The sequence below is a fragment of the Parasteatoda tepidariorum genome, chromosome 10, assembly GCF_043381705.1.
Source record: "Parasteatoda tepidariorum isolate YZ-2023 chromosome 10, CAS_Ptep_4.0, whole genome shotgun sequence".
Taxonomy (NCBI): domain Eukaryota; kingdom Metazoa; phylum Arthropoda; class Arachnida; order Araneae; family Theridiidae; genus Parasteatoda; species Parasteatoda tepidariorum.
This window is the reverse complement of record NC_092213.1, coordinates 56,184,194-56,429,786: the sequence shown is the minus strand read 5'-3', so window position 1 is coordinate 56,429,786 and position 245,593 is coordinate 56,184,194. Positions and strand designations below refer to the sequence as shown.

General features: G+C 28.2%; 5 protein-coding genes, 1 non-coding gene and 1 pseudogene across 8 annotated transcripts; 5 read left to right on the top strand and 2 right to left on the bottom strand.

Annotated features, from left to right (window-relative positions):
• The first annotated feature begins 2,051 nt into the window (after positions 1-2,051).
• Positions 2,052-153,453, top strand: LOC107457390 (very low-density lipoprotein receptor). The gene is made up of 13 exons (XM_043044922.2): positions 2,052-2,224; positions 53,524-53,583; positions 110,080-110,134; positions 118,645-118,806; positions 122,573-122,707; positions 126,795-126,944; positions 137,269-137,427; positions 139,912-140,064; positions 141,713-141,829; positions 141,975-142,088; positions 144,081-144,206; positions 149,282-149,404; positions 151,539-153,453. The coding sequence occupies exons 2-13, from the start codon at positions 53,533-53,535 to the stop codon at positions 151,556-151,558; spliced, it is 1,365 nt and encodes a 454-aa protein (XP_042900856.1). The 5' UTR covers positions 2,052-2,224; positions 53,524-53,532; the 3' UTR covers positions 151,559-153,453.
• A 4,399-nt stretch (positions 153,454-157,852) lies between these two features.
• LOC107457396 (LETM1 domain-containing protein 1) lies at positions 157,853-173,451 on the bottom strand. The gene is made up of 9 exons (XM_016075553.4): positions 173,210-173,451; positions 170,331-170,494; positions 167,656-167,768; positions 165,921-166,003; positions 165,047-165,233; positions 161,361-161,462; positions 160,035-160,178; positions 159,303-159,399; positions 157,853-158,037 (listed from the first exon to the last, which is right to left on the bottom strand). Exons 1-9 carry the CDS (start codon positions 173,230-173,232, stop codon positions 157,958-157,960), a joined length of 993 nt encoding a protein of 330 aa, XP_015931039.1. The 5' UTR covers positions 173,233-173,451; the 3' UTR covers positions 157,853-157,957.
• A 10-nt stretch (positions 173,452-173,461) lies between these two features.
• On the top strand, positions 173,462-178,377 carry LOC107457398 (protein kinase C iota type). Its single transcript, XM_016075555.3, has one exon. The coding sequence runs from the start codon at positions 174,094-174,096 to the stop codon at positions 175,897-175,899; it is 1,806 nt and encodes a 601-aa protein (XP_015931041.1). The 5' UTR covers positions 173,462-174,093; the 3' UTR covers positions 175,900-178,377.
• A 1,649-nt stretch (positions 178,378-180,026) lies between these two features.
• LOC107457399 (U3 small nucleolar RNA-associated protein 18 homolog wicked) lies at positions 180,027-206,791 on the bottom strand. The gene is made up of 16 exons (XM_071186971.1): positions 206,734-206,791; positions 205,608-205,680; positions 203,357-203,409; positions 202,562-202,631; positions 200,670-200,807; positions 200,499-200,563; positions 197,172-197,236; positions 196,961-197,082; positions 195,361-195,444; positions 193,459-193,633; positions 189,274-189,374; positions 187,927-188,017; positions 186,551-186,674; positions 185,604-185,775; positions 182,659-182,804; positions 180,027-180,093 (listed from the first exon to the last, which is right to left on the bottom strand). Exons 1-16 carry the CDS (start codon positions 206,772-206,774, stop codon positions 180,069-180,071), a joined length of 1,545 nt encoding a protein of 514 aa, XP_071043072.1. The 5' UTR covers positions 206,775-206,791; the 3' UTR covers positions 180,027-180,068.
• Positions 206,792-208,987: 2,196 nt separating this feature from the next.
• On the top strand, positions 208,988-213,771 carry LOC107457401 (uncharacterized). The gene is made up of 2 exons (XR_011637898.1): positions 208,988-209,116; positions 211,302-213,771. It is a non-coding gene; the product is annotated as an uncharacterized protein (transcript).
• Positions 213,772-217,900: 4,129 nt separating this feature from the next.
• LOC107457402 (programmed cell death protein 7) lies at positions 217,901-236,851 on the top strand. Of its 3 annotated transcripts, none has more exons than XM_071187217.1 (10): positions 217,945-218,862; positions 218,935-219,497; positions 221,509-221,649; positions 222,436-222,525; positions 223,746-223,877; positions 225,234-225,372; positions 227,447-227,680; positions 229,607-229,694; positions 233,276-233,366; positions 235,624-236,851. In XM_071187217.1, the coding sequence occupies exons 1-10, from the start codon at positions 218,151-218,153 to the stop codon at positions 235,639-235,641; spliced, it is 2,208 nt and encodes a 735-aa protein (XP_071043318.1). In that variant the 5' UTR covers positions 217,945-218,150; the 3' UTR covers positions 235,642-236,851. The 3 variants fall into 3 exon arrangements, with proteins under 3 accessions (XP_042900861.1, XP_071043318.1, XP_042900862.1); XM_043044928.2 differs by having other exon boundaries at positions 218,893-219,497; XM_043044927.2 differs by having other exon boundaries at positions 217,901-219,497.
• A 3,622-nt stretch (positions 236,852-240,473) lies between these two features.
• LOC107457391 (V-type proton ATPase subunit C 1-B pseudogene) lies at positions 240,474-242,937 on the top strand (annotated as a pseudogene).
• Positions 242,938-245,593: the final 2,656 nt, after the last annotated feature.

Sequence of the window (245,593 nt, the reverse complement as noted above, 5' to 3'; positions counted from 1 at the left end):
AGAATTGTATAGCAACCTATGGCCAGAGAATTGTATAGCAACCTATGGAATTATTTATAAACATGAGTTATGCCGGATAATTGAGCACGTAGGTTACAAATACTGAGGTGAGGTAGAATAATTGAGAATTGTATAGCAACCTATGGCCAGAGAATTGTATAGAAACCTATGGAATTATTTATAAACGTGAGTTATGCCTGATAATTGAGCACGTAGGTTACAAACATTGAGGTGAGGTAGAATAATTGAGAATTGTATAGCAACCTATGGCCAGAAATGTCACCATAAGCAGCTATGAGTGCTTCCCTATATTACCTTTATTTCCTATTCGTGCGCATTTAAACCGGCACTTTTATTTATCTAAATTATCTTAATTTTATGTTTTATAGTAATTAATTTTGAAAATTGCATTAAAATAGATCTAACTTCAGATGTATTTCAGTCCATCGATTCTGGGAAAAACTTGCAACGCTCACCAATTTGGTTAGATAAAATAACTGTGATAAAACAGCCATTTCTGTACCAATTCAGAAACAATTTTCAAAAATAATTACTCGGAAACATATAATTAACATGACATAATTTAGATAAATAAAAGTACTGGTTTAAAAGCGTGAGAACAGCCAGTCCATAATAGAGAAGCACCCCTTGCAGCGTAGGATAACATTCCCGTCCATAAGTGGCTATGCAGTTTTCAATCATTATGATGTATTTTACTTCCTTCAAAGTGTGTAGCCATTTTGCCGAATCATTCTGCATTTGTTTGATCTTGTTATTTCTTGACTATGTTTCCAATTGCTCAGTACTCTAAATTGTTGCTTATGCCTAAACTTTATACGTAACCAAATGTGCAATTGGATATAAACAAATAAATATGCTAATTAAATATGAACGGCAACAAAATCAGTGCTACATGGTAATTTTTTTCATCAGATTTGTTTTTTATAGAGCAAATTACGCTTGAAATTTATCCAAAAAACAATATTTTCTTATGCTCAATAATCTCAAAAAAATTTGATACGACAGAAAATATGCCTAGATTTCACAAAATACAGAACTCCATTAGAGATTTTAGCACTATAGTCAGTCGGAGAATGATCAGTATTATGATTGATGATAAATACTACTTAGTGTTAAAATGACGATAAATTCTGTTCATAGGGGCCAGAAAACGGCTCAAACTTGCAATGGTGTGATTGAGAGTTCGCTTTCCAATGAGGTGACCAGGTTTGAACCCCAGCGGTGACTGGTTGATACGAATTCTGATGCCTTCTCGCACTGACTATGGTACTGGAGTAAAATATCCTCAATGGTGGACGGATCATGGGTAAGCATATCCTTGTTGTGGAGCTAACCGTGAGGTTTTCTTCCCCATGTAATGCAAATGCTGGTTGGTTTCACCAGAAAGTTCTCCACAAAGGCTAGTTTGTCCCAAAGCTTTATCCACGATTTTTCTTGTCTTCTGGATTGGGTTCAAAATTAGAAGGCTACGAAGTTGGACATTGAGAGTCAAGTGGTTCTACGACGGTAATATAAAATAAAATGTGATTGCATAGATTTCCAGTAAAAAGTTGAGTGCTCCAGCTAAATGAAAAGGGATAGATATTTCGATTATAAGGTACATCCGATCTAAGATTTCCACACGAAAGGAAGCGCAATAAATGCAACAATACGTAAATATCATGTATGAAATAAATAATAACGTAGTAAATACAACGTTACGGTAGTAAAACAAAGAAATCCTTAAATTTAACGTAATGCCCATTACAGCATCGAAGATAAAACAAAAATGATGAAATTCAATTGAGCAGATTCGAACGAAAATTTTAAAGGGAGTATTGCGATTTCTTCCGAGACAAAAAGTCAATTTTTTTCTCTGCTTCGCATTCTTTCTGCTTTCTCTGCTGCACATCCGAACAGTTGATCATCTGTCTCATCCTCATGGTTTGGAGCACGTTCTTTTCGAAAAAGTGATGCCGACAATCCTCTTCATCCGTCCAATCACCGGCGCAGACGACATTGAACTTGAAAAAAAGAGGGGAAAGGCTTTAGTTCATTCTGATTCGAGCAGCCCCTCTGTGAGGAAGTGTTTTCTATCCTCCCTCGTTTCCTCAAGGACGCTAACTCATTGTCAAGGTTCATCCGATTTAGCCTTGTGTTTTTAGGTGCTCTCTTCCTCGGCATCCTTCCTAAGGATTCGTTTAACTTTGTGGGAGATTAAACGGTGAGTACGTTCACATCTTCTTTTGCGGATCATATGCAAATGCGATGTTATCAGAAATAAAACACTGTTATTGTGTAGAGGGTGGTTGCGCTGTATAATGGAATTATTATACATTGTTATTGTTTCGGTTTTTAATTTAAATTCAATTGTCTTTTTTTTGTGTATATTTTAGAAGATAAATGGAATTGTGATTTATGAATTTATTGAAAATGTATTTGAAGTTTTAGTAATTTATTTCAATTCCTTACGTTGCTGTTTTAGAATGTCGATGATTTGAAGGAAAATTGAGATAATACTTTATTATGAACTTATTTCATATCGTTCGTTTCATCATCGTTATCGTTAGAGATCCGATTCAATTTTAATTTAGAAATAGATTCAGTTTTAATTTAAACATCATGTTTAATTTTAATATAAAGATTAGATTACAATAAAACAAAAGAGATTATATTCGATTTTATTTTAAAAATTTAGTTTTTTATTTGTTCTTTGACACTTGTCATTTTTTATAGAAGTTAAATTGAGTTTCATTAATGATTTAAATTTAACGAAATTGTTTATGAATTATGGACAATATGTCTTTAGTTTTACCATTTTATAAATATTTGCTTTTGTCGCTGTTACGTGTATGTATTAAATTGTGATTGTAATTGCGCTGTATAATGGAATCATTGGACGTTGTCATTCTTTCACTCTTTAATTTAAAATCAATAAAAGAAATTGTATATTTTAGAAGATAAATGGAATCGTAATTTATGAAATTATGGAAAATATATTTGTAGTTTTAGTAATTTGTTTCAATTGCTTACGTTGCTGTTTTAGAATGTAGATTATTTGAAGGGTAATTGAGACAGTACTGTATTATGAACTTATTTTATATTGTTAGAGTTTCATTATCGTTATCATTAGAGATTCGATTCAATTTTAATTTAGAAATAGATTAAATTTTAATTTAAAGATCATGTTTAATTTTAATATAAAGATTAGATTAGAATAAAACAAAAGAGATTATATTCTATTTTATTTTAAAAATTTAGTTTTTTATTTGTTTTTTGATATTTGTCATTTTTTGTAGAATTTTAATTGAGTTTTACTAATGATTTAAATTTAACGAAATTGTTTATGAATTATAGAGAATAAATCTTTAGTTTTACCATTTTATAAATATTTGCTTTTGTCGCTGTTACGTGTATGTATTAAATAGTGATTGTAATTGCGCTGTATAATGGAATCATTGGACGTTGTCATTCTTTATTGTTGTATAATAATGACGTTGTCATTATTAGACTTTGTTATTGTTTCGGTTTTTAATTTAAATTCAATTGTCTTTTTTTGTATATTTCAGTAGATAAATGGAAATGTGATTTATGAATTTATTGAAAATGTATTTGTAGTTTTAGTAATTTATTTCAATTGCTTACGTTGCTGTTTTAGAATATAGATGATTTGAAGGATAATTGAGATAGTATTTTATTATGAACTTATTTCATATCGTTACAGTTTCATTATCGTTATCGTTAGAGATTCGATTCAATTTTAATTTAAAGATTACGTTAATACAAATATTAGATTAAAATAACAACTTTAATACAAATATTAGATTAAAATAAGAAAAAGATCATATTTGATTTTATTCTAAAAATTTTGGTTTTCATTGAATTTTTGATACTTGTTTTTTTATTGAAGATAAATTGAGTTTTATTTATGATTTAAATTTAACAAAATTGCTTATGAATTATAGAAAATATATCTTTAGTTTTACTATCTTATAAATATTTGCCTTTGTCGTTGTTACTTGCATGTATTGAAGAATGATTGTGGTTGCGCTGTATAATGGAGTTATTAGACGTTGCCATTTTCAGTTTTTAATTTAAATTCAGCAATATTTTTGCATATTTTAGAAGATAAATGGAATTGAAATTTATGAAATTTATGATATATTTGTAGTTATACTATTTTATTTCACTTGCTTTCGTTGCTGTTTTAGAATTTGGGTGATTTGAAATGTAACTGAGATAGCGCTTTATTATAAATTTATTTTATAACGTTAGAGTCTCAGAATTTAATGTAAAGATCAGATTCAATATTAATTTAAAAATAGTTTCAATTTTTATATAAAGATTAGATTACAATAAAACAAAAAACTACATTCGATTTTATCTTAAAAATTTAAGTTTTTATTTAATTTTTGATTCTTGTCTTTTTTCTTGAAGATAAAGTGAGATTTTTTAATGATTTAAATTTAACAAAATTGTTAAAAAATTATAGACCATATATCTTTAGTTTTACTATTTTATAAATATATGCTTTTCTCGCTGTTACGTGTAGGTATTGAAGAGTGATTATGATTGTGCTGTATAATGGAATCATTAGACGTTGTTATTGTTTCGGTTTTTAATTTAGATTCAACTGTATTCTTATATTTTGGAATATAAATGGGTTTGTGATTTATCAAATTATGGAAAATATATTTGTGGTTTTACTATTTTATTTCAATTGATTTCGTTGCCATTTTAAAACATAAATGACTTGAATGAAGATAACGAATTTGTGCTCTATTATGAAAGTATTTCATATCGTTATCGTTTCAGATTTTAATTCGAAGATTAGATTCATCTTTTGTTTAAAGATTAGATTCAATTTTAATTCAAATATTTATGAAGTACTCGTTTCCACTCGTANTGAAAATATCTTTTGTGATGTAACTCTTTCAAAAGTACCTAGGAATGGTTGCCAGCAGGGGTGTACATGTAGATTTATTAAATACACCTTGTGCGCCACCTAAGAACCAAATCTAAAACCCGACACTCGAAATTTTTGCTCTGTTACAATCGTACCCTGTTACAATTGACCCCACTCTCCCCTACTATTTGCTACGCTGTAATGTGTTAAAATAAATTTTCAAAAATATTAATAAACGGAAATTTTGTTTTTAAATCAGCCTCTGATCGTTCTTTTTACTAAAAGATTGAAAATAGTTTTTTTTCTTCTTTTATTTAAATTGATGAGTTTTAATTGTGATTTCTTGGGAATAAATTTATGAGCAAAAGTTTGCTATTTTATGGATAAATCTTTCATAGATTTATAATAGAAAAAAAATGAAAGTAAGTGATTCCAGTATTTATTTAAATATATTCAACGTTCTTTTTAACACGAAAATCCACAATTTTATCTATGAATATTTTATCTATATATATTTTTTTTTCTAAATTCCATATGTATCTACCAGTTTGTAGTTTTTCTTTAGAAAAATTATCAATTTTTACAAATATCATTTAATGTCAGAAGCATTAAACACTTGCTTTGTTCTTTTTAAGGAGAATTTTTTATTCAATTGGATAATGTAAAGCACTGAATATATGGTACTTAATTACTTCCCTAAAAATATTGTATTCATAATTAGATTTTTAAAATTAAAATTTGCCAACGATGCAAATTTTTCATTTTCAATCTTATAACTTCCCATTTTGTATCTAACGATTTTCAGATTTATGATTCAAATAAAACAATTTCATAACATGTTGGAAACATGCTTGTCCAGTTGTATGTCCAGTTTTTTGGATATTGGTTATTTTTGTTTAATATGACATCCAGTTTTTTTTCAGTCATAAAAATGACATTTTAGTGTGTTATCATTTAATTTAAATATACTGATTTTTTTTCAAGATATTTTTTAAGTTTTTGTTTTTAATTTAACATTACAAGACAACATAATATCAAATAAAAACATGACATAAACGAGTTATACTCGAACGCTAATTCGAAATCCAGTGGCTATTTCTTTTAAAATTTGTTACGTGAACTAAAAAATCACGTTTTTCTTTATTTAAAAGAGAAAAAGGCCAAACAGAAGAGCGGGTCGTTAAACGCCGCTGGATTGGAAAACCGTCACCCGTATATTTGTTAACTTAGGGAGTTCCTACTCAGCACACCCAAACTAACCACTACCACTGCACACCCAAATCGGATTAAGAGGATAGTCCATAAGGGAAGAATGATTATATTTATAAATTTACGTGTTTTTTTATTTTATTTAATATCAAATTTTTCTTTTATCTAATATCAACATCTCTTGCATCCAGTTTTGTTAATAATGACTCAAATATGTTGACTTCTTTCAAACAAAATTTAATGATAACTTTTCGAATTTTTTGATTTTTACTTCATAACTATTGTTTCTTATTTTCATTAAATATCTTCTTAATTATGAATTATGTTTCTCATATTGTTTCCGAATTTATTTGAATATCAACTTGTTACAATTTTTATTCCAGTCCTGAATTTTTCTGATCGATATGTTTCAGTATGCTCGATATGTTGAAACAGTCCGAAATTTCATTGAAATTCCCATTAAATTTAGAACAACCACTTGTGGGTCTAATTCTTACCTAACTAAACCTGGCACTATTTTCTGTAACTACCTAAGTAAAATTATTAACAATATCATTAAAGAAGGGGTTTTTTTTTGGATTATCACTAATAATCAACTTATTTTAGAATTTATTAAACAAAATAAAATTAATTCTATAGCAACTTATGATTTCCAAGATTTCTTTAATAGCTTCCCCCTTTCTAAACTAAATTATGTTCTTTTGAGTAATTAGTACTGATTATAAAAATATCCTTAATTGCGGTTTTGATTATTGGGAAATTCTAATTAATATTTTTAATAACTATCTTACATTTAAATTAATTAATTTTAATAAACTACCTTTACAATGGAGAACATAATTTTGTTCAAAAATATTTAATACTACAAAGATCTAATTATTCAACACTTTCTGCTAACTTATTTTTACACTATTTGGAAAAACATTTATACTCGTAATATTAAATTTGCTTTTAGATTTATTGATGATTTAATTATCTTTAATTTTCAAAAATATGCGATATAGTTAAATAGAAATTTTCCACCAAGGAATTAATCTTGCTCTGTAATCATGTCGATAATATTAATTTTAATTTTTCGGATTTAAGTGTTAAAAAACAAGAAAAGACCTGCATTGTTGATTTATAAGATAAACGAAATTATTATTAAAAGAAAGTCTAATGTTTCTAGAAAAATTATTTAAATACCATTTTCAATCAAATAAATAGGATTAAAATAATTCGTAATTGTGCTTATTTATCAAAAAAACAAATATACAAACTCTTCCAAAATTTGAGAAAAACAACGGCCAATTAATATAATTAAATTCTATATAAAATTGTTGAGCTAATATTATTGTTATAATTAAAAATTAAAAATTTCTTTGTTAACTAAATTTAGATTTTTAGCATGTGCAAATCCAATTCGGTTAAATCTATGACTAAAAATCTTCTGACATTTAATAAAGAATTTTTTTAAATAAATTTTTTATATTGAATATTAATAATTTCTCTAAAATCATCAATGTAAAAATTTTATTATTATAATTCAATCTTATTACTATCAAAGTCTTATAATTATTCGACCTCATTAATTATAAACTTTGAATTAACCAGTATAATATTATTACCTTGCGCACATCCAGATTCGGGACAATCCAAATAACTAGCAAACCAAACGCGCTTCTGCACTTCAGTAAGATCGCGCCTTAAGTTGATCCGTTCATCCTCCATTTCTGCTTATATTTTCTTACTTTGTAATCTGGCAAACTTGGTTACGAAAACATTTGAAATGATTTTTGAAAAATGCTGATAAGTGTAAGTACATTTGAATTTGCTACCCGCTTTATATATTACATTTTGTGTTTCATTTTACATTTTATCGAATTTTAATTTTCTATATTTTGCTTGATTGTTTTATTTGCATTGTTTGTTTCATTTTACATTTTTTGCTCAGTAAGTTCTATTTTCGTTTCAATTTCTTTGGTGCTCTTCACACGATAGTATTGATATATTTTTCTTTGGCTATATTAATACAATAGCAGAAAGCACTCTTTTCTTGGATACAATCGTGTGAGCTGATGACGATATTATATCCTTTCCTTAATGTTCTTTATTTTATATTCTTTATTGTGTATTTCTTTGTATACTTTTATTTATATAAAGAAACTTCTTTAATATTTTTTTTAAACAAAATTCTCCTTTGAAAAATCCTTATATCTTTATCCATGTTTTCTCGGTATTTTTCTCCTATATTTCTCAACTTGGCAGCTGGTTTCTTACTGTTCCACTTTTCTTGTTGTTCCCATAATACGTCCAATGGTCATTTTAACAAAAATCGATGAATCGATGATCATGACCCAATCGATGATCATGAAAATCGATGATCATGACCCAATCATGTAAGACTTTAATCAATATTTAGAGGTAGACTTAAAAAATAGTTTTTTTTAACTTTTCTTCTAAGGCCACTACACTCTTCAAGCACCCAAACGCGGCATGTATTACACTGTATCAAGTCTAAGTGCTTTTTTTTTGTTGACACAGTACACACTAGCAGGACTTTTTTGAGCTGTACAGAACACTACAGCATGTTAAGGATTCTTATTACTTCTGTTATTGCTTTGGTTTAGCGTCGGTTTTGAATTTTCAGCTGTTTTCTTGCTTTCCCCCTTCCAGTTCTCATAATACGCCTAACAGCCATTTTTATATAACTGAAAAACGATGATCATGATCCAAAATTAGTCATTCATGAAAAGGCAGTTAGAAAGATTAAAATCTCTCCTTTCTTTTCTCGATAGAGATTGATGATCTAAAGTGGAACTTTTTAAATAAAAACGACATGTTTAGTATCAAGTTAAAAGGAACAAATTGCAACGTGTAGTATGCCTCTATTGCTTTGCTATATTGTATCGAATTAATAAAAAAACAGAAGGCTTTTATAACTCCTTCATCTCATTAACGTTGTTTTAAGCTATCTACATTACCGTTATCTACATTCAAAATTATGAATTTACATTATGAACATTTTTTATATAGCCAATGCCCATGTTAGGAATACGAACAATAACTGTGTCACTTTACTTATTCTGACCAGTCTATTTATTTATTTTCACTCAATACTAAATTAAAAATTTTATCATCATATAATTTCATAAAGTGAAAAGTGATTATACTACATTTCATTTCATAATATGGTGCATAAGAAGATAGTCTTGACACCTGGAAATTTTTAGTTTTGTAGACCCCTGGTTATGACTCATCTCTAGTTAGAGTTCTCTATCTTCAAAAATTAAACGCCTCAAAGCTTCAACAACAGAAATTTACACTACAATAGACCCCGCATTAATCCCATTAATCTGCCTATGTAATTAAATTCGGCACGCTTAAAATAAATGAATAAATTGTGATGGTCACACGACGAATCGCATGAATGGATATGTCTGATTAAAAAGATAATATTGGAAGTGTGTTGTTAAATATTTAATTCATATACCTCTCATTATCATATCGAAAATTTAAATCGTGACATAAATTAAAAATAATAATATAATAACTTATAATAACTCTGGTGAATGAATACACAGTTCGTCGTTTATCTTTCTGTTAATTTTTTTATCTTACATTTAACTTTGATACCGTATTTAACTTTGTATAATATTTAAACTATGATTCTACATTTACTTTTTAAGCTTGCGGGATTATTTAGTTTTAATCCTAAAACTTTGCATTTCAATTTAGGATAATCTTTTCGTCATTTAAGCTTGCAGGACATTTAAATTCCCGGTTTAAAAAATTTTACTTTCGGGCAAGTTTTTCATTTTAGACATCAAAAATCTGATGAAAACGAACATCTGAATTTATTTTCTGTTTCGTTAATTTTGTGACATTTGGTTAGTTGTCTGTCCTAGTGCACTTTAGCATCCAAATAGAGTCTCGGTGCTGCCATCTAGTGTGACAGAAACTAGACGTCCAAATTAACATGGCCAACGGTATCTCACCCATTGTGGTGGTCCTGAAAAAGTGGATACCACTTCTGGAGAAAGCACTAGGTTTGCTCATCGGCAAGACTAATTATGCAGCTCATTGGAAATTTAAAAAAAAAAGGTTAGTTTGTCTATTGGTGGGAATTCGTTTCGTGGACAGACTGGCGAATAATTGAGCCATATTGACTTTCTCTACACATAGTAAATGGTGCCTGCAAGGTGAAAAACAAATAATAATCGATTTTTTTTACTGCACATCGAGGCAAAATAAAAATCTTATTATTCCAATGTTTTCCTATTTTTTATCTGTTTTAGTTATGTAATAAAGATATTTATGTTCTCATAGGATTTAAATAAATCTGTAAATTGTATAAAATAATTTTTCAATATTTAACTTCCATTCACTTGTTCGAATTCATATTAATATTCTGTTTCTGTGTATGTTTGATTAACAAATTAACTTAACTTTATTTTAAGAAAAATAGGCATCCTAAATGTATGATTCTTGCTTTAGATTCTATCATAAAAGTGACTTGACTGATTTTTATATGTATCATATCTTATCTTCTTTTAATATAAGATTTAGTGTTGGTTAAAAAGAAATATGTTGGCAGCTACTTTGTACCAAGTAGTGCAAAAGAACATTCTAGGTGTTTCTCTATACCAGGAACTGTCGTTGATTTTGGTGCGGTGGAACATTTTGTGAAACACCACTTAGGTGCAAATTAGTTGGCAAAGAAGTTTATAAACAAAATAGGGTGTGAAAAAAGAAAACACGATTTTATTTTTTAAGATAAGTACTTAAATACGAATGATTCTTATATGTATCATATCTTATCCTTTTTTAGTATAAGATTTAGTGTTGATTAATAAGAAACATGTTGGCCGCTACTTTGCACCAAGTAGTGCAAAAGAACATTCTAGGTGCTTCTCTATACCAGGAACTGTCTTTGATTTTGGTGTGGCGGTACATTTTGTGAAACACCACTTAGGTGAAAATTAGTTGGCAAAAAAGTTTATAGACAAAATAGCGTGTGAAAAAAGATAACACGATTTTATTTTTTAAAAAAAGTACTTACATACGGATGATTTTTATATGTATCATATCTTATCTTTTTTAATATAAGATTTAGTGTTGATTAATAAGAAACATGTTGGCAGCTACTTTACACCAAGTAGTGCAAAAAAGCATTCTAGGTGTTTCTCTATACCAGGAACTGTCTTTGATTTTGGTGTCGTGGAACATTTTGTGAAACACCACTTAGGTGAAAATTAGTTGGCAAAAAAGTTTCTAAACAAAATAGAGTGTGAAAAAAGAAAACACGATTTTATTTTTTAAAAAAAGTACTTAGATACGGAAGAAGACGACCGTTTGGAATTTTAGACAAAATAAACTGGCTAGTGATTTTAAGTATGCCGCAACACCTCATTGTTTCGGCATGCATGAGCAAATGAAATGTACTAAACAAAAGCAGCCAGCTCTTCACGGAAATTAGCCATTGTAATCACCTATTTCTTGCAGAATTCCGGTCTTTTTTAGAAAACATTTGCATTTATTTTAACACTAGAAAGACGGATTGGGCCAAATTCAACCCCTCTCGTGTTTTGTTGCTCTGTAATTCGAAAAATAACTCACTGAAAGTGTTGAGTATTTCTGACTTTTCATGCTGACTGAGCGTGCTAAGCATTCACCACCTCAAAGTCTTCAATTTTATTTTGATATTTGATCCACAAAATTATGTCAAAATGAATATTTCTTAACGAATCAGTATTTTTTTACTCGATTACAGTAATTTTCAGTAGACATGCGGCATAACTAATTAGAATTTTGTCCAAATAATATAAGCTTTAAAAAAAAAACTATCGTAGAATAGTTTTCTACGGGGAAAAAATTAATCATAAAAAATTGCTAAGGTTTAATATGTTTTTATTAAATTAATTACGATTATATTTTAGGATTTTGGATGCTTAGTTGACCTACCCACAAACAATCTGGGAAAGGCCACAAACTGGTTCCTTCCGTCTTTCTAGCTCAGTGTCTCTAATGTTAAAAGCAACTGTGAATATAGAAAGAAGGAAATGGTAAAAAAATATAATAACTAATGGTTCAATAAAGATAGCTAAAAAAATATCATAACGAAATCTTCAAAATAATGATAATAAAATAAATAAATATTCTTTTATCACGATCGAAGAAAAGTTGCACTTAACATGAACATGAAGAAACACATAAGCATTGTTCACAGTATAATAAGTAATGATCCACCGCTGTAAAGTTGTTCGCATAAGGTATCGCATAAATATATATATATCAGGGGTCTGTCCAGACATTTTGTGATTTTGTGAAAGGTCCATTTTTGTAAAATTGTGAAAAAATTACTCGTCATTTGTGAATATAAAATAAACGTTAAGTCACGTTCTTTCAACCAGGGTCCTGCTTTTGTGAATATGTGCAAATAGGGTCCGTTATTGCAAAAAAACTTTTTCAAGGAGTTTTTAAATTGTAAAGACATACAAGATTATGCTCAACACTGTGAAATTATAATTAAAGAAACAAAATTTTAAAAATTAAACAGAAATTGCTGCTACTAAATGAGAGATGCAGCATAAAAATATTTGGTATTTAGCCTATACTGCTGAACGCAGAATATTCATTTCGGACGAATAAAGGAAGAGGTGTCTGCCGAAGACAAAATTTAGTTCGTTTACATGTCTTTCTTTCCCCCCTCCCTTCCTGGAAAGGGTTTATTCGATTAACAAAACAGTAATGAAGATAAACAAATTAGTGAAGGGTCCGATTAAAAGATAAATTATTTTGTGAAGGGTCCGTTAACGGACCCAACTTTTTTAATGGATCAAAAGTTATGATGATTTAAAAAACATTTATATTTTTGGTGTTCCCCTCTAGCCAGAAATACAACTTAATTTTACGATATTCAGGAAGTTTTGACAATACTTTTTTCTCAGTGTAATTATCTACATTATCTAAAAAACGTTATTGCTATCGTCGCCACCGCCATTGCTGTTTCTGAAAATTCTTGTCGCCCGAGCTTTTTATGTTTATACCTAAAATAAAATAATCAATAGCCCATTGTGCAGCTCTAGATTGACGTAAATAAAAAAAGTACCTACCTAAATTAAAAACGCAACTCTTTTGAACAGATTTGTATTTATTTAGATCTGAAACAAACGTAGTCATCTACATTGATATCCTTCCTATTTTCAATTCCATTCCTATTATTATTGTTTTAATACATTTATTTTTCTATTAGAATACTATGTGCGATTAAAGTTCAGGACTTTTGATCTTTTCCGACACAAAATAATAATTTTCTTGCTTTCTGATTTTCTCAGCTATGCCGGATGAAATCTTGAAATACTTCAATATATTTCGGACGATTGTGTTTTTTCTTTCAAATAAAAAGAAATTGCAATCTCTCTATATTAAACAAAGCTACCGCTTTCAACGCCCACCGCTGTTTTCAAAAAAATTTCACCCCTCGCACGTTGCACTCTATAAGTCGACATACAGGTAGCAATTATTTTACTTTAAAAATCCATTTGAATTTAACTCAAGAACTGCACTCAACTTTGGCATTCTTCCGACAGCTATTATTTTAAATTTGTTCGGCATCTATTATTTTAAATTATAAATCATTCATTGATAATTTATGTTAGAATGCCAAACGCAATTTAAATTTTGACCTTTTGATATCTTTTGGCTTAAAATAGCTGATTCTTTTAATTAAAAAAAAATTCGAGATGTAAACGTGAAATATTTTTCCATTAGATAGTATCCACCTTTATTAATACTCAAACTAAAGCTATAGTCAAATGACTGGTTTTGCAATTTAATTTTTAAATTGCGGAATTTCAAAACTGCGGAAATTTGAAATGCAGTACTTCATGCCGCAATTTACTCCGAGAATAATGTAATATTCTGTAATACCCTAATGTGTCAATCTCTTTTATTCCATTATTGATTCTAACCACGCTCACTCCCATGATGTAAAAGCTATCGAATGGAAAAATATCAAATGCGTGAATATATGAAAAATATGAATAGGTGAATCGAAACAATTGAATATAAAAGTGAATACATTTCATTTGAACTGTTTGAAGAATATTCTGATGAGAAACAGTTATTGATGTAAACAATCTTCTTTTCTTTTTTTTTGCGTCTTGTAAATAAGTTTAACAAAAACTATTAGCAATGATTTTTGATTTTCTGTTGCCAAGTTCTTTGATGTCTAAAACCGTGAAACATGCCCCGTCTTATTTTTAAATTTTGAATTAGTTTTGCAGTTTTTAAACTTTTTAGTTTCACGTTTTTTTTTTAATCTTTTCATTTTTTGATCTTTTGATATCTTCCGACTTAAATAAATACTGCTGATTCTTTTAATTTAATTTTTTTTTAAATTTTATATCCATCGTTGAACAGCCGAACCAATTTTTGGGTTTACGACTACTAATGTTCAACTAAGAAGCCTAAATATATTAATATTGAAAAAATAGATGAAATATACAAAAAAATAGATTAAATACTTGAAATCTATCTCAGCTATATCAACTAGCTCTCATCACCCGAGAAAAATTTCCTTTTTTTTTGTGTACTTTTCTACTTATCGATTTCTGCTGTTTTCAATATTAATTAAAGTTAAAAAAAATGATGAACAAGTAAGATAAAAAAAATTTCTTAAAGTCAATTCCTACTTGAGTCAACGAAGAAAATTTTCATTTTTTTTAGTTAGTTTTTATTAAATAATTACAATTAATATAAACATGTATATACATATGACTAAATACGTTCGGTATTATCTTACTATCATTTCCCACTTGAGTCAACAAAGAAAAATTTTATTTTTTTTAGTTAGTTTTTTATTAAATAATTACAATTAAAATAAACATGTATATACATATGACTGAATACGTTCGGTATTATCTTATTATCAATTCCTACTTCAGTTAACAAAGAAAAAAAAAATTTTTTTTAGTTAGTTTTTATTAAATAATTACAATTAATATAAATATGTATATACATATAACTGAATACGTTCGATATTATCTTATATAAGATAAATGTTTTTCTCCCATATTAAAATAAAATTAATTAATTAAATTTTATTAATGAATTAATATTTGAAAAAACTGTATTAACATCAAGTGTCATCCCCTACAAGTTAAAAAAAAATTGTCAAGATATATAAATATATATAGGTATATAGAGTGTAAACTAATTGTAGGAATTGAAGAAAAGAATGAAAAACTTAAAGCTATATCAGCTATATCTTATCACTCAAGAAAAATACTTAAGTCCCTTGTTTTTTGTGAACTATTCTACCTGGATATTAGCATAGAAGATTGGGTGGGAAAAAAAGCGTAACCCACGGCTGTAACCTCTATTTTTAAAAGCACAAATCTTAACGGAATACCTTAATCTTGAGAAAAAAAAGAAGATAGAGCCAAATTGATGTCTTAATTTAGTTTAAATTATAGTTTGGGGGATTTCGACTCGTCATGACGGTTGTTAAACAGTCTACAATAGCACGTTTAAATAAAAATTTGTAACTTTCGATTTCTTTTGTCTATATAAAATGATAGGTATGTATGAAAATAGGCGTACAGCAAATCGCATACGTTTATTAACGGAACTAAAGAATATTATATGCTTCAGAAGGGGGTTAGTCATGATTTAGTATCTTTTTTTTAAAACTAAACTGAGTAGTCAGATCTTTATAATGGATGTTGCGACTGTCATAGTTTCTGATCAAAAAATTTCATTTGTGTTTCTTTATTATCATTCTGTAAAGCAAATAAAAATTGTGTTTATCAAATGATAGATGATAGTCTCAAGGTTTTTAACATTCGAAATATGATAATGGGAGAAATCTTCACTTCCGAAACTTAGCTGGACAAAACTTTGCGAGGGCAAAACTTATTATAAAATTAAAATTACTAAATAATAAATTATAAAATTAATATTTAATGTTAAATTATGATTAATTTATGCATTAATTTTATTAGAAACTATTTTATAAATAGCATAATTTTAATAATTCAAATTCATAATTAGTTTAATTTTAACACGGATGATAGTCTCAAGGTTTTTAACATTCGAAAAACGATAATGGGACATATCTTCGCTTCCGAAACTTAGCCGGACAAAACTTTGCGAGGGCAAAACTTATTATAAGATTAAAATTACTAAATAATAAAATTAATATTTAATATCAAAGTATAATTAATTTATGCATTAATTTTATTAGAAACTATTGTATAAATTGCATAATTTTAATAATTCAAATTCATAATTAGTTTAATTTTAACATAGATGATAGTCTCAAGGTTTTTAACATTTGAAAAACGATAATGGGATAAATCTTCGCTTCCGAAACTTAGCCGGACAAAACTTTGCGTGGGCAAAACTTATTATAAAATTAAAATTACTGAATAATAAATTATTATTAATTAATAGTAATTAATTTATGCATTAATTTTATTAGAAAATATTTTATAATAATAATAATAATTCAAATTCGTAATTAGTTTAATTTTGATAAGCGTAAAAATGTTAATTTAAATATTCTTTATATTATTTTAATTTAAAAAATAGAATAAAAACGCTTAATGTTAGTTTAAAAAAGAAGTCAATGCTTCAAAGTTTGTATTTGTTTATTTTATTAAAAATAATTTTAATTTTATTAAAGTTTAATTTTATCAAAAATAAAAATTTTAAATGAATTATTTTTATAGTTTTTTATTTTAATATTAGAATAAAAAACACCTAATGTAAATTTAGAAAATTTAAAATTTTAAAGCCTTAAATTCGTAACCAATTTAATTGTAATGAAATAAAAATTGTAAATGAAACATTTTCTTATATTTTATTATTTTAATGTAACCATTTACCTGTCAATGTATCAAATATTAATTTGAAACATCCAAATAATTTTATGTCTGTACTCTGTAGACATTTTTTTCTTCAACCTTTCAAATTGCATTAGATTTTAAAGCATTGCAAAAAAGACCAATTTTTTTTTCTTTGCAAAATATTGCAGGAGTAATTAGATTTCAAATTCAGCTCAGTCAAACAGTTGTAACTTAATATTTTGCAGCATAAATCCTGGCATGTTGAAGGGTCCTGTGATATACTTATGAAATTATAATTTATTTATATTTGACTTGCATATAAACGTAAGGTACAATTTCACCTGAACAGCTGCTTTACTATTTGATTTAATCATATTTTTTTCAACAAAAAAAATTCAAATTTATATTTTAATGAGATTTTAGGAAATATTTAAACTTACTTCGCACTCTCTAATTCGATAGACTTCAAATTTCGTACTGTTAGCCTATTAATTACAACTGTCTAGAGTGGTTGTTAAATATGTTTTACCTATTATTGTTTGTTCTGAAACATTGCAAGATCAGTTTTACCAAATTATATTCATTATTTTTTTTAATTTTATAGTGCCAAAATTTGAAACAAATCAACAAAATAGTTATAGAGAAATAGATATTTTAAATTTTTTCTTCGTTGTTTTAAACAATCGAGTTTTAAATTGCTATTTCCTACGAACTACTCAACCGAGTAACATCGTTTTACCATATTAGGTAATATAACATTACGAGAAATTAAGAGAAAATGAAAAAAAAAAATTTTTAAAAGAAATTTTTAAGTGCGGGCAAGAATGTTAATTCAGTCAAAAAAATATAGCAAATAAAGTCAAAAACTATTATCCTATATACTATATTTTTAGTTGTAATGTATAAATTTATTCCAATATATTTAACTTCGTGGTTGTAAACCCATAAAGTCAAAGTTTAAAACAAAGCGTCAAAATAGTTATCGAGAAATAGGTGTTTTAAAATTGCCAATTATTGTTTTTAAAAAAAATCGAGTTTTAAATTGCTATTTCTTGCGAATTACTCAACCGAGTTATTCAAAATGTTGAACATCGTTTTGCTATATTAAGTAGAATAACATTACGGTAGAAAATTTTTAAAAAAAGTTTGTAAAAGAGATTTTTAAGTGATGGTAAGAATTTTAATTCAGTCAAAAAAAATATGGCAAATAAATGCAAAAACTATTATCCTATATACTATATTTTTAGTTGTAATGTATAAATTTATTCCAACATATTTAACTTCGTAGTTTCAATATCATAAAGTCAAAGTTTGAAACAAAGCGTTAAAATAGTTAGGAGAAATAAGTGTTTTAAAAATGCTCCTTATTGTTTTAAAAAATCGAGTTTTAAATTGTTATTTCTTGCGAACTACTCAACCGAGCTACTCAAAATGTTGAACTTTGGTCTGCCATATCAAGTAGTGTAACATTACAATAGAAAAAGAAATGCATAAAAAATAATGCATTTTGTATATGCAAAAATAATAAAAACAAGCATTTTTTATTTATAAATATATAAAATTATAATAACATTTCACCTGTGAATTTCAAAGAATTACTAGATTTGTATAAAAATTGAGTTTCTATTTATGCAGTTTCGTTGGTTTTCATTTCCTTTATATAATTTTTTATTTTTTATTTTCATGAAACTTTTCGTAGCAAACATTTCTTAAGTATTTCGTCCACACAAAAATGTATAAGCACGTATTTTTTTTATTTTTTAGCCAGATTGTTTATTTTTAACATTTGTTTTTAAATATCTTAAGATACTTTTCCCCGGAAGGACTTTTTATTCGATATTTTGCTTAGAAATTATAAATTTTAGATGTTAATATTCATTTTATATTTCATACTTCATTTGAAGAAAAGTTTATTGAAATAAATATATATATTATTTATTTTTAACAAAGAGTTATTATATCTATCAACTTCAATGAGAAAAAAAAAAGTTCATTTTGATGCCGTGATTATCATGATCCCAGGCTGGGAAAGAGGGTGGGGGTCCACCGGTCATCGACTCGATTCGGGGGAGGGAATGAAAAATCGAAAGAAAAAAAAATTGTGATTACAGAGAAACATCGTTTCTATCTCCCTTTAACGTCATACATCATATCTTTCAGCTAAATCGATGTTTCTTTTACATTTTCATTTGTCAAAAGGACTGAGGAGAAAAGTAGGTAGATTTGGAATTATTTGCTTTGTGCACATAATATATCTCACTTGATGTTAATGTTGATAAATTTATTTGTGGTGCAATTAATTACATGTGTTAAATGATATGAGATATATTTACTACGTTTTCATAGAAACTTTTGTACTGAAATCTTTTAGCAATTTCTTTTTAATAATTTTTGCTAACTGTTAGATTAGTATATCTAATTTTTAACTCGTGTTTATTTTATTTTACGTCATATCGGTAAGTTTGTTTTCTGCTTTCCTTTCATCTTAAACTCATCCAAAATTACATTTTTTTTAAAATTTTAAAATAATAAGTACGTTATAAAGAGTGATTTTTTTATACCTTAGGATAATTATTCTTTATTTTGAAATGCCTCTTTCTCGTCCTGAAGAGAACCTTTACATTTTCCATCAATTTTTTACTATTTTTCTAATTAAAATAATAATAACAATTATCAAAAATAATAATAAACAATTAACCTACATATATTTTATTACTTATTTAAATAATTTTATATTTTGACCTTTATATATAAAAATAGTTCAATTTTGAAACGTATTTTTATAATTACCTAAGTAAGTTTTAATTTCGACTGCCATTTGTAGCCACTTATTATTTTTTTTATCGTTACGCTTAAGAAATGAGTGTCTATAAACCAAAATTATTCATATTTAACGATAATTGAAATTTAAAAAGAAATTGAATGCTACACTGAAGTGCCCAATTATATGGAAAAACTGCTTGATTGCGGTAACTCTTGTTTATCGTGAAGGATAACAATAGCAGCTTTCTTGGTGTCGAATGCTACTAAATATAGTTAGTAATATTTTCATAAGTATAATTTCTAAAAACGTGCATTCTAAATCTAATAATGTAAAGTTACCGTGAAAGGAAAAAATTTGAAATTATTCCGTTTTTTAGGTTCGAGGCATGCTTTCATGCATGATTGCGTTGTGTTGATGTTTATTCATTGATTATTTACGTAGTCTTTTACTTCGTTCTAAGATTGGATAGTAAGGTAGCATAGGAATAAAGGAAGGAAATATAAATAATTGCAAAAGCAGATTCTTCTCCCACATTGTCAAAAAAAATTTTTTTTCAAACGATAATGAACCTGATTTTTGTAATCAAAGTAACGTTATTCTCCTAATAAACAAATGATACTATAACTTCCCACATATTTCCGGGTTCGTTTTCATGTAGAGTTATTCCAGTTTTTTATTCTTTATCTTTAACAGCAGAACGAAACTTTTTAGAGACGTTTAATCGATGTAAACACGATTAAACAAAACGAGATTAAAAATGGATTAGTTCTAAGGAATTCAGAATTACCCTTTCACTCCATCGTAATTGTGTAAAAAAATTAGCTGCGCTACAAATAGAATAAAACAGACGATAATGGGCGAGGCGAGTCTGCGCTTTCCGAGCAATAATGGACCTTAATTGCGCAATTCTAAACACCCAAGAGTAGGAAGTAAAATGCGTGGTTTTGAATTCTCACGGATTTCACTTGCAACTCTTTCCTGTTTGTATTCTTAATTTATAAACACCAATCCATTAGAACAAAGCGTCAATGCTTCAATGTACGAAGCATCATCAGGGATATGCAAAAAAACCTTTTTTCAGAAGTCTTAGAAAAAACAGAAAATCGTGTAGTAAATGTAATTTCCCATATGTATCTACCTCTAGTACAAAGCGGGAGTTTTAAAACCTTTTCATCATTCTGCTTTCATTTACTTGTTTTAATGGTTTTTCTTTGTTTTTGTGATAGATTATAATTATATTATCTCATTTTTTACGTAAATAATGAATAATAATAAAAACCTATCTCATTTCCATATAGCAGTGAAACCCCCAAATTTATATTTTATTGATAAAAAATTATTAAAAAATTATACTAAAAAAATTGCATATTAAAAAAATATACTAAAAAATTTGCATATTAAAAAATTATACTAAAAATCTATATCAAAAATCTGTATTAAAAAGTCTTAAACAGAGCTGCAGCTGTTTTGAGCATTTAACTTTACGTTACGATTTTAAAATTTATATGGGCTATAAAATTTATATGGATTAGAAAGTTGATATCACGAAAATGTGTAAAAAATTTATATCCAATGCGATAAAATAACCAAATTAATAATCGATGTTGAATTTTCGTAAACATTCACATTTTTCGTAAAAAAAAATATTAATTGTAATCCATTCTGCAGCCCACGGAAATGCAACTACAGAGTTGAAATTCGCCATGTTTAAAGAACCAGTTTCATNGTGTTTTTTCTTATCTTTTTTTTTCTCACACTTTTTTTTCTTCTTGAATAGATTTTATCATTTCTACATCTATTTATTATCACTACATCTACATCTATTTATCATTTTCTATTTATATCATTTCTACATCATTATTCTATTATTTTATAGTATTTCTGTGTCATTATTCTATCCTTTTTATAGCATTTTTCTATCATTAATTCATTGCCCATTTTTATATCATTGACTTTACGCAAATCATGCATAATGAGAAATTATATAATAAATTAAAATATCCCATTACCATGCAACAATGAATTCCTCAAATTCATATTTAATAGCTAAAATTAAAAATTAATCTGATAGTAAACTTCCCACACTTAAGAACAGTATTTAGAAATAAAATTGATGGAATTAAATAAAGTGATATTTTCTACATAACTTTAAATATTTTTTAAACAAATTTGAGGATATTTTTTACTGATGCTGAAACATAGAAAAAATTTTCCTCGTAAGTTTTTATTGCTTGTATTATTTGCTTGTGCTTTTATTAAACATGGGTTAAAACTTCTCTCATAGTGGATAAAATAAATGATTAAGTCGGTAAGTTTGTCCCAATTTACATATTTTTGAAAAATCATTAATAAAAAGGAGAGTTTGTAATTAAACAAAAAAATTAATAATGTTAAAGCATCACAAATATTAAAAGCTGTCAAATAGCGATAAATTTGCAATTTTATTATGTTAACAAAAAATTAAAACAAAAATCATTTTAAAAATGAGTTTATGCAGCTCTTAAAAAAGTGTCACTTTTTAAGGCAAAAATCATAACTTCTGATGTCATTCATAACTGTAACTAAGACATTATTCAAATATTTGCCATTAAACACATGTTTACAATGTCAATTTCAATAAATGAAAAGGATTCGTTTTATTATTATTCTATCACTTCATTATTCTCGGAAGCACTTATTTACATAAAAAAATCAACATTATTTGTGACATTGTTCATAGACTCTATTTACGACCTGGTTAAATAGGTTTTTTTTAATATTGTTTTAATTAAGCGATTCATTTCTTAAAATCCCCGAAGCTTAGTTTAAAATAAATATGGGAGCAATTGAAATAAATCTAGTGCAGCAAAAAAGTTTCTTCACAATTACATAAATATAAATAAAACATAAAACGAGATGCGTATAGTTACATTGTTGAAACAATTTATTTCAAAAAATAAAAAAACAATAACAACATTTTATTTTGATTGAAAGGTAAAATTTATAATATAACTTATTCAAAAAACACATTTATACAGCCATCTTTATTATTTACGAAATCCAAAATCTTTATATCGCTGAAATTATTTACAGACTTTTTGTTTTCAAATCAATAAAGATTTTTCTTATTTATTTCTTCACAGTAGGAGGTCAGTTTTTTTTCCTTCTTCTTTTTCCCTAACAGCTTATTTACGACATTCGTTTCTCGGAGTTAAGGGTCAAATGTCCAAAGACCACGGAGAGAAAGTTTAGAAAAAGCTTCCATAACCTATTTCGCTTTTAACCTAATGACATTAAAATCGATCTTTGTTTCTTGGATTGTCTCGTTCTCTCTCTGACTCTAAACTTTTTGCGTGTATTAACTTAATTTACAATAGTGAAAGCTTGAAAAAGGGATTGGTAGATGAATCTTGGTATCTTTAAAGAATCATTACAGTCATTCATTGTATAAATAGGGTGTTTCTTCATGCATTTAAGGAACTTATTGAACGCACCTCATATCCAGAGTTTTTTACGTTTAAAAAAAGCATAATAATATATTCAAGTGAATGGCAAAGGAAGGAGGACTCTGGGTTGATGAACTTCAATGCAGAACTGCGTTCATTTTTTAATCCAAGTATTAAAAAAAAGAATATTTTTTACAGCAGTCGTTGCTTTATAAGAAAGTAGTTCACGGTGTTCAAGTTCTCCCGAAAAGATATTTTTTTGAAAGTGAAATTTTTATATGGGTGTAAACAAGTATGGCCTCAGAGGGGAAAGCCATTTTTCAGGGGGGGGGTTAAAAAATTACGGCATTACATTTTTATAATCCATTCATAAAAACTTTTTTTATCAATCATTGTTTACAAGAAAATTATACATGGTGAAATTCTCAGAAACAGATATTTTTTAAGCGTTTTTTTAATATGAGGTAAATCAGTGAATAGGGCAATCTCTAGTGAGGCACACTAAAGATTGCCCAATCTGGGAAATATGTTCCTCATAGTTTGGTCAGGAGTGCGAACCAAGGTTTGGACCCCTTATTGTTAATTTTACCTTTTGCGTATTTCACCATGTCTCGAGAACTTTTTAAGGGAATTGAAAACTGTTTGCACGCAATTAAAATATTCTTTTATCCAAAGATAATTCCATACAAGAAATAAATTTTGGTAAATATTTAGAATTTTTTATTATTTCATTTAATAATAGTGAAAAATTTTGAATTGTAAAGTATAAAATTTTTTAGGTCATTTTAAAATATATAATTTTACATGGTGAAATACACGAAATTTGAGCGAAATTGTTCCTGCGAAATCAAACTTTAAATGTACTACTTCTTTAAAATTCGATTTCTCAGGAGTTATTCAACCAATTTTGCTCAAGTTTAGTATTTTGCCATGTAAAATTACATACTGCAATACATTGATACAAATGACGTAGGAAATTGTATACCTTAGAATTCAAAGAAAAATTTTCGACTATTATTAAATAAAATAATAAGAATAATAGATATTTACTAAAATTTATTTTTTGCACGGAGTTATCTTTGGATAAACGAATTTTATAATTGTGTGATTGTTTGCAAATTGTCATTTTGATAGTAAAAGCGTTTTCTTATGAATAAGTGTTTCTAAATCTTTTTTTAATTACATTTTTACTTTCCTACTTATTACATACTTGCGTGTTACAGACCTACATTTTGTTCACTTTTTTTTCTTCTCCTTTCTGGTTGATTATTTAATTGAATTCTTCATTCTTTCGTGATAATATCATTGCAATTCAAATAATTGAGGAATTATAATAAAACTTAATTAAAATCCCGCCCTCTCAATTGTTTGAAGTTATCTGAATAGTTGAAAAAACTGTATTTTAGTATTACAAATGAAAGAAAAGAAAGACCTTTTAAAGACCGCCAAATCAATTTAATAACATAATTGTTGGTCCCTTTTCACGCCATGTTTATGGTATCAAACGTATGAAATGCGATGATACGCCTCTTTTCTGCAACCAAGTGGTTATTGAAATCAAAGTTAAGTGGCTATTACAATACAATTGCTACTCCAGAATTTCCGTCTATATTGCAAGTCGTTGAACTTATTGTTAGTGAAGTGCTGATAGCATCTTTGTACAGAATTTTTTTTATTAGTTTTTATTATGAGTTGATATGCAAACCCTTTATGTAGAATAATAACAATTATCCAGCAAATAAATTCGAATTTCTGTCTAGTTTCTTGAGAGAAGGGTTGTGGTAGGATTAGAGTTTACAGAGATATTCTATATTTTTTTTCCAAATTTATTTATTCCAACATGTAATATTTCTTTCATCGTTTTTGTGCAATTTTTTTACATTTTAAATTAATGAAAATATTAATTTTAATTAGAGTCTCTTTATATGCCAATATAAAGAGACTCTAATTAAACAACATTATTGTGAAACTTCCTCAATTTTAATTTGCTATTTGTATTAAATTATATGAAGGATTTTATTAACTAGCATTGGAATGCCACAAATATAACATGGATAAACGAACGTAATATGGATAAACGAAGATTCGTTTTATAAATGACCTTAACCCTTTAACGATCGGTCCATTTTAAAGAAAACGGTCAAAAAAGTGCCTATTTTTTGGTTTTTGTATTTGTATTACGTATTTGATTATTGCTGACATCTAGTTTAAAATAAACTAACAGTCTACAATTACCTTAAAAATATCCTGGTACTGCCACCTGGTGTGTGAAATGAGAAATAAAATGCTTTCCGGGCAAAAGAAATTAATTAGTTTTATTCTTATTACCGCGTTACTACTGAACACTGCAGCCCGTCAGTCACGGGAGCGAGAAATAGAGGGCGAAACCTCACCCCGTCATTTTCATGGGAGCGAGAAGGAAGGGGTTAACGCAGAAAAAAAATTTGAAGTAAGCAAATAACAATAGTTCACCAACATACAGTTTTCCTTTTATTTTTATAATCGTCATCGAATTTAGAGTTTATTAGAGCAAAATTTAGAGTTTACGACTACTAAGAGTTCTCTTGTTTTCTGAATTTGATTCAAAATTACACGTCTACGGGTTTGAACGTCAGTAGACGTTAATTGAAAATTGGGTCGTGTGTTCAAAGACATTTATAAATAAATAAATAAAGGCTATTTAGAGCCTCGGTGACTCGGGGGATAGAGCCCTCGCCTCTCAATGAAGTGACTCAGGTTCGAATCCCAACAGTGGCTAGTAGATACGAACTCTGCTCGCGGCTCGCACCGACTACTGTGCTGATGTAAAAAATATCTTCAGTGGTAGACGGATCATAAGTTAGAACCCCCTTGCCGTTGGGATAACTGTGGGGGGGAGGGTAGTCGTTTCTCCCAAAACTATAATGTAAATATAAAATCACCAAGATGGCAGATTGGGTGGTTAAACTATACATTTTTACTAATAATATTGTTCTGCACTTACTTTATCAATGCTTTTTCGTGAAAAACAACCAATGAACAATGCAAAACAACTTGCTCGTGCTTCTTCTTAATAATGCAATAATTCTAAATAAATAAATACTTTATTCTTATTTGACTTAATACTTCTGAGTTTTATTTGAAATAAAAGTGTTGATGTAGGAGTATAAAACACTATAGAGTCTTAAAAATGTCTGGCTAACATAAGCATGAATTATAAAAAAAATATAACGAGATCAAAAAAAATTAATTAATTAATAAAAAAGCGAGACAATTTTTGAAATTTGTTGATTAATTTGGAGAGTTACATTTTTCGTTGAGAATAGTTTTTGTTTGAATTTAAGGTTTATACTAATCCCTTACGGGTATTTCAATTTATTCTTGCCAAGGGTATCTTTATTTATTTTTGCTTTAAAACTGTTTCTTCAGCTATGTTGAGAAAAACAATATGGCTGGGTTCGTTACAGCACGGAGAAAACAATTCTGGTAAAATTACCGTAATCCATAGTAATGACATTCCTGAAAAAAATATCATAATTCAGGTGAATAAAACCAAAATATGCGGATTTTAAACAACCATTAGGTGATTTTTCATCCGTTCATATGGTAATAATTAGTCGAAAATTCTTGTGTTCAAAATTATAATTCTTATAATTATAATTACCACACATTTAGTAAAAAATACAAAGCTGAAAAGTAAATTTAACTGAAAATTTTTTTTTATGCCATGCTCTAAGGTGTCATGATAAATTACTAAGCTTTACCTCATTTACCAAATATTATTACATACAGTCCCTGGCAAAATTATTAGACTACAAGATTCTATGAAAAATCTTAATTACCAGGTGATACTATACAGCATTATTGTTTTTTCGCTGCTTAAAACCAGTTTACACTTTATCTTCATGAATCAGTTGGTTAACATTGTAATTGTTGGTTAACATTCCACGTTAAAAATCAATACAAATAGGAATTATATAAAAAATCTTCTGCATAAAAACCCATTGTATGTGTGTTTAAATATAAAAGTATTGTATACAAACTAGTGTAAAACATACAATTATCAAAACACTACAAGTGCTACTAATAATTTGGTCTTATTATTATAATATACTAATATAATACCAGATATAATAAATATTCTATATTTATATAATATATCATCTAATTTAACCAATTGATACACGAACGTAAGCGAGTTCAAACCGGTTTCAGCAACGTAAAAACAATATTGCTGCATAGTATCACCTGATAATTAAGATTTTACATAGGATCTTATAGTGCGTCGAATAATTAGGCCAGGGACTATATTATAAAACCATATTTTACTGTTGATTTTAGCAAAATAATTACCAAAGTACTACAGCAAAAATTATCGATCTTTTCGGTGTTCCCATAGAGCCAGAAACATGATAAATTTTATCATATTTTGATAGCTTCGTTTTTATCTTTTTCTCAGTGTGTTATTCTTTTTTAACAGATTAATTATAAGTACATTCATGCGTTTTCACTGGAAACAGAGAATGTTTATAAATGCTTCCTTCAGGCATTTAGTCAACTAACAATGCCCTGCAAAACGTGCATATATTTTGAAATTTTTTCCGATCCCTTCAATGACTGTTTAAATCCACGTTGTTCTGCGCTTGTTATTCTTCGAACATAGTCAAAAGCAATTTCTTGTTTCTCTTTAATGCTTACCGAAAGTCATAAACCAAAGAAAGTTAGAATCTTAAAGCGTTTCATTTCTATAACGAGTGTTTTAAAAAAAAAATGTCATTAGAAATGCTGTTAATAAAAACCTGTTGTAACGACTTGATGTGAGGTAAGAGTCCCGTATAATGGAAAACGTGATGATATGACAGACTGGTAAATGATTGAATGAGAGGGAGAGTTTTTGAATTTGATCTCAGAAGTTTTTTGTCTTTTTTTTATTACTTGAAGATTATGTATGTAATATTCTCTGGTGTTATCATTATTTATTTTAAATTGTACAGAGTTCACTAGGGTTTAGTTAAAAATTATAGAATCTACGGGATGCGAAATCAAATTCTGGTGGATGTTACGCTTCACCTGCTTGTGCGCACTATTAAATTAATATCACAAATAAAATATTTTATCATTTTCATACATTATAGACTTTATTCCTGAATTGGGTACTTAGGGTGGATCCCAGAATAGCCCACCCATGGCGACTTTTTGAAATCTCGCCAAGCAAGTTTTTGAAATCTCGCCATACTAGGTTTCTGGATGATATTTCGGGGAGATTATTTTGAATGTCCAATCACGCCACCAAAATTCTTAAACCTGATTGGTTATTTGATATGTATACAAACGCGAAAGTTGGATTTCGTTAGAAAAGAGGTGAAAGGGTTCATTTTTTTGCCTTTTAGGCTTCTGATCTCTTGCGGTTAGAACCATCGTTATTATTTCATTTTTTAACCGTCATTTCATTTATTACTGTTATTATTTCATTTTTTTTAGTGCAATACCGTTGAAAATGGCTTGCGAATGAAGAAGGGAATTTTTAACTTTGTTGAATGCAAAGGGTAAGAGAGCGATGATGGAATGGTGTATGAATCAAAATTTAATTTCGAAAACGTGTGAATGCTCTAAATGTTGGAGAACAAATTAGTTTGATTGAGCGAAAGGATACGGTGGATGGTTTTGAATGGAGATGTCGAAAGCGTAGTTTGAATGTGATTTAATTACTGGTTTAGTTTGAAATTATTTAAATGTTTTTTTTTCCAATTTTTTTTTTTATTAACCAAAAAGCAACGTTAATCCCAGCAATAATTGCCAACTTGGCGAGATTTCACATAATCACCAAGAGGTGGGCCATTCCAGGATTTAACCGAATACTTGCCACTCTAGAAGTGATGATGCCTAACCATGTGATTTAAGTCAGATTTAATTGGATGTCTGCATTGAACCTGATTGACTTTTGAATCAACAAATGACACGATTTACTTATGATGACGTCACTTGGTGGTTTCCAATTTGCTTTTTTAAGCACATGGGTTAATTTTTACCTCGTGATGAAGCGCATCTTTATTAAACAGTTATTATTTTGTTTTTAAGAAAACTGTTTAAAATCTATCTTAATTAAGAAAGTATATGTTTTGAAATCTTATGTAAAAAATTTGTGTTCAAAATCGATTGTTATCCGTAAAAAATACAGAATTTGAATTACTTTACAATAAGGAAATTTAATATTTATTCTCCTTATTTAAAAAAATTAAACAATTCTTTAAATTCAGAGTATTTTAATCATAAATGTAGAAATGTCTTTCTTTTATTTATAAAATAAACTTTTTTAACGCATGAAAGTAGCAACCTCACATCGAAATTTTTTACATTTTAGCTTAACATTTAGAATTAATTTTTTCAAATCATATTATTATTATTTATCTAATTGTATTGATTTTGTTTAAAATATTGTAAATTTGTTGTTTAACTATTTGTACTTTTGATGAGTCTGAAATGAAAACTAATAAATTATATTGATTTATTAATTTTTTCGAAGTCATGCCCTATGGAAAAGTTTGACCATTTATGCATATTTCTCCGTATTTATATAATGCATAAATAAAAATAAAAGAAAATATATTTTCTATTATAAACTATGTATTCTAAACTAAATATTCTATTATAAACTATCTGAATATTAGTTTACAATATTTCTATTATAAACTAATTATATTAAGAAAATAAATTTTACTAAGCAAGTGTAATTTGTTTTTCTAACATCATAATGAAGTATAATCATTGCAATAATATGATATTGAAAGTATAATCATTGCAATAAACTGTATTAATGTCATTTTTGATATATACAAAATATCAAACATAAGTTAAACAATATACGTTTATGTTTCAACGCTTTATAATTAAAATTTTGAATTCGTCCATATTTCCTAACTGAAAGAAATCGTTTTTTTGTTCAGGTTTTCTGTGAATAAAACTTATTGGGCTTTATTCTTACTAAAACTTTTCGGTTTCTGATCTTACTCATTCTGCGTGAAAAATCGTTTCAACGTTAAACGATAATATCGGTACTTTGAACCATAATGCGGCAAAAAAAACTTTCCTTCTTAATAACGTTTTAAATAAAACCACTTTCTAGTCTGACGTAAACCACGTCACAGACTAGTTTCTGTTCAAAGCTAGCCATATTGTTGTGTTATCAAGTTTAATTAGTACGATAATCTAGCTCACCTTTGCACCTTATTAAAGTTGCTTCTAATTTGGACTATACTACGGATCAACAAGAGCTATCAAGTCTAGCAGTGTATTGTAATTAAAGATTATTGGGGTTTTATTTTACCTTCAGTAAATGAAATTAAAAGCTATTTCTTACAATGAGAATAAAAGTATGGTCAAAACTACTAAAATATGGTAAACGTTACCATATTTCTGGCTGTGTGGGAACACCCAAAAGCACGGTAGTTTTTATCGAAGTGCTTTGGTAATAGTTTTTTGGTAAAAATAAAATATGGTTTTTAGTACCATACTGTTTGATAATAAATGTATTAAAATTTAGTAATTTTAACCAGAAGTTGGTAATTATAAAGGTACTGGCATACAGTTTGAGATGACACAAAAATGTTCAGTTTGATAACCTTAAACACTTGTTAACTTTGTTTCGCATCGGTTAATTGCTAATTTTTCTATTTAAGCTATAAATTATATCTACCAACCTTTAAAACTATAAATTTGTAAATCTAAACACGCTTGGACAAAACTAAACTAAATCATTAGCTTAACTGATATGCATGGCGGCTGTCCCGATGTACAAGGAAGGAAACGTAGAGATTGATATTTATTTATATTTATTCATTGTTACGTACATATTCGTACACTAGTATGCTCATTACTAAGTTCAATTTATATGCTCTCGCCAAGTCGAAATACAGTTAGCACAAGATGGAGAAGGACCTCACAAACATATATCTCGGGACACAGTGGGATTCGAACCAGCTACCTTTACGTTACAATCGATGCACCTTCGTAATTATTTTGTGTCTTATTGTCTTTCGATAGTATGAGCTATCTGTTCTGCAAGCCTCCATTTGTTAATATGAAGTGGTAAATAAAACACTATTGATAACTAAACAAAATTTAATATAACATAGGTAAGCTCAGAAGGACAAAAAAAAAATACTTATAGAAAAATAGCACTGTCTTCTCTTCTCTTCATACATATTCATCGTAATACTCTCAAGATTATGNGACATGTATATGTAACAATAAGTAAAAAAATAAATACATGAGATAGAAATATTTTTTTAAATATTTTTACAGCAGTCTCGTCTTGGCACCAAACGCTCCTTAAATGGTAGAGGGTTCGAACCAAAGCATTACTATGGTTGTGTAACATTAAATAAACAAATTTGGTTACGATACATATACAGGCTCATCCTTAATGCCAAGAAGTTCTTGTCCATTGTCTAATTGCAGAACAGAGATTAATAAATAAATGGTAAAATGAGTGACAGTTCTGAGAAACATTTTGGGAAATATATAGTGACACTTTAGAGCATGGCATTAAATTCACTTATTTGGTCAAATTTAATTTTCAGTTACGTATTTGTTACTAAATGTACGGTAATAAGAACTATATTTTTCAGAACTAGAATTTCTGGTAAACAGTTAACACAGTGAACGATAAAATTACCAAATGAATGGTTTAAATACCAGAATTAGGATTTCTTATATCAGAAACCATATTTGTATTTTACCATACAAGTATGATAATCTCTCCCTGAATTTTTTTTTCTTCTCCGCGTAGGATCTGCACACTAAAAATCATTATCCGTATGAAGTTATCAATTAAGTTATTTCTCAAGAGTGGGAAGCAAGATAAAGCATCTTAACTGGAAAGATGAATAAAAAAAAAGTAACAATCAACATTATTTCAAGCAGTTTCGCGTAAAGCCATTTATATAATAACAACAATTAACGTATAAAAAGCTACTAAAACTCTAGCTTTACATACCAAACACACATTATGTGAGATTTTTTTAAAAAAAAAAGATTGTAGGGATTTCTTAAGAGTTTTGTAAATTGTCTGACAACGATAACCAGTCCGATAAATGCCCATAAAACATTATTGCCGGAGCGTCATTCAAAACATTTAGTTCCTCCGAGGTGGCATCAGTGGAGCGAAAAATAGCTTCAAACTTAGCAAACGTGCCTGAAATCAGGTTGGGTAAAGCACGGGTCAGGATTTAATTTTGGTATGTGAAAACAAAAAAACGATTAGTCCACCCCTGTTTATTCTACGGTTAAAATTCGCATGAGAAAGGTAAAGAAATCGTAAAACTGTTGTTATTTTGGAAGGCCTCTGCGTGTTTGATTAAAAACGTGATGATAAAAATTGTCAGAGTTTTAAAGGTCATTGTTTCATTATCCAGTCATTTAAAAATAAAAAATTGGAAATAAAAATAAAAATGTAGGAAGTTAGAGTTCGGGACTATACGTGTGTAAAATAATCAAAATAAACCATCAAAATGGTTCAAACTAAACGTAGATATCAATTTACCCATGTAAGTTGAATCAAAGATTCGTATCAACATGGCTAAATTCATAACTCACCACAGTGTACAAATAAACTCATACGTACAGTGGCGCTCACGTACTTAAGGACCGTGTTTTCAAAATAAATGCGTCATTATATTGGATCATTATATTATGTTTCGATCAAGATATCTATAATGACGAATTCTACCTTATTTGAACTTCAATCCTCAAATAATTCATTCGTGTTTACAAGTGTTTCATAAAAGTTTATTTAAAAAATATATTTTGTTAAGTTTCTTATACTTAAGGACAGTTTGTCTAATCATGAGTTATTGAATGATTACAATCAATTTATCGATCAATGTAAGTGTAATTTACTACATTATCTTTGTTTGAGGCTTTAAAACATTATATTAATATTTTTTTAAAAATTGTTTAGTACAAAATTCAACATTATTATGAGTAAAGGTAAAAATGTTAGCAATGAACAGAGATGTCGAATAGATATTTTGAAAAAAGAAGGTTTAAGCATTAGAGAAATTAGAAGGCGGTTAAAATTATCAAAAACAGCAGTTTTCCAAGCATTGAAATCCATTCTAGTGACCAAAAGTATTGAAAAAGCATCCCAAAAATCACGTCCTCGCAAAACTACCGAACGAGAAGATCGAATTATTCATCGAATTTCTGAAGCTGATAGTCAAAAAACCACCCCGGACATCAGAAAAGAATTCGCTGAATTAACAGGCAAGCACGTAAGCAATAATACCATCAAACGGCGTTTAAATGAGTTTCGGCTTATGGGTCGCGTATGTAGGAAAAAACCGTTGATGTCAAAGAAGAATATAGCAGCTCGATTAGCTTTTGCAAAAAGACACCGAAACTGGACATCGACTGACTGGAATCGAGTTATATTTACAATCGAATCGAAGTTCAACAGAATGGGCTCAGATGGCAAAAGTTATGTGAGGCGCCGAGTCGGTGAAGAATTTAATATACGGTGTACAAAATCAATTGCAAAAGGTGGATTGGCTCGGTGATGGTGTGGGGTGCCATGACACGTTCAGGATGTGGTCCAATTCACAAAATCGAAGGCATCACGGATCAGCATGTGTATGTGGACACTATCAAGACTGTTTTTCTGCCTTATTACTGGAAAACTCGCTCAAGAAAACCAATCATGAAAGCCGATAATGATCCAAAGCACACGAGCAAAACTGCGAAGGCCTTCTTGTCAAGCAAGAAAATTTAGGTTTTGCAGTGGCCTTCCCAATCACCAGATCTCAACCCGATCAAGATGCTGTGGATAGATGTGGATAAATATGTAAAACAGCAAAAACCAAAAAAATTAGGTGATTTATGGAAATGTGTCCAAGAAGGCTAGGCAGCTATACCTCCTGAGCGATGTCAAAGATTAGTAGATTCGATGCCTCGTAGATGTGAAGCAGTAATTGCCCCAAAAGGCTTACCGACTAAATACTAGCTCCAAATCTTTATTTTTTGTTACATTTTTTACATTGTTATTAATTTTATTAACGATTAAGAAATATTTATTTTGTTGTCCTTAAGTATGCGGAATGCATATTTTTTCTAAAATGTTACATAATTTAAGTATAACAGTTAGATAAATGATTTTCATTGTGAAAATATATTAAAAATAAGTTATTTGTTTCAATACATAATTATCAATTCAATAAACTTATGCGTGAACATTAAGTTTTGGATTTTACTTTTCATAAAGACATGTCCTTAAATACGTGAGCGCCACTGTATGAATTTTTTTTGGTGAGTTGAGGCAAAAATTTCGCACCCCGAAAAGAACAGAACTCTAAAATACAGCATTTGAGAAAAATCAACTTAAAGAATACTATAAAACTTATTCTGAGATAGACGCAAAGCTGGCACAACTGCCCTCAGCTGGATAAATTGGGAGTTAGAGATGTGACACTTTTTAAGCTTGATGGGGCACTTCATACATATTTTTTATTCACATAACCTCAAAATTGCTGTTTTCTTTTTTACTTGTGTCACTTTTCCTGCCGGGGTGCGATTTGAATCAACACAAACAAAGTAAAGTAAATCGAGTTTTTAAATTAAAATCTTCTAATTCATAGATTTTATTCAAATCAATGTTTTGATTACGATATTCGACTCATTTAAGTCGAATATACTTACTAAAAAAACGACAGAAAAACAAATTATTTAAATTAAACTAAATTGCATCAGCAGATTTAAAAAATAACTGGTTTGTATTTCCTAACTATTCCTTATGAATCGAATCAGATTGAAATCAACAAATTCAGGTCAAGTTAGATAGATAAATTCATTTAATTGAGTGGATAGTTTCGAAACTCGATCATTAACTGGAGAATTAGTTCTCATAATTGATTTGAAGCAAATGATTCAAAAACTAAAAATCAATATTAAAGCCAATTCCTTATTTCTATAATTCCGAATTCCGTCTTTATCAAGGGTATGTTATATGCGAAAAGAGTACAGTAATATTTTTTAATGTATATCCAGTCTTCATTATATTCAGTTTTAGCGTCATATTTAAAAAAGACATTTAATAAAATTTTTAAATAATATTAAAATTAAAATATGTATACTGAAAAATTAAAATTAAAAAAATAATATATTAATTTGAAATTAAGTATTTATTTTGATTTGATTGAACATTGGTTTGATTGATCAGGAAAATAATTTCTTTGAAATATGCTGTAAAATCGTGACTAACGAAATAAATATAAAATGACAAATTTGGAAAATTTAGCATGAATTTTATTTTAAAATATGAATCGAAATACCTCTTAGTTATTTAAATTTCATTTGCTATAAAAATGTATTGTGTGTTTTTTAAAAAAAAGCCGGACATATTTATTTGTTCTGAATATAAAAATACAGCGAAAAGTAATTCATAAAACAATAATACAAATATTTAGGCTCCTTTTCAACCAGAAGGAATAGTAATTAACCTTTTAAAAATAAAATAAGATTTTAAATGAAAGATTGAAAACTCTTAGATAAACTAAATCAGCTACTTTCGCATTATGCATAGAAATTTCTAAAATTAATTTTGAAAATAAATAAACTGAGAATTGCAAATTATTTAAAATAAACAAGGCATAATAAATTATAAAATGCTTAATTATACAGTGAAACCTCCTGTTATGGACACTCCTGCAAAACGGACGCCTCTCAATACGGACATATTTTTAATTCCCCGGGAATCTTCTAGGAATAAACCATTACGTACATTCTCCGCAAAGCGGACACTCCCGTAACCGGACGCGGACAGTCACTTCGATCCTGAAACGTTGTTTTTTATCTCTACAAACCGGTAACTACTTTTTCTAAATAAATTGCAAGCTAAAAAAATGCAACTTTTCACCATTTTTAAAGCATGTAAATAAAACTTTTTGCCTTATCCATAACTTAAAAATATTGTTAAGCTATTTCATCACCAAGAAATCAATCTTTCTCCTGTCACCTTGCCTTATCTTTGTAAAGAAAGCAGAGAAAATGGTACTGCACTCCTGAAATAATTCTGACATCGGCATCTTTTCATCTGGACCACACAGGTTATGAGACCCCTCAAGTTGAAATGACTTCTCTCAATGCTTCTTCCCCATTGAAAATTTCTTTAATTCTCTTATCAATTTGAAGACTGTATTTAACACAACTGGGGTGAAAAAAAGAGAACAGAAGTATAATCTTTGGGGTGTTTATATAAATGTAACATTTATTCAGACACTTGATAGCTGATCAATTGTGAATAATCATCTCCATAGGTCCTCATGACTTACAGGTATGCATTACTTTTTTTTTCTGTGAATCATGGGAGGTTTATTTTCCAAGAAGGTATTAACCATGTTCCCTATCAAATGATAAGTAGGTGTAAGGGGATGTGAACCTAATAATTGAAACTGACAGAGGACAGTACGCTCCTATTTGGTATCATATGTCTAACTTGAGCATCTGTGCTAATAGGAAAATTGTATTTATTTATCTGTAACTACATCCAGAATTATGTATTTATATCAAACTTCTTTATTCTTTTTTATCTTTCTTATTGTTTAAATAAATATTCTTTTAGATATTTACAGTATCCTTGTAGATATTATTTAACTATTTCTACATCTTTGAGAATATTCTAAAAACAATTTACGGTGTCCCGTAAACGGACAACTCTCATAAACGGGCAAATTTTTTGGTCCCATGAACGTCCGCTTAACGGAGGTTTCACTGTATATTATTTTTAACAGCAAATTATTTGTGTGCTGAGATTTTTTTTCTTTACATTTACTATTATTATCTGGCCGAAATAAGTTCATTTTTTTCACACACTTCTAAGAGGTTCGTCTATAAAAACTACTGCTTACTCCCGTAGCTTGACAAATTCAATAATTATTTAAAAAGGAAAAACCTGTAAAAAATAAGTCATGTAAAAACTAATTTATAATTTGAACTATTAATTGTTTTAAAATGACTTAGCATTGCTATTTAAGTTTTTTAAATCATCTTCTTTTTTTCAATCAAAATCAAATTAATAGAGCAAAAGATTTCGTAACAATTATCTAACCAGCATTATACTTTACTGTAATAAACATTGTATCTTAAGAACTTCCCAACTCTTAGTTTTGCTTATATAAATTTCTCTACTATTCAACAAATCTGCAGGTCTCAATTTTCAAATTCTGTTTTACATTAGAGATTTAGGCGTTAGAAGTTAACGGGGAAAAAGTTAAAATGTTTTTAGTTTGAAAGTTAGTCGCAGGCATAAACATCACATTTTATATGAAGCACCTTAACTATCTCATTGCCCTTGAATAATTTAATGCCTTTTTATGGTGTTATCTTAATTTTAACTTTCGTTTATTGTCAGATATTTGAAGGTCAGTAATTAGTGGGGAAATATTTTGAAATTTTTGAACCTGAAAATTAATCTTACTCAGAAACATTGCGTGTTGAGATACATTTTAACACGCCGTCTTGTCGAATAACTTCCACACGAAAGTGTCACGCTATCTAAGTTAACACTCAGCAAAAAGAGAAATCTAATTCCTTTCTTTCATACAAAGTTCTCACACAAATACTCTTGACACCTTTTAGACAGTTCAGGCACCGGTTAAGGCAATTCCAACCGGTTCAAAAAAGTAATGAATTACACGCGAAATTGCGTTATTGTTCGAAAAAGTTGTAACAAGCAGTTGTCTAAACGGAATAAGGCAGCACCCATCTATGATGGGGATCTAACGCCACCGGAAAACGAAGAACTATCGCATTGAGAATTAATCACTGGACTTGTCAACTTAACTGATACATATCTCTTTTAAGGATAGTTTATTTCAATTTGGAAGACACGAAACAGGCTCGATTGGCGAAATTTCGTCTCATGGAGAATCGCTTTTCCTCGCTACCTTCTAATCATGATGGATTGTAATTTGCGCCTGGGAAAAAGAAACACCTATTGTGCGGCTTTTCTCGCCAACTTCAAGGCGTGAACTGATGATTAAATTTGAGATTAATCAATAAGTACATTGTTAATTATGTTTTCAACGCTTATTAGGGTATGTTTGATCAAAGGGTAATATTTAGGTTGTAAGTTCAAGGTGCTTCTGTTTTATAATGAAGAGTATCAATTTATTTTCAATAATATGATTGCTAATAAAAATGCAGTACAAATATTGGTTCATAATGTTAGATAACTGTTCCATTGTCTTAAATAATTAGCGCTGAGTTTAAAAGAATAGAAAAATGATGTTGTATATACACATCCTTAATTATGTTAAATATGCTTATCTCGTACGAAATAATAAAATATACAAGACAAAAAGGGTTTTATTTACCCTTTTCTAGCATTAATGAAAAATTAATAGTTCAGCAACAAAAAACAAAAACTAATTTGCGGTTAGAAAAATGAATAATTGCATAGTAAATATGGATCCATAATTTTAATTATGTTTTCCCGTTACTTCAAAATAATTAGCACTGAATTTAAAACAATAGCAAAAGAATGCTGTGTATTTATCCTCAAAGAGTATTATCACGTATGAACTAATAAAAATAATTAGACAGTAAAAGCTTTATGTACATCTTTTATTCTATAATTAAGGCAATATTATTATTCAGAAAAACAAAGTCTAATTTATGATTGAAAGATAAAACTACTAGACCAACGAAATAAGAAAAAAAAGTCATTATTAATTTTACAACAATCATTTTATGTAATTCATATCTCTTGATAACATTAAAACGTGATAGCATAAAACCGTTTTTCGATTGTTGTTTGTGCATTCTTATTGACCAGACCACATGGTATGATACAGTTTTCTCACATTACGTTTCTGAATTCTTCGCTAGTGATTAAATTAATAAAAGTTATCAAATATTGTTAACCTGTAAAATATTTCTACCCCAATTTAACGGTGTCTACCTTAAATATTTATTCATCACCCTTTCTTCTATCCTCTGTTATTATTAAGTTTTTTTTTTTATTTTGATTATTATCATTCAAATCAAAGGCTTAAATCTAAGAGCGGTGTTTTTTTTTTAATAATGCTTACGACATCTTATTAGTGCTTAACATTTTATGATAAACATATTTAAATTGGTATCTAAACTTAAGAACCATTTATAATTAAGCAGTAAATAAGTGATATTTACTCTTATTATAAGCTTTTCTTAGAGCTGCGTCTCGTCAACAAATGCAATTAAATGAAAAATGCAAAAACATTTCTAGAAATCGACTTTTTGTGCATCACTGAATAGTACATTGCGCGTAAATGAACAAAAATTTGCTAGAAATTTAAAAAAACGAAATTGATATGAAGTTGCAGTGGGAAACGAGAAAAGTGATATGATTTAAATTTTATCCCGAATATTACAGAGAACTAAATCTGTGAGGCCAAGTTTAACCTATAGATAACAACTAATAAATTCCACACTTTCAGTTAGCATTCAGTAAGCATTTTTCTTTCTTTTAAATATCATGTTAAGTAGAATATTTTCAAAATTAATACCGCTGACTGGACCCGTTCCTAGGCTGGAGTGGAGCTGGACTAGTGGCCAAGTCCTGGGCTATATGATTAAGGGTTTTTCATAACCTAGGTACATGCTCAGGGCTCGGAGGAAAGAAAAAAAAAGATAACAACTAAGCACTTTGGAATCTTTCAAGTGAATAGTTTTAAATTTAGAAGTAACTATCCCTTTATCATCAAGAGACAAAATTTAACTGAAACAGTCAAGGGGTTAGTGAACAAAGCCAGCAGGGGCAGATCTTCCAAGTTTGTTTTAAAGTTCCATGCGTTGTCCATACCTATTGCCGAATATTACTATTATTACTGTTGTTATTTTGATATCGATTTGAGGTCAAGGAGTTTACATTTTTAAATCAACATTGATTTGTCTGTTGAGCGATTTTTATTTAAACACAAACACCTAATATATCAATTGTTTTATAGATATCAACAAATATCGATATTTGATGCATTAATATAAAAGATTTCAAGTTATAAACTTCAAAATACATTTATTCATTTATACGAAATCCGAAAAACTGACGAAGAAAAAAATGCTGAGGAGAGTAACTAAAATATGTAGAATGAAATATCTATTGATGTCACAGGATGATTGTGAGAATGATATCATAGGGTAGAGAAAAAATATTGACGATATTTTTGCTTATTCATATTGATATCACTGGGTGGTTTTGTATACGATATTGCAAGGCCAGAAAAGAATTTTTAACGATACACTTGCTCTTTGAAAAACACAATGATATCGACGGTATCACTAGGTGATTTTGTTAATAATATCGTAAGGTGGAAGAGGTTAATGATATACTGTATGTGTATTGATATACTGTACATGCACTGTATAGATGTAGATCCATGGTTTTGAATAAAAATGATCGTTGTTGACAACTCGGACACAAATTAGAAAAAACTTACGTTAATAAAAAAAAAAGTAAATTACAGTCAAATACGAATAAGATATTATTTTGTAAGCTTAAGACTCACATGCATACCTAATTTTATATTCTTGTTTACTAAAAAAGCAAAGAAACGAAACAACGTTTGGTTATTAAGAAAGCATTCATTTATAAATTTCTATTAATATTTTACGTTGTGAGTGCGGAAAAAATAAACAAAACATCTGAAATGATTTTCGATCTAATTATCAGATTTTCCACGAATTAGAACTCAATCTTAATGGTTTGCGAGGATGACCTCAATTATGCTAATTAGTTAGTGCAAATTATATATTAAGTTACAAAATCTAACAAAAAAATTTACTTCACACAAAGATGTAAAAAACACAGAGCTGTCTGTGACATAAAATTTTTTTAAGTTTTTTGTTTAAATTTGCTCTTATTCAAAAAATAACATTCTATAACTATTTTTTAAAATTTACTTAAGATTTACATTTTTAGGACAATTTCTTATCAAAAATAAAAATTTAATTAAGACTTTTTTTATTAAAAAAAGGCGTCGAACCCAGTCGGATTCTTTAAAAAAGCAATGAAAAACCAAATTGAAAGCGAAAAAATTCGAATTTGTAAGAAGAAAAAAAAAAACTTCGACGAAACATTGCAACATCTACTTCTGACGATTTTGAAGCTGTTGTCGTAATTCTCTAGTGAGGAACAAGGAATCTAGCTCTAATATATAAACTTTTTTAAAATTCGTAAAAGAAGTCTAAGAAAAAAAATCTTTATTTATGATGTTTATCTTTGATATTTATCACAAATTTGAAGAAGCTCTATTTACAAATAGCTTAGAAGTCAAGTTTCCACATTATTAAATAGTTATTTTCAAAAACATGAAAAAAAGATAAAGAAAAAAAGTAAAAGCGTTCTCTAAACTAAAATAAAAACTTCAGCAGAGATGCTTTTTGGATAAAATTTGATAATGCATCAAAATTACTCAACCATTTCTGAAAAAGTTTTTAACATTCCCACCTTTCCCTGATTTTGAAATAAGCTGGAAAATAATTTTCTGATAATGGACTTTTGTCCCCCACTGTTATCGTTTAAAGAACTTAAATATAAGTCAAGTTGGGCCCCGCCCTGAGAGCAAATTCAATTTGCTGTGAAGCGAAAATAAAATGTCGAGTAAATATTGTCTGAACTTCCAGGGACTTATCCTAATCCGATAATAGTTCTGGTGACTTGACAGATAAACTGGAGAAAAAAAAATTGGTTCATTTTTCAACTACCCTAAACCAAACACGTTGCCTGTTAATCCATTGAAGGTAAAAGCAATTTACACGTTGATTGATAATCTCCATTGTTAAATAATGCTTTCTCTAGTAAAGCTAATTCTGAAAAACTTGGCTACATTTGGCATATTTTAGGTCATTTAACTCGAGCTGATTGCAAGGGAGGAGATTTTTACCCAGCATAAATGGCACTGTTAGGTTACTTTCATTCAAGTGAAAAAGAATTGAAGTCTGCCCAGATTTCATTAAATTAGTTCCATCATTTCACCATAGACTCTAATTTGTACCTAATTCAAACTGTAATATGATTAAAAATGAGCAAATAAATTTAAAATATTTATTGAAGGAAAACAGGTAATAGGGTACGTAAATGTTATTTTTAATTTACCTGCTGATTGATATTGTCTGTTGTTAAATAATGCTTTTTATGATGAAACTGATTCTCAAAATTTTACTATATTTGAGGTCATTTAACTCCATCGGATTTAAAATTACGAAATTTTAAAGTAGATGACACTACTAATATACTTTCATTGAATAGAAGGCTAAGAAGATTTTATTAAATTGACTTCATCATTTTTCCATATCTTCTAATCTAATTTGTAACTAACTCATATTTGGGATGTATTTGTGATTATAAAATAAAGTGCACATTCACGTCAAAAAAATTGAATGAAAACTATTAAAAAAGCAAATAAATGCCCTTTTAAGAAAATATTTGGAGTACAACATTCGTAATTTAAACGCTTCCAGACCATATTACTTATGGATAACCTTTTGATTATAATTTACGAAACATTTTATTAAAATTTAATTATTGAAAAATGAATTTACTATAAATTCTTAGTAACGTGGCATACCAGTATCACCTAAGTCTGTACGTTAAAAATTTGCATCTACATTTTGTTTGTTACAATTTGCATGCCAAAATTGAATAGGGTTCGTATTAAACCTATCAATTTTAAAACTTTCTGATTAGTAACTACAGTTTAAAAATATAGGATTGAATTTTTAAAAAATCACTGTAGTATGTTCGTGTAAAATTACTTCTTTTAACTTATGTTTATACAATTCGTATGAAATTAAAAGGTATGCCTTAAATCTGATTGTGATACAAGGGACCGTATACTAAAGAGCAACATACTTCAACCTTTACTCTTTTTTGGTGCAATATAAAGTATGTTTGGTAATAACAGCCATTAATACATAATTTTAGAGCCCTTGCAAGTAAAGGAATACTTATGATAAAAAATGAAAATGTTTTCAAAATTTGATGAATAGTTATCATGATCAACCACAATTAAGATGAAATTAAAAACTCTGTCGAATGAAACTTAAATCGATTTTTACTCATTTCGTTTTAATTTTTCCTTTTAAATTTCAAATCTCGACTTTTAATCATTATTTTTTGGACTTAATTTTTTTATTTAAATAATACACATATAAAGAGGGTAAATTATGGAGCACCATGTAATTAGCATTCAAAAATCGAAGACAAAAATCAATATTATCCCACGTAATTGACATACAAAAATCAGATGAAAAAATGTTTACGGTAATATGTAACTTTATCCCACTTTTTCTACAATACCAAAATAAAAAAATTTATTTTATTATTATTATTATTATTATAGAAGTATTCCTTATAAATTTTGATGTGAGTATAATCTTAACTTTTCTGCAAAATATGAACTGTTTATTTAAAAATATTAGTAAATATCTGAAACAATTCTGCGCCATTTTGAAATTAATCTTATTCATATCCATTGCCCCGTCTTATTGGGATATAAATTCTAATAATTTGAGCTTATTTAAAAACATATTTAGAGCTTTAGAAGACTATTTTCTCTTATAAATTTTTCAGTAATCAGATGTCAATAGAAAGTGAATGACCCAAAACAGTATTACCTATAGTGATTTAAATTTATAATATAATAAAGTGTTTAGTTCATTTCTTAAGCTTTCAAAGATAGTTTAAGTTAAATTTGAGTTAATAATAAATTTTATATCTTCAATGTGGGCGTTTGGAACTTCAAGCAACATCGAAAATCCATTTTCGATATTGCTTGAAGTTCCAAAATAAGAACTGTTCGTTCGAAAATCGAATTAGAAATATTCTTTGCAGTATAATAAGAACTGTTCGTTCGTTTATTCTTATCAATAAGAATATAGTATATTTTGAGCTTGTGTAGCAAGTTTTTCTACCATTGAGAAAAGAATTTAGCAATTAAATATGTTGAAAATAGTTGAAGTTTGAAAAGTTTCGCGTTAAAAAAAAAAAAGCTTTTATCCTTTTAAAAGCAAATAACTTTAAAGAACAAAGATATAAATAAATAAAATAAAATAGAAGTTTTTTATTTTGAAAGATTCTACATATTTTTTTTTTTGATAATCTATATTTCTTTGGATAGAATAAAAGACCGGAAGCAATTATTTATATAAAACCAATTTCGTTTCATTTAAATGATTGTCTGAAAAGTTTGATAATTGTCTAAACAATACAAAACTTAAAATTTTAAAATATTAGAAAAAGTAAATAATTGCCTGAATAATATAAAAATTTAAATTATATAAATAATAAAAAAAATACATAATTGTCTAAATAATATAAAAAAATTTATTTAAGATTGAAGAAACTTTCAGTTGCAGCTCAGAAAGCTCACTTGAAAACATATTGCAGCTCAGCAAGTTGGTCAGCTTTATAAAACGCTAAAGCGTCATCAGCAAACTGTTTGCTGAGCTTATTATTCCATCAAACAAGATTACCTTATTTAAAAATTTCACGGAATCAATTATCGTTTTATACTTTCATCCGACTTAAGCCTACTTGAAGCTTTACAAATGAATTATTTCAAAATGTAATTTACTAATGTAACTTGCTCAAAAAATAAACGGAACATCTTTAATAACTTCTGATCTAATGATGGGATTGTCATCGCTCTCCTGGATAAACATATTTCCCAGATTGCGACTACCCCCTGAGTTTTGGGGTATACATTTTCGTTGTAATTAAAAGAATCCTACAGATGTGAGCTTGAATGCACAATTACTTGCTCACTTAAAAAATCGTATTTTGTGTACAAAAAAAAATGGGTTGAGCCCAGTTTTTGAAATTACAAATGAAAACAAAAATTGCTTAAAAAACTAAATGTATTCATTTATTCAAAAGCAAAATAAATTTGTTCATATGTGGTGTCATAATTTTTTGTGTTAATTAAAAGAAACCTACAGATGTGTATTAGAATGCAAAACTACTCGTTCACAAAAAAAAAAAAAAAAAAGTNACAAAAAAAAAAAAGTCGTGCTTTGATTACAAAAAAATGGGTCGATCCCAGTTTTTGACACACTTTGGATACTCATCATTTCAGACACTTGCATTTAAAATAAAATAACAGAAAACATAAAATACCTTTCGGACAGAGTAATCGTATAGTTACAAACTAAATAAAAATCCCTAGTTTATAGAAACTTCTTTAAAGTTTAGAAATCGGGTCTCGATATTAAATACCTACATTTTTTTCGGAATGTCTGTAGGATAAAAAGAGGTTTGAGAATATAACCTGTCACGTGCGTATGGGTCGAGCGCACTCTTCAGTACTTTTAATACTCGTCCTTTCGGCCATTTGCATTTAAAATAAAAGACATAATTTACCTTTTTGAAAGAATAATTGTGTATTTGCAAATAAAAAGAACTACTTTAAAATTTTGAAATCTGAGCCCTATAATAACTACTTGCATCTTTCGGAGAGGCCTGTAGGATTAAAAAAGGTGTGAGACTTTCAAACGAATGACGAGTCGCGTGTCTATGGGTTGAGCCAACTCTTTCAGTACTTTTGATACTCATCTTTTCGGCCATTTGTATTTCAAATAAAAGAAGACGTAATTTACCTTTTTGAAAGAGTAATTGTGTAATTGCAAATTTAAAAAAATCCCTAGTTTGTAAAAACTGCTTTAAAATTTTGAAATCTGAGTCCTATATTACCTACTTCTCGGCCATTTGTATTTCAAATGAAAGAAGACGTAATTTACCTTTTTTAAAGAGTAATTATGTAATTGCAAATTAAAAAAATCCCTAGTTTGTAAAAACTACTTTAAAATTTTGAAATCTGAGCCCTATATTAACTACTTGCATCATTCGGAAAGACCTGTAGGATTAAAAAGGGTGTGAAACTTTCAAACGAGTGACGAGTCACGTGTCTATGGGTTGAACCAACTCTTAGACAAATTTGATACTCATCTTTTCTGCCATTTGTATTTCAAATGAAAGAAGACGTAATTTAACTTTTCTGAAAGAGTAATTTTGTAATTGCAAATAAAAAAAATCCCTAGTTTGTAAAAACTACTTTAAAATTTAGAAATTTGGGCTCAAGATTACATACTTGCGGGTGGTCTGTGCTGCTGACAAAAAGGGGTGTGAGAATTTCAAACAAGTGGCGTGTCTATGGGTTGAACCTTCTCATTGACATATTTGACACTCATCCATTTGTTTCGTGACTGTAGTGATGCATAAACCCATTTCCCTATTCTTCCCAATTACGGGATTAAAGAAAAAAGAAAGAAACGAGGTTCGAGATTAGTTCCGCTACTTGGATCCCTCTGAAAACAACATCTTTTCACCCTCTCAATCTCAATTGCTACCGATTCGAGAAAAAAAAGAGAAAGTGTTAAAAAATGGAACGTCGATGACCACTCAGTTTTGACTATCAATAATCGGTAAACAATAAAACCCTAGATTAGAAGATTACAAGCGCAGAGAGTTGTGTTCGTTTAAGTATGTTCATTCTGTCATGCCTCCTACAACTTCTGATCTTTATGGCTTTTTGCTCACAGAAATAATCGAGTGATGTGTCAATGACCATATAAACTATCCACTGGGATTAGAGACTTCCCCTTTCAATTGAATGTTAATATATCTGTTTCTTTATCATAAGACATTACTTACTATTCAGATTAATTACGAGGATCTTTTTTAAATCCATGGAAGCTATAAGCGGCGAACACCTTTAAAGATAAAATCTTTGAAGTATAAAGCTATTTTTCTTGTCCCTAAAAGTACTTTAAGGTTGTTGTACTCTGATAGTGTGTATACAACAAACGCAGATAATTTTTTTATGAAAAAAATATTTAATTGATATATATACATTTAATTAATTTATATATTTAATTAATTTATATATTAAATAAATATATATTAAATAAACGCATCATATCAAATTATATTTCTATGAAAAAAACGCGATATTTCACTGATAGACTATTAGTTATTACTATATATGTTAAAAAAATAGTAAAATAAAATTCTTTTACTCAAAATAATTTTTTTTGAAGTAGAAAGAATGGATAATACAATCCAAAAATGCGTTATTCATAAAATTAAGTTGAAAACGTTAATTTGTCACTTTATTAAAGTATCATTTTTTAATAAAATCCTTTCATTTTTTCTTATATTTAAAAAATACCAGCACTTAGGGTGTCGGTACTCCTTACCGGAACATATTACGGGACAAAAAACATGATATACCGCAATTTGTACAGTACTAATTACCGAAAAATCTCTGAATCACTCTAACTAAGTAAATATTACTGTAAAAGTCACGGTATAATATTTTACGGCAAAACTTTACGATAAAATGGATTTTAGGGATAATGCACCTAAAGTGCCGGTACTTAGTTATTATTAATTATATTAATTATAATTAAGTACCGGCACTTTGGATGCATCATTCATTCATTATAACTAAATAAATTATACGGTATAATATTTTACGATAAAATGGATTTTAGGGATGATGCACCTAAAGTGCCGGCACTTATTTATACCGTAATTAGATACAGAATATTTTATAGTGTTTGGTCCAAATTAGACATCATTATCAGACAAATTAATTCTTCTTGAGCTTGATAACATGGTTCATCTTGCGCCGAATATTCGGGCGCAGATCGTCGGGCTACCGAAGCGGGGGTGCCATCCCCTCTGCAGAGGATCAAAATTGTGATGGCATGTCTTCGGATCATCCTCCGGGATGTTTCCCAGACCGTCGCCAATAGCCCATTGTGCAGCTAGCTCTAGTGCGACGTAAATTAACAACAACTTGGGCCGAATAATGATTTAATTTAACATCGCAATAAGATTGAAGCAAATCTGCAGGTTTCGAAAATACCTGCATTAATTGGATAGAGTGTAAATTTACTTAACGTCCAACTTGTTAAACGGATAAACATAACTAATGTAAAACACAAAGAGTATAAAATTATTCAATTGAGAGAGGATACTCAAACCATATTATTTTCAAACAGGGAATAATGTGTATGAATTTCTCGCAGTTCAACACACTGCAAATGAAGGGATAGTTTCGTAATATTTTCCTAGCTGTAACATTATACGCTACACATGAATAGAGATTTAAATTCATTCAATTTTTATGAGGGGAAAAATCTTTCAGGAAATCTATGCATCAAAAAATGGGCAGTCATTCGAAATTCAAATCCGGGATACGTCAGCTGGCTCTTAATGAAGTAGAAAGCGAGAGTTCAAGAAACTTAGTTTAGTGAAAATCCTTCTTCTGGCCCAAAAGACAAGCGATGGCCGAGGGGTCATGAGCCCAATGGATGGATGTAGTTAAGTATCGCGATTAGAAATGCCGACATACTTCGCTTCCTGTCGATGCATTCATCAACATAAAAGCTCAATCCTACAGAAGATTATGAACATTTTTATTGTTGTTATTACATCACTGGCGGTTCCTTGTTCGCTCCCAGAGGTCACTCGAACAACTAAACTCGGTCTGCACAATGAACCGAAACCATCAGTAAAGAAAATTAGCTCAGCAGAGTGTTAGAATGAAGAAGGGGGTGTGTTGAGAAAGCATCGTAGTAATTTTTTCGTTAACTGCACCCCCCCTTCTCTGCATTTTACCCGAGGGTGAAACACTTGTAAATCAATCTTTCTCATCATATCTATATGATTTATTCCAGCAGTTTGTGAAATCCAGGAAATGAAATTCCATAGGAGAAAAGTAAACAAAGAATTACTTTAACACATTTTATGGCGTCTGATTACAAGAAAACAATATGTTCACGCGTTTTTTTTTTAAATATCTTATTTTCATGACAATTTAAAATAAAAATTTTAAACTAACAAATGACTTATTTACAGCTAGAACGCGAATAAAAATCTTTAAATTTGAGCGAAATAATATAGTTGAACAAAGTTGTGAAGTTTTTGTTTCTCCAGAATTTCCAGCAAGGTGTTTGAACCCTCCATAAAACAAACAAAAATATTTTCAATATTCCCAACAGGAATATTTAAAAAAGTTCATCCCTAAATATTGACTTGATGGAAAACAATTTCGTAAAAAAATTAAATATTTTCTTTAATTAATTTGTTAATTGCAAACAATAAAACAAAATATCATTTTTATAACAAGCACACTCACTTTTAAAACTGCTTATCGGAGAACATGAATTGTAATTAGCAAATAATTATAATGAACATATCATTTTATAATTTACATATTTTTTATTTAACTGAACTTTGGTATTAAATAACACTATTTATAGTAAAAGTTACATAATTTCTAAATAAATTGAAAATTTTATAATTAATGTATATTTTTTTATAATTAACATAACAATGGCAAAAAAATAATATTTCTTATTTTTTCTTGTTCTATATAATAGAATTTTTAAATAAAATATACCTTAATTAAACGATAAACATAGCATGAATAAATTCGAATTTAATGTCAGTCGTGGAATAAAATTTATTTTAATGTTAAAAAATCTTTTTTTTTTCTTTAAATAGACCATATTATAAAATTGCAGATTCCTCCTTGTTTGGTCAAATTATAGCAAATTTAGAATTAGGCATTTAAACTATGTAGTTTGTTTTGTAACATTTTAAATAAGAAAAATTACTTATTATTACATTAGATAATGTATCAAAAATATTTATTCAAAATTACTATGTACATTAAATATTTGTATAGTTGAGCTTTATAGTTCCACCCAAAAATATTGTACTATAATTAATTCTAGAATTAGGAGGGGGCAAAAAGGCAAAAGAAAGAATAGGAGCCCAAACTTTGAACCTTTTTCTGACTTAAGTACAAAGGTCAAGTTGAAATATAATTTATTCAGAGAAGGCACGTCTTGGTCTCGGATTTCACTACCTAGTAAACAATTAACGCTAATTTCCCTACCTATTTTCAGCGCATTCTTTAACCAATGCGCCAAATTCTTCTAGTTATATCAAAAGTTATTCCGGACAAGGCTTAGAATTAATTCGAATTATATCTAACAGAAAAAATGAAGGGTTTTCTTGAATTTTATAGAATTAAAATAGTATCTAATCTTTAATTTTTTAAGAGGGCAGAACTTGCTTGGCAGGAAAAATCATTAAAAAAAACTTCACCAAAATACTACTTCGACGTTTAAAATAATTCACGAAAATTTCATAGCAATTGAATAGCGAGTGTTCATTTTCTAGCTCTCCATCTTATTATATTCTATTTTTAACTAAAGGATCAGACATTGATTAGACGGTGGGTGGTAGAATTGACATGAAAAGAAGACTAAGAATACTAATTGCACGTTTCTATTTATGCATGAATGTCGAAATGAATTATTCCTCTTACTATTCATAAACAACAGTTGAACCACACACACGCAAGCCACATTCTCAAGTCACGTTTAATTCTTTTCTGAATTTTGATAAGAGATATGGAGGAGAAAGTAATAAAATTAAATTATTGAATTATATTTTGTCAACTGAAAACGTGTTATAATTTATTTTTTATACCAATATAGTTTACAACTATGATGTTTGTTAAAAACTAGTTAGCACTTAATGATGGGTTTGTTTAAACTTATTTTAAAAGTTCACGTCCACAGTTACATTAACATTTTTAATCTTTGAGAAAGTTAGGTTAAAGCGTTTCGCATTTTTTGACTCCTACAAATCCTTTATGACATTTTTTTTTAAAAATTTCTTGGGCACACTGTAGTTCATGCAATAATATTTTTATCAAAGGTAGTCATAATGGGTTTCTGGATCGTTTTAAGATAATTTTCGCTTTAGCATTCAGATTAGTTTTAAGATAAATCTTGTGCTTTCTTTTTTACTTTTTTTTAACTTATCTTTTTTAAGTTTACTTATTATTATAAATATATCATGCAATAAAATATTAACAACTTAGTGTAACAGAAAACTAACATGAAAAAAAAATAGTGCCTTAATTAAAATGAAATTTATTATAATGTAAATTTTACTTTTTGAGCATTTCGCCATATTTCGAGAAATATTTAAGTTAATTGAAACATTTTTGCACACAATTATAATATTCGTTTAGCCAAAGATGCAAAAAATAGCTTTAAGTAAATATTTTTTTATTTTTTATTAATATTCAAAAAAATTTTGAATAGTATGCAATTTTTTATTAAATCGTAATAATTTAATAAACGCGTAATAATTTAATTAAAGCATAAATTGAAGCTATTCATGCATTATTTACCTCCAAACTTTAGTGTAAAATGAATTGAATTTTTTTCTTTATTATTACAACAATTTTAATGATTTCAAAACAGTGTAATTTTTAAAAACTTGTCACTGTTATCGTAAATCAAGTTAGGAAAGGTCAAAATAAAAAATGATAGATTGAGATTCATAATATAACAAATATCTTAATCAAGACAGTAAATTATCATACGAATTCTGAGAATATGCTGTTTACTGAATTTATGTAATTATTTGAAGCATTGCGAATCTTTACTTATTGCAGCAGCACACTTAAATATTGTCTAGCAGGAACTGTTTTACACGGTATTTTCAAATTTTACGCAGTCAATAAACCGTAAACTACAAGAGAAAATATATTTCCAAAAAATTTAAGTGTTTAGTTAGTAGTAATAATTTGTTTTATTGAACTTGTTGCGCTAGATAAAATCCATAGACTACTTTACCGTTCAACAACCTAAACTTATTTATTTTTATCGTTCATGCAACATGTATGTTATCAGGTACGATCTCGTGCAAGGTTTTAAAGAAATCATTGAAAAAAGAAATTTAATTCGAATGAAATACTACGTTGTCTTTGTTATTTTAAGGTTTTTTTCATTTATAAAATATCGATTGGCTTTGCATTTGCGATGAATTTATTTTTGGGGTGTATAAATTTCAAAAAATAAATAACTAAAGCGTTAAACCATTTAGTGCACCGAGAAAGAAATTCTGAAAAAATTTCCGTACTATATGGTAATAATATTTTTGGTAAAAAATTTTAATTCTGGTTATTAAAACCAAAATATTTAAACCGTATATTTTGGTAATTTACCATTTGGTAATTTCATTAATTTGGTAATTTTTTCGTTTGATTGGTAGCTGTTTATCGGGAATTCTGATTTTTTTCAATTTATAATTCTTATTATCTCTTATTTAATTAAAAAATACAAAAAGGAAAAGTAAATATAACTGAATCATATATGCCATGCTTTAAGTAATCATGATAAAATTCCCTGTTTTTTAAACATTTACCAAATTTTATCTCTTTTTATAAAACCATAATTTATTGTTAATTTTATACCAAAATCATCACCAAAACGCTTCAGTTAAAATTACCGAGCTTTTTAGTGTTCCCATAAAGCTAACTAGGTATCACGATGAAATTACCGAATTTTATCACTTATTATGGAACTATATTTGATTGTTAGTTTTACCAAAATCATTACCTAAGCACTTTCGTAAAAACTGCCAAGCTTTTCGATGTTTCCAAAGAGCCATAAACATGGTAAATTTTACCATATTCTGGTAGCTTATACCATACTTTTTTTCTCAGTGCGCAGTGCTTAATATCACGATAGATCACCCATACTGAAAATATCAATATTACTGGATATATAATTAAAAATATCGATATTTTACGAAATACTGTCAGAAAGTATCAATATCTTACAACACATTGAAATATTTTTTTTAATATCTAATTTACATTATTTTTATACTGCTAAACTTTTAGTTACCTGAAACAATTTACCAAAACTAATGATAGCTTCGTATTTGCTTATTATGGTTCTAGTTAATAATTCGTGATTATCGATGACCACTGTTTATCGATGTTTCACGATATATGAATAGCTTCAGTAATTTAAAAAAGGATTAAACTGTGTGAAACATTTACTTCACTTTGAATAAATTGATTAAATAATTACTTTTTGGATTTAATCATTCTTTCTAAACTTAAAAAGAAAATTATCTAAATTGCATTGAAATTCAGTTCTCATGATAGTATTAGTGCATTGTTTCAACATTTCTTATCAATGCCGTATCATGCAGGAATAGTTCCACACTTTTAACTTTATGATTTACTGATGAAGTTCAACCTAATAATTGAATTCTTTAATAAATTACTTTTTCTATCAAAATAATCGCAGCTACATAGATAGTAAATGGCCTTATTTTTGTCCTTACTTATTATGTTTATTACCTCATTCCAAAATAGCACCCCAAGGCAAGATCTTGTAATTTCATTCACTTAAAATATGAGGAAAATAAAAAAAATATATATAATAGCTTGGTAAAAAATGCATGTATCGATTGTTTCTTTTAATAATACAATTTATTTATAAATTTAGATTTATAGCAATGTTTTTAAATAATTACTTTTATCTTTACAGATTTAAGAAATGAATCTCGATTGTTATTGGACGATAGTCACATTCAGTATTTCGTATATGGTAAGTCAATCTCTTAAATCTTTCCTAAAATCTATTTATTTTTGTACTTTTCGATTTTTTTAAGCTAATTCAAAATACATTAATATCTGCTTAATGTTTAAATAAACATGTTTGAAGTTTAATTATTTATAGTTTATTTATCAAGGAGTTTGTAATAATTTATTTATCAAGGAATCTAAAAGTAGTCTAATATGAGAAAAATTACAGCTTTAAAGCATAATTAATATAAATTTAATTAAAAATTAGTTATAATTCAATTGGATACATTTTTTGTAATTGATTTAATGAATGAGAACATCATTTAAAGTGAAGCCGTCTGTTAGAAAACTAAATTTGTCAAAAAAATATTGTTTATTCAATTTTAACTTGTGTTAATGAAGCTCATACATCATATTTTGATGTTTGTTCAATGTTTAATTAAACGAGTTCAATTTTAAAAAATTTTAAAGGTTTTCAGAACAAATTTAAAGAGATCTAAGATTAGAAAAAATCTCACTTTTAGACATTGTTATATTAAATTCTTTAAAATACATTTTTATTGAGTTTTTCTAATTTATTCTTCGATAGATATGTATAACTTTACGACAAACATTTTCCCAATATTCTACTGTATTTTAATTACATTTACTGTATTTTAACTAAATAATTACAGATATACATAAAATGAATAATACAGTATGAAGTAACACATGCAAATAAAAAGAATAATTTTCATTTACAACTTCAAGAGTACTGCATAGAACTACAATCACTTACAGATAATTTGCAAAAAACTTTCACAATCTGTATCATAAAAAGGTATTGTTGAAACACAAATGCACCTAAAGGCAAAAAATTAAAAAAAATTTTTTTTTTGCAAATTACTTAGCATTAAACGCCGACCAGGTGGCCGAGTGGTTAGCGTGACTGACTGCGCAGCCGATGGTTGCGGGTTCGAATTCCGCTCAGGACATGGATGTTTCTTTCTCTCTCTCTGTGTTCTATGTCCTTTCTTCTGTGTGAATGTAACCCGCCCTATAAACGGGTTTGTGGTTGTATGACGCGGGCGACGCAGCTCCACCTCCGTGGTTTAGCCATAGGTGCCTATGGGGTAACGATAAGAGAGTAGCAATTCTGGCATTTCTGAGGCCAATGGGAAATAGACCCAAGTGCCCGCCATTAATCAAAAAAAAAACTTAGTATTAAACTGAATAGTAATGTATTGTACTAAACTCAAAAGTATTTTTTGAATAAAATATGAAACATTTAACTATTTTCTCTTGTATAGAGGCTTATGGGAAGAAACAGAATTAAATGTGAATTATTATTCAAAATTTAATTATTATTCAAAAAAAAATACTTTCGAGTGAGATAAGGGCATAGTTATTCTTCATACTACTCAATAAATGACGGGTTTCATAACGGAATTTTAATGGCAATGATTCCAATAGGAAACGAACATGCGTTTAATTTAATTCAAAAAATTCTTTCAAGTGAAGAAAATAAACGGTTTTATAACACCGTTTTTTAAAAAATTTTAAGTAAGAAGAGAGCATAGCTGTCGTATTTTGTTCAGAAAATGTTTTTAAGGGAGGAATAAACATAATTTTTTTTAAGAAACTATTCTATAAATGACGGGTTTCATAACAGTTTTTTTATTTAAAACATATTAATTTGGACAAGAGTATAGTTTGTATTTGGTTTATTACGACAGATATTAATAATAAAAGACGGGTTTTCATAACAGTTTTTTCATTTAAAATATTTCAAGTAGGAAAAGAATATAGTTTGGATTTAATTTATAACGACGGGTATTAATAATAAAAGACGGGTTTCATAACAGTTTTTTTATTTAAAATATTTCAAATAGGAAAAGAATATAGTTTGGATTTAATTTATAACGACGGGTATTAATAATAAAAGACGGGTTTCATAACAGTTATTTCATTTAAAATATTTCAAGTAGGAAAAGAATATAGTTTGGATTTAATTTATAACGACGCGTTTCATTACAGTTTATTTTATTAATAATATTTTAAGTAGAAAAAGAATATAGTTTGTATTTAATTTATTACGACGGGTATTAATAATAAACGACGGGTTTCATAACAGTTTTTTTTTATATAAAATATTTTAAGTAGGAAAAGAATATAGTTAGTTGTATTTAATTTTATTCAAAAAATAACTTCAAGAGAAATAAAATAGAAAATAATTTGTTTATTTTTTGAGAAAACTAATCTATAAAAGGTGTTAAAGTTTTTTTAAGTAGGAAAAAAACATAGTTCTCTTGTTTATTCAGTTCTTATAGAGAGAAGAGTATAGATATTTGATCTGACTACTCTATTAACGATGGGTTTAGTTTCAAAATTGTTAAATTTGTCTTATTTTAATCACTTATGAGTGAGGGGAGAACATAATATTTTTTAGCAAACTATTCCATAAATAATGGGTTTCATCTAATTTTTCATTTGAAAATTTAGTATCTTGTTACTTTATTTGACAAATCACTTCGCAACATTAATTTTGTAAGTGTTTATAAAATCTAAAGCTAAACTCCACACATTTCTAACATGAAATATGTATGTCAATCTCTTCTAAAACTTCTACTTCATAAGTAGAAAGCTGCCTTAAATAAATTTAGCAGCTTTATTTTTTATTATCTCCACTGACTTTAAATTATTTATAGTTTGAAACATTTTATAGCTCAAAAATTGCCGTGAGTGATCATGTTATGGATTTATCAACATAGAAGCGATGTAAAAACCATTGGAGCGCTTCGAATAACAGTTTTTATACAACTTCCGGGCATATGAAGTGGTCATAAACAACTATATTCATGAGTCCCACAAGAAACGTCAATTATTTCGCCTTCTAAAGAAAAATACCACCTCGTATTTGTTGTTAACATGTTATCAACGTGTACCCAAAGTCTTCCGCAATAGTAACCCTTACATTTTCATTTTAATATGATTCCGAACATCAACAAACATGACGGAAAATTTTCTGTTGTCTGTTACTGCTATTGTCTGTTACTCTTTCACCTATATTTTTACAGCAAAAAATGTTAAAGTAACTTAAACTTTTTCATAACTTATAATGTTAAAAATGTAGAAAAATCTGTTGCTTTTGCTAGTAAGATTCAGAAATGGACTTCACATGTTCAATGGACTTATCCAGCAGAAAAAGCTTAAAATCTGAAACTGAAAAAACTTTTACTTTTGATAGCAGATAAAGTCTTAAAGTTTTTTTATATATCCCGAAACGTTAATACAAAAAAATCAAAATATTTGTAAATTCTGTTTAGCAGAATTGAGCAGTGTCATAGTAGTTTTATATTTTATCCAGCAGCGAAACTTTAAAGTTAAAAATTGAAAAATCTGTTATTTTTGATCAGTAGATTTATCAAATGTCTTAATTTATTTTCTTTTAACTACCAAGGAAAATTAGAAATTAAAAATTTGACTCTAAAATAATTGCTCCTAAAACCTCCATTTATAAAACAGGTTTTTCAAAATCAGTATAACTTTTGATTAAAACTTAAAATACGAAATTGAAAAGCGAACTTAACCGAATAAATGGTTTTTATGGGTATTGTGATAAAAATTGCCAAATTTTACCACATTAAACAAAATTTATTATATTCCATATTTTATTGTTAATTTTAGCAAAATCATTACCAAAAAAAGTTAAAATAACCGAGGATTTTGGTGTTCTCATAGAGCTAGAGACACGGTAAATTTTATTATATTCTGGCTGTTTTGACCATTCTTTTGTTCTTAGTTATTGCTTACAAATAATAACAGTTTATTAACTTTCAATTAGTTATTATTTATAAAAAATGCTTTGTGCTACTTGTAATTTCATCGCTACTTTTTATATCGGACAATTCTAAAACACAACTATAAAAATAAGCAATTTTCTAAAGCTTTAAGTTCAGTATCTTTCAAAGTGTTGCCAAACCATAATAATTTGCTAGCATTTATATTATACGTGTTTAGCATAAATACGTGTTATTACTCGTGACTCAAACCTGATTTCAATAGTAGTAGAAATACATGTCTTATTTCTGAAACAAACGTTAATGCAGTATAAAAACGTCAATTTTATCAGTTGAGTTAAAATAAGCATAAATGTAGTGTAAAATCTATCTACAACGAGTTAATTGCTTTATGTATTCTGTCATTAATAAAATGTAAAAGATATTAATAAGATAAAATAATTCAATTTAAATTTTTGTTGAAACCAATAATTTCCGTTAAAATTTTTATTGCAATTTAAGTACTGTCCTAAAAAAGAACGATTCTTAATTACCTTACGATAGAATGGAATAGCATTGCATGACTTAATTATACGCTAATTTTTTATGAATGATTATAAGCATATTTTTTTTTTAAAATTGACTATCTAAATTACACAATTCCTTATTGAAATAACTAAAATTTACATTTTGAACGTGAATGGGTACAATCTTGTAGTTTTTGTTGTATCTAATGTCACTTGAGCAAGGCAAATTCGCTAACCATTGGATTTTTGAGAATTAAATCAAGAAGGTGTTCCTTTCGTTTGACAAGAGAGCACCGCAAGGGCAAAAGCGCGTCTTGGCTAGTCTTCTAATTCAGTGGTCTCCAACACCCATGGCACGAACCGGCATTGGTCCGCCGATCAAATGATACCGGGGTGCCCAAAGAACAATAAATTATTTTCATTTTATTTAATGTGGCGGATTTCTCTCGGGTTTGTACTATTTTCCATGAACGAGAGGATAATCGAGAGTTGAGATATGTCACCTAAAGCCGCACCAATACCGCACATGTAATTGTATTCTATTTTGAAGGAATGCTTAAATACAATTAAATTAAAATTATTAACTCAAAACAATATAAAATATAAACAATCAATTGGGATGGGCCGCGGTAAAATTATCACAATGTTGACCAGTCCGCGACGATAGGAGGGTTGGGGAGCACTGTTCTATTTCATTCGAGCCTCATTTCATGATTTGTAGACATTCCTTTTTTTTTCAAAATAATAAACGGATAACATAATAACGTTAGCATTTTCAAGTAGTTATATATTTTTAACTTCAATAATATATCATTAGATAAATACAAATATTGTTATCTTAATATTATTGTTCCCCCCCCTAAACTAAAATAGCGCATTACAAAAGAAAATACCATTTTTTTAGATATAAATGTATTCAATTTTTTCATAAAAATACTTGGCACGTTATTATAATCTAAGCAATTGTCTGGAATGAGTTGAAACTTTAAAATACAATAATATTAAAATTGTTACCTCAAAACAATTTGAAATATAAGCAATCAACGTCCTACGCCCTTCGCGAGTGGGAGGTAAAATTATCAAAATATAGATGTCATCTTCACATCATAATTTGTAGACATCCCTTTTAATTTTTCAAAATAATAAACTAATAACATATTTATTTTATTGTTAGCATTTTCTAGAAGTAGTTTTATGTTTTTAACTTCAATAATATATCATTAGTTAAAAACATGTATTGTTATCTTAATATCATTCCTTTTTTTCCCTAAACTAAAATAGCGCACAACAAAAGAAAATACCCATTATTTTAGAAGTAAATGTACTCAATTTTTTTCCCCAGAAATACTTGGAGCGTTGTTATAATCTAAAAGAGAGTCTGGAATGCATAACAGGAAATGAAAATATTGAATAAACACTCTAAAACGGTATCTCCCGCTTGAATTAAAAGAAATTTTCTGGAAGCAATTTACTGAAAGCAAAATCATAAAGCACTTTCATATTGGTCATGACCTTGACTGTATTTTTGAAGGTTATAGCGAAACCCTTTCTCTACTGAAAGAAAAGTATTTTTTCAGACCACCACTGAGAAAAACTAAAATTGCACATTTCAACAAATGAACTCGGCTTCCGTTCCGTAAGTTACATTGCCAAAAAAAGGAGTTAAACAGCAAATGAAAACAGACGTTTCTTTTTGTTTTTTATCAAAATGGCACAGTTTGACGCCGCTTGCACCTCATCTTCCATCTTTGAAATCATAAAGGTAACATGGCTGGTGAGATAATTGTAGACTTTATTTCTCCACCTGCTGACTTAATTTCTTTTCAACTGGGGGTTCTGTTCCCAACTCTTTCATAAGCATTTTATTTCCTTTTTTTTAAGTTGATAGCAACGTTTCCATCTCTACCAAGAAATTTATTGCTTTCACTTTCTTAGGAACAAAGAAACAACTAAAAATTTAATCTCGAAATTGCATTATACTTTTGTCTAGACTTCTATAATTATTGCTTACCATTTCTCAAAAATTTCATGAGACTCTCGTTGAATTCTTTCATTAAAAGTAAATACTACTTTCCTCGTGTTTCAGTGTTTTAAAAAGTTTTTTTTCTGACATAATAATAGAACATTAAAATTCCACATAAAGAAATTACGCGATATTTACTCAAAATTTCGCGAGAATAACACAATTTTCTAGAAACAAATTGCAACAAAGGTTGGATAGCTCTTAAATTTCAATTTTTTATCGTGAACGAATTTGTATGTGGTTTGTTACCATCATAGTACGAAACCAAAAAACAAAAAAGAAGCTTTTTTTTATAATAATCAATGGTTTTCATTTTTCATTTCAAAACAAAAGTGAACGAATTTAAACTAAAAATAAGTTTTTAATGAAAAAATACGGCAAGGAAACAATTTAAAAATAAATTTTGCACAATAAATACACTTTCAAAAATTAATTAAATGTACGATTCAAATTTGCTGCAGAGTTAAAATGATATTAAAGTGAAGTGCCTATTTTCAAGTTAAACTCTAGTTTCATTTAATCAAGTTTAAAAAGTATTTAATACTATATTAACGTTGTAGTAAAATTTAAATACACAAAAGCTCCATTATCACATTTTCTATGTGAAATACGATAAAAGTATTTATTATATTTTGTACTTTATAAATTAAATAATAACTCAACCTCATAGATTATGATTGACTTGAAAAAAGTTTTATAGAGTTTCTACATTCCACGTACTTTTATACGAAAAAAAACAAATTTCACTCATGTGGGGAGTTGTATTCCTGACCATTTTTCAATACATTTACTTCATCATCGCACCATTTTTCATCAAGCGTCGAACATTTCAGCTATCTCTGTAGTAAAACAAACTTAAATACAAAATAAAAACAAATATTTTTTCCTGATAATGTTGGCAGGCGAAACCACCCAAATTTGGAACACATTTTTCATTAATAATGACCAACCATCAGCAGCATTATTAAAAAAAAATCATTCCAGAACTGCAAGCTTAAGCTCTGTTAGAACGGTTAGGCTTAAAAAAAGGTGCTTTTTTTTCCATAATTTATAAAAATCTTTTTATCAAAAAAGAAAAGTAGAAGTGAAGGCCTCGTAGCAAATTGATCAAGGTCGTTTGAGAAAAGATAACGGTGTATTCACCCATGGAAATCAATTGATCTCATTAATATTCCACACAAAATTTGATCACGAACATCACTTCGCTCAAAACTCCCCCTTAGTTCAAAGTCAAAATATATGAAAGAAAAATTATCCATGCCAGCAAACTCTCAGACATGAATGGCATGTTTTTCGCTGTTGTAGTTTTATCGCCACGGATATATTTTAATAAACGTGACGTGAGAGAAAGCAAAAAGTTCTTTGTTCTTCATCGAACTATCCTCGCTTTTCAGGTCTCCGGCATTCAGGGAGATAAAGATGCAAAATAATCGTTTGACTTCTGAATGATTAATGCTTAATCATTCGGCAACAAGAATTATTATTCTAAAACTGGGATAGGCTCGTGCCATGGTAAAAGGTGTTCAGTTTGTCCCCGTATAAGCTTTACATATTCATACCTGTCTTTTGCCCAATTAAAGACGCTTACAAATTCATAAATTATCCGATATGTTTGATTTAGCATGGCTGATTCGAGAGAACTGTCATTATCTTGTCTGCGTGTGTCCACTCTATTTGACACAAATATCTGTTACTTTCGATCTTAATAAGTCTGATTTATGACCACTACTTATATCTTATTTTTGATCAAAGTGAGTTTTTAATAAAATCGTTTTTATTTCCATGCAGTTTGTAATTACAAAGTTTGAATAAAATGTTCGCTTCATATCTCCTTAGACTTCATTATATTTTCTAGACATCGAAAAGACATACATTTATACTATTTATAAGAAAGATTAGTGAGAACTAAGTTCATTTGCATTTAAAATTAACAACCTAGAACATAAATCACTTTAAACTGTTCTTAATTGTAGATGTAAAAGTGTAATGTTTACAGATCAAGGATAGCCTAAAATAAAAACTTTATAGGGGATGTCATATTAACAAAGAATGGATAGCATATATACTGGGATAGGCTCGTGCCATGGTAAAATGTGTATAATTTTTGTCTTGTTGGTCTTTTGCTCAATTAAAGACGTTTACAAATTCATAAATTATCCTATAAGTTTAAGCACGGTTGATGAGAGAGGACTGTCAATTCAATTTTTTTTGTTTACATATGTCCACTTTATTTTACGCACATATCTGTTTCTTTCTATCTTAAGAAGTCTGATCAATGACACTGCGAATATTTTATTTTTGATCCTAGTGATTTTTCAGCAAAATCTTTGTTTGCTTTCAGGCAGTTTTTTAGAATTATTGAATTTATACTTGTTCTCAAAATTTAACAAAATATTTCAGAATAAGATAATTAATCGTTTTAATATTTTTTAATTATTATCGTTTTAATTATTTTATCTTGCAGTTCAAGATAAAATAATTGCTTTTATTTTTTCGTTATTTATATAATAATTGTTTGTTTATGTTTATAATTGTTATAAGTAGTCTTGTAAAATGCCTAATGTTACAAAAGCATTTTAACACGTTCCAAATCAAATGGAAATGAATTACTAATTATAATTCCACGCTAAAATTAATTTCCTTAATAACGGTGTATTCTATACGGTATAATAATTATTATTAATTTTAATAAATTAAATAAAAACGAGAAGTTCTTAGACACCAAAAAAGAGCAATAGATTAGAATGTATTTCTGAGAAATAACTGACCAATTTTTTTCAAAATGAAATTAAATTATCAAACTTTTTATGCGTGTATTTTCTTGTCTGAATAATCACAATAAATAAGAGAAGTGAAAAACAATTCACATAATTTTGAAAATTAATATGAAAGGGTTTTTATTAAAAGCGAGTTTTCATTAAGAACTACAGAGCTTTTTGGTGTTCCCATAGAGCCAGAAACATGGCAAGTTTTACTGTATTTTGGTAGTTTTAACCATAGTTAGTGTACTATTCATTCATACAGTCTTCCATGAAGTTCAAAAACACGATCACTCACAATAAAAAAAAGCAGAACCTAAGAATGAAATCCAAAATATTCCCACACATTTTTTTCTAAGCGAGACTAATTAAAAAAATTATCGTGACTCGCTGAATGAGTATAACTTTCCATCACATTTAACCATATATATGTATGTTTACTAAAAAGATCGTCGACCCAAATGTTAGTTTGAGACGGCTAACACTTATTTCAAGATGGCGCGCATATTAATACGACACGAAGAACAATAGGACGATTAGATGAGTGCTAAGATATTTCCTGAATTGTTCCCTTTTAATTGCTCTCATGGTAGTCAGCGTGAATAAAGATAAGTTTTGCTTTTGTGTACGGAAATGAAGAAGATCTAAAAAGGTTGATGTCCCTGCATTTCTTTATTAAAACATTAAATATCATAAAGATGTCAAATTTTTTTTCTTTTTCGGATGGAGAGAAAGTATCTCTTAATTCATGCAGTAACAGGATTTGAGTGTCATCGCACTTTCAATGAGATTATTCTTTCATCTTTTTTTTGCTGATATTTTAATACTTTTGAAAATGAATAGGCTTTAACTGTCACATTTTGATAGACGTTTTTTGCATGTGAAATTAATTGTTTTTGTGTAAGTTCTTTGTTAAATATTTTTTTTAAAAAATTACTTTTATATCATGCAAAAGTTGAACAACACGAGTATTTTTAAAATAAAAAAGTTATTTTTCGCATAAAAAAAAATTTATGTATGAAAAAGGATTATTTTAATTTTTTTAATAATCTAATAATTTACACATCCTCTATTTAAGTGTTTTAAATTGCAAAACAAAAGAATTCATTTCACTGAAATTCACAATGTGTGAGATTAAATTTAGGAATATTATTTAATTCAGAAAAATGTTTTAATCTGTTTTTTAAGTATTATATCTCGTATCGTATTTTATTCCAAACAATATTTTTGAATAAAATAGTAAAATATATTAGCTAATAATTTCTTACTCTTGTTTGTTTTAATTTTTTTTTCGTTATATGCATGTTTTTTCTTTTAATTTTGCCAATTTACATAATTTTTGGCACGATAACTGCAGTTCTATACTTAATTTTTTTTTATTATACTCTAAAATTTTTTAACAGTGTAAGATATAAGAAAAATTACGCCCTCTTAATTATTTAATTTCAAATAATAAAATACAAAATTTATCCAAAATCAGTTAAATACTTTACCGGAGTAAAATTCAAAGAAGTCTTATTTTTTAAATTTTCATATATCTTAAACAATTAATCTTCTATCGTTCAAGATTTCGAATCTTGTAATAAATATTATGAGAGGATGTTAAACTGTTTTCATACCTAACAATTTAATTTTTTTTATTACAAATTAATTATTAAATTAATTGGTGAAAAATAACAAAATGAATATTAAAAATATTTTTGCGTTAAATTCTTTTTGAGTATAATAATATGCTAAAACTGAGTATAATAATAAGACCTTTATAATAATATGCTGAAAGTTTTTGAATCTCTAATTCACCTAATTTGTTCAGATATTTTATTTTATAATCGGCGTTATAACAGCCGACCCAATTCTGAGTTTACGACTATCAATGTTCAATTCTGTAGCCTTGTAATTTTGAACCGACCCAGAAGACAAGGAAACTTCTGAATCAAGTACTGGGATAAACTAATCTTCATTGAGGACTTTTTGATGAAGCTAACCTATATTTGCTTTACATGGAGAGAAAAACCACGAAAACCAATTCTTAAATTGTAAATAGATACAAGATTATGCCCAACACTGTAAAATTATAAATTAAAAAGATTAAATTTTCGAAAATAAACAGGTATTGCTGCCACTAAATTAGAAATGCAACATACAAATATTTGGTATTTAGCCTATACTTCGCAACACAGATTATTCATTTCGGATGAATAATGGAAACAAAATCACTCACATTCTTAATAATTTCAATTGACATATTTTAAATAACACAACTTAGTTATGTATCACTTCTAATGTGTTACACATTAAACAATTCTTAAATTCATATTTTTTTTTTAAAAATTGACGTAAGTTAATTTTCATTTACATAATATTTTATCAATTAATTTTATGAATAATATATTGCTCAATTATTTATTTACAAAAAAAAAATATCATTTAATATCAATAAAAATGTACACACGATGTTTGTAGAAGTAGAAATATTTTCGTAGAATACTACATTTGGAATTTATAATATTTTTTTTTACTTCGAAGAGGTTGAGGTACATAATATAAATAAAATGAGATCAAACTTAGCCTTAGAATTAAAGAAGAAAAAGATGATCAACAAAATATTAGAGCAATATGCGCTGATTGCCAGTAGATTTGAAAATATCTATAATGGCTGAACACTCAGCATCAGTCAATTTTTTCCGCCCATTTACAATAATACGCAAATGTCCATCGAGTGTCTCTTGTGAAGGGTCCGATTAAGAGATAAATTATTTTGTGAAGGGTCCGTTTTTAAGTTAAGATATTTTGTGAAGGGTCCATTAAAGGACCCAAATTTCTTCTAAACAGACCCGTGGATTAAGCCACCATTATTTAACTCAAAATGAAACAGTGAAGGGGGGAAATATTTTCAAATTTTTAAACTTTTGCAATTCTGTATAATTTGATCATATATTTTTATTAAAACTTTATTAAAACATCACAGTTAGATAAGCTATAAAAGATTAATGCAAATTACTTTCTACACTGAATAAAATTCAAATATAAAGTTAATACAAAAGATTTGCTGTTGAATTATGAATGAATTCACGTTATTAATTCTATTGGGCTTCAGCAACAAATCTTCAATGAAATTCAAAACTAAATCTTACTAAAATCACGTGACGGAAAAGCTTAGTTATCTGCGTATAATGGACGCATTCGGAATGACACTTTATTTTTATTTTTTTAGAAGGGTGTTTAGGAATCCGGATCTCAAAGATTCTTTTTTTACTCAACTCCACTCAACCGCTTCACCGAGATAAGAAAAAGCAATTCTTTAACATACAAATCTTATCGTTTAACTTGACTTGGCTACTCATTTATGCATCTCTCATTGTTTAAAATTTAAAATCAAAAGAAAGGCACAATGATTAATTGATTTCAGTTGTAATTTAATGATATCTATTTGACGTTTTGAAAAGTACTTATTGTATATTTTCCTGCGGCATTCACAATTAATAATTTTATTACCTTCTTTTTGTTTCAAATTGAATAAATAATTGAAGAGGAGCCAGAAATTTAAATTTCTTTACGAAAGGTCGGTAGGGCATATATCAATAATACTAAAACTAGCATATTTCTCAGCATCTAAACAAGATATTGCATCAGTTTTTTTCACATAATATTTACAAATACTTGTTCACACTGTATACATATCTTAGGTAGAAATTTTTTTTTAAAAATTATGAACTGAGAACTTTTAATTTTTTTGAAACATTTCACCATTTTTAGGCAAAAAATTTTCATATCTTAAAAAGTATTCCTGTAAACTCTAAAATATTATCACAGCATATAACCGATATAATCTCAAATATTTAAAAAAAAAAATTCAAAGCGATATCATAAGCAGTTTTTTAGAAAAGGTACATCAAAAAAGGTCAGTTTTAGCATAATTGGTATACGCCTTACCGAATCCCCTTTCAAACGGTTTGTCTAAGGTCAATCGGGATCAATTGCTTTACGTTTTAGACATGATCTGATATGAAAAGTTGTAATTTCATATTGCATCAATATTTATTCATGCAATTTTTTATGTCATTATTTTTTTAATTTGCGTGTAATATTTAAACTTATTTAACTCTGTTAACAAATAACATAAGAATTATGTTGTTGTTTTTTCGTAACAGCATCTTATGATAAATCACAAGTTTTATTTTTTTTAATATTTTTTTCCACTGCCCACCTGAGGAAAGACATTTCATCAATACAGGCATCTGAAGGGCAGATTTGTTGGCCATTCCTTTCACCGAAGTCAAGCATCACTGGCTGCGGTCAGTGAGCAGGTGGCTGACCACTTGGATCAGTCTGCCTAGGGACCGAGGGTGTGCGGTATTGGTCCTCGTTAAACTATGCTACCGTAAAGTGCTCGACTTCACGCGCAGGTCGTCGGGCTACCGAAGCGGGGGTGCCATCCCCTCCGCAGAGGATCAAAATTGTGATGGCATGTCTTCGGATCATCCTCCAGGATGTTTCCCAGACCATCGCCAATAGCCCATTGTGCAGCTCTAGTGCGACGTAAATTAACAATAACAATTGGCCATTCCTTCAGGGGCATCCTATTAGGTGGGCGAATGTTGCTCCCACAGTAAGGATAGATATTGGAGAGAACGAAAGAACATCCATGCCTTGCCCGGGATTCGAACCCAGAACCTTTCTGACGCAAGGCTAGTTCCCTGACCCCGATACAGATCGGTCGGCGCTCTGTTTACTGTCTCATAATTATTTTTTCTTGAGTAATCAAATTACGAATGAACGAATATCAATCCACTTTAACATTTTGAAGTGGATAGATATTCATTTGCCGCTCGATCGGTAATGTTTCGCATAATTTGCTCAACTGATGAAGAGTGGCAGCGAAGCGATCTGAATGGAACTAACCATGCAGTTCCAAGGATTGATGAACGATGAGATTCGGAGGTACTATTTTTAATATAATTAAAATAAACTATCAAAGATGATTAGATATAAAAATTGTAGTCTTGAACAGGAATGATCAACCTTGTTCGAAACTCCAATTTTATGATTTAATTTCTCGAATCAAGGTGACGGAGCCTCCTAATTTAGTAAAAAAATTTCAGCATTTAATCTATTATATTTAGTTTTAGTAAAAATATATTGCAATCAAGAGAGATTGCAATGTAGAGAAAAAATAACTTTTCGAATATGAAGAAAAATAAATTTTGTCTTAGAGACAAAACAATGAAAAAACTAGATCCTTTAAATTTCATATTAGCGTCACACACTCTGACCTTGATAGGTGGTAATTTAGGCTACGATAAATATAGTTCGGATGGTTTAAAACACATAAAAATCCTTACTCACATCAAAATTTTTAAGAAAAACAAAATAATTTTTTACTTTTTCAAATGCAAAAGGGATTGCGTAATTTTATTTTTTACATAAATTCAAATTTTCTAAAATATACTATTTCAAAAATTCCTTTTTTTTTCATCTTATTTCAGTTAGTTGTTTTACACTAACAACAAATATGGGTTAAAGCATATTATTCTTCAGCAAACAAAATCGAAACGGAACTATTTTAGATTATTAAATTTTCCACGCAAAATCATATAAAATTCTGAATTGTAAGGAAATAAAAAGATTTTAAAACTGCATGGTTAAATCTTGAAAATATCATACCTTTATTAAAGTTATACGTTTTTAGAAATTTTAAAACTTGTTACAATAGTTCCATCTTTCAAGCTTGCTGAACTTTAATATATTGCTAAGATGTACCATATTATCGCACTTCTCAAATTTAATTACTGTTACATGGCTCAATTTATCACCTTATAAAGGTTACAGCGGTTCGCACAGCATTATAGTTCAATGTGCCGATTTTTTGACAATTAAAATATATACAAGCCCTGATACAATTACTGGACTTGATAGCACGATTAGACTTGATTACAAGATTTCATGGCTGAATTTAACACTTTATAAAAGTCGTAAGAATTTGTACAGCCGTATGGTTTCAAAGTTCCAATTTTCTGATAATCAAAAATATATAGAAGCCTCATACAGGATTACTGAACTTGATTGCATGATTGGACTTAATTACACAATTGCATGACTCAATTTAACTCCTTAAAAAGGTCATGGCAATTTGTACAGCATTATGGTTCAAGGTTTCGATTTTTCGTCAGTTATAAATGTATACAAGAAATGAATATTGTTCCATTACAAAAATATGGTATGATAACGAAACGTTTATTTACAACTTTAGTAATTTAAATCTTAAATTAAGCAAATGTATTATAAATTATGCTCATTTTATAACATTACTTTTTTTAAAAAAAAATAGTAAATTAAAAATATATATATATATATATTTATAAGAAAATTATTAAATATTGAATTAAAATTATTTAAATAAAGGTATTTTTTAAATGAGCTATTAAAAGGGTTAACGAAGTGATGTAAAATTTCAAATTAGTACATTAAATAGTTATTTATAAAAATGCGTCGAATGTTTTTAACTTTAAAAATATGATATATTATTACATATTTTTAATTATTAGGAATATGTATAGTTTGTGCATATTTTTAATTAGTTAAAGTTTTGTTTTGTACCCTATTTTTATTGGTTGGAAACTTAAGTGTTATTTCCATCGAAGAATTTCCACACTTTTACGCGCGTGCTTGGTCTGTTTGGATTTCATCAAATAAGAGGTGAGATAAAAGAAGAAATGATGAGTTGTTTAGTGTTTTTCAGGGTTGATGCGGAAGAGTAGCTGGGATATTTTAAGTTAGGTTTGTTTACAATAGAGTAGCTTTAATTTTGTTTTCGAAAACGAACAGTATTTTTATTTGATTTTTTTCTAAAGCTACTCTGATTTTTATTATTTTTTTACTTTATTTTTACGTATTTTCGTTTTCTTTCTTTTTTTTTCTTGAAACGTTACGATTGCATAAGAGCTTAAACAATGAAAGCCATAAATTTTTTGATTAGACTGCAAACTTATTTTAACATAAAAAATGCAAATAACGTACAAATATTATTTTTTTCTATTTGTTCAATTACCGAATTATCTTCAAAGAAAACAAATTAAATATAAATCACTATGAAAAGGCACCAAGTTATTTAGATTTCAATCTTAGCGACGCAGCATGCCTACTTTTCTGGAGTGCCTGTTATCATTTTAAGAAGAAGTATATATAGTATTTTGGTGACATTCTTTTTTTTATAACAAAAAGTTAAAATGAATCATCAACATATTTATATGATTTTTTCTTATTTTCCTTCTGATTGTACGCAGTATGTGCTCTTTTTTTAGCATGGTATAAAATGTCTTGAACTTTCCTTGAAACTAGTTTCAGTGCCGTAATCGAGAAATGAAGAAACATTCTATGTGGACGGTTTGTTTTACGAGAATCAATATTATATTAAATCTAGTTTATTTTTTATTTTATAACCGTCGTTGAACAGGCGACTCAATTTTTGGGCTTATGACTACAAATGTTTAACTCCGTTGCCTTGTAATTTTGAACCGAATTCAGACGACAAGGGAACTCCTGGATCAAGTATTAAGAGAAATTTGTCTTCGTGGAGGACTATTTGATGGAACTAACCGGCATTTGCGTTGCGAGAGGAAAACCATGAAAACCCTTCATGGTTAGCCTAACGGCAAGGGGACTCTAACCCATGATCCGTCTACCACTGAGAATATTTTACGTCAGTACCGTGGTCAGTGCAAGCTGGATGCGGAATTTGTATCGACCAGCCATTGCTGGGATTCGAACCCGGTTCACCTTATTGGAAGGCAAACGCTCTATCCCCTGAGCCATCATGGCTCATATTAAAACTATTGTCAGAAATTCACAAAAAAAAAAACAAAAAAAAAAATAATAATAATGGTTTTTTGAAATTTTAATCTTAACTATTCTGATAGTAATAGCCTTACCTAATTCGTATGCATGTTACATGATTTGCTGCAATTCTAATAAAACGCATCGCGTTTACAGTGAAATTCTGATACTGCTTGTGAACAATTCGTCTGGATTGCATGCGATGCGGAAGAAAGGGGAAAAAAATAATAATGGTTTTTTAAAATTTTAATCTTAACTATTCTGATAGTAACAGCCTTACCTAATTCGTATGCATATTACATGGTTTGAAGCAATTCTAATAAAACGCATCGCTGTTACAGTGAAATTCTGATACTGCTTGTGAACAATTCGTCTGGATTGCATGCGATGCGGAAGAAAAGGGAAAAAAATAATAATGGTTTTTTAAAATTTTAATCTTAACTATTCTGATAGTAACAGCCTTACCTATTTCGTATGCATATTACATGATTTGAAGCAATTCTAATAAAACGCATCGCTGTTACAGTGGAATTCTGATACTGCTTGCAAACAATTCGTCTGGATTTCATGCGATGCGGAAGAAAGGGGGGGGGGAAATAATAGTTTTTTACAAAATTTTAATCTTAACTATTCTGATAGCAACAGCCTTACCTATTTCGTATGCATATTACATGGTTTGCAGCAATTCTAATAAGACGCATCATGGTTACAGTGAAATTCTGATACTGCTTGCGAACAATTCGTCTGGATTTCATGCGATGCGGAAGAAAGGAGGAAAAAAATAATTATTTTTTTTAATATTTTAATCTTAACTATTCTGATAGTAACAGCCTTACCTATTTCGTATGCATATTACATGGTTTGCAGCAATTCTAATAAAACGCATCGCAGTTACAGTGAAATTCTGATACTGCTTGTGAACAATTCGTCTGGATTTCATGCGATGCGGAAGAAAGGGGGGGAAATATTAATGCTTCTTTAAAATTTTAATCTTAACTATTCTGATAGTAGCAGCCTTACCTAATTCGTATGCATATTACATGGTTTGCTGCAATTCTAATTAAACGCATCGCGGTTACAGTGAAATTCTGATACTGCTTGTGAACAATTCGTCTGGATTTCATGCAATGCGGAAGAAAGGGGAAAAAATAATAATGTTTTTTTAAAATTTTGTACTTAACTATTCTAATAGTAACAGCCTTACCTAATTCGTATGCATATTACATGGTTTGCTGCAATTCTAATAAAACGCATCGCGGTTACAGTGAAATTCTGATACTGCTTGTGAACAATTCGTCTGGATTGCATGCGATGCGGAAGAAAGGGGAAAAAAACACATTGTTTTCTGACGAAAGGTTAGAATGACAGTAATACGTATATTTACAATCCATCTGAAGTTGCTGAGAATGTTCTCGTCATTCGATGCGGATTGTTGGCTTTCAAGTCACGACAGTTTGAAGCTATGAGGCGCGATGCACAATCGAACGGTTCATAATTGATGATGGAGTGGTTTTCAGCTGTAATGGATGACAAGTGCGGCAAATCAACCCTCGTTTGTATAGATCTTTGGAGAGCTGATATTTATTAAATAAAATGACGTGACACCGAGAATCGGACCTCGGAGTTGGTTTTCGTAATCATTCATTTGGTGATAGATTGCTAATGGCTGAAATTTCTGTTAAGTCACGTATGTTTCGGGTGAGGAACAATACAATATAGTTTTGCCTTATTCTTAAACAAAGAAGTGTTTTTTTTTTTAGGTTAGGTGACATTGAATGATAAAAGATTCTTCGTTGATAAGATATTGGAGATGCCTTCATTAATTAAGAATACATTTCTAACTGTGCTTGTTCCTGCAAGCGCTAAAGCTGGGAAAAAATAATTTGTTATTAACTTTAAAAGCCAGATTAATTCACAAAGTAAAAGAGCTCTGGGATTCAGGCCTTTACTAGAAATGGCAGAAACGTGTAATTTATTGTGACTACTTTTATTTTTTCTTCTGACTTAGTATTAAGTTTTTTATTCTTTTGTTAATGCTATGAATATTGATTTTTTTTAATATTTGAAAAAAGATGCATGGAAAAAATTGAAAATTTCACTAGTTATTAAGTGATTTTTTTAAGACAAACAATTTAAATAAATCTGAGTGAAGATAGCTCAAAAACTTGAAATAAACTGGTCAAAAAAAGTTCCATCCAGTGACTAACTGTTAAATACCCTTTTTTCGCAGGTTCGGGATTTAACAGGAGGTGGAAATGTAAAAATAAAAAAAAAGGCTCGAATATTGCCTTCTAGAAAAATGAGGAATTTTTTCTGATGGATATTTTAAACAAGATTGGATGGGATCAAGTTGGAGATAATGTGACTAATAATTAAGAAAAAAATGATTTTATGTACAAAAAGGACTGCGCAACAACAAAAAGTACTTAAGGTACAAAAGTACTTAAGGAAAGGGTTAAAAACTTTACATAAAAGTAACTTTATTTCTTAACCTCCTCTCAAAAATTACGCTTGACTTAAATTCACGAAATTATAGTAGATCGTAAATGTGTACTATAAAATAAACAACACATGGGGAAAAAATTCAAGGAAAATTACCGCACTGTGTAGTAATGAGATTTTTGTTAAAAAAATTAAAGCATAATTTTGATTAATGAAACCAAAGCTATATGGTAATTAAATCATTCATGGTTTAATTTCTTCATTTTGTATATATAGTAACGGTTTATCGGAAACTTTGTTTTTCAAAATTTCCTTTCTTATTGCAACACATTTATAAAAAATATGAAACTGGAAAGTAAATTTAATCGAACTAAAGAAATAGTATTTATGCCATGCTTTAAGGTGTCTGGATAAAACTACCAAATTATATCACTTATTATAAAACCATATTTTATTGTTAATTATACCAGAATCATTACTAAAGTGCTCCTGTATAAATTACAGAGTTCTTTAGTGTTCCCATAGAGCAGTGTTTCCCAAAGTGTGGTACGCGTACCCCCAGGGCTACGGGAACAGTTTAGAGGGGGTACGCGTTCTTATGCGAAATATGTTGCAATGAGCGAATATTTCAAAAAATTTTATTTAAAAATAAAGCTAGCCATGAAAATTTACGATTACGTATTTTTCTATTGGCTATTTTTTGCAGAGTTAACAGTTAATAATTAGTGGTATCAACAGCCAGTTGTGATTTTAAACTTATGTGCAATATTTTTAAAGTAAGAAATACATTCATTTTTTTATTAGTGGTACACAGCATTACAAAAAATTTAGAAAGGGTACACAAAAGTCATAAGTTTGGGAAACACTGCCATAGAGCCAGAAACACGATAAATTTTACCATACTCTGTAGTTATGGCCCTACTTTTTTTTTCTCAGTGCGCCTTCCATAATTTTTAGTTTAATGATCGCATAACTAATTTCCTATTCATAACATTACAATTCAGTAACTTCTATTGATAAATAACTAAATTTGATATTGTTACATCTAATAGTATGCTATTATTCCAACTAGAACGTTTCATCTGGGAATTTGAAAATAAGCTTCATAATCTAGTCTCAATATCAATTTTAGGCTAATTTCTTAGATTTTCCGAGAAAACATAACTTATTTTAGACCTACTTTAAATATATACGGAAAAAAATAACTGATCATTAGTGGTTTTGATCGTTGCTATATGACTTCCATTTAAAGGTCAAGTATCGTCTGGTTATTTTTATTTCCTGCATTGATAGAAATCTAAATTAAACTTTCCAAGATTTTTTTTCCTTTTATTTAATAGGGGAAACTGCTTTTCATGAATTTAGCACGGCATTTGAAAAGAATAAAACATGTTAAGCTTCAATTCATACGAAACGGTTCCAAAAATCATTAGAAAGTTTCGCTCAGTCGAATTCACGTGATGACTTCCCACGAGTGTGGGTAGAAATGAAGAAGAAAAAAATACCACAAACATTTTTAAAAACATCATAGTTAAGGGGGGGGGGAAACATCGNCTTAGTATTAAGTTTTTTATTCTTTTGTTAATGCTATGAATATTGATTTTTTTTAATATTTGAAAAAAGATGCATGGAAAAAATTGAAAATTTCACTAGTGATTAAGTGATTTTTTTAAGACAAACAATTTAAATAAATCTGAGTAAAGATAGCTCAAAACTTGAAATAAACTGGTCAAAAAAAGTTCCATCCAGTGACTAACTGTTAAATACCCTTTTTTCGCACGTTCGGGATTTAACAGGAGGGGGAAATGTAAGAAAAAAAAAAAAAAAGATCGCCTTCTAGAAAAATGAGGAATTTCTTCTGATGGATATTTTAAACAAGATTGGATGGGATCAAGTTTGAGATAATGTGACTAATAATTAAGAAAATTTTTTTTTATGTACAAACAGGACTGCGCAACAACAAAAAGTACTTAAGGTACAAAAGTACTTAAGAAAAGGGTTAAAAACTTAGCATAAAAGTAACTTTATTTCTTAACCTCGTCTCAAAAATTATGCTTAACGTTTTAAATTCACGAAATTATAGTAGATCGTGAATGTGCACTATAAAATAAACAGCACATGGGGAAAAATGACATTTTCGTTAAAAAAAAATTAAAGCATAATCTTGAAATAAAGCATAATTTTGATTATTAAAACCAAAACTTTATGTTAATTAAATCATTCATGGATTGATTTTTTCATTTGGTATATATAGTAACGGTTTATCGGAAACTTTGTTTTTCAAAATTTTATTTCTTATTGCAACACATTGATAAGAAATATGAAACTGAAAAGTAAATTTAACCGAACTAAATAAATAGTATTTACGCCATGCGTACCATATTTTATACCATATTTTATTGTTAATTTTACCAGAATCATTACCACAGTGCTCCTGTATAAATTACAGACTTCTTTAGTGTTCCCATAGAGCCAGAAACACGATAAATTTTACCATACTCTGGTAGTTTTGGCCATATTTTTTTTCTCAGTAAACCTTCCCTAATTTTTAGTCTAATGATTGCATAACTAATTTCCTATTCATTACTTTATAGTGCTTCGGTATAAATTACCGAGCTTTTTGGTGTTCATATAGAGCCAGAAACACGATAAATTTTACAATACTCTGTAGTTTTGGCCATACTTTTTTTTCTCAGTATGCCTTCCATAATTTTTAGTCTAATGATCGCATAACTAATTTCCTATTCATAACATTACAATTTAATAACTTCGATTAATAAATAACTAAATATGATATTATTACATCTAATAGCTATTACTCCAACTAGAACGTTTCATCTGGGAATTTGAAAATAAGCTTCATAATCTAGTCTCAGTATCAACTTTAGGTTTTTGAGGTTCTAATTTCTTAGATTTTCCGAGAAAACATAACTTATTTTAGACCTACTTTAAATATATACGGAAAAAAATAACTGATCATTAGTGGTTTTGATCGTTGCTATATGACTTCCATTTAAAGGTCAAGTATCGTCTGGTTATTTTTATTTCCTGCATTGATAGAAATCTAAATTAAACTTTCCAAGATTTTTTTTCTTTTATTTAATAGGGGAAACTGCTTTTCATGAATTTAGCACGGCATTTGAAAAGAATAAAACATGTTAAGCTTCAATTCATACGAAACGGTTCCAAAAATCATTAGAAAGTTTCGCTCAGTCGAATTCACGTGATGGTTTCCCACGAGTGTGGGTAGAAATGAAGAAGAAAAAAATACCACAAACATTTTTAAAAACATCATAGTTAAGGGGGGGGGGAAACATCGGCTATAAAAAATCACTGATGAATTGGTCTAACCACGTAAATAGTAGAGGAAGTTTATTTTTTTATTTTCAATACGTGGGCCAACGCGGAAACGAATTTTATTCCACACTATGAAATAAAATTCTGCAGAGATATTAGTGAATGTTTTGGAGTGTGAAAAGACAGTGTTCTTAGTGACCTCGAGGAATATCTATCTACACAGGCACTTGAGCACGAAATGCCAGTCTTACTTCCATGGGTGTATAAAGCCCATCTTGTGATTTGTTTCAGTAAGCACCATGTTTAAGAGTCTAATGTCCCTTTTTTGGTGGATGAAATATCGATCATCTTGCATATTACATGGTTTGNCAATGTCATAAGAGTGGAATCGTCATGGATTGGTTCGAGGAACATTCCAGTGACTTTCAAGTCATGTCTTGGCCCCCAAATTCACTTGATCTTAATCCAATAGAGCATTTGTGGTCCTACTTGGAGAACCAAATTCGTGTTGCCACGCTACCCCCTCGCAATGTGAGGGAATTGCAGGACCAGTTGGTGAGCGCTTGGTACCAGATACCTCAAACTACCGATCAGCACCCTGTGGAATCAATGCCACGGGTTCCAGCAGTTTTAAGGGCTAAAGGTGGTCCTACATGTTATTAGCAGGGTGGTCATAATGTAATGGCGCTTCGGTGTATATTATATTAAATACAAAATTTTACGAATATATAAAAATATAAACTTGTTAAGCACAGTTTCTTAGTATCTATTTCTGTATAAACGTACAGAAATAGATACCAACGTACGTTTAGTATTTATAAATGTTAAATATGCTTCACCTTAAAATGTGGATGATGCACGGTCATACACTATGAAAAAAATGCTGTTAAAATTACCGCATCGTATGGTAATCACACTTTTAATAAAAGAAACTTATTTTCGCTAATAAAGTATTTAAACCATTCATAAACTAATTTTTCTTTCCCATGGTAACAAATGGTATAATTTTCAAAATTATAGTTCTTCTTATCACATTTTAAGTAAAATATACAGAACTGCAATGCAAATTCAATAGAATAAACGGTTTTTATGCCTTGCTCTAATGTATAATGATAAAATTACCTAGCTATGCCGTATTTACCAAATTTTATCGCATATTATAGAATCATATTTTATAGTTAATTTAATCAAAACTATTACCAAAGCGCTTCGGTAAAAACTACTGAAATTTTTAGTATTCCCATAGAGCCAGAAACACTGTAAATTTTACCATATTTCGATAACTTTGACCGTACTTTTTTCCCCTCTGTTTAAGTTCGATAAATTAGTGCATGAATATTAATATAGTACTGAGAGTACAGGACGTAAATAAAAAACGGACCACCTTGAATAACTTTTTATCTAATGATCGGATCTTCACGTCGTAGTATTCAATCTTAATGATTCATAAGGTTGACCTCAAATATGCTAATTAATTAGTTACAGACGATATTTCAAGTTACGAAATCGGACACACAAACGTACTTTCTCTGAATCAACATACCTTTTCTTTTAACGAATTTGAACTTATGTTCCCTAAAATGCAGGGGGCAGCCACAATCTGGGAAATATGGTCCTTATAGTTTGGTCAGGAGATCGGTTCAAAGTTTGGACCTCTTAATGTTAATTTTATTTTTTGCGTATTTCGCCCAATCTCGAAATCTTTTTCAGCGAATTGAAAATTATTCACTTCATTTTGAAGGATATAATTTTAAGTGCCAAAATAGAAATTTTGTGCAAAATCGATCGAATAGTTCCTGAGAAAGTGAATTTTTTAAAATACTGCTTCTTTAAAATTCGATTTCTCAAGAACTATTTCAACGATTTCGTTCAAATTTTGTATTTTGCTATTTAAAATTACAATCTTTAAAATGAAGTAAAAATTGTCTACCTTACAATGAAAATTTTTTTCGACTATTATTAAATAAAATAATAAAAAAATAATAAATACTCAGTAAAATTTATATTCTGCATTGGATTATCGGCGACTAAACATATTTTATAACTGTGAGCACGAATTTTTCGATTCTCTCAAAAATTTCTCGATGAAATACGCACAAAGTAAAATTAACATTAAGGGGTCAAACTTTGGACAGCTCTCCTGACCAAACTTTTATGATCATATTTCCCAGATTACGGCTATCTCCCTATATTTTGGGGGTTAAAAATCCGAATCCGTCGAAAAAAGGTATGTTTATTCAGAGAGAGTACGTTTTTGTGTCTGATATCTTAACTTAAAATATCGTCTGCACTAATCAATTGGCATATTTGAGATCACCCTCTCAAACCATTAAGATTGAGTCCCAGAACGTGAAGATCATTAGATCAAAAACTATTCAGGTTGTCCCATTTATTTTTTCCGTACTGAATCCTGATGCTTATAATATGTGCCTGTACTTCCCAATTTATCTTAATAATGACTTGACTCTTGATTGCTATTAAAAAATTCATAAATTATAAGTAAAAAGTATAAATATATTTGAACAAAAATAACAAAAATTAAATTCAGTTAATTTTAATAATTAAAAATTATAATAACTTTAACTAAATAAACTCAGAATGTTCTTGTTGCTTTGTGAGAAAGTTCATTTCTAAAAAAGGAAAACATTTACTTCTTCTCTGCAAACAAATGGAACTTAAAATATGAAGATCAAATGACTCTTTAAGAAACCATTGAGAACTTAATGTTCATTTTCATTCCGTTCACGANAATTAAAAATTATAATAATTTTTAACTAAATAAACTCAGAATGTTCTTGTTTCTTTGTGAGAAAGTTCCTTTCTAAAAAGGATAACATTTACTTCTTCTCTGCAAACAAATGGAACTTAAAATATGAAGATCAAATGACTCTTTAAGAAACCATTGAGAATTTAATGTTCATTTTCATTCCGTTCACGAAGTAAGGTGGTAAAAAACACGTGTTTCGAGAGAACATCCTGACCCTTTCTCCCCTTTAATTTTTTTTTCTTTCTTCAAAGGGTGATGAAACAGGTTCTTCGAATTTTAAATATTCTTAAAATGTTTAGTTGCGCTCTTTTATAACTAAATCACAAGAATAAGCTTTCTTTCTTAAATTCTTTTAATTTACATTAACTACTATTGAACGTGTTTATAATCCTAATTTCGGTAAATAAAGGATGGTGCCTCCTAACAACCTTAAAACATAGAACTTTGCTTTCATATTTGTTTCGAAAAAAATATTTTAACATTAAATGCGTCATTTCTAAATTTTATAATACTAATAAAACAATTATTTTAACGTCTTAAAAGATGTAACTGAGTCAATATTTTCCAGATTGCTGCTAACATCTCTATTTTGAGGGTCAAAAATTCACATATATCGAAAAAAAGGCATGTTTATTCAGAGAAACTACTTTTTTGTATTTAATTTCGTAACTTAAAATTTAGTCTACTCTAATTAATTAGTTTATTTAAGTATTCAGAAAGTTATAAACACTAATCAAGCAAAAAGCGAAGGATTTCTACAGATATGCATGTTAGCAAAACAACACTTCCTCAGGGGACACAATGTCTGCAAACACACAGGAGCCTTTCTGTTTTCAGTGGTAATACCAAAAACTGACTGCCCCCCGCGGCCCCATAATGGATGAACAAAATAAGAAAAAGCAATTAAAAATTCAAAAATTGAAATGTAAATGCAATGAAAAATTAATGATACGCAAACACAATTCAAAAGTAAACATAGAACTAATAATGAAACACCCTCATAAGAAAAATAAATAAAGATTAAGTTACAGTTAGAATAACCAAATCAAAATAAAATGTAAATTGCCAAATCTTTAAAAATTCTTTAGAAGTATTTCAAGAAATATTTCAACTTTAAACCCCTATGGGCTTAATCGTAAATAAAATGGAAAAGGTTACCTTGATTTTAATAAAGTGAGTATTTAAAATAAACTGAACACTTTCAATAATAATTTTACATGTAAATTAAGAGGTTGCAAAGGAAAAATAGAAATAGGTTCCTTTAAAAACTTTGTGTCTATTGAATGTCAATGAAATTAACATTAAAAAGTTTCGGAGTTTCCTTTTTAATAATAAAAATTCAGTGTTGAAATGGATGATTAAAGAACATTTAAAAGTTAATTTTCTACCCCTGAGATTAAATATATTGTATTCGATCTTACTAAATTTAAACTTAATGTCAACAATTTTGATTTTTTAAATGTTTCGAACATTGAAAAAGAATTTTTGTGCTATTAATTTTCTTGATAAAGATTTTGAAAGAAGTTTATTGCCTATGACTGTTAATAACCTTAATGTTTCCCAATTGAAAAGAAAATTGTAAGACTTTAAAGAGAAGAATTTGCATTTATAATTACTATAGTAAAAATTTAAATTATTTAGAGGATATTTGTTCATGTGAACTAGAGCATTATAAGGATTTTATTATCAATTATTTTAAGCACAATGTAATAGGTGATCTTAACTTATTCAGAAATAATGATTTAAGATTTGTTACGGGACAAGACTAAGTTTAGACCAAAAAATATATAATTTAAATGTTATTCTTGCTTCTATTAGTAAATATTTGGATTGTTTTATTGCAAAGTGCTCAAGAAAATTTAATTGGCCTGTAGAGGGACTTAGTGAATGGAAATTTTGTGTTTTATATAATATTAATTTAAATTTTTTGAACAATAATATTAAATACCGGATTTTTATTCGAATTCTGTTATTATTAAATCTATTAAGGAATTAAAATATAATTTTATTATTTGTGTTGTTGACAAAGCATCTAATATTTTTTGCATTATTTGCAAAAGTAACTTTTTAAAGATTTAATAAATAAAGAATATGAAAACAATAATACTTTTGACAAAGTTAATAATCATAAAAAAAATTGACAGTCGAATTTTGGCTTTTTCCAAGAAAATATGTTTAAAAATCAATAGCATTAATTATCTTTATTTATTTCCAACAATTAAGTTGCACAAAAATACTGTTAAATAAATAAAAACCAAGACGTAATTAAATATTTAAATTACAATAAAATTAATGGTATTCTTACATGTGATTTTAAAAATTTATTTACGAATATATCACACTATCGAATATATAATTTAAGGAATATTTGTTTAGAAATTTTTGATAATTATTTGAGTAATGAGGACATCAATAGAGAAGATTGGATTAATTCATGTAATATAAACATTTTTGATAATATCTCTTTAATGGTATTTGTTTTCACAGACAAATTCAAGGTATCTAAATGAAAAATTGTTTTTCAAGTGCATTTTCTATTATTTTCTTAAATTTTTTTGATCAAAAATTTTTACAACATAATTTACTAATTGGGTTTAGATTTATTGATGATTTAATTATTTTTGATTGTAAGGATTTTGATTTAATTAAAGATATTTATCCTAAAGAACTTAATTTAATGAAGACTAATTCAGATGAAAATGACGCTAATTTTTTAGATCTTGATATTAAACTTCATAACCAAAAAATTTTCGTTGTATTATACGATAAAAGAAGATATTTTTTAAGTTTAATGTTATTAGTTTAACACATTTTAATTCCAACCTATTCCTTAGAAATTTTTAAGAATATTTTGATTGGTTAAATTATTAGGTATATACCTGTACATATATATATTATCTTTTATAGAGCAAAATTTTATGTGGAATATATTTTTATATTACTTCTTATGGATGAAATGTGTGTTCCTTTTAACTTTTAACCTGCCTCATAGGCAATGATAGTAAAAAGTACACGTCAATATTATTTTAAAGCCAACGATACAAAGCTCTTAATAGGTTTTTAGTCACTAGGCTTAGCCTTAAACTTAATGATACCAAATATGAACAAAAGAAGATTGCTGCGCATTAACTTTTCAGCTCATTAAATCGAAAGACAAGAATAAAATATCGATCTCTTCATCATGTTTCTTCTCGTCCAGTTTAAGTGATCTAAAATTTCTAGTTAGAAGCCTGTAATAACGTTACAAAATATCTAGGCCGGATCATCTAAAACACAATAACTGTAACTAGGTTTCATGTGTAAAATCTGCGTGTGTGTTTGAAGAAAAAAGGATCATTAAAGTATTGCAAGCCATTTGACACGTATCTTCATCTCTATGTTGCAAATGAGAGTACTCGATATTTTGTCACGAGATGAATTCGTTAAAAGGGCGCGCACCGTAGCTTTCCGTCAAGGTCAATTGGCCAAAGCTCTCCCATGGATGATAAGTCCGGTGTTTAACGGTATTTGCAATTGCTATAGGTGATGAGAGGGCGTGCCCCTAAAGTTAGAAAAGCATCTTTTGAGATCGATCTCAGCGATACGATAGATAATCACGAGATTGTTTACGATGCATTATTACATTTTACTAATGATTTTCGGAATCGCACTTACTCTGTGGAAAGACAATTGTTTACGGTGTGGAATCATGCATTATGCATGGATATTATGTTTATAGCTGTAGAAACATACAGCACGCAGTATAATGATGAAAATTACCATTAGTAAGAGCTATAAATGTTACTCAATTAAAAAATGAATTGCTATCGTTTAAATGTAATGTATGTTCATAACCAACGTTCAATTGGTGGCTATCTAAAACTTTTAGGATTGATGTCAAAATGGTTTTCAACTTCCTAAAATGCATTCAGAAGAATCCGCATCGTTAAAAATCTTAAACCACATATAATGATAATCCATATAAAACTATTTCTTCTAAATAGTCTATTAATAATGATATAAAAGTTCATTTTCAATTTCTTAGTAATTAAATCTGTTTTATAAATTTTTGTGTCATATAAGGTCAATTCACATTCGCCTTTTGAAATCTGTGAAAAATTATGGTAGATGGATGCCATACATAAATATATAAAACTAAAAATAAAGTAATAATTGCACTTTTAGTATTAATAATATTTAAGAAATAATATGAAATAAAAAGGATTGTATTGTGACTAAATTCTATATTTTTTTTAAGAGAATTTTTTGCAGATTTTTAAGACGTCATATTTTGATTAAATCTATATTTTATTTAGTTGGATAAAGTTTTTTAAGGCGCCATTTTGTTACTATTATAAAAGTGACTGTAAACCAACAGATGAATGATATAGCTCTAAATTCCTTTGTCATTTTTTTAAAAAATGTGCAACTTTCAATGTGATAACATTACAATTTTCATTATGTATCATCCTTAGATTAATTTAATAACAAATTTATTAGGCCGCAAACGATGGCAAACAGAATATCTTTATTAAGCATCTTTTGAGACTGCGACCCTAGTCAATAATGCTAACTAATTCTTTATCATAAATAATCGAATATAAAAAGAGTAGAGTAAAGAAAACAATATTTATTTTTGTATTAACATTTTTGATATACTTCAATAAATAATACGTTTAAAATTACTTACTAAAATTTAATACTAAAATTATTTTCCTTATATTAATTTCTTAATTAAAGTTGAATGATTTCATTCTATGAATGATTAAAGTTTAACTATTTAATCATTAAATCATTAATGTTCAATTAATTAATATTTTAAATTATTCATGCTTAATTATTTATTTCTATAAATAAAAATTTTTAACTGATTAATTCTTTGCAATCAATTCAAATTTTTCATAATTATTCTTCAAATTTAAAAAATAATAGTCAGTGTATAAAAACGTAAATGGAAAATTACATTATGTTTAGAAATAAGTTTCAAAATTATGTTTGTTGAAATATGTGTATGGAACTAATTCTTGTTCAATGAGTTGTTGAAACATAAATATTTAGAAGAAACCTGTGAAATTTGAACATTCCTTTGTCCTTTAAGGTAAGACTATTAAACAATTATTTAATTTATATCAAAATAAATATTGCTGTTAAATAAATTCCGAAATTAATAAATGTTTTGAAAGAAATCAAATTATTTTGTTTAAATAAGATAAATGTCCTTTAAATGTGAAGGAAAACTGACAAATAGCTGTTAATAAATAGCTAAGATCATGGAAATAATTCATTATATTTCATAAAAATATTATTTCTAAAATAACTTTATAGTTTAATCTAGTCTTTATAATTTTGTTTAAGAAAATATTCATTTGTGCTAGTTTTTCAAGACGAAAAGACACATAAAAACAAGAAGTATGTAAAGGTATAAAAGAAACATTCTTATTTAGTTTCAAAATAATTTTTTCAAATTTTTTACTTAAGTAACCAAAAAGTTCTTAGAACAAAAATTGCTTACATATTAGACAAAAGAACAGCTCGTGTAATGTATATATGCAATATAGAATAAATTAAACTCGTAGTATACTCTATTTATAAAGTTTGCCTTGAATCAATACATTATTAAGCTCCGAGAGAAAAAATAAGTAGACATTTGAATTTCAATGCAAAGCATCAATGTACTTAATTTCAACTTTTCCCAATCTTACTCTTTTTCTTAAGTGTCGCCAATTTTAGATAACTAGCTTTTCAGGATTAAAAGTCATCTCAAAACAAGAGTCATGAGATTTTGCACATTTTTTATACCTAAAATAACTTTAAAATTCTTAGAACAAATGATATTTATCTTTTAGAATAAACAAGAGTTCGTGTAATGTGCACACATCATATAAAATAAAGTCATCGAACTATTTATAAGGCTTACCTGGAATCAATGCAGCTTCAAGCTTCAAAAGTAATAATTTTTAAATCTTCTGGAATTTCATTATAAAACTTCGCCGGTATTTAATTTCAACTTCGCCAATCTTTTAAAGAGTCGTTTGCTTCAAAATAATAATGAAAATAAGTAATATCAAAAATTCTTTGAGCGGAAATTATATATATTTTAGACTAAACAAGAGCTCACGTATTTTATACATGCAATATTAAAAAAATTAAACTGGTAGTATAAGATTCATAAAATTTATCTTGAATCAATACACGATTAAGTTTCAAGAGAAATAATACGTAGACCATTTGAATTTCAATATAAAAAACATGAATGTGTTTAGTTTGAACTTCTCAAATCTTTCACTTTTTAAGTGTTTCCTATTTTGATTATAACTATTTATACTGGCTTTTTATGATTAAAAATCATCTTAAAACATGAATTATGAAGAAAAAAAGAATGAAAAAGAACTTAGTTTCGAAAAGGATTTTACAAATGTCTTATTTAAAATAACTTTCAAATTCTCGGAACAAATAATATTTGTGTTTTAGAATAAGCAAGAGTTGGTATGATACAAATAAAATAAAGCAATCCATACAAATAAAAGAAGTAAAATAAAGTCATCAACTATTCATAAAGTTTACCTTGAATCTATGCAATATCAAACTTCAATGGCAATAATTTGTAAATCATTTGAATTTCAATTCAAAACTTCTTCGGTACCTAATTTCAACTTCGCCAATCATTTTAAAAGTCGTCTGCCTTAAAATAAAAATAACATTGCTGTGATATTTTTTGTTTCGCATATTTTTTTATTTTTTCACTAGTCATCTTGATTCAATATTTTCGACAAATTAAAAATAATAATTTTTTTCACGAAATACTTCTTTCTTTTACTTTTTAAAATATTCATGTATTCAATTTACCAACGAAAAAAAATCAGACTTATTTTATTTTTCGAACAAACGATAATTAAATATTTAAAATCTGATTTAGCAAGCCATTTATGCTACATTTTCCTCAAACGTTTCTTTTTTCATAGATTATATTTATGAATATGATAGAATATACCAAGAAACCTTTTAGGTAATAATTTGAGTATTTTTTTTAAAATTATTTGGTATGCGAGCCATTTATGGAATCGTTTGTTTGAACCACGTTGAACTTAAAAACGATCCACTTTAACATAATCACGCATCACTTTTCATTTTTTTAAAGATTTTTTGATACTTAGGTTATGGCTGAGCTCGTTAGTTGAGTTAAATGGAAACAGTTTGTTCATGATGTGGTATTTGAAGAATAAACACTCAACGATTTATAATTTTGTGTTTGAGTCACATTTTTGTTTACTTTTACTTACTTTTTTATCAATGTTATAATTATATTTATAGTTCTAAAATTGAGTTTTATTCTTCTTTTTTGCATCATTTCAATAAAAGTTATTAAATCAAGGCTTCATTTCGTGAATTAATGTGAACTATAAAACCAACAATAAAAATACATAATACCATTTTGCAATATTTTCGCGATTGTTCAAAAAGTAGTTAAACCTATTTCCGCACAGCGGCATCTTCGACCAATCTTCGAAAAAAAATTCATCATCTCTTTTACACTTAAAATACTTCTTTGTGATTTAAGCAATTCCATTATTTAATTTTTAATTACTAGATTTTTTTAATATAATAAAATTAGATATATTAAGAAACCTTAGGGGTGACTTCTATAACTATTTCAATTATGTGTTTCCTTAAAAACTTAGATTCGTTTCTAAGTTTCATATTTTTTTTAAAGAAATTCGACAGAAACTTTTGGAGAACACGCTCTCATACAATAATAAATTATAAGTTCTAAAATTAGGCACATTGCGTATTGGAATATGAATGTATAAATTTGCTTGCTGTTTATATAAATAAAAATTCCCTATTTTAATCAAGCATAAGACTGCAAGCAAAATTATTTATACCCGTTTTTATTAAACAAGCTACAAAAATATAGAATTTTTCAATTAACTTGTATTAGGCACAATCGAACAAGTATTCAAACTAATTTTCAAAATCATTCATATTGGTTTTTATTAAATACGCTACAAAAATATTGAACTATTCACTTTTATTAGACAAAATAGAATTAGTATTTAACAGAAATTTTCAAAATGATTCCTATCTGTCTTTTTAAATACGCTACAAAATGTATTGTATTATTTATAGAACTTGTATTGGGCACAGTAAAACTAAAATTCAAGCAAATTTCGAAATTCTCTTATAGCTGATGTTTTTATTAAATACGCTAGAAAAATATTGAACTATTCACTTTTATTAGTCAAAATAGAATTAGTATTTAACAGAAATTTTCAAAATGATTCCTATCTGTTTCTTTTTTAAATACGCTATAAAAATATTAAATTATTCAGTAAAATTTATTAGCCTCTGTGGAATTAATATTCAACATAAGTTTTCAAAATCATTCATACCTTTTTTCTTATTATATACGCAACAAAAATATAGAATTATTCAACGGAATTGTATTAGGCTCAATAGAACTAGTATTAAACACAAAGCTTTATTATTGAAATAAAACTTAGTATTTTTAGAAAACTGTTCGTTTTATGCATATATACACATTTATTTTTTCTATGTTTGTCTATTTTTTATAAATGTATGTAAAAAACTTAAAATGAACGAACAGTTCCTTAAAACCGAAAAGTGTGCCCCCCTCACGCTACACCCATGCACGTCGTAAATTAATACATGCCATGACAATGCTGTTTTAACAAATAAAAATTGCTTGCAAGAATTAAAAATAAGCAAAACCACTCATACCTGATTTTATAAATTACGCTAAAAAAATTGAATGAATTAAAAAGAACTCTTAGTCTACCATGGAACACGCATTCAATGTAAATATTAATTCTTGAAATAAAAACCTGTCATAAAGTAATATGAGTTATGGCTGAGTATTAGACAAGCACTCATGCGAACTGCCATTTCGAACGTCCTTGTAAAGATCTTTTCCTTCCCATGAAGTTAATAAACTCCACTTTGAATACCTAATGACGTGCGGTTAAAAAACAATTTACTTTGGTACGAATTCCAACCCACCCTTTTCTTTCACCCTTTCTAGCTTGATTTTTTATTTTCATCTAAACATCAATGGATGCCAAGAATCATGTTAACTTATAATGAAAAGGTTTGACCGCGTTTAACACCTCCTTATGGGAACCCCGTAATGACTTCTTGTTCCAACTAACTGCCTTAGAACGTATGTATGGACTTGGAAAAAAAGAGAGCAAAGGAACAAAGCAATGCAAAACGGTATTATTAAACACCGTTCGGCGGATGGCAATTGACTGTTTTATTTTGTCGAGTTGCAAAGTGGGCTAAGTCAAAAACCAGTAAAAAAGGTTGAATCAATCAATGGTCAAATGGCATTAAAAACAAGCAAAAAAAAATGATAGGAGCACGTTCTTCTTAATTCAGAAAATCATTAGACAATATTTTAATAGTTTTCAAGTAAAGTACGTTGTTAACTTATTACATAATGGAAATAAAAAATTTTGCAGATGGCAATTTATTCTGTCAAGCTGCGAAATTTTTGAGTCACAAACCAGTTAAATTTGTTCAATCAATCTATGGTAAGAAAATGATAGTAGGAATTTTTTTTTTCATTTCAGGAAATCTTAATTCAGGAATTCTTAAATAAAGCACGTTGTTATCACCCAATGAAAGTATTATATTTTTCAGATGGCAATTGGCTGTTTAATTCTGCGAAATGGTTGAGTCACAAACAAATTAAAAATGTTCAATTAATGTATTAAAAATGTTCAATCAATGTAGAGACATTCAAAAATTTATACTCGGGCGTTATTTTCAATTCAGAACATCATAAAGCAATATTTTAAGTTTTTTTCTTCTTTTTTTTGTGTGTAAAGCACATTGTTAACTTATCACCCAATGTGAAAATGTAACATTTTGTGAATTGAAATTGGCTGTTTTATTCTGTCAATCTGCAAAATGTTTGAGTTACAAACCAATAGTAACAACCTGCATGCTGTTCAATCAATTTATAGTAAGAAATATGCAAACAAAAAAAACTATAGTCGGAGGCAATATTTTGAGATATTTTTATGTAAGGCACATTGTTAACTTATCACCCAATAAAAATTTAACATTTTGCTGATAGCAATTGGCTGTTTTATTTTGTCCAAGCTGCAAAATGGTTGAATCACAAATTAGTTAATGATGCTCAATCAATCTATGGTAAAAAATATTTAAAAAATCGGAATAAACAGTTCTTCTCAATTCAGAAAATCAATAATACACGGCATTTTGAGAAATTTTAAATAAAGAATTTTGGTATTCTAACACCCTATAAAAACAGTATCATTTTACGAATGGTAAATAGCTGTTTTATTCTTACAAGTTTCAAAGTGGGTTGATTCACAAATCAGTTAGGAATGCTTAATTAATCTATTTTAATGAACATGAATAAAACATACAAAAAATGACTAAATGGCCTTATTTTCAAATCCGAAAACTATTATGTAACATTTTTTTTAAAAATTCAGCAAAACCAATTAATCATTGTACACCTTATAAAACTGTAATATTTGGTTGATGACGATTGATTGTTTTATTTTGTCAAGTTACAAAGTGATTGAGTTACGAACCAGTTAAAGATGCTTAAATAATTAACGGTAACGGACATGAAAAATCATGCCGAAAATGGAAGATAGGCGCTGCTTCCAAATCAGAATACCCACAGTATTTTGATGATTTTTAAGTAAAGTATGTTGGCATTTTATCACTCTTTAAAACCTACGTACGTATTAATAAAATTTCTCTCACTTTACATTCATAGTATATGTAATTCCTATGTATTGCACTTACTACTTAACTAACATTAATTTAAAATACATAGGGAATATTTAGGGTAACTAATATATAGGGAAATTGTCGTCGTATATTTATCCATATATTAAGAAAGAAAGAAAATTAAGTCTAAATGTGTTTTTTACGCAACACTCACATTTACATCAAAACATTCACGTTCAATTTAACCAGTAGTGCTTTTCTAATGCAATTTCATAATAGTGCATTTAATATCAGTACTTATACGGTTTAGATCTTATCTTGCATTTTAATTTTATATCCATTTCTATAAAGATGATTCTCAACTTAATTTCATAGCAAATCAGACAATATCAGTGCTCATGCGATTTAAATCTTATCTTTTTCTCTTAATTTGTTTTATCTTTTACTTGAAAGATAATCCTACACGTAATGCCATAGCGGTGCATCAATGACAGTGCTCACATAATTTGCATTTCTTCTTCTTTTTTTCCATTTTTTTTTATCTTCCACTGAAAAGATTATCATCTTGTCTCCATATTTACAATTATAAGTATTAAAAATATGATTCATAACAACTAAAATTTGTTAAAGAATGCTCTGAGTAGTATTATATAACAAATTATTAGATTATTCCAAGTCAATTGGCTGAAAAAAAGTTGTTCAACTCTAAAGTTGTTATGTTATACTTGTGAAAAAAAGAAGATAAAATAAAATAAACGCAAAAGAAAATTCGAATTACGAAGCTGCCCAGCTTTGTCCACGCATTCTTAAAAAAATAATAATTTATTAAGAAAATTTACTTTTCTAAATCAACAGCCTCTTAAAGAATTCCTTTTTCTTTTCAAAGCCTCATATCTTATCTCAATCAAATAAATACACTAATACCTAATGCACGATCTTCCCTGACATACACCAGTTGCCCTAGAAACAAACAAAAAACTTAACTTTTCAATACACAATAACAGCCCCTCATCTCGATAACAATCGTCCTTTACTTAAAAACGTTCGGGTCAGTCATGTATGGGCAGTTATATGAGCACCCCAATCAGTGTGTCACATTCTTGATTCGTTCATAATGATGGGCTTCTTTTTTTTTTATCAAGAGTAGCCGATAAAATCGGCATATCCTGCCCGGTTATGTGCTTTTAAAACGTTCAACTTCGATTATCAGTTACTCATGCTTATTTTTTTTTCTTCTTCGCACTGATAATCTATCCTGTTATTACAGGAACTTTGCATTAGTTACCGCTAGTCGGGAATTTTGCATGTGTCATTGGAATCATGGTAACTGAAGCGTTTTATCAGTTGCGTATTTAAATAATGGCTATTAGGAGCCATATATATTTCGAAGTTTTGGGGTGTGAGTAATTATTAAGATAATTTGGCAGCTTTTGAAATGCCAAACTTTTGTTGGAAATTACGATTCATGTCATGAAATGACGGTTAGTGAAAAGTGAAAGTATTTTGTGAAATAAAAAAATAGAGCATCTTTTAGAGTCCTCCTTTTCGATTATGATCATAAATTGCGTGCAAGGTCATTGGATATTTTCTATAAATATTCCATTAATAAACTGTTTGAAAAATGTTTCAAAATTGAATCCAACTATGCATAAAATGTTTTGATGACGACCGTTTTGTGTATTTTCATTGGACAGTTCTTTATACTAAGAAGATTCAGCTCTCTTTGGTTTCCTTAACGTAAAATTAACACAGTTTTACATTAATAGTAACAATAAAAAATTCCATTTAAATATCATTTATTTAAAATAGTAAACATAAATTAAACTTTAATAAAAATAAAAATAAAAAGTAATATTTTTAAAAACCACGTTTTTGTAGTGGAGAATAATAATTAAAAACAAAAATTTGAAAAACGAAAAACGTGGGGCGCAGGAAATACATAACAATAATGTTATATTAGTGTGTGTATGTGTGCGCACGAGAATATATGTAAGTCTATCTGTGATTGTAATTGTATCTGAATGTGGAATCCGTTTATGTATATGCACGTGTATGAGGATGTATACGTGGATGTGGATGTGGCTGTGCATGTTTATGAGTAAGAAAATGTGTATATCTGTATATGTACTGTTATGTAATTCATGCACACCACGTTTTTCGTTCTTCAAATTTTTGTTTTTTAATTATTATTCTCCACTACAAAAACGTGGTTTTTAAAAATATTACTTTTTATTTTGATTTTTATTGGTACTCACTTTCAAAATCCCAGTTTTTTCACTCACTGTACACAAAACTTTTCAACTGACATGTGACACTAATTTTAAATAATCGAATCGACAACAAAAGACAATAGCGAAAGTATTAATTTTTCTTTAATTTTAATTTTATTTAACTTTGTATCTCTTCTTTCTCTTCATTTTCATGCATTGCCATCCAATTCTGAACTATGTGCCAAATTTGAAGTCTGTAGCTAGTCGGGAAGTTAGTTTAAAATCGATTACAAAATTCCACACGAACAGACATACACGAAGGCAAGTTGATGTAAACGTGGTAAAAAAAATTTTTAAATATAACGTATGTAATTAAAATAAATATTTTAATATAATATTTTAATAACAAAATAATTTTATGTGATTTTAATTTATTTAATTTCGGAGACATTATTCTTTATTTGAATTTGTTGTTTGATAAAAGTACACAAAATTATTAATTATTCTGCTTATTTTTCTACCTCATTTTTATATTTTCCTCCGAATTTGTACCATTTTTTGTCACTTTTTAAGTAGAAAAACATAATGTCATCATGTAAAACCATTTTGTATTATGAATAGAAAATATAGTTTTCATAACTAGAAAGATCTTCGACACATCTAGGTCTAAAATTTCAATTTTTAATAATAATTTAGTAAGTTATATAATAATGGAAATTACGTTACTTAATAATAAGTAAAAAGTGCTAATTAAATTAGCAGTTGAAAATTAATAATAAAAGTACAGATTTTGGTAGTAACTAAAAATGAGAACAATAAAATGCTGGGGAGAATACCTATATCACATTTTTTCATGTTTAGGAGTGCCATTGTTTCATGTTTAGGAACTAATTGTTTCATGTATAATAACATTCTAAAAATTTACCTCACCTCATAAAGAGTTTATTTTAAAAAGTTTTTCTCAACAAGAAAATATTATTTAATAGTCTTTCTCATCAGGAACTTATCTTCTAGGAGTCCATATTTTATCAAAAGTTTATCATCTTAGTGCCTATCTTATAAAAAATTTGTTTTATGGAGAGTTTATCATTTAAGCACTTATCTTTTTAAGAGTTAATCGTCTGAGAACCTCTCTGTTTTGAGGGGGGGGAGAGAAATTTAAACTATTAGAATAAAATAATCTTCATCCTAAATCTTTTCTATTATTAATTTTCTAATTGTTTATCTTATCAGGAGTTTATCATCTAAGTGACTATTTCATTAAGAATTTTTCTTATCAATAGTTAATCGTCTAAGAATTTTCCTCGTCAAGAGCTAATAGTCTAAGTTTATCATTTAACTGCCTATCTTTTTATGAGTTTATGTAATCAAGAACCTATTATCTGAGTAACTATCTCATAAAATTAATTGTCCTAGAGTCTGTCTCATCCAGAATTTATTGTCTAAGTGTCTTAAGAGAATCTTCATTCATTTTAAATAAAAATTAAGTTATTAGAATAAAACAATTTCATCCCAAATTTTAATTCTAAGAGTTTATCATACTAAGAATTTATCTTTATAAGTTTACCAGTTAAATTATCCTCTTTAATATATCATCGTTAAATAATTATCTGTAATTTATCATCTAATAGTTAACCATTTAAGAGGTTATCTTATTAAGATTTTATGCTATCAAGAACTTATGATTAGATTAACTTATGATTACTAGGTATTTATTTCGTTGAAATTAAGTTAATCGTCCAGGAGCCTACTTATCAAAAATTTATAATCTAAGCGTTCTAAATTCTTAATTCATTTTAAGCGAAAATTAAGTTATTAGAATTTTAAAAAAATCCATTCCAAGTCTTCTTTATTATTTCTTTTCTAATAGTCTATCTTATCAAGAATTATCTAATAAGAGGATATCTTATTAAGAATTTATCTAAACAAGATTTTATCATACAAGTGTCTATCTAATTAAGAGTTTTATGTTATCAAGAATTTTTCATTTAACTATCTATCTTTTTAAGAGTTAAGAGTTTGTATTATCCGGAATTTATCTTCTAAGTTTAAGTGTTCTAGGAGATTCTTCATTCTTTCTCAGAGAAAATTAAGTAATCAGAATAAAACGATCTTTCATCACGATCATCTTTATTATTTCTTTTCTAATATCATATATATAATCTTTTCTAATATCTTATCAAGAGTTATCTAATAAGAGAATATCTTATTAAGAATTTATCTAAACAAGATTTTATCATACAAGTGTCTATCTTATTAAGAGTTTTATGTTATCAAGAATTTTTCATTTAACTATCTATCTTATTAAAAGTTAAGAGTTTAAGAGTCTGTATTATCCAGAATTTATCTTATAAGTTTAAGTGTTCTAGGAGATTCTTCCTTCTTTCTCAGAGAAAATTAAGTAATCAGAATAAAACGATCTTTCGTCACGATCTTCTTTATTATTTCTTTTCTAATAGTCTATCTTATCAAGAGTTATCTAGTAAGAGGATATCTTATTAAGAATTTATCTAAACAAGATTTTATCATACAAGTGTCTATCTTATTAAAAGTTTTATGTTATCAAGAATTTTTCATTTAACTATCTATCTTATTAAGAGTTAAGAGTTTAAGAGTCTGTATTATCCAGAATTTACCTTCTAAGTTAAAGTGTTCTAGGAGATTCTTCATTCTTTCTCAGAGAAAATTAAGTAATCAGAATAAAACGATCTTTCGTCACGTCAATGTGGATTTCTAAATTCGAACGAAACGTCCTATGCTCCAAACGATAAAAGAACATCTAAAGAAATACATTCCAAAGTCGTTCCCTAAGCTGACAGATATCGCCAAATATTCCCAACCACTTATTTAACCCAGACACTTTTGAGTCAAACATGCGTAAAAATTAATATCATTTCTCAAAGAAGATGATGCCAAGATGCTGTTTCTAAACAAGTGCTATAACACTTACAGCTTGTACACACTTCTCCGAAAAAGTTCCACCTGGCTGATTTCTGTCACTTCGGTAATTTTCAGTCAGAGCTAATGTACTGGAGAAAAAAACGATGCCACAACAGTTCACATTATTGTGTAATTATTTTTATACCGAAGGCGACAATTAACGTCAGAAAGTCAGAAATTCAATTTTGTGTCGATCGCCAAATTGAGTGATTATTTGTTAATACAGAGCAAGTCTACTGTATTAAAAAAAGTGCCTGATGAAATTCCGAGGCTTGAAGCATCAGGTTCCCATAAAATATAATCTTTTCGCAAGAAAATACCGATGTAGCTGTAACCAAGCATGTGAAACAAGGGGATATATTTCAGCTTTGCGATAATGGGAATTAGTGGAATTTATATAAACAAACATATTTAACAATGCTTATTTATAATAAGATTATAACAAGTTTGATTATTTTATTTTAAAGTATGTCTATATCAGAGATTTAAGTAATCACTTAAGCAGCTAAAATTCATTTAAAAAGTAGGGTTATACAGGCGGTGAACTACTTTTGAGTTACAAGTTTAGTGTAACAAATTTGACTGAGAAATAGGTGAATTTTTCATAGTTAACTTTTTAAAAAAAATTATTATATTGCGAATTAACATGTTTATTTTTTTTTTCGAAATTATTTTATAAAGTAGATGTTTTGAACTCGTTGTATCTGCTGTAACCATTACATAATGATGTGTTGAACTGTAACAACATGAAAAATAATTCCTTTTGAACTTAATTATGAGTCACTATGGTTCAACTTGAATGTAAAAGCGGATCAGATGAACACTTTATTAAGGTTGTAGTAATTAAGCACGATATTATGGTTCAATATTATAACCAATTTTGTAAAAGTTTAATATAATATTTTTATGAAGTAATAAATTGATATTAACTTTTAACATAATACTTCAGTAACTGTAACTCATTTATAAAGTAGGATTTTTTTAAAAAAAAAAATCCTGAGTTAACGAATTTAATTAAGAGAATATTTCAAAAATTTTAGAGAAACAATGTATTTTCATGATTTTTACTTAATCGCTATAACTTTGTTCTTACGTTAAATATTTTCCTCATAATTTCCCTTTTTTATGTACGAATTTATCAAAAACATGGTAAAACTTTTCATTTTTATGAAAGAAAAACATTTGACATTATAATGAAATTTTACTCTTCCTTGAAACTAAAAGTTTGCGAGAATAATTGGTATTTTAAAAACTCTTAACTCTACTTGTTATATTATGTAAAACATTGATTGAATAAATGTAGCAAACAACATGTCAAAAGTAAAAAAATATTATAATTTTAAAACTGTTTCAAAAGAACACTTCAATACAATATTTGTTTGCATTCAATATTTGTTTAAAAATCCATGTATATGTTAAAACTTTCAAAACATTCATCGTTTATCGAAGAACAAACATGTATGATACAAGATTTCTTAACGCATTTGTTTACAATTTTAAAGTATGAAATAAATTTAGATTTTCTATGTCTTAAGATTCTAGTGTTAATTTAAACCAAACTGGACCAGATCAAGTTTATTTTTTAAAGCAATATTTTTATATTCTAATTAATTAAAAAATGCCCTGAAAGTATTTATCAGCATGATATTTTAAATTATTATATTGTGGAAGGAATTGAAGCAAGAAAACTATTAATTTCACCAAAACTATTAATTTGAAGTTTTCTAATATAAAGAATTGTTTCAGCGACCACCTTGCTGTGTAGCATTCTTTCAATTCTTTGAAAAATTGACATTTTTTTTTTCTTTCTCTCAAAAAAGGGAGAGAAAAACTAATTGCTAGGCCAAGGGTGAAGACCTAATTCGTCCCTTGAGCGGCCCCATGATTTGTTTCGTTCTTTTCACCCTTAAACACTTTGAAGTCGTGACATGCTGCACACGACCTTTATTTTGGCCTTTTAAAGTGTATCAGGGGCCCTTTATGGACCATTTTCACCCTTTGGCTAATTAATCACAATTCCGGGCCTCCAATTGGGGTTATACCTGGAAGGCAGGTATTGACGCAGAACATTCTAAAATATTCTAAGAATTTGAAAGGTAATTTTTTTCGATTTAGCTGTAGGTAATTTGGATTTATGTGCTTTCTTGTAAGATTCTACTTTTAAGAAAATTCCATGTCATTTTTTTTCCAATTTTTATATAATAATAAATATTAATTTAACGTTTGTTTTGGATAGGATTTAGTTCTGTCAAATTTTTTATAATGTTAAATATTAATTTTTTGTTAACGTTTAATGGATTTTCAATAATAAATTGTAATTTTACGTTAATTTGAAACTGGATTTGATTTTGTCAATTTTTATAAAAAATTAAATGTTACTCATGTTACTCTAATGGATTTTTTTTCCATTTTTATATAAGAATGAATACTAGTTTTATGCTAATTTATATTGCATTCCATTTTGTCAAATTTAATAAAATATTAAATATCACTTTATATCTTAATTTGCACTGAAATTTTTCCCCTTTTATGTGATAATAAATATTATTTTTACGTTAATTTGTATTGGATTTAACTTTGTCAATTTTTATAGAATATATAGAATTGTTTTTGTTAATTTGCGATGTTTTTTTTTTATTTCTATGTAATATTAAATATTATACAAAATGTCAGTTTATAAATCTGCTACAATTCACTAGAAAGCACGTTAGTATCTATTTTTTCCTTAAAAACAAGAATTAAATAAAAAAAAATATCTAATTTTTCACTATTATTTTTTTGTGCGGAAGAAGATAAAAAAAATAAATAAATAAATATACATTTATTAGTTATGAAAATAAATCAGCTAACATTTAATTTATCATTCCAAATGAGAAAAAAAACACAAAACAAAACTTATTTTAAGCCGAGTTTTGAATTATTTGCTAATGTTAATAAATGCACAATTGTTGATCTTTAACTGATTTCAAACATTTGAACTCGAACGTTTGATAAACAATACAAATAGCAGGAAGATATTTATAAATGGCAGAATGAATTCTATCAGGATTTTTAACAACATTTTTAATATTGTTAGATATAACTGTCAGGTTCCGTCCTTTGTCGATTTAAAGTGCATATAAGTATACTTTCAATTTCAACAGTTAATTTTTTGGTATCATTTTCATAGTTCTCAATTTCTTATATTTAGTTTCAAATTTCTCAGATATAGTTATGAGATTTTATAGAATTTAAAGATAATTCGTTGCATTAATGAATATCATAAACTCAAATGAAATATTTTAATCTTTTGTATATTTAAAGCTTATAGAAACATTTAAATTACAACTTCACTTATATTTAAGTTCTCAATGCTAATTTTCAGTTTCATCAATCAACTGTTAACTTTAAATTTTTCGATTTAATTTTCTCAGTTTCTTAATTTTTAAACTAGTTTTCAATTCTTCATCGTAAATATATAACGAATTATTTAAAAAAAATATCTTTGATACTTGTGAATTTTCTCATTTTTTACTTTAAGAGACATTCATCTTTTTGTTAAACGATCTGATATAAAAGCATAGCGGTTTTTTTTCTCTTATTCTCATTCATTGTCTTTTTCTAAATTTCTTTTTTGTAAGGAGAAAAAAATTTTGGTTATTCTGTATTTTATTCTGATAATTCCTTAAAGAATAAAATCACAATACTGTATGATAATGACATTTCTGGCTGGAAAAAAAATCATAATTCTGATAGTAACGACCAAAATATACGGTATTTAAACCATTCATTAGGTAATATTTCCATACGTATAGTAACAGTTTACTGAAAATTTTGGTTCTCAAAATTATAATACTTTTTACCACACATTTAGTAAAAAATACAAAGCTAAAATATAAATTTAACCAAACAAATGGTTTTTATGCTACGCTCTAAGGTGTCAATGATAAAATTTACAAAATTTTTACCCCCTTAACCAACTTTAACACATATTATAAACAACATTTTATTGCTAATTTTACTAAAATCATTACCAAAGCGAATCGGTAAAAATTACCGAGCATTTTAGTGTTTTCATAGGGCCAGAAACACGGTAAATTTTACAATATTCCGGCAGTTTTGACCATAATTTTTTTCAGTGTAATGATACAACAATATAACATTTGCAAAACAATTTTCTAAATAATTCTGCTCTTATTTTTTCCTATTTTTTTCATTTGTTTATTTATTTTTTTTTTTTTGTTGCTGTTTGCCATTTATTTTCTCTTTTGGAAACTAAAGTAGTTAGAATAAAAAAAATTTTGCTATTGTTATTTTCTCAAATCCAAATCATTTATCGTGTATTTGTTTACGTTGCTTTGAAGTACTTTATCAAATAATAGAAAACAAACAAGCTTGAATCTAAAAACTAATAATTAATTCAAAACCATCTGCCTATTGATCACGCCATTTTTTATCAAAAACAATCCTGTTTCAACTGTTCCATTTTAGCTTAAGATTGATTTATTGATTTGCTTTTGCATTATCGCAATTGATTGCTTATGGAGCTCAAGCTCAATTTGTTTGTATAGAACAAACGAATTACGTTCCCATCTGTTATGGAATAAAAAACCGTTGTCAATCAAAAATATAACACCTGTCATATAATGATTTCGAACCATTTATAGGGAATGATCGAATGAGTTGTTTTTAACGATTATGTTAATGATCTTGCCCCTTTTATGTTCCATTGTTTGTATGATAATATCTAATGATTTTACAAGATAATTGTGCTGAATTAATTTATAGCCTTGATAGATGCGTTAATTACTTGGAGCAAAGAGACAAACAAGAAAGTCACACAGCTTGAAAACGATTTAAGAAAAATCTACATAACTAATGATACGATTCATTTTAAATGGGATTAATGTCAATTATAATCTTGTCATCAATTGTTTTGAAATATATATCTACTATTATACCTGACACTCAAATATGACCTATTGGTAATGCTTGTTTTAGAATACGATGAATTTCTGGAAAGATCTGCTAATTCTTTAAATGTGATTATGCCCAACCATATGATTTAAATTTGATTGGATTACTGTAAAGGACGTCACGCGTGTGTGTCAAACCTGATTGGCTTCCTGAATCGTCTAATACCACGATTTACCTATGATAACGTCACTTGCAGGTTTCCAACTTCGCCAAAAAAATATGATCTTTATAAAAAAAAATATAGATGCTGTTATTTTTCAAATTAATATTTATTAGTATAAACAGAGTTAAAATTCTGTTAACATGTTTTGTTGTTATCTATATTTATAAAAATTTCTGTCTGTCTGTCCTTCATAAACTGGTAAACCATCTAACCGAAAGCAATGAAATTTGGCATACTGATAGTTCGAAACACGATTAAGGTTATTGTAGACGTTAGAAAATACTACTACATACCGTTCGAGCGGTATGAACGGAAAATGAAATAGAATTTTCTGATTGGTTGATCTTTTGAATTTAACTATAGACGATTTAATTTTATCAAGTATTTCAAAGATAACATCAGTCATATTTGATAGCTTATTTGATAAAAAAAAGTTTATTGCACGTACTATTATTTTTACAATTATTTAATTATTTTTTATTTGTTATATGAGATAAATTCATTGAACGAAGTTAACGTAGTAGCATGGGAGAACTGCGTCACCAAATTAGTATTCCTAAAGTTACCAGAAGAAAAAAAATTTCCTGTGGTATCAAATATAGTGTATTAATAATTCACTGAATTAGAATTAAAAGAATTTTTTTCCATCACTACTTATAAGTATTTTAAACGGTATATTAAAAGTCAGATAGAGAAATGACCTTTCTCTAAAACCCGTATCAAGAATTTCTGAAAATTTTATTTGATTTTTAAATTTGAGCTTTATTTTGCTACAACTGATAAAAGTATTTTGTCAAAACTCAAATGTTTAAAGGCTATGTAATAAGTAAAAAATATACTAATATCGATATAAAGTATCATATTGAAATATTTGTTAATTATTAAAATTGTACCAATACTAAGCAGTTTTAATATCGATACTGGAAAAGTATTTGTCCCAAAAGGGATATGTACCGCTGAAAATTACTTCAAAGTGGTAAATTTAGACAATAATGAGTTGGCCGCGTGCAAACGGGCATTCAACTAGTTTTATTATAATAAAATTCTTAATAATTCTAGAAATATTTTTACTGGTGCTAACCACTGACAAATCCAAGCTTAAAAAAAAATTTGAAGAACATTTAATTTTACGTATGAGGAATATTTTTATCGATTATATATATATATATTTTTTTATATGTAACTTTCAAATTTATTAGCAAAAATGTAAGTGACAATGTTAGGAGCACATAAAGAAAATGTTACTTTCCTAGGACACATTTTTATGAGCAATTCCAGTTCTATTTCTCATTTAAAAAAATTTTTTTCATACTCTTTTGGAAAGAAAGTTTTTTGAAGTCAAATAAGTTTAAATGGCGACATTCAAATTTTTCAGTACAAAGAAGAAGAAAAAAAAGGGGGGGAAATCTGCTTTTAGGCTTTTCTCATAATTTAAGGTGATATTTTAAACCACATTTATTCACATTATTATATTTCTATATATTTAGTGTACTTATCTCATTAATATATCTCATTATTTAAAGCATTTATTCGAATTGTTATATCTCATTTAACGCATTCATTCTCATTATTATATCTCCTTTTTTCTCATTATTATATCCCATTCTTTAAAGCATTGATTCTCATTATTATATACAATTATTTACCGCATTTGTTTTGATTACTATAGCTCATTATTTAACTCATTTGTTCTCATTATTATTTCTCATTATTTGACGCATTTAATCTCATTATTATGTCACATCATTTCTCGTTAGTAGATCTCATTACTTAATGCATTTATTCTCATTATTATATCGCATAATTTAACGTATATTTTTAACCGTAACGGCACGATTTTAGACCTTTATTCGTAGTGTTTAAGGAATGTACCTTTAAATTACGGTCAAGAAAGTTTAAACGGCGAAATTCTAATTTTTTATTAAAAAAAATTCTGCTTTCAACCGTAGGCAAAGCCTCTGTTAAACTTCCTCCATAATTTAACGGTAATATTTTAAACCGTATATTATTGTCAAATCCCTATCTTAAATCAAATTTTATGTGCCGTTAATTCTAAGTCCCAAATCCTCTTATTTGGTCAACCCCAAATTTTTTTTAAACCTTCATTATACCAGCCAAATCATTTTTCATACTTATTCAGGCAAGACTTGCATTCACGCGCCAGGGTTCTTTGACAACTGGCATGCGCCAAATGGATTATAGGCGCAGACACAAAAAGCAACAGCGTATCTTTGAATGAAGCCCAAAACCGAAAGGAATCCTCGAAAGCGAAAAAACGAAGTATTTATAACAGCAGTTAATTGAATGCCCAAAATATCTAAAGATACTCAACCAACCGAAGTTGTGGAAGTAACGTCACCTGTTGTTAGTGTTAAAACATTCGGAATCACGCTTTCGTTACGGGTGATTTGATTAGTAAAATTTCAACAAAAGTTATTTTTCTTTCTTTTCTCCCTACGGTTACAGTTTCAGGAAGATTTACTTTCGGTTTCCGTCAACCCTACTTTAAACTTCTGTCAGTCAAAATATATAAAATATTACACGCGATTGATCTTTATCTGCTCTACTTATGCTCTCTATCTATTGAAGGTCAGCATTTAAATGAGAAGTTTAAATAGATAAATATGCGATTTAAATAAAGAAGAAAACTAAGCAAGTTCAAACATGCGCTTTTAAAAGCCAGTAGTATTGTTAAACTTGATAGTATTGTTAACAGTTTAACCATCCTCAAGTGTATTCAAAACATTCTGTTAGGTTTATTTCAATCGAGCCTAATCGGAAATTAACACGCGTATGAACTTTACAACATTCCATCATTTTTTAGTTTTCGCATACATATTTTAAAACAGCATTCTACCGCTTCTTTAAACTATGCTCGCATATTTTACTTCAGAATTATGTCACTTGTGTAATTTAATTTTTATTTTGAACAGCAATAGTTCGAGTTAGTTTTCAAATTACGATTTTTTCAATTCTAAAATTCGAAGGACTGTATTAAATAAAGATTTCGAACTTAACCGAAAATATATATATATATATCTCCTAAGAAAACTGAAACAATTTTGTTCAATACTATTTTTATCAAGCACATAGAGTTTATTTATTTTATTTTCAACACTATCAATATATAATATATTAGCATTGTACACAGAGAAAGAAATTCTGGTAAAATTTCCGTACTATATAGAGACGTCAGTTCTGTTTTAAAAAAATCATTCTGGCTAATAAAATCTAAATATACGGTATTTAAACCTTTTATTTGCCCTTATTTCCCTTCATATGGTAACAGTTTACCGGAAATTCGGGTTTTCAAAATTATAGTTTTACTGCCTCTTATTCATAAAAAAATGCAAAACTGAAAAGTAATTTTAACCGAATAAGGAGTTTTTATGCCAAGCTCTAAGTTATCATGATAAAATTTCTAAATAATTCCTCTTCTACAAAATTTTATCGCTTTTTATAAAACCTTAATCTGTTAACTTTATACCAAAATCATAACCAAAACGCTTCAGTTAAAACTACCAACCTATCATGGAGACAGAAACAGAATAAAGTAGTTTTGACATAGAAGATAAAGCTAATTTTTAATAGTATTTAAATTATATTGATAGCTTATTCTACCTAGATATTATCAATATTTATCATAAAAATGTAATATTAGTATAATCCATCATGTGAAATTGTATTCAAATAATTTACATCAGCTTTCAAGGAGTTATAACGAATCGAAAATACATCGATGAAAGATCTATGAAGCATGTGACATATAAAACACGCTGCGAAACCAATGAGAGAAACTTTCACAGGAGTAGCACAACCTTATCTGTTTACTTATCTTGGTTTTGACCATTCTTTTTATCTCTGTGTAAATACGTGGCATTTTAGAGTTCTTCAAAAGCCTTAAACTCAATTTATAAAACAACTGAACTTCTGAGACAGAAACAAAATAACTTTCGCTGAGGACTGTTTTTATCAAGCGTATCATTTACTTATTTCTTTGTTTTATACTTAAACCAATTCAGTATATAGCAGATTCGTACCGTAGAGTTAGGTTAATTCAACAACTTTCTTCGAACGTATCTTTGAAAACAACTTACAAAACAATTAAACTCTTAAAACAAGCCAAAATAAATATATTTGCTCGAAAAACTGTCATCAATCAAGCACATAATTTAACTATTTGTTTATTCGTTTAATTTATTGCTGTTTGAATAATCAACATAAATGAAAAAAAGGGAAATCAATTACCGGGGTTTCGAAAACTGCTATAATAAGGTTTTATTTAAAAGTACTTTTATTAAAAACAATTGACCCGAAAATAGACAATATTTCGAACAGTTGATTAGTTTAATTGCCTGAATAAATAAATAAGAGTAGTGAAAATCAATTCACAGTATTTTGAAAAGAAAGATAAAAAGCTTTTATAGGAAGTATTTTCAGTAAGTAAACACTAGAGTAAAGATTAATTACGAAATGCTTTCACGGAGAAAAAAATTCTGGTAAATTACCGAAATGTATGGTAATGACATTTCTGGTAAAAGTAAAAGCTATAATTCTGGTAAACTAAAATTTAGGTGTTGAAATATGACTTTCAGGAACCTCTTAGAAGAAAAGTATCAATGCGCATGGAGAAAAAAAAAATTCTGACAAATCAAAACAAAATGTACGGTATTTAAACCACTATTTTTGTAATTTTTTCATTCATATGGTAGTGATTTACGGGATAGTTTGGTTTTCAAAACTATATAGTTCCTATTACCACACATTTACTAAAAAATATAAAACTTAAAAGTAAATTTTACCAAATAAACGGGTTTTATTCCATGCTCTAGGGCAGTAGTTATCAACTGGCTGCCCGCGGGCCACATCCGGCCCGCGAAGCCTTCTTTTGTGGCCCGCAAACTAAAATACATTAGTTGTTCTTTTTTTACGGACAAGTTTCTTAAAAATCCATATGGGCTTAAAGTACTTTTCTTCTTTTAAAAAAATCTAATTTCTTCGTTTCTGGGAAATTTAACACACCAACAGTGCAAAAAAAATGATTTCTAAGGTAAACATCTACTTTGTATTTTAATTTGTAATTCAATACTTTTGTTTTGCACAATTTGATAAAAATTTGGATGTAATATTTAATGTTCCTTCAAACATAAAAGAGTCCTATGTAAAATTTTGATAAAGTTGCGGCCCTCCATTTGACTGGTGTTTCTAATTGCGGCCCTCGGCCTCATATAAGTTGGAAACCCCTGCTGTAGAGTATAATGATAAAACTACTAAATTTTATGACATTTACTAAATTTTACCACACATTATAAAACGATATTTATTGTTATTTTTACCAAAGCATTTCGGTAAAAATTACTGAGCCGGTTATCAGGGCTAAGAATGCCGGTTTCCCTATAGCTATAAATTTTACCATATTCTGGTAGTTTTGACCATACTGTTTATCACAGTAAAGTATTTTAATATATCTATTTCAATATCTTGAAGAGTAAGTTAATTTGCTTGTCTGAATAATCGAATTAAAAATCAATTCACATAATTTTGAAAATTAACATGAAAGGGTTTTTATTAAAAGTATTTTTAGTAAATAAACATTTAACTCAAACCAATAAAATAAATGCTTGAACGCAAAAACTGAATTTTTTGACAATTTGAAAGTGTTGATTAATTTAATTATCGAAATAATCAAACGAAAAATAAGAATGATGAAAAACAATTAGCGGAATTTTTAAAATTAACAAGAAAGGTTTCTAGTAAAAGTATTCTTGGAAAATAAACACTTAACTCAAATAAATTAAACAAATCCCCAAACGTAAAAAATAGCGTAACAGTTTTAAAGAGTCGTTTAATTTAATTGTCTGAATATCTAAGCTCTTTCGCACAACCAAATAGGATTTAAATTCATGAATTTCGAATTTTTTCCAGGATAAAAACACTTAATCGCCTTTAAAAAGCAAAGAAAAAAAAATTCCTTCTGTTCATTTTTACAAAGCAGGGATACATAAATCAAAGAATGTATTTTGATAATCCTTACTGTAATAAAACAACTCATTAACAGGTGTTTGCCTACACCTATAAAAGATTGTTATGAGCTTTGAAAAAGATTAAAGCACCTCTTTTCGCTTACAGTCTCGTTAGTCGTACCATAACTCAATTATTTGTGGATAAAATATAAACTTAAGACTAAGAATGTTCTTTTATGGAGCATTTAAAATCCGGAATCTTTATTCGATTTTTTTTTATTTGTATTCCAGGAGTTCGAAGCTGTACAATAGAGTTCAATTGCCTTAATTGAAAATTTTATGACTTTCTCACCAAAAAGTAGTCGTAAAATTGAAAGAAAAATAAATTTCACACTGTTTTAGCATTTTCTGTTATCAAAAATCTGAGTTATTAATTTGTTTAAGAAAGTACTATTCAATAAATAAGTTCCCAAAAGATGTTCTAAAAAAATCGCTGCCATGGAGTCGGTATTTGAAATGTTGACCCCGGCTTCGAACTTTTATAAAATTCCAACTAATACTCTATAAAAATCTTCATCGAATCCTTGGAAAGTATAAATATAATTACTACTAACAAGGAAAATACTCAAAGTGTCACTAGTCAAGCGAGATTACTTTTTGTTAAAAAACGCTTTTTTAAATATATCATTCATAAAATTTATTTTGCATAATTCGAAGTAATTATTAAATTAAATATTAAAAAACTACAATTTTTACTTAGAATTCATCACCATTTTTATTTCCTTAAGACGAAAGCGTTGAAGGGTTATTTAAAATTAAGACCGTTCTTCTTAATCGAAAACTTAAATGTTCGCCTTTTAAAAGGTTAAATTTAGAAGTTTAAATTATAAAATTCAAATAAAAATTCTACTGTTTTAAATTAAGCATTCAAAAATTTCGACATATCTATATTTAACAAGTATTTTTTTTCATAATAACAATTTATTAGCTAAATTGGAACTCCAACGAAAAATCGTTTGAAATTAATTTTTCACATTTATTTTTAAACGTGATTTTTCCATCTGTATTATTTATCACGAAAATGGCGAAATGCTTGTCATTCAATAAATTGCATCCAATGAGGAATAGATAAAATGTTTTATACGCATATATATCAACAAAATAATTTAAATTTATATAAAAAGATATAGTTTGATTTGCGATTAACAATTCAGCAACATTTCTTGAAGGTAAATGTAATCTCAAGTTAAACTTTCAGTTTTTAAGTATGATTGGAAATTAAGGAGACTATGTAGATTTTCTTCTACAGTGAAACAAAAATTAAAATTTATTATCTCGCATTAATAGCATGTCAGCATAAAGCGCTCGATTTGTTTACCAAAATATGTAGCCAAGTCTAGCATTCCAGCAAGACTACGAAACTAAAGCCTTTTTTTAAATAATTCTATGACATACGTATATTGTATAAGATAGTCGCGCTCAGAAAAGTCTAGAGCCAGCGTCTAATATTTGAATTACCTACTGTACAATTTTGTCTTAACTCCTATTAACCTATGTTTTAACTTTGATGGTAACAATTCAAAAACAACACAATATCATGTTATTTATTACATGTTGTTTATCATGTTTCAATTAACTTTTTTTAATTTACTTAATATAATCGTTCTCATACGTGGTCCTGTAAAATAAGATTCTAATAAATCAGCGGCATTGTAGTTTACTTGATTTTACACTCTGATCTCAGTTTTTTTCTACTTCGATGCTAATAATCGAGGAAAACAATAATGTCATATTATTTATCATCGTTTTGTTTATTATCATGTTGTTTATCGTTTTCAATTAATTTTATTCATTTACGCAATATAATTAATTTCATACATTGTTTCCAGAAAAATCAAATAAATCAGCGGTTTGCAATTTACACGCTCAATTTCACTTCTTGGCAATAGTTTAAAAAATTATCTAAGCGGAGACGAGTTAAGTTATATCGAATCACGAAAGAAGAAAATAGCAAATCACTCAACTCATTAATTCTTATAATGAGTTCGATCGTATGTACGCAGACGACCATACGTAGGATGGACAAAATAATTTTTACGAGTGAGTTTTTATTTTTTATTTTTGTCGTCTGCAGCAGTTTGCTATTTTCAAACGATGTTTTCCCTGTTTGAAGTTTATGAGATCTTCTAACCATTTTTTATGGCCCGTGACATGTATTTAGAGCTCATTAGGAGAGGTACGGCCTCGTTTTTTATGCACCTAAATAATCTTGGTGGGCTGAAGGGTTAATATTCCAAACTCAGTGGCACATTCGAAAGGCTTTTATTTTAAACGCTTTTTTATGTCGGTTAAGTAGCTCGGATTGAAAGTTTTTGGGTACAAAAAGGAATGCGTTTAGTGGTCACGAAGTGATCAAAATATAGAAAATTTAGAGAGAAAAATACAAATGGTCGTTGTTTCAAAATCGTCTGAAAATTAGAGGTGGAGTTGAGTTGTTGTTTACTTCCTAGGAATTGATTGCTTCCTAAGAAAAAACTGTATAGTAATTATATCTGAATGAAAATTATTTTATTGTTATAAAATGTGTTTGGGTTTTGGTCAGAGATATAAAGGATACTAAATATTTACGATAATGACAATGTACCGATTTCGATCGGGGAGGTTATAAACATTCGTATACTAAATAAAGTTTTTATAATAAAACTAAATGAGTGCATATAACTTAACCCGAGTTTTTTTACAGGCCAGTAGAAAACATGGTTTAAAACTACAAATAAGTTGTATTGAAGAAATATCTTGTTTTAAAAACGAATATTGTAGTAATGGAATCAGTTTTAAAAATCTAATAATATTTGACAAGAGTTTTAGTTACTATTTCCGTTGTCCTTCACTCTGATAGTTAATTATATAAAAAAAAATAGATTGGTGAAAGATAATTTTATCATTTTAAATGGGTGGATGACAAAATAGTTACGATACCTGTCACCTAGGAAGCATTTAGTTTTGTGTATTAAAAAAAACTGAGAAAGAAAAACACTTGACTGAAATCAGATTTTAAAATTTTAGCTTTTTTTAATCATTTTTTGAAAACAATGAGTCGTACTGGTGTCTTTTTCAATGACAAGACATTGTACAAAATTGTAATTATTCCAATGACATTGTACAAAATTATCAAATTACAGAGAAATGTTTAGCAATTTTTTTTTTCTCACATATAAATAATTTAAAAACCTTGAATAAAAATTTCATTCCCTTCAAAAACATACTAATAGGAAATAACACTTGATGTTGACTATAGCCGTTATAAAGACATTGAATTACCTCTCTATTGCGCGTGGAAATGCGTTTTACCCTGATTTGTCCCTCTCGGCCACTGTGGGCTCTCTAGTTTTGCTTTTTCTCGGCGAACAGTTGCTTTTAAGTTTTGTTTATTACTTTTTCCATTTTTCGTTTGTAGTTTTACGCTTGTTTTCAAATCGTTTTTGTTTCCTCTCATTCACGTCTGGCTAATCTTGAAAAAGAGCGCCTATTTTTGAGAGCTTGAAAACGTCAATTGTTAATTCCGATTTGTATGTTTCGAAGCGAATAAAAGTTTCAATCAATTTATATATTTTTGCTTCTGTTTCTTGAGATTATTTATTTAATTCATAAAACTATTTTAAACGATGTTATCTTTATCTTAATAATAATAATAACTTTAAAATACATTAAAGATTAATTTTTGCATAAGCTTGTTGGTTATTATTATTTCTATTTAATTCTTCACTTTGCGAATTGATTACCTAAATAAAATGAATTAATGACTTAGAATCTTATCTTTTCAAAATTAAATTAATTTGAAAACCTCTACCATAAGACAGAATTGCATTTATAAATATCTAACTTTATTAATTCATATTCGATTCACGATGAAGAATAAAATTCTACCAATTGAAAAAATTTTGCATATTTTGTATCTCTATCTTATACGCAACATTTGATTTTTTTTAAAAAAATTACATGCTTTTTTGTAACGTTTTAAAATAACCATACATTTATGAAAAAAGTATTTTCACAGCCATAATTGTAAAACAACTGAAATTTCACTCCATTTTTTTATTTCTTAACTGTTGCTGATATTTTTAATGTTTTGCAACACTAATAATTCAAATATTTCTTTTTCTATTTTAGGTTATTTTCCTATCTGGGTTTGTTGAAGCTAGAAGTACTAAATTTCAAGAAAAATGTGAGTAATTTTCACGTTATATTTTCAGGCTAATAAATTTTCATTATCCTGATTTATTCAAATTTTGTTATTTGTTTTTTTTTTGTGCATACATAGTGTAGTTACTCTGAATGATGTTGAGAACAGCCAAGTAGTGGATGTACATATCACTCTGGAAAATGCAGTCATTAAATCAAAAGTTATTTAAGTGCTCTGTTTTTTATTTTTGAGTTGCGAATGCACATGGATTACCACTTGTTCTTTGAAAGTAACAAATTATGCTAACATTAAAAAAATACGAACACTAAGAAATACAAATACTAAGAAAATACGAACACTAAGAAAGTACACTAAGAAATCTATACTTTATAAAGAAAAAGAATTGATTTCTAAGAAATTTGAATTTTACAACCTTAATGCTAAAGTTCATAGCAAGAAAGAAGGCATTTTTTTACGCATAAGATTTTCTTTGAAAAATATGAACATTTTGAATTAAGTATTAAGTTGAACCATGTCTCTCTTCAAAATGGAAGATTTTATTGTTCAATCAAATTTAAACACGATACTATGATTCAATTTAGTAGCATATTTAAGATTGCACCAAATATTGACAATAACGGTTCTGCACTTTCCCTAACTTCTATAATAGTGCATATTTGGACCATTCTTATATCTCTTCTATATCCTTCATTTTCTATTGTGAATCATTCTTCCTTCCTTCGACATTCAGTAACTTTTTAGTATCTTCCTCACCTTCTATAGTAGTGCGTAATTGAGCCATTCCACTATCTTCTTCATTCCTTATCTTGGGTCATTCTATCTTCCTCCGACATTCAGTAACTTTTTAGTATCTTCCTTACTTTCTATAGTAGTGCATAATTTGGCCATTCTACTAGTGTGAATCATTTCTATTGTGAATTATTCCTCCTTCCTTCGACATTCAGTAACTTTTTAGTATCTTCCTTACCTTCTTTAGTAGTGCATAATTTGGCCATTCTACTATCTTCTTCATTCTTTATCTTGACTCATTCTATCTTCCTCCGACATTCAATAAATTATTTAGTACTCTCCAAAATTTTTGAAGTGATGCATAATTTGACCATTGTACTAATTTCTTTATTCTCCATCTTGGATCTTTATCTTCCTTCTACATTCAGTAAGTTCTTAGTATCTTCCTTACTTTCTATAGAAGTGCATAATTGGGCCATTCTACTATCTTTTTCATTCTTTATCTTGACTCATTCAATCTTCCTTGGACATTAAATAAGTAACTTAATAAGACTCTCCCAAATTTTTGAAGTGATGCATAATTTATCTATTCTACTATTTTTTTCATTCTCTACCTTGGGTTTCTATCTTCCTTCGACGTTCAGTAAATTTTTAGTATCTTCCTTACTTTCTATAGTAGTGCATAATCTAGCCATTCTACTATCTGATTCATTCTTTATCTTGGGTCATTCTATCTTCCTTCGACATTCCATAAAATATTTAGTACACTCCCAAATTTTTGAAGTGATGCATAATTTAACTTTCCTGCTATTTTCTTTCTTCTCTATCTTCCTTCGACATTCAGTAAATCTTCAATACCTTCCACACTTCCTGTGGTAATAGTAATGCACAGTTTGGATATCCTTTTATCTCCTTTATTCTTTATTTAGGGTCGATTGAGTCATTCTTTAACGTTAAATAACTTATTTAGTACATTCCGAAATTTCTAGAGTGATGAATAATTGGATATCTTTATTCGACATTCAGTAAGTAAATATGAAAATTTCTATAGTTATGCTCAATTGGATCATTCTACTATCTTCTTAATTGTCTAGCCTGGGTCATTATTTCTTCATTCGACATTCAGTAAATTATTTAGTGCCTTCCAAACTTTCTATATAGTATTTGAATAATATATATAATCATTCTACATAATCTTTCGATAGTAGTTCATAATTAGGCAGTGATCCTATTTACTTCCTTCTCGATCTTGAATCCTTCGACAATCAGTAATTTATTTAGTTCATTCTAAAAGTTTGATAGGGATGCATAATCAGATCATTCTTTTATCTCTTTCGTTCTTTATCTTAGGTCATTATATTTTTCTTCCGAAATTCAGTAATTTATTTAGTACAATCCGAAATTCTTCTATCTCCTTCATCCTCTGCCTTCGTTCATTCTATCCTCCTTCGACATTCAGTAACTTTTTAATACATTTATTGTAGCAACTATAAACCTCTAAAAAACAACAGCCTGCAGTTTTCATAATTGAAATTAGCTTATAAAATTAGAATAAAAATACCAGGCAAACTTAAAAAAGTAGTCTTATTATTTCTAAAATACATTTTCTTTCTTCTTAAATAAATAATTCAAAATAAATTTCATTTACAGTGCTTTTCTTACAAACATAATTAAATTCAAGGATGTAGGGAGTATGCGTTTTAACTTTTTAATTGCGAGCATCACTCAAATTTTATTTGTTATCACATTCGCCATCAAGAAAAGAAACAATTAGAAATATCTATGAAAAGAAGTTATAAAAATGCAGAATAATTAACATAAAAATATTAACTTCCTAGTAGAATAAAAAGAATTGCCTTTTTTTCCAGTAGCTAGTTATAAATCAATAAAATGAACGATGTTTTTTTTAGATCAAAATAGAATTTTTATGAGGCTGTTGGTCTTTATTTCTTGTCACCGAGTTCCGTTATAAAACTCCAAAATGGCGGAGCTCATTATTTTTAACGGCAATTGTTCCATTCTAAATCATGAATTCATTCAGAACATCAACGCGTCCCTAACTTGGAAAGTAGGAAGTACGGTTGTAGTTTTAAGGCAAATTATAAATGGGCTTCTGTATGAACCAGTTTTAATTGAAGGGACGGAGAAAAAAATTCTAACGCCTTACTATTCAGATGGAACAAGTGATAAAAATTATTGAAAGCAGATAATAAAAAATAAAAATAACTTACATCCTTGCTATGTAAAGTTAGTGCTGGCCGAAATAAGAATTTTAATATCGCGATGTATTGTCAAGAAATATCGATATTTTTGATATCTAGTGATAATTATCCAATTTTACTAATTTACATTATTTTTGAATTTCCTTTACTAAACTAACTATTAATGTTATAGATAACACTCGTGATTTTATAATCAGTGTTTATTATTTATAATCCTACATTCAATATTTATGACAGACATGGTATTCGAGATATATCAAGATAATATTTTTTTTAAATATCGATATTTAACGATATATCGCAGCATTTCCCAGTTTTTATGACAAGTATGTGTATAGGACGTTTATTTTTTTCTTTCAATCTCTTTTTCAAATTGTGATAGCAAATGATTGAAGCAAATTTAATGAGCATAAATTTAATTCTGTCTAATATGGTGAGAAATTTACCTTTCTGGACATTTTCATTACCAAAAAGTATTATTTCTGATATCTATAACACTCGTAATATTATCATAGTCAATGTTTATTGTTTATAATCGTACAGTCAATATTTATCTAAGACATGGTATTAAAGATATATCAAGATAATAATTTTTTTAACATTGATTTCTCAGGGCAAGTCGGAACATTTCCAGTTTTTTAAAACATTTACGTATTTGTATAGGAAGTTTATTTTTCTCTAACAAGTTCCTGAAGTTCTCTCTTTCTCTCAGATTTAAATGTTTAAATTAAGCATGCTTACAACCGGTGTTAAACATTTGTCTCAATTCTGAGTTTATTCGCCTCAATTCTGACTATCTACCTTCAACTCCGTAACCTTGTAGTTTTGAACCCAACCCAGAAGACAAGAGAACTACTGGATCAAGAATCGGGGAAAACTAGCCTTTGTGGAGGACTTTTTTATGGAAGTAATTTACGTTTATGTTACAGAGAGAGGAAAAACTCGAAAACCTCCCATGATTAGCCCAACTGCAAGAATATTCTTACCCATGACCGTCTACCTCTGAAGGTATTTTACGTCAGCACTGTGGTCGGTGAGAGCAGGAAGCATAATTCGACCTGCCACCGCTGTGATTTGAACCTAGAACACCTCATTGAGAAGCGAATGCTCTTAACCCTAAACCACCGAGGCTCTTCAAACGGCTAAATATGCAAAATATTAACATCAACAGATACATCACAAATATAAACATAACAAGCTTTCGACAACTCTCTTAAACAATTGGATTCTAGCAAGTGAAGTTTGACACACATGCGGGAAGTCACTCACAAGTCTGATTTGAAAATTGATTCAAAGGGATATTAAAACATTATCTTAATACATGTAACGTTAACACGCTATGATTGAACACAACCATGTGACTAGTTGCAAGTACCCGATTAGGTTTTATTATTAAACATATTTTCCTGATTGCGGGTATCCCATTTTGAAGTTTAAGAAACCAAATTAATCAAACCAAGTTGTTTTAAACATGACATTTTTTCTCACTTTTGATTAGCAAAAACTAAACGTTATATTTTCTTAATACTCTTATCGCGACAATGGCACACCCCTGCTCTAAGAGTTCCCTTGCAGTGTTAACATTTCAAAATTGAAACAAAACACTAATTCCTTAAAAACTTGCTTATGCTACTTTTAAAAAATAATATTCAATTGCACTCAATAACAATGCTCAGCATATTTTATTTTATGACCGTCGTTGAACAGTCGACCCAATTTGTAGGGTTTATGACTACTAATGTTCAACTCTATAGCCTTGTAATTTTGAACTCAATCCAGAAGACAAGGGAACTCCTGGATTAAGAATCGGGAGAAATTTACCTTCGTGGAGGACTTTTTTAAGGAACTGACCCGCATTTGCGCTGCATGGAGAGGATGACCACGAGAACCTCCCACGGTTAGCCTAACGGCATGGATACTCTAACCGATGATCCGTCTACCACTTAGGATATTCCACGTCAGCACTGTGGTTGGTGGAAGCCGGATGCAAAATTCGTATTGACCAGCCATCGCTGGGATTCGGACCCGGTTCACCTCATTGGAGGGCGAACGCTCTATCCCCTGTGCCACCACGGCTCAATACTCACTATATGTCTTATTTATGTTTTTAAACTTAAAATAGTAATAATAAAAAAAAAATTGCATCACAAAGGATTTAAAAATTGTGCTGCTGATGCCATCTCGTTGAAATATACCAAGGAGAAAATATTATGGACAGAAAAGCGTTAGAATGTTGATAAATAAGTTGCTGGACAAACAGCAATAATATAGAAAAATCTTATGGAACAACAATTATCTCTTCCTTAGTGCGCAGCGAATATTCCTGAAAGACAATTCATTTCATACCTCGCGATGAAAGAGTCAAACATTAAGAACAAATTGTGATAAAAAAATTCAATTATTTTTTGACTTAAATAACCTTAATACTATTTTAAAAACTTAGGTCAGGACTTGAAATCATTTTAACTTATTTATATTGCTTTTGTTTATTCAAAGCTTTCCGAAGTCCTTTTAATTTTCTAAATCGATTGGAATTTCGTTCAGGAACTAAAATATTTATTAACCACTTTGATGTCCTTCCGACATTAATTATTTTAAATTTTTATTACATTTATTTTATGCGTGCTTTAAGGCTTTGTCATGGAATAATAATCTCACTCAAATGCGGTATCACTTTTTCTTATTTATATTACGTAAGAATACTAAAGACAATTAAACTTCAAAACGTTTGATATTTTCCGCTAAAATTGTCTCATCTATTCTTTTTTATACTTTTAAATATATATCATTGTAATTCTTAATACAAGATTAATACAAGATCTACCACAACAGTTTGACTTGTTCTGCGTTTCCGTATCAAAAATTCCCGCGATAAGCCACATTTTTCATAGATTAAAGGTAATGACCTTTTCAACAATGTTTTTTTTTAAATGAAAAATGGCATAACACTGTCGAAAACAAATTCCGATTGTTCAAAGTTTTCTGATTTCATACGCAAATTTAAAAGCAATTCCATTAGTTTTGAAATCGATATGAATTTATATTAAAAACTAAAAAAAAGTGCAACTGTTTTGAAATCCATCAGATTCTAATAGCTATTGTATTTCGAATAGCTATTAAATTTTTTTGATATTCTCGTGCATAGGTTTCTAACCTTTTCATTTTTTTAAAATGTGTTCAATTGAATCAAACAGTTTATCAGAAGTTCAAATGAAACTGAACCCCTCCTCTGCCTGAAAGTAGAATGAAAATAATTTTAATTTCTTAAGAATATCACAGGACTCTTCGCCTTATTTGGATACTGTAGAAATTTTACGCAGATACCACGGAATTTTAAATATAGAGTAGACTAAGTTGAAATCCTCTTGCTTCTGAGCATGTTTTACAGGAAAATGCGTTTTTATTTCAACATGTCAACTGTAAATTTTTATAAACTTATTAACCGTAAAGGATTACTGTAAAGGTTTATGAATATAACCGTAAAGTATAAATATAACCGTAAAGTTGAAAATAACCGTAAAGTATAAATATAACCGTAAAGTTGAAAATAACCGTAAAGTTGAAAATAACCGTAAGTATAAATATAACCGTAAAGTTGCAAATAGCCGTAAGTATAAATATTACCGTAAAGTTGTAAATAACCGTAAAGGTTTATAAACTTATCTTTTTTACTCAATCATTATTAGAATGTGTGATACATAATTCCTCTATAATAAAGAACTTGTGGCATGAAAAGTAGCAATCAACAGTGTTGTCAAAATCAGAGTACTATGTAGGTAACAAAACTTTTAAAAAAAATATTTAAAAAGAATATATAATTGTTTAAGTTTCCTGGGTAGACTAAGTAAAAAAAGATTGCGATATCGTTTGGTAGATTTGAATGGTCCTGAAACTCTTGTTTTTGAAATTGGGTATGGAACGGTAGCGAGTTGTAAACTGTAAATGTTTAGTAAAGGCTTAATATAAGTAAAGGTTTAATATAAGCAAAGGTTTAATATAAGTGAAGGTTTAATATAAGTGAAGGTTTAATATAAGTAAAGATTTAATATAAGTAAAGGCTTATAAATTTATCTTTAAAACATGCACAGTATTAAAATGAGTCATTCATAACTCCTGTACAGCAAGGAACTTATGGTATGAAAATTAACAATCAAACAATGTTGCTAAAATCAACGTCAAAGCTACTTAAACTGTCCGGATGGTCTAAGTGACCGAAGATGACGGTACTCTATTAAACCATCTATTGGTTACAGTGATTCTCCTTCGTATTTCCGTTGTAATATCGTTCCTGTTGTTAATTACAGAACCCAAGTAAACGAAATTGTCTACAACTTCAAATTTATATTCTTCAATTTCTAAGTGGGTGTTATTGAAGCTTGTTTTAGTACATGGCAAATATTTAATTTTGTTCCCGTTTATTCTCAGACCCATCTTGAGATCAGCTTTCTCCAAAGAAATAAAAGCCTGTATTAGTGCTATAGTTGTTCTAGCAGTAATGTCTATGTCTATCAGCAAAGGTCAACAGTTGTACGAATTTATTAAAAATATTGCCCCTGGTGTTAATGATGGAATTTCTTATTACTTTCTCTAATGCTAAATTGAAGATTAGGCATGCCAGTGCATCCCCCTGTCTCACACAATTATTTATTACCATTGGGCCTGACAGTTTTATTAGTGTACAAAACAGAATGTATATAAAAATTAAAACCGACATTGAAAATTAAAAAAAGACTGACTTGTTAGAGAAAGATCTTGCAAATTATTTTTGGTGGATTTGAAGAGAGCAATATAAACAGAAAGAGAACAAATGCAGAAATTTTCAAAATGTAATACGGCATTGATAATATAAAACGTAACAAGTTAAACATAATTAGATTCGTAAGGCATATTTGCCTTACGAATCTAATTAAGTTTATACCTAGTCTAATGCATAAAATTTTCATCCTTAAACCAATAGGCAATAAAATTAGAGGATGATCAAACTTCATTGGCTTGCCTCCATCAACACAGTTTTTCATACTAGAAGGGTATTGAAAAACGAGACCTGCTAACATAGAAAATTACAAAAGAAACATTCTAAAGAAAGCCCGAACTGTTTTGACAATCTCTGACGTAAATTAGTTACATCATTTCAGTATAAACATAAACGAACGTCATCGATCGGTATAAAATGCTATTATTTTCATTTCCATACAGCATAAGTGCGACCGAATGGTAGACCATTTTGATTAAAGCCCATACAATCTCTGACGTAAATTAGTTACATCATATCAGTATAAGCATAAATGAACGCCATCTATCGGTATAAAATGCTATTATTTACACGTCCATACACTACGTTTTACGTATCTTCGTTTGGATGAATGCTTTATCATAATTTTTTAACTAATTTTAAAAACACATTCACATTTCAGAATTTAGCAGTGGTTTGATGTTAAAGTTTAAAAAAATTTAAACATCGAAATCGAATTATTGTTTCAATTTTCTGAACTTACTTGTTCACAACATTACAAACCATTACATACATACAAACATTAATCATTTTACTTTTGCTAACATTTATTCATTTTACTTTTGCAGCGTTGCAAGACATACTACCCAGTGAACTGAAGCTAGGTGATCCTTGTAGGTCTTCGTACGAATGTCTGCATCATCTTCATCATAGTCATTGCGACTGGGATACGAGAACCTGCACGTGTCAGCCCTACCACTTCGAGTTCAACAACACGTGGTGTCTGCCAGGTAAGCCTTTTGAAATAAGCACGACGATAAAAAAAAAGGATAAGATTTTATTCGAAAAATATCGTTTTAATTTACGCTTTTATTTCATCGAAATATTTCATTCGTTGCTTAATTTTTTCAAAAAATATTAGTCAAAGGTATAAAGTTTAATGATTAAAAATATTTCAAGCATTCATTGGAAAAATTCAAGTTTTTATTGCAGAAATAAATAAATAAATAAATAAATAATAAATAAATAAATAAATTATAAATTATAAATGAATAAATAAATTATAGAAAAATTAATATAATCTAAAGCAGATATTATTATTTAAAATAATAATTTATTTTCAATTTGAACACTCCATTTATAATTAATATATTGATATTTTAAAATACTTGTGTTTTCCAAACGCCAGAAGTAGAAATATAAAGATTTAAAAAAGATTTTTAAAAAAAGTTCAATCTTTTATTTTAAAAATCATAAAGTTATAGCTTTTGGTATACAAATTTTTTTTTAAATAACCCAAAGCTTATGTTATTATTCAGAACACTGGTTTATTTCCATTTAAACAATTCATTCATTATTTAGTTTAAAAAAAAGAGTTCGACTTTTCAAAATGCTTTGTTTTTTAATGAACATTAATAAAAAATTTACACTTGATAATTAAAACAAGTTTAGACTTTTATAACGAAATTACTAGGGAACGTAATTTTCATTAACTTATAAAGTTATACTTTATTTTAATATGCACACTTCATTAATTATATAATTTTTTTTAAAAAAACACATTTTGTACAATTTATTTTCTGACTATATGTAATCAAAGGTTTAGCACACAATTATAAAAATAAATAAAAAAATTATTTAAAAAAAACAAAACAAAAAAAGTTCAAGTTTTTATCACCAAAGTATTACACGGAGATAAAATTTTTGGTAAAAATACAGTACTCTTGGTGGTAAAGACATATTTAATTATAAGAAAATAATAAAAATTGGTTAATTAAACCAAAATTTACGATATTTTAAATATTCATTTAGTAATTTTTTCGTTCGCATGGTAACGGTTAACCGGAAATTCTGATTTTCAAAATTATAGCTCTTATTACCAAACATTTAGTAAAAAATACAAAACTGGAATGTAAGTTTGACCGAATAAATGGTTTTTATGCCATGCTCTTAGGTATTATGATTAAAATTAATAAATTTTACCAAACTTTAACACATATTTTAAAACTATATTTCATCATTATCTTACCAAAATCATTACCAAAGAGCTTCACTAAGATTCTGATGTTCCTACAGAGTCAAAAACAAAAACTACAGAGAGTCAAAAACATGGTAAACTTTATCATATTCTGGAAGTTTTAACAGTGCTTTTTTTTTCTCTGGGTAGGGATCTTGCTTTATAGTTTAAAATTATGCTTAATCTTAACTTGATTCTACTCTTATTTATAATTTCTTTTTTAAAAAAGCGCCTTATATTTTAAAACACTTTCAGCTTCAACTAATTTGTAGTTAAAAGTATGTAGCAACCGATGTTAAGAAAAGTTTTATTACAAAAATAAGAATAAATGTATTTCACAAATTAAAACTATGCTTGTTTTTTTTTCTTTCTTTTTTCTTTTAAGCATTTCCTTAATAACACATCTCAAGAAAATGTTTCACATTTTGAAACACCATGTTTTCTAATAAACAGTAATTTAAACATATAAATTGATTATAAAAGAAGTCCTAGTTTTTAATACACCGAAGAGCCATTACATTATGACCACCCTCCATCTATAACAATGGGCTCGCCCAGGTTTTCATGGTTTCTCGCCCAGGAACAATGTTTTCATGAGGCACATTAGGGCCCATAATCCTCATGGAACAATCCCTGGCGTCTGAAAGTTACTTGAACATAGTTGCAGACCAGGTTCACCCATTCATGGCAACAGTTTTTTCCTGCGGGGGATGGTGCTTACCAACAGGATAATGCACCATGTCATAAGGGTCGAATCGTCATGGATTGGTTCAAGGAACATTCCAGTGACTTTCAAGTCATGTCTTGGCCCCCAAATTCACCTGACCTTAATCTAATAGAGCATTNAGATATTATTATTTAAAATAATAATTTATTTTCAATTTGAACACTCCATTTATAATTAGTCGATAATTAAATCTCCTCATTGGTGACCCTTACGTGATCTGAACGCGCAATCATCTGATATAGAGTCAGAAATTAGCGTGTTCAGATCACGCCCGGGTCACCAATGAAGAGATTTAAATACCTCAAGATCAAAAGGTACCTCATGATAGAATTAAGTTAACATGCGTAACTACCACTACAAATATTAAATTCCAAATCACTAGTATATAACATATGTTAACTTAATTCTATCATGAGGTTACTTTTGATAGATGAAAGTTGACACAGTCGATAATTAAATCCCCTCAGTGTCATAACAATCAATAAATTGCAAGTCGTAAAACTAGTGCAAACGTAGAAGACATTATTCATTTTTCAAAGTAGTTTAAAATTTGTTAATGTGTTGTTGCTGTCAACAACAGTTTATCATTAAAAAAAAACGATAATCTACAATCCACCCACAACTTAATCATAGTTTACTCCATCCAGTAAAGAAAAAATAACAACAATGGATTAAAGAGTACTGGAAAAAATGACCAGTTCCATTTGGGCGGTGGAGCTCGAATTTAATTGATCTAAATATTTATTTAGAAAATGAATAAATATACAGGAAATAAGTTGGAGTTACGTTAAATTATTGTATGATTACTATATTTTAAAACAAATGTCGAATTCCATTCATATAAATATTTAATTATATTGAATTTCGACATAACGGCCCAAAATAAATCGACGTAATGCTGTAATTGTTATTGTAGTCGCTTTCTTCCGTTTTTCATTTAATCCACGCTAGTGTCAATGCAAAAAGTATTGAATTTTTATCAATTTTCAACTTTTGTTTTAAGGAAATGATTTTGATGAAATAATAATAATAATAACTGTTAACATTGGTGCATTTTTACTTGTTACCACGTTATGTTTATCCTTAATAATTTATCTTTTATTATCTTTATCTTTTTAAGGCTAATTTCTATGCATGTTTCTTTTTTTTCTCTTTTTTTTTTGCTATCGATATTTAGTTGTTTTAAATTTTGACTCAGAAGTTACTTCAGAAGTATACTATATTATTGTTATTTTTCTTAGCTAACGAAAATAACAATAATAAATGTATTAATTAAATTATTTTAAGTAAGAGCATTATTTTAATTCCTTTTACCAGGGAAATAAAAAAGCAACAGTTTGAAAGCCTTTAATTCAATGCAAAACTGTAATTTGTAACTCTATATACTAACTTACTGAAGAGAATCCGTCTGAACTTTAAAAGTTTTTTCAACCACGGAAAGTTGTTTAAGCGCACCCCATTTTTATTTAGTCTAAACCATACAAGTGATCAAGCAAGCATACAAAAGACGAATTTTAAATATATTTTATGTTTGACGGGGTAAACATTTAAGATGGGATTTAAATAGAGTTAGAAGTATCATGAGATCCCCTCTTCGAATTGCGATTTGTTTTGTTTCCAAAGCAAAGCACATCTCTGGCAGGAGGAGTTCTTTGGTTGGGGAGACAGTACTTCAACTGAATCTCGTTGCTAATACAAACTATATAGTGATACTCAAATGTTTCAGTCATTTTTTTTAAGAATGGAATAACAGTTTTTCTTATGTCAGTCTTTCTTATGTCAGTTTTCTTAATTCAGTCTTTCTTTATTTCAGCGTCACTCCTAGGTTACAGTTGTGCTGTAGACCAGCAATGTCAAATTAAAGTGAAAAATAGTGAGTGTAGCAATCACAAGCTGTGCCAGTGCAAAGAAAATTTCATGCCGCTGCGGAAAGATAAATGTCTACCTCGTAAGTATAATGGAATTACGTGTATTAATTAAACAATCTCGAGAAAGTAAAGCGGTAAGATGCTACTCGATTAAAAACTTCCATTCGCTTCAAAAATATACAAATTGGAAATTACTGTCCGACATGTTTCAAGCGATTAAAAATAGGCGCCTTCTTTCAAGATTTGCGCGATGTGAATGAGAAGAAACAAAAGTTATTTGAAATATAAAACGTAAAGTTGTCAACGAAAAATGGAAAAATAAAGGTGAGAAACAAAACTAGAAAAATCGCAGTGGGCGAAAGAGAAATGAAGATTAAAAAAAATGAATAAATAAAAAATAGTACAAGGCCGAGAGGGGCAAAAGAGAGTAAAATGCATTTCCACGCACTATGGAGAGGTAGTGAGCGCGGTAGACAGAAGTGGCATATTTTTAAAGCGATGGGAGTTTTTAATCAAGGAATTAAGTGTATTCAAATAAAAATTGCATGCTATGTAGAAATTCGTCGCGGCAGTTACTTTTATGTAACTTATTGAGATTAATACAATCCAAAGCAATGTCTAACAATATTTTTAAACAAAAAAAAGTTTTTCTGTTTATTATTATTTATGTTATCTTTTAAATTCTACTCTCGAAAGAGGGTTCAAAGTAAGATGAGTTTAAGTTAATGTTTGGAGAACCTTTTCAATTAACGTAAACAAACAATTACATTTTCCTTCTTCAATTTTTATTACTGGCAGTTTTAAATTCCACGTTTACAGAAGAGTTCAAAATAGAATCATTTTTGAGGGAATGAGGTTATTTAACTGATGAACTGAAATTAATAGTTATATTTTCCCTCTTTAATTTTTGCTTATGTTATCTTGAAGTTTGAAAATTTGCTTACAAAGGAGTGCTTTAAGTAGAGATGAGTTTAAATTGAGTTTTGGGGGAACGAGGCTATTCAACTCCGAATGATTTAAAATATACAAGTAATAATATTCCGTATTTTTGATTTTTATTCATGCTGTAGAGAAATGTTAAATTCTGCCCACCAAGGAGAGTTCAATGTCAATATGAGTTTAAACTGATTTTCGGGTGAAAAAGTCTGTTCAACCCTGAATCAAATAAAAATATTCTTCTTCTTTAATTTTTATCTAAGTGACTTAGAAATTTAAACTCTGCATAGAAAGAAAAAGCAAGCAATTGCTGATAAAATACACCAAAGCGGAGGTCTACTACTTTGGTACAGATAGAGAAAATAAACATTTGTATTGTTTATATTTCCTGGTTTAGAGGGAAACATTAAGAGAAAGTATATTTCTTCCATACCTTCTCTTTTTAATTATAATAGTTTATAAAGTACTGAATCTATTTATCAACCGTAATTCGAAATGCATACTTTTTAAGTAAAAAAAGGAGAATGTATTTTTGTTGAGATCAAAATTTTTTAGACTTTCAATATTCTAGTTTTTGAAAAACATATAAAAAGATTTTGGTTTAAATAAAATATGACAAAAAAAAACTTTTTAAAAAAAATAAAAACAATCAAAATTATTATTTGCTATTAGTTTTTTTAATTTAATTTAGAGAAAGAACATATAAATAGCATTGCATGTTCTTTTAATTACCTATATACAGTTGTTATATAATATAACTGTAAAATATGTACTCTTATAATTTAGTGTGGATCATATATTCAGTTTAATTAGTAAAAAAATATTTTATTGAATGGACTATGTTTTTATCAATTAAAATAAGTTCAATCTTTTAGCAACTAATTTAATCATAGTTAATAAAATAATGGTTTCAATGGCAATAAAAAAAATTATGCAGACTTTGAATGTATGCATTTTCTTATAGAAATGATAGAACAAGAATTTCAAAAATACCGTTTAATCAGTATGAAAAATGTTTTAAATGTCACCTGTTGTCACTAAGAATTTAATAATTCTTACAAATAGTCCACCGCTTTTGCCTGGAGGTTACTAAATAGTTAGAAACTCAAAATAAAAAAGAATAAATCCGTGTAACTAAAGATAGAAGAATCGTAAACTTGTCAAAATCCTTTTCAACCGAGAAAATATTTTCAACGGAGAGTGCGTTCATAAAGTGGGCCACACAAGGCACAGTGTTTTATTGATGTACAGTATTTTTTGCAAAGAATTAAGCTTGAGTAATGTAACTATAATCCCCTGAAAATGTAAAACATTGCCTCCGGACTAGTTTGAGGTAAAAGGACAATATTTAGTCATGATACATTCACTTGTACGAAAGACTTGTGCATCGTTTGTCAAATTATCTTTTGAAAATATTATCTAAAACTAAATAAAATTACAAATTTGTTTTTGGAATTACGATGTTTCCAAAGAATTTAAATCTATTGTTTTTCTATCGGTAAATTTCTGTCTCTACCCTGTTAGAATTTTCATTTAGAAATCACGGTAAAATAACCGGCAGCTGCCTGTAATCTGATGTCCAGGCATGTTTATGTTTAGGAACATTTGTTTACCTTTACGGTTTTGAACCCTTTACAACTGGTCCGGTTAAAAAAAACTGCGATTACGAAATCAACTGTTTTGTAACCATTTACTACTAGCATGGTTTATAAACCATGAAAATAAAAAGTAAACAAACATTGGAACTCTGCGAGCTGCGCCAATTAGAAGTGAATTATAGTTTTGCGTTCTAATCGACAAGGGTCACCAATTGAAAAGTGCAGGAGACTGGAAACTCATCTTGTATTGAAGGAATGGAAGAAATATTGTTGTAATATAGCTGGGATTCGAACTCGCTGTTCAGCTGGTCATGAGATTGACCGATCAGCCCTCTACGTACCCAGCTGCTCGTAACGAAATGGCATTATAAGGTTGGTTAAGTTGGTTTGGATAGAATGCTGGTTGTTTAACTGTATAACAAAAAAACAAACAAAAAAAAACAATAAACATTTTTATCACACGCTTGAATATTATCTTTTTTATGATTATTTAACTTTTTTAGTGGAATATGGTAAAATAAAAATTAAATAAATTACTATTTAACCATTTTTACCGAGAATTTTCTAACAGTGTATGAAGATTATCTTAATTGGGAAAAATATTAATTAGTTTAAATAATCAGTCTTAGCTCTTTTCTAGTACTTGTTTTTAATGTTTATGAATATTTATTTGGCTGTGTGACATAACATTTATCCATACCAACTGTAATTTAGTCTTATGAAATAATAGCTTATGATTTCGCTTTTTATATGCAATATCAGCTTGACCAGTTTGTAATTATATATTAAATTATATGCCCATATTTAAATTAGATTTTAATACATAGGCACATGAAAATAGCTTTTGTATTTCTAAAAATCGATACTTTACAACATTTCAATCTTTTTATTGGTGTAAATATTTTAAGATTCGGTCAATCATATTCAATTCTAATATGGTGTTCAATGTATGCCCAGTGTTGAAACTAGTTCCGAGACAGGAGCCATATAAAAATAGCTTCGATTACTATAAGCAAAACATTTAACAGCATTTCAATGTTTTCTCTCAGCAACAAATAATGGTAAATATAAACAAAGAGGCACTCATGTCCCATTACTAAGTCATAAATGTGTAAAGTTAAAACTAATTTTAAAACATATAACACATAAAGTTATTTTCTAAAATTATAAATATCCAAGCACTTTCATGTTATTAATTAAACTTTATACTATAGTAGAAAAAGTTTTTTTCGGGGGGGGGGGAATTCGACTGTTAACAAAACAATTGTGTAAAGTCCAACGATTAAACATACATCCCAATATTAAATGTTTTTCAGAACGCTATCATACGAAAAAAAACATATGGTTTTATAAAACTTATTCGTTAAAAAATAGTCAGAAAAAAGTGAGCATATTCGCATGTTTGCATATTTACTGGTAACGATCTTCCAAGTTAATTGACGTTAAACTATAATTGCTATTAGTGAATAAAGTTAATAACATTTTATATTATGTTATGTTATGTTATGTTATGTTATGTTATGTTATGTTATGTTATGTTATGTTATGTTACAAACATATGTTATTGCCTTTATACTTTTCAATTCATGCCTGCTTCTGATATTTGCTTATGTCACTTTTGTATTCTTTGCAGCTGCAAAAGTCCATGATTATTGTCTAAATGATCGCCAATGTCAAATGGCGGATAAACTTAGCTTTTGCAAATATATTATACCTAAAGTCTACGGTAAGTGTCACTGTCCTCTGGGAGCCATGATATCAGCCGATGGTCATTGTTATCCACGTAAGTAAAATTTTTATTTCTCGAAATATTAATTCCGTTTATTCATAGCAAAGTTCTAAAATAGTTCCATCCATCTGTAACATATATTGAAAAAAAACAATAATTATTAATTTAAATACTAATAATGATGATATATTTTCGAACAAAATCGCAATATATTCTGAATTTTACATATTTATGTTAATCTATACAGAAAAAGAACATTGAAAGATTTTTTATATTGAATAGAGTCGTTCAATTTGATTTTGGAAGCAGCGGACAGGAATGGCTATTTTATTAAACAGTTAACAGATTTTTTTAAAAAAAAATTTAATTTGTAATTTTTTATTATATTTTACAGTTAAAGCCCCGAACTAAAATGGCTATCTATCAAACTTTTAACATATCTTAATTAGATTTTTAATTATAAGTATTTTTTTAGTTTAATAACAGAAATATGATAAAAGTTTGGATAAAACAAACATTCAATAATTTATCTTATAATAAATTTTTAAACCCTAAAAACGTTATTTGCAGTTTTAATAAAACCTTAGTTATTTTTTGTTTAGTTCGAAAAAAAAGAGATTTCTTTTAGTCATTTAACTACTTTTCAATCATTCCTCCTGAGTTAAATCAGTTAAATTCGGAGAAAAATTTTGGTAAAATTATCATACTGCATGGTACTGACATTTTTGGCAAAAGAAACTATAATTCTAGTAATAAAACCAAAATATACGATATTTAAATCATTCATTTCGTAATTTTTCCATTCATATAGTAACGGTGTACCGGAAATTCTGGTTTTCAAAATTATAGTTCTTATTACGACATATTTAGATACAAATACAAAATTCAAAAGTAAATTTTATCGAATAAATGGTTTTTATGACATGCTTTAAGGTCATGATAAAATTCCCAAATTTTTTCATATTTACTAAATTTTTACACAGATTATAAAACAGTAATTGTATTGCTAATTTTACCAAACTCATAACCAAAAGGCTTCGGTTTAAAAAAAATTACCGTGCATTTTGGTGTACCCGTAGAGCCAGAAACACAACAAATTTTACTATACTCGCTTTTACCATGCTTTTTTCCTCAGTGCACGTAAAAATCATTTGAATACATTTGTTACACTGCAAATGATGTGTCTATAAAGTTGTTTTGAAATAAATTTGCTACAATGTTATACGACTGACACACAAATAAAGTAATTAATTAAACACAAAAGAAACACAACTTATTTCTCGAAAACACGTTTTCCCTTTAATTTCATTAAAACTCTATTTTTATTATTACATTTACCTAAAAAAGAACATTCTTAATTCCATTCTTGGATCAAAATAGAATGCTTTAAAAATTCTTCTTTTTGTTACCAAAATCAAAATAAAAGCATATAATCCTATTGCTCTAATTTGAGATTTGACATGGTCATTTTTTAACGTTGAATAACAGTAACAGAAAGGGGCTAAAATGAATTGAGAGTGAAGAGTTATTTGAAGAAATAATAATACAAACTCTCAATAGGAGACAAATCTGTCAAAAGGAGAAATGTTCATTTTCGATTTTGTCAAACATTTGAGTTAGTGATTGACAGCGTAATTATTTTTCAAATTAAGTATAAAGAAAAACTATGAAGAAACATTCCTTTTGAGTGACTACAAGATTAGTCTTTATTTTGATTTCAATTTGTTTTTCATGCCTTTTGTTTCTTTATTTTTATAAAATATTCACCAAGTTTTTATCAATAAACATTAAATTATATTGACCGATATGACACAGTAACCAACATTGAAAATATAGAACTCTATTTTATTAATTCACTGTGCCCATATTTTCGAAACAATCGAACTTACCAGCCTTTAAAATTATTATTTCAGTCTGCTGTTTATAAAGGTACCAGGTTAAATGGCTAATTTAAGTATCTTGAATATTTGTTTATTTATTGCAGAAGATGCATTTTCGCAGGAAGCAATTTAACTTGTTTATCAATTTGAACAAAGCGTTGCTGTTCCTATTAGCAAAATTTATTAAAAAATTTGTATGCACAGTTAGGAAACTGTTAGAAAAACCGTTTAATAAATGCTTTCACCTATTGCGGTTAAACAACCAGAACCTAGATCCACCTAATGAAGCCACTTAGTTTCTTTCTGGGTACATACTGTAGCCGAGTGGGCTGATCTATCTCATAACCGACTGAATGAGGGGTCGACACCACATAATTTTCCCTCCATTCTCATCAACACATGAAGTTTCCAGTGTCCAATGCTTGATCCCTTGTATTCTGTGTTATGTTCAAAATTACAAGGTTGCAAAATTAAATATTGATAGTCAGAATTGGATCAGTTTTTCAACTCCGGTTACAGAACAAAGTAAAAAATCTTTTGATTTTAAATGTTTTAATTATAACCAATTAACTAGATATTAAATAGCATTTGTGAGTCCAACAACAATAAGGGTTAGAAGTGAACTTACTTTGGTGAAAAACGGCAAAAACTTTTTGTATAAAAATATTTAATCTTTTGATTTTAAACGTTTTAGTTTTGACCCAAAATGCTCCCTCTCTCTCCTTTGTTATAAAATGTCACAATTTTAAAAAACTCTTCCCACCCCTCCAAACGTTACATCATTTATAAAAAAAATCAGAAAAATTGTCCTCTGGGTCAATGTATTAAATCAGTTCAATGTATTAGTTATTTAAAGTAGCTTGAATCATAAATAGAATATTTTTCATTTGATACATTCATGTATCTTTTCAAAGCATTGACTTATCTACGAATTAACATTTCAAACCATTGATCAACCATCTACGGCAAATTGCATAACGAGTTGCAGTTACAAATAAAAATCTAAGTTTATTACACTCAATCGAACGAAAATTAGACATTCTAAAGCTAAAAGATTACCACTTTTCACACTTCTTATTATGTAATAGGTGCAATAAACCACAAAAAAAGGAGCAACGGCGAAGCATAAAATACCACCTTGTTATTAAGGATCATGATAAGATCCATCAAATCCTAGAACACTTCGAAATATAGATATGTAATTTAAATCCATTAATAACTATATTTATACACTTGGATTCAATTTTCATTTCAGCTATTTATCCATTTCCACTAACTATCACGATTCGTTGACAAGTGGAAAGAACCCAAAAATCCAATTCGTGAGATTATCATCTTGATATTGGCAGGAGTGTTTTTGTATTCAGATTTATATTTTTTAATAATTTATTCAAACGTTCTCCCATACCCTGAAGGCGGAAAGAAAATGGCGACGCTCAGAATTTTTATTCTTCATTTTATTCCAATTACACATTGAATAAAAGTTGGACACGTTTTATGGGCAAGAGTTTATGTTTTGCACAAAAAGAACAACAAAGTGGTTACAAATTGCCCATGCATCATATAGAATATAAAGTCCAAGAGATGTCTGCTTAATATGGTTGATGCGTGTCTTTTAATGGGCAACATAATCATTAAAGGAATACAAAAATTACATGGCAATTCTCATTAGGAAAGACATCATAATTTAGCTATTGAATTTAGGGTTATTTGGCTGTAATGGCTTTCGATCACCATTTTTTTTTTATTAATATGAATGAAGAAACATTCTTTCTCCTTTCGCAGTAATGAAAAAAAAAAATTCGGATAGTTCTTTTTTTACAGTTTGTTTTGTCTCAGTTGAATGTCATTGGTGTAGTAGACCAATTTTTTTCATGATTCATAAAATAAAGATTATTTTTCTTTAGGTGAATGATTTGATTTAAGTAATCAATCAAGATCCAGTTTTCTGCCCCTGAGTAAGCTTTAAATCCAGAAAGAACAATATGATTTGGATCAGTAGTGTAAAAATAAAATATTAAACTAATATAGAGATAATAAAACCCTACTCCTTATTAAAACTTTTGAAATTTTGTATTATTTTAATAGAATTATTCTTTTTAATTATTCTTAAAATAAGGAATAGTATTTTCTTACTAAAATAAGACTTCAAAACGGAAGAATGATTATGTAAAAGATATTTCTTTATTAGCAAAGTCTTCCATGAATAGAGAAAGCGTATTATTACAAAAAAGGGAATAAAACACAAAATAATGATATTATTATAAGAAATAAAAACAATACATATTTTGGCTTTTATGTAACTATTATAATATCATATCACTGTTTTACTAATATACTTAATAAATATCCACGGGAAACCAATTGCATCAATTTCTTTTTGATTTTGAAAGCATTAATTTCATATTAATATGTTTTGATAAAAGAAAAATTTGCTAAACGGACAAAATATATATAGCAAACATTTGATGGAATAATTTAGTTATTTAGAAATGTTATTACAAAAGTTTTATTGTTTTTCAACGATAATATTAATGATTAGGCATCAAAAAAATTAAAACATCAGACTTAAAATAAATATTTTGTAGAATATTAAACTTGGAATGCAAATTTTATTTCTATATTGTATTAATAAAGCAATCTTGTTTTGCAAGTAAATATTTTTAAAAAGAATTATTCAGAAAACTCTTAAAATTATTTAGTGACCAGATTTTTCATCCTTCTTTTAAGCTACGAACAATATTTTTTTTTTCAATTAAATGTATTATAAAAAAGAATTTTATGTAATCAATTTAAATTTATAATAAAAGTTTTTTTAAGTTTATAATTTTAACATCCACCTTAACTAAATCACATAAATGTAGTAATATTTAAATGAGACAAACTTTAACAAACCAAACTATGCTTTTTGCTTGCCAGCAATTAGGGTTAGGAGTTTAATTTTGGGGAAAACGGCACAAAATGTTACAACTTCTTCGAAAATTACGAAAAAATTTATTTATCGTTTTCTATTTATCTATGAATTCTTACCTCGATTAGCAAAAAATCTTCGACTACCTTTATAATAAGCTTTTTAATAATAACATTTTAAATGATTCGCGAATTAATGAGATATTTTAAACATTTAATGCTACTGAGAGATAATTTTCGTTATAGAAAATAAATAAATTAACTATTTTATCATTAAAGTTAAGATTATAATTTTTTTAATATGAAATACTTAGATTTCTGTAATTCGGGATAGCAACGAACTATAGGGGGCGTTGTATGAGAATTCCTGCGATTTCCATAAGAACAGTCAGAAGAAAATGGCGTCAGACTTTGCAAATGATAATGGTAGAACTAAATGCCTGATATTTTCAGGCTCTCGCTTGAGAGCATACCCAAGCGTTGCAATCACGAATTAACAATTTTATACTAAAAATTATGAACAGAAGAGTTTATAAAAATTCATCATTTTTAATAACAATATTAGTTAACAAACTATATTATTATGGATAAGTTCAAATTATTTAGAATTTGTAGATGTTAATGCACATTAAAAAAAATCTTAAGTTCAAGTTCATAAATATTTTTGATTAATTCAAGAGTTTATAAAAACATTTAAAATATTATTTAATTTCTAATTTATAATCTGATTATTGTCTTCCACTATAACACAAATTATTAATTTAATTTTTCCATTATTTTATTTAATAATTTAGTTTTAGAAAATTTAGTATTTAATTTTAGAAAGAAAAATACTTTATTGTTTAAAACTCAACGCATTATTTAACACAAGGTTAAAAACTTTACATTATTTCTTAAATATGCATTTTTGTTTAGTAGCATTTAACATCTGGTTACAGATTTTGATTTCATCTTAAATAAATATCGAGAAATTTAACGAAAACTATTTTTTCTGCCTTTGAGTCGACCAAACTGGAGCTTAAAAAAATCTCGTTAGAGTTTCAAAACAATTCACGGCTGATTTGTTTTGTTTAGAATGTTATGTGTGCTTCTTAATGAGAATTTTCCCAAGGAAACGTGTTTTTTCCTTGGCTAATTAAAGCTAGATTTGTCGCAACATCGATGTTGCGACATCAATGAACAGTTAGCTTAAATAATTGTTTTAACACGGCTGGCAACTCTTGTAATTGTAATATTCTAACTCTGGTTGCTAAGCAACCAAACGACTTTTCTTGTTATTAATGTTTTTTTACTTATCATCTGTGTATATTAGTGGAAATAAAAGAATACAATCGCTATGAAACAACTGACCAGGGTGAGGGGGTGTTGCGACATCAATGAACAGTTAGCTTAAATAATTGTTTTAACACGGCTGGCAACTCTTGTAATTGTAATATTCTAACTCTGGCTGGTTACTAGTCAACCAAACGACTTTTTCTTGTTATTAATGTTTTTTTGTTTATCGTCTGCGTATGTCAGTGAAAATAAAAGAACACAATCGCTGTAAAAGCTCACAAGATTAACCAGACAAGTACTTGAAATAAACTACTTTTGGATTATTAGACAATTAATTAGGAAGCCTTTCCAATTTGTTGAGATAGGCAAAATATTGTTCGAACGCATTCTTTTAATAAAATTCTAGCAAACTAAACAACTTATGGTCTACAGCTCAATGACTCGTTTTTTTTTTTCTTTTTTTTACTTTGTTTGAAAAAGTCAGGGTAGAAAACAATTTTCGTTATCGATTATACATAAATACGTAAAGTATCTTTGTTACATAGATTCTTCTTTTCAAGACTGCCATGATATTTTTTAAAGCAAAAGTAAAGTAAATTTTAAGTAAATTTTATAAATAGGAAACTAAAACTTTAAAGTAAATTTTATAAATAGGAAAACTTATTATAACTCAAAAAAAGCTCACTATGAAAGAAAATAATATATGGCTCTCTAAATAATGTAATTTTAAATGCGTGTTTGATTCAAATTTAAAGTCAACTGGTTTAGTTATGAGATCAACCATCTTGAAAAATGAAACTTAGCGAAAAGCGATCCAGTACTGGGAGTAGTTAGATATTTTTCTTGCCCTTGAAACTTTGAGTACATAATTTCAAGTATTAAGTCACATTTTAACCTAACTTTATTAACTTTTTTAAAAATATCTTACGTTAGCCTTACTGCTTAAGTTAATTGGATGAAAATAGTAAAAGTATTTAAAAAAACACTCAGCTTTGAGAAAACGCCGTTTAAAATTTGCGAAGGCCTCTCTATAAAATCCATCTGTGTTTTAGATGTATGTTAATAAGTTATTAAATACATATCTGCTTCAATGTAATGTAATGTTCATTATTTATTAAAAATATTTGTGCTTCAATACGATGTACGCTTTATGTCCCACAGTTAATAAAATTATTTGTTTTTCAATGCGATATACGCTGTATATTCATTAATTATTAAATACATCTATGCTTTAGTGCGATGCTTTGCGCTCGGCGTTCTCGAATATTGACTTTGTCAAACTATGTAAAAAAGAAATGATTAAAAAAAGCTCTTTATTTTAAATGTTCACGCAAGAATACAATTAATAAAAAAAAATTATTAATTAATTTGAATCACCAGTTAGTAATTAAAATATTTTTAAATGGAAATAGTTAAAATATTCAATTCAGATGTTATTGTCTATCCTTAATACCTGTTTCGAAACAAATCATTTTAAAAATTAACTAGTGTGTCCTTGCTTTGCCGTTTCGTATGCAAGAAATTAAGCCTTAATAAAAAAATGACAAAGTTTATTCACGTATCGTTAAACTAAAAAATATACTTCTATTAAACAATGTAGCTCGAAGAGTGAAAGACATTTTCGCTATTGCTTAGCCACTTTTTGTACAAGAAACTCAGTCAAAATAAAATAGACAAAATTTATCCGCTTACTATTAAACTACAAAATATATTTGCATACCAAACAATGTAGCTTGAAAGGAAAATTACACTTTCTTTATCACTTAGCCTGGCTATGTAAAAGATATTTAGCCAAAATAAAATAGATAAAATGTATCCACTTATTGTTATTAGTATACAAAATATATTTGTATACAAAATAATGTAGCTCGAAGGGTAAATGACACTTTCGTTATTGTGTTTTGTAATATTAATCCTAAATAAAATAAACAAAATTTATCCACGTATTATTAAACTGCAAAATATTTTTGCATACAAAACAATGTATCTCGAAAGGAAAATAACACTTTCTTTATCACTTAGCCTGGCTGTGTTCAAGATGTTTAGCCAAAATAAAATAGTTAAAATTTATCCACGTATTATTATTAGTATACAAAATATATCTGTATACAAAACAATGTAGCTCGAAGGGTAAATGACACATCCGTTATTGATCAGCAGATTTATATACAAGGAATTTAGCCCAAATAAAATAGGCAAACAAAATTTATCCACCCATTATTAAGCTGAAAAATATATTCGTATACAAAACAATATAGCTCGAAGGGTAAATGTCATTTTTGTTATTGTTTAGACGTTTGTATACAAAATATTCACCCGAAATAAAGCAAATAAAATCTATTCAGGCATTATTATTACACAAAATATATTTGTATACAAAAAACAATATAGGTCGAAGGGCAACTGACACTTTCGTTATTGTGTTTTGTATACAAGATATTAATCCAAAATAAAATAAACGAAGTTTATCCACGTATTATTAAACTGCAAAATATATTTGTATACAAAGCAATGTAGCTCGAAGGGCGAATGACACTTACAAATTTTTTTCTCATAAATAACTTCTCGTTACTTTGAATGTTTTTGAAGAAAAAAAAATCACCATTCACCTGTTAGAGTAAACAAAAAAAAGTAATATTAAGTTCTGTGTATCAGCATCAACTAAACATAAATAGGAAGAAAATTTCAGATGTAACCAAAAAAACCAGACCACAATCCAATCGATAATCTATTTTTGATGAGATTTAAATTTATAGAAGATTTTTTTCATCCAAGGAATCTTAAGGAAAAACAAATGTCTTCCGCCTCACTAGTTAATGCAGAACATTAATGGGTGAAGAACAATAACTCCTTAAGATCTTCTTCCTTGACATTTCTCAACATGCCTTCTCATGATAATGGATTTAACGAATAGATAATGTTGATTGAAATTTAATGGGTGCTTCAACCAAGTTCCCTTTTCAATTAAACGCACCATCGACTTAGAAATTTTTTTTCCCCTTTCTTAAACCATCTATGCAATAAAATAGCATATTTTTCTCTGCGTGAGACACGATTTATAAGAGAGTTGTTATTAATAAAGTGGTTTCGCTTTGCTGAACAACCGTATATAACTAAATTACTTTTTTTTTCTAAGTCTGAAAATTTCGAGAACTGTTTCGAGATCTAGCATTGGTAGAAAGTTATCCATTTCTGTCTGTGCTCAGCTAGGAAAAAAATAATAAAGGTAAACACTGAAGATTGAAAAGTAAACAAATTAAGTAAACATCTTTTAATGTTAGCCAAGTGAAAATAGGTATACAAGTTATAATACAACAACTAAATGCCACAGATTACCATGTATTTATTCAGCTTAAAATAAATATTTAACTAACATAGTTTATAGTCTAGGAATGAAATCCAGAAATTTAAAATGATTGAAAAAATACTACATTTCAGCATTAAAATAATCTGAAAAAAATGGCTTTGAAAATGCTATACGTTAAAAAAAATTCTCGCTTAGTATTATATGAAATAATAAAACAAAATATGGATTACAGATGTTTTTAATATTTTTTGTTAAGTGTTCTTGACCCTTAAATCAAGAAACTTAAAATATGTTTAGTTGCTACTATACAAGTGTTGAAATTAAAAAAAATGTTTTTTTATGACAGTAGTATTTGTAAAACTAACAATAAATCCTTAAAACTGTTAGATATGTAGATTACTTCTAATATTGTAAAGTAAAACAAAATGATATATTAAATGGATGATTAACCGTATAAATTTAAACACTAACTGTATAAAATTCGTAATAAGACTTCCAAGGTATTAATTCTCATTTACTTTTATGTCTAAGCTTAGAAAACAGCCCATATAGTTAAGCTTAAAAGATTGCCTTGCATTTGTTATGTCTACTATATGACGTACTATTTACTATTCTATTTGCCATGCATTTACCTTTAGCCGAAAATTAAGGTATAAAGCTTGGCAGCCCTTACTCTTATTTGTGTCATAATGCGAATATCTTTACTTCGATTTATGTAATGGCTCAAGACATTTCAGAATTTAAAAAATGTGAGTGGTAAAATTTCTTATAAATTTAAATACAATGTCTGTAGTAAAACTTCCTAAAATATCAAGCCTGTTGACTCATTGTCTCGTAAACATAACAAAAGCGGAAAGTTACACTGGAGGATTTAAAGATTCCATTCCGGTTTCCGAGCCTGGCTATTCAGTTAGCCATCCAAGCAAATGGGTTATTTCTGTGTTTTCGCTCTTCCTGTAACAACTTTATCCGAAATGTTTTTCTTAAAACAATTTGTTTATTGCAGACCTTGGAGGAGAATGTTTCTCTGATGATGACTGTTTGCAAGCAACTCCAAACTCGGTGTGCCAGAAAAAAGGCAAACGTTCGAAAATCTGTCAGTGTTCTACAGGATACAAAGCATCGAAGAATGGAATGAAATGTGACATTGATATTTCAAGTCAAAGTAAGTCTGAAATTGCATATCTCAGGCAGAGCCTGATATGTTTGTAATCTGTGCAATCATCATCATCCTGGCCTTACAGCCTTTTTAGATTTTGGACCATTCTTTTCTGTTAACTACCTTTTTCCTGGAAGTAATTCTAAATCATTTTAGGCTACTTCTATCCATTCTTTCCTTTTAGTTCTAGGTCTACGACTAACTATTGACCCTCCTGGATTTTCATCTGACAATCCTTTTCCATCTAACTATCTTTTCCATCTAATAATCTTTCCCATCTAACAATCTTTTATCTAACAATCTTTTTCATCTAATAATCTTTTCCATCTAATAATCTTTCCCATCTAACAATCTTTTCCAGCTAACAATCTTTTCCATCTAATAATCCTTCCCATCTAACAATCTTTTCCATCTAACAATCTTTTCCATCTAATAATCTTTCCCATCTGACAATCTTTTTCATCTAATAGTCTTTCCCATCTAACAACCTCTTCCATCTAACAATCTTTTCCATCTAATAATCTTTCCCATCTAACAATCTTTTCCAGCTAACAATCTTTTCCATCTAACAATCTTTTCCATCTAACAATCTTTTCCATCCAATAATCTTTCCCATCTGACAATCTTTTTCATCTAATAATCTTTCCCATCTAACAATCTTTTTCATCTAATTATCTTTCCCATCTAACAATCTTTTCCATCTAATAATCTTTCCCATCTAACAATCTTTTTCATCTAACAATCTTTTCCATCGAATAATCTTTCCCATCTAACAATCTTTTTCATCTAATAATCTTTCCCATCTAATAATCTTTTCCATCTAATAATCATGCCGTCTAACAATCATTTCTGTAACAATCTATTAATCGAGTTATCGCTTTATAAATAAAAAAATTTAATTTTAAATTTTACATAGTTTACGTAGTTTTAATGATTAAGTAGTTAAGTCTTAATCATTTTTGTGAACATTTGTTTCCAGCACTGATCCAAATTCTTTTGTCTGACTTGCAGTAAAGCAAATTAAAATTACATTTAAATGTTAATTAATACGCATTTAAAACTTAGATGGGGAGTTTTAGGTCGGAAGCCATAAAGTTAAATATAAGCTTACATAAACGAAAATCATTAACAGAAGTTTTAAAAAAAAATTATTTATGATGATAAATAGAATTCAAAGATTGTAAAATGATAAAAAAATCCCTTCTTAAAGATAGATAGAATTCCAATATTTTGAATACAAAGGGGAAAAAAACTTTCTGAGAATAAAAATACAATTCTGCAGTGAAGAATTATTGAAAATCCTTCATGAAAATTAATTCCAAGATAAAAGAAATGGTGAAAAATGTTTTCTTGAAAATATATAAAATTTCGTAGATAGAGAATTACGTGTAACAAAACCTTCGCGAAAATAAACTAGAATTTCGATAGATAATAATTAAAAATACGTTCACAATGTAGGATTTCGAAATAATGAAAAATAACTTTATGAAACTAAGTCCAATTCTGCAGTAGAGAATAGTTATTTTTAATTCTCTATATCTAACAATGAAATAGTTACATACTCTTTACTACCTGAGATTAATAGTTTTTAATAATGAACAAAACATTTATTTTTCACGAACAGGTTCCGATTCATACAATTCAAGAAAAGATTTCAACTAGGCATTTAAAAATATCGATATTTAAATCCTGGGAAATTAGTACTCCTTCCTCAATGGTCAGAACATCACACAACCATGATTAAGCACCCAGTCCCACTTTCCAGGGTTCTATCTTAAAAATGTCATGGTTACTGTTTTGGAACATGTAATTGCATGTGCACTGCATTGTAATGTACGCGCAAAGAAATCTCTTTCCGTTTTCTGACGCGTTGTGACTACCTGACAGAGCATTTCCATCGTATTGGCAGAGCCTTTACCAACCCTGACTGTATTCAAATATTATTTTTAAAAATAGAATGCTATCAATATATTTCAGGGCGTCGAATTCCCACACGACACCAGCTCTCCATTGGCGATCAAGTATTTAAGACTGGCTAATAAGTTTAAAATGTTGAGAGGTAACAAGATTTGATGTTTAATTTAAGCTATGTATGTTTAGATTATCGTGCCTCAATCAAGCTGCGCATGGAAGAGTTTTGGAAATCAGCGGCATTTTTCTTCTATTTAAAACAACAGGTGCTGAAATTTTCTCTCAAAAAGTCATTCTGAAAATAAAAACTTTGTTTTGATTTGATGTTATTATTATCGCAATAATTATGTTACTATATTTTAGTTTCTACATTTTTTTTATCTTACGGTCACTAAACTTCTTACTACATCAGTTAACATTTTAAAAATTGTTCATATCTTTCATAAACGTAAAATAGTCGCGAACAAAACTTTTTGCCAGGCCAGTATCCTCAGAACTGAAATGTTATGCCCTGATATAACTAATCATATTTTCAACAATGTAATAGAATTATTATTTTTTTTTTAATTTTTGAAACAGTTCAAGCTACAAAAGCACCTCAAAAACCTGTATCACTTGGGAAGCCTTGTCTAACATCAAGCCAGTGTCAAGAAAGAGATCCCTACACTGAATGTATTAATGGAAAGTGTGAATGTATTCAGCGCACTCCTGAATGCAGTTCAACTAACACTCGTAAGTATCAGGGACAAAAGTTAAAACTTAATCCCTGCAGTTATTTTACTCGTATGATTATGTGCAGTCAGCAAAAGAAAAAAACAGATCACCATTATTATAACTTTTGAATGGTTGGTCGGATTTTCATTCTGTAAAGTGCTTTGCCAATGTCTCAACAAAAAAAAATCTCTTAAAGTGTGTAACAGTAGCGAAATAAGCTTATTTCGACCAAAAAACTAACTTTTACTGAAGAAACATACCTTTTTTTACATCATATTTGGACTTATCACCCCCAGGATCGGGACGGGGCTGACAAAGTTTCGAAAAGATGGTTTCAATAGTTTAACAGTTCAAAAATTTATTACTCTAATACTATTTTAATGTGTCATGCTTCCCTTCAAGGGCGCCGGCAGCGGGGTGCAAGAGGGTGCTTTATACCCTCTTTGGTATAATGTCCCCCCCCCCTGTTTTTTTTTTAACAATTAGAGATACAGAAAAACAATTTTGCTATAAAATTTTTTTATTAAAAATCCTTTTATTCAAAAGCAAATAATTAAGTAATTATTGATGCATAACAATTAAAAACTTGTTTAATCAAACAAGAATTGTTATCGTCTTGTTTGCTGTTGAAATCTGTTTATAACTTTTTCAATGAATTCTGAGTCATCTTTGATTCTTTTCTCATGCACACTGAGCATGCCACAAACTTGGCAGATACATAAAGCTATATTTTAAATTTCATTTAATAAAATATAAATAATATATTTTCTATTAGTTATTTTGTTTAACAAAGGCGTATTGCACAAACTGACTTCTCACAACTGTGAAACTTCATCAACACAATAAATACCAATGTTAAGCATGCACAAACACGTTAGCATACGAAACTACTGTTTGTAGTTATTTGTGTTTCAATGCCGGCGCCATCAATACAGTTTCTCGTGGCAAAATTTGCAAGTACAAGAAATTCGTACTTTTTTTCAATCTTGTTAACAATGAAGAAATGTATCTTGAAAAAAAATTAAGGGATGAAAATATATGTATTAACAAAACAAAATGTAATATAAAAATATTTAAAAAAAAAATTTTTTTGCGGTGGGGGCGGGGTTGTTTGTTAGAGGGTTGCACCCCCTTTTATATTATTCTGCCGGCGCCCTTGCTTCCCTTCATAGATTTTCAATAATTGGTTGAACCACAATAATTCTTTCACAAAAAGTTATAAGCTATACGTAAATCTGTTTTTACCAATGCGATTTTTATTTTTACCAATGCCATTTACATTCCATTTCAATGCCAAATGTTTTGTCTTTATAAGTTAGAACAGTTAGAATTTTCAGAAAATTGGTTTCGGATGTTATTTTTGCTTGTTAAATCGAATGCAAAAAAGTCCCGTCAGAAAAAGTGTGTTTTTTGTTTGTTTTGTTAAAATAAGCATATTTATCCACAGTTATAGTTAACTGTTATATATAATTTAAAATATTTCTTTGAGACACTACCGGAACACTTTCGAAAAATGTGAAAATCCATCCGACCGTTCAAAAGTCTTAAGGATGATTGGTTTTTTATTTCTGCTAACTGTATTTACAAAAGCGAAATATGATTTTACGAAACATCTTTATTTTGAAACTTAACATCTTAAAAGTATCCTATAATTTCACACTTCCAGAGTGCCTAAATGATACCTTTCAATGCACAAATGGGCAATGCATTTCCTGGTATTTCGTCTGCGATGGAGAACAAAATTGCGTGGATGGTACCGATGAAGAAAACTGCATTCCATTCAGTAAGTTGTTTTCATTTAAATTTTCATTGTTAAAAAAATAACAAATATTCACAACTAAGAATACAACTGAAATATTATTCCCAGTTTATTTAGTTTCGTCACAGACAGAAAAATTCTAACGCTGCTTTTTAAACTTTAACCTTAGATTGTCCTGCAGAGTCATTTATGTGCAATGACGGAACTTGCCTGTCAAGGTCAGCTGTGTGCAATGGACGATGGGAATGTCCTGATGGAAGCGACGAAGCTCGATGTTATACAGGTATTTAACTGATAAAACTGTTTTGATTTTTAAAAAAAACCGGGTTCATTGAGTAGAAATCGTTGAAAACCTGATCAAAAATAAACCTTATTAGTTTCACCTGCTTCAACTCGAATGAACGCGTTAGTTGGAAAAGTTAGTTTTTTTGGAAAAACTCCTTCCAACTTCCGCACTTCTTTTAATTAACTGAAACATTGGTTTCATTAAACAATATTGAAATTCGTCTGCGTTTTTCCTGTTTATAAAGTTCATTTAACTGGAAAAAACTAAGAGAAGATGACGTCATTTGAAGGTATTTTGCCTCAAATCATGCATTAGTAGATTGCCAATAGCAGCAAGAGTGAATAGAGAAAAAAACACATTCATTCCATAAACAACCAGAAAAAGCAAATATATGATAAGTAAAGGTTTTCTGTTCTAGTTTAACCTCATATGTTAAACTTATGTCTCTAAATGATGACGTATTCCATCACAATGTTAACCAATTGATACACAAACGTTAACAAGTGAAAACTGGGTTCAGTCGCGTAAAAACAATAAAGCTGTATAGTATCACGTGATAATTAAGATTTTACATCGAACCTTATAGGGCGTCTAATAATTTGGTCAGATATATTACAAGATCTTAGGTTGAACCACGTTTCTGTCCAAAATGAATCATGTATTGTGCAATCTAGTACAGGATAAATTAATTTAAAACTCTTAGTTTTTCCAAGCAACTGCGTCATCTGTTGGCGAAATTTGTAACTAATTCTGAAACTAGGAGAGAATAAACCGGTTTCCTAAGCAGAACGCAGCAAATAATTTTTTCCTAATTCGTTACATTTTTACTTAATTAAAATATTCATTAAATCATTACTTCAGCTGAGTTAGTTTTTAACTTAGCAACTGAGTTTTTCATACTTAATATTATAAATTTAATTTTATTAAACTTAGAGATTGAATGAAGATGAAAATATTATTCATTAAAATTAAATATACAGTCTACTTTCCTTAAAACGACTTTTATTATAGCAACTTATTCGTTACTGGTGAGCAAAATTGGCTACATGTGACGTAGAGCAATCGCAAAATCTGTAATCGCAAAATGAAAATGAGTTACAAATTGCTGATGAAAATGAAGATACCTAGTGAAGATACAGAAGATACCTAGAGAAATAGATGTTACCTCGAAAACATAAAAACTGTTGTGCTGTTATTTTTTTTAAAATTCTATCGAATGGCTCCAAACTCACACCACCCACTGAAGCCAGTGCTAACTGCAGAGATTGGGCTAAATTTGATGCCATTCAGAGATATTTCACTGTTTCTATTGGCTATCGAAATGGCTACAGGTGGCGTAGAGCAGAACTCTCTACCCATGGCAACACTTAGCATGCTTTTACCATTAGCGTGTGGAGAGTCATGAAAGAAGGAAGTACGTTAGTTTATGTCTTGATTTTCAAGCAAATTAAAAACTTTTAAGTTAGAAAACTATACGGAATTGAAAACTACATTGAACATAGTTCTAAAAGAAAACATCGTAGCAATTTTAAAAAAATATTTTTGACAAGTATAGGCGAAAAATATTAAGAAACCGGTTTTCTCCCCAGATGGCGCATTCGAGCATTGCAATAGCAATAAACAACTGCAATATTTTTAGTACATAAAGTAATATTTACTATTCCATAGACGCAATGCTATTTTATTACCCACCAAAACTTCTGAACTAAACCATTCATTTCAATACAGCAACATTTCATCGTTAAACGTGTTTCGTTATAAACAATTATTTTGTCAGTTTTCCAATATTTTTCAAAGTATGTATTATAATTATTCCTGTGTTTTTTTTTTATTTTTTATTATTAACATTAATATTCCTGTATTTTTTTTATTCCGTATTTAGTTATAATATTAAATTTACATTATTTTGTTTACACTCGCGATATAACAAATGTTTCAGCTTGGACTGCAGAGATCGTTATACATTGATATTTAAAATTAATTTTTCAGGAATTCCTTGTGATAAAAACTCTTTCCGATGTAAAAATGGTCAATGTTTACCTGCTTACGCTTTTTGCAACGCTGTCATTGATTGTTATGATGGATCAGATGAAAGTTTTGAATCCTGTGAGCGAGGTAAGTTTTGAAAACGAACTCTTTCTGTACTGAGTATAAACATTCTTTTTCTTTTACATCACGTTAGGTGGCCATTCACACTGCATGCGAAAAATTCGCATATGATTGAGAACCTCACTGGATAATTTTTCGCAGTTGATATACTTCAATCAGGTTTGCCGTCGTACGTGAATTCTTTCATGCAGTTAGGTATATAAATGTAACATAAATTTTTGTGTCTGCTTGGTAATTTCGCAGAAATATTTGACAGCTTGGAGTATAAAAATGCTCCCAATAATTCCTCAATGTTTAAATATTTAACAGTACTGGTATGATAGACCATTATAATTGTCTTAAGTAACATGAATCGGCTGTTAAAGTACAAAGCATTGATATTCCTAAGATAAAAATCTTCGTAATATCATGGTTCGAAAATAATAAAGAATATTTTCAAAATAATTTCTGTTGTAGTCATAAACTAAAAATAGAAGAAAAACAGCTTTGGAACAATCGCCGCTGTTATTTAGAAATTAAAAATTGTCTTCGGAACAGTTACTGCTATAGGTCAGAAAATAGCGAGAGAACAGTTTCAGATTTATCAGAAAATATTTGAATAAATCGAAGCAGTTTTACTATGAAAACCAATGAAAAGCATTAAAAAAATTAATTCAATTTGTAAAAAGAAGAAAAAAAGCAACAGCTTTAAAAGAGTTGAAACCATCGGTCCAAATATGAAGGTAGAAAATCATCGAAATTGTTGAAGCAGTTTCACAATGAAAACCAATAGAAAGCCTTAAAGAAATTAATTCAGTTTGTGAAAAGAAGAAAAAAAGCAACAGATTTAAAAGAGTTGAAACTATCGGTCCAAATATGAAGGCAGAAAATCATCGAAATTGTTGAAGCAGTTTCACTATGAAAACCAATAGAAAACCTTAAAGAAATTAATTCAGTTTGTAAAAAGAAGAAAAAAAGCAACAGATTTAAAAGAGTTGAAACTATCGGTCCAAATATGAAGGCAGAAAATCATCGAAATTGTTGAAGCAGTTTCACTATGAAAACCGATAGAAAACCTTAAAGAAATTAATTCAGTTCGTAAAAAGAAGAAAAAAAGCAAGAGATTTAAAAGAATTGAAACCATCGGTAAAAATATGAAGGTAGAAAATCATCGATGTTGTTAAAGTGCAGTTTCACTATGAAAACCATTAAAAAAATAAATTCAGGTTGTGAAAAAAGAAGAAAAAAACAACAGCTTTAAGAGAGTTGAAACCATCGGTCAAAATATGAAGATCGAAATTGTTGATGCTCTTGTCTGAGAAATAAGTAAGTAATGGCTTTGGGCGACTTACGACCTTGCATTACTATTTATCAGTAAATACCAATGAAACAATTGAGGTCATTAATTAGAAATCGAACAGCTTTTACTATTGCTCACAAAATAGCGACACTAAAAAACACGTGATGTCTGATATTACCAATATAATAAAGCATAATTTTTTCCTATTCAGTTAATTATTTAAAAAAGAATTGGTGCAAAACTAACAAAACTTGGACGTAAATAAATTATCTAAAGTTTATGAAATAATTAAACTAAATTTAAATATTGTCATTTACCATTTGAAATATACTTTAGGCACTTAATTTTATTGGTTTAAACGCGTCAATTCATACTTTTTGTATTCAAGAATTGCTGATTTATTATTCATATTACAAATTTTTTTGTGTTATTTTCTTAAGAGACAATAGAACTTTTGTTTTCACGTAATAAAGTTATTAGTATTCTCAACTCAACGAACATAAATAACGATTTCTCCTGAATGCAAATTACTTGACAAAAATAAAGCCAATAACAAAATGCAAAAGGGCAAGTATTCAATTGAACTTGCATCCGAGGAGGTTTAGTTTATCAGAAGACTAAAGGTTAGCTTGAAGAAGAAAATCCGCTTTGTTAGTCCACTTGCAAAACACTGTAATTACTTGTTTAGAAACACAAATATAGACCATCTATGATTATCTAATTAAACGTAGGCTTTAAAAATAATCTGTAAGAAATCTGGAAATAATTTCTCTTAAAATTGGCACTGTTTGCAAATTACTGCGGTAAAATACTTTCAATGCTCAAAGTGTGCCCTCATTCAAGGTCAATTGAAAAATAAATAATTAACCGATTTTTTACAAATAATCAACACAACACAAATCCATGCAGGTGAAAAAGCAAACAGCATGAGGATAAGAATGCATAAATAAAGGCATGTCAAGAGTCAGTATAAGTCAACCAATCAGGAGATCTTGAAGTTTCTCTTTGAAATACGAAACCTGAATGAATATGGAGCTACCCAAATTGAAATTTTTGATGGTTTTCCATTGATGGACCAACATAATCCTGATGGTAAACATCAATAATTCCACCATAAACCATTATATTTTTTGATATGAACCAACATAAGTAACCATCACCCCAATGTAGGAATTGGGTATACTATAGCCTACGTCACAGGTTGTGTTATTCCTACTAAATTTAACCCATGAACGGCATTTTCTGCGAGCCTAACTTCAAGCCACAAATAAACAAACGAAGTGTTTGATCGTTTAAATAGCTGCTCGCCAGATTTTATTGCATTATAAAGAAAAGTAATTGATATTCGATTTTTGATAAATAATTGATTTATGTGGATAGTGGCATAGAATTTAGCATTGTGCCATGGTAAATGTTATTCCTACTAAGTGGAAGTAGTTGTGTTTTTTTATATTATACCTCATTCGGATTGATTTATGATGGTCCAACATAAGAATAGCAACTTGTTTTGATGGTCTGTTCATTTTGAACCATCAGAAATTTCCATCATAGTCAACAAAAAAAACATTAACAAAAATGGTTTTGATGGTATATTCCTGCTAAAATAACAAAACGTTCCATTAAACCATCATGGAAATGTTCGGTTGGAACCATCACGAATCAGCAGGGATTGTTGGTTCATGAGAATCATACTTCTCTAGATGGTAAACCATCATAGTATTAAAGAAGCATTTTCCAACATGGAATGATAGAAGTTTGTTGGCATATCAAATACCATGAACGCATCATGCAAAATATTGGATGATGGTGACCAACAACTGATGTTGGACCATTATGAATCACATTGAAACCAACAAAAACCATCAAAATTTTTTTGATGGGACCATCAAGAATTTTGACTTGGGTATGAATAATGAAATTCCCCTTTTTAAGGGGAATGGGGGTGATTTGTGGGGGGGAATTGAATCTTCTCTAAATATGCAAGTGAGGCATTGTTTCCGATATATATTATTTAAGCCTTAATCGACTGAGAGTATACACAAGTAAATAGAACAAAGAGTTTAAAAGTTTTAATGTATAAAAAGTAATACTTTTAAATCGTACTTATGTACGTACTTTCCAGTGCTATTCAGGAACTATCTGAACATGTAAGGTATGTTTCTAATGCAACTCTTTATGCTAAATTTAATGAGATTGATTTCAAAAAGATCGGAGTAATAGTTTAGAATATATAAACGTCCTACGTACAAAAAGTACAATTTTGTGCTTTTTTTGTAAAATTTTGTACCATTTTAAGTATCTGATATCGCTGATTAAACAAGTGTGACATTGTATTCGATGTAGTTTTTTACGCTAAATTAAATAGAACTGATAATTTTTGTATACAAGCAGTTTCTTAACAGTTTTTCATAGTTTAATCCAGTGTTTCCCAAACTTATGACTTTTGTGTACCCTTTCTAAATTTTTCATAACACTGTGTACCACTAATAAAAAAATGAATGTATTTTTTTCTACAGAAAAAATTACACAAAAGTTAAAAATCACAACTGGCTGTTGATCCCACTAATTATTAACTGTTAACTCTGCAAAAAATAGCTAATAGAAAAATACGTAATCGTAAATTTTCATGGCTAGCTTTGTTTTTAAATAAAAGTTTTTGAAATTTTCGCTTGTTGCAAGATATTTCGCATAAGAACAAGTACCCCTGCAAAACTGTTCCCGTACCCCTGGGAGTACGCGTACCACACTTTGGGAAACACAGGTTTAATCAAAAAATAAACACGAATCTAGAGGAGTGATAGTTCAAAAGTTAAAATGAGTTTTTTGAATTAAAAAAAATGCTATTTTGAATTGTGCTTATTCTGAATAAAGCCCTTATAACTGCAAAACTATTAATCCCATTAACTCAAATTTTATCTCATTCATTTCAGTACAAAAATTTCATCGGAAAATGTACCTCACATGTTAAGATTAGCTGCTCGATAGCTAAGTCTTGTCAAAAGTAGTACTTTTTATGTATATAAAGCTTGAAACTACTCGTTCTACTGACTTGTGTGTAGTCTCATTCGATACAAGTTTTAAAAAAATATATAGAAACAATGCCTCACTTGTTTAGATAGTTATACCAAGTAATAGCTTATACCAAGTAATAAATAGGTCAAAGCTCAAATTTGTACTTTTTGTACACAAAAGCCTTACAACTTCTAAACTATTAATCCAATCATCTCGTGTAAGATCCCCACGGAATATGTATGATTCTGGTCCCCTTCTTTATCCAGAAAATCGGCCATTTAATTGCCATATATTCCACAATCGACCAGAACCCAACACAAAACAACTTCTTTGTGAAGATTTTTCAAAATACTTATAATAGTTTTCCAATCCTTAGTTCTTTGCAAGTCCGTGATTTTCGGAGAGATAATAGTCTGAATTGCAGACTTCGAGTCTGACAGAATATCGGCAATTGTCGAAGCTCTCGCACTAAGAAATTAGTTTTTACATGAGATGCCAACCTTATGGCCTCTACTTCTCTATTAAATGGTATGGCCAGAAACTAAATAGAATGCGAACAAGGCAGAGAAAATACCAGCTCCCAAATGTCCTTCTTTTGCGAATGGCGTTATTCATCCGTACAAATATGCAACCATTCCTGTTTTGGATTTTGTCATTATAGTCTTTCTTGTAAATGAAGTTTCAAAAAAAAAAAAAAGAAGGAAAAAAGAAATTTAAATACTTATTCATTATTATTAACATTGAGCGATACATATACTAATATGGTTGATTAAATTTCTAATATTAACAGGTGAGAACTGCCCAAGTAACAGTTTCCAATGCAACAACAGTAGGTGTAGATCAACAGCTATTTTATGCAGTGGCTTGGATGGATGCGGGGACAACAGCGATGAAGACAGATGCGAAGTTTGCCGTGAGTAATTTTACTTTTTTAATTTACTAAATTATCATTTTTATTTTATGTTTAATATAATTTAAATTTTAAGCAATTCACTTCTAAAATAAATTATTGAGCCGCGATGGCTCAGGGGATAGAGCGTTCGCCTTCCAATGCGGCAAACCGGGTTCAAATCCCAGTCGATACGAATTCCGCAACCGGCTTGTACCGACCACAATGCTGACGTGAAATATCCTCTGGTAGACGGATCATGGGTTAGAGTCCCCTTGTCGTCTGGCTAACCGTGGGAGGTTTTAGTGGTCATCCTCTCCGTGTAGCGCAAATACGGGTTAGCTCCATCAAAAAGTCCTCCCGCGAAGGCCAATTTCTCCCAATACTCGATCCAGGAGTTCCCTTGTCTTTTGGATTGGGTTCAAAATTACAAGCCTACGGAGTTGAAAACATTGGTAGTCGTAAGCCCATAAAAATTTGGTTCAACGACGGTTATAAAATAAAATAAATTATTGTTATAATAATAATAATAATAAAATTTAAAATACTTATACATTTAAAACACTTATACACTTAAACATATCTACAAGGCGCTTCATAATGATCATCTTGACTATAAATACGTTTTTGAATTTTAATAAAAAAAAAATTTTAAAAAAACTATGGACATTAGGGATGAAAAATTAAGAATGTTTTCAAATTCTGACCAATAACTTTGAGGTTAGAAAGAACAAAGGAGGTATTAAAATCATCTAAATCCCATTCATATTAAGATAAAGCTTAAAAGCGGTTCCCAGCAAAAGGTGAACTTATCACAGTGTACAGTTTATTTTAACACCTCTTTTTTTAAAAGGATTTTAAGAATATATATTAAAGGTAGTTATTACTGAACACGTTGTATATTAATCCCACGTTTCAATATTTTGACGTATTAGCTGCTATGTTAATCAACAAGTACCGATACTTCTCTCCCATTGAATCTGTGTCAGATCGTGTGGGTTAATCATCTGTACAGTACAGTTTACATTACAAAATAATTACGTTCATTCGAAATACATATATAATTTCCTCATTAAATGCTCTAACGAAAGATAAAATTTTTCTTTAAAAATTGCATTTTAATTCAACAAAAAAATCTGATCAATAAAAAAAAAATTCAAATTTTTTAAATTAAATTGAATAAAATGAAAAATAGATTATAGATTAGACTACTTCATAATCAAATGTTATTGTTAGATCGAAAATATAAATTTCTGCATTTTGTTTGGTAAAAATGGGATTTTCTGAACTCGCACAGAAATCATGAAAATAAGTAATATCAGAACAATAACGAACTTGTCGTTACTCCTCAGAGGTCAACTTCAGAACTCTTGGAATGCAAATTTTTTATTACAGATCAACAAAGTGCCCAGATTTAGCCTATAGGTGTTTGCAATATGTTTTACAGATTGCTCTGTAATCGCAAAATGAAAATGAGTTACAAATTGTTGATGAAAATGAAGATACCGAAGATACCTAGAGAAATAAATGTTAGCTCGAAAACATAAAAACTGTTGTGTTATTTTTAAAAAATTCTATCGAATGGCTCCAAACTCACACCACCCACTGATGCCAGTGCTAACTCCAGAGATTGGGCTCAGTTTGATGCCATATTTCACTGTTTCTATTGGCTATCGACATGTGACGTAGAGCAGAACTCTCTACCTATGGCAACACTTCACATGCTTTCACCATTAGCGTGAGGAGAGTCATAGAAGAAGGAAGTACGTTAGTTTATGTCTTGATTTTTCAAACAGATTAAAATCTTTTAAGTTAAGAAACTGTATGGAACTGAAAACTACATTATACATCCTTCTAAAAGAAAGCGTCGTGGAAATTTTAAAAAATATTTTTAACAATTAAATACGAAAAATATTAAAGGAAAAATATCGTAGTACATTCCTATACAACTGAAAAGAGGAAGAGAGGGAAGGAACCGGTTTTCCCTTCAGATGACGTATTCGAGCGTTGCGATAGCGAATACTTTTCAAATACCTTGTGTAAAAATAATTTTTAAAAATTCCAGTGTCATTCTTCTTTAATAAATTTTTTTATAAACTTAAATTTAGATATATTGCAAGAATAAATTCCTGATATCTAATGACTCGTCTATTTCCAGGTTGCCCAAAACCGGAATGAACAGTTGCCAACGCCTCAACTTAACTCGTCTTTCCAGTGTCACCAGTGTGTGCATTATTTATTAAACGTCAACCGAGAGGGCACAACTTGCCCCGAACTGTTACTATGAACATTCTATTTATTTTGTTTCACAAAAAAAGTAATAATTGAGATTTTTACTTCTCATCTCATTGACTTCATCTACATTTCGAACGAGGAGCTCAAATCCATCATTTCATGCCACTTCTTCAAAAGACTTCCTAGCAAAGTATCAAGCTCTGCGCCATCATATTCACTTTGAAGGGTTTTGGGGGGTTACAAAATTCAAATTCAGTGACATGCCCCTTCTTTGGATATCGCTTTCTTTTGTCTCACTTCAAAAGCCATTATTGTAAGGTTCCTACGCAATAGCATCGCTCTTTTCCATCAAGGACAGTGGTTAAATCAAATCTTGTAGGATAAACAAATTAATTAGGCTTGCCAATGCGAAATATACGAATTAAATTAATGTAACCAGGGGCTAGGTTTAACATCAAAGATTATGGGATCAGCAGCGAAGGCCACAACACAAATCCGTTCAACTAGGGATGGAAAACTGTTAAAAGTTAATCACAGATGGCGCCAGCGGTTAAAATCCCTAGTAATACTTTCGGGTTACAACTCTCGATTAAATTTAACGCTCAAGCATTTATAAAAATAAAAAAACGCCATTCAAAATAGCTATTGTACTTGTACCGTTTACAATATAACTTGTACTATATTTACCACTCAATTTAAAATCTATTTAAATTTAGCTGAAGACATAAAAACGGAAGATAACTAAACATGGCAACAATTAATTAATGATTATTTTTTTAATACGTTCACGCCGGGGTGACCCACCGGTGGGTCACGCTAGATTTTCTCATCTTGGCAGAGTACCGGAGTAAAAACTGGTAACAAATAAATTTCATTTTTTATTTTTTTTCCGGAAATAATAAAAATCCATAACCACCAATTGTTTTTAATGGATGCAATTTTCATATTGAATTGCTTCTTCGCCGTGATAAATTTCCTTACAGTGAATTGTTATTGTTGAGAATAGATTAACTCCTCCCGAATATTATCTAATATTGAAATAGTTCTTCTACTAGTATTTTCACTTTTCCCGGCATGAACGTGTTAATTTGATTTATTGTTCAAGACCTTTTAGAATTTATGCAGCGCAGAAAAATCTTATGAATAGTAAAATTTTGCACAAATTCATATTTCAACAAAAAAAAAAATCAATTACAGAACTTTCTAAAATACCTCTATCTAAATATTTCTTTCCAGTTTCAGAATGTCTTTATTTTATTACACTTAGTCCCTATCCATAAATTCGGTACATAAAAACCATACTAATTTACAAACTTGCTGCTAGCCTATTAAGTGTTAAATCGAACCTCATTTCCGTTGAAGTCGTTGTCTTTGGTTTAACGGAAATAAGATTCGGTTTTAATTTTAAAAAATAACTTTTTAACTTAACACTACGATATGGTTGCAGCAAATATGATTGTATTAAGGTTCAACAATTTCTAACAGTGTAGAGTAAAAATTACACTTACTGTCTTTACTCTAAAAGGAAGAATTTATTCTCTTAGACGAAAACTGACAGTCTATTCTCCTCATATTCCTTACTATAAGGAGATTAGATTTCTAAATATTATTTCATTTCACTGGTCACTAAAGTAATAGTTTTAGATAATCAGTGTGTCAAGATGAGTAAATTGAAGTTATAACTAAGCATGTGTTTTGTTGTGCAGTCTAAACATCAAGTGTAGTGTAAACCAAAGATTAACCATTTTCTACTCACAATGTTTAAAAACGGATCACCTAAATTGTAGTATAGGCAAACAAATATTGAATAACAAAATAAAATTTAAAAAAATAATAAATAACGAGTTTTACAGCTGAAATAAAATTCAAGCCTAGTTACATACTCTACTCGGATTCTAACTCTTGCTAATTACATTAAAACTAATCAATAAAAAGTGAAAGAATCACGCCTTTTGATTTTCATAGTTATAGTACCATAATCAAAAAATGTTTAAATCTAGCCCTGTAGTAGCACCTACTAAAGCTTAGTTTGTGAAGTAGATAATGAATTCGTAATTTTTGCATTGGAAAATATTACATTGTTCTGTTGGAAGAAAACACATCATCAGTGTGCTTAAGAAGATAAAATTTTTAGGCGTATTGGTAACTGACAATCAAATCCAATAAAACATTGTAAAGTTTGCATTTTCAATTGAAATAAATTTTTTGATGTGGAGTCTACTTACTGTGTTTTTCTCTTCATTTGATTTAATATGGAATTTTAAGTTCTTATAAAAGCAACTTCGACACTACTACAACAAGTCGACTACTTGCTACAACAAGTCGGTTGTCTAAACGGAACTTGCAGCTAAATCCTAGAATACGTTACACAGTGGATTTGGCGATATTTGGGAAGATATCTTTATGTTTTTATTATTATCAGATTACGATTTTCTGTGTTTTTGCCTACGCCCAATTTTTGGAAACAATCGTACAAACGTCATTTCGGCCTTAGCAACAATTCGGCGACCTACAAGTGCAACGCGTCATTTTTGGCGAAATTTTTCAAAATAACGCCAAGCGTGTAACGTATACTAGGATTTTACCTAACTTGCAAAGTTCTTAGGAATCTTACTCACAGGCAATCCAAATTATACCTGGCTTTTCGATTTTCCAGGGTTAAAATGGATTGCATTGAAAGACAATTTATACAGAACAACTGCCAACTTTTACGTTTTTTTTTCCAACGATAGCAAAAGGTATCCTTTAATCAGGGGGCGAAATTTCCAATCACCAGCTCTCCATTGGCGATCAATTATTTATGTATCAGGAGTAAACTACTATTTTTAAAATGTTGATATTTAAATTCTATATGACAATAGACTCATGTACTTAAATGAGCCTGCACGTAGAAGTGTTTTCAAAGCAAGCGACGAAATTTTCTTTTATTTAGAACAAAAACTGTTCCCCACTTTTCACCTACAGAGCCATTACTTTTAAAAACTTTGAAGTTTTAAGTCAATCTTATTTCGATTTAACCCCTTAACGATCGGTTAATTTTCAAGAAAACTGTCATAAAAGTGCCTATTTTTTTGGTTTTTGTACTTGTATTACGTTTTTGATTACTGCTGCAACTAGTTTAAAATAAACTAACTATCTACAATTACCTTAAAAATATCCTGGTACTGCCATCAGGTGTGTAAAATGAGAAATAAAATGTTTTCCGGGCAAAAGAAATGAATTAGTTTTATTCTTATTGGCGCGTTACTACTGAAAACTCCAGCCCGTCAATATCACGGGAGCAAGAAATAGCGGGAGAAATCTCCCCCCGTCATTTTAACGAGATGGAAAAGGGAGGGGTTAATATTATTATTATTATTGTTGTAAAAAATATTTTTCAGTTCTTAAGTTTCCACATTCTTCCCTCGGCAAAACATCTGAGGCCCTCATTGGACTGATATTCATGAATCTTGCCTCAAAAATGATTCAAAAGGTCATTATTTTATATATATAATTGATAGTCTGGTTGGTAGGGTACTCGGCCCATGTCCAAGAGTTCGTGGGTTCTATCACAGACCGGCCGTGCAGTAAATGGTGACTGATGCGCGTTAAATCTGTCGAGCCGCAGAGTCCTCCATGTTTCCATAACAAATCAATACCTTTAGGGGTACTGATCCAGGAGTTTCCTTGTCTTCTGGATTGGTTCAAAATTACAAGGCTACGGAATCGAGCATTAGTAGTAGTAAACCCATGAAATTGGGTCGGCTGCTCAACGACAGATATAAAAATAAAATATTTTACAGCTAGCCGCGATGGCTCAGGGGATAGAGCGTTCGCCTTCCAATGAGGCGAACCGGGTTCGAATCCCGGGAGATACGAATTCCGCACCCGGCTTGCACCGACCACAGTGTTGACGTGAAATATCCTCAATGGTAGACGGATCATGGGTTAGAGTCCCCCTACCGTCATGCTGACCGTCGGAGGTTCTAGTGGTCTTCCTCTCCATGTAACGCAAATGCGGGTTAGCTCCATCAAAAAGTCCACCACGAAGGCAAATTTCTTCCAATACTCGATCCACGACTTCCCTTGTCTTCTGGATCGGATTCAAAATTACAAGGCTACGGAGTTGAACATTAGTAGTCGTAAACCCATGAAATTGGGTCGGCTGTTAAACGACGGTTATAAAATATATATATAATATATATTTTACAGCCACTTTACAAACATTATCGGCCCTATATAAAATTGTCAGATTCACCTAATATTTTATATTCATTATTTAGCCAATAAAGGCTCTATATTAGCCAATATAGGCCCTATATAGACCACATTCTAGGGCGAATATTAAAAAATCTAGGCAACCCAATATTGGTCTCGCGGTGCATGTTCTTATAGGACCCATATTGAGCCAATTTTGAGCCCAACTGGAGCCATGGTGAAATTGCTGCTAGGGTTCAATGATTTTAGTCATTAAAAAGTTTTCCATACTACATCTGAAAACATTTAAAAAATAAAAAATTGTTCATATTTTTTATGAATATAAAATAGTGACGAGCACAAATTTTAGTCTGGATATTCTTTTTAGGTATGAAATATCATATCCTACTTTAATGCAAGCTCTTCATTCAGTTATGCTACATAAAATAATTTTTTTGCAAGGATTCTAAAAATATATATGTATAATTAAGACAATCATTACAAAACACTCTGCATTAAAGACTTAAAAATTTTAGCTAGGATACTTCTAAACGCTGGAAAAAGCAAACAAATTTCTGTAGTATAAACAAACTTGGGTGCTTGTGTAAATTCTTGCTGATCAGAAAAATTTGCGCAAATTCTCTGCCAAATTAAAAACAAATCATTTCATAATATAACCAGTGCCTATTTAATAGGAATTAAAACAAAATTTAGTTTAAAATATATTGAAATTAATGTTTTAGAACAGACGATTAAAAAATTTGTGGCATAGTTATTTTGCAAAAACTTTTATTTACAAGAAGTTTGAGGTTTTACTAAAAATGATCAAAGGAATTTTACACAAATACCCAAATTTGTTATTTCATTAATATTAGAAAAATTATCCCACAAAAGATGCAAAACTTATTAATGTCATTTGTAAATCAGTCACATCTGCCACTTTCGACATATCTTTCCATGAGTACTTTTAATGGCCCCTATTAATTTCAAGTCTTTTTTTTTTTTTCTAAATTTGAAAAATATTCCCATCATTTCTTACAAAAGGAGAATTTCAAAATAAAAATATGATGTTTTACTCCATGTTTTCTCTATGTAACATCAGTAACCTTTCATAATTTAACATATATAACCTTTGATTACATAATTTTCATAATTTCTAAACAAGCATTTATAATTTTGATCTATTTTTCTTATATGCATATATTAATATTAGGTTATTAAAAAATATCCCATATAATTTTTTCAAAAAAAATTTTTGAATATTCATCAAAGAAAAAAATAATAAAGCCTATCAAAGTGCAATGTGGAATTTTCCTATTATGTTTCATATCCCTTACTTTTCATATTCACTGTATTTATCCAATTTTATTGCAAATATTTCAATCTAATTAAGTACTTTTATGTAACTAGCAAAATCTTTTAATACTTATTTTAAGGCACTTTTTTTGCTATTATCAGTTCCATTTAAATAAATAATTCATTTTAGTTTTTAAATAATTCTAATTAATGATTTCATTTTTTTCAACGTTTTGAAACATTAGGCCAATAAACCATTTATCGTCTGTCTAAAACTATTTCCGTTTAATTTTAAAATCTTAGGCATAAAATAATGAATAATTTTAATCTGAAATCTTAACAATTTCCATTTAAATAAGAATTATTATTACAAATAAATATCGATGCAAAATTTTTAAAGTTAAAACTATGTAAATTTAAATCATGAAAATTTCACAAACATTTTTAATTTTATTCTGAAAATCTCAAGAATTTTTTTTTTCGGCCCGAGATTAAACATTCTAATATCTCTGCAGTAAAACAGCTTAAGTAAATCAACATGTTTCAGATGTTTTCTTACTGAGGAAACAAACTTTGCTTCAAATCATTCATTTAAAGCATATGATGTTCTAGATAATTTAGATAACATTTCTATGCCCCAAATAATCTGATTCTGATTAATCAAGATTGTATGGTAATTATTATAATTTTAGCAAACACGAATAATTTAAAAGCTGAAACAGAAATTAGCTCGGTCCAGTAAATTATAAGAATGAAAAAAGATACTTTTTATAACAATCAAACAAAATTTCAACGTTTATTATAAATGCTAAATTTTTCAATGCATATTTACAAATGATTATTCTAATGACTAGTAATGATTTTCACTATTTAATGAATAAGAACCCAGTTGCTGGGAGCATTGTAAGACAAAAATATTGGACAATGTAGCAGCAGAGAAAGACTTGCACCTATAATTAAAAAAAAGTAATTGTAACATACATTGTTAATTCCAACATTTCTCAAAATTTAATAAAACTATTAGGGTTCTGCTCCTTGCTTACTATCACTTGCCAAACCCCAAAGCTTCTGATGCAGTTCCTTCCACTTTGCCTTGCTCACTCAGTAGTCTTTAGACTACTTCATGTTACACTTTAATTCAAATATAACAGAGGTTCAATTGCTTACTTGCTTGTAGTTTTCTCGAAATCAGATTTTTTTCATGTTTTAGGCCATTATAAACAGAAATCTCATATTATTTTTAAAATAATTGCTCATAACTTTTCAAAAAATATATAACGTTTTCTAAAATAATGTTTAATATAATAGAAAATAATAACAATAATATTAGACAATATTATGGGAAATATGTATTTTTCTCACAATTTTGCAATTAGACACTATAATGCCAGCCATATATACTGTGAACTTGATATAACATCCATACAAATTCTGCATCTTTATACTTTCTTCCAATACATAAGGAGCACACTTTCATAACTACTTCGGTATGTCAAAAGAACTTTCAGACATGAACTCTTTACCAAATCAGGCATTAATTAATAAAAGCATATAATTTGTTTTTCTTTTAATTTGAAGAGAGTGTATTAAGTAATTTAAAAAAAAAACTAATTTAAAATTTGAATTTAATTAGGTTGAATGTATGAATTAATTTAAATTTTTGCTACATAAGCATTTGTAGAACATAAAACTTGTAAAATATTTAGAGGATAAAATACTAAAACAATAAAAAAAATATTAAAATTATTAGTTTAAAAAAAAATAAAATAAAAAAATAAGAAAGCTTTTATTTAAAAATACATTAAACACAATTCTTTGTTTAAAATAAACTGTTTAAAAATTCTGATTCATAATAAAATAAAAGTTTTAAATTATTCCTTATACTTATAATATTTAAAAAATTTTATTTTCCTCTTTTTAATTTGTACTAAAAATCAATGGAAATAAAAGACTGTTAAAGTAAAGCACTTCTACAACAGCCAGTTGTTAGCCGGGGGTAAAGGAGTTTAAGATTTCAAAAGAGAAGTAGAAAAACAGAAGTAAATCACCAGCTTTAAATAATTCGGAAAAGAATTGGAAACAATTAAGATAGGATGAAAACAATGATTGAATAAAGTTATTTAAGTTTTTTTTTTTTTTTATGGAAAACTTGATCTGTGTCTCATGTATTTTCAAGGTCAATCCTAAGATGACTAATAATTAAAAAAGTACTTACTTTCAGTGTTTTCAGCTATATATATCCAATGTGAAAGAAATGAGATCATTTCCTCTCTAGTTAATCCAACCGAGCATAACCCTCTCAAAAAGCAAGCCTAAAAGCAATAGTTAAAATAAAAGTTAAGAAAACTAAAAAAAAAAGTAACAAAGACATAATTTCCAACCTTTACTTATTTATTTTTTGTTCTCGCTTGATAACATCATTAAACTTAGTCAGGAACATTAAACCTGAGCAAGTCATACATTGTAACCTAGTGATTGGAAAATAATTTAGGAGAGTTAAAATATTTTTTTTATTTTTTATGATCCAACATGCCAAAAACCGAACTGAGATGGCTAAAAACTTGGTCAGGAATGTTAATCTTGACCAAGTCCTACATTGTGACCTATTGATCGGAAAATATTGATTTGAATGGTAGATATTATCTGAAAATTAAAATATTTATCTTTCTTTACTATCCAGTATCCCAAAAAACTGAAGTGAGAATCACTAATCCTGTTCAAACTAGATTATAAAACTATTCAAATTTTAAGCATATGAATGATTATGACTTAATTTTAGTGTCGTCAAAGCAGATATACAATCCTATTTGAAATAGAAAAATAAAACAAAATTTAATTTGAATAAATATAAATTTTTTTAAACATTTAATACACTACGATACATATTTTCTCTAAACACCGTAGTGTTTAGAGAAAATAAAATTTTGAGAATACAAATACTTCTTACGTGTTTCAGATCATGTAAAGTCATGTCATCAAAACCTTCCCTTGATATAGCCAAATCCATTTCACGAATGAAACCAGCATGTTTCCATAACCGCCATTGTAAACCAGGCAAAGCAGAGATTCTATGCATACGACATAAACTGTGCTGTGAATATAAAATATTAAATAATATTATATTGATAGCTAATTTTATTACCCATTAAATTCTAGTTTTTAAAAATCTAACCTGGAGAGGAATAGTTTCCCTGAATTAAAAGTACATAAATTTATTTCCAGTATTTAAAAATTTTATACTTTCATCATGTATGAAGCTCATCCAGAAAGCAAGTTTCCCTATTTTTTTTAAAAAAAGGAACTTTCAGGAACCTATTTATTGGCAACAAGTACAGCAATGCTTCAGCTATTTTTCACCATAGCCGCAACCAGAATTGAGACACTTGTTGCATCAACTTTTGTATCCCTTTGTCGTAGAACTCTGCCGCCTGTGAATGGAACCAGCATGTGACAGGCGTCTTCAGCTCTTCGTCATAGCCAAAACGCTCACCAGAGGAAAGAAATTTTTTGAGGTGTAAGAAAACTTAAAAATCGCTGGGAGCAAGATCATTCATTGTCATGGAGAAGCACAACACCTGCAGTAAGCATTCCACGACTCTTGTTTTGAATGGCATGTTGCAATTTCTTCAGTGTTTTCTCAATTCCAATTTCTTCAGTGTAGCGACAAGCGTTTACTGTTTGGATGGAAGTCAATGAGCAGAATGCCCTTTCTGACCCTTTTCGTGCCGACAGCGTCCTAAGCGTTGAATTTTGTGTTCGGGTGTCCGGTTTTTCCATTCACAGACGACAGAGGGATACAAAAGTTGATCCCATGATACGACAAGTGTCTCAATTCTGGTGGTGGCTATGTTGAGAAATAGCTGAAACATTGCTGTACTTGTTGCCAATAAATAGGTTCCTGAAAGTGGGAGTTCTTTTTTTAAAAAAAAATAAGGAAACTTACTTTCTGGATGAGTCTCGCACACAAAAAAATTATAATTTTAATTCGAATTTATCAATTAAAATCCATTAACTAAAATTCCAGTTAGAGCTTAATAATACTTAAATTTTACATCTTCCTTTATGAGATAAGTAGATTTAACAGTTATTCAACAATTTTAAAACCATAAAACAAATTTGTTATGTTAGAAACTGCTGTGTTTACATAGTTTGCAATTATTAACATAATTTTTTGATTGAGATCATTAAAACACATAAGATAATTTAAATAAAACATGGAGAAAAAACTTTTTTTCATAATAAAATTCATAGAAAATATCATAAAAAAACTTACTAAATGTTTTCTAGACATTGAGAAAATTCCATAAGGCTTATTTACAAACAATGGTTTTAGGCTTACAATTTCGTCTGTTGTTGGGTGTACACCACTGCCTAACTAAAAGCACAAAGAAAAATAATCCATAATTTTATAAATAAACAATGTTATAAAATTTTAACATTGTTTAATTATAAAATTATGGATAATTTATAATTAACAATGTTAAAATGTCATAATAACAACATAATAAATAATGCTGACAACAAAATTCAAATTGTTAAAAAAAAAATCAGTATCTTTTTCAAAAATAAAAATTAATATGCAGTTGTGTAGAAACACAGTTGATATTTCAGCAGTAAATTAAAAACAAGTTTTCATGCTGAAAAGTTAACTTCGCTACTTAAAAGCTACTTTACTATTTATATATCATTTATAATCATTTTTATAAAGTTTTAAATGAAATTTCCTATTATATATTTTAAGAATAGTACTGATTAGCTTTTTCATAATTAATGGATAATGAGCTTAACCAAATAAATAATTCAAAGGGGCTCTATGATCACGTTATTAAAGTGTTAATTAAATAAATTATAAAAACTTTGTAAGGAATTTCATTTATTTATTAAATTTAATAAATTCATGCATAAAGGAAAATTTGGAAAAACTAATACTTAAACACTTTTTTTTTGTTTTAATTTAAACTGTTGATTACCAATTGAATTTTATTTTACTTCGTATTTATAACTTTTGTAAAACGTGTATCTCTGAAAGTTTATTATTGCCTCTCCATCTCAACAAACATTTAACATTGTTTTGCTAAACTATTTTAAAAAGTAAAAACTAAATTCTATTTAATTAACAAAATGATGTTTTACCTTGTCTTAAAGCAGCTATTTTTTTTCTTTTTGCTTAAAAAATTACTTCAATGATTTTACCAATGAAATTGGAATTATTAAAAAACTTAATTTCTAAAGTAGTCTTAATTGTAATAATTGTAGATTAGAAGTGAAGGGCTACTTGCATGGCAGATTCATCAATGTAGGAAAGCATGCCTAACTATTTAGACAGACATATTGACAGCAATTATAATAATTTTTATATAAACATCAGTGTTCCACACACTAAATTTTTTATCAGTTGGCTTAGTAATATGTTCACTTAAATTAAGTACCTTTAAGCACTAGATTTCAATTAAAATTTAAGAATGCAAAACTGATTTGTTTTTGAAAAAAATATTTATTACATAATAATAATTATCAAAAATATATAGATAAACAAATTAAATAAAAACAATGGGGAAAACTTAACTGCCCATAGAATTAAATTTAAAATTTTTTTTTAAAAAGAAAATATTTTATAGAGTAAGATANATTGGCAAAACTATGTTATACTTTCATATGCAGTTGAGTAAAAACACAGTTGATGTTTCAGTAGTAAATTAAAAACAAGTTTTCGTGTTGAAAAGTTAACTTTGCCACTTAAAAGCTACTTATATTAAAAAAAACTATTTATATTCATCATTTGTATAAAGTTTTAAATGAAATTTCTTATTATATATTTTAAGAGTAGTACTGATTAGCTTTTTCATAATTAATAGATAATGAGCTTAACCAAATAAATAATTCAAAGAGGCTCTATGGTCACGTTAAAGTGTTAATTAACTAAATTATAAAAAATTTGTAAGGAATTTCATTTATTTATTAAATTTAAATAATTTATGCATAGTGGAAAATTTGGAAAAACTAATACTTAAATATCTTTTTTTTTTAATTTAAACTGTTGATTACCAATTGAATTTTATTTTATTTCGTATTTATAACTGTTGTAAAATGTGTACCTCCGAAAATTTATTATTGCCTCTCGATCTCAACAAACATTTAACATTGTTTTGCTAAACAATTTTAAAAAGTAAAAACTAAATTCTACTTAATCAACAAAATGATGTTTTACCTTGTCTTAAAGCAGCTATTTTTTTCTTTTATCTTAAAAAATTGCTTTAATGATTTTACCAATGAAATAGGAATTATTAAAAAACTTAATTTCTAAAGTAGTTTTAATTGTAATAATAGTAGATTAGAAGTGAAGGGCTACTTGCATGGCAAATTGATCAATGTAGGAAAGCATGCCTAACTATTTAGACAGACATATTGACAGCAATTATAATAATTTTTATATAAACATCAGTGTTCAACACAATAAATATTTTTCTCAGTTAGCTTAGTAATATGTTCACTTAAATTAAGTACCTTTAAGCACTAGATTTCAATCAAAATTTAAAAATGTAAAACTGATTTGTTTTTTAAAAAAAATATTTATTACATAATAATAATTATCAAAAATATATAGATAAACAAATTAAATAAAAACAATGGGGAAAACTTAACTGCCCATAGAATTAAATTTAAAATTTTTTTTTAAAAAGAAAATATTTTATAGAGTAAGATAAATGTAAGTTAAATACATTAATAAACGAAAATCTTTCAAGCATAAATAAGATTCAATATTTAGTAAGGAATATAACTATGATTTAGGGAATACATGTAAGAAATTTATAATGCGTACATTATAAGAGGTTTTACAAGTCTTAAATATTTTTCAGAGCTCTTAGAAAGCCAAAAAATATTTTAAACAAATTCAAAATTCGCTAGTTGTAATAATATTGCGGTAAAATATAAAAATTTTTGAAAGTAAGAAAGAAAGATATACAAAAAAAATGTCTAGCAATAACACTGCACAAATAAAGAGAGTCAAAAATAATTACTAATGGTCGAAAATCACATATTGTAACAATATTTTGTAATAAAAAAATTGAGATTTGTAAAACTAAGGAAATACAAAGCGATAACCACTGAAAAAACAACGGGAAAACTACATTAATTAAGATAGGTTGTGTGAAGAACTTTGTTGTGCAATTCAAAATTTCAGATTTTTTTTTTTTTTTTTACGAAGAAAAAAATTCAAATTTTTTTTTTATCACATTCAGGTGCTGCAGCAGATCGAACTTTGAGAGCTGGCGGGCTACAGGTTGAGCAACCCTATTAAACAGAGCTTTACTACATATACATACTACATATACATAAATTCTCAAATGTAGCATTTTCTTTAAAAAAAATGACTGGGTACACATAGTTTAAAAACAGGTACACATACTTAAAAATCATATATTTTAATATTAGATCATATCTTTTGGTATTGCTTATGTGTCGTATTAAATTATAATAATTAAACGAGAATTTTAAGAAAAGAAAATTTTACATGAGAAAAAAAATCTGACAAAAATATAATAATACTTTGATCATGAAATAAAATAAAAATTTCCTTCAATTTTATTGAAAAAAAATTTTAAGTCCTGAAAAATTGAGAATTTTGAAATTTTGTATTGTAAATTTTTTATTAAAAGAAATTGCTTTTTCGGTCAATAAAATACATACATTGAGTATAGGAATAAATACTATTACTAATTATAACAAGTGCAATAATTAAAATAAAATAAATGTAAGTTTACAGCTTTCAAAGTAATAAATAACTGTCAGCTTTCTGAAGTTAAAGCAGAAATGTTGAAGATAAAGAGTAGAAAAAAAAATTTTAGAATTGAATGATTAAATATTATAGGTTATTAAAATAAAATGAACATGGAAAGCTCATTTAAAATTATTTTAATGCAGAGCAATTATTTCAATAAGTAATAATTATAGTAATACCTTATAAAACAAAGCTTGACAATTCTCCTTGAGATTTATGTCTTTGATGTTATTAACTTGCGCTTGCAAATGTCGAAATACAGGTCTATAATTATAAAGTTTTTTACGTTGATACGTAATTGCAAAATCTAATTTTTGCTGTAAGCTCCAGAAATGAGATGAAAGGGTCTGTCTTGGAAATAAATATCTAAAAAAAAATAAAAAATTATGAGTTTAACAACCTAAGAAACATTTGAGCACTACATATCAAAATCTTCCAAGTTACAGAACTTATAAAAGAAATATTTCTACAACCATTAAAAAAAAATTGTCAAAGAGCACTGCTATAAAATTTTGGCAAAATTATGAATTTGGGGAGATTTTGAGAAAAATATGTCTTTCTTTTTTTATGCAGAAAGAAGCATCTAAAAATTGCAATAACCAATGTGCATAAATTTGCAGCACGTTAAAAATGTAAAAAAGCAATTGTGGTAAACATTCATTTAAAAAAATAATAAAGTGCTTGCAAATATCGAAATACAGGTCTATAATTATAAAGATTTTTACATTGATAAGTAACTTAAAAATCAAATTTTTGCTGTAAGCTCTAGAAATGGTCTGTCTTGGAAATAAATATCTAAAAAAAAAATTTTTTTTAAATTATGAGTTTAACAACCTAAGAAATATTTGAGCACTACGTATCAAAATCTTCCAAGTTACAAAAAATGAACTTATAAAAGAAATATTTCTACAATCAAGTCAAAGAACACTACTATAAAATTTTGGCAAAGATATGAATTTGGGGAGATTTTAAGAAAAAAATGTCTTTCTTTTTTTATGCAGAAAGGAGCAACTAAAAACGTTGTAAAAAAATGTAATTATAAAACAATCTTACATCACAGGTAAAATCACATAGTTAGCAAATGGGAGTGCAGCAAGTAATAAAACGGGTGCAACTTTTTTCAGATCTTTAGGAACCTAAAAGAAAATAAACTTCATACATAAAACAAAACAGCCTAAAAATAATATCAATACAAAATTTTAAAAGAAAAATTATAGCAAACGGAAAAAATCCAACAAATACAAGAACAAATTAAACAACCACTCAAAATTCTGCAGAAAGAAAATAAAGCAATAGAGGTGGGTGATATGATGTAAAAGAATAACTAATGTATGTATCTATTCTAAAATAGTAAAACTCAGCCTTAGCCAATTTTTTTCAGTTACTTGCTTTTTCTAAATTGTAACATTTGTACTATAAATATCTGTTTAAAAGTAACATATCTCATCCATGGCCTATTTTATCAATTTCTTTTTCTTGATGTATGTTATAGCTAATATGATGCAAAACAATATAAATATTTAATACAAACATCTGTTCCAAAGTAATAAATGCCTTTAACTTTAGATCAGATATTTATAGCCTACATACTTTGAAACAGACATGTATAGAGAAGCTTTAAATTTGGCCTATTTTATCAGGTGCTTATCTTTTATTGATTATAATATTAAATAAAAAAATAATACAAAATATAAATATTTATTTCAAAGTAATACATCTTCGACCAATTTTATGAAATGCTTCTTCATATTGGGATGAAGCACGTTAAAGCTAATATGATTTAAAACAGCATCTAATATAAATATCTGTTCCAAAGAAATAGATGCCTATAACTTTAAAAGAGATATTTATAAAATACATACTTTGAAGCAAATATTTGAGAGATATCTCAGCCTTGCTTGTCCTTTCTGGGTGTATATATACACAGTAGGAATCCGTTATCCGGAAATCAGAAAACCGGAAAACCAAAAAACCGGAACAAAATTCGATACATTTTCTCGCCATTTTTTTAAAAAAATTTTTTTTCCTTGTAAGATTTTACGATTTTTCTTTCCTTTTTTAAAGAGGTTTACCTTATCATCTTTTTAGAAATAATCATTAGTGTATTACTTAATCGTTTTTTCTTATTTTTAAGATTATTTCCAATTTTTTTTTTTTTTTAGATGGGTTTAACAATAAAAAAAACGGCTTTTTGTAGCGATTCAGAAAACCGGAAAAATCAGTTATCCGGAATAGCGATGGTCCCGACCGTTCCGGATAATCCGTTCCCTACTGTATATATATATATTTATATATATATCAGACTTGGCATGTTTTTAATTAATTATTTCTTTTAATTGAGTATGTTTTCAGACAGCACAATCAAATTGCAGCAGGTGATTAAAATTTTGAAACAAGTATCATACCACTTTCCAATTAGATACAATTATGTAATAAATCTAATACAACTGGTATAAAAAAATATTATTCATTACAAAACAGTAGTGAATTATGAGTAGAACACAGGAATATTGTATCTTATGGTAGATCTGACATCGTCCAGGCACAATTTTAGATTTTATCTACACTTAAACTGTGCAATGGCAAAAAAACTATATTACTTAACTAAATAGGAAATAAACCCAGGTGAAATGACTGAGAAAAAATTTATAACATACACTTAGAATAAACAAGTTTAACTAAAATACTATAATATATTCATAGACTGCCACAAAATTTGCAATTAAAATTTAAATAGTTTTTTAAAATGTTGCTTTTTAATTTAAATTGTCTTAATAAACAATTTTACCTGAAAATAAACTTCAAGTTCTTTTCTGTGCAAGTCTCTCACTGATTTGCCTTCACTTAATGATGATGAAATTCTTATATATTCTTTTATATCACTGTACAAAGTTTTGGTCCCTAGAAGTAGATACAGATATATAACTCATCTAGATAATTATGTGTTTACTTGATCTTTACATTTCACAAGTTAAAAATTATAATAAAAGTACTATAGTAGAGTGGCAAGGAGATACAAATAAATTTTCTAAAAAAAAATTACAAATTTAGAATTTTTTAACGTGTTTAGGCAATTTTGCTTTTTGATAACTAAACAAATAACTTTGTTTAGTTAACATAAAACAAAATTGTCAAAACACAGTAAAGAATTCTAAATTTATCCAGGCAGAAGAAAGTATGTTTATAGTAAAGTTATCCTTACCAAAATAAAATGAAAAATTATTGGCTATTCTGAACAAGGTCTATTCTGATCTTTCTTGAACAAGCTTGATAATAAAAATTCTAATTGTGTCCTATATAGACTATTTTTCAAGATATGAATTGAATATTTAAATATTACTAAAAGATTACTTTTTTAATCTATGAAAAGGTTGTGGAAGTTAGAAATTATACATATATGTAAAAAACTAGTCTACAGTAAACAAAACTGAAAAGACTATTCTGAGTACAAAGTCAAAAGCTAGAACCATGTTTATCTGAAGCAATTGAAACCAGATCTACTTTGGGATAATAAAAATATTAAGATTATGTAGATAGTTTAGATTACATAGAGGTGATTCCATCATTTATTAATCTCATATTTGCAGACTTTAAAGGCATATAACTCAGGTAAAAATATTTGAGCAGGTCTAATAATTTTTGACACGCTTAAAGAAATTTAAAAATTTTAAAAATTAAAAACTGAATTACATAATTCTTAAGTTTGCAAATATAATAGCTATGTAAAATATAATAGCTGGTAAATGTAAAATATAATAGCTGGTAATATGTAAAATATAATAGCTGGTATGAATTATATATCATAGGAATAGTAAAAATACATTCAAGATTTAGCAAAGAAAAACTTGTAATAAAGCTATTAATCAGTCCCGAATTTTTGGCAGTCCCAGGTGGTCACTCAGCTTGACTACCCCTAAGCACAGGCCAAATTGAACAACACCAGCAATAATAAAAATAAACAGGCGAAGCAACAAAATTTACGATTTAGCAAACCAAAGCCTTCAACATTACTGACAAAACATTTGTTAACTAAGATAAAATGATCCATTCCAAGTAGTCAAGCACTACGCAGAGTATTTTTTTTATTTAGAAAGTTGACTGCATTAAGGCGAATAAAAAATTAAAAATAAGAAACAAAAATTATGTATGCAAAAAAAAAAAACTGTTTACTGACTAATACCCTTCAAGACATTCAAATAAACATAAACATTTTAAACGTGGAGGGAAAAAATGGGGCTTATCATCAACCAAAATAAAACTAAAATTTTTAAAATTAATCCTAAGCAATTAAATGACATATTCTTAGAAAATAACAAACTAGAGGAGGCAAACAGTTTTACGAATCTCGGAAGTGTAATTTACAACAAAGAAGGTACTGATGAAGATAAACGAAATAGAATAAACAAAGCCTGAAGCAGTTACGCTATTCTCAATAAATTCTGTAAAAACATAACAAATTCAACACAAATTAGAATTTTCAATACAATGTTAAATCTGCCCTATTCTATGGATCTGAGACATGACACTCCAATAAAAATAACATGAAAAAACTTCAAGTACTTATTAACAACAGTTTAAGAAGAATCTAACGCATCAAGTGGTTCCATAAAATTTTTAACACAGAAATCCTTAGAAAAGCAAAACAGAAATGGATTGAACAGCAAATTAAAATACATTAAAAAAAACTACCAGAAAAATTTAATATACCAGAAATAATACCAAATTGTAATTACAAATACTAGAAAAATTTAAAGTAAAAAAAGTTTTTGATTGGAACTCTCAGGGCAATAAGAAAGGAGGAAGACCTAAAAATACTTGGCGCAGGACAATTTTAAATGAATTGATAACAATAGTAAAGACATGGAGAGAAACGAAATATCTAGCCACAAATAGAAGGAGATGGAGAGCTATAATAGAAGCCCTATGCTTCGATTCAGGTTGAAGAGGAATATATATATATGTAAAAAGAAAAACTTCAGAATCAATCTAAAAGAAGAGCTTAAAAGAAGTATTCCAGTTAAAGAAATTCAAATAATCGAGGTTCCAAATATTCCAAGCCTATTTTCTAATAAACAGCGAAATTTTTTTAAAAATTTTCTTTTATTTCCAATGAGCTGCACAATCGGTCTTGCCGATGAGCAGACCTAGTGTGTTCTCCAGAGGTGGTATCCACTCTTTCAGGACCACCACAATGGGTGAGATACCGTAGGTCATGTTAATTTGGACGTCTAGTTTCTGCCACACTAGATGGCAGCACCGAGACTCTATTTGGATGCTAAAGTGCACTAGGAAGACAGAGAAATTAAACTCCTTTAATTATTCATTATAAATTAAAATAAATAATAGTGCCTGAAAGCTTTTTCATTTTAATAGTTCATGACCATATTCAAATCTTCACAACACATTATTATCATATTAAAAAGCATTAAGAGACAATTTAATAAGACAAGGAACAAATATTACCAACAGAAAAAACCTGATAAATTTTAAAGGCTTGAGGAAATTTTGTTTCAAGTATTTTCTCATATCCTTGAACAAAAGCAAAACACTTCTGTACCAAAAATTCTTTAACACCGGTAAGTGGCTTGACATAACGACTGCCAGGCGTGATTTTTTTGCAGTAGTATCTGAAAGTAAATAAAATTTAAAAAATAGTAAAAGCAATAAATATTGGTGTTCTAGAACTAGATATTGACAAAAATTGGAATATACAAGAATGCTCAAATGTTGCAAATTATTATGAATTATTTGAAAACTAAATTAGCAAAATTTTTCAGAATAAAAGAAATGAAGAACTAAGTACAATATTGCTTTACTCTAAATTTATTCCAATGTGATGTTTTTGTAATTTTAGACAAGCCAATAAATGATATTCCAGAACTATACTTGAATATTATGTAGGTGAATACTAATATTTGTATTATAAATTTTAACTTTTCTATGGGTCCACCTTTATAAGCTCCGTGAACAATGAGGATTGATTTTGCCACATGAATATTATTAGGGTAGGGAAATCATATTAGGGTAGCTAAAAAATGGAGGACAGGCTTCTTATTTTAGAAATTATCTTATGTTTGTTCAAATCACTTTCACTCTTATCCATTTATCTCATAGTTGAGTGGAAAAGATTTCTGTATGAATACATATAGCAAAAAAAAAATTTAGAATTTTGGTAATCAGCAGACAATGGCACTTGAGATTAAAAAAAATAAATATCATACAACGGGATTAACTTGAAAGGCATGAAAATTTCAGTTCTAAAGGTAGTAGCCAGATTAAACTATTTTTACTAAGACTACTTTCACAAAAATGCGAACACTTTCTTAAACTTTTAACAGAACTTTTGGATGGCCAAAACCATGGGGGAAAAAATATAGAAACTGAAAATTATAAAATGACACAAAATATTATAATCTAGAGCAAATTTGGGAAGCTTGTTGAATACTCTTCACTCCTTAACTTCTTCAGCATCCAAGTCCATATCCAGCAAACACTTCACAGATATGAACTCAGAATTCTACTTACTTTAATAACACAAATGTCACTAGTTCATTTAAAAGATTTAGGTTTAATAACATGAAAGGTTTCTTTATATCTTCTTTTCAAAGTTTAAAGATCTTTCTTTGGTAGGAAAATTCAAGGTGTCAAAAACATGCAGAGGTGTTAACTCACTTGATGACATAAATAGTGCACATTTTATTAATCTTCCTCCAAAAGTTTGAAACTATTAATCACCATTTTATATATTCCTAAAGCAAACTCTGAAGACAGTATGGTAATTTGAAACACATGATGAATTTTTTTTACAACACAAAACATACTCACCAGCTCTAAATATTTTGTGGCCAATGCAAGCAGGTAAGTTGAAATTTTACCCTCTGCTACAACACGTAACCACTCCTGGGAAAACCACTAAACATTTTTCTTTTCTTTTTTTTAACATTTTTGCAAGTTAAAAAATTCTTTGGTGCCTAGGTGAAGATAATTGACACAAAAAGGTATTGATGCCAAAACATTCTCCTTAGGTGATTTGAGAAAGTGATGTGATTGCTATAACGATCTGACTTCCAAGTAAAATTGTGATAGTACCACTGTTTTCACTACAGAGTGAGAACCTCGCATATTTTTTTCTTTTCTCGCATTAAAAAATTATTACAGCGAGAAATTTGCGCATTCTATAAATCAATTTCAAAATTCGAGAATTTCTCGCATTACGCCATTTAGAATAAAATCCGTTTCACTTTTCTTCCTGGATCTTTCATTATTTTCAACATCCACCCCGTTATCTAGCTTCCCTATTTACCAGTATTGTTCAGAACTTTTTCGAACAACAGAACACTACCCCTCCGAACCACGGTACCCCTTCCAGAACACATTTCTCTGCTACCACGTGTTTACCATAGGTAAGGTTTCTTCATGTAAGACGTTAAAAATTTTTATGCACTAATGTAAGATGGACAAATACCTGGTAAAGGCAAAATCTATGATGATTCAGCAAATATCATATAATGATGCAGCAAAAATATTCAATGCTTTTAAAAAGTAGAGGACGTTAAAAATTTATTATAATTATAGAAAAGATTTTTTTTCAAATTTATTTGTGTTCCTTCAATTTTTAGAAATCTCACTTAACTTTTTGAAATCTCACCATGTTTTTGAGAAAGGGTGAGAAATTCTCACCCATTTTTTTTTCTATGATGAAAACACTGTAGTACAGTGAGAGAGATTTCCATATCGTGATCAGCTGTAGAATAATCGCCAAGTCTTGGAAACTTCCGAGCAGTGGCCCGCGAAAAACTAAGAAAAAACATCACAGAAAGAGATTAACTCGAAAAGTTTAACTTGCAGTCAACCACCGGCAAACATCTACTCTTTTTTTTTTATTTACAAATTTAAAATCTATTTGGCACCTTGGCGATTGTAATTTGAGCAACACATCACGATAAGGAAATATCCCTGTACAGATAAATGGATAAGAGTACAAAAGGGGTGAATCCCAGAAGATTGCAAATAGCTCATTAGAGCAGCTCTAGTACAACATCAACAACCAAAATCTCATTTAAAAGTGGAAACTTAACATTTATGTCATTATTTACTTTAGGCATAATTAAATTTCTAAGATTTTGATCTTTTAATAAATAACTATTCTATGTATACTTTTATAATATTATACTTTATTTAATAAAAAACACATTAAATGCCATTTAATTTATTTAAAATATATTTCAACAAGAACTTAAAAAGAATAACATAATTTTGTAACATTAAATCATTAATTTTGAAAAGAAGAAAAAAATAATCCTTGAAAAAGCAAAGGTAATTTTCCAAAAAGAAAATAATACCGTGATGTTATTATATGTCGCATCCTGAAATTAGTGCAAAGTAAAGGTGTCAGCTTCTTTAAAATATCGGTAGAATAGCCTGGTTAGTACATTATTTAACCAAATAATGTTAGTCTCTTTCTCTGTAATTAGTCCTCTGCTGACTTCTCTGATCTCGATTTGTTTCTGGCAATAAATCTATCAATTAAATATAAATTGATTGATTGCTAAAAATCTAAAACATTTACTTGTACTGCCAAAGAAGACTGGCATTTGTCATTAAATTTTACTGAGTAGTAGGTTCAAGTCAAAAATCAGTCTCCTTATTGGTATTTTTCTAACATAATTAGAAATCAAATAAAATGAAACATAAATATAGATACATTTCGGCCGCATTTAAATTCTAATTACGCCAAAATTAAGGCAATTGCATTACTGCCTCAAAGTTAAAATTAAATTTTGGTTGGGTAAACATGTTCAGATGAAATTCGAGTTCAAAATTCACAATCATTTGAGCTAAACATTCAAAATAAATTATTCACCTATTTCATTTAGTCTCCAGAGAATTATATTAGAAATTCTGCATTTTTAATGCAATGTTAATTTAATGTTTTTTTCTCCAGTATATGGCAGCAATAGGTATATAAACAAGATCACCGTGTTCAATTGATTTTGTGCGGAACTTAGCCCTGCCCAGTATTTAATTATTTTCTTACTTAGAGAATTTTTACAATTTATTAGTTTCTTTATACACAAATGAATCTCATATAAGTGTTCAGTTCAAATTTAACTTTAATTCATTATACTTAGAATCTTATTCTTTATTACCGTGTAAGCAAAGTGCCTGGAGCAAATTTGACATTTTCACAGAACTTGTCATTGATTTGTCTTAAACACAAAGAAAAATGTCTCAAATGCCTGGTAACGAAATTAGAATCAAAACTGTTTACAATGGTGGCGTAATGATAACTTATATAGAATATACAGTCACTCTTGAGGACTTCTGTAAAGAAATGAGAGAAATATGCAAGTTTAGTAACGATCAAGTATTTACCATTAAATGGATTGATGAAGAAGGAGATCCGTGTACAATATCTTCGCAGGCCGAACTAGATGAAGCTCTTCGTCTGTATGATGTAAATAAAGATTCAGAATTAACTGTACATGTATTCCCTAGTGTACCTCCCTTACCAGGAATGCCCTGCATCGGCGAAGATAAAAGTATTTATCGTCGTGGTGCCCACCGTTGGAGAAAACTTTATAAAGTCAATGGCCATTTATTTCAGGCAAAACGTTTCAACCGCAGGGCTTATTGTGCCTTTTGTGTCGATCGTATTTGGGGTTTAGGACGACAAGGTTTCAAATGTGTCAATTGTAAGCTCTTGGTCCATAAAAAATGCCACAAACTAATCAAGCTGCAGTGCCTCGTGGGATTAGAATCTGGTGGTAATGCTGCCAATCGTATGAGTAAATCCGATAAAATATCGTCAAACGGTGAATTAAATGAAAGTGGAAGTCAACTCTCGAGATCTGGAACACCAGCAGCTAAGAAAAGGCAAAACCAGATCATGGAACTAAGAGAAAGTCTGTCTCAAAATGAGCAAGTGTCTGTTCAAGATATTGATCAGGCTTCCAACGACATGGCTTTGTCAGGCTCCAGGCAGTTTACCCTTCACGATTTCGATTTGCTGAGAGTGATTGGAAGAGGCTCTTATGCTAAAGTTTTAATGGTTGAGCTTAAAACCACAAAGCAAATTTATGCCATGAAAATTATCAAGAAAGAGCTGGTTGCTATGGATGACGACATAGATTGGGTGCAAACGGAAAAACATGTTTTTGAAACGGCTTCTAACTACCCTTTTCTTGTTGGGTTACATTCCTGTTTTCAATCCCCAAGTAGGCTTTTCTTCATCATTGAATTTGTGCGGGGAGGAGATTTGATGTTTCATATGCAACGTCAGCGCAGATTGCCAGAGGAACATGCAAGATTTTACTCGGCAGAAATATCCTTGGCATTGAATTTTCTTCATGAAAGAGGTATAATTTACAGGGATTTAAAGTTGGATAATGTTCTTTTAGATCATGAAGGGCATATCAAGTTGACTGATTATGGAATGTGTAAGGAAGGTATTAGACCAGGAGATACAACTAGCACATTTTGCGGTACACCTAATTACATTGCTCCTGAAATTCTGCGGGGAGAAGATTACTCGTATGGAGTCGATTATTGGGCTTTGGGTGTTTTGCTCTATGAAATGCTTGCTGGGCGTTCACCATTTGATATTGTTGGCGCTGCAGAGAATCCTGATCAAAATACAGAGGATTTTCTTTTTCAAGTTATATTGGAGAAAACCATACGTATTCCAAGATCTATCTCTGTTAAAGCCCAATCTGTTTTAAAAGGATTTTTGAATAAAAATCCTGTTGAGCGTTTAGGATGTCACCCCCAATCTGGTTTTTCAGACATCACCTCACATGCCTTTTTCAAGAGCGTCGATTGGCAGCTGTTAGAAGCAAAGCAAGTGCCTCCTCCTTACAAACCTAAATTGGAAACCGATCGAGATCTGGAACATTTTGATCCTCAATTCACTAGCGAGCCTGTGCTTCTCACCCCCGATGATTCAAGTGAAATTGAGAAAATTGATCAGAGTGAATTTGAAGGTTTTGAATATGTCAACCCATTGCTAATGTCTCTGGAAGATTGTGTTTAGATTATTAAAATTCTGATAAATTGACTTAAATAATAAGCAAGGTGAAACTGATATTTTTAGATATTTATGTTTTGTGTTTGTTGATTTACACTTGTATATTTTGGCATCAAATTGAGCTTTAAATAAAAATCAAATGCTATGTACCCTATAAATAGCATAAAACATAAAGTAATAATGGGAGCTATGTTTACATCTACATTAAATGTTTTGGTGCAAAGTAGTACCAGTATTAACCTATATTCACATATTTTAATCAAGTAGTGGTTTCTTGAAGGAAAAAACAAGTTCAATGTGGAAACTATAATCATTCACTTTTTTTTTGTAGTTATGATAAAATAATCTGTGATTCAAATATCCATGTTTGATACATGTAGTGAATAAAGTTGTATTTGTAATTTTCACTTAAGTTTTATATTATCTATGCCTATTTTGCATATTAAAATATGTACATGCTGCTATTGTTTATATGGATCTTTAAAACTATTGTTATATGTATATTTTAGATTGAATTACAATTTATATTGCTGTTGACTACATTCCAATTTTTATGCTTGTGCTTTAGTTTATAAGTTTTACTTTTCAACCTCATGATAAAGTTAAACTCACAGTATTCAACCTTTTTTAGTGTAGGCAGAATTTGTATTTGTAGCATAGTTTGAAATTAAATTTAAAAATAGTCGATTGTTAAATTCTAAGAAAGTGAATTATAAAAGTATAAACTAATGAAGTAGCTTGTTTTACAATATTTCAAGTATAAATATAAATTTCAGTATTAGATGCTCTAATAACATTTAAGAATTGTTTTCTTATGATCTACTTATTAAAACTAAAATATGTCACCTTCTTACCTTAAAAAATATAACAAAGTTTGCATTAAAATCTTAACAAAGCAGAAATTTTACAAATATAGCTCATTGAAACTACCTACATTTCTTTCTGGTGTGTGAATTAACCTCTTTCTAACGTCACATACGGAGAAAAATAATACCTAACTTCCTTTAAATATCTTATATTTTCTGTGATTAATAAATCTTACCTACCTAATGCAATTCTTTAGTAATAATCTGTTTGCCATTGACTTCTATAGAGGTTTTAAAAAAACTTTCAAATGTGTGAAATTAAGTCTGCAATAATTACTTACTCATGCCAGAGATAACTGCAACCTTAATACTTTATTTTAAAATAACTCTTTCCGTTATAATTATATATAGAAACAGCTTCTTAGTCAAATTTTTATTCAGATTTAAAAGCACTAATTTAAATTAACATTTATTACAGCAGTTAAATTTTGATTAGTTTTGTTCAATAATTTTTTTGTAAATAAGAGGAGTCAATATGATACTTGACATTTATTTGAGATGCTTTTATACTATGTACTCAATACTCCTGCTCTGTATGTTTCCTATACAGTATTGTAGTACTTGAAAAATGTTTTGTGACTTATGGATAATTTAAAATACTTTGCCAGGTCAAGCTGATGAGTTGAGTACTGTGAGTTTAATTTGGACATACATAACCAACAAATATACGTAACTTTAAACTCACTAAGACATCTTATTTTTAAGTATGACTATTAAAATGGGAGTTTTACTAATAAACTATAATAAATAAATTTGGACTTGTTTTATGTTTACAATCAATTTCAAGAAATGTTATTTTAAGATTGCCTCAATATAATTGTCATCTTTTTCTTCTTTTTTTAATTTTCTGCCTTTTTATTGCTAAAGCACTTAATTGTCAAAGTATTGCTTGTATATATATATATCCCAAATTCTTATTTTTATAAGAATACATTTGTGTTTTGAACCCCTGAAAATAAGAATTACTAGTAATTTAATGTTTATATTTTTGATGTTAGTGCATAGATAATTCCAGTGATATTTACATATTTATACACAAAAAATGTAAAATGAAGTAATTTCTTTGGGTAATTTATTAAAGGTCTTGTTTCTTAAATTGTTTAATGTTATATTCAGGACGTGAAAAATTATATTGATAATTTTTTACATCATGATTTGATTACATTATTTTTACAATGATTTTCTCAGAGAAGAAACTGTTCCTTAACATTTAAAATATTTACCAATAATTCATTGAAAATAGTGAATACTATTTGAAGTGCCTTAAAATTTTGCATTCTTAAGTGATATAAGTTAAATACTTCTATGAATTTGCATGTAATTTTAAATTTGTATTAAGTGGGTTTTTGTGTGAATTTATATTACTTAAAAAAAAATTTCTCTGAACTAAAATGATTCATTTTAAGTCTAAATCATATTAGTATAAAAAAGATACATTATTTATTTGATGAAGATACATTCGATTTTTACTTGTTCAATGTTACTATGTATGGAAAACTGAGAAGTATTATATAACATGGTTTACATTCTAACTCATTACCTATTATTTTATTTCTTTGTTTTTAATTTTGCATTTAATTTTCTTCTATATGATTGCAATAAAACTTTTTATGATTAATTTGAGTAAAATTTATTTAAGATGCAATAAAAAATAATAAAACTTGGTAAATGATTGTAAATATGTGAAAGTTACTGAAGTTATTAATTTTGATTTAATTAATTTAGGAAACATTTTAAAATTTATATAATATGAAATTAATAATTGAGGCGCTGTATTAGTCTCTCTTACGAAAGAAAATATGTAAATGGCATGAGATTATTAATATATCAATGAAAAAGGCTTAAAAAGTATCTTTATATCAATAATGTTTTTGTTTTTTTTGTAGATATACTGCCAAAAAAGTAAATTTATTTTTAGTATTCTAACAACAAATTCAAAATCTAAAAAATGGACACTGTGTATCATCACTGTACATTTTTATCACTTATATTTATTTTGCTTAAAAAAAGTTTGCATTTCTTCATTAATCTGCTACTAATCAGTATATGTGATGTTTTACATAAAAAATTATTTCATTGCATAAGAAAACTTTTTCTTTCACTACTCAAGACCTTTTTAAAAATATGACCTATTATTTTCACTAAATTTTTAACATAAATCAATGATTTTAAAAAATCTGTTAAAATGTACTTTTTAATACTATTATCATTCACTGTCAATAAATTTAAAACCAATATTTCATGTTATTTTAAATATTGTAACTTCAAATATTTAATTATTCTAAATATTTAAAAAAAATTTATTTAAAATATTAGAAAATTAAATTAATTTTAGATGTCAAAAAAAAGGTAATAATCGATAAAGTTTAGGATAAGAAAATGTTGAAATAAATCTTTGTAATTCCTGAAAATATTTCATTATTATGCTGCTTACAGTTAGATATAGCAATAGATGGTTTATGAGCAATAAGTCTTTAAAAAAAAGGATTAATTTTTATTTAATACTATTTGACTTTTTATCGTTATTCAGTGTTAATGTTTTTGATAAAGAATGAAAAGATAAAAAAGTTTTTATCAGCTAATCTCACATATTTCCATTGTAATCACTTTCAATAAACTGATAAAATATCACAAATAGATTAAACATAATCTTTATTTTGGAAAACAAAACTAAAAGAATTTACCAGACTTGTTAGATTAATGAAAACATTTAGATAAACTTGTTGATATATACTTTTTTCCTTACTTTTTGGATTAAGGAATGCAATTCATTTAATAGTTTGTGTCAAAACTGATTTCTTTTTGATGCAACAGAAATATTGAAAAAGAAACAATACTCCTAATAGCTTTTTCCTATAATAATGTTATTGTAATTTATATTAATATTTGTTATTTTTTAAGTAGTTAGGTTTATTTGATATTATTAGTCAAACTTTTTGAACAGAAAAGATAATTTTTCTGCATTTCTTTATAAATAGAAGCATATTAAATGTCAAAAGATTTGAAGGATTCTATCAATTGTTGAATTTAATGACATTTTTTCAACAAATATGTTTTAAAAACCTTTTTAGAAAAGAAATGGATCAAATTTGAATTATGAAAGATATATTAGTTGTACAGTGTTTATTTCGATTTCGCCAACTGATATTTAAAAATTAAGTAGACACTTGAAAAAGAAAAAAATTTTTAAAAAAAACTATTCCACAAAAAAATCATTAAAAAGCAGAACCAGAAATAAAGTAAAATCATAACACAACTATGACAATGTAAGATAAAAAATATTTATTTACAAACAGTGAGGCACAAAAATCAGTAATTCTTGTAATGTTTCAACCTAGAAAACAGAGAATTATTTAGTAAAAAATCAACAAAATGTAAAAGTCATAAGTAGGAAATGGATTTTAAGGAGCAAAATATAATTAATTAGTTCAAAAAACTAAAAGGTTCAAAATTGGTTATAGTCATTATAAATTACATACAATTTATTACTAAGATAACTAAATTTTAATAAAAATTTACATAAAACAAATATGAAATAAGATTATGATGGGATAAACATAGCTGCTAACATGGATAGGAAAAAATACAGTAGATTTTACGAAATATAAATTTCCTGATAAGTATTGCAAAATATACTAAATATTTTACCTACAGGGATTTTTATTTTAATCAAAATACAAAAATTTTATTACACTATAAATGGTCTGCAATATTTTCCATTTATGATTGACAATAAATGTACTTAAATTCTTTTTATTATGTTAACTCATAATTTTGAATATTAATAAACAAGTAATTTATTATTGGTAGTTGAAAGATTTTTTTAAATTAGTTGAAAAAGGGAATTCTGAATAAAAATAAATTGAAAATAATAATATAAATAATAATAAAAATAAACTGAAAATAATTCAAATAAATAAATAAGTTTTAAACTGATAACTATAAATGAGGTTTGTTTCATTATGTATTAGTAATATTTGTTTAAATATTCAGGTGAGCAATAAATTGTGTAAAAATTCTATTTCAAAAGGGATTTTTTAAGGAAACTTATTCAGTTTTAGGGAATTTTCTAAAATATGCAAAAACCGGGAGAATTTTTATTAAATCAGTAGACCAGGAGAAACTGGCAAAATCCAGTAGTCTACTGGAAAATCCAGTAGAGTTGGCTGCTTTGGGTAAATCATTACTTGACTACAATTTTACAAAAGTAGATCTGAAAGTAAACATTAATGGTCTAGTTTTGCAATACTTTCAAATACTTATTTTCCTTTAATAGATGTTTAATTCGCATATACCAATTATTAACTTTCGACAGATTTTTTTTTTTCTATACAAAAATTTATAACAAAATTCACAGTATGGGAAAAATAACAGTAATACTTTGCACTAGGCCCTTAAATTTTTCTCTTAATTCTTAAAAAATTAATAACTTGTGTAAGTTTCTTCCTGGTGAGTTATAACATTTTTACATTTCTTTTACAACATTTTTGAAACATAGTATCTTAGAGACACTCCTTAATAAGTTATTTCTTGATAAAAAGATGAAAAATGCATAATTGCAACACAAATGGAAAAAATTATGTAGATTTTTTGATACACTATAAATAACAAGCAAATTAACAGGGCTACAAATGAAATATTCTCCCAAAAATATTTCATATGGATCCTTATCAATCAAAGGAATTACCAATTTAAGCTGACCGCGATACGTTTCCAGTTATGATTAGGTTAAATTAGAAATTAATTTCACTTTATGTTTTAAATTTATAATCAAATTTAGGTAGTTGAAATAAATTCTTGAATAATATAAATTTTTTAAAAAATATTTTAATAGATTTAAAAATGAAATAAATCCATAATTAGAGCTACTAAATATCAAATGATTTCTTTCTTAATACATTATCTAATCAAAATAGATTATCTCAGATTTAAAACTGGAAGAGGAGTAGCATTTTAAAATTTTGGCAAAAAGCATTTTTTTTTTTTTTTAATTTTTATCTTCCATTTGTTTAAATATTTTTTCCTGTCCTTTTTTAAATGTATTTTCCCTCCTTATAAAAATATTCTAGAGAATAAATTGTTCAGAACCCTTAATAAAACATTTTCCGCAAACTTAAGTTATTGCTTTGTTATTGAAGCACACCTTCCTTGTGAATTTTCGTTTTCAGATTTCAAAAGGGAGAAAGATTATTCCTTATTTTTCATCAATGTGTATGGAAAAAAAAATCTTTTGCTTTTAGTCTTGCTCTTTGTTTTATTAGGCAATTACTTTACTTTAAAAAGATAAATAAATGACATTGACTTGCTAGCAATATACTGCTTTGCTGGAGTGTTTCTGCTATTTTGGAGTCAAGGATATAAGAAACCAAAAATTACTAATCCACATTTCGAATGGTAGTAGTGATAAAAGCCTGTAGACCTAGAAGTGTGAAAGAGCCTCAAAATATCCAATAAACTCTAGAATATTAAAAGAACTTTTAACTTCTCTACATATATCCTATTCTTACTGGAGGTATTCAAATTCTAAAAACACACATTCATTTTGTCAAAAAGCTTCCTGGAATTTAACACCACATCACTGATTATAACAACTAAATATACAATGAATTTATAACAGCTGATATACAGGCAAGATGCATTATTATATTTATGAAAAGAGAAAATCTGCAACAAAATAATACTATAAAACAAATTAAAATGAATAATCCTAGAAAAAATAAATATACTGATATTTAATGACAGTACATTTATTTCAATAATATTTTAAGGAACAGTTTTAAGAAAAATATTTTTTGTAATTCTGGTTTCCATATAAAATGTGTATAGAACACTGTATCAAATTATTTTATATCACAGCTTAAAAGAAATATTAAAATAAAATATGAAGTACAATACATACCTGTATAGCAATGCATTCCCTGTATTATTTCCCATTGCCAAAAAACCACTGTTGGGTGAAATATCTAAGCTGTTTACATTTTTAATTCCTTTATAGTCTTCTCTGGCAGGGAAATTAGAAAAAACAGAAAGGCTGGGGACATGAACCTGTTAAAGAGAAAATTAAGCAAAGATATAAATTATTTAGCATAAAAACTAGTATATAAAAGGTATACTTCGATATGTGTACATTAAATAACTAAAACTTTAAATAATAGTTACATATTGTATTGATAGTTCTGTTCATATCAGTTAACTAAGAACTTGAATGAATACTCATTTTTTAGTACGGGGTAAATAATCAATAAATCGGTGTTACTTAACACCATGAAATCATGTGAAAATTGAAAGGCATATGCAGATATCATTAATAAAGCTTTAAAAATTATTCCATATATTTTATTTATTACTATTTGTTGGGCTTGATGGTAACTTTGCATCATTAGATTAAAAGAAACAACTTTTTAGAAGTTCAACTCATCAAAATAAAGATTAACTATGTTGAATATTATTTGGCAAGATGCTATTGCTCCAGATCAACTCTGTTGTGCAATAGAAAAATCAACGTAAGTTACAAAAATTTCAAAATAGTGATACTTATACATATTGCAAAAAATGTATTCAAACATCAATATTTTTATCAGTTTTCTGAATTTTTATTTTAGCATTGATACTATTAGTAAGGGAAACAAAATAGTTGTCAAATTGCTTTACTCGACATTTATCAGAAAGCACGTTTTTTTCAATATGATTTATAGAAAATATAGGGGGACTTTTACTCCAGATAAAGCTTTTTTCAGTAAAATAACTTATTAAAATTCTACAACTTCAAAATCACCAGCATTGCTTACATATGCACTCTCCTTTTCCTATAAAAATATCCAGCAATCTTGTTATTATAAATATAACCAGTGAAAACTCATATCCAGACAAAACTTGGCAAACAGCCAATCAAAGAAGAATATTTTCCTTTCACCAAATGAAAACAAATCAAAATGGTGATTCTTGCAAAGACTTAATTTTTGAAGTGCAATAATAAATTGCAATACATACACCAAAATAACTAGATAATCATCGAAGTTAAAATGATATACACCAGGGTTCGAAAAACCGCCCGTCCACCCGCCCTCGGCGGTCATAAATTCCCCGCGGACAATGAATCTTTTGAATCCGACGTCCGTGCGGACGGCCATTTTCCCGTTAATGTTCGTGATACATTTTCAATTTTTATTATCTTACAAGAGTCTAGCGCCTCACTTCTAAAATGACCCTCTAATCTAGCAATACAGCAGCATACTGTGCATGGTGGAATTGATGTTTTCTCTGTCTGGGAGTACTGCAACGGTTGAAAGAGGCTTTTCAGCAATGAACTTACAAAAAAACACAATACGTATTGGTCTTAAACAAGAAGCGTTAAACGCAATTATGAACATCTACCTAAATGGTAAACCCCTTCAGATTTCTGTGCCAAAACCTCTATAAATCATTGGCTTGATTGTGGAACTGGCAAACGTCATATTTGATTCATTTAAAAAACGCAGTACCCTCGTATATATTGATCTTTGTCATTTAAATTATTTCATAAAAAAAATACTAGGTTACTACTAGTAACCAAGTATTTCATTTATTACTGTATATTGTAATTCTAGTATTTGTAATCCTAGTAACTACTAATTCATTGTGCAATTTATATAAATGTTTGTAATAAATAAGTGAAAATTATATTTTTATTTATTTAGAAGCTACGGATTAGTTTCAAAGGAGGACGGGTACATTGCTGGAGAAGCTGTCCTCGGGGACGGGTAAAATTTCTGAGTTTTTTCGAGCCCTGATATACACATACATTGTTATCCACATATTGTATACAATTATGAAATTTTATAAACTACTATACATATACATAACTGCCAACTGTTCCTATTAAATCGTATTTGTTCCGAACTTTTAGCTTTGTTCCAAAAATATGTTTTAAATCAAAATGTTCCGAGTTTTTGATATTCTAGCACCTTTTCACTTCTTATGCCAATTTTCTTTCAACTCAGGAAAGGTCTAAAACCTAGAAGGAGGGCATGTGATTTTTCCGCAAATTTTGCAGATTTCCGCGTATCTCAAGACCATTGGTTAGCAGTGAATCAAAAATTCATTATCCGACAAAATTTTGAAACTTTAGCTAAATCATGCCAATGATACATTTATAATTCATACGCCAATTTGATTCCTTTGATTTGGTTTATTTTTGCCATTTTAAATATTAGGAACTCCGTCAGAATCTGCTAATATCGCAATTCTTATTCACACGATTTTAATATCAATCTTCAATTTTGGTATTTAGCTCATTTAAAATATATGCGATTTAAAAATTCAATATCGCAATTTGTACTTTCTTATTTTAAAAATCCAATATAGCGAAACCTATTCACGCGATTTTAAAATCCGATATTGCTATTCTTGTAAGAAGTAAGTTTTTTTTAAATTAGTTGCGATAAAGTTGTGATGTTCTTCATTAATAAGTAATTTAATTATAACTGTTAACTCAAAAATTATGTTATATGAAACGTGGATGGTTTATAAATTGATATTTTGCGACTGATATTATGATTTTTGATATTTTGTTTTACTCTTTGTGTCATTATTTCCCCTGATTGGCTTATCATGCTTAGTGTTCCTATATTTGCTTTTAATATGTTGGCAGCTATGCATTTATATTAAAATTCATAAACTAAATTTCATAATTCAATTGTTAAAAGCACATAAACATACACAGAAAATTAAAATATTACTAGAAAACAGAAAAAAAATTAAAGGGAGATAAAATTAATAGAGATAAAAAATTATAATCAATATTTTTCTATATTTTATAATGAATATATTCTATATGTTTAGAAACATATTAATAGGAAAATTTACCAATCTGGTCGCTCCAATTTTGTAAGAAGAACCCATAGCTAAGACTTCAGTTGTAACATTGAATTTAAGAGCTGTGATTTCTGTAGTTAAATTTTTTATAACTTTTACTGGACTTGGAGAAGATGTATTTAATGTTGCACAATCATAAATATTCACAATTCCAGAATCTGACCTGCAATAATTTGAGTTTTTATTTTAGATGAATAGTTTAAAAGTAGAAATAAATGAATAATCATAAGCACAAAATGTTAAGTATTAATTATGAATTATTTTAAAGGTCAGTTATTTTATTACATTAGGTTGATTAACTACAATTAACGATAAATTATGATGATGATTTTATATATACACTTAAAATCATTTTATATGCTATAATATACACTTTTCATAAAATTATTTCATACTTAAAAAAGAATATTCTGTATAAATTCATATATACATATATAAAAAATAGAAAGAAATTAAAAGTTAACTAAAATATATCTACATCTTTGTTTTCCTTAATTTTAAATATAAATTTTGCAGAATTATATATGTTAATAAAATTCTTTAAAATGAAGAATTGAAATATTTATAAAAACTCTAAAACATTTATTATTTTTTAAAGTGAAATAAGTTCATTTTGAGCTAAAGTTATTTTTTCTTTTACAGTTTTAATATTATACATATATTTCGCTTTAGGCAGTATATTTTACAAGTGTGATGAAAAGAAAGAAATGAGAAAACAAATCAATGAGCATAGAAATTAAAAAATAATGCAATGTAATAAAAAAAATTAAACTAGAATTTAAATACACATTGGAAGGAATATTGAAAGGTTCTAAACAATTCAAATTTCACACAAATGCATTGACGTATTTAGAAGGAAAAAAATTATTAAAGCAAATACATTTTATATGCATATGCAACAAAACTTTAATGAATGTTATATAGATAAAAATCCATACCCTGTAGCTAAGAACTGATTGTTAGGGGAAATATTAATAGCTGTTCCAGTAATGCAACCTTCATCTGTAAATTTGAGAATACATTTTCTTGTATTTAAATCCCAAATGTAAACTTCACCACAATCTGAAATTAAACATAGTAAAATAATGATAAATTAATTGAACTCTTACTTACATTATGTATAAACTAGAATGAATAAGGTATTTCAATTTTATTGCCAGAAGAATAGTAAGTTATGTTCAGTATTTTGATATTATTTATATTTTGTGCATTCAATCTACATGCTAAATCGAACAATTTCTGTTGATCTGCCAGTATAACTTTAGCATGATTCATATTAACACACAACACTTTTTTAAATTCATTTGAATAAGAGGCTGATTAAGTGCAACCAAAAAATCGTTAATTGTAATTTAAATATAATTGTTTTGACACCAACAGTGCATTTTAAGACAGTGGGTAAATATTGTTAAGTATTATAAGAGGAAGTTTTTTAAGAGTTAAAACAAGCAGTATTTGCATTCTTCTGGATTTTATTTTTACATAACCTGTTTCCTGGATGATGATTTTTAGTAAAAATGGCTGCTCCTAAGCAGAATAATGCTATATGCTTAGAACAGAAATTAAAAATTTTGAAAGAAGTGGATAGAAAAATTACTTCAAAACAACAAATTCCTTAAAATATTCAAAATCCTAGGAAGCACTTTGCTTACAACGATTAAAAATCATGATGAACTTTTGAAGACAGGAGAACAAAATGTTCAATTTTTCACAATATAATTTTTGTTAAAAAAAATTTCGAAACCTAGAACAAGCCCTGATTGACCATCTAAAAATTATGCATGGCATGAAAAGTTGTCATCTGAAAAAAAAATATTTATAACCGTTGAAGAATTATATTNCGATAGAAAAATCTCCGGAATTTCCGGAGATGCTCCGGAAATTCCGGGGTTGTTACCGGGTATGAATTTGGGAACCATTAGTTAAATTGCCCGCATAGCGGATATAGTGAACTTCCGGTTATAGTGAACCAAAATTTCGGTCCCTTGAAGGTTCACTATAGCGGGGTTTGACTATATTTCTAAAAATAAGTCTAGCATTTAGAATTATAAGTAAATATTTGCTCTATTTTTTGTCTTCACTATATAGTAACCTCACATTATAATGACTGTTTTTGTCTGACCAAAGGAGTCTTTATATCGAGTATCGATAATCTTTATAAGGAGCATCGTATATATATATATATACTATTTTTCTTACATGAAAAAGATTCATACTATATTACTGTTTTTGTACAGTGCATTACTTTTTTTGTGAACCCAATGAATTGAAACATTAAAAAATGTATACATTCCGGAATGACAGTAACACTTACCTCCATGAGAATACAGCTTTGATCCATCGTTGCTGAATGTAATTGCTACAACTTCTCCATTCATTTTTAAACTTCCAATCCACTCTTTTGTCTGTAATGAGTAAAATTAAACAGAAATTAGGCTTTTTAAAAGATATTAAGTAACGCAACATCATTTTTAAAAATAATAATTTAAATTTTTTACATAACTTAGTTGAACACATTTACTCAGTTGAATACATTTATGACAAAAAGTGAAGGAAAGCAATATTTGCTTGTTACTAGCAAGAAACTGGTTCATGAAAAAATCATAAAAGTTCATACATACTTTCATAATTATAAATATAGTATTCATTTATTTATTTTTTGAATGGTATGAAAGAATGTAGTTAATTTTTTTAAACTTTCTTAATTTCTGTTTGATGTGTTATTGTTCTAGGAATGAGACAAATAGACAAGACAATGAAAAATAAATAACAATAGTAATAAAGTACTAACAATAATAAAGTACTAAAGTAATAAAGTACTAATAAAGACAATAATAACAAAGTACTAACATAAAAATTATGAATTAGTCAGAAATGGTTCATTCATATGGGCATAAGGTGACTTGACCTCTTCCCGAAAAAAAAGCTAGCTTTCCCAGTATTAGGTAAATAAACTTAAAATGCGTGGAATAAGTTTTTTTAGGGGGAGGGGTCATTGAAACATGTTATTCAAAAAAAAGTTTTTGAAACCCTAAAAATTTCCGAAAGAAAAACTGAGAAATTACTGAGAGAATGAAAAGTTAATAAAAGAAGAAAAGAATAAACTGTTGCAACAAAATTAAAGTGACAATTCAATTTGTTTATTTGTGTTATTATTAAAATACTTTGTATATTGAAAAACATGTTTCAAATTTCAAGAAACACCAAGGTGAAAGGAAAATCAAGGCATTTGTATTCATTTTCATTAAACTTGACAGCACAAATATAGCCAAAGAGTTGAAAAATCTATGCCAATATTTCTTTTTCCCATTCCTTTTTAAATTATTCATAAATGTCTCTTATTATTTTACTCACCTTAAAAAGAATACATTATCTCTATGTTGCCATCGTTTTAAATAGATATGATCATTCAGTTCAGCAGAAATGAAGTTTGTTATTTTTTGTGACCCTTTAGTTTAAGTGTCACCAACAACTTGCAAGCATTAATTTTAAGATCTGATGAATACTATGTATAATGTTAATATAGAAAATCAAAACTTAAAAATTATGTTATCTTATAATAAAGTATCATTATTAACCTAATTAAAGCCATTATCTATATTAATAACATTTATCACTAGCAAATTATGCAATTAGCCACTATAAAATCTTATAAAATTACTTTTGTTGTAACTAAATGAATATTTCCATAACGTCCATGAATAGCAATATATTTCCCATCAGGAGACATCTGGAATCGGCGAATATTTTGTTGTTCCATTCCTGAAAAGTTATGTATGATAATGAGAATTGGTTATTTAAATATGTATGCAACATTAATTATATTTATATGCAAATTTTAATACCAGAAATTCATTTAAAACATTTTAGTGCAGTTAGGTTACAATTACTGTCAGAAATTCATACCCTCCAACTACTATTTAATTTTCCTAGGTTTAAAAAATAATGGTAAAAAAGGGTACTGTATTGATATTTTATTAACTAGAATCAAAAGAATTATTCACCACCACTACATGAGAATAATTTAAACAGATATACTAAAGGTCAGGTAAAAAATTGGATATGAGGGTGTGCTTAAAAATTTTAATAAAGGTCTTAAAAAATTATTTAAAGCACCTAAACATGTAATAGCAAAATACATGTAATAGTAAATCTTAGTACATCTATTAAAACAGCTGTCAAAAATCAGAGTAGATTTTATAAAACATAAAATACAATATAATAAATAAATAAATAAAAAGTGCAATAACTTGAGCAAAAAAAAGGTATATGGTGTATTTGGTTGTGTTGAAGAGTAATTCTTTTATTTTATGGTATTATATATATATACAGAGAGAGAGGGGGGAAAAAATAAGGGAAATAATAAATATTAATGAAAAGAGAAGAAAATTTATTAAAATAAAGTGTTTTTATAATTAGAGATTATAGAGAAAGACTATTAAAAAGAAATTAAAGTGGATGAACTGACATGTAGCCTCGTAAGAGGGGCATTACCACGCAGTCAGAGTGGGAGCAAATTCAGCAGTTGGAGGTAAATTAGCTCTAACAATCAACAAAATTTTCAAAAATTTATTTCCTGATTTGCTATTACATGTTAATAGTTTTAGGTTTTTTCCAGCTGTGTTGATCCTTTTAGTTCTATAATGAGGTAATACATTATTTTATTTCATCTTAAAATATTTTTCTTCAAATATACGTAGATATATTAACTTTAAAATAAGTAATGCAACAAGATTGAAAATTGAGAAGTAAAAGAAATAAAACAGATACAGTGCTTCTAGTTCCATCTTTGTCGGGTTTTTTTTAATCTTACTTGTGGATATTTTTTCTTTTGTGTTATGTTTAGATGCAGATTGGAGTATTTATGATTTTTCGTCATTGCTGCTGTTTGGATTATTCTTACTTTTATGTTAGCTAAAGAATTCATGCCAGGTAATTAAATATATTTACTAAATTACATATATTCTTCAAATATATATTTACACACATTATTCAACAATAATGGAAGGGACACTTTCAGTTCTTGACAAATTTCTCAAATACTTAAAGTATTATATTATAAATTTAGAGGTGTTTAGTTCATGTGATTTCTCATACTTATCGAAAAAGTTTAAAACTATAAAAGGTTTGAGAGACTTGCTATAAACTACAAATAAAAATAAGTATTCCTGAACACCCTATTCCAGAAAATATAAAAATAAACTTGTAATGATTACTTTGGTTGCTATTTATGATAATTGCATAAAATTTCATAAACCTGGCTTAAATACTTATGGAGATATGATACATTTAAATAGACAATTTTATAAAATAAAAAAAAAACAATCCTTGTTTCTTTGCTATTATTTTAAAATTTTCAATAAAATTAAACAAATTAAACATAGTGTGCATGGTTCAATAAAAAAGTTCATAATGATTAAAGTTTATAATTTTCATATCGAATGGAAAAAGCCCATGCTAAATATCCTGAAAATTTAAAAAGTTTCAAGCAAATTTTTAACGCAGTTTTTGCACTTTTTAAAAGAAAGCTTTAAATAAAAGGTTTCCCACAATTTTCATTTTGTATTATAAAACAAAATTTAATAAAAAATAATAACACATTACAATAATCGCCCATACACAAAATATGAAGGTATAAGGAAAGGAATCATGTCAAAGAAAACAGTTTTATGAGGCATGATCTCCCACAATGCTGGTGTCCATAGTCAGATAATATAGATGTGCGAGCGCACGCTGTGTGCAGATACATTGGTGGTGGTTCTCCAATTTTGCAGATACTTTTTTTTAGTATTTATTGTAACATAAAAAAAGTATCCGTTCAGACAAAGAAAAAAATTGCAGCGGAGAGGAAAGAAAATAAGAAACAGACGACATAATCATGATTTAATCAAGGTAGAAGAAAGTCAGTGTTTAATTGTATACATGCTGCTCCCAAAGAGAAAAGATATGACTGCCACTTTAGCCCAAAGATTAGCGATCCCACAGTTAGCAGTCGAGCATACAATCAGCTAGCTTTTTACAGCTTAACTCGGAGCAAGTATCGATTTACAATGAAAATAAACGATTGCGGCGACAGTAGGAAATCTATTAATTAAATTTTGTTTGGAGCAAAATTACTGATATTACTTGAAATGATAATGATTGCAATTCTTAAAAAATTTTCTATTTATGTATAACTATTAATATTAATCTTTCTCTAATTGTTCTTAATGTTAGTGTGCAAGTATATATAGATATTTTTCTTGTCAAGAGTAAATAAAAATTTTAAATTGTTAACTATTTTCGTATATTTAGTAAAATTATTCTATTATCAAAAACTATTATGAGCTTGCAGATTCTTTTGGATTGTGTGTGCATATTCTTTACGTTTTTATCTTACTATGTCAGTGTCATTTTTAATAAATCTTGCTTAATAGCACTAAATAAAATTTGTCTTTCATTCAATTATCATTCAAAGAATTTTTTTTTAAAATTACAAAAACTATCTAGAAAATTGCTACAAACTTTCAAAATTTTCAAGATATTCAAATCACTTTCTCATTAGTTATTAAAACAATTCAGAACAAAATGAGGGAATTTTTCTTACATTTTTACCCTGGCACGCGATTTTATAAGCGAACTTAAAATGGTTAGATCCTGTGCAATTTTAAATTCATTTTTTTTAAATAATAAATTTGTAATTCATTAAAAGTTGCTTTTTAAGTTTTGTTGAATTTTGTTGAATATTTTTGAAGTTATGGCAAAATAAATATACGGAGAAAAAAAGTTCGTTTTTAAAAAAAATGTCTAAATTTTCATAAATATTTAGCTAAAATAACGAAATTCCATGCAATTATTACGAATAACAGTCATAGTAATCAATGCAAGTTACAAGATTATTGCAATATTTTATGACAAAGAGTTTTAAAAAATACTTGTTTTCGTTCATAATTTCTCACCAATCCACCACATCTCTGAAAGCTTTAAAATTTATTAATAAGAATGAAAAATAGCATGAAGTAAACACCTCTAAAGTTATAAGTCTTTCTTGACATATAATCTTATATATTTATATATAATCTATTTTATCTTAGAGGTAAGCTTAATTTGGAATCAGAGCAATATTCTAAANACATCTCTGAAAGCTTTAAAATTTATTAATAAGAATGAAAAATAGCACGAAGTAAACACCTCTAAAGTTATAAGTCTTTCTTGATATATAATCTTATATATTTCTATATAATCTTATATATTTATATATAATCTATTTTATCTTAGAGGTAAGCTTAATTTGGAATCAGAGCAATATTCTAAAAGTTTTTATATAATTTTCAAACATCAAGATATTGACAATATGACTTAAACAAATGAGTGGGTAAAAAAGATTGAAAATACATATGTTTTTTAAAAAATTGTTCTTTAAAGTATTTAAATTCAAAATATGTAATTCTTAAAGTACTATGAACAATGCAAGTAACAACGCAATTTTCCAAGTATGCATATGCATTAAGTTTCCTTATTTCAAACTTTTATATTTTAATCTAACCAAACAAAATTTTATTTCATAAGAGTGATTAATTATGTACGTCTAATGTGCATCAAATTGATAGATTTATTTCTTTTTATAAAAAAGCATAAAATCTTAATCGAACACAGTTTTTTTTTTTTTAAATATTAATATCACATGCATGCCATATGAGATTACAGTGTTATAATTTACTAATTCATATGCCAAAAATTATTTATTAATAACATAAAAAAATATATTTCATTTAACTTTTATAACTAATGGAACAGTAATTTAAACACTTGATTTAATAATTCATGAATAATAATACATATTTGTTAAATTAGGTAAAATACAAACCTTTTTGGTTAGGAATTCTCACTACTTTTCCCAAGTACATGTCATATGAATAAAAGAAACCATACATATTAGACCCAGCAATAATTTCATTACCATCTGTAGTAAAGTGAGCAGTATGAATCGGAAATGATTCCAAATAAATTGACTGTATTTTGGAGTTGAGTTTTCCATCAACCTAAAATCACAATAACCAGATATTTTAGTTTATACAAATATTACAGGCCTAGACAAATTGATAAAAAAATTTAGCTTACTGCATCAGAAAAAATATTTATTTCAAGGATGATAAAAAACTTTTTCAGAGTTATATGAATATTTCAAAAATAGAGATAACAATATCCATTTTCAAAAATAGATATCAATATCTATCTAATAAATCAATAATTTTTCAATATCAATATTTATCTAATATAAAAATAATTTTTCTGAGTTTTATGAATATCTCAAAATTTAGAAAGTTATGCTTTTTCACAATCAATATTTCAGCTTCTTAGCTTTGAGCTTACAAGGTTTTTACTTAAAAATGAACAACTACAACCATACATGTACAAACATTTTTGAGTCTGTTAAATATGCATTCAGTGTGCATTGTTCTGAATTAATATATGCTCTTAACTGTTTTACATGGTGTAGTTTAATATTCTTGATGAATAAATCAATTGCAAGTCATTTAATTGCATATAATTTGGTAAAATAATCATGAAATGAAAATAAATTAACAGTGAAACACCCAACTTTTGAGTCAGTCTGGACTATTTTATTAAAACATAAATAATAGCCCCTTTAACATAACAATAAAGTTTGAGTACAATTATCTTAGGTTAAATATAATAATTGAGTTACAATTAAAATATTAATTGATCATTAAACATTAATAAGGAAAATTGATTTTAAAACTTTTTGAGGTTTCCAGTTTTGTTATACTAAAAACCTAAAACATTAATTGCAAAGATTATACCATTTATTGCTTACATTATTGAAAATATGCCATTTGATGATTAAAAAACAAAAAGGTATATTAAAAAAAATACAAAGGGTTTTTCTTTCTTTTTTTGTAAAACTATTTTTAAATTATGTAATTGTTGCAGGTAGTTTCAGACAACATATTACGCACTTTTTTTTATATAAAAACAAAACAACATATCACAGTGAAAAAACTAAAAGTGTTTTATTTTTTAAGAAGTTTTTTTTTTTTTAAATTCTTGAATGGTTGAATTTTTTCCATTTTAAAAATAAAATTCCTTAAGCAAACTTTTATTTTCCAAGAAAATGATGCTTTTCAATTGACTATCATAGAAAAAAGGTAGTTNTTATATAAAAATAAAACAACATATCACAGTGAAAAAACTACTGACTGTAGAAAAAAGTAAAAGTGTTTTATTTTTTCAGAAGTTTTTTTTATTTAAAATTCTTGAATGGTTGAATTTTTTCCATTTTAAAAATAAAATTCCTTAAGCAAACTTTTATTTTCCAAGAAAATGATGCTTTTCAATTGACTATCATAGAAAAAAGGTAGTTTATTAAAAGGAAAAATTTCAAGCCTTGTTTAGTGGCTATATTAGCACAGTTAAATGACTATATTAAAATGTAACATTAATAAGCAAAAAATAATAATAATAATTGTAATTGACGAAATATAAAACTTTTAATCCTAATAATTCAATGAAATTACTGGTTGTGGTGAGAAAATTAAATTTTTTTCATCTTTTCTGTTAGGCAAAAATTCTATATCATTCATTAAAGGGGGTATTTTTCCACAATGAAATAAACTTACCAATTACAAATTGCACAAAAAATATGTAATGGATAAATTAAATAAAAACAAAGCAAAGGAATAACAAAAATTAACAAAATGGCGGACAAAGCAGGAAGTAAAACCTTATTAAGAAAAATAAAACATACCTGGAACAAGTTTGCAATTCCATTTGTACCAGTAACTAAAGCAACTCTGGAAGAAGGATGAAACTCAACACTTTTTACAATTGCCTAGAAGTTCAAAGATTTGGTTATTATTAAAAAAAAATTGTAAAGGTAATATCCATATAATTATAAGTATTTTGATGCACTTAATATTTTATTTTATGAATTTAGACATAAGTTTTGATTGTGTGAGATCAGTAATGCCTATCTATAATGATAATAGTAGTCAGAGATAAGATATTTTCCAGTAATAACTGAAGCAATTTTTTGCAGTAAAATAATTTATGAAAAAATTAATAATGCATTCACAGAATTTCAGGGGGGAAACTGTTACTAATGTTGGTTAAATTGTCTTGTCACTCACAATAATGGCTAAGCAAAAAGTCATGAATTTGATTAGTATCCATTGAACAGCACTAAATAAAGTTCTCAAGATTTTTTTTCTGTTTGTATGACTTTAGAAAGCAGTTATACACACGCATATGTAAAAATATTATTGGATTTAACTTGCTGATCCAAGTTTTCAATTGCAAGGAAAAACTAGACCTGGGAATAACCATTCGCAACTTGCCACATGGCAAAGGTAACAAAAGAAAAAGTGGAGAGTTAAATTTATCAAACAACCAGTCAATTTTTTTTAAAAAATTTTTATTGTGTTTACAAATTTTTCAATATGTTTAATATATGTCTATATGTTTAGCTATGTCAACTATATGTTTTCCTTTGTCAATATGTAAAGCTAAATTTTGTCATGTATTTACATTATTTTTATTACGGGATTAACCTTTCATAGAAATAGATTATTTCTAATGTGAATTATTTTTAAAAAAATATAATTAAATTCACGCAAAAAATGATTATTAAAGGAAATATAATTGGTCACCAACTCATTAGGTTTGGGGAAAGAGTGGCTAGTAATTCATTAGTCTACCGGCCACTAAATGGAAATTTAAATTTTCAGGTCTCTGAAAAACTATAAGAAAGGTAAGAAATTTGATTCATGTATCTTTTTGGACTTTTACTGCAGATAAATATCTTATTATTTAATGGATTTCGTTTCATGAAAGGTGAAGAATTACATTGCAAAAAGTTCCTAAAATAAATAAAAAATATTAAACATTAAAATTTATCATTCTTTTATGTAATATTTAAAAATAACTAAAAACCGTTAACTTTTACTGCAGATAAATATCTTATTATTAAATGAATTTTGTTTCATGAAAGGTGAAGAAATACAATGCAAAAAGTTCCTAAAATAAATAAAAAATACTAAACATTAAAATTTATCATTCTTTTACGTAATAATTAAAAATAACTAAAAACCGTTAATTAAGTTTAATTAATTGTATTTTTCAAAAAAAAAAATATTTTTTTTGCATTTATGAGTTAATTTTTTTAAAACTACATATTTCTAAGTAAAAATTCCATTTTCTGCCATTATCAAAAACTTAGGTCTCAGGTGGTTCAGAGAATTTTATTCACTTTAAATCTTAACAATCTTTAAATAATATATTAGCTAGGCTAAAAAACAATTTTATTCTTGAATTATTTATAAACAATAGTTCAACAAAAGTATACTTACACCTTTCATGCTATCATGTGTAAGGCTAGTGCATTTGCGGATATTTATAAAATCTTTAGATAAATTTTCAGATTGTTTTATAAAGTTTCCAGTTTTTTTTAGAAGCTCATCTTCACTTTCTCCTACATAATTAAGAGAAAACAAAATAATTCAAAAAGAAATGTTTAACAAATTTTATACTAAAAACTGTCACAGGAAAATTTATAGTTACCATCAGACTCTAAAATCTTTCGTCCCAGTTCAGCCCACTCTGGGTCTCCATATACTTTTTTAAACCTTAAATATTAGCAAGAGTGATAAAAGAAGTAACAAAAAAGTAGTATCAATATATTTAAAAAGAATCTTATCATAAGAAAGTTACAACTTTTCAATTTATAAAATATAAGATCATAAATTTATGAAATCTAAAACAGTAAAAGATAACAAAAAAGATTAACATATTAGTTTAACTTTTAAAGAACTTTTTTATAAACCTTATATATTATTGCTTACACATTAATTGGATGAATATTATTAGTTGTAAAACAATACAAGTATGCTAAGTATAAAATATTAGTTGATTTCTTGAGATAAAAACAAATTTACAAATACAAAATATTACTAATATTAAATTTACAAATATTACATTTACAAATACAAATTTACAAAACAATATAAAAACAAATTTACTTCAATATTGTTTTCATTTTGCTTTGGTCTACGATTAAAAAAGCATAATTTGAAACTCAATATTTATCATCTAACAAAAATGTAGTATTCAAAATTTTAAAACAAAAATTACAAAATAATATTCACAGCCTTACAGTGATCTTCAATTTTACGTACATTTCACTTACATCCATTTAAAAAAAATGAAATTTAAAAAAAAAAAAAAAAAAAAGAATTCTTATAAACGTTGAGAATGACTATTATGGAAACTTAGTTAAATAATTCAGTTATTTCATTTTGATTTGAAAACCGAAATGTGAAATGCTATTGCAATTTCTTTTTTTTAATAAATGCACGTCCTTTTCATAATTGTTGTTAGAAAAATTATGCATTTTTTAAAAAAAAAGTTTCATTTTTCTCTTTTTGGCATATTACGTTAAATATAAATTCATAAAGACAATCTGAATAATAACCAAATAATGGATTGTAGATTGGATTTAAATATAACTATAGATTTCAAAAAGTTGAAAAAAAAAAACTGTNAGAATCGACTTATAAAAATATGTGTGAAATTATTACATACAAAAATTTAATCATTTTACAAAAACTAACTACGAATCTGTTGGGGAGAGGGAAGTTAGGCAGCCTGAGACAGTTTCAGACTTCCACAAAGTCCTCCATGTTTTCTATATATTTTTATCAGGGTGCCATTCATTCAAAATATTAATATTTTAAACTGCCACTATTCAAAATTAAATATTTTTTATGGATTTATTAAATGGGATTTAACTGCCCCAGCTGGAATGTTTATTAGGATTATTAAATACGAATTGATAAATGTAGGCTGTCAATATAGAAAAAAATAAACCTTAAATGAATCTTAATATTAATAAAAGTTTAAAATTTCATTTTTTTAATTGAACTTTTAATTGGCATTAATTCTAATTAAAAGTCAACTGAAGATACAATACTATCTTATGTATATTATTTAAGAGAAAAATTCATTTAAGAATGATCCCTTACTAGGCCACCATTTTGAAAATGTTTTGATTGTTATTTGGATTAAAATAACAAAACAATGAATTTAAGCAGATTTGATTTATTACTGCATCTTTTAAAAATAAAAAATAGGTGAATGGCCCTGAAATTCATCCATAATAAATTTTATGATTTGGAAGTTTAATATGTGCGGTTTTATTAGTTTCATAAAGTTTTTTAGTTTTAGTTAAAGTTTACTCTACAGTTTTAAATAATTCAAGAAGAATGGAATAGAATCCACCAGTTCAGCATGTTAAAATTTTGTTATTTTAGAATTATTAATTAGGTCTTCATTTTAAATCAAATGAATAAGACTACAATCATGTACGATATAACACTGTAACATAATATTTTTAGGGAATTAAAAGACTTTTAAATAAAAATTAGAAGATAACTATATAAATCTAGCAACTATGCAATAACAACCTTAACCCCCCCCCCAAAAAAAAATTTAATGTAACTGAAATCTGTTGTGTGGATGATAACAGATACCCCAGATTTCAATAGAAATTTCTTGCATATATCTGTGATAAAATCTTAAATTTTGTAGTTAGAAAAAAATTATGATAGGTAGATAAAATTGTTACAAAAAGAATTATGCAGATAAGTTTACCAATTAACAATTTTAAAAGTGTAGGAACGTACAAAGAAATTTTGAGAATCTGAAAAATATTTTTTCAAAATAATAACAAACGCCAGGCAATTGTAGTAAAAATATGAAAATAAAGTCAGGCCAAAGCTGAACAATCTGTTGCTTAGTGCGTCTTACAACAAAGCACATGCCGCAGAAGATAACCATATCGAATAGGGAATAAAAAAAATATAAGTAAAGGGTGCTTACATAAACTTGTTTATGTAAAATGCCAATGACAAGGAATTACAAAATTTAAAAAATACTTTTTTTTCAATAACAATCTATTGAGAAATTTATAAAAAGGATATGCACTTCTAAAAAAAATTATTTTAGTATTTCTCATCGAGCTTCAAGAATAAAGAAAAAAGTTCAACTAAGTTCTAACTAAATTCAAGAATAAAGAAATAAGTTTCTCAGATATCTACTCTCAATGATTATAAAAATTTAAAAAAGAAAGAAAACATAATACAGCTTGTCTTATAATATATTTTTTGCATATGTATATATATATACACCAAAAACAAGTGCAGAATATTTAATAATTCATTCTTTACATTAAACATTTTCAAAATAATAAGTCTCACTTTTTTTTTATTGCTGTACTCGCAGCTGCTAATGGACTTTTATAATGCTTTTACAATGCTCAATATTTTGGTTTTCATAGAGGAAAAAATTGGGAACTGCTGTATTATTACATGTAGACTATTTTTGCAATAATTATTCTACTTCTGAACACAGTATTGAAAATAATCCTTTAAAATAGAATGAATTTTAAGCAAAAGACAACAGTTAAAATATCTAATGGCCAAAGTAATGAATTTATCCAAAGTACTCAAAATGCCAAACAAATCCATGTAAAGATTAATTTTTTTTTCAGGCAAAAATGCATAACATAATTGTTTTAATTATAAAAATTAAATCTAATTTAGAAACAACTGAAAAAGAAAAAACTAAATAAAAAAAATAGAAAATCTTAGATAGAACTTATAAACTATCAAACAACTAACATTAAACTAATTATTATCAACAAATCATAAACTAACCACTATTTAACTCGTGTTATCTAGATTTTGAGAATAATTCTTTTTGATGTATAATGGTCTACAGCAATAACAAATTTTAAAAAATTAATTTTTTGTTTACAAAACATCCCTCTTTAAACATACAACACACAAATATATCCTTATTTTTAGGAATTATACAGTAAATTAAACATACAGAAATTGCTCATCATCTTCATCTTCCCAAGCAGGTTTTCTTTTAACCTCTTCAACTTCTAATTCCTAAAATTAAAATTGTTTAAGAATCAGCAAGTGCGTAAACATAAGATAGAAAATAAGCTTATGCAATATAAGGTTGACAAAAACAATTCAAGGTATAAAAAATTACTTCAATATTGGATTTATCCTCATAATCTTCAAAAGTTCCAAAATCACCACCAAAAACAGCATTTTCCAATTCAACTTCTTCTTCATCTGGCTCTCTGGTTTTTCCTAGTATATCGTGCAAACTTTTTAGCTGAGATACCTGAAAAATCATAAACAATCTAAGAGAAAAATACTTAAATGCTTGATAATAAATTTTCAGAACCTAAAACAATAGTGTGGTCAATGCTTTTTGATATGACACATAATTTTAGTGACCCTGCCACTGTACACCGATATATAAAATCTGTTTCAATTCAAATGACAAAATATTATATTAGTCCGTATAATTGGAAGGTCTGCACTAAAGCATTCAATCCAGTATAGTGATCGAGAATTAGTTTTTTTTTCTTCATAAGAAAACCATTATGAAAATATATGTCAAATATTTTCTTTCTTTCAAAATAATGCGCTTTAATCCTTTTCCTAAATGGTTCACTCTAGTATCCTTTAATTATGAATAAATATTTATGATATTGTGTACTCACAATATACAACCCCACCTTATATTATTCGTTTTTTATTTAGATAATAACAGTCATAGTATTGAGCCTCAACTGTAACATTATTAAAAGTTTTATAGCTTATTAATAGTTGCAAGCAATATGAACATTTATTTGATAACCAAAATTAGTATTAGAACCATTTTACAAAATAATTCTAATTTTCTTCTAATTTCAGTTAACTCAGAAAAAATTGCGTAAAATCACAATATTTTTTTCAATTTAATTATAATTTAAGTTTAAACAATATTCAAATCTTAATTAGAACTTCATTATATATTTAAAACAATACACAAAAGTTCTTATGAAAAAAAAATGAATTTCTAAGAAAAGGATAACACAATAAAAAATGAAAAATTAACATAAATGCTTCACAATAGAATAATGAAACAAACAATACCATGAAGACAAAGAGATTAATATAATTCTTTTTTAAATTTCAGGTTTTCATAGTTTTTAACACAAAAATTAAATGCAAAAAAAAAGTGTTTTTTCATTTTCAAAATATTCATCTAAATTTTCTATTATTTTCCTGATAGTTGCAACTTCAGGTTGTTTTTTTTTTTTCATTAAAAAAAAACTCTAATGTAAAATGACAAAAAAAAATCCATCTTCAGCATTTAAGCATTTCTTTTAAAATAATGAACATAAATTTTATGATCAAGACTTGGATAATAAAAAGGATAATAAATATCTATATTCAAGCTTTTTTTAAGAAATTTTTTTTAATGCAGATAAGTTTAGATGTCAGCATCCTTTTATGAAATTGCATAAGCAACTAACTAAAATGATGCATCATTTAAAATCATTCTTACTTCCTCTACAACAAAATATATCATTGATATCAAACCTTAACTTTTCTAGTATAAAAATAGTAGCATAAAGTTTTATTAAAATGGTAAAAAGTAAAACAAAAAAAGAGTACATTATTACTCTGAAATTAAATTAACCATTTAACAGGAACTGCTTGAAAAAAATTAAATATGCAACAAAGTATTAAAAATACTAATAATTCTCAGTTGTAAATTTTAAGTACAATATTTGTTTTTGCCTTAGATATCTTTCACTGAGAAAAGTAACTTGAGCTAAATATTTCAAGATGACGGAAAAAAAAGGTTGGAAAAAAAGTAAATAATCATTATCTTATTATGTAGTTTTAAATACATTTAGATTATTTTTAATAATTTTTTATAGGAATATTAGTCTGCTTTTTCTTTGGCAAAATAGGCATATCCACATAAGAAACAAAAGTAAAAATTACCAAATCAAATTAAAACTTTATCAATAGAATCCAACATAAATCTGTGTAAAAAAAAATCCATAAAATGAACAAAAAAGAGAACAAATAGCTTACAATTTTCTTCTTTTCTCTATGCAATTTTTTAGGCCTTAACTGGACAATTTCTTCATGCTTACGTTTCTTTCTAAAATTTACAAAATAATTTCATTAAAATTCAATGCCAATATCAAAATATGTCATAAACAGAATTAGTCTAATAAATACTGCATACACATGCCTGATAGTAAAATTCAATAACTATTTAAATTTCATAAAAAATAAAAAAACAAATACATAAGCAAATGAAAAATTTGCTTGTGATTAGATTAGCAATTTATAAATATTTATATTGTAAATTAAGTATCATAGTTTATATTTTTTAAAAAATACAGCATAAAAATATTTAGTTTATTTAAAACATTACTATTCAGGTGAAAAAGCTAAAGTAAGTGAAGCACAAATACTACTACATAATTTCACAAAGACATAATATAGTTTTGGTTTCAGAACATTCCCAGTGTCTAGGAAAAAGAACTGAAACTACAGTTTCAGTATGACAGCGCTTACAATGTTAATTGTGCTTTATTCACATAATTTAGCTTTATTATAAATAATGCAAAGTATCCTCATTTGAATAAGTTAGTCATTCATGGATTCAAATTAATTTCAAAAATTATTTAATTCACAAAGAACAAAGATTTAGCAAAAAGCAGAACAAAATCTGTGGTAGGATGCAATAACTAATAAGATAAGTACCTATGAACTATAAAGAATAAGATGTATGTTACGATTTATAATAACAAAAATGATGCGAATTTGTAGGGGGAAAAATTACGTTGATATAATCATAAAGAATAATGTGACACTTACTGATCCTCTAAATTTTCTTCCTCTTGTTTATTTGAATTTTTCTCTTCAGTTTCCTAAAAAAATTTATATGAATAAAAATGAATTAGACATTAAAGAGACAAGCCAAAAATAAAAAAAAATTACTACATCTGTGAAATGGTAAACCAATAAATACAAATTTAAGTAATAATGTAATGTTACCATTCATGTTTGTTTTTTTTTTTTAAATTTCCAGATCAACCGGTTTCTGTTCTGCTTTTCTAGGATTTCTTCATTACAAATTTTATGGAATGACTTGATACGCAAGATTTTACTTAAACAGTTGTTAATAAAAACTTGAAGTTTTTTCATGTTATTTTTATTGCAGAGACTGATCCATATAGGACAGATTTAATATAAGTATTGAAAATTCTAATTTTTGTTGAGTTTTTTGTGTTCTTGGAATTTATTAAGAATATCATAACTGCCTTTGGCTTTGTTTAATCTACTTAGTGTATCTTCATCAGTTCCTTCTTTGTTGTTAATTATACTTCCAAGATACATAAAACTGCTCACCTCCTCTAGTTTATTATTTCCTAAGAATATATCATTTAATTGCTTAAAATTAATTTTCAAAATTTTAGTTTTATTTTGGTTGATAATAAGCCCAATTTTCTTTGCATCTATGTTTAAAATGAGTGTGTTTGTTTGCATGTTTTAAAGGATGCTGGTCAGTAAGTTGTCTATGAAATCAATATCAGAAAGGTATTCAGCAAGGTTTCAACTTATACCCCTTTTATTCTCCAATACTCTCTTCATAATCCAATAAATTGCAATTAAAAAGATCGTTGGAGAAAATATAGAACCCTGTCTAACACCTGAATCACCTCAGCATTATAATAACAAGTTAATTAGCAGCTGTGGTTTGGAAAAAAAATTATTTAAAGTGATTAATGAAATATTAAAATTATGAGTTTTTTTTGGGGGGGTGTATACATATGTTGAAAAATAATAAAATAAGCTGGATTACGATTTTCAAAATACAACCATTATAAACGTTGAGAAAGTTATCAGTAAAATATAATTCTTTATTTCGTTTATTTTATTATATAAATTAAAAGCTTTATGAAAAATGCATACGGAACATATGCATTATTTATTCTAGATATCATTAATAAAAAATATTTTTTTAAAATGATGCAATTCTTTCTCATTGGAATTAAGTAATTTTATATAAAAACTAAAATATTAAATAAAGAGTGGATTATAGACTTGATATAAAAATAATTATTAGTAATTTAAAAAATTCTTATTTCCTGGAACCCTTGTGATTCCTCTGCATAACACCTTTTAGGAACCTCTGCCGCCTAGAACAGATTACTCTTCTTTTAGAAAAACACCGTAAATGAGCTCATTAAAGCCAGTTAGTTTGTCTCAGATATTAAGGGATCTTGAATTTGATAAAAAAAGTTTTCACAACAGCGCGAGAATCACGCATATTTTTTCCTTTTCTTGCAATAAAAATGATTAACGCGAGAAGTTCGCACACTCTATTAATCAATTTCAAATTTAGGGAATTTTGGAAAAAATTTCGTCTTTTACCATTTTGAATAAAATCCGTTTAACTTTTCTTCCTTGAACTTTCATTGTTTTGAACATTGGTCCTTGTTTTCTAGCTTCCCTATTTACCAGTATTGTTCAGAACCGGTGCACACAGCAGAACACCACAACCCCGAACCACGGAGCCCCTTTCAGAACACATTTCTCGGCAACCACATGTTCACCGTAGGTAAGGTTTCTTCATGTAAGACGTTTACATTTTTTGTGAATGAATGTAAGATGGACAAATACCTTGTTAAGGTGACATCTTATACTCTGTAACGGACAAATGAAAATGAAACAAATGTCGGTAGAAACGGTCAAAACGAAACAAATACGAATATTTTTCAGGCAAATAAATATAATAGCTGATGAAAAAGTACTTAGATATCAAACGATTTCCATATGATGATGCAGCAAAAATATTCAATCAGAAGATGTTAAAAATGTATTATAATTAAAAAGATAATTTTTTTCCAAGTCTATTCGTGCTTTTTTAATTTTTAGAAATCTCACGTAACTTTTTGAAATCTCACCCTGTTTTTGAGAAAGGGTGAGAAATTCTCTCCCATTTTTTTTTTAATGAAAACACTGACTTAGCAATAAGAAACAGCAAACCTATAGTTTACTTTCTTCCAATAGATAACAAAAAATCAACAACAACCTTCAAAAGATACAAAAAATAAGTATTTACCATAAAATATCTGCTTTTCTTTTTGGCTTTCATCTTTTGTGATGTATCAACACTCATCTTTAATGTTTTCTTCCTAATTAAAAATAAGTAACAACATAAGTAAGTATAAATTTTAAAAATAAGATGAATGGAAACACTACATAACACAGTATGAACAATATTAATCAAATAACGATATATAAACACAGTAAAATACTATCTGTACTAAGAAAAGTTTTTTTGTTCACAAATTTTAAATCTTACTAACTCTTTAAAACTGTTGACTACTACGGCATGAAAAGTAGCCTTAAATTGCATACTTACCAATTATATTGCGTTAAGTAAGTCTCTAAACATTAATCCCATCAATCACGCCTTAAATTTATCCCCAACCCAAACTAATATTCCTTTGAATGAGTTTTGAAATAATAAAATCTTCTCAAAGAGGCAGATTAGAGAAGTAAAGCAAAGCTCAGAATTTTTCCTTTTCGATACCTTATAAGTAATTCAGATATTTATTCATTATTGGTAACATTAGATAAAAAGTACTTTTATTATTATATTGGGTACCAACTTCCCCAGACTCAATTATAAACATAATTGATTATGCATTGAAGAATTCGATGATAGAATGGTAATTTTTAATGTCCTATCAAAAGTAGCATAAATTCTTAATTTAAGTCTTTATAACAGCATTTGCCATTACCTAGACGAAAAGTGTTATGAACAACATTAGACATTGGTAGAACTATATTGTAATTTTTAAATTACAAAAAAGTAGTTAAAACAGGACAATTAGTTATACAAATAAAAGATATTAAGCATCATAATAAGGTTAAAAAAAAACCTAGATGTGAAGGAGAAAGGACAATAAACTAGAAGTCTTATACTAAAGCACAATATTAAAATATGAGTCATGTATAATGTAAAAAATGTTTGTTGCAAAGAAACAGAATGTAGCTAATCTTGAGGATATTTCTATATCGTGATCTGCCACACCAACTACCAGACTAATTTAACAAAAAGTAGTAAAAGCCTTGTTTTTCAAAAAACATGGAATCGAATACATTATATAGTAAACAAGATTATCATTTTTTAATTAGAAATAAAATATAAATGTATTATTCAATTACTTTAAATTTATTACAATATAAAATTTATTTGTAGAATGTATTTTTCGTCGCGCATGGATTTGTTTACTTGTTTGGATTAAAGCATTTAAAGCGATTCCGGCTGCTTATGTTGACCCGATTGTGAAACTTGAATAAATTACTCTTGTAAACAAGCTCGTCGCATTAATACATAAAATCAGAGATCTTTTTGATTTGGCAGAAATAGTCAGCCAAACATTCATTTACGTTAAGTATTTTATTTTAGAGAAGCTTCAAAGATTTTTCAATCTTTCACTCTTTGGAAAAATTATTTATCTTAAATCTAATGCTTATTTTAATATAAAATTCACCCACTATTCATCAGTTGTAGTAGTTTTATGAAATTATGGGTGCATTAGTTAAAACTAAAGATGCTTTTTCCTCTGCTAACTTACTTTTGACCGTTTGTGCTGCGTCTTTACTTGTATATGTATCCTGGGAGCTCCTCCAAAGTGATTTTTCTTTTGTTGATTTATTTTCTTTTATAATTTTAGATCTTTTATTGATTTGTATTTCATAATTTCTTAATATTTAATTTAAATCTTGAAATCAACATTTCTCTTTTCCACATCTCCAGTGCCATTGCTTACAATCCTGATGCATTCTATGCTTACTAACTACATACTGTGTTTACTAACTACATATTAAGCATAGTATATTTTCTTAAGATATCAACAATTTGTTTTTATTAATAGCAATAACTTGGATTATCAAAATGAGATTGGTATAAAAATAGTGCTTATTTATTTGATTAATTGAGTTATCAAATTACTTGAATTAATCAAATTAGAAATATCAGTCGACATGTTTCAAACGCTCCAAAACTGGCGCTCATTTTCAATACTAGCCAGATATGAATGGGAAGAAACAAAAGGGATTTGAAATGTGGATGTTGGACTGCATGTGAATAATTACAAGCTTCCTAATACCGAAATAAATTTAGCCCTCTTTTTATGCTATGCTTACGAGGGGATGTGTAAACAGGCTTAATATTCTAGGACGTTTTATTAATGCCATAAATTTACACATAATTTTACCATTTATTGGAGTTTTCTAAAATTTATATTATTTAACAGATCATGAGTCTAAAAATAATTCAACAAAATTAATATTACAGTATAAATAAAATGTTATGCTGGTGGTATTTTGAGAGTTATTCATTATTTTGCTATATTTGTGTAAAACTGCACATTTGTTATTTTTTGGGTTGCATCGTAGCAAACTTGCGGAGTCTTCTGAATTCAGTTGTTGAAATTTTTATTTAAAGAAAGCATTATATTGGAAACACTGCAAGTATAACAATATTGGATATGCATTTTTTCAAGCTTGGGCGTAAAAATCAGTCACATGTAGTAACTCAGAAGTCTTACGATAAATTTTATCCCCTAACACCATAAAATGTAAAGTTGCCAACGAAAAAATAAAAGTAAGAAACAAAGCTAGAAAAACCACAGTAGCCGAAAGAGGAAAACAAGCAAGAAAAAAAAATGGCCAAGAAAGGTGAATCAGGCTAAAATCCAAGTGTATGTTCCAAGCACTTTGGAAGCACTTTTCCGTGGCACATGGAAATTTATACATTATATTATTCCATGGCACATGGAAATGTATATTATGCCAATTTGTCACTCTTGACCATTGTGGTTTTACTAGTTTGGTTTCTCATCTTTTTTTTTGTCTCAGCTATTGTGATTTTTTTTACTTTCGTTTTCCAACTTTTTTTTTTCGTTTGCATCTTTATGTTTTATATTTCAAATCACTTCTGTTTCTTCTCACTCACATTTGGCAAATCTTGAAAATGAGTACCTGTTTCTGAGTACTTGAAATATGTTGACTGGTATTTCCAATTTGTATATTTTCAAAGCTAATGATGTTTTTAAACATCATCATATCATGATTATGATATGATCGATCATATATCAGGTCAATAACTGAATAGTAATATCTTACTGCTTCAGTTTCTTGGGATTATTTATATCACACTTATCTGCTTAAGGGCCATAAAATTTGCCAAACTATTATTGATGCTGGTGTTACTTAATTAGTTACGTTAATATGTATTATTGAAGTTTTCCTGACTGAAACAGATAAATATTATAAAAACTAATACTAGACATTTTTATGTTTTCTTTCTTATAATCAATAAGTTAAGCAACTACTTGTTGAACTAAAGTATCAGAAAAGTGTTCTTCCTTTTTTTAAATTAATTTTTCTCTTGCTAATTTTTATTAACTATTATTTTATTTTAGGCTCTTTATTTCAAATCCTAAAGAGTGTATTTGGAGGTATTTTACTTGTCTACTACTCATGGGAAATTATATATTTTGATAGCATGATGCCAGGAATCCAACCAGCCTCTCCACTATCACCTTCACCAATTAAGTGTGTTTTTATTTTTTGTAATTTTTTTATTGTTTTAAAAAAACTGTATTATATAGAACTTTTGTCTAAATTTTCTCTTTCTTAAGAACTTGCTATGACAAATTGAATTTTTTCAGTCTTTCTGTAAGAAACCTTGCTATCACAAATATCTTTCTACAAGATATTTTTAATACTGATAATTATGAATATGCACGTAGACCAGTTTATTATAGCAGAAGTACTTTGTATTTATGAAAAAAGGTTTGCACGTATAGAATGAAACCATAGGTAAACTTTAAAAAAAAAAAAAAAATTGTACATCTTAGGCCTAAATTGTTCTTGGAAATAATCTTTTTAACTGAAAAATTAATAAAATGATTTGTCAGGTGAATGAATCAATATGAAAGTTGAACATCACATATTATAAAATATTTTTCTTAATAATTTTAAGTATGTTAAACATTTGGCTTATGTATTTTCTTTGTTTACTAGTTTGGAAATTAGAATCTTTTCAGAAACTATCAAACTTATCAGTCTTTTGTTCATGAGAAAACACAAAAAGTGTATTGAATAATCGGAGTTGAAGGTTACAGACAATCGTTTATTACACTTCCGGCATACAAGGAAAGCTATCTTTTAATAATAATTCTGCACGGGAATAAAAAGTCTTTTGAAAAATTCTGCAAAACTTGGGCTGAAAAAATAAATAAAAATTTTTTGCTGGATGAAAAATCTTTCTGTGAGTAGTACTCTGTAATGTTCTGTAACAGTATATCTGAAATTCGGTCACTGGGATATTCGTTTTGATAAAAAAAATATTCATAAATTTTTTTTTACTCATAACCGATGAATCTTACAAAAAAAAATTTGTATGTTGTACTAAATACTAGTGTATTGAATTAATTATAGTGCATTGAATATTAGGGTAAAAAATATTAGAGTATTGAAATGCTAAATAATAATGAAAAATTATTTACGCTAATATAGCTAAGAACTTCATTAATTTTTTTCTGTGAAAGGATGAAAACTGTGTGGACATTTTGTCATGTTTAGCATACTTGGAAAACAGATAACTTTTGTATCTTTGTTTTGAATTTCATTAGTAGTTCTTATGGTAATATAACCATTATTCCTTTTTATTCTATGTGAAGGTTAGAAGGACAAAAATAAATTTCTAATGTTAAGCCTGTAAAATATTTACTTTACTCTGAGTTAGATTATGATACATGAATTTGCTTAGTTGATTATTACAGCAGTTTCTTTCCAAGTATAAAATCACTATTAAAACTTTTGCCCCTGTGGAATGCTCAAGTGCCTAAATATCTCATCTATCATCTAACTGTCCCGCAGTGGACTGATCGTTAAGACACGGTTCCCAGCAGATCACCGAAGTCAAGCATCACTGGCTGCGGTCAGTGTGCGGGTGTGTGACCACTTGGATCAGTCTGCGTAGGGACCGAGGGTGTGCGGTATTAGTCCTCATTAAACTGTTCTACCGTAAAGTGCTCAACTTCGCGTGCATGTTGTTGGGCTACCGAAGCGGGGGTACCATCCCCTCTGCAGAGGATCAAAATTGTGATGGCTTGTCTTCGGATCATCCTCAGGGATGTTTCCCAGACCGTCGCCAATATCCCATTGTGCAGCTCTAGTGTGACGTAAATTAACTACAACAACAACAACTATCATCTAATTTTTAGAAAAAATGTCTCAATTTTTTCTCGTAACTTACAATTATGAAGTTTTTTTTAATAAAAACAACATATTTATATTTTTTAAAAGTTTGCAGTTTTTTGGCCATTTGAGTTAAGAGGACTAAATTAATTATAATTTTTGTGTTGATTTTTTATATAATTTTTTAATTTTCATAAATTTAGTCTAAATTTTCACAAAATAGGTACCTCTCAGAGAAACCTACACAGACCCCTGAGATTATTTTTTTTTTTTTAAATATCTGTTTCTACGTTATACATTTGGCTTAATCTTTACAACTGCTTTTCAACCACCAAGGGAATGCAATTAAAATATTTTTTAATTTTTTTGCTTGTTATTTAACACTCAGTTTTCTGAAAAATTGTGTTCAACTATCTGTCCAACTTGGTCTTTAAAATAACAAAAGCATGAAATAAAAATAGAAATACTCTGTTGAAATATTTCTCAATTTAACTTATGCATTCTTTGTGTTTGAAAAATTAGATTAATACTATAGTTCTTTATTTACAGAAAAATATCTGGTCCCACTTTGCATCTGAATTACACATTAGCTGTAGTGATTGGAGTATTTTTTACTCTCTTTATCAACTGGTACACCTGAATTCCAACAACAACAAAAATGTCCTTTTTACCAAATTATTTACCAAAGTTCTTTGGCTATTTTTTTATAATTTTATAACTGAATCAGCCTCTTTAGTGTTATTAATATCAGTATTGTAAAGAAATCTCACTTTCCTACATATCAATAACTATATTGTTTTTATGCACAGAAATGATACATATCTTTTTATTGTTTTGTTGTTTGAATTATTAAGTTTTATTTTAATCCATCATTATATCTTGTGATACTGTGCCTTCATATGATTGAAAAATTATTTGTAAGATACAAAGTTCTCCCTAGCAGGGCAGGGTGCTTCTTCTCAGAAAAGGGCAATTTGAGTTTCGAAAAGCACACCGTAAAAATGTGTAGTGTAGTGTAATAACTGAGTTTTATCCTCAACGATTTTTAAATTACTCTATTAATTTATGGGCCTATTTCAAAAAATAATGCTCTTTCATTATCAAATTAAGAGAAAAATTTATAGTTTTCAAAAAAAGTATAATTAAAGTCATCTTAAAAGACAATGACTGTGCACAAATTTTTTCAAAAAAAGTAAACTGAGGAAAATGATTAATTGATTAACAACTTGAATGCTTTTTCTATAATTTAAATTGAAAATTATGAGAAAATAAACATTCAAAAGTGCATTTAAGAAAAAAAAAGATATTTATTTGAAAAATTTGACATCACTTAAAAAAAATCCTCCCGAAAAAAGAGATACTTATAAAAAAAAAATTTAAAAAAAGCAGTTGGAAATTATCCTAACAAAATAAATGCTTGTAATTCTAATTAGAATTAAACCTATAAACACAAATAATTTCACCATTGTGTAATTATTATTTAAGCAGTGAATTAATTTTTATCAAAATAGAAGGCTTTGTTTTAAAGGGATGGCGGCTTATATTTACAAAAAGGTCAAAGAGGGTGTATTTATAAGGATTACATGACAGGTAGACAGAGAACACTCTAAGATAAATCATAAATTTTGCTTTACCAAAAAAGTTTTGAATTGTAATTGTGATCATGATTTGAAATTCTTTTTAATCTGCATGTTTGTTTTAGAAATGTTGAGAATGGTTTTTTTTTTTTTTTTTATAAGAGGTTAGGCATAATTTTCATGTACTAGTTTTAAGAAAACATTCTGATGTAATGCATCTATAAAAATGTGGAATGAGGCTCTGAAAAAGATTTATTATTTATAGTAATAAAGTTTTTCAGTTTTCAAAAAAAGGAATGAATATAGGTTTTGACATTAAGTGTTTTCTCTTTCTTTTTTAAAAGAAACATTTCATTTTTTTTCATTTTTTTAACAATGTTTTCCAAAAGTTTTATCAAGTGATTTCTTTCCCCGCACTTTTGTAATCCAAAGATCATGTTTGCAGAAATCATTTTATTCACATTTGATGTATTGGATTGTTTGTTTTGCTTATCGATTTGTGAAAAGCTCTCTCTTTTTCTCACTCTCTCAATCACCATATTTTTGCTTTGGGTAATTTTTTTTTTTTTTTTTGATAATAATAATTTTTGGGGTTAAGGTCATTATTATTACTCTATTTCTGTAAACAAAATGTATTTTTTTTTTTTTTACTTGTTTTAGTTTAAAATTCGAATTAATAAATCAAAGAGAAATTGTATTAAATATTTATTAAATACTTTTTAAAAAAAATTGTAAATTGGTATTCTTAAATGTTATTATTTTTTATGATTGTAACTTGTCTAATGTATTCTGGTGTAACTTTTGATGTATTCTGGTTTTAGTACAAACACGAAATTTTAATTGATTTCTGAAATAATTTAATATGCTGAATCATTTTTAGTATAATATGGGAAAATTATCTATAAAGTTAGTAAATAACCTTTATTCCAAAAAAATTTGACATTTCAAGAAAGTAATGTTTTTTTTATGGTTATTTTGAATTTTTTTTTTTTTTTTTTTGTGCAAATGTTTACGCAATTTATTTAAACATTATTTTGTATTACAAATTAATGTTTGAGTGCCGTTTACAATTACTTATCTTTTTTTTAAATATCTATCTGTATTAATTGGTTTTATAATCAAATATTAGTTATAAGTACATATCTTTGTAAACATAGCTTAGAAAATGCTTTTATTATTTTCATAAATTTGTTATTTATTTTCTCAATCATTATCTAAATTATTACATTTTTATAAGTTTATTACAATTGTTTTTTTTTTTTAAATAATTAACACAATGTAAAGTAAAGATCTATATATTTTTGATAATTAAAAATCTATTTTTGACAATTTCATTTCATATTTATAAAATAATGACTCTTAAATTCATTTGTATATTTGCATCCCAAAGTATTTTTATATTGTTGAAAAATAAATTTGAAAAAGAAATTATTTTGTTTGAATTATTTGATGTTTTGTATTTCATTTCTGTTGTGAACCCTCTCATAGTTCTATAAGTGGGAGCATTCTGTAAAATAATCCTGAGTTTTCTATAATATAGTTCGCTCCGTGTGGGTGGGTGTAATAAATAAAGTGAAACCTCGGTTAAACAGACCCTCTTGGGAGCAATAAAATTGTTTGCTTACGAGAGTTGTCCATGTTTAGCCGCAGAGAGAAATGAATGTGAGAGTTTTATTCCATAAATTGTTTTTAGAATAATTTATAACTGTTCAGAATTTTTCGGATTTGTTCCTAATTTTTGACTCAAATCTGAAATTCTGATGTTTTTATTAAAATATCTGAATTTTCATGAAATTGCAGTATTTTTGCTTTTAAACCAATCCCTTGTATTGATCGCACCCTCTGCACTCTGCATTAACTCTGCTTAGATTCATGTGACAAGAAATAATTTTTTCGCTAATTACTTATCGAATTTCTTGATACTGCAATTACTTAAAATAATTATTGTTGGACATTAAAATGACAACACTAACTGTGGGATATCAAAAAGTTTTTCTTCAACAAAGATACATTTTTTTCCTTCCTTTTTTTTTAAATTTTTATATGTATTACTTGCTTGGTATTAAGCATTCTGGTTTATAACGGTTTTATTAAAGATTATTTAGTATTAACGAAACATAAGTGCCTCATTGACGTTTAGAAACAAAATAAGTGTGCCTAATGACGTTTAGAATAAAAAGATTTTTTATTCAACTTGTTAAAAAATATCATCTGTTGAGTTTAGCCCGGAGGAAGGGGTGTATCTTCAAAAAGCAATGGTTTGGAGGCGCACTTCTTAATTTATTAAGCATTCACATAAATAGCCTCTTGGACTAGTAAAATTTATAACTGTGTTCCTTTTATTTTTTCACCTAAGAGGATCCCTAGGACTTCATGATGTATTTGATAGCGAGGACAACCGGAGTAAGAAACAATAGAACAGTGTTCGTACACACTTGAAAACAAATTAAAAACAGTATTAACTTTGATAGAGCTAAAAATTTCTTAACATTAGCTCCCACTTTCGGATCTGCATATAAAGAAAATAAAATATTCTGGTATCTTCAAACATAATNTATATTGTTGAAAAATAAATTTGAAAAGGAAAAATTGTTTTGTTTCAATTATTTGATGTTCTGTATTTCATTTCAGTTGTGAACCCTCTCATAGTTCTATGAGTGGGAGCATTCTGTAAAAAAATGCTGAGTTTTCTATAATATAGTTCACTCTGTGTGTGTAATAAATAAAGTGAAACCTCGGTTAACCCTAGTGAAACCCTCTTGGGAGCAATAAAGTTGTTCGCTTACGAGAGTTGTCCATGTTTAGCCGTAGAGAGAAATAAATGTGAGAGTTTTATGCCATAAATTGTTTTTAGAATAATTTATAACTGCCAACTGTTCAGAATTTTTAAATCAAATCTGAAATTCTGATGATTTTATAAAAAATCTGAATTTTCATGAAATTGCAGTATTTTTGCTTTTAAACCAATCCCTTGTATTGATCGCACCCTCTGCACTCTGCTTAGATTCATGTGACAAGAAATAATTTTTTCGCTAATTACTTATCAAATTTCTTGAGACTACAATTACTTAAAATAATTATTATAGGACATTAAAACGACAACACTAACTGTGGGATATCAAAAAGTTTTTCTTCAATGAAAAAAGCTGCATTTTTTTCCTTCCTTTTTTTAAAATTCTTGTCAAACCCCGCTATAGTGAACATTCAAGGGACCGAAATTTCAGTTCACTATATCCGTTCCGTGAGCAATTTTAACTTATGGTTCCGAACTTCTTTTTATTATACATTATGAAAATAAATGACCAATAAAATGAATAACAAAAATGACCGAAAAATAATCTGTAGTAACAAAAAATGTGTTGACTTTCTTTTATTTTTTATCAATCTTCGTCTGTGAAGAAAAAAATTTAGTAATCTTTAGCTGATGCAAGGAAAAATTTGTCCATACATCTGCCTGGGTAGGCCATTGCTTAGGGAGAAAAAAGTAAGATTGTGTGAGTGAGATTGAGTGAAAGCAAACAAGAAAAAATGCTTAACTCTATAGATGGTTTTAAAAATAAGTATAAGTATTTACTTTGAAGTAGACATTTAAAAATTATTTGAAAAAAATGGAGAAAAAAAATCAGTCGAAGACAGAAAAAAGTTCATAATATCCAACTTCCTCACTTTTTTAGTTCACTATATCCACAAAAAATATCATTATACGTGTATAGCAAGGCACGGGACCTAACATTTGATTCACTATATCCGGGAGTTCACTATAAATCGGGTTCACTATAGCGGGGTTCGACTGTATATATATTACTTGCTTGGCATTAAGCATTCTGGTTTCTAACGCTTTTATTAAAGATTATTTAGAATTAACAAAACAAGTGCCTCATTGACGTTTAGAAACAAATAAATGTGCCTAATGACGTTTAGAATAAAAATATTTTTTATTCAACTTGTTGTTAAAAAATATTATCTGTTGAGTTTAGCCCGGAGGAAGGGGTGTATCATCAAAGAGCTATGCTTTGGCGGCGCACTTCTTAATTTATTAAGCATTCATATAAATAGCCTCTTGGACTAGTAAAATTTATAACTGTGTTCCTTTCATTTATTCGCCAAAGAGGATCCCTAGGACTTCCTGATATATTTGATAGCGAGGACAACCGGAGTAAGAAGAAATAGCAACTGTGTTCGTACGCACTTGAAAACAAATTAAAAACGGTATTAACTTTGATAGAGCTAAAAATTTCTTAACATTAGCTCCCACTTTCGGATCTGCATATAAAGAAAATAAAATATTCTGGTATCTTCAAACATACAATAATATATATATATATAAATATTGATATTACTACCACATTTTAATTTTTTCCATGCACGTATGAACATTAAGTGAAAGTTTAGTACCTAAAAACTTCGTTGAAACTTAGAAAAATGGATTTCGGCTACTTTTGTAAGTTTTCCTGGTGATAAACTATTCAAATTATTGGTGTTTGTATGATAATTAATCAATATTTGTAGAAAGTAAAGCAAAATGCACACTTTAACACAATAATATATATTTATTTAGAAAAATGTGTAAGGCAATGTTGTATATTCTTANCATCTCTTTGCGCTATTGCTGCTCAGTCCTGATCGACAATGTATACACTCGACTGCTAAAGGCAACACAGGAGCGACCACGACCGTGAACTTAATACAACTCTCACATTCAGCACTTAAAAAGCACGGTAATCTTAATACAGCTCTCCCGTCACAAAACAGCATTGAATCAACTAGTGGTATCCCATTGATCGAATTCTATCACAGATAAAATTCTGGTGGGGGAGTACTGTAGTGTGTCTACTACTACAAAATTACAATTCACTCCCCACAGATCCTTTGAGTGCTTGGGACCCCTGGGCACTAACTAAGTGCACCCATGCTTATAGACGGTACTGAGCACCGGCAAAGGGGACAGGTTATTTAAATGTTAACACTAGGGTGAAAAATAAAAGTGTCTGAGAAATAATTAGGCAGTCTAAAAAATGACTGCAATTTGATATTTTCAATTTGTTGAAGATTGATGAGTATAATTTCTATTTTATTTATTAATGTTAAATTGGATTGAGCCACTTTACTGCTTGTTTTCGATCTTAACACCAGCCTCAATTCGCGCAGGTAGGGAAAAAAAGATCGTTTGAACTTAGAGAGATCAGCGTTGTGTCTCTTCACGTCAAGTTAAAATTTTATAAAGCACTAAAAACTGTATGGTGAGTAGAGTTTTCGAGTATTCGTTTCACTCATACAATTTCGAAGCGTGAAGTCGAGCGGTCCTCTGTCTCTTCACAGGCTAAGGGACTAGCCACGCATCTAGTTGAATTTCTTTTATAAATTGGTTCATCAACATTTATTAAAATTTAATTTGAAAGAAAGTGCAAATTTTTGTTAAATACCCCGTGAGATTTTATTTGCATATCATAAAGGGCCATTCTTACTGAATGTGGCTCACGCAATTCCGATCACCGTTGAAGGAGAATGAAAACTTGATTGGTTCAAATATTTTTTCAAAAATATGAAATTTAATCTAAAGATGGGTAGAAGTAGGTAGTCAAAAGCGTTAGTTTTAAAAATAAGAAGAAAATTAAAAATAAATAACAATTGTGCTAATTCATTACTCGTTGGTTAAATATGATTGCAATATCTAGAATTTAGTAAATTGTGTTTTATTTTATATGCTTTATTGTTTGCCTTTTTTTATAGTTGAAAGAAGAAATGGTTATAATTTTTAATTGGTCTTCAAGTTTTATGTCATGATTTTACAATTTGCCTAACTAAATATGAACAATAGACAAACTTCTTTTAATGACAATGAACGTATTCGCCAGAAAGCAAATATACCAATTGCTCAATATTCTCCGAATGTTGCTTCTACTTATAACATGTGCCCACCTTATCGGCCTCATGAAAAGGTCAATCACGGGTCTATTACCAAGAGCAATAAACCTGAAGTTACAAGGTTTAATTCACAATATAATGAGCGATCTGAAAGACAGGCTTTTTGTGCAACAGTCAATTTTCCGCCGAACCAGGATGCGATTTATTCGCCTGGGTTAACTCATCAATCTTCAGTTCGTTCCTTTCAAATTTCTCAAAATATGCATAGAAGTAGACATGAGTCACAGATGACTGCTAGTGCTCCTAATTTCAACCGATTTTCTAAAATTCCATGTAATTTGGATAGTGTGCAGTCTTCTGATAGGAATGATAAAGCATATTCTTCTCCAATTTCAAGTTTTAGAATGCAATCGATAAATCACAATGATATTCCTCCTCAGCATATTGCTTACAGACATCCCCCTGCTTATCAAAATGAAATGACAAGGTCATCAAATTCAAATAACAATAACTTTATTCGTCAGCCTCCAGTTTCCAACATGCCTGACTTTATGAGACCGCCACTTCAGCCCAATTCCAATCCATCTACTTTAATAAGACCACCACAATTAGCTGCTAATGCTCCTGGTTTTCTAAGACCACCATTCTCACAAGGTTTTAACAACCCTGATGCTGTACCACAAGGTTTCAGCAATCCTGATGCTGTAAGTCATGCTATACTACTAGGTTTCAGCAATCCTGATGCTGTAATACACACTATCCCACAAGGTTTGGGCAATCCTGATGTGAGGCATCCTGGATGTTCTAGCAATCAGAACTCAATAATGCAACCACCCATATCAGGTTATGGTAATCCTAATTTGATAAGGCAACCGTCCTCATTCAATTCTAGCAATCTTGACTTTAATAAACAAACATCTATACAAGTTTCTGATAATCCTGCTTTAAGACAACCATCTCCATTAGATTTTAATAAGCCTGACGTTATAAGGCAAGCTCCGCCATTAAGTCCTTTAATGGGACCACCTCCAAATTTACCATCGAACAACAGTTATATGTCCAGTGGCAGTTTTGCTTTTCCAGCGCAAATACCACCATCACATCCTACTGGTTTAAATCCACCTTTTACTTCATTAAAGCAAGATTCAAATTTAAACTTTGAGTTTGGACCTAATCTTAGTATGCCGCCACCATCTGTCAATCAAGATTGGTTAGAAGAAAACAAAATTAATCAATTCCTCCAAAGGTTTACTTGCGAAGAAAAAAAGTCAGCAAAATGTGATTTAACTGTAAGTATATTTAAATTTAGAAACAAGTGCGTTAGTTGCAAAAGCACTATAGACTGATTCGTATCAAATTCCAGATTTCAAGCTTATTTGTTTATTGCAATATAGGCTTTATTAGAAATAATAAAACCATTTGGTTTTTAAAAAAATTCATTATGCTAGCTGAAAAAATTATTTCTTGACGAATTACCTAATAGTATTTTATTGAATGAATATTAAGTACATTGAGTAGATTTTTTTACTCAAAGTAAAAAATATTGCATGTTTATTTTTTTATTATAGTTGAGTCAAACCTCAATTACTAGCTGAAAGGAAGTTAAAATTTTGACCCTTAAAATCTTAATATTTTTTTTACATTTTAGTCAAAATAATGATTGCTTTAGCATTTTGTAAATTGTCTAGCATTTTTAAAGAGACAAACAATGACATGAATTTAATCATTACAAAATTAAATACATTATTTATAGGTACATGTGTGGTATAAATTTTGCTTGTGTAAAAATTTTAAATATTTCATCTGTACATAATATTACTAAGGTAATATTATGTAGGTTCTTGAACGTGTAAATATTTTCTAACCGAAAACTGCATAAATTTTTTTTCTAAATATGAGGAGATATTTTGACAAGGTTTCTGAATAATGAATTTATCTAAATTTTTTTTTCTCTTATTGAGATATTAATGGGAATGGAATTGAGAATTTTTTTTTTCCTTTTTGCAGCAAATTTTTTTTAATTTTAAAGCTTATTTTTTACTATGGTAGACTGTATTAAGTCATAAGAATGTTAGGAGTGTGCAACTTTTTTGAGTGAAAAACCACCTGCACCACAAGTTGACAAATGAAGATCCACATGTTTAATATTTAGACTTGTTAACAGCAATTGCAGTGTTTTCCCTAAGTGTATTTGAAAAGGTGGCTCACCCTGGCTGCCTTTTGATCCTTATAAATGCACACTTTTTGTAGAAATTAGCCACCATCCTTTAAAAACACTAACTTTTTATTTATATTCTATTTAAGAAAAATTGATTCACTGATTAAATAATAATTACACACTAATTAAATAAAATTATCTGTGTTTACTGGTGAAAAAAATTTAGACTTGCTCCCAAACAACGACACGTGGAAGGATTACGATTTTTTATTTATATACAAATTTGTAAATGCAAATTTTCTGTATTGAACATCAAAACATGTGAATAGTATGTTTAAAACAAAAAACATTTGACAATTATTTTAAAGTACAATTAACCTGATGCAGTAATATAATAAATATTGTATTGCAGTAAATGTATCCTCGAATAGTCAGGGCTCGGATAATCGGGACTCTACTGCAGTGTTTCCCAAAGTGTGGTACACATAACCCCAGGGGTACGGGAACAGTTTAGCAGGGGTATGCATTCTTATGCGAAATAATTTGCAACAAACAAAAATTTCAGAAAAATTTATTTAAAAACAAAGCTAACCATGAAAATTTATGATTACGTATTTTTCTATAGGCTATTTTTTGCAGAGTTGACAGTGGTGTTAACAGCCAGTTGTGATTTTAACTTTTGTGCATTTTTTTTATTGTAAAAATAAGCATATTTTTAAAAAAATACATTATTTTTTTGTTAGTGATACACAGCATTACGAAAAATTTAGAAAGGGTACACAAAAGTCAGTTTGGGAAACATTGCTCTACTGTATTGACATTTTTGAAATAATTTGGAATGTAAGGCAATTACTCCAGGAAAAAGAATGGTAAAATAGTTTGGACTTATGATGAAATCATCACAAATAAAGTATGGCAAAAGTGAATAGTAAAAAGCGCTATTTGAAACTTGCGTGCTACAATACTACCTAGTAATTAAAAATGTCTGAATTTTTAAGAACATCAGAGGAATTCATTTATAACTGCCAAAAACATTATCGAAAAGTCACGTGGATTAATGATAAAATAAAGAGCGTTCTTTTTTTTTTGTTTACAAGTATTTTAAACTTCTTAATTTATTTAGTTTTAATATTTTTTTGCAGGTAACAGAATTTCACAACAGATTAAGAGATGCTTTTGTAACAGTGAGAGAACTAATGGAATTAAAAGCAAGTTTGTCAAACTTACTTGATGCTAATGAAAATGAATGGAATGAAAAATTAAAAGAAGCTTCACATTGCAAGGTGAAGTATTTTTTGTGTTCAAATTTTATTAAGTTTGCAAATTATAGCTATATATTTTTTACATCCTTTAACAGTGTTTCTGTTTTTAAGTATTAAGTGCTACTTTATATATGTGGAACTAATTTTCTTTACATTCAATGTACCAAGTTGTCAATATATTGCATAGAAAAGAAAATTTTAAAATGGGGAAAATTTAATTCTTAAATAATTCGTCATACCTTAACTTAATATATACTAACTGCCTGGATAAAATAATTTTTTTCTCTCTTTAATAATCTAGGGAATTGATTTTTATAAAATAAGAGAAAAAAAATTAGAATTGCTTAAAAAAGAATATAGAAAAAAGTGCATATATTTGTTAATTGTTATGTGTATTATTTGATGGAATGTAATGCATGCAGGAGGTTTAGGCTATCAAGTTTTTATTGTGGTTCAAACAATTTTATTAATTGATAAAATGAAGAAGCAATAAATACCTAATCTTATCTATATAATTGTGTTAAAAATTTAAGAAAAAAATATTTCAGACTTTTTAATTTTTCTTAAATTATTGTAAATGTACTTGTACATCATTTTTACTGTCTTAGCTAAGAACTAAATGTTTTTTCTCAAAATGAAAAATTATTTATTTGTGTAAAATTCTGTATATAATAATACTTACATAATGATACAGCTTTTTCTCACATTGTAATGTTAATATTTTATTTTGACCTTATATAATGAAAAATCACTAACTAAATTGTTTATAAATGCCTGATGATTTAATTTAAGCTTTTTATATTTTAGGATAAACTTACCAAAGAATGTGACTTTTTATCAGAGCCTAAGGTCTTACTTAGCATTCAAGAAAGATTGAGGAATAGAAAAATAAAGAGAGTAAGGCAAAGAATATTCTCTAAGCTAGGGATTTATGTTTTAATAGTTGAACTTTGTAATTTGTATTATGCACATATATACAAATTATGTGTGTGCATTATCTGTGGACTATTAAACTTTGTATAAAATGTATACATTACTGTATCTATCATTGTTATTGTCGATTATATATTTGTTGAATAAGTTGACAATTGGTGAAATAAAAAAAACTGGGATGTATGATGCCACATGAAAAAGATTGTTATGTATGGCATTGTTTAGTTTCCTATTTTTTGTCACTAATATTCATATTTTGTGTTTATTTTACATAAATATTTAAAATTATTTTTAATATTTTCAGCAGTTTTTATTTAAAAAGTAAAATTTTTAGTTTAAAATAAGCCTAAGACAAACAAAAAATAATAATAATGAAACACATTTTCAAAAAAATTAATGCAATTTATTTTTATGGATGTTTTTGTTTTGATAATTGTTTTTTTTTTTCCTTTTATATTTTTATTATTTTTCATTGATCTAAAAAGTAGAAAATGTCCATTGCTACCACATCTAGTTTGTTTAACGAAATTTCCATGCATTCGGTTTTTATGAGGCAATTAAAAAAGCTCTCTTATTTTTACTTTAAAGCATTGATAGCTAAGCTATATAACCGCATATTTTTTGTTTTCATCAATAATTAATTGTGGTGATTCCATTTTTATTTGTGTACTTAGTATTAATCCGACTGATCAGTTGTTCAATTTTAAGTATGATTTACTTTTGTAGAACTTAAAATTTGTTTTAAAATCTTTAAAGAAAGTTCAGAGTTTGTATTCTGTATCCTAAGAATGTAATTTAAGATTCATAATGCTCAAAGATTTGAAGGTTAACCTTCAATTCTTGTCTATGGGCTTCGCATTTTAGTTACGATGTTTTCTGTTTTATTAATCCTACAAAGCCATAATTAACAAAGTTTTACGATATGTGTTGGTAATAATAATCTTCATGTTAGTTATCATCCTTGTATTAAGTTTCAAAATATTTAAAAAATTAAAATTATTATGAATAAAGGAAAATATAGAACAGAGCAAAAGAAAACTCAATTTTTTCGTATTTTCTGTTTATAGTACTGAATGTAGTAGCAAAAAGATCATTAATCTCTGTTATCTACATTATTTGTTCCCTTATATGTTTGTTTCCCTCATTTAGCTTTTTACTGATATTTCAGTTTTATTTTTTCAAAGGAGTTTAAAAAGAAGATTCGAGCAATTAAAATTGAAGAAAAAAGTAAGAAATTGGCAGTCCGAGAAGAGCTCCATCAAACAATTGACAAATGGCTAGAATCGTTAAAGGAAAAAAATTTAAAATTGAAAAGGGTATGTTTTATTTCTCAATTTATTCTGATTTCTTTAGTTAATGCATTTCCCCCCTTTTTATTTTGTGTAATTGTTTCAATGTGCACACTACACAAATACATTTTCTTAAAATTGTGTAAACATGTTTATTTTTTTAAAAATTATTAACTGTCTAAATTCTCACAAAATTGTGATGGCATGTCTTCAGATTATCCGCAGTGATGTTTCTCAAACCATCTCCAATAGCCCATTGTACAGTCTCTAGTGCGACGTAAATAGAGTGTCTACTTACCTACTGACTTGGCTGAGAAATAAAGGTGGTTTTCTGTACAGTGCTGACCACACAATTATCCGGTTGCTCCCAAAATTGTTGAATCTTAACAACCATGACTCCCCGGGCCTGCAAAAGAATTTTTTGGGAATGCTTCACTTGATATTTGCAATTTAAATTGGCAATACTGTCTAAATATTTTTTTTACTATTTTTTTTAAAATTTTCAAATACTGTTTTGTTTTTTCCCTGGTCGTAAGATGTTTTCTTGCTTTGGAATCCTTTATTCCAAAAAAGATGGTGCATACCCTTGCTAGAAATCACAAAAATTATCTAGTATAGAAGCTTGAACACTTTAAAATCTGTTAGAAGATCATTGGATTAGTCATTTTCTTTTCTAGAAAAGTAAAAAGTGGTATCAGGAAGCATTAAAGAATGGTGTAAACAGTGGTGTAGGTTGACCTGAGAAATTCTGCTACGAGAGATGTAGTCTATTTTTTAAACATAAAAGTAAATTTACAAAAATTATTAAAATATTTTCATTTAATGAGGATTATTCCTTTTATGAAAACATATGTAGTGTATCTTTCACTACAAAAATATAATTCCAATTCACTAGTATATAAGACATGTTAACTCTATTCTATGGTAGAGTACCTTTTCATGGATGAAGGCTGACATGGTCGATAATTACTCACTTCCCACATTGGTGACCCGGACGTTATGTGAACACGCCTACTTCGATGAATTGTCCACATTGAACACTTGACTTGTGACTGAGACATTGTCCTCCTCACGCTGTTGCTTCTCAGTCTCGATCACAGACAAAGTACAGCGTATTCACTCGACTGCTAAAGGCAACACAGAAGCGACCACGATCGTGAACTTAATACAGCTCTCACGATCAGCATTCAAAAAGTACGCTGATCTTAATACAGCTCTCCCAGTTTCTCACAAAACAGCATTGAATCAAATTTTAAAACTTTTCATAGATATTGTTATTTTAACTAACTATTTTTATGCATTATTCAATTATTTTTGTATTCATATTTAAAATTTCCTCAAGTTCTTTAATTTACAATAAAATGCTTTAATAAATAATCATAGGAAGCTGAAATGAAAAAAGAAGCCGACTCTATTTTGGCAGAGGTGAGGCGTAAAATCCATGAAGCCAAACGTACTATAGATAAATTAAAAGTTTTTGAAAAATTAAGAAGTGCAAGGCATGCTAATGCTGTTAAAAAAGGTAATTTTATTACGTTGTTTTGATTGCTAATGATATTTTTATTAGTTTTTAAATTTAATTTGGAGTAAGAGTTTTTCTTGAATGAATTCATAAGCAGTTTTAATATATTTGTTAATTAGTTGACAATCTTATAGTTTTTAAATTCACATTATACTTAATCAGCCTGGAAAAAGTTTTCTGACTTGTTACTAATCATAAATATTGATTTCCCCCCCCCCCCAAAAAAAAAACCAGGTTGAGTTTTGAAGTATCAATAAATGTCTATTTTTATAAATTTTTAATGTGAATAAATTGTAGAATCAGCTGCTTATTGCCATCAAATTAAGATTAAATTTTTTTTGTATGATAACATTGAATATTTTTTATTAGACTTATTAAAGTTGTTTGAATTTGAAGTTGATTTGTTACTACTGTATATTTCGGTGTATAAGTCGAACATTTATAAAAGTCAATCCCGCATTTTTGACTACGAGGTAGCAAACTTCTGGTATTTTGGGTTTATAAGTTGACTACTGAAAAATAACAAATATAGAATTTTTTTAATTAATTGTCGTGGAACGAATATGGTGGACGGAAGGGGAAAAAAATCTTGCAAAAATAAGAAATATCTTTGCGGCTTCTAAATACGTCATGTGTCAAATGATACTAAATACACGGATTCAAGTTATTGTAATTGTTCTTTTAAAAAGTTTTAAATGGGATGAAGATTTATTGTGAGACTGAGCAGATGAAGATGAAGTAGACTCCATTTCAGAGTGGGATCTGTATGTCGATGCTGTTAATATTATTGAATTAGACTCGGAGGATATTCTGGTTTCTTTAAATTTGTAGCTTTATAGTATGTTTTAAAACTTGCCATTGTGTCTTATTTTTTTGAAATGCTCTTGAATAAATTATCTTAAATTTTCTTATTCTTAATTTTTTTCTAGTCTTTATTTAAAATATTTTTAAAAAAAATAATTTGTATATGACTAAAATAATGCGAAACTAAATGCACAAAGAATAGTATATAACGTGTTAAAAATAGTTTTTGAAAGGGTTAAATTGATATAGAATTTTCTATGTCTACCTAATTATTTACAATGCATCGATATTTCACAAATGTCTGATTTTATTACCGGTGTATAAATTAACCCCTCGACTTTCCTGGGTTTGGGGATTTGAAAAGTCAACTTATACACCAGCACCAGGATATACAGTAATTGAAATTTTCTTAGAGCGAGATAGAGCCTTTGATTTTGAGGGTAAGCTGCAATATTTTGCATATGTTTTCTGAAAATCTATGCCAAGTTCATTTTCACATTCAAACTTAAATGTCCAATTATTTTTCCCCACTCTGGGGTGATGTAATGTGGGATTTATTAGAATCTGCTCTTTAGAGAGAAAAGTGGTTATTTTCTTTTAGCTTAAATAAAAAAAGACTTATGTTCTTTAATTTTATATCTGAACTGGTAAAAAACAAAAGAGTTTGGTCAATTTTTTTGTTTGATCAAGGCAAGTGATTTCAATTTCAGTAATTTCCACTTTAATCATGTAACAATTTTGAAAATTTCAAAAAAATATTATTAAAAAATATAATTGATTGCTATGTTTGCAGATGTAGTAAATAATTATTCTTTAACATTTATTGTATTTGCAAAATTTCTCATTTTTCTATCATAGTACAAAACTGTTTTGAAATAATTTTCACATTTTCTTCATAAATTTTTTTAATGTATATTTTATAATGAAAAAACTAAATAAAGATGTTGAATTAGCATAGGAACTGATTAATTTAATTAATAATACTCTTCTTTTTTTGTTTTAATATTTTTTTTTGTTATGAGGGAAATTTCAAAACCTTCTAAAATTTAAATTTATTTAAAGGGAATATCTTGTTGCATTTCTCTGTGCATTGTGTTTATAAATTTGCTTTTGGTAGAATTAAATTATGGTAATATTCTTTCACTGCAAAATAATAAGTTTTATTTCTTTCCTGGCTATAAACTTGTTTAAAATTGATTTTTTGCTGTATTAAGTTAATAATTTTGCCAATATTAAATCAAAGTATGAAAAATTTATTATTTTTATACAGGTCTTTTCCTACCTGATCATGACGAGAAGTTCCAAATTAGAATTTCAGAGTTGAAAGCCACATTATTCAAGCAACTTTCAGACTATGAAAGTGAGGAGAAGGCTTTAAAAGTTATGTTAGAGGCAGAACAGGAAGGTCAGTTAGAAGAGGAAGCATTATGGAGAATTAGGAAGCTGAAAACTGCACAACAAAGGAGACAGAAAAACATAATGGAATCTCTCTTTGGAAACAAAGGTTACAGAGAATTTAAGACATTGTTTTAATTGCAATTAATATTTGTGTTTGAGATATTGATTTATTTGTACAGCTTTTATTTCTTTCCTTGGAATTCACTTAAGGGAGTCCTGAAGTGGGAATCTATTTTTTCCTTCCCCCATGTTAAATTATGAAAAGTTTTATACCATTTCTTTTTATTTTAAATCACCAATAAGTATTTTTTCCCCATTTTATTCATTAAAATATCTATTTTAGAACATAGTTAACAAATTTCAATCTTTAATGTTTTAAGTTTTTTTTTTCTAAAAAAAAAAACTGTCAAACTTTACTAAAGCTATTAAAGAAGAAACTTCAAATATGTTTAAAAACCTTTAAAATTGAAATTTGTTTGTTCTTTAAAATACGTTTTGATTAATAAAATTAAACAAAAAAATATTCAAAAAATTATCATTAGTTAAACTTTTTATTTATACTTGCTTTTATTCATATAAAAATCTAGGATTTTTAGCAAAAAGTAATTGAAATTTAAATGACATATCAACAGGTGCTCAATGTATATATATATATATACATACTCTAGAGGATCTATGTAATGCGATTCCATTAACCACATGAACTTAGTGTGTGTAAACAATGAAAGTTGCAATTAAGAAATTTTGGTTATAAGGCAAGAACTATTAACTTTTGACGTTTTTTTTTAAATATTTGCTAAGATGTTACAAAATTCCAAAAGCTAATCTAAAAAAAAATTCATGAATTTTTTTTGTTATTAGTTGTAATACTCTAGAAAATTACAATTTTTTATGTAAATTACAAATACTTCAGACGCATTTGTGATTTTAAGTATTTGTGTTTAAAAATTTATTTTAATCATTTTGAGATTGATCTGTTCAAGACTAATATTGTCTTGTTTAGTTGATAAATTTAAAGATACATGTAATGATGTATAATTACACGAAATTCTTAAATTTGCAAAATTTTGAGTTTCAAAGTTTGCGTTATAATGTTCCACTGTTTATACACATACTAAAAGTTGACACAATTCTTCTAATTTTTCACTTAGCTTAATTTATCTTCCAAAATGTTATATTTTGGAATATCATGCTTAGTTTAAAATTGAAAAATATTATAAGAATATATCATCTACATTATTGTTTTCTTTGATTAACAAAATTGTTATTGTTTGCTCTGAAATTTAATTTTTATATAAAATAAGCATTATGAAAAACGTTTTATTTGGTTAAAACTATTTAGAAATTATGATTTATATACTGTGCAAAATCTGAAAATTAAATTTAACATTCCTTATGAGTTAAATTTAACATTTCTTGTGAGCATAGAATATTTTTATTCCTTAACTTAATGGGAAACAATCTTCATTTACTAATAAAAAAGTGCGGTTGGATTTTTGAAAGATTTTATTGTAGCATTTGTTTATGAAAAACAAGTAAGGTACAGTAGGATTAAATAAATAAAGAATAATAAACATCCAAAATATTTTTTCATCTTTCCAATGCCCACCTGTTTGACACCTGTCATTCAGGTATCAGTAGGGCATATTTTTTGGCCACTCTTATTAGGTCACTATATAAGGTGGGCCAACGTTGCTCCCACAGTAAGGATAGATTGTTTAGAAAATAAAAGAACATCCTTGCCTTGTTTGAGATTCAAACCCAGAACCTTTCTGATAGGTCAGCCTCAGCTCTCTGATCACTACACAGTCTGGTCGGCTTATTTAAATAATGTTTTATTACATAAGTTTATGCATTGAAAAATACATTTACTAAGACATTTTTGTGATTATATAATGAAAATACTCTGTTACATTTTATTTTTGGAATTAATATTATTATTTTTTTGGTTGTTACCTTTGCTTAATTTTTTAGTCATATAAATGATTTGTTTTGTATAACAATTTATTAACTCTTTTTTTTCTTTTTACAGAAGAGCCGACCGAAGAAGATCCCATATACCTCTTTCACCAGTTTCAGAATTCTGCAAATAAGAGCATAGAAAATCTAGTTCAAATTAGGTTATTAGCAATCATTAATGTTTTCCTTTTATTTCTTTTGTTTTATTAGCACACGTAAGTTATCTTAAATCATCTGCAGTGCACAAAAAAATTGAATACCCTGAAAAACGTTTGATTTAATGGTCAGATTTTTACATATTAGGACTCCATCTTAATGATACACAGGGGTGACCTCAAAAATGTTTATTAATTAGTGCAGACGATATTTCAAGTTACAAAATGAGACACAAAGACATATTTTCTCTGAATAAACACATTTATTTTCGGCAGATTTGGATTTCTGACTCTCAAATATAAGAGGTAGCTGAAATCTGGGAAAAATAGTCCCACTAAACTAAACTCAGTGGCGCACAGCCCATACAGGGCCAAGGCCTACTGTGCCCATCTCAGTTTTCTTGACCTTGGGCTCTGGGGTGCAGGAGCAGATGTTCCGGTCAGATGGTCAGCCGAACGCGGAACCCCCAGTGTTTAGTTCCCAAGCATGCTTGGTACTCATTTATCGACCCACTGAAGGGATGAAAGGCTGAGTCAACCTTGCCCGCCCTGAGGATCGAACCAGGAACCTGTGGCACGACACCGCGAAGCCACTGGGCGTCAACCACTAGTTTGGTCATAAGTGTGGTCGCAAGTTTAAACCCCTTACTGTTAATTTTTGTCTTATCTCGAGAAATTATTAAGCAAATTTTAAAAATTTTCTCTGTTATGAAACTAATTTATCCAAAGATAATTTTATTCTAAACGGATTTTTAATTCTTTATTATTTTATTTAATAATAAAGAATTTTGTAAAAATTTCGAATTGAAGCTATAGAAGTTTTCACATCACTTTAAAGATTGTAATATTATATGGCAAAATACAAAACTTGAATGAAATCGGTCGAATAGTTTCTGAGAAATCAAATTTTTAAAAAGTCACATGCTTAAAATTTGATTTCTCAGGAACTATTCAACCTATTTTGAGGTGATCCCCTTGAGGCAAGTTTGAGACTATGCCCTTGAACCTTTAAGATTGAATCTGAGTATGCGAAATTCCAATCGTTAGATCACAAAATTTATCATGTGTGCTCCATATTCTTTTTGCAATGTACATAATACTATTTTCCCTCTTATCTTTAACCAATGAAATATGTAGTGATAACATTTATGTTTAATAGGTTCGGATAAAAGTTTCAAATGATAACTCAAACATTTGAAGTATTGTTTATTTGAGAAATCTTTCTTCTTTTGGCATTTTTTGATATTTGTGATTTAAATTTTAATGTGTTTTACTTAAGATTTTTAAGCATTTTACGTTATAATGCTTTGTTCTAAAATATCACTTTCATTAAATAACTTAAACTAAACAAATGTGATGTTTTACCAATACAGAAAATAAAAATGTTTTTGGCAAGTTGAAAGATATGTGACTTTAATTCTCTTTAGCTCTTTATATTAATTTCTTACTTTTTATTTATTTATTTCAACAAAATTCTGTTCAGTGCTTTTATATGGCAGATTTAAAATTACTACTTGTTTTATATTTACAGTACATGATCCATTTATTGTCTTTTTGTATTAAATATTAAATTAAGAGATTACATTTCTGTTGCTATTTTTTCTCTCTATAAAACCAAAGGAAAATAAAAGTTTTGTTCTTTCAAATTTCAAAAGAAATTGAATTATTGTTTTGCTTTTCTGAATGATTGTTTTGCATTGGTGAAAATCCCCCCTTTTTTTCACTAATTACCTCAATTTGCTTTGTATAATTAATCACATTATGATCTCATAATATCATGTTGAGAAAAATTCTCTTAGTGTCTGCCATGAGTAGAAGTTTCAACTCTTTACAGAGTACCATGGTGGCTCAGGGGATAAAGCGTTTGCCTCCAAATGAGATGAGCCAGGTTCAAATCCTAACGGTGGCTGGTTGATGCGAATTCTGCTCCTAACTTGCACTGACCACCGTGCTGATGTAAAATATCTGCAATGGTAGATGGATTATTGATTGAAATTCCCTTGGAGAGTTTCAGTGCTTTTCCTCTCCATGTAACACAAATGCAGATTAGTTCCATCGAAAAGTCCACTATGCAAGATAGTTTGCCATGTTGCTGGATCCAGGAGCTCCTTTTTCTTCTGTCTTGGGTTCAAAATTACGAGGCTGCGGAGTTGAATATTAATAGTCTTAAACTCAGAATTGGGTAGGCTGTACAACACTTTACAGTCTCCTCGTTATGCATTCTTCAACTCCAAAAACACTTTAAACGTTATAACTTATTGCCTACACCGAACATGATCTGCCTGATTTTGTAAACTTTCCAAATTAAAATAATGTCGTATAATTAAATTAAATAAAAATAGGATCTTTTTCCAAGGAACTTCAATTTTTATTATAATCTAATGTCTTTATAAGTGTGTCCTTTTTTCTTTCAAGTTTTTCATATTCACCCATAATTTATTTTTAATTTTATCATATTTTGCTCACATATATTTAGGGTTTGTACAGATTCCTTACACTCCTTGGAAATAAAAAGGTCTCCAAGGTGTACTTGGAAAGACTTAGATTTCCAAATTAATCCTTAGAAACTCCTTAGATTATTGTGTTGCATAGATGAACTTACTAAGTCCGCTGATGAATTTGTTGTCCATGCAGGGAAGTGAAATGATATGACTTAGCTGTCAAAATCTAATAGTTTAAGAAAAACTTTAAAAAGAAAAAAAAATTTAATTGCAAGAGTTGGAAGAAAAAAATAACAGCAAATAATTTTAATTTTACATGTTACAAGCAAACTTAATTGATGATTTACTGTGATTTTTTTTATATAATTTTTTTTTAAATATATAAAATGCATTAGATTTTCTTATGACGCCCGGTGGGTGAGCGGTAGCGCTTCGCGCTGCTGTGCCACAGGTCCCTGGTTCGATCCCCGGGCCGGGCAAGGCTGACTCAGCTTTTCATACCTTCAGTGGGTCGATAAATGAGTACCAAGCATGCTTGGGAACTAAACACTGGGGGTTCCGCGTTCGGCTGACCACCTGACTGGAACATCTGCTCCTACACCCCAGAGCCCAAGGTCAAGAAAACTGAGATAGGCGCAGTAGGCCTTGGCCCTCTTTCGGCTGTCGTGCCGCTGAGTTTAGCTTTAGATTTTCTTATGAATTCAAATTTAAAAATATAAGATTGGTAGATTTTTATGTTAATCTTTAACATCTGTACTGTGTACTTTACCAAGATTTATTAAATTATTTGAAGCTGGAAAGAATATTTATGTGTGAAAGTGATAACTTTATTTATTTTTCTTGATGAAGTTTGACAAAGTCAAAATTTATTTCAAAAGGACTAGAAAAAAATATCTTATGCAAAATATTTTGGCAAGTTCTTTATAGTAATTGCTCTTTGATTAACAAAAAAAAAGAAGAAGAAAAAAACATCTTTTATGCAAAGTTTTTAAATTTTGGACTCCTTGCATACTCCTCGGATTTCTTCTTCTGACCTCTGTATGAACCCTGCATATATTCATAATTTTAAGTTTGCAAATATTTCTATCATAATTGTATTCCTTTTCATACTGTTTTCAAGTGTTTCATACCTTATTTTATTTACAGGCATCAGTGGGACTTACATCTTAGTGAAGATGGGGAAACTGTCCCCTCTCTGTGGGTAGTACCTGTTCCACCTGGCAGTGCAGCTTGGGAGGTTAGTTTTTTTTAAACTTTTTTTAGTCATTGAAAATGTTTGAAAATAATCTCTCAGCTGAAAATTTCCTCTTATGCACTTATCAAAATGTATGCAATTTAATCATGAACAGATTGATAAACTAATAGATTAATTAAACTAATAGAGTGACAAAGTGTTGTATTTATTAATTATGGTTAATATTTTGATTGTATAGATTTAAACTTAATTTACAACATAAAGGAAAGAAAAGATAAGTTGAGATTAATTTAATCTACCAAGTGAAAACTAGGATATTTAAGCTAAATAAAGATTTAACCTAAATAAAGATAACCTATGAGAAATATTAATTTTATAAAGAATTAATTAACAAAAGTTAATTCAGGCTAAAATCGATATTATCGATTATCTTCGTCTATATTATTACTGTTACTAAGTTTATTAATTGATAAAAAAGGATTTGGATTGCATGGTTTTGACAATCTAGTGAAAAGGTTTATGCACCTGGCAATTACCGAATAATCAAAACATGCATAATTTAAACATAATATAATTAAAAAACAAGGCACTTATGTGGTAAATTTGAGGGGTAAAAGAAATATTATATTTAAGAAAGATATGTATCCATTTCTGATATAGAAAATTTGATATGCACTATTTTTATACGCATATATAGAAAATTTGAAATGCACTCAAGCTTTCCTTCTTAAGGAAAACAATAAGTTTTCGACATATGAAACATAGAGCTGTTTTTTTTCTTCCTTTCTGTAAATTAGTGTGAATAATGAAAATTTTCCATTGTCTTGGAGGGCTTTTGCAAATGTTGGCAATGATTGTGGTTTTGTCCAATCTTCTTCATAATCTCTCTTCATAAATTCAAACTTGTCTGCAATCCTAACGCCATCAGACAGAGGCTATTATTTAAAAATTTGCGCTTAATCTAAAAAATTAACCCATCATAGGTAAAATAAATGTACCTAATTTTGAAAATCAGCATATGTAAGGTAGATAAAATACTAATGCAAAAAATTCTGCAAAATGCTGTTATTATATACAGTCTATAAACAAGTTTTAATATTTTTATATTCTTATAATTAAATGGGAATAATTTGAGATTTAAAAAATAAAAATAATCATATGGAGTCATTGAACAAGTTTAATATTTTTATGCACTTCTAATTGAATGGGAATAATTTGAGATTTAAAAAATGAAAATGATCTTATACAGTCTATAAACAAGTTTAATATTTTTATGCGCTTATAATTGAATGGGAATAATTTGAGATTTGAAAAATAAAAATAATGCAAGCAATTTGCACTTTTCAGAAATTAAGAATTTGTTTTCTAAATATTTCTTGCCTTTTAAATTATTATTTTTTTAAAAAAAATTTACTATTGAATAAGGAGCATTATTTGGAATTTTAAGAATAATCACTTTTCTTTAGCTTATATATCTGCAGATTGGCAAACAGTTTTTGTTAAGTAACTAAAGCAAACTGTAATTGAATAAATCCAGAACTAAATTTTTTTTCTGTTTCTTCTTTTAATAATTTTTAAGTTTGCTTTTTTTTAAAAAAATCTTAGAATGAAAAATAATTTGCTGATGTTGAGATAATTTTTAAAAGAATCTGATTCAAAAAGTAATCTGCAAATCCTGTGATAATTTTTTTAAAATCAGATTTTATAAATAATCTGACAATTTTTGTTAAGAAACTGAACCAAACAACAATAATTGAATACATTCAAAATTAGTTTTCTGTTTATCCTCTTTGTAATTTTTAAGCTCGCTTTTTTTAAATATGATAGGAAAAATAATCTGCAGATTTTAAGATATTTTTTTAAAAATCTTATTCAAGAAATAATCTGCAGATGCTGTGATATGTTTTTTTTTTTAATATGAGATTACATAAATAATCAGCAGATGCTGTGATATATGTTTTTTTTTTAAATATGAGATTTCATAAATAATCTGCAGATGCTGTGATATGTTTTTTTTTAATATGAGATAACATAAATAATCTGCAGATGCTGTGATATATGTTTTTTTTTTGAAATATGAGATTTCATAAATAATCTGCAGATGCTGTGATATGTTTTTTTTTATATGATATTTCATAAATAATCTGCAGATGTTGTGCTGGAAGGTTTCTGCCACAGAGGTGATAACTAACCTGTCTGCGTTGCAGTTCACTAGCACAATTTATAAAAATGTAGAGAAATACTTTATTGTATATTTTTTTTAACTTTAACTGATAGAAGTATTTTTGTTAATTTTCAGGTTGCACTAGAAAGTTGAAATGTGGGAAAGGTGTTCTCATTTTCTTCACATTTAAATAATGCTTTTTCCCATTTGTGGAATGACTCAAAGTATAATTCATCCATTAAACTTTAGATGAAATTTTGTCTAAACAAGAATTACAAGTAGTCTAAAATGACTAGATGTTTCAATACCATCTGAAATGTTTCTGTGATATTATGGGAAGCAGTTCTATCATTTTTGTAAATAATATACATTTCTTACAATATTATACTTATTAGCAAGTTTTAATTTGTTAATAATGCAATTAATTATGATGAATGAATTTCATCAGCGCTTTAATTATTTTTGTCGTATAAACTCTTCGCAGTGCTCGAAAAAACTCAGAAATTTTACCCGTCCACCTTTGAAACTAACCCGTAGCTTCTAAATAAATAAAAATATAATTTTCTCTTATTTATTACTAACATTTATATAAATTGCACAATTAGTAGTTACTAGGATTACATTATACTGTAATAAAAGAAATACTAGGTTACTAATAGTAACCTAGTATTTATTTTATGAAATAATTTAAATGACAAGGGTCAAGTTATCTGGAATGTCAATTTATCCGAGGGTGCTGCGTTTTTTAAATGAATCAAATATGACGTTTTCCTGTTCCACAATCAAGCCAATGATTTAAAGAGGTTTCTGCACAAAAATCTGAAAGGGGTTTACCATTTAGGTAGATGTTCATAATTGCGTTTAACGCTTCTTGTTTAAGACCAGTACGTAATGTGTTTTTTTGTAAGTTCATTGCTGAAAAACCCCTTTCAACCGCTGCAGTACTCCCAGACAGAGAAAACATCAATATATGCGCAGTATGTTGCTGTATTGTGGGTCATTTTGCTGCCTTGTAACTTACAAGGCTCTTGTAAGATAACAAAAATTGAAAATGTATCACGAACATTAACGGGAAAATGGCTGTCCGCGCGGACGTCGGATTCGAGGAATTCGTTGTCCACGGGGAATTTTTGACAGCCAAGGACAGGCGGTTTTTCGAGCACTGACTCTTTGTTTAGTTGAAATACTGAAAAAAAAAATTTAGTTTTGTGTAAAATTTTATTAGTTATAAACAGCTATGTTTTTATTCCTCTGAGCATGTTTCATAAATGCACAGGATGTATTTTTGACATTTTGTAAATATTGTTCAGAGTTAACCAGACAATGAAATTTCTATATTTGAAATAAAGTTGCATTTTATATACTTCTCTTGCCATTTTCTTATATAATGTGTAGTTCTTTTTTTTTTACTTTTTGATTGTGTGACACATTTTTATATAATTTAACTTTGAAATTATATAAAAATATTCTCTTTTAAAAAACACTTTTTATACCCTTTAACTCTGGAAAATATATTTGGAGAAAGAAAACCTAAGTTTTTTTTTGTTTAGACATTTCAAAAAAAGGAAATTTATTATTTTAATTTATAGTTAGGTGAAAAATATATTGGTGGTTTTCTAACAATTTACTTAACGCAGTTTTTTTAAAATTTTCTAACTTATTTGAAAAAATTAACAAAATTCAATATATTTTTTTTATTAAAATTGAAACTGGGTTTAAAAAATCAATTATTATTTTTCAAAATATGATAGCCTTTTGTTATAGTGTGCTCATTGTGGAGAACAAAAATAATTGAAAAATTGAACAAAAGTTATATCTTCAATGTCAGTACTCACAACCGTTTGCTAGTGGTCCTCAATCCCTATTTCTACCCCTAAAAAACCGTGATTTATTGTTCAGTTAATAGATACTATCCATTATTATTATACAGAATAATATCTATTTCTTTAAACTGAGTTAATTATCATTTTTCTTCAAAGATACTCCAATAATATATTAACAATTTTATATATATTGAATACCTTGAACTATATATATATATAAACAAAACTTTTCCAAGTTGCAGCACTATAGTTCTAGTGTGCTTGATTACAGTATACTATCTACTCTCTAAATATAATAAGTGTTTTTGTGTATAGGACAGTATTTCCCAAAGTGTGGTACGCGTACCCCCAGGGGTACGAGAACAGTTTAGATGGGGTATGCGTTCTTATGCGAAATATCTTGAAACAAAAAATTTTTTTTAAAAAATCAAAGCTATCCATGAAAATGTACGATTACGTATTTTTCTATTGGTTATTTTTTGCAGAGCTAACAATTAATAATTAGTGGTGTCAACAGCCAGTTGTGATTTTTAACTTTTGAGCAATTTTTTTATAGTAAAAAATACATCCATTATTTTATTAGTGGTACACAGCGTTAAGAAAAATTTAGAAAGTGTCACAAAAGTCATACGTTTGGGAAAGACTGGTATAGGACAATGATAAAGAATCTATGTTGGTTGGTTGGTTCTAATGCCACTTGCCACACTGGCAAGCCTGCTTGGTGAAACCGAGCAAATTTAAAGTAGAGTGTGCATTTCTTGTTTTCAGTGGCGCCATCTATGGCCAAGAATAGAATCTATGTGAGTAAGTAAAAAAAATATAAGTGCATCTAATACAACTCATAATAAGACAAGGAGGCTGTGCCACCTACTCGCCAACCTCTGTACTTGATTCTCGTTCATCATTGTTTACGTCTTAAATGTGAATATTTTACACAAAAATGCAGAACATGTTGGTTTCAAAATGTACAATTATTGAAGCTTTATGTGAGAACAATTTGTTAATCATAACGAAATAGCCGATTACCTAGAATTTGAAAAATAATCGCCATTTGTACTGACGAAAGATTTAACCTAAAGTATACACATTGAGAGATTCAATAAGAAGAAGTAAATGAGAAGTAGTTTTACTCTTTGAAGAGACTTATAACAATTCAAGTAGGGAACTATTTTTACCCGGTAAAAGCAGTTCAAATAGGGAGCTGTTTTTACCATTATTCATTGAGGTTTTTTTCCCCTTCAAATATTTTACTATGAATGTTAAGATTTACGTATGGCAACATGTATTCTCTCACTCTTTAATATATATATATATTTGCTCGTGCACGAGCTTTATAAACTAAAGAAATAAAGATCTTGAGAGGGAAAAATAAATTTTCTACAACATTAAAAAAATAGGGCCGGGATAGCCTGGTTGGTAGGGCGCTGTGCCCATGTCCGAGAGTTCGTGGATTCGAACTCCGCCGGCCAAAGACTCCCCGTGTAGTTAGTTGATGACTGATGCACGTTAAAATTCTGTTGAGCCGCAAAGTTCTCCATGTTCCCATAACAAATCAAAACCTATGGGGGTACTGGATTGGAGATCGATCTTTCTCTGATTTAGGTCAAAAATTACGATCTGTGGCTGTATGAATGGATCCGCCTTATAAACAGGTGTGTATTCTTGGCTATGGATGGCACCACTGAAAAACAAGAATCACACGCTCTGCCTTAAATTGCTCGATTTCACCAAGCAGGCTTGTCCGTGTGGCAAGTGGCATTAGAACCAACCAAATAAATAGTCAATATTTAAAGAAAAAAAAAAGCTGAAAGAAATCTCGAAAGAGTACTTAAATGTGCAATAACTTTCAAACAAATAAGAATTTCCGAAAAAAAAACCCGTGAAACAAATTGGTTCTATCTGGACGTTGAATTTCAACTCTGTAGTTACTTTTAAGTGGACAGTAGATCGCCCAACATATATATATTTTTTAAAAATTTTTTATTACAAGCTTAATAGTTAGTAATTCGCGAAACTAATTATCGAATCGTATTTTCGAATTGTATTTTATTCCATCGAATTCCTTGCCCATTGTTCTACATACCTTCGTAATTTCAAGTTTCTAATTCTTGAAGATTTTGAGCAGCAAAGCAAAATGTAATATAAGTGAAAAAAAATCGCAAAAAAAGCACTTTAAATTACAATAAATTTCAAATTAATATAGGACACTTAAAAAGAGAACTCTGTTTTAACTCTGTAAAAAAGAGAACTCTGTTTTAAGTTCATAAGCAAATGTGGCTCTTTTAGCATACCTAATTTCACCTCTGTAGTTGCATTCCTGAGGCCGGTATGGCATTTTTTACAACAACTTTAACAGTTTATAATTCTCGAATAAATTATTAAATGTTAATTTTTTTTATTTCACCGCAATCTCTCTACACTTTGCTACTCATGTCAGCAATTTCAAGTTTCTAGGTTCTATAGTTTTTGTGCAGCAAAACAATAGCTTTATGTTACCCAAAACAGCGACAGACAGCTCTTATAATTTTTTAATATAGAGAGAGACAATAATAATACTAGAAAAAATATAGGGAATTTACCATGCATATTCGAAAGGAATTGTGAATTTTAGTGAGATGAGTGAGCTTGCTACTTATTGCATAACTTTTCAAATCATGGATGCTTTATTGTAAAATTCAAAGTTAAGAGAAGAGTGAGATCAGGTAAACTTAGATTAAACCATGAAGTTTGAAATGTCGAAAAAATGTTTTCAAAATATTAAAATGCAAGCAAATTATTAGGAAATGCATTGCGTAATCCTAAGCCCAAAATTTGTTTGCATTTTTTTTTAAATTTTGAAAAAGCCGATAGTCCTGTGTAGGGGTCAGAATGGTTCTTGGTTCGAATCCCGAGCAAGTTATGGAAGTTCTTTCATTCTCTATACTATCTGTCCTTACTGTAGGAGCAACGTTGGCCCAACTAATATGGTGCCCCTGAAAGAGTGACCAACAAATCTGCCCTTCAGATAACTGTATGACGAAAGGTCATTCTCCAGGTGAGCATTGGAAAAAAAATATTTTGAAATTTTTTTTTTCAGCATTTGAAATTTCGTGGTGTACTCTAGAGCAATCTGAACTCCCTTTTTTCTTAAATTCGGTTGGAGGTGGAAATGAACTATGAAAAAAATTTGTTTTTCGCACTTCCCTCTCGAGTGCACTATGTAAAATTTTTTTTTAAAAACAATTTTTAGGATTGATGTTAAAAAAATTGCTCCTTGCAATTACTGTCCGAATTTCAAGTCCCTAGTTACAGCGTTCTGACTTATAAGATACTCAAACGCACAAACTTTCATTTATTATTTCAGATATTGCTTTTTTTAATGACCCTTAAATTTAAGGCTGTGGGAAGCATAATTTACATCAGAGCACCATTGCATTCAAGCTAAGCTCCGGTCAAAACAAACAAAATAAATATTAATATAATTACCTAAAACCTTCATGAATTCTTTTTTAGTTTGGAACTCTGTATGCAATGTCGTTTATTATTATCGGTTTTTAAGACTGCTCAAGAATTTGTTTGCTAAAACAATGAGTTTGTTTCGCCATGAACGAATCTGAAAAACCAGCTGAATCTGAAAAACAAAATGACGAAGAAGTCAATAATGATTATGCTAGAGATTCGATGATGTCGGAGTCCGTACAGTTATTAGCTAACGAAGAAAAAAATGATTCTGAGGATGATGAATCTAAACAGTTATTAGTTAATGAAGAAGGAAATGACGAAGAATCTTCGAAATTCCAATCTGACGAAAAAGTCAAAGATGATGGTAGATTGCCAGTAAAAGATGCTAGAGATGATGATGATGCTAGAGATTCGATGATGTCGGATTCCGTGCAGTTATTAGCTAACGAAGAAGAAAATGATGCTGAGGAGGAAGAGGATGAATCTAAGCAGTTATTAGTTAATGAAGAAGGAAATGACGAAGAATCTTCTAAATTCCAATCTGACGAAAAAGTCAAAGATGATGGTGGATTGTCAGAAAAAGATAAAACGCATGATCCACATTACATTTCGTTCAAAAATGAAAGAAAAATTCTCACCAAGCAAGAAGAAGCGCTTGAAGCGTTAAAAGATATTGAAAATGAAATACAAAGCCAATTTGGCGTGCATCCTTGCGAGAGTTGTGAATTTCTTGATCCTTTTAAAGAACTAAAAATTACTCTTTGCTGTGGCTTATGTACTCGAACATTTTCTCGATTTGGTGACATTCGAGAATTATGGATTGTGTCTGCTCCTGGAAATGAAACACCACATGATACTTTTCTTAAACTCATCGCCGTTACACAGGATAAGCGGTTATCAAAGAATTATAAGTTCCATATTCCCGATCTGAAGATAGGAACAATGGATGAACTCATTAAACTGATAGAAGAATTGTTTAACGGTGATAAATTTGGCGAAGAAACGTTGCAAAGTTTTATGAGATGCATGACCACAATTGTTGGTAGCAAACGCGGGGCGATGAAACATTTATTAGTAAATCAATTGGATTTGGCTACCTATTTAACAAGGTTTACATGGAATGGCGACAAATATCCTGTAGACCAATCTTTGAGAGACACATTTATAACGTTGTCGAAGATTGTGAGACAAACAGCTGCGGGCTTGAAAGCCAGAGATAACGAAGTGAGCTATATTGTAAAAATATTCGAGAAAATAAAACGAGATCGCGAATCAAGTCTTCTTACAAGACCTCTTGATAAATTCGTGAAAAAGAAAGACTTGGTAACTGGATCTACATACTTTATAACATTGCTGGTCGTCGTTGCAAAAGAGCAAGTGCAAAATTGGCTACAAACATATGAAACTCTAACAGAATGGGTTGTGCCCCAATCAAGCAAGAAGTTATTTTCTGATGAATCTTATTCTCTGTTTACTGTTGTCGTAATCAAGAAATTCGCTAATGATTTTGAATCAGCCGCTCGAGATAAAAAATTTAATGTTCGGCGCTTCAATGTCTCCCATGACGCAGATGAAGAGCTCGAGGATATATATATGAGAAAACTTAAACAAGTTAAGAAAGCTATTTTTGGTGCTTCGTATAGATGGGTGAAAACGAATTTTAGCGAATGCTTTGTAGCGTGGATTCACATTAAAGCTTTGAGGGTATTTACTGAGTCTGCTTTAAGATATGGCATACCTGTCAACTTTCAGGCTACACTAATGATACCCATTCATTCAAAAAAAGCCAAATTAGCAATTGATGGTCTGTATGTAGACCTCGAAGCTTACCGTGATTCTGAAATTTTGCAAGAGGAGATACCTGGTGTATTGAATCGATATGGAGTGAGTCAATATTTGCCTTACGTATTTGTGACAATAAACACTGACTTTTTAGGGGCAAAAGATGATTTATAAACACTAAATGAGAATAATTTGTATTTGATATTTACTAGTGATTTTTATTGTTCAAAGCTTCTGATGAAAGAGTAGACTAAAATTGATTACTATTAATAAATTTATTCTATAAATTTATTTTACCTTCTGATTTTTAAAGCTATTAATGTTGCACTTTTCAGAAATAAACTTTTGACTGATATTGCTATTTTAAAATAGAGTAGTATTATTCTTATTATTAAAAAATGTGCATTTATGAAAGAGTGGTTATGTTTATATTTAAATAAAGTTAATATTAGTTTCTTAAAGCTATTACTTTTTAATTGTTATAACGATGTCACGTGTATATTTTTATTTCATTAATAAATTTAAAACTCTTTGTTTCATTCTATAAAAACATTTACTCAGATGAAAATGTCATGAATTTTGTGAATAATTACTAATAATGAAGTAATTGCAAAAAAAAAAAACGTTATATTTTTATTTCATTTTTTTTTTTAAATCTGACAAATCTCGAGATTTACCACTTAAATAGTTAGTATCATATTTTTATTTTTTCGGTTATAGCACCACCTGTTGAGCGAAATACATTAACTTTTAACTCAAATAGGGTTACTTTTTTCTGGAGAATGCGAATCTGAAATAAAAAAATAGGGGTATGTTTAAGATTTTAAAGTGGGTCCCACCCCACCCCTAGGAGGATAAAAGATCCGATTTGGTATCATTAAATAGCTTTTTAAAAACAATGAATGTGTCTAGTTTGACTTTTTCTATCGGATGTATATTTAACAAGATATTTGACCGTTTCCAAACTTTTTTTACACCTTGTACACATAATAAGTTGCTACAGCTATAAAATGTAACTAGATAACTCTACGACAAACCGTATGGAGATGTTGAAATCAGGCAACTTTCAAAATAAAACATTAGTTTAAAACACAATTTTTTTCAACCAAAATTTTAGTTGTCTAGCATATGTACACGTTTTATTTTAACTACTTTGTCCTGAATTTTTAACATTAATATTTACTAAAAACTTAAGTTAATTCAGCCGTCACTTTGAGAGTCACTTCCGGAGTTACATGTTTAAAAAAAAGTGACATTTCGTACATACTTTCGAATTAATCATACGAAGGGGTGAACAAAAAAATTTTAAATCAGATTTACTTAACCAAGAATCGAAACATAAATTCTACTACCACTAGTAAAATATTACAGAAGAAGCGGAGTAAATTGACACCCCAAGGTAACCAAATTCCAGAAAAATTTTAAAATTTTTATAAGAATATCGAAGCAATTAAATATTTTAAATTAATTACTATCGACAAAAAATATTTGTAAATTTAAAAAAAAATGTGTTGCAGATAATCTACTAAAATCCTAATATTGATATGATATTAAAGCCTATAAAATTTATGACAACTTAATTAAACATTTGTCACTATTTTTTTAAATTTTTCCAGTATTTGACATCCTGCATACCATTTAAAGTTTTTATTCACCGTTTCGTTCTAAATGTGCATTAATCTGCACCGCTTTTTTTTAAAACTCTGTTTTTGATTAATTGTTCATTAAAATTCACAAGAGTACGTAGAATCTAATGCTCATTATAACCATTTGGATTATTACCCAAGATTTTGTTTTTGTATTTAATATGGTAGCAATTTTTCCCCCTTCGTGCTTGATTCCTGTTTTTAAAAAAATTTGATTAAATGTAATTTTACTTACAATTATATTTAAATAGTTTATATTTAATGTTTTTGATTAATTGTTCATTCAAAATCACAAGAATACGTAGAATTGAATGCTCGTTATAATCATTTGGATTATTACCGAAGATTTTGTTTTTGTATTTAATGTGGTAGAACTTTTTTTTCCCCTTCGTACTTGATTCCTGTTTTTAAAAAAATCTTATAAAATGTAATTTTACTTACAATTATATTTAAATAGTTTATATTTAATGTTTTTGATTAATTGTTCATTCAAAATCACAAGAATACGTAGAATTGAATGCTCGTTATAACCATTTGGATTACTACCGAAGATTTTGTTTTTGTATTTAATGTGGTAGAACTTTTTTTTCCCCTTCGTGCTTGATTCCTGTTTTTAAAAAAATCTTTTTAAATGTAATTTTACTTACAATTATATTTAAATAATTTATATTTAATGTTTTTGATTAATTGTTCATTCAAAATCACAAGAATACGTAGAATTGAATGCTCGTTATAACCATTTGGATTATTACCGAAGATTTTGTTTTTGTATTTAATGTGGTAGAACTTTTTTTCCCCTTCGTGCTTAATTCCTATTTTTAAAAAAAATTTGATTAAATTTAATTTTACTTACCATTATATTTAAATAGTTTAAACATACTTAAAGAAGATTGTCTAGTTATATTATTGTTTAAGTGGTAGTGAAAAATGAATTAAGTATATATTTACAGTTAATATGCTTCAAGCCCTCAAAAACAGGCACCCATTTTCAAGACTTTCTAGACGTCAATGAGAAGAAACAAAAGTTATTTGAAATGTAAAACGAAAAGTTGCCAACGAAAAATTTAAAAATAAAGGTGAGAAACAGAAGTGAAAAAAAAAAAAAAAAAACACTGTATCGGAAGAGAAAAAAGAAATTTTTTCGACTATTATTTCCTTTTTGCATATTTTTGAAGCGAATGATATTTTTAATTTAATCAGGTAAATATCTCATCGCTTTAGTTTCTTGGGATTATTTAAGTAATATATTTACTGTACCACCTTAATAAACATATCATTACAACTTTTTTGAAGAGCGATGTTTCTTTATTATTTTCATCAATGATGCTATTTCGAAAGAGTGTCATGAAACATTCCATGCATTCAATTTAATTGTGCATAACCAGCTCACAAAAACCCACTTTCCGCTGTCAA

What these genes read in the sequence shown, in the direction of transcription:
- LOC107457399 (XM_071186971.1), bottom strand. Translation starts at nt 206,774, where the DNA reads ATGCGCGACGAAAAATACATTCTACAAATAAATTTTATATT. An exon ending in AGGATAAATCCAATATTGAA is followed by an intron (nt 200,564 to 200,669) that starts GTAATTTTTTAT and finishes TTTTAATTTTAG; the next exon opens with GAATTAGAAGTTGAAGAGGT. An exon ending in GAGAATTCCTAACCAAAAAG is followed by an intron (nt 189,375 to 193,458) that starts GTTTGTATTTTA and finishes ATAACTTTTCAG; the next exon opens with GAATGGAACAACAAAATATT.
- LOC107457396 (XM_016075553.4), bottom strand. Translation starts at nt 173,232, where the DNA reads ATGCGACATATAATAACATCACG. An exon ending in CGACATATAATAACATCACG is followed by an intron (nt 170,495 to 173,209) that starts GTATTATTTTCT and finishes ATTTACTTTCAG; the next exon opens with ATACTACTGCAAAAAAATCA. An exon ending in TTATCAGGTTTTTTCTGTTG is followed by an intron (nt 167,769 to 170,330) that starts GTAATATTTGTT and finishes ATCTACTTCTAG; the next exon opens with GGACCAAAACTTTGTACAGT.
- LOC107457390 (XM_043044922.2), top strand. Translation starts at nt 53,533, where the DNA reads ATGAATCTCGATTGTTATTGGACGATAGTCACATTCAGTATTTCGTAT. An exon ending in CATTGATATTTCAAGTCAAA is followed by an intron (nt 137,428 to 139,911) that starts GTAAGTCTGAAA and finishes TTTTTGAAACAG; the next exon opens with TTCAAGCTACAAAAGCACCT. An exon ending in AGAAAACTGCATTCCATTCA is followed by an intron (nt 141,830 to 141,974) that starts GTAAGTTGTTTT and finishes CTTTAACCTTAG; the next exon opens with ATTGTCCTGCAGAGTCATTT.
- LOC107457398 (XM_016075555.3), top strand. Translation starts at nt 174,094, where the DNA reads ATGTCTCAAATGCCTGGTAACGAAATTAGAATCAAAACTGTTTACAAT.
- LOC107457402 (XM_043044927.2), top strand. Translation starts at nt 218,151, where the DNA reads ATGAACAATAGACAAACTTCTTTTAATGACAATGAACGTATTCGCCAG. An exon ending in CAGCAAAATGTGATTTAACT is followed by an intron (nt 219,498 to 221,508) that starts GTAAGTATATTT and finishes ATTTTTTTGCAG; the next exon opens with GTAACAGAATTTCACAACAG. An exon ending in AAGAAGCTTCACATTGCAAG is followed by an intron (nt 221,650 to 222,435) that starts GTGAAGTATTTT and finishes TTTATATTTTAG; the next exon opens with GATAAACTTACCAAAGAATG.